This window comes from Athene noctua, chromosome 7 (assembly GCF_965140245.1).
Source record: "Athene noctua chromosome 7, bAthNoc1.hap1.1, whole genome shotgun sequence".
NCBI classification, from domain to species: domain Eukaryota; kingdom Metazoa; phylum Chordata; class Aves; order Strigiformes; family Strigidae; genus Athene; species Athene noctua.
Genome location: NC_134043.1, coordinates 6,477,463 through 6,765,820, shown reverse-complemented (window position 1 = coordinate 6,765,820; position 288,358 = coordinate 6,477,463). Strand labels below are relative to the sequence as shown.

General features: G+C 39.2%; 2 protein-coding genes across 2 annotated transcripts; both read right to left on the bottom strand.

Annotated features, from left to right (window-relative positions):
* Positions 1-7,884: 7,884 nt before the first annotated feature.
* LOC141962750 (transcription factor 15-like) lies at positions 7,885-9,551 on the bottom strand. The gene is made up of 3 exons (XM_074911242.1): positions 9,171-9,551; positions 8,386-8,487; positions 7,885-8,286 (listed from the first exon to the last, which is right to left on the bottom strand). The coding sequence occupies exons 1-2, from the start codon at positions 9,549-9,551 to the stop codon at positions 8,437-8,439; spliced, it is 432 nt and encodes a 143-aa protein (XP_074767343.1). The 3' UTR covers positions 7,885-8,286; positions 8,386-8,436.
* Positions 9,552-90,328: 80,777 nt separating this feature from the next.
* LOC141962534 (von Willebrand factor D and EGF domain-containing protein-like) lies at positions 90,329-276,223 on the bottom strand. Its single transcript, XM_074910812.1, has 29 exons — positions 275,842-276,223; positions 235,798-235,982; positions 225,195-225,423; positions 222,387-222,619; positions 214,385-214,474; positions 212,974-213,109; positions 208,929-209,146; positions 206,031-206,104; positions 198,853-199,123; positions 195,690-195,868; positions 191,379-192,322; positions 175,414-175,550; positions 174,160-174,321; positions 169,589-169,693; positions 166,824-166,938; positions 162,267-162,517; positions 160,896-161,115; positions 155,064-155,201; positions 152,902-153,054; positions 151,308-151,472; positions 135,604-136,494; positions 127,373-127,468; positions 126,522-126,617; positions 123,533-123,628; positions 121,880-121,975; positions 107,000-107,095; positions 105,748-105,843; positions 98,676-98,773; positions 90,329-90,421 (listed from the first exon to the last, which is right to left on the bottom strand). The coding sequence occupies exons 1-29, from the start codon at positions 275,936-275,938 to the stop codon at positions 90,401-90,403; spliced, it is 5,688 nt and encodes a 1,895-aa protein (XP_074766913.1). The 5' UTR covers positions 275,939-276,223; the 3' UTR covers positions 90,329-90,400.
* Positions 276,224-288,358: the final 12,135 nt, after the last annotated feature.

Genomic DNA, 288,358 nt, shown 5'->3' with positions numbered 1-288,358 from the left:
AGCACCTCATCCATATAGATACTGAGCATTCCAGAGACTGCCTCTTACATCAGCCAGAAACTCTCACTTATGCTGTTATCTTTCACAGCACCTGTTATTAAAGCCTGTCTTTTCCACTCGGATTTTCTTTGAGCAGTGTGGCAAATAAAAATAACCGGTTGCAGTGGTAACAAAACAGCACAGAGTAGGACCTTACTACACTGCAGCCTGGCTGCTGTTTACCATGTATATATGTTGAATCATTTTGTTATACCTTTTATCATGATGCTAAAACTTCTACTGTACATTCTGATATGCTAATTACTACATATCCATGTATTTAGCATATACTCAGACTCCAGTCACTGTCAGCACCACGTATTCTTTGAATGTTACCCTTGAAAATTTTGGGTTCTCATAATTTGTTTTTATACTACTGCAGGTGTCTTCAGTAGACCTTTAGTAGTTAGTAAGATACAGATATACTGTGTCACTGTTACTTAGTCTGGCATTCATAATCTCAAATCTCTCTCCATCATTTCATTTGCACAGACACAGTGGTTAAGACTATGTATTTCTCTACACATAGTTTTAAATTATGAGTTTTAACAGATTTTCCACTCAGCCAGACATTTCATAAAGAACTTGGGAAAGTTCTAATAATTGTAGAAAATATGCATCCTGTGTGAGGTTTACTTTCCTTGCAAAGGCTTGTCATGTTTGTGATATGCGACACCTCAAAAATAATTTTCTGCTTGTCATTCTCCATCATTTGTTTGTGTGGTGGATTATTCTTATCCATATGCAGTACTACATAAATTTCTATATTGAAATGTATCTTTATAAGAACACTTCTGTTTTTCTTTCTGAGTTCATCTCTAATTCTAATCCTACCCTCCAAAGCTATCACCTGTAAATTTAAATATTAACCCATCATCCGAACAAATCATTAAAAACTTTTTACTAATTCAGGCCCAGAATAGACCTGAGAGTCTTGATAGAAATAGACCCCTGCTTCTGACTGTTTCTATTTTTGGAAATCCCCTTTGTAGGTATGTTCAGTTTGTCCTTTCTGCAGGAATCTTTTTTGCTCTCCAGTTGATATGCATATCTGGATGCCCCTCATTTTCATCTGGAGTAATAGATCCTGGCACTGCCCAGAAGTGTAGATTCTTCTGGTGAAGTCCTTGCATTTTTCAAATTTTTCTTATTATTCTGTTTTACAGTCTTCCTTTCCAGAGAACCGTAAGCTCATAATTTCATAGAATCATAGGAAAAAATAGCTTGAAAAGGACCTCGAGTTATTCAATACATCTTCCATTCTCAAACCAAGGCTTCAAAGTTAGACCAGCCTGCTCAGGGCCTTGCCCTGCAAGTTCTGAAACTCTCCAAGGAGGCTTCCACACCTTCCCTGGACAACCTGTTCCAGTGCTTAACCATGCTTGCACTGAGTATTTTTCCTAAGTTAAAAAAAAAAAAAAATTACCTTATTGCAACTTGTGATTATTGCTGCTTGTCCTTTCATCATGTGCATCTTGGAAAAGCCTGGCTCCCCCTTTCCCTTTAGTTGTTACAAGACTGCTGTTAGATTTCCACCTAGCTTGCTTTCTCATCTCCATTTTAATCACCCCTCTCCCCACAGCCTGTCCTAGGTGTCGTGCCCCAGCCCTCTTATTATCCTAGCAGCTCTCTGCAGTGATTACTGTTGCTAAAGTCACATTTTACCTTTGATTCTAATCTAAAGGATTAATTTGATTGAAAATATAAAGTGAGATGATCCTCCCACCCCTTATTTTTTACTGTTTGGTAAAGATGTTATCCTCCTCTCATTCTGCATTTTTTCTCCTGATATAGGGTTGGTATTTTAGATAAAAATGAGCTCTGAGAGTTTCTGTTTTCTCTACTTATTTGTTTGGAGACTTCATTACATTTTGTTGCTTTTCATAGCAAAGATGTTACTTCTCCAGGAAAACTTAGCTTATCGTCACCCTTTCAGGATAGAGCACAGCTGTCTGATCTTATCTGGGCCTGACAGATGCCTACCCTTCCTGCCAAGCTCAATTCTCTTCTTGAAAGAATTACTTTTTTTTCTGTAATCTTTGCATTTTAAAATGATCTGCATACATATGCTTGGAAAGTAGGGTTTATTTTAATAATGTGAAGGAAAGACAATCAGATGCTAGAGAGAGATGCCATAACAAGTACAATTACTTTTATCACTTACTTATTTCATCACCCATTTCAGTATAATTGCCTTATTTATATTGTTTTTTTCTTTGGAAGAACCCATAGCAATTTCCAAATGTTTAATTAAAACCTCACGCTACTGTGATGTGAATGTAGTAAACGAATGAGAGAAGATAAGGCCTTTCTAAAGCAACTGGTATCTTAAGTATTTTGTTGCTTGAACATTTTATCTAGCACCAAAACAGGGGACACTCTTTGGTGCATCATAGTTCACTTATATCAGGATGTAAAATCCTTGCAAGAGCTAGATTTCTTTTGGTTTTTTGGGTGTGGGTGGGGTGTGTTGTTTGTTTTGCTGTTGTTTTAACATAAATTATTTAGCTCATCTGGCATCAGAGTGGATCCAGAAAAAGTTTCAGTGACACAACTGAGGGCTCAGGAAACAGAAACTGGAGGAAGGACTGCCTAAAATTGCTCATCTGCTAGGGAAATGCATGCATACATCCATCCTGATTCTCAATTAGGCTTAATTTAGGTACCTAATTGTAGCACACCAATTCATGAGGACCCTTCCTAGTTGCCTAAATGATGATAAATATCTAAATATTCATTAAACCAACAACAAAACCCCATTTAGTTGCCTGGCTCATGCCCAGTCACACCATAGTTCTTGCAGATCTGAGATACCTACCTCTCACTAGAAGCTGCTTGGGAGTCTCAAAATAGACACCAAATACGCCTCGTACACACTCCTGGCAGGAGGGTTACAATGATTTGAGCATTTTTAAGGGTAAGTGTTGACCCACACTTGAACTGGGATTTGTCTTGGCACCATGGAGAATATCCTCCTCAGTGGGTTATTCTTCTTTCTCAGTGCCTTCTCTTTCTCCTTCCTCTCCTGAGGAAGCCTCTATTCATTACTGCACAGCTGCAAAAGTAGGATGAATCTTCAAGGTTTCTGAAACTCTGTATTGTAATAGCTAAAGGATTTCATTTGAGACAAGACACTGGGCTGCCTGGCTATGTATATGTAGCCAAATTTTGAAAAAGTTTTTAGAAGAGATATGGTCAGAGGAGTCAGTTCAGTTCTTCTCACTATTAAGTAATGTTTTGGGATTTTTTTTTTCTTTTTTTTTTTTTTTTTTTCTTAGCTTTCACAGAACTGTATGGTAATTTTTTATCCCAGTAATACTTTTCCTCTCCCATAATCCCCACGTTGATTCTTCAGAAACACTTTACTTCAACCTTCAAAGGATTCCTGGTATAATATATCCCCCAGATTTTTTGCCTTGCAGCATGCTGTCTATTTTAGCTAATTTTATACAAGTTCTTTCTCTTAGCCTTGTATTATCCACTAGCTCTTCCTTTCAATCATTGCCACTCTCTTTTCAAAAGTGGTATTTAGTCAGATGTTTCAGGTTTTCTATTTTTTTGTGAGATTCTCTCAACATAGTGTCTAGTGTCTCACAGCACAACAGGCCAAAACACAGAAAACAGCTTTTTTGGTGGGAGGAAGTTGAACATCTAGAATCTAGTAACCAATGGCATCAGACATTTTTGTGCCCCAGATTTTTACTGGACTCTAATTTATGGGTAACCTTTTATGGCTTCTGTGAAATGGCTCATACAGTCTCATATGGAGTATATATAAGGGGGGAGTATGTGACAATATAAGATTAAGTACGATGATTAAATATTTATTATTTACTATTTGCCTTTCAGAAAGAGTCACAGAAGTTTGTGGCAGCCTTAGTGAAAAACATTTTGATGACAGAAGTTTTTTTTCAAAGGGTAAATTTGCCAGATTTTTAATGTAGTCACTTGACTGAGCAGCTTTTCCTCTTGCAGTGATGTCCTATTTGCTGCCTTAGGTACCATGAATCCTTCTGGTCATAAACACGTAACACCCAAAAAAAATTGCTTATGAGGAAACATGGTACTGACTGCTCATACTATAGGCTCTTTCACTTATCTGCTGGCTTGTTTAGCCTGATGCTGGAAACTGCTGAACTTCCATTGGTGAATCAACCCCTTTTCTTCTCCCATTCTCCTTCCTCCATCCTTTGCTCCCTCCAACTCCCCCTGTGTTTGGCACTTACAATGTTGTGCAGGCCTTGAGCAGAGGAACCCCCTGGTTCTTTTTTTCAAGCTTTCTATCCATTTTCCTTCTCTGCTGCCAATGCACACTGAGCAGCCTGGGATAGATGCATTGCTTGCAGATCAAGCCCTACAATTTCATGCATGTACCGACGATGCATCTTTAGTGTCGTTTCAGAAACGTGACGTTCCATGTGTCAAGCTTTGGTAGTGGGAGTAGATGAAAGGGGGATAAATGGCTTCTGCGTTGGCTGGATAGCTCAACCTTAATATTAGTGTAAATACTTAGTATGACTTTCTCAGTGCTAAAGAGAGGGAGACCTTACAGGATCAGAATGCTGCCTCCAAAACATAACTGGTCCATGGTTAATAGTTTAAAAGCTCCTGGTCTTATGCAACGATTCTGGCAGCCCTGTAGTATGTATGTACATACATACATACACACACATAGGCTGCTATAATCTTGTATAGGTAGATTTGAAAAAGGTAAAGAAAAAGATTAAACATTTCTATCTTAACTGAGATGGCTATAGAAAAGAACTACCACCTTAGCGTTCACAGTTTATTTTTTAAATTAGTAACAAAAATACTGTTGATTTTAGCAAATACAAGCACACTTATCAAACAAATACAGATTTTTGTAAAGAAGCGGATTTTCCAATAAGGTATTGGAAAAGAAATTTCCATTTTGTAGAACAGAACTGAAAATACTAGCTAACATACGAAAGTACTCTGACTATGATTCATAAGTAGCCAAGAACTATGTTCAAATACTTCTTTAAAATCAACCAGTAAAATCAAACAACGTAATTTATTCATTTTGCTTGATACTGTTTTTATATTGTGATGTAGCAGGCTAAGTACAATGATTTATACAAAGTACTGTGCTTGGAATATTTTAACAATCATTTAATAGGATCTAAGATCCAATGGTGTATATCTCACCGTTTCTGCTTTATTCATGCATCATGTAAATTGAATAGCCAAGTGTTTACAGAAAACAAAGATGGGATTGGCATTAGGCATGCCTCTGTTCATACATACAGAACAGAATGCACTTACAAATATGCCGAAAAAACAATGTCTTCAGCAGAACAAGAGGGTGCTTGGCATCTCTGGAAAAACTCACATCATTCCAATGCTTGACCACCGAGTAATGTACTTGCTCTTGGAGACCCTCAAAATTTTGGCTTATAAATATGCATTTGTGCATGCCATGAACAATACCTCTCCGTGAAACAATTTAAAAAAATATAGCTGATAAGACACACAAACTCATACAGTAAAACTTCAGCAAAATACCTAATGATGACTGGGCTCTTTATATGTGAAATCTGAGCACTCAATTTATCTGTGTCTCTAGAAATTAAATTCTTTTTCCCTAGGTATATAGAAAACTCATTACACAGTAACAGCTCAATCCTGTATCTTTTTTTTTCTCCTGGGGATAGAGAAGTTTTACATTATAAATAAACTTCAGCAGAGGTAAGGATCTGTCCCTACTTGTCCCCATTTAAATACACCATGTTACATATATATATATATATATATATATATATATATATATAAAAAATGCAGGCTTGGGGTCTGCTCCTCAGAGAAATCATTGTCATAATTATTTTGGATAGATATTACCTGTCCATACCATGAATATTTGGGCCACAGCGCTCTGGGGCCCGATTTCTGCCATGATCAATCAGTGTTACTGAAATTCCAATATTATTTAGTAATTGAAACCCTGAGCATTATACCAAAATCTTCAAGCCCAGTTGAATTCAAAAGTTTATCCTGAGAGAGATGAATTTAATGCTACACTGAGCCACATTAAACAGGAGAGATGGCCAAGCTGTACCAGCCTGCTCCTGCTTTTGTCATTGAGAAGCATTCGTTATAAACATTACACAAAACCAGGGAGATAAAACCCCATTTAAAGTGAGAACACAAATTCCTTTAGGATTGTGCAAATTATTCATGAGTTTCAAGTCATGAGCTTCCAGCTAATACTATGGCACAAAAGTGGACCTCACTTTCTTATGCTCATTTCCTTTAATAAGTATAGAGATACCCTATTAAATCTAAATATGCTGCATCTGTCAAGAACTATGCTTAAAACTTTTAAAACTGTAATAAAATCACAACATTTTGAAGACCTGAAATAATTAATTTTACTGTATTTCTTATGAGTTCAAAATTCAGTGCATACTCATGCAAATTTTCCTAAAATTGTTTTAAACTGGATTATTTTTTGCCATTTTAGGGTATTGTACTGAATGATACAGATAAATAAGTAGATCAGTATTAATTGTCTATAAAGCAGGTCAGGTGTTTTGGTTTAATGTGCGCATAAGAATAATGAGTTTAACTGTAAGATCAGCTTTAATGATAAAATAAATAACTTTTTAAAAGACAAACTTTTTCAAATTCATTAAAAAAAGAAAAAGCTAGGAAGACATGTCTGCAGAAATCTATACCCACACACACGTGCCGATGCAGTACAAAAATTAAAAAGCACTTTGTATAAAGCTGTAAAGAGTTCCAGCGTCATGAATCAATGCCAAAGCAAAATAAAGATCCTAATCTGGCAGCAATTTAAAGTTCCCTATTAAAAAAAAAAAAAAGAAAAAAAAAGATAGAAACCTTCTGAAAAGAAAAAAACTCTTCTCAATCCAGGAAAATACAGCCTGTAGCTTTTAATAAGTGAATAGACTGACATGATGTGAAATCACTAGAACTTTGCTTTGGTATTTTTCTTGATTAGCATTTAACAGAGAAGTTTATTGCAGGTTCTGTAGGTACAACAGATTTTTTTCTCATGGTAATAAAGGGAAGGTGATCAGTGTGTGTTGGGGAGAGGAGAAAGAAAATTAAAAATGTGAAGTTGCATGAGGTCTTGTTCATGCTAAGTTCTTCATAATAAATGCCAGAATTTGCTTCAGACTTATTTAGGGGAAGAAGAGGAAAATTCTATACAGAAAATAAAGTGAGCAACGCAGTGCTGCTTCTTCAGTCCTCACGTCTGGCTAAAGCATCAAGGCTGGCCAGGAGAACTGAACAGATGGCATCAGGGCAGGAAAAAAGAGACAAGGAGTCTTTGCAGCACTTCTAGAGTGGTACAGTTATCAAGCTTTCAAAGAACACAGAGTGCCTCCCAAAGTTACAAGTTAAGATTAATTAAGGCCTCGTTAAATATATTGTAAGTAACTATAAAAGACATTGCAAAATTCAATTATCTATATGTTTTTTTTAAATCCACCACTACTGGGGTTTAAGATTTTAGCCTGTTGCTTCACTAATGTCCAAAACTGAAAACATAACATGCATATTTGCTTTTTAACTTCTAAAAAAAAAAAAAATACAGGTTAATAAATGGAGGGGAGATAAGTGGACATCAGTGATGTACAGGCACAATTTGGGAATGACCTGGGTGATGGGTAAATGTAGAGAGCCCTTGGGAAACCCTCCCTACTCCGTGCTTGCCAGACAGCTTTAGGAATATCCCATGCTATTTAAAGGACTGGCACGACTCGTGCCGTTAATAAGAAAAGAGCATCGCTTACACAACACTTCTCCACTTTCCTCTCCTGTCCTGGCTACGGCCTGTGTCCATGGGCTACTCTGCCTGTAGCACAGGAACGGTGCTGCTTTCACTGGAAGTTTTCCGACTTTCTGTGAACACCTTAAAATAATCTCCCAGCATCGTTCAAACCTCTCGAGCATGTCAGCTGTCGGTATCAGCCCTCCCCCCCAAAGAATTAGGGTGCAGCTGGAGGGGTGGGCGGCAGCGCTGCGTGCAGCCCAGGCTGGGCTGAAGGCGTACAGCACGACGTGTTCATGACAGCTTCCCCTGACAGGAGTCACTGTGCGTTTGGAAGTTCAAGTTTCATCATGTGACACAGGTTTAGGAGACATCAGGATCAGGCTTGGCCGCTGAGGTTTAACGTTTCTAACCCTAAAATAGCTGCTGCACCAGGTGCAACTGTCTCAACAGCGTTCAGTTTCAGTTGCAAAAGACCCCGAATAAACCTGTCACAATGTGAGACAAAACGCATTGGCTTAAAAAGTAACTCTTTTAGGACTGTGTTATTTAAATGTAAACATAGAGCGTGAGTGCAGGGACGTTACCCAGAGCAGTTGTACAACCAGGGCAAGACTGGCGCGAGATTCTCAGCTGGTTCAGTGTCCGCTTAAGGCTGGACCAGAGCGTGGCTTCTCCCCTTCTCGGTGCTGTCCAAGGGACAAAAAACACAGGTTAGCATTACTAATAATCATAACCAAGGACACTCTCCAAAGCAAATGATAGTTTAGAAAGTTTAGAAAGGTGGTTTATTGCAGCGCTGGGTGAGCGGGGGATTCCTCCTTCTGACATGCACACTGAGGAAAAAAGCACACTCCTTCTATACATTAAAAAACTGAATATTTATGTAATTCCCAAGAAGTACCTGCTTATTTCCAGTGAATCTAACACATATGTTAAACACCTGCTTATTTCTAGGGAATCTAACACGTATGTTAAACGCCTGCTTATTTCCAAGGAATCTAACGCATATGTTAAATACCTGCTTATTTCCAGGGAAAATACCTGCTTATTTCCAAGGAATCTAACGCATATGTTAAATACCTGCTTATTTCCAGGGAATCTAACGCCCGCACTGTGAGGCTGCCCCCGCGCACGCAGACTTGTCTTGGGGCAGGGTCGCTCTCGGGCAGTAGCCTTGCTTATCTTGGCAGCAGGACCCGAGGGGCCCGCGCTATCGCCTCGCTGAGCTGTTGAGGGTTTTGGTTCCCTGAGGAGGCAGCGAGGCCGGCCCTGAGCCCTCGGTTGGGCCGAGCCCGAGCCCGGCTCCCGCTCCGCCGCCGCGGTGCCGGTGCCCGCGCTCAGGGAGGGGTGTCGTGGCGCCGGCCCTTACCCGCTGCCGCTGGTCGCTGAGGCAGAAGGTGCAGATGGGCCGCGGCGGGCAGGCGGGCGGGCAGGGCTGGGCCGCGGCCTCGGGCTGCCGCCGCTGCAGCAGCAGCACGTTGGCCAGGTGCGAGATGTAGCTGGCGGCCAGGCGCAGCGTCTCCACCTTGGAGAGCCGGCGGTCGGCCGGCCGGGTGGGGATGAGCCGGCGGAGGGCGCCGAAGGCCGTGTTGACGCTGTGGGTCCGGTCCCGCTCGCGGGCGTTGGCCGCCGCCCGCCGCCCCCCCCCTCCGCCGCCACCGCTTCCCCGCGCCCGCCGCCGCCGCCCGCCGCCCGCTCCCGCCGCCCGCGGCTGCCCCGCCGCCGCTCCCCCGCCGCCGCCGGCCTTCATGGCTCCTGCCGCCGCCCCGCCGCCCCATGACTTTTATGCCCCCTGCTCGCCGCGGCCGCCGCGGCCCCGTGTCCCCGGCGGCGAGCGGGCCGTGCTTGGCGCGGCTGCTGCTTTTAGCCGGGGGCCGCCGCCGCCACCTGTCACCGCCGCCGCCGTGAGGGGCCCCGGGCTCGACCCGGCACCGGCTCCCGCGGACACCCCCCCCCTCCTCTTCACACACGCACATCGCCTCCCCGCTGCCGGGGGCCACCGGGGCACGGCCGCCGGGACGGGTCGTGCGGACCCCCGGAGCCCCGGCCGGCCCCGCCGAGGGGGAGCCTCGGGGGGCGGGAGGCCCCCACGGGCACGGATTTCCCCGTCTGTCCGTGCGAACGGCCCTCGTCTCTGCAGGGTGCACAAACTCCTGCAATTCTTACCCGTTATCTATGTATATACACATACATGTGTGTGTATCTATGTATATACACATACATGTGTGTGCATCTATGTATATACATATACGTGTGTGTGTATCTATGTATATACACATACGTGTGTGTGCGCCTATGTATATACACATACGTGTGTGTGTATCTATGTATATACATATATATGGGTATCTATATATATACACATACATGTGTGTGTATCTATGTATATACATATACGTGTGTGTGTATCTATGTATATACATATACGTGTGTGTATCTATGTATATACATGTGTGTGTATCTATGTATATACACATATGTGTGTGTGCGCCTATGTATATACATGTGTGTGTATCTATGTATATATACATATGTGTGTGTGCGCCTATGTATATACACATACGTGTGTGTGTATCTATGTATATACATATATATGGGTATCTATGTATATACACATACATGTGTGTGTATCTATGTATATACACATACGTGTGTGTGTATCTATGTATATACATATATATGGGTATCTATGTATATACACATACATGTGTGTATCTATGTATATACACATATGTGTGTGTATGTATATACACATACGTGTGTGTGTATCTATGTATATACATATACGTGTGTGTGTGTATCTATCTATTAGCTGGCTAATAGCGCAAGCACGGGGGTGGATTTCATCACCTTCCGCAGCAAGCACTAGACACTCACACAAATCCCATTTCTTATTCTGTTCAGAACGCGTGCCTATCTCAACCATTTACTTATTAAAAGGTCATCATAAGCACTAGTTGATTACACCTCTTTTCTCCATAAAAATTTGACAGCTTGTCTGCGCTCAGAAACTCATGAAAGGTCACACTGCAGGTTTTCTCAAATGAATCATCTCTACCTGATCAAGCAGCCTTGACTGTTTTTTTTTACGTCCCCAGAAGCTTATTTGTGGTGGTGGTGGTGGTGTCTAAATATTAATCCTTCTTCCCAAATCAGAGCTGGATTAGCAGAGTTGCATCTCTCTAATCACAGGTGCACACACTTAGGATAGACAGCTGCTTTGACATATTTGGCTGGGAGTCCTGCCCTCTCAAAATACAGCCCGTAACAACAGGCAGGGCCACATCCATGCTCTATGTTCATCTGCTGGAATGGCGAAGTGCTGATTTACGTTTGTTGCACTTTCTCTTTGGGCAGAGCTTGTAGGCAAAAATGGACAAGTAGCTCAGTTTGTCAGCCAGTTGCAACTGTACCATACCTCAGCATATTAATGAGTAACACATCTTTAATGTGATTTTTATTTATGTTACCTGGGAGAGAGAGGGAAAAGGTTTATGATTTTGCATCGGACAATGTTTCTAAGATTTTTGTGTATTCTGTAATGAAACGTTGATGCAATCCCATTAGTGGCAGGTTGAAGCTCTCTGATAGCAAAGGCTGCAGAGACACGAGGCTGACTGGGCGGGTGTGTGACATAACACTGATCCAAAGCAGTTCCTTTGGAGTGCAGAGCAGGATGTGGCCCTTTGTCATCAGGTGCTGGGGAAAGCCATGGTCAAAATCAAGCAAGTGGTAGTTTTCCCTAGAGTATGTGAATATAACTCTATCTTACCTTCATAGTGTTAAAAACTCTTTCTTCTGTCTGCTTAACCTTTTGAAAAGCAAATGATCTAAAAAGTTCTGGAGTTGAATTTCAGTACTTAGAAGTGCTGCTTTTAGTTTCCTGAGAAATGAAGCTCCCAGGTAGGCTTGCACTGTCTTCCATGCAGGTTTCTCCGATTTAGTCACATACAATATTTCTAGAGTGAAATTCTAGCTCAGTTGCATTCAATGACAAAACTCCCATCAACTTTAATGGAGGCAGGATTTCACCCTTGATACGTTCTGCTAGCTGAGCAGTGCAGATAATTGATTGTTTGTCAGACTCAGTCATTTGCTTACCAGTGTTTTCCTGTCCTTAGCATCTCAGTTTCTCTATTTTATTACTGGAAGTAAAACAAAACAAAGCCAAATATCCTCAACAAAAAGAACTGTGAGACAAATCTATTACTAGTATTATCAGAATCAGAATTTATGGCTTATTGATAAACTAGAAAAATGAAAAAAGGAATAAGTGATACTCAGGAAGAAAATGATGCTTATGTCTGCAGAGAAAAACAAAACAGTTTTCACTGACATTACAGCAATAGCTAATTCAGGGGTTAAGGACAAAGAGGCGGCTGAATGATTCTTGTTCTGTTTCCAAGGCAGTTTGAAAAAGTAGAGCAAGAAATGTTTTTTGGGTTGTTTGGGGTTTTGGGGATTTTTTTGTTGTTGTTTTTATTTTTTTAGATAAGAAGACCTGTAAAAAGGCCAAAATGCTACTGACTTTAATTACTAGGTTATTGATTGGGGTAACATTTATGCAAGGGCTAAGGGGAGCATATTCCTCAAGAAAGGTGCAGTAATACAGTATTGCTGTTATTTTACAATTTGCTGAATTGCTAATAACAAGCAAGAATGGGGCTGCATGAATATAAAGCAGAAGAGTGGGCAGTATTTTATGTGTAGTGATAAGATTTTGCCTGAAATTTGCCTTCATGCTACATGGAGAAAGATACCTCCATTGTAAGGAAGCATTCAACAACATTCAAAAGACTGGAAATATGAAGTATCTGACTGATATAGTTGTAGCCTAGTGGCTGATATTTCTTTAATTTGCCTTTAGTTTTTGAAGAACAGTGTTAATAGGAAGTACATAAAATAAAGGATTTGAAAGAAGAAAATTTGGAAAAGCTATACCTATGAAGAGAGCAAGTTAATTAGAATATAACAAAAGAAACAAATCTAAATCAGTGGCTCAGAATGTCTGTGGTCAGAGCCAAGAAGCCTTCCACATGTATTTCCACTAAATAGAAAGTTGTGGTGGGTTGACCCTGGACGCTGAATGCCCAACAAAGCTGCTCTATCACACCCCATCCTCAACTAGACGGGAGAGAAAAATATAATGAAAGGCTCGTGGGTGGAGATAAGGACAGGGAGATCACTTGGCAATTAACATCACAGGCAAAACAGACTTGACTTGGAGGAAAAAAAAAAAAAAATATCAATCAAATCAGAGTAGGATAATGCGAAATAAAACCAAATCTTAAACCACCTTCCCCGCCGCCCTCCCTTCGTCCCGGGCTCAGCCTCGCTCCCCGTTTCTCTCCCCGCTCCCGCCAGCAGCGCAGGGGCCGGGGAATGGGGGCTGTGGTCAGTTCCTCACCCGCTGTCTCTGCCGCTCCTCCCTCCTCAGGGGAGGACTCCTCACCCTCTGCCCGCGGGGTCACAGCCTCCTGGGGCACATCCCCCTGCTCCGGCGTGGGGTCCCCCCGGGCTGCAGGTGGGTCTCTGCTCCCCCGTGGCCTCCCTGGGTGCGGGCACAGCTGCCTCCCCATGGGCTGCCCCCGGGGCTGCAGGGGAACCTCTGCTCCGGGCCTGGAGCCCCTCCTGCCCCTCTGCCCCACCGCCCCTGGGCTCTGCACAGCTGCTGCTCTCTCAGGCTCTCGCTCCTCTCTCCAGCTGCAGGGGCTGTTGTGCAGCAGCTTTTCCCCTTCTTGAACACGTTCTCCCAGAGGCGCTACTGCCGTGGCTGATGGGCTCGGCCTTGGCCAGCGGCGGGTCCCTCTCCGAGCCGCCTGGCCTTGGCTCCACCGACATGGGGGAGCTTCTGCACCTGCTCACGGAAGCCACCTCTGTAGCCCCCCACTGCCAAAACCTTGCATGCAAACCCAATACAAAAATATAACCAAAAATTGTTTTACTTGTAAAAAACAAAAGACATTTAGAGACAAAAATGCCTTTAAAAAAACCTACTTGAACGTTTATGGCATCATTCTGTCCCTTCAGGTCACGCTGACTTCAGTTAGATTCTCTTATATATTCAAGAGAAGAAATACAGCATAATTTTATAAGGAAAATTTTTTGTTTTGCATAACAGTGTTCATATTTTTCTGCCTCACACCACAGCACTCTTCTCACCACATGCCGTGTTTTTGAAGCACTATACTCTTTATTGATGTCTTCTCCATTAAAGTCATTAAACCTACATATATATATATATTTCCTTTTACAGTATTGCTCACATGTATGAAAAGGTATGTACATGTTGCAGGCAAGAGCAACACAGATCTGTAGTACAGATTTCTGAGCCACTGACCGTGCATTAAAACCTACCAGTTTGTGTTTTGGCTTTGGCACATGCTGCCACGGCAAGCACTCAAATCACGGGTCAGCCATCTGCGGGCGGGGATACTTCTAGTGTCTACCGGGCTTCTGTCCTCATAGGGGAGGAACATTGACCAACGCTGAATTTTGGTGGTGTTGTGGGTGCACATGTGAGCTGCTCTCCCTTGTGAAGAGGCACCAGGCGTGCAAGCTGTGCAAGTGTGTCTGGAGTAATCCACAATGCTCCTGCTTGCCTGTACGTATGTTAATAACCAGGATACTTCTTACTCGATAAAGCAGGTCTGTGATATATCTCAGTCACGTTTGTCAGATTCAGGGGAGAGTCCAGAGGGATCTAATACAGAGAAACAAATAAACATGTTGATGGCTGGAAGTGTCCACACGGCTGGAAATAATACATTTGAGAAAATGATATTCATTATGTGTCTGGCTGTGACTTTGGCTGGCTGTGACAACTACTTCTGTCCTTCACAACAAACCTGGATGATGGAGTTGTCATTTTTATTGCTGTTCTTAATAAATGTGACTGCCATAAAATACATATTGATCAAAGAATCCTTTAAATGGCATTTTACCCTATACAGGTTTTGTAAGAGAGCGATTTTAAGCAAAGATTGAGGAGTAGTCAAAATATGGAATGGTATGAGAATTTCTTGGAGAAGGAGGGCTTGCACAGAGCACGTTAAAAGAGGGAAGGTTAAACATGAGGTGGATTTAAGGCTTCCTGTCTTTAAGTTGTGTCAGGTGAGATGGTGAACCTTCCAGACTTTAATAAATATCCTCCACACATTTTGAAGTAACAGTCTGCTACCGCAGTGTGATTTCCCAGGTAGGGGTAGGGCAGGACCAGCTCTGCCCTGGACTGCTGATAGTTGATTAATGTGGGATCTAACAAGTCCCTTCTTGATATTCTACCCAGCCAGATTTAGTGTGACACTTATCTCTTCACTTGCAATCTCTTCACTTACAATCTCTGTTCTTCATCTGAGTTGATCTGTGCCATTATTCTCTGGTGTGTTAATAAGTTTTCTGTATGGTGAAGCACTAGAGGCCTTGTTAAACTCCAGAGACATCCCGCCTCCTGCACTTTATTTATACACCCACTCTGTTACTCTTGACAAAGAGAAGCTGAGTTGTTTGAGTTTTTGTCAAAAAATTTGTCTTACAGTAATTTTCTCTGTGCTGGCTACCCACGGAGGCAAATCCAAATATATTATTCACTGTTATTTCCAAACCATTTAAACTCGCCAAATATAAGCGGTGTTTTACACAATTCTGCCCATACTCTCAAAGTTGTTGTTAACTGCCTCAGATGTAATTTTTGACCGTGGTTGCATTCAGCAGAATGATGACAAAGCATATTCCTTTCTCTGTCAAATTGAAATAATATAAAGACAGTACACCTGCCCTCAGAAAAAAATATTTTGGAAGCAGTATTTGTGCAGTCTTTTTTGTTCATTAAAGCTGAATGCAGGTGGAGCTCTCCCTGCCTGCTTCCTTATTTCAGTATGTATTAAGTCCATCCTAACCGAGCTTGACTGGTGGTTGGGAAGATGTGGTCTACCAACATTCAGCTGTGGTGTGTGGTTTAGGGGCTGAGATCCTTTGCCTACACAGTTGGAAATACACACGTTGGTGAGAATCCAGACCTTTGATGAAAGCTGTGGTTGCTCGTATCTCTTTCTGTAGCCAGCTGGGTGACTAGAAGGGGCTCTTGCACTGTCCTATACTTCACCATGTGAATTCACGCCTCAAACATACACTGCTGAAATGTGCTCTGTTTAGATTTATAGAGAAAAGGGACTTGAAGCATCATCCACCAAACTGTCATGGACTCTTCAAACTTTTCTTATGACAAAGTACCAACTGCTTGTGCTCTTTCTGTCCACTTCCAGATGATCTCAGCATGACGGTCAGTCTGTGTAATGTCTTCCTACCCCACATTCTATGCTTTTGCCTTTTCAGAGGCTGATGGTTTACTAGGTCTGTTTTGCAATGTCTTATGATCCAGTCTTACCAGCTTGGATCACTGATGAAGAAACTTGTTTTTCTAGCTTCCCTGTAGTTTTCTAGGTCACTGAGAAGTATAAAAGTAGAATATTTATTATTAAATAAGCATAGAACTGTCATACAGACCAGTGTTTGTTTGTTTGTTTGTTTTTAATAAAGGTGGAATGCTACTGTAGAAATGCGGCTGAATTTTAGTCATAAAAGATACTCGGCTGCTGTAATAATAAACATGAACACGAGATGTAGAATCGTCCACTTGTGTGGAACAACTATTACAAACACTTCAAAATCCTTATTGCCGTTTGATTTGTTCCATCTTCCCGTACTCATGATTGCTAGATCTTTCAAAGAAAGCTTTTTTTTCCCCATGCTTTTAGTTTTACAATATCCTTTTATGAAGAGCACTATATTGCACAAGATTTTGTAGATACTTTAAAGGATGTATTTTCAACAGTTTCTTTCAAGTGCTCAGAGCTGACAAATACAGAGATATCCAAAAACTCGTGTAAGAAATATAATTGACTGTATAATTACTGGATCTTCTTCAATATAACCGCAACTGAAGTTGTTTGTATGGTTTCTTTCCCTCCTCTTAGCTTCTTGAGTGTCCTCCTATGAACATACTAAAATTCTGACATTCTTTAGATACTTCACTTTATTCTCCTTAGCACTTCAATTGAACACTTACGCTTCTGTTAACGAAGACATCTATGATCATGATTCCATAGTTCAAATTAGATTAGAGGACAGATTCATTTTCAGCCACTCCGGTTCAAGTCAGAACTGACTTCATTGTCACCAGTTGAGTTAATCTGTCTCTGCACCAGTGTAGCTGGTGGCGTGATCAGCATGATAATCAATTGCTGAGCTGTAGGCAAAACTTTAAGGTTACTTCATAATTGCTTAGTGTTACAATAGCAGAATACAAGTGTTGGCCCTCGCTGGTTAGCAATCCCTTTGGTTCCAAACTGAAGGAGAAGCCAGTTTTTAACTGCTGTTAGAAATATTACACTGATATTACAGGGGGACATAAAGGTAAATTCCTTTATATTCTCAATTTTTGTAAGAGAAGTTGAAGTAGAATATATGTGTGTGTGCATGTATAAAACATAAAACTATTTCAGTGTCAAATGTGTGTTGTAAAGAAGACAGCCAACTTTCCAGTGCTGTGTAGAGAAATAGGTGTACTAGAACCACCTTTCCCAGTGCAGCCTGGCAGATGTGTGAGCTGCTCAGGCATAGTTACATGCCCAGGCATGGCCACAGCTGACCAGCAGTGTCACACAGTGCCAGCGTTGCCTGGTACCAGTCTCCTCTGCTCCAGCATAAGAAAAGGCAGTGGATATGCTGGAACTGTTTTGTGAAATGGCTTCTGTTTATCAGGATCTCTCTGGATAACGCAGAGGCACCCTTATGCAAAAATGTTGTATAAGATTCAGAACTAAAATTTTGAGACCTGCTTAAATCCAGTTCAGCATTTGCAAAAAGCCTGAAAGATTTAAAAGAGATTTAAACAGGTATTAGCAGGCTATACCAGTGAAGAGATGGATGTATAGGCTGTTTGTAGCATCTGGCCAGACACTGTATTCATCTGATCTTCAGCTGGAGAGGACCTCTGTGGGGTTATTTCAGTTTGAGCAAATTAAATAAGCCCTTAGATATCTTTGAGGTGTTTTAGGATCTCCTTTGATCCCAGTAGCAGAGTATGGGAAAGGCAGTTTAGAATAAAATCATCTCATTCCTGACCTTTTGCTCACATTTGAGTCAGTAGGGCTAGACAGTACTTTTATCTTTCTTTAGATAAGGATGTGAAAAGTCTTCTGAAAAGTTCCTTTAGTCAATTACTAATTAAACCTAAAAGAGGAGGCAGATAATACCACAAATTGGAAAAAAAATAAAACAAAACCCAAACAGTGATCTACTTAAAATAGAATTTTCTCTAAAAACCATGTCCTTTAATTGAAAAGAGTGTTTTAGAAGCCTAAATCCACAGCTGTTAGTGAATATGTCTGTTCAGTGGTTCTGTGGAGCTGGAATAATACAGTTTAATAAATAATAGGCAAATTAAGGCAAAGAGTCCGAAAGCTTAAAAGGGTATTCTGCAGTGCCAAACAAATGTGGAATGATGCCAGTATTATGCTTTTGGTATGAATTTTTAGGTCTATCAGTGTAGATAGGATCATGTAAAATAAGTTTATCTAAGCTATTTAGATTAGAGGGCTGTGCAGACTACCACAATCTCATGTATACCGCACATATAAGAAAGAATTCTTATTTTTTGTGGTTTTATACCTACAGGATTTTTTCTTGATTCTGTTATATGGTAAGTATTTTACATATCTTACAGATTGCACACCAAAGATCAAGCTCAGACACAGAAAACCCTCTACAAAAATTGTATGACCTTTCTTCAGGTGCCTATGGGGATATCACTTGGTAAAGATAAGTCACTCTCATTAAGATTCCTGCTGACAGTTGGCAGACCAGGTGGTCCTGCGTAACACAAGAGCGGGGTCTCATATCCTGAGTCTTTAAACATTGTGCAGGTATAAATAGTGGCTTACCGGTGCTCTGAATTAAACCAGACTGTTTTGTTTTAGTTTAAACAAGTGCTGTATCCCTTGTGTTTTCTGAATAAGCCCCGCTTTCCCCCTGAAATGTGCCCAATTTACCATCTGTCTTACAGCACATTTTGGAGTCTTGTAGATCCCTTCTTTCATGCTTCTTTTTCTTTTAAAATAACTAGAGCTTCCAAGCTGCCTTGAGGGCTTCCAATAGGCTGGAACAGGCCACTGCCAGCCCACTGTCTAAACCAGTGCTTTTCCCTCACAATGGATGCTGCTGGATCTTTCCTAGAGATATACAACCTTTCCATAATAAACTGCTGATTAGCATCATAGCTTTTTCTTTCTCACTTCAAACTGTCACTAACCACTCTCTGTCCAAGACTTCTGCTTCACTTTGGGCCAGCACACACTATCATGGTGTTCCAAACACTGCTCCAGAGCTACCAGCTTGTGTGCGACCTCAGCTTTCATGGAAAAAGTGAAAATGCAGATAATATTGTAATGAAGAAAACTTGAAATGCTGAATTAAGCATATGTGATGGAGAGCTATCTGAATTCACAAAGCACTGAGAGCATACCTCTGTTACGTGCAAAGTAAGCTCTTCATCTTTATTAAAAAGCTGTCTAGTCTAGTGATTAAAGTTTTGCTAAAGTCATTGCTGATTGGAGATTTTAAAAATTTTTAATCCTTTTGAAATGAATGATATTTAAATTCATTTTATTACTTTTGCCAACTTTATCTAAACCTCCACTGAATCATTTCTGTTACATTCTTGGGAGAGAAAACAGTAGGCCAACATCTGTGTGTATATGGGTAGAGTACATGTAATTTCATAGTGTGTCTACTGTCAGTTTTCTTTTTTCCAGTTGTACTTGCCTGTTCTTTCTGACATTTTGCTCTCTGTAGTAACCCACTGCCAAATCTTATAAAACAACATTTCCTTTCATATTAAGCATACCACCAGAACCTTGTAAAGAGGAATTCTGTTCTTGTTTCTGGCATTAAGTGTGTGTCATTAAAGAAACTGCAGTTTGACATATCCAGCAACTGTACTGAAAATCATTTCTTACAGGAAATAATGGCTTGCTGTTGAAATCATTAAAATGAAACTCTTGACTTGTCTTGGGATCTTTGAAGGTATGGAGAGGCAGACTTGCATAGTTCTCTGCCTGTTAGGCACATCTGCATGCTGACCTGCCTTCTAGGCAGACCTGAATAAGTTGCTTGCCTGAAAGGTGCTGTACAGAGGCTCATAACTTACTTTCCAGGCAGACAAGAACAGGTACCTGTCTAGGAGACATCCCCTTGTTGATGACCTGCCTCCAAGGCAGATCTGTCTAGTTATCTTTTCCATCTTTGAAGCAGCTCCATACAGAGTTGTGTCCTTAGCAGACTGAACTGCTGCCTGCCTGGGAGGTACTTGGGTCGATAAGCTTCCTTCTAGACAGTCCTGAGCAATTATTTACCCAAAACATCATCTTTCTGAAAGGGACATTTGGAATGTGAATTTGTAAATGATGGTTTTAGTTCTGACTGATCACTGTGTCTGATATTCGCTGTTAACCTCACACATATAACAAATATAACAAACATCCCTCTCCCACATTTAGAAAAACAAAGAAGCCTGTCAAAAAATTCTGCTAATATAGCACAGAGTTTGCACATGCTTGTGCTTGCTCCTGTGGCAGTAATCTAGCTGCCAAACTTGCTAAGGGAAGGAAGGGAGTGGAGAGACTTTTTTTTAAAATTCAGAATTGTTATTCTGTGTTGAAGGACTAAAGGGAAGACGGACGCTGTATGTTTCAGTGTTCAGCCTTAAAACTGTGTATGATCATTATGAGTCAGGGAACCAGTTCTCAGTCACTTTTCTGATATTATAAGTGCCACATGCTCATTTTTAATCAAAGAAATGCTTTATTTTACTCGAACAACCCCCCCAATTACTAGTTAATAGTAACATACAGTTTAGTTCCTTTTCCTTTCCTAGAGAAATTCAGATTGCAGGTCAGATATTAAACTTGAGAAAAAAGTGGTGTATGTCCTCAAGGCTATAAACCTGCAGTAGTAAAGTCACTTGATAAGGGATAGATCAGATATTAAGTATTTTTATCTTTGGGCAACATTTTTGTGTAATTATATTGATGTAATTCTGCAGTAGCTTGGTTGCACTCAGTGTATAGTCACTCTGGCAGACATGGAACAAGCCCAGAATTAGTCTCTTCTTTTAGCTCTGCTTGTGTTTTGTAGATGAAGCAAGAGTCTTCCTTCAGTCTTGCATACAGTTTGGAAAACATATTAAGGCAGGAAGAGTAGGTTTTGCTGTACCTATCGGTCCTACTCTGTTTCTTCCTGTAGTCTGAACTAGTTCAGTAGTAGACCAATATCTCCTGTCACAGATAATTTCTCCCTCTTTCAGTCACCCTAAATCTCTTAGCTGGGGCACTATGTATGAAGAGCACTTAAGAGTGGTGCACTTTGTCTGACCAAAGGTGTGTCCACCTCTGCCAGAACGCAGGAGCACTTTGTCATAGGACAGACATCCGTCAGCGTGAGTTGTTCCTGACTTGTGTCCGGTCCAGTATGTGTTTGCACTTCCATCACACTCCTGGGTGCCCAGACTGTGTGATTTCTGCTGGAGAAGTCTGCATGTGGGGTAGGGACTAAGCAGGATTTTCCACAGCTCCTTACAGGCACTCTGGTGCCTCTGGATGATAAAACAAAATTATTAACGAAGACAATCTTGTACTTGGAATGGAAAGTGGTGAAATTTATATTAGTTCTTCAGTTCTAAGCTAGTTTCAAAGTCTGGAAAGGCATTTTCTCTCTCTTCTGTTCAAATTAATTTCATCCATTGGGTATAAAGAATAGAAGTTAGGAGCCTGAAGTTATGCTGCGCTATCCACAAATACAGGTATGATCCCCTTTATTTTTTTTCATCATATTTCTTCCCCTCAACCTCTTTCACCCCATCCTTATTCCAGCATATTTCGACTAATGATTATGGTTGAAGAAATTGAAATCTGCTCATGGGTATTTCTCAAGCAGACTAAGTTTGTCAGCTAAATTATTCATTGTGAATTAGCTCCTTGGAGGCAAGGACTATACTTAGTGTGATGATGACCGGTCCAGACCTCTGGGTACTGCTGCAACAGTAAGATGTAACGTTGACAACATTCACACTTTCAAATGGGCACAAATGACAAAGTGGATTTCTCCAGCACACATTAGTTGTGTGGCTAAAGAGCACAACCTGCTTCGGAGAGGAGAGTTGGCTGCTGAGAGGGAGCAAATGCCCAGTTACAAATCGACAGTTGCAAGTGGTAAAATGTAGTGAAGCTGTGTATAACATTTGGGTGTAGAAGATTTATTAAAAGACTACCTTTGTGGGAAATAGCTGTGTCCAACCACTTCCCAAGCATGTTATTAATCAGCGTTAATTTGTTGTTTGTAAACCAGACTGAGATTCTTGCAAGTCACCAGATGGCTTGGTGCTATGTGTCACTAGCTGAGGCAGATTCTGATCTGCAGAACTGAAACCATGCTTATTTGAATCCATGTTTTACTATCTGCAAGACCTGGAAACGTTTCTAATAAAATGATGTGCCGTTACATAGGTATCAGTTGATAATATATGGAAGGTTATTAGTCCAAATATGCTTAAATCATTTTTGAGAATTGATTGGAACAGTGCATTTTAAAAACCAAAGTATATAGAAGAAAATGTACTAACCTCATGTTTTAATCAAAAGCTTTGCAAAGGGTTTGGTTTTATTGCTGTAGTGTCCTTTTCTAATCTCAGCATTGTGGAGCTTACCAAATGTGTTGCAGAAAAATCCTGTGATGCTCATCCATGTGTATTTTGAGAAACAGCAGGTGCTAAAGAGAAGACTTTAATGGGTATGGATGGAAGAGTTACTGAAATCTAGTGACGGTGTTAGAGAATTTGCAGTAGATGTAGGCAAAACCCCTCCAAACCTCTGAACCCAATAACCTTTAGTGAATTCAATAACCAGTAACAGAGATCTGAGTTCACCATAATTTTTAGTTTGAATTTCGTGATGCTGAAGTCCCTGCCAAGCTTTTGCCAATCCTGTCTAGGTTCTTCATCTCTACTCCACATAACAAAATATATCCTCACACAGTGTGCTGTGGTCTCCTATATACAGTAAGAATGATGAGTGCAATTACCAGCTGGGAGCAAGGTGGAAAAACTTCAGCTTTTCCTCATTTCATAACCATTCACTGGATCGAATCAGACACTTAGGGCATTTTAGAAACTCATGCCAGTTTCTTATGCACAGTGTTTTTTACACCTTGTTCAAGGTTACTTTGTGGGGTGTGAACACCCATTCTGGTGCGCTGGGTATAGAGTAAATTGCCTGGAAGTGCTATTTTAGACATGAATGGAGAATATTTACTTCCATCCTTTACTCAGGCCAGACTTTTTTCACAGGCATTATGGTTTCAGAGTGAGCTATGACCTGTTTTTCATTTTCTCCTGGCTGTTTCTCTCAAAGGATGGGTCTATCTCTGTTCTCCTTTCCAAATGAAACCCCACTGCTCATCCCGTTTTAAAATCAAATCAGCATTCCACCCCATCTCCTTTTTACCACCTGAGATATAATAATTTAAATGCTTTGGGAAGGAAAACCAGCCACAAAATTTAGTGACAGAGAGAAATGTGTTATAGTAAGCATTAGTTCTCCAAAATTCAGAACTCCTGAAGTCTGTTTTCCTATGATTTTGTGCCTGTTTTGGAGCTCAGTTATGACTGAGCTCTGATTCATGCCACAGCTTTTTTCTTGATGGGGTTGCAAAGTGCATCATCACTGTCTAAGTGTTTGTATTGATAAACTGTGTTAGGGAGTACAGGGCTTTTGACCTGCTACCTCTCTGTTGGGCTTGGTTAAACTAGCTGAAAGATTAAAAAGTTACTGAGTGGACTGCTGGACACGTGCATGCAAGCAGGCTGCTTGCATGCATTTGCTTCCCTGAAAATTCATGCAAAAAGCCTGGCACATCTCATCCTGACTGAACTGTACAATTTAAGTAGGCCCTGTTTCTCCCTGGCATCACTTTAAAACTAGAGGTAAGCTCACTGTACCTTCTCTCCATTGGTCTGGCTGACATCAGTCGTCAGTCTGTCTTTTATCCACATAGCCTTTGTCTGTCCTGGGGCCTTGAAACTGCTCCCAGCTGGTTTCTGCATCTTCAGCAGGTAGTTGGGTTTGGATTTGAGGCAGCCTGCTCCTTGCTGCAGCTTTTCTTTAAGAGTGAGTGCATCAAGGTACAACACATGGGTCCATTCTTCTGTCTCTGTGCTTGTTAGCTTTTTCTGGATTTTAAGTCCACAGCTCACAACCCCCCCCCCAGCAAAATAGCAGGCAAACAAACCAAGACATATTTTTCTGCAAAATAATTAAAGCCTTCCCCACTTTTAACACAGCATGTAAGGAACCTATTTTCCACTTACGTGCACTGAGTGCATCTCCCACAATTACAGCATCTCCAAATTACGAGTTCCTTCCTCTTGGTGCACATCCAGGAGTGCACCTTGCCCAAAGGCAAGATGGTCGCTTTTGCTCATTCTGAGTTTACTTGTAGATTGGAGAGCACAAGAAAAAAATGTGCTACCGGCATGGCCAGCAGCTAAATGTCAAAATTTGGCTCTAAGACAATACTACTTAAACTATTTCTCTAAGTAAGCACTCCTTACACAAGGAGGGATTGAAGGATCAGACTCATAGCGTTGTAAAATCGCTCTCTTAGGAATTTTCAGAACTGCCTAGAACATTTTGAATCTAATTCTCCAAACCCTCAGGCATCTTCGAATATCTCAGCTCTAATATATTGAAATAACAGACACTGATTAAAAAAAAAACCAAAAAACCAACAAACCAAAAACTGCACAAGAGGGCAATACCCTTATATCTCGACAATTCCCAGCAGGGTTGACAGAATAACTGCAGGCTGTGCTGCAGACGTCTGTCAGCGCTTTGGTGTTGATCAGGGTTGCCCAGAGGGGTGACTCAGTTGGCTACCCTTGTGCCCACAGAAGCTCAGCATCTACGCATCTGCCACAAAACCCATGTTTTACTGTTAAAATTCGGGTTTTTTTGGTGGCAGGTGTTACTGCCACATCAGCAGGCAGATCCGTTTTCCCTGTCAAAACCGTCTCAGTGCTGGGACTGGTTTCTTTAGTGGGCTGCTGAGGTGCAAATCTCCCAGTATAGAGGCAGCCTTGGAGGCAATGTAACTCAGAATTTCCCCCTATCTCTGCCTTAGATGTATTTTTAAAGGTCTTTTATCTTGCTTGGTCAGACATATTTCCTTAGGAAAATTCTTATAATTTCCAAAGATACAGCGACTTGCTTTTTTTTAACACGTGGCAGTGTGCACAGAAAGATGATGTCTGTCGGCGGTGGAGTTCCTGGGGCAGCAGGGCGAGGTGGCGGAGGCTGCCATGGATTTCATCCCCGAGCACCAGTCTGCCTGCACGGCCGCCCAGCTCACACTCCACGAGATGGCAGTGCGTTCCTGCTCTTAAAAACCTCTTTAACTTTATTTTAACCTTGTTCTAAGTTAAGTATTTCATCAGAAGAATTCCTTCTGAACAGAGATTGTATTTTCCCTCAAAAAACTGAACAGGGAAGATTGTTTTTATTGTCTTTTTAAAAATATAGGAGCTGTAAAAAGGCTGGAGTAAACTTCAGGGTTTAAAGTGGCAACTTTAAGGGATCTTTTTCTTATTGCGTCACCCAGTTCACCACCTCGGGTTTCCCCCCAGCTGAAAATCTTGCAGTTGTGCAAAGGGACTGCTGCAGAAATTTCATGCAAGCATCAGAAGCTGTTCAGCTGATTATATGCCAAAGTCTCATTTTTGTAATTGTGATGAGTTGTTTCTTTTTTTGAAGAAATGTTTTCCACCTAACATATTTTCCTGGTTTTTTTTAATGCCAAAATCTCCAAGGGGTACAGTCAAGCCACTGATTGAGAACAAGGAGATGGAGTGGGGGCAGGATACAGGAGTGAATTTTTGTCTTGTGCTATCAGCTGAAGAACACCTTGGAATGTTTGCAATTAGATTATTTCATAAATATTGTATTACAAGACTATAAACACTAAAAAACCACTTTGTAAATAATTGTTTGTAAGAATAGTGATTTTCATTCCTTCAGCTGAGTCTCTGAGGATAATACAGGAATAAATTTAGCATAAGTAGGATAAACTACCTATGCCATCAGTTTTTTCCAGTAGTTAATATTACATTTAAACTGATAATGATGGAAATGATTTTTGAATAGCTTGCTATTTGAGGTATTTGTAATTTTTAAAATTACATTTTAGTGTAAACTCTGCTGCCTTATATGAGCTTATGTTATGCATGTTGTTATAACAAGAAAAATGAAAGAGGAGAAGAAATTCCTTGAAAACAGTTTCTATAACGTTGGCAGGTAGGTAAAATCTTAATTTACATTGCAGACATTGCTTGGGACTCAGAAGGGAATAAATACATAAAGAGAGCCTGTGCCAGTCCTTACAGTACACCGTAGCACTGTCGAGAGCTGTGAAGCTGCATCTCCTGCCCTTTTAGTCATTGGTGGTGTAGTTCTGTACACAACCGAGTAGGAAATGCTTCTTTATTTCCAAAATGAATTCCAGTCAGAGGTAGGCTAAAAGCACCATTCATTTAGATTAAAGATCCTGAAACTATCATGTTTGCAACCATTTGTCACAGTTTAAGTAGCAGTGCATAAATGTCGTGCTGTTGGTATACAATTTAATCTCTGCTGACAACAGCTCCATTTCTAAAGTTTCCTCAGCATCTTTTTTTAATGGTTTACATTTCTTATAAACAACCTCTGCTGCTTATGCAGAAGTGGGAAGACTCTGCAGGTGACCAGGGCTGAAAATCCTCCACATGGGGAAAAACTGCATCAAAGGCAGTGTGTGTGGGAGCACGGGTCAAATGGTGTTTGCATCTGATGGCAAGTGCATCTAGCTAAATGTGTGGGTTTCCATTCTGCAGGAACATTTGATGGTTTTTATCGTTTCAGATCAGAACAGATTGGGTAGATTTTGTTTTGGCCACTCTTCTGGTGTCCACCTTGTCCTTACTCCATTTCCTGTTACTTCCACTGTCCAGACCAGGGGGAAAAATAACTCACATGACAAGAACTTGTTTTCTCTCCATGATATTTGGAATTATTCTGTTAAAAAATATGAGCAATGATTACAATTTTATCAAACACAAATACTTAAGTTCTAGTGGATGTCACTCTTACTGTACTATTGGCAGAATGTTTATAGCTGTAGGCTTTTACTTGCATTAAAGCATTGGCCCAGAGAGAATAGGTTATAAATTCTAGTGTCTCTTTCCAGTGATAATGTCCTTTATAGGCCTCCTTGCTTTGTCTTTTGATTCTATCTGTGCTTGAAACTATGCCCAGCCTCGAGCAGGTGGAGGAAAAAATGGTGAATTATGTGCTGTTAAGAAACTTTGCTGAGCTGTTTCATTGCAACTAGCAGGAGCTTTATGGAAATTTATCTTAAACAGAGAAAATAAAGGTGTTGCTACATGGAAGACTACACTGATAGTCAGAAACATGAGTTGCAGAAGCCTCATTGCTTCATACTACCAAACAGAAATGAAAAAAGATATTTACAGTCTAAGTGCATTTTTCCTAATGCAAAGGGAGAAGAGGGTACATCTGAGCTCAGGATATCCTGAAGGAACCAGAGGTCTGTTTTAGTGGGGTACTTTTGATAGAGCTGAACGTGACTTCTGAAGACCAGGGTTTAATGTCCTTACAAAGTTGCTGATGAGAATGCATATTGTATCAGTACTTTGGAAAAACTCTTCAGTCAGTGCTGCCAGGCTTTTGTAGTTCTCACTCACAGCTTTTAAAATGCTTGCAATTGTTCTTGGTAGAAAAAGAACAGATATGCTTGAGTAACCATTATACCCACAGAAGAAAAATTTCAAGCGTATGGAAACAGAATCAGTCCCAGCTGACACATTTAAGTTGTGTCAGTGCTAAAAAACATTATAGCCTCCTGAGTCTGCGGGAGAAGTGCCATCTCTTGAGCAAAGATCAGTTTATCTGGAAGATGCCGTGAATAAGTAGTGGCATCAGATTCAGGTAAAGGAACAGGACTGACAGAAATTACAGGCTGAGACTGGTGTTTGGTGGTAGGAACTAGGAACCAGGCAGCAAGAAAGAGCAAAGAGATCAGGGGTTATTATATGCAAATACCTTATCCAAAATGCTCTGAACTTTAATTTCCAGGAGCAAATATTATATGAAAATCTTGATAATGGAAAGCCAGTGCTAAATCTGAATTGAGCTTGCAGCCTTCTAAAATACACTTCAGGGAAGATAGCTGTCCGTCTTGTCGGATTATAAGAAGTCTGCACTTCACACTTATGCCTTGCACCCTTTCTGGCTCATTTGTCTATTCAGTTTATTTTACAGCACTGGTTCTCACAGAACTGCGATGCTTTTACTGCACTGTCTCTGCCACATGATTAGAAATGTTGGACCACCCCAACACCTGTCGCATAAATGGTGTTTCTCTATTTCTCCTTCTCCATTTTCATAATGGGTTTTCTTTCCCTGGCACCAAAGTAAGTCCTCTTTGCCTTTTGCCTTTGTGCAGCTGACAACCACTCTGGCCCATTTCCCCGCCCCAGCCTCCTGGGCAAGCTCTCACCACATCCTCCTTGGCTCCACCAGTGCTGGGACCAGTCCTCTTCCACCTCGCACAATGTCCAAACATGTCTTGTGATCCCCTTTGCCAGTCAGCCATCCTTCCCCATGCCTGAGCAGGGCTAACACCCTCCTTCACAGGTTATTTCATGTGGAGGAGAAGTCACTGAGAGAAGAGACAGATCCTGGTGGCAGGAATGTGTAATGGACCATTTTTTGTCCAAAGGGAACTTCTGGACCAAATACATTGAGAACCCCTCTTCTCCACTTTCTCATACAGTGCTGACACAGTAACCCTATCTTCACTCTATTTTCTTCCCCTGATCTTCTTTAACCTCTGCCAGGTTGTAGTCACAGTGATTTTACCTGGTATTTCAACTGACATGCTTTTTTCCCAGTTATCTTTCCCTCCTGTTAATGAAATCAAGATCCTAGAATCCTCTCTTTGTAAAGAGTTTGGGACCAAGTGAGAAGAGCTGAAATTTTTAACACACAGTAAATACATTGTGAATTTCAATCAAATCTTATTTTCCCTTCAAAAACTTACCCTTTTTTAAATTTGAAACTTTTATTTCTTCAAGATTGCTTAAGATTTAATTTACCAATGATATATGCAAAGAGTTAATTTAATAATCTAATATGACATTTTTTTAAAATTGCCTAACAAATATATTGTAAGTATGATCACATCTCTCTGAAATGAAAATCAAGACCACTCAATGTCCTTTTGTCAAACTGATTGTATCTAATTAAAAAAGAAAGAAATCCCAGTGATGCAGCTTTTCTTGCCATTAACATGCATTGCACAGGTTACTAACTAATTTAATACAGAATGTTGTCTTGCATTGCTCCATCCTTGATGAAACTGCTCTGTTTAGATGAAGTTAAGGGAAATTCTGAGTTAGAAAAAGAAACAGCAATCCCCACCCTAATACAAAATGATGTATAATTTGACCATTTATTTCCTTTCCTTGATCTGTGTATCCAACTATGGAAGCAGATGTACCAGCCCTTGGCCTCATACCACTGCTAGCTTGACACTCAGATTTCTTGGTAAATAGATAAACATGCCTATAAGATTAAGTGACAAATTCACATCAGCACCCAAAGCTCTTTAATCAATACCACTAATCCATTAAAGATTACAACAAAGAATTATGTTTCTGTCCTTTCATTCTGGTGTTAAATGCAAACTGAGAAATAACAGACTAAAATCTTTCTAAAATTAAATGAAAAAAGAAAATTACCCTTTGCCCATTTTAAAGATAAAGAACCCTCATTAGTGCATAGTGCTAGCCTAGACAGACTGCCTTTGAAAGCAATTTAAGTATAACAAAGTAATTTTCAAATTAAAAATGGGAGCGGCAGGTGTATAAAATGAAAATGTAACGGGGGCAGCCACACAGCCAGATCCCAAATCCCATCTATCTCCTGAATCTGACAACAGTTAATTTGGCCAAATGGCAACTGCACCTGAAGGAGAGCGGGCAACAGCTGAATTAAAGCCAAGGCAAATGCCTGTTGAGAACTTAGTGTAGGATTCAAAGTCCATTGAAGTCAGTGGGAATTTTTCTATTGACTTCAATTGCCCAAATCTGGTCTTCATTGCTTTGAATAAATGAGTGTTTATGATGCAGCATAGCCTCTTTCCCAGTGGAAAGAGCCCCTGTGAGAAGCTTCATCAGAATGACTGCATTACAAGCCAACAGGATTTTGCTGTAATTTATTTAAAGGTATTTACATGTATGAGAGTATGCTTGGAGAGTCAGGTTCTGTGGGGATGAAATTGGAAAGGATGCTTGCTAACATAATGCTAAGGTGACCCAAGTAAGTGTCCCCTACTATCTGTGACCTGTTAAATAGTTTTGAAAACACACCTGAGTATTGAAAGAGGCTAGCTTATTGCTTTTGATTCACTTGCCTCTGATTTCCTTTTATGTTCTCATTTCTATTTTCCCACTCTCCTCTGCCATAGTCTTTTGCTTGTTATAATTGAAAACTGGTAAGAGAAATGTAACTTTCTATAAACATTCTCTGTGTAATAACATTTAAAAATGTAGTACTCGAGTCTTTGAGCGGACTACTGGGGTTGTTAGATCAAGGTCATAATGAGTTGATACGTTTGCTTACTACAGTATATAGGAGCCTAACAGCAGCTGCAATCATTTACTTTCACTCCCTGGCTCTTTGAGAGTTATTTGGTTGGTTACATGAGGTGTCAACAATAATGCAGACGGGGATGAAACCTGGGGAAATTAACATAAATAGTGTCAATGTGCTGTCTTCTGATGTAGTGCCAGTTTCTTTAGAATTTCATTTTATTGCTACCAATATTTTTTTCTGATCGTCACTACTGCAACATGATTCCAACACTGAAAATTAATTTCATCTAAATGTACTGCCCTGTTCAATCGGTGATGGAGGGTTCATCCAGTCACTCCCTCCTCCCCACTTTCCCCCACCTACTATGCTATCTGCTGTTTACAGCTTGTTCTCTGGACTTTCACACCCCCATCATTTGAGAAAGATGGAAAAATGCCATGGTATTTCATTTAGTCTGTGCTAACTCCACTCTCTTGGGTTGTGAGAAAGTGAAAATTACTTTGTAGGAGAAGACTTGGCTAACGTAGGAGAAAATATCACTAAATGCTGAATCTGAAAATCAGAGTGTAGACAAGGTGCTGTTCAAAATTATTAATTTATTTGATGATGTTTAGGCATGATGCTTAATGACCAGTAGCTCTTCAACACTCCTGTGCGTCTTGGGTTTTACTTGCTTTCCTTTTTCGCCTCTGTTGAACATTTACAATACAGTTACAGGTTTCTGTGGTAGAGAATGACACTTCTATAGGGTTCCTGTGGGAAGTCACAGTAGGGTGAACACCACACGGGAAGGATAAGATTGATGTCGTCTCTTAAAAGATACGTTTTAATCTAGTTTCTGAGAGGAATTCTGTATCCTGGAGGGAGATGGAGAAGAAGGGAGCTCAGGATGGGTAATAAAGTTCATAGCTTCCAGCCATGGGGGCAGTAGGGATAGAAATAGCCCTGGTCTGAATGCAGGGGCTGTACACTTACCAGGATTTGCTTGTGTCCCTTGCCTGGGAGCAGGCATGCATTCAAGGTCTTCTCTCTCTGCCCAGTACTTCCATTCCTCTATCTCTGAACTATTTTGCATGGTTATAGTGTCTGGCTGGCTCTTTGGAGTGAGTTCCATCATGTGAAGTGAAATATGTAAGAGGGAGATACGGGAAGAGCGAAGAAGAAAATCCAGGCAAGAAATGTAAAATAAGGGGCTAAAAAAAGTGCACTCCAGAAATACTTGAACAGAGTGGTGGTATTTATATCTGTGAGTTGCAGCTGCAGAGTCCTAATAGTAGCAGCAGGGCTGACTTGCTAAGAAAGAGCAGGAGGAGCTCAGGAGACACTGATCTGGTAGAAGAGCGGGCTGTTGTGACCTGGTGGAGAGAGGAATAGGCAGCTGCCACAGGCTGCTAGAGGTTGATTGAGAACCCAGGGCTGGGGCAGCCGTAACGAGGTACCCGGGAGAGCGGTGGACATCAAAGTTAAATCACATCTACCTGGAGGCTGAAGGTGATGCCAAGCAGTAACAGTATGTGCCTTGGTCTCTGCTATTTTAAGTCCATTTGTCTGAGTGCTGTATGCCTTTCAACAAAATAAATCATACTTTGTTTTGAAGAATTTGTTTTCTGCATCACAGACTTTTAGTAGTGCCTCTTGTCTTCCACAAGAAAAACTCTGCTGGAGTCAAGTCTGGCAGGCTGCAGCAGCAATTATAAGCCAGGGGGATATGATTTAGAGACCCATATCAGAGGGGTCCTGGGATCCTATGTCAAAGAGAAACAGCTTCAGGCGGATGGCTAAGAGAGACGCGGTCAAGGGTCTGTCTGAGAATCTGAGAAGGGGTGGGTTCCTGCTACTACAAACAGAAATTTCCTCCCTCCTGTTGATACCTAGCAGGACAGGGAGGATTCATCTGTCTTATCGTTAGTCTGTATTATGCACAAACTGCTAAAACAGGCAGCCCCAGAAAGATGATTTTGGCACCTAAAATGGGATGTGGGGAGAGCTGTGCATCTGTCTTCCAGAAATTCAATACTCGGATATCTATCTGCAACCCTGCAAGATGTCTAAATCCATTTGGATTCTGTGCTTTGAGTGGCAGCTGCTCTGTATTCTTCAGCTGGACATACTCTGCAGACTTTCTTTGTGCATGGTAGATGCTCAGACAAACATTACCCACCAAGGGAACATCACACCTTTCTACAGATTTTTCATCCTGAAAAATGGATTCTGTATTTTTTACTCTTCATTTCTAGAAGGAGTGGTAACAGTTCTGATTAGTTCTGAGACATGATACTTAGACCACTGTTTGCTGATAGAATAGAGATAACCAAGAAAATGGAGATGGTAGGTACATATATCATATGTTGTTGCCTTTCATATGCTTTTGGCCTATGTGAGCAGGTGACTTTAACATTATGGGTTTGAGCATTTTTCTTGCCTGGATTGACTCATTACAAGGGCAGTCATTATGTTCCCTCCAGACAGATTTGCTTCTATATCAATTTAGCACACCTTTAATTACAACCAGGAACCCTTTAAATGTAATCTGTGTTGTAGGGGATTTTCTACATTCTAGTCTGAATTCCACCCAGTAACATTAAATTAGTCTAATTTCCATACAACTGACCTTGCCCAAACCTATATTGATATTAAAAAAAAAAAGAGCTCAGAGTGCAAAGTCAATCAAGTCAAGCACTTAGAAGTTCCAGGATCAAAGTCACCTGTGCAACTTTAAATCACCCCTTTCCAAGTTGCCGATGACGTTTGCTTTGTTCAGCATACAGAGTTCCTACTGAATAAGTAGTGGGTCAGTATTTGTTCTAGTCATTGTTCTTCAGTTATTCACTAAGTGCTACTGAAAGCTTGCATCAACAAATTAAAAAAATAGTCTCCTAGTTCTTTTGTGTGGTGCTTTCAGGGCTGTATTTTGCTGATTTGCAATTGTTTGTGAATTAATTAGCATGACACCCCTGCAAGGTGAGGCAGTGTTGGCCCCTGTGTGAATATGAACTAGGGCAGAGATTAAAAGTGAGGGCTAATATTGTAAATCCATTTTGAAAGGACTAGTATCTAGTTTTGCAAAGTAATGCATCTTCTGTAGCATGTTACATGTCCAAACTGCATTTTCTGTTGATCTCAGTTACAGATGGGAGTGTTCAGCTTGTCCGCAAATCAAACCCCCAGGTGTCTACAGTTGAATTTATGACCTTATCTTCTGAATGGGGTGGAACTCTCATCTTTAATAAAATCATGTACATAGAAGTTGTATCAGAAGCTATATGTCTAAGGGACTTAAACTCTACTTCTGTGTGCAGTTCTCACTTCACCATTTTTATTTTTGGAGAACTTGATTTTTGCAACCCTAACAATTTCTTTTGACATAGTTTCTTGTAATGGTATTCTCAAAGGTATTTATTGTGTGTGTGTACAGTATATATAAAAAGTATATATAGAAAATTTCATGTATACATGCATATACAACATAACTATATACAATTCTGCTCCTCTGTATCCCAGCCCAGCTTGGTTTTGACCTTTTTCCCCTTGGACAGGGTGGAAACACTAACTGTAGAGAAGAGGTAAACTGCTTTCCATCCAACTGTGTGATGCTTGTTGACACGAGTATTGGCCTTCTCAAAGAAACAGCTGCATGGAAGAACACTCCAAGTTCTTACTGCATTGGGACAGTTCAGGGTTTGCTCAAGAGTGGTCAAGACACTCTGTGAATCAGACATATGCAAAGTCCACTCAGACTGAAGGAGCTGTGAGGATATAAGGCACAGAGCTGAGAAATTAGCTATGAAATTCAAGTGGGTTTCTAACTGAGCAAATATTTTGACATACTGAAAATGTGGCCGGATTTGAATAGTTTAATGTGATGACAACAGGATTTCCTTCTGTGCAATTTGTCCCTTTGCTAAAAATTCAAGTCTGCTTCTGAGCATGAAAGTACTAGATAAGACTGTCCCAAATGTTAACATGCACAAAGCATATTTTAACCAGACCTTGTTCCAAAACAATGGCTCAGCTGCTTTATTTGAGACAAAAAAATCAACGAACATCCAAAATTAAATGTCCCATTTGGAAAATTTCAGTTGTTACACTGAGAGATTGATTTGCAAGGAAAAACTGGACCTTGAATAGAAAATTCTAAATATGCTTAACTATAGGCATCAGTAATTATAAGTCAACATAAAGACAATTCTCTGGGTCAGACACAAATGTTTTAAGTCATATTCAAATACTCCAGCAACATGCAAAAATTGCAAATGTGCAGTTTTTCTCCTACTTTTTTTCAGCAAATAAAAGACTTCCAGTAATATGTCCTCTAAGTTTCTGAGAGATTCTATTTCCTCTTGAATTTAGGTTGGACTAAAGCTTCTCAGCACAGCAGTGAATTGTGCCAGAAGGCAGCCTGGAGTTCTTACTGGTATGCTGGACTTCCCACACTGTGATCATAATTCTGCTGGCCTCAGGCTGCTCAGGCCACCATTTTCTTTGCTTCTCCAAATCTTTTCTAAACACGGATGTGTTGAAGCGTGAACTTTTCCTTGCCTTTTTTCTCTAATCTCACACAACTCTTCCTCAGCCACCCAAAATCTGTTTCCTTTATATGTAGTACTTAAGGTGATTTGCTTTCGTGGCATACCTACATCTCTAGAGAAAAATATAAATTAATGTTATTTAATTAATTAATTTGGTTTACATTTCCATCCTGTGTCACACTTTATGAGTTTCTTCCCTTTTAATCGGGTATGTGGTGTAAAGGGCTAATTTTGTAAAGCCTTGCATTTCCCAGTTCTCTTTTATTTCAGGGAGTGTATAACTCTTTGCAGGACCTTCACTCATGTCTGGATTCAGCCATTAGATTACTGAATGTTCTTCAAAAGATAACTGTGAAAATCTCATTACTTCAAACTCTTTTGAATGAGGCAATAGGAAGTATACCACATGAAGCAATTGTGCGTTATTATTTAAATGGCCCAAGATAAATCCTCTTTTTCTTTAATAGTATCTTTGACCTCCCTTCTTCCTGTAGTCAAGCCACAAAGAAATCACATTTTGTAGCATACATTTGTACATGGCGCTGTCATTTGGTTATTTCTTTTCCAAGTGAAAAACCACTTTCCTCTTTTTTTTTTTTTTTTTCCCCCCTACCTTCTAAAAGAAAATTGAGCTTCTAGGAATTTAATGTGCAAACTTCACTGTTACATCCTGCAAAACTGAGATTACTTAATGGAACCAGAAAAGAAAGATTTTTTTTTTATTATTATTATTATTATGATCAAACTTAAGCAATTTTAGATAGTCATTTATGGTCTAGTGAATGCAGGGAGCTAAATCCAGAGTGAATGCCAGAAGCGACAATTACAGTTCCTTTTTTCCTAATTGAATTCTTTGATAGAGTCAAATTCAGAAGCCCAAGTAGTCAGTCTCCAAAATTCAGATACTTGGAACAATCAAATGCTGAGCTTATATAAATATTTCAAGTATATTTTCGATCTTCATGCAAACTGAATAGTGTGACATGCTATACAGTTGAATTCCTTCCTCTAGAAAAATAAGGAAATGGTAGAGTTGAGATTTTTAATTTTATTCTCTTTGTTTTCACCCTCAAATTGGTGAATGGTAAACATTGTCCTCTTAGAGGAAAGAATGGCAAATTTCTATAATTTTGGTGGATTTTTGAAAAATTACATGTGAATGAAAAATTTCCCACTATGTAGGAAAATTTTTATGCAAGCTTACCCATACTGGCTGTTTCTACCTTCAGTAAGCACAAAGTAATTAGTTCATAGAAAAATTCAGTGGGAAAATTTTTTAAAATGATGATTGGTGTTTGGCAACAAACAGAAAAAACAACTTCAGTAGGTCATGGAAAGCTACTGTATGCGTTGCAGAGATTAAAGGGAATACGGGTATGTGTATGGCATAACTGAATGGTGGTTTTCAGCTGATTTGTAATGGAAGACTGCAGTGTGTCAACACCAAAGTCTGATATAAATGCAGCCTGTGTTACCAGTATAAAGAACACTTCGACTCGATGATGCCAACCAACCTGCCTGCTGTACTAGATACAGGAACACAGGGTATCGGAAACAAAGCTGAGGAAACAGCCAAGAGAGACTGCATTTGCTTGCTAGTTTTAATTAGCCATTCTCCTCTCTCTGTTCTCATGCAGGATTTTCATCCTTCAAATACATTTTAAAAATTCATAATGTTTACTGCTTGTTCACATTGCAGGCCATTTGATTTTTTTTATCATACGTTTTTATAGTCTTGCTGGAAAAAATTATATTCTGTCTTAAATCCCTTATTGCCTTGGTCTTTCTTAGTCCAAGTTGCTTGGTCATTTGTTATATATGTCATAGGAGGTCACATATCCTTTGTAGCATTTTCCTTCTCTACTTCCTTTAGAACTTCTTTATGTCTGAAAGAGTTTGCTGGTTTATTTCTTCCTAAAGAATATCGACCTTATTTCTCTACTAAATCACTAGGCTACTCAATTCAGTGAATGACTTGTTTTCCCTGTGTTATGCTATCTCTATTTCTACCCATTCATTGTATAAAAATGTGGCAGTTCAGATTTGTCAATATGAAAAAGTAAGGATTCTTCTGCTAAAATTCCTTTAAAAAGAGAAATTGTACATTATCTTGACAATTCACATTCACAGATAAAAATCCATCTCTATATTCTTAATGAAATCATGCTAGGATTTGTGCTTTTAGCATATATTTCCTGGAGCCAAAGGGGTTAATGTAGATGTAGAATTTTCTCTAATTTTTTTTTTGAGGTTCCACATTAGTTGTTGTTGCTCATCAACTTATAGCTGACTTGTTTCATGTCCCTAAAGGTATACTGATAGTTAATTAATGACAGTTAAAATTTCTTATCCACTTTGCTTGAGTTTCTGAGCAGACTGTGTTAGACCTTCGTGCATTGTGTATGTGCGCCCACATGTGCATGATGTGTGTTTTCATAGTTTCGTGAAAGATGACCTTTGTGTTCCTGAGCATTTTTTTTCTATTACATTATTCTGAGGCATGGCAAATCTTTTGTTCCTTCAGCTCTTGAGAACCACTGTTGTAGCACAGTGATAATACAGACTGAGGCTGAGGAGGAGTCTGCGCTGTGCTGGATGCTGTATAAACTTATAGCCAGAGATTTTAGATTGCAAATTCTTTGAGATTAAAAAGCCAGATGTAGAAGAGGCTGTATTTAATGGAATATTATCATCCTCTTTTTATGAATGAGAGGGACTGAAGCATTCAGACAAGTGACTGACTTGCCCAAGGTCAGAAAGGAAACCGGAGCTGCTGCCTCATCTCCCTAGCTGTTGTTTCAGCGACCTAAATGCACACTCATCCTTCATGTGAATTCTCAAGTGTGGTTCTTTGGGGCTTCAGGCACTCTTTCTAAATAAGAATTTTGTGGAATCTTTTTTTTTTTTTCCCCCAGTTTGTTTTGGAGAAGCAAATAGATAGTAAAATTAAAGAAGATGCAATGAAAATGATTTTCCATAAAATGAGAGTGTGGTAGAAGCAGATGGAAATATAAAAACATTCTGGCTTTGATTTCATGATGATCTATAACCTCTTCTTTTAAGAGTTTTAGAAGAGTATGAAACAGAAGCACAGAATAAAGGATATCAAATTCTGCCATTAGAAAAGACTGAAGTTTTATCTAATTTTAGAAGAAATACTTTATAGGGGTAGACCTAGTTTAGCAGAAGAATATCTGAGTATATATTTTCAAAATAGACTTCCACTCCCCAAATTTTCTTTTTTCCTAATCATATGATACCCAAGTTGGGCAAAGCAGGCCCTTTTCTGGTCTAACATTTCCATGTTGATGGACAGTGTGAATAGAAATTTGACAGTCAGTGCCCTTGGTCCTCCAGCCTGTCTTCTTTTCTATCTCTCTTCCCCCACACATTTTCTTTTTTTTAATCATCATTATAAAAGAACTGTCTGGTAGAATTTAAAGGTTTCAGATTATATCTGCTATTACAGGTTATTTGGCTGAGGGATGAATGAATGTGTTTAGGAGTAGCAATGCTTTTTCAGTACAAATGTAAGGAATTATCCATACAATTGAACTATTTGTAAATTAATCATCGAATAGTCTATTACCTAATTATATTTATTTTTCCAGATTATTAAATTCCAGTACAAAAGATCATATTGGGAAACATCAGTCCCCACTTGTGGAAAGCCAGATTAAGATCCAGCTGGCATAATTACACTATAGATGATATATTCCTGTAGTTGTCGCATGTGAAACATGGACACTTCCTAACAAAGTTTCTTAATTGTTCCTGAAGGTTTATTAAATCTGGCAATCGTATATGTTTATATGATGGTGTCTGAAAAGGAGGTGCTAGCATTGCTATCTCGTAAAAAATGCAGAAGAGCAAATAGAGTATATAGAGAGGATAATGGTGATTCCTCAGCTTTCACTGATGGCTGGGACTGACAAGACCAGTTGTAGCCTTGCTGATGGCCTCCAGTTGAGTTGTTCCTGTTACAGCCCTGAGTGCTGAGAAAAGGAGGTCTGCGCTGATTTCCAGATGACTTGTTGAGTCTTGAGCCGGTAAAACACACCATTGCTTGCATTAGATCTCTTCATGAGCAAAACTACAGCAACCTGTGAACTACTCCATGTGGTCAGGCCCTTTGCTCACAACTGATGCATCAGAGGTCCATGGGTTACCCTGGGGTATTGGGGTGATCATCCTATGGGTGCTCTTTTCTAGCTTTTCCATGCTCTAGCTTCATTTAGGATTCCTTGTTACTAAGAAATATGTGTACAAACTGTTTCTTTTAATGTTTGATTATTTTTTTCCCCTGTCCCAATTAGTTTGTAAATTGAAGTCTCTTGTTACTGCTAATGTGCTTATTTAATATTTTTAATTTCTCTTATCATTTCTCCATATATTGGGGGAATCAGGCAATTTATAGTAAATCATATTAGCAACATGATCTACTTATTCACCTGAAAAATTCAGCCTTAAAATAATTTACCTCTCTAAAAGTTAGTTAAGTGCTTGATTCTGATTCAGTTACATTCAATAAACAGCTATTTATGTGAATTCAGTTAGCCTTACAGTGCAGACATTCAATTAACAGCAAGATTGATACGTGGAAAATTCACTTGCATAACCATTAGCTTTCAAAATGCTTTACCAGAGAGGGCTGTAACGTATTTCCCTTCTATAGGTGGGAAAGAGAGGATTGCAGGACTGAGGTGACTTACTGATTAAATCAACCTGTGAGCCACTGGCAGAACTGGGAGTGGGCATATACTGAGCCTTGCCAAGCCCCATCTGCTGCTCTGATAGTGACAACAGGATAGCTTCAGCTGAAATCTTACCTCAAATAATTACTTCTGTAATGCTAGGAGTACTCCAACTAATGATATGTAAGGAATATAATACATACATAGTGTAACGGTATATGTATAGTGAGTGTTTAAGAGATCAAATAACTCATGCATATGTTATGAAATTGTATATATCACATGTGTTATAATTAAGGATATTTTTTGAAAATAGGGTATGAGGATATTTATGCTTTAATAATTTATTAGTGCTTTTTTTTTGAGGGTCTAGACACATGCTTTGTAGGAGAAATACTCATAGGACTTTTTTATCTCAAAACTTGTCAGAGTCAGGGGACTTCACAATCTTGTGGAGCTAGTTTAGGTGTCAGAGAAACAGTGTCAAACTGCAATTTCCACTAAATTATAGAGAAACGGTAAACGCAGTAGAAATGAAATTAGAACTGGGTGAGAAAATATGGTTTCATCATAAATCAAGTGATATTTCAGGTGAAACAAAAAATAAATGTACTGGCAGAATATTGCAATTGAGTCATGTCCCAAAATTATTAAAGAGCTTCGAAAGTGAATAATTGTTTCCTCTTGTGAGTTCCTTTCCAGTATTAAGAGAACATGTGTAATATTGATGTATCGCACCAGTCATCTGGAATGCTCCTTACTGCTGGAGTAAACAGAGTCACTTTAATATTTCTGAAGGTTTCTCTACATTGTTAGAAGCATCATGGGAGCTTATTAAGTTCATTAGAATACTGAAGAAATGTTAACAGCAGTTCTAAGTGCTTCTTTCCTCCAAAACAAGTTTTGTTGTTTTGAGAGGAAAAACATAGAGAGCACTGGAAAGAGACTCGTGCTAGATGAAATGAGGAGAGAAAAAAAAAAAAAGTAGCCACTGTTGCTGTTTACAGTTGTGGAATCTTTTCAGAAGCTTTTGAGTTTAGGGGGTCTGTGTGTTTTCATTCTCAAAGCTTCATTTTTTTCACATCATATGAAGAAATATCTAGCAAGAGATAAAACACGAAAATAAAGTTCTGGTAACAAGATGCAGCTTTCAAATATCTCAGCAGAGAAAACGTTGGGGTGTCTGGGGCATCTGATGATCTGACAAGTTGTATTATATACAAACAAAATATATACCTTACAGAACTGTGTATATCTCCTCCACAAAGAATACTGTGTGAAGTTGATGCTTCTCGTCTTCAGACAATGGTAATGCAAGAGTCATACTGGTCCAGAGCACCATTTTATTTTATTCAGCAGTTGGGATCTGAGATGAAAGCCTGATCATGTGGATGCACAAGAAAGCCTTCAGATAAGAGAAAGGACCTCCTGGAATCAGCCTGAATGTGAGAATCCAGGGTAAGGTTTGAGTCAAAGATGATGCACATGTGATGAGCATGTGAGGATACTGTATCTGTGTTGGAAGTAGGGATCCTCTGGGAATGAATCAAAAACTTCTTAGCCTTTTGCTGACTGCTTGACATGTAGAGAATTCCAGAGAGAGGGCACCTAGGTAGGCCTGTCTAAGCTGAGAAGTAGTTCTGTGAAACATTAGCCTGAAGGTGATTACTGAGTTTGTGTTTTTGATGGCATTATCCAAATAGATAGTGAGCTAGGAGCAAAAATTGTGACAGTGGATGCACATCTTTAGAACCACCTAGGAATTTGGAAGAGGGATAGAAAGGCTCATTTAAAAAGTGAAGAAGAAGAAATGACATTCGAGAAGTGGCAGTGTCACAGGGGAATCAAAGAAGGATCAGTGTAATACGCTGAATATAAGCTAATAGCAATAGTAGAATACTCCAACAGGAGCAGTAAAGGAACAGACCAGTCAGTGTGAGACAGAAGTTGATGGGTTCATGAAGAAGCTTATGCATCATGGTTACCTACAACAGCAGAGGGTAGGTTTTGACCCTCTAATATTTTCTTTATTTTGTCCTCAATTTCTGAGTTGGTGTTGTGGCTCTTAAAGAAGCTGTGGAACCCAGAAGTGGCTGAGTCTCAGAGCCCTCACAACCTCACATTTAGTGTTTGATCACCCAGGATATCCACTCCTCGTGAGGGGTTTCCAAGTAGATAATTGCATTGGCTTTCTTTCTTTTTTTTTTAATTTATTTTGGTTGGTTGATTTTTTTTTTTTTTTTTTGGCATTGTGCCTCTTGCGACGAGATATGAAGCAAACTAAGATCTGTCCTGTTGTGCCTAACTAGAAGGGAAATTTTTCTCATCCAGTCATCCCTTATGTAAGTGTTTTGAGACCTTGTTGGAATGATGTATTCCCAAATGGTGCTAGTACTAATGTGGATATTGAATTCTGAACAGATTTTTATGACACATATATCAGAGTTTTGAAGATCAGTATGGAAAGTGTTTCTACCAACTGCAATTTGATGAAAAGCATACAATGCTCAAAATAACGGCTGATTTCAGATGCTGTTGCACTTACAGGTATTAGAAAAAATCTAACAGGTAGAGCAAAATGTTTAGGTTTTTAGGTTTGGGGTTTTTTTTTCATCTGTATATGCTAGTTCCACTGTGAGATTTAAATAGCAGTGATTGTCCCTCAAAATAAATAGTTTTCAGAATTAAAAAAACATAATCCTTTAGAAACTTGTAATATAACAATTGATTTTGGCTGACTGTAGAAAAATTTTTGGAGCAGTTATGACAGTAGGTTTACAAGTCTCTGATGCAGAATTAAAACAAAGCTCTATTAAGAGGCTTTTATTTTTTTGTCTGCAAAATGGCAGAGAACAAATTGAAAGATGCCTTCACAGTAAGACATTTTGTTCTTTGATTTCAGCTTTGATTCTCTTCAAACATGCAGCATTAGCACCTTCATTTAGATGTTCTCAGTATGAACAGAAAAAAGATTAATTCAGAGGGGTCCCATGAAAGAAAATAGTGCCAGCTAGGAGAAGGATGGTTTCATTATTTATTCTCAGTTTGGCTTCCTGAACACTGAAATATTAGTGTTCTTGAAAGACAAGTTTTTCTAATGGAAATTAGTGTAAAAATAGCACAGCACAGTAATTACTAATCGAACATAGTTTTGGGATGCATTAATGAATAAGTTTCTGTTTGTAAAAGGCAGTAAGTTTTCTGCGTGGATTTGTTCTTTATTGTCTCCATGACTCAGTTTTCTTATCTGTAAAATGGGGATCCCATACATTAGCTGTTTTTTGGGGATTCTTGCATATTGTGCTATAAAAATGCAAATTTTTATACTTTTTTCAGTTATGGGTTTAAAATTCCTTAAAGCAGACACAAAGATAACCATTTTAATTTCCTTTTCACTTTTAATTCAAAGCAAAATAGTCATTCAAAAGATGGTGGTATATGAGGTCAGTTAAGTTCCCTTTATAGTCTACATAATTCATTTCTAGAATCGCTGAGTCAACCATATATAATAGTCTTGAAAGTTCTTAGTAATAAGCCAGAAAAACAGTCTTTAGAAAGGTCAGGAAGACCAAAACATGATCTTTCTCTGAGTAGCAGCTGCTCTTGATAAATCTCGTTTGTAATTTATTGTTTCACTTAGTGTGCCTCCACAATTCCAAAGCCTCGGAATAAGCTGTTTTTTTCTTACGTTTAGACTATCAAGTGCCAATGTTCTATTCAAGTCATAAAGGAATTGGGACAATTGGGTTTGATCATGCAAATCACATGAGTATCTGAAGAAGTAGTAAAGAGTCACCCCTAGATCTGTCTGTAATGATAAAGAAGTGCTAGACAATATAACTTACCTCTGATTACTGTAAGTGGGATACTGGACTTGACAGCCCAGCATAGCACCTGTAATGTTCCACTATCAAAGCTGACCTACACTGTCAGTTGCCATGTGCAAATTTAAGAAAACATAGCAGAATTCATATGTTGCCATAGGACTATACTGCATAGAATAGTGCCGTGGAGCTCTTGTTTATGTCATACATTTTTATTTGATTTTATATTTACCTAACACACTGACAGTACATAACAAATAACAGCAAAGTAATACCTGTGGAGATATTATTTTTTATTAGTATAAATAAATACGTTCAATCAGGCATAATAGTTTCATTTATTTGAGAAACTAAGATTTATTACTTTATTTTTTTTGTCGTTTAAGTAAATAAATAATATTCTGTGTGGCTCATAATCTTCTATGAAACACTTCTTTATTTTCTTTCGTTCTAGCAATTCATAAACGCATTAAGTAAAATTCCGTATTTAAATAACGTGAAAATGGTGACACAAATTAAAGTCATGCCAGCGTGAAAAAAGTACTGCCTGCCAAGATAAATTTGAATGTCCTAATTTTGATTATTTATGTTGCAATCTAAATGCTGAACATATTTTTGTAATGAGCATGTTTGTCAATTTCCAATGGGATTTAAATTTTTTAAAATACAAAGTTAGTGGGAAAAGAAAACATACTATAATTTTCTTATTCCTCTGCTGACACAAACAGCTACACAAACTCAAAAACTATGCTATTTGATCAGAACACGTTTAAGCAATGAAACACAATGGGTGGTGTTGTTATGGTAAGATAATCACCCCCCGAGGTGGACTGAGACACAGTATGGCTGATTACCTCTAATCCTGTTGGGATGTAATTATTTCACGGTAACAATATTCTTGGAACTTTCTTATTGCTGTTATCAAATTTCTTTTAGTTTTATAGCTAAACGCATTAAACAATGACTTTGTCAACTCTGAGGTCCGTTGAGATTAACCTGTCTTTTTGCTATGTTTAATTGGCAGTTGAAATTTTTTTTTTTTTTCCAAGTCTGGTTTCAATTTCCTTGTAAGATTCCTGCAGAATTGCAAGTAGAACAGTAGAAGATGTTGATCCATCTGAATGAAGCTATGAAACACAAAGAGTTTTATAAAATGTGTTAAAATTAGACAAGCAGTCTGGCTGACTAGCAGGCATTCCAAGAGAATTAAGAATAGGTCTGGACTGAAGTCACATCAAGTCTACAAGACTCCTATTTTCAGTACAGGGTAAGATATATGGATGAGTCTCAATTATGGAAGCCCACCAGGAAGGGCAGCCTGGAGGTCCTAGGAAGGCCTTGTTGATGGGTTCAAGAGAAAATGCAGCTCCACGCAGGCTAGTTTATCCTGCTCTTTGGTGGGTTTTGCAGTCTGTACTGAGCTTCTTGCTACTAGAGTAGCCAGCAAGGGTTTACAAGACAGCTAGATGAAAGCTAGCTTGTATGCCTTGGCTGCAAGGTAGACATGCCATCTGCTCCTGTTTGTATAAACAGTTGCTAGGTGTTCAAACATATAGAGTTGCCTGATGAAAGTCTGAGGTGTTCAACATGTCAGCATGGTGACATAAAGAGAGAAAGTGCAGGATGGGACACATTTCAGTCTGAATGCTGACCATCCACTTCTGCGTGTTTATTTTTTCTGGCTCATGAAGGCAGTTCTGATCTCTGCAGCCAAACTGGTCACCTGAAGGGAAGCTGCTCAAATAGTAGGTACTTACAGACCCATTCTTTAACTTTTAACAGGGAGAAGTGACACAGAGTAGAAATTCAGCGTAAAACTTTTTCATTTCTCTTGCTGTCTTCAGTCTTCATCTATCATCACATCAGGATATTAATTCAAGAAATATTTGATGTTATATCTGATTCATGTTGTCAGAGAGTATACTTAGACCACAGGGCAGACATTTCACAGTTGTGCTCTCTTGCTCAAAGGATTGTAAGAGCATGCCATGACTCTCCTCCAGCAGGTGTGCCTGGCTGTCCTGCCCAGGGAAATCAAGACACAGGGAGAGGAGATGTCTAACCCCAGTGCTGAACAGAAAAAGTGGGTTGAGGAGCTGGAAGCATTCCCAGTCTTACATCTCAGCCAAAGACACTACAGCTCTGAAGTCTTTCTTGGTAGTTTGTAAAACTGAAAAATGGATCTAGGAGTTAAAATGGATTGCACTGAATTTTGCATTTTGGTGTAAGAGAGGGAGAAGAGCAAGAAATTTGTCAGTGGATAAAGGCATGTTGTTAAGTCATCACATTTTGCAACTGTTGAGCCCTTCCTGGAGATGAAGAATTATTCTGCTGAATCCTCGGAGCCCTATTAACTTGAGCAAGGATAAAGAGTTGAAAAGTCCCTTTGGGGCAGAAGAGATTATAGAATGGAACAGAAAGATCCCGAAGCAAAAAACCCTAGAAACAGTTATGGGGGAAAGGCTTAGAGTAAGATTCATGCCTTTTTGTTACATAAATTTATGAAAGAAATACTCCAGGAAACTGAAAAAAGTTGGACCAGTTTCTATACTGTGTCCAATGCAGAGTAGGATCTTTTTGCAGCATGATAGCAAAAATTCAGATGGTTTATTTTTATTTATAATTGGTCTATATGTCAGTGTTGGCTTTTAGGGATGACATTATAAAGAAAGGAGGAAAGGATGAGCAAGTTGTAATGTTTTCTGGACCTCTGCCCACTCTGCAAATCACATTCTCCTCCAGGCTTTCTCAGCAGAGCATCTTTGTTTTCTACTGAATGGTGTACTCAAAGATGAGTTACATTCATTTATTTTCTAAAGTAGGGCTTGTTTGCACTCTATTTGGAATAGATTTCTGTCTTATTATACTAATGCACGTTCAGTCCTAATCTAATAATCTGATCTGGATTACTAAATGCTAACAGAGCTGTTATCTATCAGGGATGAGTTTATCTCAGTGAAGGTGATGATTTCCAAAGGGAATAAGCAAGATTTCAGAGTATGTATGTGAATAATAAATTAAGATACAGGTAGCACATTTTAGTAATGAGGAGGTAAAATGATAATTGAGTGACTCAAAACTGCTGTGATTTAAAATAGGTTTTGATAGAGATTTGCAAGGTACATGACCATTGTGCAAGTTAACAGTGTTGAACTAAGAGGACAGAGTACTTTTAAAATTATTTTTGCAAGAGAGGAGGTGTCAGTTTAAATGAATTCAACTCAAGTTCCATCTGGTATGGTTACATTCTGCCTGACTGAATTCTCTTTGGAGCTTAACTGTAATATTACTTTTTTTTTTTTTAATTTTTAGAGGCAACTTTTATATAAAATCATTGAATTTCTGATCTGAGTCATTGCAGATGGTTCTTAGAGCATATTTTAGCCTTGATAAAAGCAATTTTCATGACAAAATCAATTATGAGTTATTCAAAGGAATATGCACCAAGTCTAAAATCACAACTCTTGATGGTAACAATGGGACTTTTTGCAGATTAAAATGTTGACCTTTTGTTTTGGAGATGGGTTTTGTTTTGTGTCAGCAAGATAACAGGTCTCCTATGACCAAATTTAAGAGTTCAGCTTTGATTTGTGAAAGTTTTGTTTGATATGTAAGAACTTGATCTAATATTTGAGTTTTACTTTAGTGAGTTTGCTAAGCTACTGAAGGAAGAGACTGATCAGCTTTAAATGCTGCAACAGCAAACATAATAACTACTATATATTTATTTATTTATTATTTAATAGGAATATTCCTATCAGGAGTTTAAGTTACAGTAAGTACACTTTTGTGTCAATGATAAGAGAAGAGAACGAATGATCGGTTATTGTAACCACTATGTGATGTGGTGTGTCTGCTGCCTGCCTTGAAGTGCGAGAAATTGTTTGCCTGAAATGTAAGTTTGTACTTCTAATGGAGGAGATGGCTTGTGATCCTGAAAAATAGGTGACTCTGTTTCTAAGCACCAAAGCAACTAAGGAGTTCTTGGATCCACAGATGTCATCCATATAAAAATCAGGTTCTATGGATGTGAGGGGGGGGAATGAAGTCAAGGAGAAAAATAAATCAGGAAGGGAAAAAAGGAAATGTGACTACTAAAAATCTATCAGTTTCAGAAGCAGAAGAATCGAAGGCTGCCTTCGTAGCTGAAAATGTCAAATTGCTCCAGGGTTTAGAAAGGAGGATGAGCATTCTGCAGGCTGCAGAGAGTAAGCACATAAATTATGTACAAGAAACCAGGTGAAGGACAAGCAAACAAACATCAAGGCAGCAGAACACACTCTTGGTAGGGATTTGGCCTATTGGAAGTTGCACTTCACCAAACATGATTACAGGGATTTGGGAAACACCTATCTGTCCTGATAATTTTCTCAAAATTCCTTTCTGTCTCTTCAGTAAGAAAGACAGAAGAAACCACTGTGGGTCAATGCTGCTTAACAGGGCCTGCTACCTTTTTTGGTTATGCTTTATAGCAGATTTTCCTGCTTCCTATACCAGTTTTCCTACTTAAATTTGCATGTGTGTTTTGATGTGACACATCAAGCAAACAAGCTTGCTTATGAGGACAAATTGCAATAACAAATAAACATCTTGCAGATGTGCTGCAACCCTAGTTTCAGTGTGGGAAAGTTTTAGTGATAGGGCAGCTTCTTGTCCTCCTTTGTAGTAAGTAGGGACCATCTTCACTCTTGGAAAAACTCTGAGAATTCCAGACCTCCTACTGTCTGTCTTGATCATGAACAGCAGGGACACAGGTCTCAGGAGAATATTCACAAGCTCTCTGAATTTTTAAAAGTTGAATGAAGGCTGGAGCTCTTGCAAATTAAGAGGAAAAAAAAATAAATTGCCAAAATCAGAATATCTTTTCTACAGAAGTTATGAATCCAAACATTAAATGCACAAAATAGAGTTACTCTTTCGTTGGGTTTCTAGCACCGGAGTCTGGGATTTTGCTGGAGGCTTTGATTGTTTTTTAGGTCAATACCTCAGTTGGCCTAACCAGAAAGAAAAAGGCTTTTCATTTCTGTTATTTATGATGGAGATACCCAACTGAAACCTTAGTCTAAGTAGTCCAAAATCCTTTTCACTTTAAGGAAAATTGCATTTTTTGAATTATAAATTGGGGAAAATCTAATGTCTGAATGATTTAATATGGATTGTTAATAAGTGTTTTCTTAGGACTAAATAATCCCTGAGCTAGTCAGAGTACTGCTCATAATGCAGAAAGACAGAGTGCCTGCTTTGGAGAGTTTATTACCTTTGAGCAAGAGTGTTACTATGGTTTAAATCCTATCAGGGGCTGGAGGAATCCCTGTTCAAACCCTGCCTTTACATCCTTCCTATTAAGCTTATGCCTCAGAGTTTCTTCTTAAAAATAAAAATAATTGTTTGTTCTACAAGCGAGTTAAGCAGATGCATATTTATGAAGTATGCTGGTGGGACAGGTGCCCTGAAGACCGGTGTATGGGTTTTTATGGGAGAAGTACTGGAGCTGCCTGGCAAGGATGTTGTGTGATACCTGCAGGAAAGTGATGGCTTGGTGGCTCCTGGGCAGCCTGGTGCATCAGTGGAGCTGGAAGGAGCTGCTGGACTTGACATTACTTGGCTGCCCTCAGATGTAGCAGCAGAGCGAGCCTCCTCATAGGCTAGCCAGCAGTGGAGTAATAGGTCCCTTGGAGAATTCTTGTCATCTCCTGTCTGTAATACATTACCATTTTTTTTTTTTTTCTCACCTTTGGCATCCTGGTCTGTATGGCTGGCGTGTTGTGGTTCTCATCCTATGAAAATTTTAGTACTCTCAGGGAACAGACTACTCTTAAAATAAGAGTATGAGCTGGAAATGAAGGGTGAGTTAGAACAGCACAATTTTACTCGTGCCTTGCATACCTTTTCACCAAGTTATTCTAATTATTATTATCTAACTTTCAATTATCTGATGAATACAACTTCTGTGTGTGCAGTACCCCACATTCAGAAAGAACCTGATCTTTCCAAGCTGGGCCTTTGAATCTATATCTTGATGAGAAGACCTCAAATCTTTAACCATATTCCTGATGTCTAAATAGGCTAATGATGGATGAAAAGCATATGGACTATGTGCCCCACAGAAAGAGGGGTATCCTGCTGGCCTTAACATCAGCTGCTGTAGAGCCTCCAAGGTGGAGGGCATTATACATGCTCATATCAAAGTGTTCTGCTACATAGATAGATAGTCAAGGCAACGATAATTAAGAGTTAGGTAACTGAAATATAAGTCCCAAATGCCCTTTCTTAATTTTACAGTAGTTTTACAGAGACCCCTACTGAACTACAAGCTGTTTAGTTTGGTTGGTGATTGGCTTTAGTTAATTAATAAATTGGACACGGACTCAATATTTACCTCTTCTTTCTCTTAATCTCTTTCTCTCTCTTCAAAGCGAGAATCTCCCAAACCAAAGTGACAGTGCGATCTTTAACACATGCTCCTTTTCCAAACTCAAATGCCCTTTATTTCTTTTCAAGGTAATTTTTACTCTCGTAGCTCGTCTGACTCATCACTATCTTTTCCCCTTTATATCTTTGTCCGTGCTATTATCATATTTAATTTTCTGTTCATTCATTCCTTTTTTTTTTTTTTCCCCCTTGAGCTTCTGACATCTTTTCCTGAATTCCTTCCTTAGCTGTTTCTCATAAGACTGGCAGTCAGGACCCTTAGTAGCCATGATGCACCAGGCTTGAGCTGGGCCCTGCCTCGTGCTGAGGAGTCATCGGGGGCTGCAGTGCAGATCAACAGACCATGCAGAGGATGCTCCGTATTCCCCCTGCACCTTGTCCTTGGGCTGAGTTGATATTTAAGAAACTGAATCTCACAGCACAAACCAAATTATTGTTTTCGTTAGCTCAGGAAGATCTCAGTAGTGAGACTTACTTTATATCAGATGTGAACCGAGGACAGGATTCTTAGGTGGAGTAAAACAAAATTCTGCTCTGACTGGAAGGGAGATGCACTGATTCTCCACAGCAGATGATGTGGACCATTATGGTCTATGTTCAGTTTTGGCTGTTAACTTTCCAGGCACCCAGCAATGCCAGTGTTTTATTGCTTAAAGAGAGAACACTAGCAACGAGGTACCACCACACTGAAAATTAAGTGTATAAAGCCAGTATAAGAAAAAAGAGTAGCAGAGCAAAAGTGCTACAAACAGATTGTCAATGATATACCAGTGAAAAGGGGACTGAGTCAAGAAATGAACATCTGTACCCCAAATAGTAACTGTAAAAGCATTTTTGTTCCCTAACGTTAGCTGAAGCAAATTGCTGCACTCCTGTAGCATATATGAGAGACAAAATGTAATTTTTTTCTGTTCCATTTTGGATTGGGTAGAAATGTAAACTAGAAAGCTAGACCTGCTTTACTTTCTTTAGAGACTGAACTGAGTGCTTTTTTCTGTCAGGCACTGTCCAGTTCTGTCTAAATGGAGGAAAGAAATAAGATTTCTTTTCATTTATGAACAATGTTCTTAGCTGAATTCCTTGTATTTTTTTCCCTGTGGAACTGTAATCTTTCTTCTTTTGCTACTACTATTTGCAAATGATTTTTTCATGAGGAAAATGTGATGGAGCAGTTGGTTAGGCTGTCTTTGCAGATTAATTATCTGCAGGTAGGATTCTGGATTGTACTGACTGCATCTCACTTTTTTTTCTTTTTATTAGTTTGGATTACTTTCTCTTAGAGATGGAACAGTTGCAAAGATATTGTGGATACTGAAATCCTCAGTAATTATAAAACACCCGTGTATTTTGGTATGCTGGTTTATCCTGGTAGAGAAGCTGGAGGGGGTAGAGCCAGACTAAGGGTCTTCAGTCCCTGGAATTGCCATTTACTTATTTTAGAGTAGTATTGTGATCAAATCAGTACAAACTATCTGTCAGAAAGTCAGGATTCATGCATGTTTTTGAATTTTCTCAAGTAAAGGAACTTGTGCCCCAAATATCTGTGATGATTCTAAAAATGTCGTCTTTGAACAAATGCTCTGAGAACAGAGGCCATTGCAGGTATGTTGGCTGACAATATGTATTTTGTTGCCTTTTACAATAATGATAACTGAAAATGTCACTGCCATTACATAGTACATTTTGTGTTGTTTGTTTAATGCCCTTAAGCACCCTGTCCTGCTAAACAAAACTGCAAATTACCAGACCTGGGTAATCTTCCCTCAGTGGTTTGATATTTGTGTTTTTAATTGTCAAACCAATTACCAGGGTTTTCTGCTAGAGATGCTAATATTATTTTGTGCTTAGCCAGGGGAAAAAATACTAACCATCTTCTAGGAAATTGTATTTTGAAATATGGGAATCTAAAAATACATATTTAAAACTCAGGGAAAAATATAAAAATATTGTTTTTATTTGGGAACTTGTGTACTTTATACAGAATTAATATTGTTATTAATTTCTGGGAATTTCAGCTTGCAGAGATTGCAAATTGGTAGTAGAATATTGTGAAGGAACCTCTAAAAGCTTTGATAAATGTATCAGCCTGTGTTGAAAATCCATTCTTGAGTATAATCTTATAAATAGGGTCAATGTAGGTTTGCATAGTGTCAGTGATGCAATCTCTTTCGTGCTGGGCTATGAAGTCTTTTAGCACACTTTCCCTCATGCTTAAACTCTGATTCTCAAGGCCATGTGCTGTTTTAAGGAGTCACTGTAAATGTGAGCATTTATACTGATTGCAAAAAGTGCCTCTGATCACAGATCTAAGCTCTCCAAATGACTGGGAGGATGGGAGCATGGAAAGGCAATAGTTTGGGGAATGTGAGCCAATTCTTTAAATCAGAGCTACCTGGTGAGGTGTTTTTACCCCCCACTTCCCCACCTCGAGGTTTAAATGACTTCAGAGGCGAGAATCCTCTGGGAAACTTTGTTGTCTTGTCTCGTGTCTGAAAAGGAAAACTACATTCTTCCTGCATTAAAGTGATAATTTTCTGTTAAAGTACACAGAAACGTTTTCTTTATCAGGCAGTGTTTCCTACTGGTATATACAGAGGGGAAGTAATGGGCCGGGCTCCCTTGGAATAAACTGTTTATGTGAATTAATTGCCTCATGTGTTCTGATCAGAGAATAAAAATTATTATCATAGTGAGAAGCAGCATTATAACGGAGACTAGCAATGATTTGGACAGTTAGGGTTTTTAGGGGGTGAGCCACAACACTCCCTGGTACAGACACATGCCTTGAGATTGTACCTACATTGTTCTCTTTCAACTTTTAAATAGTGTGACCTCATCATAAAATAAATCCTTTTTAATGATTGCTACTTGCACGTTCTTTGGGAACAGTTTGTGGCTGTGTCTATGTAAGTACCCATCTCAGATGGAATAGATTTCCTGTCTCGGAAATGTAGCATATATATACATATATAGATTCACTGGGGAATAAATTCACCTGCACCAAACCGTTTTGCAAAACTACATTTTGTCCTACTTGCTCAGCACACACATTTTTTGTTTGTATGAGTGCTTTTTCAAACACGCAAAGAAGTTCCACATAGCTTTAACAGAGAGTCTGTTTTGTATGTACTTGCATGTATATACGCAGAGGAGTGTATCTATATGGGTATAAATATACACATAGGTTTGTGTGTATTTGTAAACTCAGACAGTATTGTTTATCAGTAATTAATACATGCTGACTTTAGATACTTTACTCAAGTATTTTAAATTGACAATGTGATTGTAGGTTTATTGATAAATCACTGTCTTTTTCTGCTGATAGTTCTCTCCTCAGCTGCTTTATTTCCAATGTCCTTTATTAGCTCTTTGCCAGCCCAAGTCTCTGCAGAGGTACCAAATGAATGTGGTACAGGCAACCCCCGGGCTGTTCTCCCAGTGCCACTTGGTTGTGGAGCTGCTGTGGGCATTCAACATCCCCACCCAGGTAGGCTGCTCCTCCACGAGCAGTGCAATCAATTAACGCAGTGGACATTTGATGAGCAATATCAGATTTGTACCCTGGCTTTTCTGAGAAAGGGAGGAATGATTGTCTCCTAGTAGGACATAAGTTGTGTTGGTTTGGTGCTTTATCCTCTTTACAACAGACAAGTGTAGATTTTGATTTTGTCTTATCTTTACATCTCTTCCACAAAAACTGGATTTTTCTCAAGCCACAGCTATCATAGTTACAACTACATGAATATTTTCATCCCTCATTTGTTTTGCTTCTTTTTTTTAGTAAGTGTAATTTCTTCAAAATGTATCTTTTTTTAATTGGAAAAATCCAAAGACAGGGTTAGGTTTCAGTTTTGTTTGGATCAGTTTCATATTAACTCACCACATGGGAGAGGGAGAAGATCAAGTAGTTCGCAGAAAGGTTCTGGGACGAAGTGTGGAGGAATTGTGCACGTGCTGGCATGGAGGCCCATGCAAGTAAAAATAGACATCAGAACAGAAGAAAAATTAACACTAAGTGATCCCAAATGTTGAGATGACAGAGCTTTGCCCACCTTTGCAGTGTTAAAGGTAGAATGTCATGATTTTTTATGCCCTTGTGGTGAAATGTAATTAGAGAATGATACAATGTAGATGGAGAATGTATGGTTGAACATTATTTTTAGTCTCCTAGGAGTGTAGATGTTTAAGAACAGCTTGCAAACTGATTAGTTTTAAATCCCTTAGTGTGAAAAGTTTCTGTATTAAAAAAGAAACCCTCCAGGTGGAAAAGATATTACTGAAGAAATCCACCAGGAATGGAGTGCTGCTTCTTCACAGGAATACTTTTTGTGGTCAGACCCGTTTTGAATACTGTCCTGCAAAAGTATTCTGAAGTGTTAGAAACTATGTAACAAAACTTTTCATAATTTTTATTTGCATTTTAAATTTTTTTTTTTTTAATAGCGTGTCCTACTAAGTGAACCTTCTCAAGTTAAGTGCATACATTAACTGAACTGAACAACAAGCTTAAGCCTGTCAGTGGCAACAAGAGGAAGATTGCTTGTTTTCCCCAGCACTCCAGCTGTACTATATTTCGGGAGAGGCAGTGGTCCAAATTAATCCATGATGGAAGTCTGCTGTCACTGGTGAAGCTGCAGCAGGAATGAGTTTAGCTCAGTGTGTCAGAAAGCATCACACTCTAAATCCCGTGTGCCTTTGGCATAAGAAATGGTATCATGTTGTCTGCCTGCAGGACCCCAGCCCCTGCTGTGCTGCAGTTATCCTCAAGTTTCTTGCTCAGTCAGTGGCAAGTGTTTGGCAAAACCAGTCTACTGCCCAGTCCTGCATCGTCCCTTCTGCTTTCAAGTACCAAGAGTCCAGTACTAAGCCTCTGGGGAAAACCCTGTTGCGGTTTTACCAACAGTTTTTTGTTTAGGATGTGCATGACTGAAAGAAATGTCACTGTGGCTGTTACTATGCTTGCCACTTTCCCTTCGGCTGGATAGGAGATACTAATTTGCATGCAGTAGTAGCATGGGTAAAATTGTTTCTCTTGCCTTCATCCCTACATACATATATTGACCTTTTCTTACTTTCAAAACACTAAACAAGTATTTAACTAGAAGTTGGTTTTTTTTTCATTATTTCTGACATCAAAGGATTTGTTCAGTTGGGGTCCCTAAAACTCGCACTCTGGAATCTGAGAGGACTAACAGTCAAGAGCCTTCATCTTTTCTCTTTTCTCCTTGCTCATTTTTTTTCCTTCCTCTTTTTTTTTTTTTTTTTAACAAACAAACAAAACCTTCTTCTTTTTCTGTTCTCTCTGAATCCAAATAACATGTTTTTTCCAACTAATGTTTTGCTTCTGGTTGTGTTACAGAATGTGTCAGGTCATCCTAGTCCATCAGAAAATAATAAAATATTTAACTGTAGGTTACTAGACAAAGCTTTTTTTTAGCAGAACCTTTCCTGTGGTGATAACTGCCCTAGTGAAGACTATTTAAGTGATGAACTCTGTCCTCACATTTACCTTTGCAGATGACCTAGAATTTTATGTATTATTGTTTAAGAATAGGACTTTGGTAAAAGACAAAACCTTCCAGAGACTCAAATATTTCTTAAAATTATATATTTTTTTCTTATTTCCTATGACTGTCTTCCTCTTTATGAGAAATCTTCTTCAAGATTCTTCACCTTTCCCTCATCACAGCACCTTTTAGTAAACTTTATCCCTCTGGATGTTCACTGACCAATGGCAATATCTGCTACAAGATTCTTGCTCTTGTGTTTTCACTTGCATAGATCAACAGGACATGAAAAGAAATCCTTGCTCCTCCATTCAAAGCTCTTTTTCACATATTAGAAACAGTTTTAACGTCTGTCCAACATTTTTCTCCTCATTGTTTATGAAATATTGTGTCAAATTTTCATAAAGTGTGAATGTACAGCTGTACCTGTAAGCTCCAGTGAGGATTAAGATGTGATTGTGAGAGGTGGCATGTACTTGCACCGTATGTAATCTTTTCCCCCAGAAACTCCTACGGTTTTGGCTTTCTGGTGTGTCTACTACTCATCTTAATCCTAATGGTGCATGTGATAATAATAGCACGATCTGCATGACTTTTCTCCATTTTCATTATTATCAGGTGTCATGAACTTGAAATTTATTCAACTACTTACATAAAGTAGCAAAAAAGGATTTTACCTACTTTTTATTCCACTTTCCTTGTTCCTCAACTGGAGGAAAGCCAACTCATGTTGCTATGGGTCCTCAGCTTTATGTATATCAAAGGAGGTGGTTTAAATCTCATTATATATATTTTTTTCTTTACCCAATAACAAAATGCCAAAAAGACCTCAGCAAAAATATATGATTCTGAAACGCCATATGACTTGAAATGTTGTACAGGAGCCAAGACAGACACCTGACCTGTAGTTGTCATCATATACCATTAAGATTAAAGAAGCTCATGCCTTAATATACTTACATAAAATATAAACTTGTTTAAAGGCTGCCATAAAACCTAAGTGTGTGTTCAACTTTCATCTCTGGGAAAAATGTTTCAATGACAAACTTGCATACAGTTTTTGAGTAACTACTCAAAAATACAGCAGAAATGTGTTGTTTCAACTGCACAGGGAGACTGGGTCTTCCAGCAGAGAGCACTGGCCTCGCAATGGCAGAGCTGGGCTCTGCGTAACCCAGACCCCAGCCTAAACCCCAATGGATGGAATTGTAAATCAGCCCAGGGACAAGTTCAGCACATGTTAATTAGACAAAAAGCCAATTTATTGATGCGATGAACTTTATCTTGCTGGGGTTACCTGTCTCTAGATAATCCTCTTTGCTTAATAGTCATCTCTAGAGCAATTTAACCACAACCCTATTCCCATTACTCACTGTCTTGAGGATCTTGGTGCACAGAGAGGGAAAGGATGGCTCAGGTGTGTTGCTGCCTCATGTCCTCCAGCCATGTCAAAGACAGAGAACAAATATGGAGCATGCTTGTTCAAGGGATGCAGAATTAAAGTAAGAACAAAGAGAGAAACTACATTTCTACCTCTCTGCAAGTCAATGTGAATTATGTAAAATGTTCCTGATAATTAAACCATACCTGTATTTACAAATTTAATCAGAGACATAATGTAAATATATCCACAGGCATAAATAGCTGAAAAACTAGCTTTTTTCCCACATAATGTACTTCCAATTATACTTTTGACAAAATACTTGGAGACAGTAATTCATATATAATGTCCTGCAGTATTTAACTATCAGATATGTCCTAACTAGGAATTCAGAAGGCATTAAAAATCATTAGAGAAATAGCTGGGTGAATGTGAGTGATCTTTTTTTTTTTTTTTGCCATGAATGTCATGTTGAATTTGTAAAAGAATTAACTTTGACAATACTTCCCCTTCTTAGAGTTTTATATCCTGCAAACATTTGAGCAACTGAGTTTTAGTAGTTAACAACAACAGAAAATAAGCCTGACTGTTTAAATCAGCATAGACACGTTTTAGATAAGATATGATAGCTTGCACAGGGACAAGGTTTACTGACTCCATTGCCAGCACTCTACCACAGACATTAAAATGAACAAGATATGGATCTAGTCATATAAGTTGCAACTTGTGTTTAAAAGCAAATGAGTATGGAGAAATAAATTCAAACGTGGTTAATGGATCTGAGCTTTGCAGGGCATCTTTGGTACATGCAAGTATAATTCTTAGAGCACGTCCCAAATATACCTGATTCTCTGCAACAGTATCGTAGTGTTTCAGAGCAGGCTTTGGGGATGCTGCTTCTCAATAATGGGGACCTTCAGTTAATAGGTGAAAAGTTCATGGTCACAGCATGATGCAAGATTGCAGTAATTTCTGCTGTTCTAGTGCTTGGTAACCAAACTTTTGTTCCTGCTCACAAAGATCTGAATGGCTCTGAATCTGATTTGGCTTATTCTTGCTGAGGAGCCTTATTGTCCTGGTTTTATCTGTGAGAGTTAATTTTCTTCCTAGTAGCTGGTATAGTGTTGTGTTTTGGATTTAGAATGAGAAAAATCATAGAATCATAGAATGGTTTGGGTTGGAAGGGACCTTAAAGTTCATCCAGTCCCAACCCCCTGCCATGGGCAGGGCCACCTTCCACTAGCCCAGGTTGCCCAAAGCCCCGTCCAACCTGGCCTTGAACCCTTCCAGGGAGGGGGCAGCCACAGCTGCTCTGGGCAACCTGTGCCAGGGCCTCACCACCCTCACAGGGAAGAATTTCTTCCTTACATCTAATTTAACTCTACCCTCTTTCAGTTTAAAACCATTACCCTTTTTCCTATCCCTACACTCCTGATGAAGAGTCTCTTCCCATCTTCCCTGTAGCCTCCTTTAAGTCCTGGGAGGCCGCTTTAAGGTGTCCCTGGAGCCTTCTCTTCTCCAGGCTGAACCCTCCCAACTCTCTCAGCCTGTCCTCACAGGGGGGTGCTCCAGCCCCCTCAGCATCTTCGTGGCCTCCTCTGGACCTGCTTGAGCAGGTCCATGTCCTTCTTCTGTTGGTGCCCCCAGAGCTGGACACAGCACTGCAGGGGGGTCTCACAAGAGCGGAGTAGAGGGGGAGAATCCTGCCCTTCGCCCTGTGCCCACCCTGCTCTGGGTGCAGCCCAGGACACGGTTGGCTTTCTGGGTTGTGAGTGCACATTGCTGGCTCACAGTCAGTTTTCCATCCACTAATGCCCCCAAGTCCTTCTCCTCAGGGCTGCTCTCAATCCCCTCATGGCCCAGCCTGTATTTGTGCTTGGGATTGCCCCGACCCATGGGCAGGACCTTGCCCTTGGCCTTGTTGAACTCCATGAGGTTTGCACGGTCCCACCTCTCCAGCCTGTCCAGGTCCCTCTGGATGGCTCATCCCTTCCCTCCAGCGTGTCGACAGCACCACACAGCTCAGTGTCATCAGCAAACTTGCTGAGGGTGCCTCGATCCCGCTGTCCGTGTCACCAACAAAGATGTTAAACAGTGCCGGTCCCTGCGCTGACCCCTGAGGAACATCACTCAGCTCTCCACTTGGACATTGAGGTGTTGATCGCAACTCTTTGAGTGTGACCATCCTGCCAATTCTGTATCCACCGAGTGGTCCATCCATTAAATCCATGTATCTCCAATTAAGAGACAAGATTTTGTGTGGGACAGTGTCAAATGCTTTGTATTAATCCAGGTAGATGATGTCAGTTGATCTTCCCTTACCCATCAGCATTGTAAACCCATTACAGAAGGCCACCAGATTTGTCAGGCAGGATTTTCCCTTAGTGAAGCCATGTTGGCTGTCACTAATCACCTCCTTATTTCCCATGTGCCCCAGCATATCTTCCAGGAGGATCCGCTCCATGATCTTGCTGGGCACAGAGGTGAGACTGACTGGCTTGTAGTTCCCCAGGTCTTCCTTTTTTCACTTATTTAAAATAGAGGTTATGTTTCCCCTTTTGCAATCAGTGGGAACTTCCCCGGACTGCCACAACTTCTCAAATATGATGGACAGTGGCTGAGCCACTTCATCTGCCAGTTCCCTCAGGACCCACAGATGCATCTCATCAGGTCCCATGGACTTGTGCACCTTCAGGCTCCTTAGATGTCCTTGACCCTGATCTTCCCCTACAGTGGGTGGTTCTTCATTCTCCCAGTCCCTGCCTTTGCCTTCTGTGACTTGGGCGGTGTGGCTGGAGCACTTCCTGGTGAAGACTGAGGCAAAAATGTCATTGAGTACCTCAGCCTTCTCCATATCCCGGGTAACCAGGTCTCTTGTTTCCTTCCAGAGAGGGCCCACATTTTCCCTAGTCTTCTTTTTCTCACAGATGTACCTATTGAAGGTTTTCTTGTTGCCTTTGAGGTCCCTGGCCGGATTTAATTCTATCAGGGCTTTGCTTCTCCTAACCTGATGGTTTGTTGATAACACACTAATGTGTGGTTGCTGCTGAGCAGTGCTTACACTGTGTCAAGGACTTTTCAGCTTCTCATGCTGCCCTGCCAGTGAGGAGGCTGAGGGTGCACAAGGAGCTGGGAGGAGACACAGCTGGGACAGCTGACCCCAGCTGGCCACAGGGATATCCCAGACCATATGGTGTCAGGCTCAGTGTATAGACTGGGGGGAAAGCAGGCCAGGGGCTCCTGCTTGGGAACAGACTGGGAAGTGGGTGGTGCACAGTTGGTTTTTATTTGCATCACTTGTTTTTATTTTTTTTTTTAATTTTCCTTTTTATTACTATTACTACTTATTACTATTATTATTATTAATTACTTTATTTCAATTATTAAACTGTTTTTATCTCAACTTAGGAGTTTTCTTATTTTTACCCTCCCCAATTCTCTCCCCCATCCCACTGGTGGAGACAGTGAGTGAGCGGCTGTGGGGTGCTTAGTTGCTGGCTGGGGTTAAACCACAACACTCACCCAATCCTCTGGTTATGCTTTGTAATAATTTGCCACCTGTCTTTGTGGGCTAAACTGCTTTTTCTGTTTGTAGAAGGCAATATTCAGAATAAGTAGTTTTTATCATAATGATATCTTGACTTCAGGAGACAATTATTGCACTGCCTGCTATGTGTGAAAATACCATGAATTCCAATAGATTTATCTCATATTTTCCCTGTGTGGAGTTCAAATACTTTAAATTCCCTTATTTGAACCCAAGGAAAAATGTGCAAACCAGAGAAAGTGCATAGGGAGACCAGAAAAAAAACCCTAAAATTCTGCTCAAGTGGGTGATGCAATAAAAAAATAGGACCGTTTGCTTCTCAAAAATGTGAGTCACCAGAACCTGTGTTCTTGTTTTGTAGTTTCACAGATCTCCTCTCCACATCGTCAGTGCTCCCAGATATATGTACTTCCATCTTTCCAGTTAAGAGTTTAACCCTCTACATTTGCAGAGTATGAGATTTCTAAGGAAGGCAATACTGTCCCAGAAAGCTTTTATTAATATGTAGTCGTGGTAACAGATCTCTGAGAAAACAGCATGTGTTGCATCTTCTTCTATGTTGCACAATATGGTGATGTAGAAAAAGGATATTGTCAATAAGAAAGAGGTTTTTATCTAGATAGAAAAAGGTCATTTTTCTTGCTAGATAGTATTAGAAAGCTACATGCCTACAACTGTCAGCTCACTCGTTAGTATTCAATGGAATTATAGTAATAAAAATGGAATTTAAAGATGGACTTTTAAAGAAAAATGGATTTTTTTTTTGAAAAAACCTCTGACTGCAGCTAGGTAATCCCCTAGAAAACCTCTACTTGAAATTTAGAGCAATAAAAATTGAGATAAAAATAAATGGAAAATTAAAATAATGTGAGATTTCTTAAAGTGATTTGGCTTAAAGTAGAAATTGGTGGAAGAAATTATGCAAGATGTGACCCAGTGCCAGCAGAGATGCAATTTCTTCCCTGGTGGAGTTCAACATTTTCAACATTTTGCTCCTGATCTGGTCTGCTCTGCCCAAATGAATCAGTGACTGTCCTGAGTGGATTGTTCTTCCTGATTATCGAGAAAGGATGATCTGTCTGGACATAACTGCTTGAGCCTGGTAGGTTTTTTGCCTTCCTTGCAGAAGCTTAGAAGTTTGATCTTAGGTTAAACATGATTTTAATTTATTGCAATGGATGGATACACTACAAGTAGATTAAATAGGTCAATACTTAAACTGAACCTGAGTACAGGCCATGGAGGTCTCATGCTGTTTTTAAAACAGAGAATGATATAAATTTCACAGGTTATGACACCCCTTTTTATCACCTGCTCTATAGCTCTTGTCTTGAGGGCCAGCAACCTGAAGTGAGCATGTGATGAATAGCTAGTGAAGGGTAGGCAGAGGAAGAAGTGAAATTCATCTTCCCTGCCATAATGCAGACAGATGGTTTCATACAGGGTCCATCTAATTGCCTGATCATAATGATTCCTTCTGGAGAGAATGTACAATCTATATTTGAAGTGTTCCTACAGCTCTGTTAAAGATGTGTCTGTGCCTGATGTTTCTGTGTCTCTGTAGCATTCAAACTGCAAAGTCTTTTTCCAGAGGACTTATTCAGACAAAACCAGTAAGTCTAAGTGCAGCTGAGAACCTCAAACGGCAGCAACAAACTGTAGGGGTGGGAGAAGAAGTATGAAGGTTACAATAACAATGTGGCAAGCTATTCAGGATGATTTGGCACCGATGGCTCGTTGTGTTATATGCACCACAGCCAATAAGTCATATGAACATAACCAATTATACCCTAAGTAATTCTAGGCCTGACAAAGGACAGTGGTTGTTCATGCGGTTTAAAGTTTCTAATGAGCTTTTTGTACATCACTATTCTTGGAAAACTCCCAAAACAGTCTTGTCAAAGTGAAAATGGTATTTTATCTTTGAAATTAGGGTTAGAGACTTTCATTGCCCTGAATATTCAGCACTTTTCACATTCCAGTTCTGCTCATTGATCATGCATGTAAAACATTAGTGGCATCCTGAGTACTGAATTAAATTCAGTCTTTGCCATTTGCAATTCTACTCACTTTGGAGGTCACCGAATGTGGCAAGGCTGCCTTTTAATTTTAAGAGCCGTGTAAACACCTCCCTAGACTGCTGCTACCTATCAGCCCAGGGAACAGTGTTGTATGTCTGCTAGGAATGAAGTCCAGTCCACAGCAAATTAGCTGGCTTTGAAAAAAACCCTCCACGTATCCTTTGAACGTGATGTACCAGTTTGATTAGCAATAGGAAGCTGCAGTATAAACTATCCACACGGCTACCACAATGGCTGAAGAAAGAATAGCAGGGCTTTCAGTGTCCTGACTTTATTTTCCTATCTTTCCTGCTTCCAGATTTACCTCACTAGTGTTTTATTTCCCTTTCAACCCCAGTTCTTCTTTTCTTCTTGCCTTTATTGTGGTGAGGTTAACCAGCATAAAAAGCGTTTCCTGGAGATGTTGATCTTCTAGACATAGAACATCATACTGAACTCAATTACGATTGTTATAAATATCAATTGCTATTGATGTATAGTTATATACTATAAACCTGAAGGATTGGGTGACATATAGCGTTGCAAGATAATAAAAGATTAAAAGCTAAGACATTGAAATCTGTGAGGTTAAATATAGGTACACATGTCCTATGCTGTGCATACCTTTGCTAAAGACATATGTCTTCCTTGTTATTTTTGGTTATTTCTTTGCATCTTTATGGAAGAAAGTTACAAAAACAACCAAACCCTCACAAAATTTCTTAGAGATTAAGGTAATAAATTGCCTGTACTTTCATGTTTATACGACATTGTGCTTCCTCTGAACTGTCTCAATCTATTTTGGTGCCAACCACAAAAATCCTCTTTTCTGAGTAAAAATAGGGTAAAGCATAATTACATGTAAAAGGTCTGAAAAATAAAAGTTCATAGGCATATGGCAATATGCATAGACAATACACCCTATAGTGTACCAGATGTGTGTTTAATTGACAGCACATGCATAGACATATTTCTTAGAGGGTTTTAACTTCCTCAGAATATTTTAGAATATCTTTATTTTGCTACCATTATATTTTACAGAAATATTATTTTTCCTTCTTCATAGACAAAAAATTAAGCTTCTTGTTGCTTGAACCCCAAATCCCACAGCAGGTTAAAGATACGCTTCATTTTAATCATGCTTAAATCTTACTGAGGTCAAAGAGGGATTCTCAAGTGCTTAAAACTAAGCACGAATTAAGTGCTTTGCTGGAGTGAGTCAGAATGAACAGCACTTTGCTGGATCAAGGTGTTATGGATTCATGGTGGGATTAGTTGTGTGATTACAAGTAGCTTTTTGTGTTTTAAGTGTTTATTAAGTTAGAATCCAGGGAAAATGTTGCAGTAGCTCTCCAAAAAGAGCTTTGAACAGTCTTCTCTAAAGATTTTTTTTTTCTTGTTTTAATTTTTAAAGCATCCTAATGATTATGCATTATTTCCACGTACATTCTTATTGTTACTCTTTGCACTTTGTGTGTGTTTATTGTTGCTTTTCTCCCTTTATGCATACTAGAAAGTTAAATAGTAAACCAGGATAAATAAGCAGGTATTATGTGATAATTGAACTCTTAATGTCAGTGTTATGATGCAAGTAACACAACTCAAGGTCTCTTATCCTTCAGTAGCTAGACAGTAATTGCCTGATGATCATCATGATAACTACACTCCCTGGAGTTACTTTACTGCTGTTGAGAAATATCTTCTGGATCTCTTACATGGTCATGATGAAACCCCCCACGTTCAATTCTTCTGCTGAAAGTTGAATGATTATGATGCATGTTCTCTGACATGGTGATTTATACAAACGGAAGTTTTATTCTGCAAGGAAAGATATTTTAAAGTAGAAATAATGAAATCCAATGTGGAAACTTCATTCATTGCTGAACGCAGGGTCTTCATATTTGCAGAGCAAGCATTTTAGCACCTGTATATTACCTACATTACATTCCTCAGCAAGTGGGGATGTAGCAATAGTTGATTATATTAAGAGGTTGTTTTTTAAAAATATGGTTGCAAGGAGTAATCAGTTCAGGTCTGGCATGAGGGGTGAATGAAGATTATGTCCTGTTTATTGTTTTGGCAAGTTTGTCATTCATGTATGAATGATGATGCCTTGTCACCCAGTGCAGATATGGCCAGTATACAGCTCACTCACACAGCCCAAGGAGGACTTCATTTGGTCATGACTGTTTTGCTAACAACACAATCATTTAGACCTCCTAAACCAGGGACAGTAATTGGTGGGTTTTGAATATTAGTTTATTATGAAAAATAACCTTTTTGCAATGGATATCACAGTGGAATGTGGGTAATAATTTTGGTTTCTTATGCAAATTATCAGAAACATTTAAATCCTGGGAAGGGGCAGAAATATGATGTTACTTTTTTATTGCTTCCTTGAGAGGTGAGGTGTGTTGAAATACAGACCATGGAAGGTCTAGGTAATGCTGTGTTTTGCAGGAGACTGAAACTGTTTTGTGGCTCTTGCACAGCTATAACAGTAATATACAGGGTGAACTTTTGCAATGATGTGCTGGATGCGGTGATGGCAGTGGCATAATAGCTGATGACTTCAGGGGGCAGGATTTCTCTTGTCCTCCTTTGATAACAACATAAAAACTGCTGAACAGAAGTGGACCACTGTCTCCAGCAATTTCTAGTAGCAGATGCTTAGTAAAAGAAACAGGACTGTAAGGTAAAGATACTCTTGGCCGATTCATTCAGCCCAGGTGAACGGTTACATTTGCGCCATGCCTGGCAGCCCTGATTAATATGCTTGATACCTTTCAAAATCAATTTATTCTTTTGGTTTTCACAAAATTCTTTGGCAATGAGCTCTATGATTAAAATGTATTAGGTAAAAGGTACCATATGTCACTGTATTGTCTGTTCTAAAGAAATTGTCTCTGCGCTAAAGAAATTGTCTTATTCAAATTATGTGTTTGTGTAAGGAAGGCTGTCCCACAACCTCTTCACCCCTAATAGCCATTCTCCCTGCCTCTGATCCTCATCATACTTCCTCTGCTATTTTTCAAAATGTAGATTAGACAAAGACTTGTTTTCCAAACTACCTTTGAAAAGGGTGCAAATGACATAGGTTATGTGCTTCAAACTGTACTCTTTCCCCTTGCTTTTAAAACTTGCTTCCTGCTTATGTTTTTGAGTTCCTCCTAGTCTTCATATTTTGAAAAATATTGCATAATTATTCTTCTCTCTGCTATTCATATTTTTATAGTTGCTGTCTTTCCTAACCTGATGTCTATTTAGTCCCTTTTCATATAGGAGCAGCTCCAAACCCCTGCCCAGTTCAGCCATGTGTCAAATAGGAATAATGGGTTTTTGGCCTTACATGCTGTCATGAAACTAAGTGACTTGATACTTTAAAAAGCTCTTTGAAATCCTTGGATAGACCTATTTTCTTTTTATTAGCCCTTTCCTTTCTCCTTTAGATTAATTCAAAAACACAAAGGTATACATACAACCCGTTCTTTGCTCAGGATATCAGAATTGCCTGATTTGAATTTTTGGTAGGGTTTGAGTCTTATTTTCATCTGAACCACCTCATCCAACACTTAGCAATAATCTCAGTAACAATGTTACTGAGCCATTTATTTTAATTAGATAATCCATTACTCAAGAATGCACAAATCCAGAAGAACCAGGGGAATTTTTTCACCAACTGGCAGCAGCTTTCTACAGGTCTTAGGGCACGCAAGAAGTGTTGCGGGCCACTATTCCTCGTTGTGTTACCGACTGATTGTGTGAGTTTATGAGCAATTAAACAAGGTGAACTAAAGTCTTCATGCCATTACAGTGATATACTAGTACATTTGGAAAAGTTTCACCAATTTCAGTGAAGTTTCTCTGAGTAGCATCAGTTATTTTTCTTGTGGTTTTTTGTAAACTTAAAGTAATCAGAAGGGTATTTATTTGTATATATCACAGGATAAAAAATGTTTATATTCTAAAGCATGTTTAAAATATAGATAAAAAGAATATGTTTTTCAATGATTGCAAAAGTTATTCAGTTCTTTGAGAAGCCCTCATCTTCTTGTCTTCCATGATGATGGTTCCAAAGGACAACTGGTCCGATGTAAATCTCCTCTGAAGAGTTCACTTCTTTTGAAGTCTAAGGCAGCCTAAAAGATTTGAGCCCACATCTTTCCTATGGGAAATGTATTTTTAAGGCATGGCAATGAAGATATCCTGCTGCTGGATTTGAAAAATAACTCCAGCAAATCATCCCTGTTTTATCCCTCCCTCTGTTTCTTTTTTAAAGCCATTCATATAGAACTATGCAAATGATTTTAAATAGACCTCAGGCTAATGCCACTGTTTTAAACGTGTAACAACACGGTGAAAGATGTGAGCACATTGTTTAATTTATTTGCAAGAGACGATCAGTGTTTCTCATATTTGCTTCTTTTTTTTAAAAAAAAAAAAAAAAGAAAAAAAAGAGAGAAAGATTTAATCCAGAAGAGAGCAGCAGACCTAAAATTCTGTTCGGGGATCCATGTCCCCCTCCTGTGTGGGGAGCACTGGGAGGACAAGGAACACAGTAATAATATTTTTCTACCCTAACCACCTCCATTTTCTTCTTCAGACGCTTTGTTTCCTGCACTAATATTCTAGTTCTCTCGACATAATGAATGAGCTTAGGGACTTGCAGGAGTTTCAGTACCATTTGTTTTTTATCCTAAAGGAAAATACAAGCCCCTCTGTCAGATAGGACTCTGCATAAAAATAAGTGTTTTCTGTAATACAGAAGTTGAAGGTGACCTATGATAATAACTGATACAAACTTTTTCTAAGTTGAACGTATTCCTCCCTAGGTTTTATTTGTTCTAGCTAGTGTTTCCTCTCATGGTTTAGGTACTGCATAGTATTTAAAGCATATGGCATTTAAACAGTAATAGATAAGTGAGCATATTAATGGACTTTCTTTTATCTGCCAAGTACTGTTTAGTGATTTACCTGGTGAGAGAATGAAATTGAACTTGGATAAAAATTGATTTCCTCATTTGAATTTTAAAATTTGAGAATGAAGGCAAGTATTTTTCCCAATCAAAAGCTCTTATGTTTGGTTAGGTCAAAAAAGATGTTTATGTTTCCATCTTATTAAAGAAAAGCACAGTAAAGGAACTATTAAAGAAATAATTTAGAATGAGAACAGAATCGAGACATTTTATTTAAAAGGTAAGAAGCTTGCCTCTTTCTCTTGTTTCTTGCATTTTTCCTTCTATTTCTTAATTTCATGTTGTCTGTCACCAATTTTTTTCCCTTAAAATTTCGGTGCAAATTCCTTTGCTTAGCTGTACCCCTTTATGAAAAAAACCCTTTATTTTTTAATTAATCTGTGCTTGATCAAGATTTATGCTATTAACCAAACAGTTGTATAACAATCTATCTGTTCCAATATCTAACTAAAATATTTCTTTCTTTTTTCTACAAATTTCTCTTTTGCATCTCCAGTTTATTGAGAGAATAACTTTATAACTTCAGTAATAAAAGTCAGGCAATAGCAGTTTGGGCTCAAAAGAGTGACAGAAATTCTCTGAACAAAGATGCGAAAGGGTATTATTCTCATTCCTATCTGGAGATGTCATGGTTAGACTAGGGCCTGCCTGGTTCCCTGAACTGGAATTTTCCCTCAGTTTCCACAAAAGCAGGACTGAGGCCCATAGGCACACAAAGCTCTTAACAAACTAATTAATATTCACAAAAGTGAGCCAGGAATTGGAAAGATGAACTAATGAGAAATGATTAAGTGTTAAATATGCATGGCATGGCTTAACAACTATTAAAGCAAAGGACACAGTAGTTGCCTGCAAATAAAGAATGTAACTAGAAGGGGCAGAGGAATTAGTGAGGTTGGTTCTGGAACTAATAAAATAATATGGAGTAAAGTTGTTGTCTTTTTAGTTATTAAACTTTCCTTTAAGCTCTAATGCAATAGGTGATACTGGAAAGAAAAGTGTGAAGAAAATTTCAGGATAATAAGATAAAATTAAAAAAAAAAAAATCCGGGCCCTGGCCAAAATATCAGATTTTAATGACACTTTCTGCGTCTGAAATCATTAAAAAATGCGAGAAGGGGGACCAAGGGAGTTACAGGGCTGTCAGCCTCAAGTCAGTGCCTGAGGAAAGCATGGAGCAAGTCTCTGTGGATGTGATGCTGTGTCCAGACACGCAAAGGACAAGGAAGTCACGGGAGCAGCCAGCAGTGGTTTGCAAAGGGCAAGTCATGCTTGGCTAACGTGACTGCCATCCCGATGGGAAGAGTCCCTCTGCGAGCTGGGTGACAGACACCTGTACTGTTCAGCTCAATATTAGAATAGCCATCAGGACAAGGCCCACCAAATCCCAGTAGCCAAACTGAGGCATCAGGGGCTAGGTGGGTGGCGTAGGACAAGGATGGACCTCAGAGGGATCTAACGGATTGGAAAGACTGGCCACTGGGAACTTCAGAGCCCAGCAAAGGCCAGTCTTATGTCCGTCACCAGGGATGGAGTGACCCCATGCCACAGCTGAGGCTGGAGAGTCACTCCTGGGCTAGCAGCCGAGAAGTGCCTGAGGTGCTGGTGGACCACACGTTGATGTGAGCCAACAGTGTGGCTTTATAGCCACGCAGGCTAACTGCAGGCTGGGCTGCGTTAGCAGGGCTGCGGCCAGCAGGAGAAGGGATGAGGTTATTCCCTCCTGGGGATGGCACTGGGGAGGCTGCATCCACACTGTCTAGCTTCAGGAGATGTACACAAAAAGGAGAGTTTTCCATGGAGGGCTGCCAAGGTGGACAGGAACACCTTCTCACCTGTGAGGAGACGCTGGGGTGCTGGCTTGGCCTAGCCTGGAGAAGAGAAGTGTTGGATGGGGTGGACTGAATTTAATCTTCCCCAGCTCTTCTTAGAGAGGCACAGAGGAGGACAAGAGGCAAAAATCTTATGTTGCAAAAAGGGAGATTCAAATTTTATGTACAGAAAAAAACTGGCACTGCTAATATGGTTAAACACCAGAGCAGGGACCCAGAAACGCTGTGAAGATTGTCTAAACATTTCTTTGGGCACCCTGACCTCACTGGGAAGCTGGCCCTGCTTGACTGGGTGACCTCCAATATGAGTTTTTCTGTGATTTTCCACAATGGCATGAGTATCTGATTACAGCTGGGCCTCTGCTGCAGGAGGGTGTTCAGAGAGGCAGGGTGAGCAGGGAAGGAGTGACCATTCAGACAAATTAGTTGTATACAAGGAAGATTTCTAAGAGGAATTAAAAAGAAGATTTTGGTCAAAGATTGCACACATTGTGAACTCCAGTGTATCCAAACAGAGGTTTTGGGGACTCTGTGGAAAGCTTGCAGCTACCAGGATACCCTTACGAGGAACCCAGGCTCTATCTAGTCATGGGAAACCTATATGATCGCATCCCACCTTGTGATCAGAAGCCATTTATGAGAGATTTTGTGCTGGTAATTGTTTTCTATATTGTTTTAACCAGATTTAAAATGCAAGTCTATTGCAAGATTTTTTTGATATTTATTGTTCTAATTTAGTTGACAAATTGATGCTACTATGAAGCCAATGTTCTGTTAAATCTAGTTTGCTTGAAACAATACTTTACAGGTGAAACGCTAGAATAATTGAAGTGTGCATGCCTATTATGCTGTTTAAAGTGATTCACCTGCCTTTGCATGCATTCAGCAAGATTTACTTTAATACCCAGTGTCATACAATAGAACATTTCAGAACAATCTGCATATTTAAAATGCTGTAATTCTGCCTGGCAAGTCAACTAAACAAAGTATGGGCTAACAAAATGACAGCACGTGTCCTTTCAAAGCCTGTTGCCTGTAACACACAGTTCTGGAGCCCAGTTTGTTGGTGGGGTGGGGTGGTCATAACCTGGCTGTGGCCTGAAGATACTGGCAAGGTTCAGAGGTGCAAGGTGAGCCCTGAAATTTGATTCCTGGCAGCAAAAAGAAAATATATTTACTTAGAAGTATAATTAGAAGTATACTTCAAATCCTGATTTAGATTTGCTGATATAATAGACTTCATGTCTAGAATATATTTTATTTTAAACTTGCACTGTATGCCCCAAGTAGCTTTACTTGTGAAGATGTGAAGGAAACAGAGGATTAGAAACAGAAGATAGCTATAGATTGAATATTGGTGATTTATATTGGCTGTGGTGATTTCTGTGCTTAGAAGATCAAGAGTTCTTTTAAATCTCTATCTTACTGTAACAATATTGGGTCAGAAAGCATCAGCGTCATCTCGGATAAAAAAAACCCCACCTTTTTGCCTTTCTTACAAGAAATAGTATTATTGCAAACTTGAAGTATGGAAAAAACCCATTATTGCCTCCAAGGTGGTATGCCATCTTAATAAGACTCATCTCCAAGACAAGAAAAAATGTACTTTTCAAATCCCACATGCATTATAAACCACCACTTACGAAACCTTTGTTCTAAAGTGCTGGCAATTTTACCTGGGGCAGACATTTTACTGCATTTAAAAGGTCTCCACAGGATACCAGTAAATCTAAGGTGAACCATAAAGACCTATGGATACAATGAAATGTAAACTTTTTGTTTTTCCAAGTTTCTGTTGTTTTTATTCTTTTTAAAAAATGTAACTTCCATCCAGCTAATATAGTCTTAGTTTATACTTAATATCGCATTTCAAGAGAGAAATGGCTAGTGAAAAGAATAAATTCATGCTTTTTCAGGAAATATTAGAAAATGTAGCACTGTGACAATTAAAGTAAATAGACATTTGAAGTAAACTAACAACATAAACAGCAATCTATTTGGGTCATGAGCCAGAAAAGGCCATCTGGCATTCCCAGTGATAGCATGAACAAGAGCTGCCACCTTTTATTGCATATTGATGAGGTCTGGTAACTACTGGATTGCTCCACCTGAATGCAAAATTGCAGACATAGCGAGTAACGCTGAATCACAAGGGTAGTTAATGCAACAGAAGAATAACATCAGCAGCACATGGCCTCTCCAGTTAGAGACAGTCTTCTTTGCTCCAAAGACCTGCAAACTGAAATTCTGCAACCAAAATGCTTACTTGCAATAAAACAAACAATTAAGGGACCGTTTGTGCAAAAATAGATTAGATTCCTGAGATGTATGGCTGGCTACACAGCAGCATGGCAATGGTGGCTCTTCGTGAGCATCTCCATAGTTCTAATGCAAAGTGAAATCCTACTGGAAACAGGTATGAGGTAGCAGGCTGGGCATGAGTGTGTTCTCGTTGCACCTGTAACAAAGGCAGCCTGGAAGGAGTTTGCAAGCTATACCCTAAATCTCCAGCAACCTGGATTTTAAATAGCAGCTTGAGGGAGAGGATTTTTTTGTGAGCATGTGAACAATAGAAGATAACGCCTGGAAAATGAGGTTTTATGATTGGTTTCTCCTTTAACTCAGTTTACAAATTCATGTTAGATTATACTAATTTTGCCTTTACTAGAATTTTACATGGAATTGGCAAATGCCAAACTTTTTCCTTGTGAAAACAAGGCCTAACACATGAATTACAATCATACAGTTAACACTGTACCAGTCACTCTTAAAAACATTAGAAATATCCATATAATTTTATTAGGGCTGAGAGCTTTTGTTATAGTAACTGGGAGAGCTAAGTTTAATAACAGAGTTAAAAAACCAGAAACAAATGATGATGATAGAAAGGTTTCCTCTTCTTCCTTTCCAGACATTTTCCTGGCATGTATATGAATGCTTCTCAGCCTTTTATACCTCGGAGCAGAGGTTATAATAATGGCTTTAAATGTGTAATCTTATGCAGTAAAACCTCTGCCATTAATTCAAGGTTAAGTATCTGATTTTTAAACCTATGAAGGTCAGAAAAGTAAGGAAATAATATTACCAATGCAATTTAGCTTGGAAGTTTAATGTATTAAACAGAGTTTACAACTGCACACTGTAGTGGAGCATCTGTCCCAGTAGTATGAAAAACATGTTTATAATGACTTAACTGGTTCTCTGACTGATCAATGAGCAGAGAAATCAATACCAAGCTGAGGCAGGACCACGCAGCATGAAGCCTGCAGTTCCTTGGGGCAAGGCAATTGTCAGGCCTGTTCCCTTGCCTCTTGCCTTCCCAGGAGCATGAGTTTATAAGAGTACACTGCAAAATGGAATATATGGCTGGGTTACTGGCTCTGCTATCTAGACAGAGAAGAAAAAGGCCCCTTCGATCGATTAATCAGTTTTTAACTTCAGGCTTTAGGCTGCGACTTTCTGGTGGGATTTCTTGTACCATCATGGGCAAGTCTGAAATAGAAGCTGGAGAACGCTTGCACAATAAAGACTAGCTATCTTTGGACGGTGACAGCCTATCTTATGCAATGTTTTACATAATCTATAAAAAGAGCAGGAAGGAAATGGTCTTCTTTTTACTTCCCTCTGTGTTTCTTTGGACCTTTATGAAGTTCAGTTAAATTCTTCAGCCTCAGAACCCTCCCTGACAATTTAGCCATATTGAATTTATTGTTTTTTGAAAGTGATCTTGGTTAAGTGGCATGATTCCTGCCTGATATTCTCTTTCTTATGTGAAGCATTTTGTCTATAATTGGCTGTGAAACATTCTGTTGTAGTTCCATGCAAAAGGGGTTTTGCAAAAAGTTTTACAGTTACTTTACTTGCAGCGAGTCCTGCTGCAGCAGTATTTAAAAACAGATCTAAGTGGAAATCTCTCAAAGGATTCAATGCAATGAAAAGTTTGCTTTTAATTAAGCTTTCTTCTTCCTCCCTTGAAGCTTAGTCTCCTCTGAGGCTTGGCACATGCTGTGGAAATATTCACCAAAATTCACATTAGCACAGTGAAAACTGCAGCAAGGCCCAAATGGCAGCCAATCTTCCAGAAACTCGTGGCTCATATATGATGGGTGCCACTTGTTTGAAATGAGTCAAAATTCAGCTTGAATTTAGTCTCAGTCAGACCTGAATTTTACTTCTATTGAGCTAATATCCCTAAAAAAGCATGAGTAATGATGTGCTAATTTGATGTGCATGGATTGGATGAGAGCTCTTGAGGAAGCTCACCAAGGACTCAGCCTATCAGAGGAAGGAAGCTGCAATTAGACAGGAATAATTTCAAGCCTCTTGGGTGATCTTTGCAACTGCAGCTTTTCCTTATTTCTCCCTTCTTTCCTACCCAGCCTGACATCACTGTAATCAACTTGTCCTTACCCATCTCCTTGCTGGGCCTCTTCTCTTCCCTTCCCACACCTCTGGTTTTGTATGTCCACCTCCTTCATCCTCATCACTGCAAACGATAGGGAAGCAATAAGGAAGGACCTCTTCTTTCCTGGGTTCTTCTTGCACCCATTATATTCATGCCGGAGCTTTGGTTTGCCCATTACCTCATGGCAGCTCACATATTGGTAAGCAAAAATTTGGACAATTTCAAAAAATTTATTCCAGGCTACAGATGTTGGCTGTTTTTTGGAAGACCATAAAAAAAAATCAAGGAAAAGAACTGTTGCCAGACTGGTATAGTTCAAGCATGAATTTTCAGTCACAGCAAAACTCAAATTCAGATCAAAATCAAGATTCTGCTCCATATGTGGTATCAAGGCAAAGGGGCTCGCAGGTGTTTCATTCATGAGGTGTGATGCGTTGCTGAGACATGGATGATTCAAACACTGGGATGGTGAAGAACGGGTAAGGTTGTAGAAAAATACAGGGAGGCAGACATGTTCATAATTGTCCTGGTTCACTGCTAATCCTTACTTGTGTGTGACGCTTCTGAAGGTGCTGTTGGGTGGCTAATGCTGAGACATGCCTGGAGGACTGACAGACCATAAGGGATTTATTCTCCATTAATCCTTTTCATGAGGTTATCATTTTAAGATTTTCAAAACAAGGAAAGCTCTTTATACATCTTAATAATGGAGGCTATTGAAGTATAGAACATTTTAATGCCTTTGCTGAAGGTCTGGGGTAAATTTGTGGCAGATTTAAGACTAAAATTGATGTTTTCTCTCCCCTAGTCCTAAAGTCAGTCTCACACAGTCCTAACACAGCCTTTCTGAGCCAGCCCTGTGGAAAGAGAGACTGGCACAGTACCATCCAAGATGGTATGTACTGTTAACGCATTTCTACAATGTGTTCTGCTCCCTCCTGTGGTAAATGAGACCTAGTCAGGTATACTGGGACATGGAAGAAATGAGAATGGGTGCTAATCTTAAAAAAAAAAAAAACAAACAAAAAAAAAACACCAAACCAAAATCCTGGCAGGAGAACAATTTATATGTCAATAGACTGACCATTTTCTGTCCCTTGGTGCAAGCAAGATGTTGTCAGAAGATTACTACTGCATAAAAATCTCTTTATAGAAGAATGCATCTCACTTAAAAGAGTATTTCCCAAGGGGTAGCTTCCATCAGCTGAGCCTTGAGCCTGATCTCTCAAAAATATTCATCTACATGGAATATTACTTAGCTTGTTGCATAAGAAAGCTGAAAAGATGTTGTTGCTAAAGTTAGTGGAGGCAGTAAGAAGGAAATTAATATAATAGCTGGAAAGATATGATAGTTTACAGAAAACCCATTTATAACCTTAAGGGACTTGTTCATAATTGTTACTGCTTTCCCCAGAATGGTGGGAGAATGTGTCATAACCTAATTTTTTTTTAAAGCGCAGTAGCTATAGTGTATTTTCATAGTATGTTTATCTTTAAAGAAGCCATAGACTTCATAATAAAATAAAACAGCCTTAGTAAAGTTTAGTTACATTTGGTTTTTATTTCTCTATGGTCAGGATATTTATATTAAAATCGGAAAGGCAGGGATAAATAGACATGCATCTTATAGCTGTGGTGTATATTAATAATGGAGATACTAGCAGATTTCATAATGCTTTTAACACATTTTTGCCTGATTTTTTTTTTTTTTTTTGTGATAAGCCTGTACCTATGTTTAATATCTGTCTGTTCTGTATATTAAACACATAGTTTCAGAATTGAGTGATAGATTTAAGTCCTATATGATAATGGACAGAGAGTTTCAGAAAGGGAGAAATTGAACATTATGCATTTTATTGGAGCTTTGTGAAGTTGCAGACTTCAATTTGCTACAAACCAGTGGAGCTAAACTAATGTTCAGAAAGATGGGAAATTTTAGAGAAATAAACCTATGGCTTTTTTTTCTCCTGCCTCTTGCTGTCTTGGAGGTTAAAACTCTATAATACCTTGTGCTAACAATAAGCGTTATTACATGGACTTTGCAGTATTTCAGACTATTACTGTACTATATGGTTTTATTTTAGCCTTGATGCTAGATGTCAACTTCCAGGTGAAGAAGTTCTGAAGGAGTAGTGAATTTTACACCTCAGTGGTAACTTCTTTTTCTGTTAATAGGTTGCATTAGACATAAAACCACACTAAGCTAAAATGAACTCTTTCCTTCAGCTCCGGTAGAAAGCAAGTGTTCTAACCACTTTAATAAGTTAAAAGACGTATTATCTCCTTATCTTTGTAAATGCCACTTAAAGTAGAATTAAAAATAGCATAATTCTTTCATTTATCTGAAAAAAATAAAATTATGAGAAAAAATAAACAATAATACTTTTTGGTAAACCACCACCTGAAATATCAGACATTTAGACCACTCTCCTTAACATTAAATTCTTTCTTTTAAACTTGAAAGCAGTGGTTTGTAACAAAGCAACTTTGCATTTACTAATGTTAAAAATTGTAAAATAGGTTGTAGAACCTGGAGTAAATGATTTCGAAATAAGAGGAAGTATTTTAATGTGAATATAATCAGTATATTGAACAATTATTCATTATACTGACATCCATGTCATGCGAGATGAATGCTGAATGTTATTCTTACCATGTTAACAGTGACAATAGTATCTACCTTCAATGTAATCTTTTACTTTTAAAATAATAAGGTTGTCCAACTATTAGAAAATAATCAGATTTTAAGTAGCATAGCTCTAGAAATTAAATTCAATATATCTTCTGTCTATCTACATTTAACTGTTTCTTTCACATAACATAATAACTGAAGTTCAGTTAATGAAAATGTTGTACTAATCTGGTAAAATGCCACCTCACTTTTAAAGCTTTCTTGCTTGTAAAATGGACTTTTTAAAGGGGAAAATCTTCTATCTAGTATCTCAACTAATTGGAAACCTGTACTTGTGATACAATGTGATAGAAAGTAGTCAAGACAGCAGAAGGTCTGTAAGTGATATTAAAAGGTAAAAAGCCCTGCTTGTGTGGAGCCAACAGCTGCACTTAAAATTCACAATATTAGCAGATAATACTTTATTACTCTGTTCTGATTATCATAACTTTACATTTTATTTATATATTTTTAAGTGAAGTCTGCAAGCACTGAAGTTTTAGTATTCCTCACCTATTCCTTATTTACTTCTCTGTCTACATCTCTGTGGGGAGTTGACTCTGACCTGGTGCCAGGTCCCACCAAAGCTGCTCTACCGCTCCCCTCCTCAGATGGACAGGGGAGAGAAAATATAATGAAAGGTTCATGAGTTGAGATAAGGACAGGGAGGCCACTCACCAACTACCATCACGGGAAAACCAGACTCAACTTGAGGGAAATTAATTTATTACTAATCAAATCAGAGTAGGATAATTAGAAAATAAATCTTAAACCACCTTCCCCGCAGCCCTCCCTTCGTCCCGGGCTCAGCCTCACTCCCCGTTTCTCTCCCCGCTCCCGCCAGCAGCGCAGGGGCCGGGGAATGGGGGCTGTGGTCAGTTCCTCACCCGCTGTCTCTGCCGCTCCTCCCTCCTCAGGGGAGGACTCCTCACCCTCTGCCCGCGGGGTCACAGCCTCCTGGGGCACATCCCCCTGCTCCGGCGTGGGGTCCCCCCGGGCTGCAGGTGGGTCTCTGCTCCCCCGTGGCCTCCCTGGGTGCGGGCACAGCTGTCTCCCCATGGGCTGCCCCCGGGGCTGCAGGGGAACCTCTGCTCCGGGCCTGGAGCCCCTCCTGCCCCTCTGCCCCACCGCCCCTGGGCTCTGCACAGCTGCTGCTCTCTCAGGCTCTCGCTCCTCTCTCCAGCTGCAGGGGCTGTTGTGCAGCAGCTTTTCCCCTTCTTGAACACGTTCTCCCAGAGGCGCTACCGCCGTGGCTGATGGGCTCGGCCTTGGCCAGCGGCGGGTCCCTCTCGGAGCCGCCTGGCCTTGGCTCCACCGACATGGGGGAGCTTCTGCAGCTTCTCTTTGGTAGCCCCCTGCTACCAAAACCTTGCCATGCAAACCCAATACAATCTCACTTTCATCCTCTAGTATCTCCAGCAGAGGTTATTTCCACAGTCTTTTCTCATCTTACAGGCAGTGAGTACCATTTTTTTTAGCTGTAAGAATTTAATCAGGGAAGGAGCCTGAATGAGGAAGAGGAAATCTGCTCTGTCCTCAGAGGTAGGAAATCCCTGATTTATGGAAGACTGAATGCAATCTGACTCTGGCCCCTTCATGTACCACACCAGTTGAAGCCAGGATCCTTTGGAAAAGTGTGGATTTTTAATTAAAATCCCTATCATTCCAAGTATGCAAGTATTGTTAAATTTTAAAGGATAAGCATCAGTCTGGCATTATCTGACACTGACAGCCTGACACAGAAACTTTTAAAAGATAAATGGCCTGTTTTTAGGAGAAAAACAAACCATAAACATGGTCTCAGTAGATATTGTTACAGACTATTGTACTTGCAATCCTGATCCTTCTGTTGCTGTTGCAGAAGTTGTTATGCTATCTGGCAGCCCCATGGTGTCGATGCCCACGGTGGGGAGGAGGGCTTGTGGGACCTGCTGCCTGCAGGGATCTTCCCTGGCATCCAGAGCGGCTTTGCAGGTGCATCTTTGGCCAGTCTGGATGAGCCTGGGACAAAACAAGTTCTAGTCAGGTTATTCCTCTTATGAAGATGCATCTGGGAGATGCTCTTGTACGACGCTATGGACCATCCACATCCCAACCCTTGGCAGACACAGTTTGCCCTTCCAGCTTCTGCAAGTGTGTCCTGGGATCTTGAGGGGTTCCAGCATTTCGAGAAGCTGGAGACAAACCTAAAGACACTTGTGCTCCTGCAAGCCCAGATCCCAGTAGCTGAGGGCCCATAGGGCTTAATGAGGCACTTCTCCATCTGCTCCCCTAAGAACATCAGACGTTTCTGATTAGACCTCCTGTAGTCACGTTAGCACAAACCAGAGTTTCCATGGAAAATAATGTCCTACAGCCAAATTAAGTTGTGCTGCAATGACTTAATGAACCTGCGTTACTGAATGCTCTCTGCCTGTTTCTGTTCCCTCAGTATGCCTTCTGCTGAATGGAAACACCAACAAAATGGGCTGATTTGCTCAAAATGTGACTTGACAGTTTTAAAAATATCAGTGTGGTGTAGGATAGCAAAAAATTCCCAATGCAGCTCATCAACATCTGGGTTTTGTGTGAACATTTCTGTCCACAGCACTCACTACCCATGAAAACGAGACTACTCAGTCTCGTCATAAATATCCAATGAGCTATAATGTCATCAGTCTTCCTAAAAATAAAATATTAAACACTGTAAATGGTATTTGACCTCTATTATGGTGTCTAGAGGATTAAAAATGCTCCAATTTCAAGTGGCATGCTGTCCCCCATGTCCCAAGCCTGTGCTGTGTGTTTGCCGTTTGAGCCTGTGGCAGGAGATGCCTGGCAGGAGGGCAGCTTGAGTGAGCGCTGCCTTTCCTCCAGCACCTGCCATCAATGCTGTGAGCACAGCACTTTTCTGTGTTTTCAGTTATGTTTTAGAAATTATATTGGAAATATGGAAAATGTGCTACTGTGACATCTCCAGACATTATCAACAATATGGTATCAAACTGCATTCCGGCAGCTTCACTTTCAGTTTTTCAGAGATAATGTTTTTGCAACACTATTTTTAAAATCTATACTTACAGTTCCCTTCTGAGCATGATAACATATGTTTCAAAACAAGGATGAATTTGCCATGGACAACTGCCATATTTTTCTTTAACAGCCAATAAATAATGTTTTGTGTTGCTGAACGTGTGAAACTGAACCGGTGCCTTAAGTTATTTGAGAATACAGGATTATTATGGACTAATATGTCCTCATTTCTATCAGAATATCCATCATACTTCCATTTTGAAATCAAAGATAGGGAGCAAAGAATATCATCTGGCTCTAGGACTTTGATTTACAATTGGATCTGCTTAAAGAAAGGAAGGGAAAAAGGAGAAGCAGGTGGATGATAGAGGATTTTGTCTCTATATGTATGTAGCATGGTTAGTAATAAGGAAATTAATAAAATTCAATATTCATTTATTAAGAAAAAAGCATGTCAAACCAGTTCTCTGGAAGGCGGTATGTGTCTTAACTTCATTGCCTTTTGCAACTGTGCCAGAACGTTTTTCTTAAGTTCTGTCTGAGGAGTAAGCTGAGGAAACCTGACCCAAGTGCATCTGCTGTGGGGAGAGGAGGGAGCAAATCTGAGGAGTTACTGATGATTCACAGTATCTGTGTCGACACAGTTTGCTAGTGAGGCTCCGCTGGGTCTGCCATGTTTGCTGGTGGCCTGTTTTTGCTAGTGACTGTGATGATAGAATGGAGACCCTGCCTAAGAAATGTGCAGGTATTACAGAGCTGCAGTGGGCCACAAGTAAACTGGAAGGTAGGGTTAGGATTCAAAATGAGGTTAATAAATTGGAGCAGTTGTCTGAGAAAACAGAATGTTGTTCCACCATGGAATGTACAACACACCACACTCAGCAGGAATAATTAGCAGCCTTAGTGCCAAATGGGTAGATGGCACTTTTGTAAAAAAGCGCATAAAGGTTTAGAGTGGATCACAGACAAAATATGAGTCAATAGTGCCCTGCTACAGAGAAGTCAAAAAGTATTCAGGGATATATGAAGAAAAGTATTGCATTAATCTTCATGTTGCCTGGCACCGAAAGGCCTCAGCTTTTTCCCTGCACTCAGAAAGGGAAACTGGACCTCAGGAAAGGTCTTGGCCATTGTGAAAGTACAAAGGAGAGCAGTGAGAATGATCAGCAATGTGAAAACAGGAGGGGGAGTAGAGAGGGAGAGAAATGGAGCCTAAAGACGAGAAGATAGGGTAGGTCTTAGAATGACCAAGAAAAGACTAGTGCAAGCTGAAGGACTGTTCTGGTATAATGCCTCACTTGGTTATGAAAGGTTGGTAAACTCGAGTTTTAACTGGTATTCCTTTCTTTAGCTCAAAACCACTTTTACCTATTCTCTGCTGATATGAACAGTGTATAAAGAGGAGAGGATAGGATTTCAGGTGTATTTAGTGATTATAAAAATATTACAAAAGTAGGAAATGAGTCATTTTACCCATGTAAGGCTTTACATTTTGAAATCTCACATTGGCTGGAAAATGTATTTATCTTCTCTAATTCTGAAGACGAATTATATAATCAAATATTTTTTTTTCCTTATATATTTTAATCCAAGTCCATTCCAAGTTTTGGTGCTCTGAGCTGGCATATTTTCTTCACTAGAAATTGTTTACATGATTAGAAATATAAAATGCAAATATTTCCATAGTTTGGGGGTACTTTTATAAAATAATGATAAAACATACAGTAATAATAAACTAATTTTTGGAAAACCTGAAGGCCGAGCTTGATCTGATTGTGTCTGTTTGAGTTATACATTATTTTACCTATAAAATACTAGATAATTAAAAAATAAGTGCATTGTGCCCAATAAATGTCCAGTTAGATTTGTGTTCTCCAGTAGTTACTTCTATCAAAGAGAAGTAAACAATCATTTTATAATTTTTAATGGGAGTGTATTATTTAATAATGTTTCAGCTTTTGCCTTCGGTAACTCTTGCTGTAATTTTGTTAATGTAAAGTAATCTTTGCTTAGTTTGTATGGCATATTCAATAATGACACTATGCTTTTCAATAAAAATACACTGAGTGCTGGCTTCAAATCCCAATGCCTACTAGACATCTTCTAATTTGCAAATAATTTCAGAGGTTTTTTTGTTTTGCTATTACAGACTGATAAATCCACAGCCTAGAACTCAGTTACAGGCTCTTCTTTTCTCCAAACTTCTGTTTTGTGGCTTTATAAAAAATTATAATCTTTTGAAATCAAAGAAATTCTCATTTTTCTGAGGGTTCTCTTGCTCACTGGTTCACTTAAGCTTTTGAGTTGGTAAACTGAGTTTCTGCTGTCTGTGTGCTCGCTCTGTACGGAGCCCAAGGAGGAACGCAGATGGTTTTTAGGTAGGTCAGCTGATGCACACTGAATGTTTGCTTGACATGATATACTTTGGCTATGGGATATATGGGCAAGAGCATCTGTAACTGAAACTCCAGCATAGATAACGTGGTGTCGAAAAGCATGTGGAGGGGCTATAGGGAGCTGCAGGAAAGCGAGGAGCTAGAAGTACTTTTGGCCTGGCTTCAATAGGGCAGGCAAAGTGTACCCTTCTCCGTACAGCTGTGGAGTCAGAGGGGATTCTGCTTTCCTTCAGGCATCTTCCTTTGTGTGGAGAAGGGCTGTGAGACTATTTGATCTTGAGTAAGTCTGAGCTCAAAATGAGACAGAAAACTTTCTGAGCCCCCGCTTAATTTCTTTTGCTGTTGTTTTAAGTTTTTTTCCCCTCACATTTCTGTTCGTAATTTTGTACAAACTTTGCCCAGATAGGAGCTACTTCGGCAATGTACTACGAATCTGTGAGCACGCTTAACTTGCATAAAATTGAGTGTATTGCAGGTGCCCTCTCTTAACTGGCAAAATTTAAAGCTACTGACTACAAATCCAAGCATGAAATGATCCAGTGTGGAACTCTGTATCTCATGTGGCCTTTTCTCCTTCATCTAAATTTAGCCCTCAAGTATACAGATGCATCTTACTGTGCCCTTGTACCCAAGGACAGGACTTAGCCTACAGCATCTAGGCAAAACACTATTCAGCGCACTCGGGCAGTAACAGATTGCAGTATTGTAGTTGTCAGTACAGTATTAAAATTTCAGATTAAGATTTCTTTTCATGGACACAAAACACAACATAAACATTAGAAGCAGTTTGTAGTACCAGGCTGCTGGCATGAGACGGTTTTCTTTAAGCGCAGGGACAGTTTCTCACACATCTATGGAATATTTATTAGTTCTCAAATTGCTCATTAACTGGGATGAGTGGACAAGTGTATTTAGGTCCATACTATAACTGAGGTATTAAAATGGGTTTAAAGTACCTTGAACTTTGCTTTCTAAAGTTTTTTTCAGTTAAACTGTGGACAAACAGTGGCAGCATGGCCTTGGAAATGCTTGCCTTGGTTTTGGTTTGTCTGAGTTTTAGCTTGCCCTTGTGGTGCCCTGTAACCTTTAAATCAGCCATGTAGTCTTTGAAAGAGTTAAGACTTTTGAGTAGTGTTCAATATTAGTTATTTGATACTTTTTCAGCAGAGCAAGACCAGACTAGAGTCAGTGTCTTTAGAACAGAAAGATGGCATTATCGTAGGAGGATCGGCCTGGGACTTCAGAGATTTGTATTCAGCTCTTGGCCCTAAGTTTGTGTTGGAATAGGCTTGGTAGAGCCATCTGCTAGGAAAACCACAGCCTCTAGAGAGCTGCGTGAGCACAGCCGATGCTGCTTCTGCTCTCTTTTTGGCCTCACTGGAAATTGTTTCTCTTCCTCCTGCCCACTCAGGCTGTGGAGGTCTCCCCATCCACCTCTTCCTTGGTCTCTTTGAGGATCTCCATCGGCTCACTGATATTGACAGTGGAGAGATGGCTGGATCTGGCAGAAGCATCATGTCACATCTGTGGAAGTTCCCTTGCCTTGTTGCATCTGATTTCTTCATTTCACAGCTATGTTTCATTTATTCAGGTCTTGTATATAGATTGTAAGAAACTGTGTGTTCATGTAATGCATAGCTCAGTACTTGGACTTTGAAAACTTCGGTTCAAGTACCTGTTCAAATCCCATCACTTTCTGTTGTGTCACAGCTCAGTAGAAAATAAATTTTCCTTATTCCTGCACCTTCTGCTTTGTGAGTAGTTCCAGGAATGTTTGAGGTTGAAGAACAAGTTAACATCCTCTTGAGGCCTTTTTCAGTACTAGGGGTTTTTTTGTGTTGAAACATTGGTTCATACAGATGTACTTCTCTTCTGCCTAACCTGTAATATTTCCAAAAATAAAGGCATGAACAGTAGACTCACGCACTTCCTGCAAAATCATCTACAGATCAATTTTGTCAACTCATTGGGTCTGAGTTTGATTCTCCCAATTATTTCAAAACACAAGAGGTACCATGATTATACAGATTTTATAAGCATTTCCACTGGTGGATTCCCTCAGTTTAAGATCAGCATATATGCAACCCCTTCATGATCAATGTTTTAAGCTTTTAAAAAGATTTCATAGAATCATAGAATACAAGGTTGAAAGGCACCTGAAGGATCATCTGGTCCCACCTTTCTTGGCAAAAGCACAGCCTAAGCGAGACGCCCTACCACCCTGTTTAGCTGAATCTTAAAAATGTCCAGTGTTGAGGAATCTACAACTTCCCCGGGCAGATTATTCCAATGACTGTTCTCATTGTGAAAAATTACCCCCTTGTGTTCAGTTGGAATCTTGGAGTAACGAACCCATTACCCATCATCTTTTCCATGTGACTCCTTGTAAAAGAGAGTCTATATCTTCTTTGTAGCCAACTTTAAAACATTCTTCACATGTAAACATTTTCCCATTTAGACTGTAATCCACTTTATAGGTCTATAATAATTTCCTATTATTTTATGTAAACGTTCTTTATCTTTCTTTTTTAATCCAGGCAGTCTCTAGTGTAATAGCTACTAATTTAGATTCTATCCGCACCCCTCCCCCAGCTCCTTTCTACTACTGCTGTAACCATGCTCAGGTTTTCTTCTGGGTTTTTTCTGTCAGAACTTATGACTCAAAAATTCACTCTCAGCTTTTGCTACCTTGAGACTGAGCCTGGCTTTCTTTTGTTTATTTTTGATTCATTCCTCCCCTCCTGTTCTGTTTTTTAAGGAAAGGGAAATCAATGTTCTGGGCTTACTTTGTAATATCTATATATCCTTATGTCAGTATTAATCTCTGTGCTTTTGCTTTGTTCAGATACCATCCTATTTATTACACTGTTTTATTTTACAATAACCTGAACCTTGCACAATTTCAATAACTGATGGTTTTTCATCTTGATCTTTCTAACGACAGTCTTTAAAACAATTCTGTTTAGCTCATTGCTTATGTCTTTACTTGTATCTTTATTCTCAGATGTTTCCAAGTAGAAGTTGAAAAATAGTTCTCGTTATATATAAAGAAATAGAGAATAAAACCAGGTTTGAACTTCATTTTTTGTGTGAATACTGCTTTGGTCATTTTTATCTCCTGCAGGAAATCTCTGCCACTTGCCTTCATGAACCTACAGTCTTCTTCAGTAATTTGGTCTTGTGAAGTGATGGCAGGTTGTAGCTGTTGAAGGGAAAATGATTGCTTGGTTTATAAGGGCATAAGCTTTTAAAAGTGTTTTAATAGCAGGAGAAGGATTTTGAAATGGTGTCTGTATTAAAGGGCAAATGAATGTATTAGGTTGATAGTGGCTTGTGGTATTAAACAGATAGGCTGCTTCATTTTGTGCCCATTGAAATTCTTTTTCAGTACCCCAGACTTACTTAAAATCTGAAATAAACAGGTTTGATGATCACAAAGGCTTGGATCTTCTTTCCCTGAGACTTTCATGTTAGTAACAAACTCTTTGTTGACTATCAGAAGCTTGACACAGAGTATAGGGATGCAGCTTTTGAATAGTGTAATCTAGTTTTGCTACACCCTTATGACAAATCTGTCTTATACCTGACACAGACTCTGACAGCACTAAGAGTCTAATAAATCAGTCATGTGTAATGCATGCTGAAAGCTGCTTCAGGGAAAAAAAAAAAAAAAAAGAAAAAAAAAGAAAAGGGGGGACTTAAGAACAGACCAGGAGTATGTTTCTTTCTTCCTGTGGCTCTAAGGCAAACTGATTAAAAGCCTCTGTATTCTCTCAGTAAACTTATCACAAGTTATTTCCATCTTTCTATTACAGTACAAATGTCAGCAAGTTACATGTCTAGATTGAAATTATTTCCAAACGGGGGAAAGAAAGTCTTAACCAAGTGTCAAAGAAATCAGCTGGGAAATTGGCGCATCCCATCAGGAACAGTATCATGACAGAAGAGTAAAATTTCAAGAGTAATGTTAGTACAAAAATTTTTTTACAAAATTATGATCATTAGGATAAAAGATCTTTCTGGTTCAGACTGAGAATTTGTCTAGTTAGGGTTTTTCCTCAGAAGCACTTTCCATCTTTTGATCAGTTTTAATAGAGGGGTTTCTCCAAACCAGGTTAGCTGCAGAGTTTGGGGAGGTGTTGAGTTATCTATCAGATGGGAAGGTAATAACAGCACTGGCTCTGGCACAGAAGAGAGAGAGAAGGACATAATTCTTTGAACTCTGAAGAGGTCAACCAACATGTCTAATTCAGAACTGAGTTGCCTGTGACTCAGGCAGAGGCAGAAAAGAAAGGCACCTCTGGATGATTTGTGTCAGTTTAGGAGCACAGAGGCAGAACACCGGATCAGGGAGGGAGGCACCAAGAGAAGACAGGCATGGGCTGTGTCGCAGGAGCCTGACTTCACCTCTGCAGGAGGAGCTCCTCCGTGACCACTTACCTGCCTCTGTTCATAGTGCAGGGCTTGGAGCTCATATAAATAACCCGCTTAGTGCATCCATGTGTTCCTTAACCTAGGGGAAACTGGCTAATGGCAAGTATCCTAAATTTCAGATGATACAAATAGGAAGCAACATACGAGGAGGGACTAATATCTGTGTGTCCTGTAAGGCAGAGACCTTCTTCCTTTCCAAACATGCCTTGCAGGTGCCCAGGGTTGGGATGGATCCAGGGCTCCTGTTCTCAAACACAATTAAAACTTCTGAATAATAAACATTAATTTTGGTTGTAGCAGCTCCTACCCAGAGCTCCTGAGTGTGAATCAGTTTGCCAAAACATATCCTGTAATCTTAGAGGTATATATTGTTATGCATACCATGTATATTCTGGTATGTCCTGCTCCTTCTCCAACTGATATTAATGTTAAAAAATTAATTGAGCATAAAGATGTAGTATTAGGCCCACATAACACGTCATGCTCTACAGCTTTTTTCGTTAAATAATTTAAAGTGAAAGCAATTTTACGCATAATTCTGTGTGTGATTATTTATGTACATGTAGTATTGCAAAGTCTTTTTCATTTGGGACATAATACATGAGTTGCTAGACCCTCCCAATGTGTCATCAGCTTGAAACGAGCCCCAAAATGTACTAAATTCAATCCATCATCTGCTTGTTTTTTCAGTGACTGGTGTGGAATAGGGTTTTCAGGCAGGAAGGCTGAGCGTTAAATGCACATAGAGACCAGATTATGTTTCCCTCCCCTATGGGTGGTCTCCCTAGGACAGAATTAGTGGCTTCCACTGTTGAGCTGCTGCTGTACTTATTTATGGATAAACCAAGGAATGACAACTGCAGGTCCCCAAAAGTGGTACATTTCTTGAGAAAAACCACCTAATCTGTAGGGAGTACATGCACTTCTTTCAACTTACATTGTACTTCCTAACATGAGAGAAAAAGCCCTTTTTCAAATGAAAAGAAAATGGTATTTTTCCTTCTAGAATACCAAATAGCATATTTTTCCATTAAAAGCATTTTCTTTCCTTCATAGCAATTTCTAGGAGATTTTAAGCTAATGTACAATGAAGATACACATATATGTGCATACATACATATGTTCAATGAAGAATATAACCTACCCCATCTTATTGACAAAGGTTAATAATGGTAGAGAGTATGAACAATAATTAACTCCTTCCTACTTATTGCAGACTCCTACTTTCTAGTTAGAAGTGTTAGTGTCATTTTTTTCTCTTGAAAACAACACAAACACTATCAAAATTCAAAAAATAATAGAGCTAGGGTTTTAATGTTTAAACATCCACTTGAATGAATATTATATGCTACAGATGGGCTAAGTCTGTCTTACATTAAGCACAAAACCAAAACACTCCCCCTTCTGCCTTATGGTTTCTGTTTGTTGTTCCCATAACAAGAGATCATGATGTATGGTACCCTATTTATTTTGAGTTTGAATAGGATTTTGAAACAAGACTTCAGCAAACAAAAAGTATTGTAAGTCATAATGACAATTAGAAGTTAGGACTAAGTAACTTACAACTTCAAGTATCTATACTGAGCTGGTACATTTTTTTGGTAGAACGTAATTAGTAAGACCGTATCCTGCTTTAAGCTCCTTGCAGTATTTTTTGGATGCAACAATTAGAAGTGGCTTATAAGACAAGGTTTAGAAAAATAAGAGCCTGTATTTGCAAGAAAACTCCCTGACTGGGTATTTTTCAACAAGGTGTAAAACATTTACGAGATTCTAGAGAACAATTTTTCTCTTACATTATTCTATATCTCGTTTAAAACACAAGCTGGGAATACAGACGTCACCATATCTAGTGAGTTCTTAGCAAAGTATATTGAACAATCAAGGGAAGTAAATCAGTTAAGTGCTGAAGTGACTGGGAGAAAAGGAACAGTGTCAAATTCATCCTCGAGAATACAAGTGTAACACTGACATGGTCTGTGAACTTACAATAACTGTAGGTTTCCTATGGTTTGATATTAGATACTGGAAACTGAGCATTGCTATTTATTAGCAATTGTTTCTGGTTTATAAACACACATGAATTATCCTCAATGATGCCAAATATGTTTCTAGTTGTGGGGATGTATATTGTCTCAAACAGTCACTTCTAGAAATACAGTGAGAAGCTGCAAGGCGTTGGAAGCTGTTTTAGGCTTTCAAATCCAATCTTGGCAAGGGGTTTTTAGTCATTAGCACTGGAGCTTGTAGACATTATGGAGGCAAGGTAATAGAAATCTTTTTTATTGATTGGGGCTGTACTTCAAGAAAGGTGTAATTGCCACCCTAAATTTAATCTTGTAGATACTCATCTGGTGCCAATATTTCTGTTTTAGTATTAATGTCTTCCTGGAACTGTTAAGGCAAATGCTAAAAACGTAACTTCATATTAATATTGCTAACTGTGATCTAGATCAGTACGTATTAGTAAAATCTAGCAAGTATTTTTGAAGTCTGGTCCTTCGTCTACGTGTTTGTGGGAAAATTGCAAGAAGTGGCAAGTGTAATTTGCTTTTCTAATCTTTAGCATTTGGGATACTATTTATATTGGAGCAGTTCATAACAAAAAGTAAGGTGAAACTTCAGAAATGAAAGATAGAGAATCATTTATTGGAAAACAGGACAGATACATTTAAAAGCATTTTTCTATATTAGTTAGATGTGGGAAAGAATGCTATTAGGAGCTGAGTGAAAGGGAGGAGGAATGTTTCTGTGAGTTATAGTACTGACAGTTTTTCCAAGCTTTTTTAAACACTTAATTTGCAGTATTCAAGGGTCTCACAGTGGGTATTTTTTATTCTTACAAATTGACAGTAAGGGTCAGATCAAATCTTACATCTAGTTACTGTTGCAGCCCTGAAGCTTCAATCAAAAAATTCTTACTTGCATCATTGTTCACCTAAGTTGCTTCTGGAAGAGTAAGGGAATGTCAAAACTTCTGTATTCCTTCATCAAGGCACTGAGATTTCAGTCTATAGTTGCTCCGAATCTTCCCATGAGGCGAACGAAAGGAGAGCATGAATGCCCAGTGTGTGGTTTGGGATTTACTTTACTGAACCTGAGTTGTCCGAGGTGACAGTTTAAAACCCTTTTTTTCCAAGTGAACTTATAATTGGTGTCCTTATTCCCTTCCTCGCACTACTTCCTCCTCCCCCCAGGTTTCCTGCCACTGCTCCATCCCATCCCACATCAGTACCACTGCCTGTGATGAAACGTGAGGATCATCTTTTGGCCACTGCTAGGTGAGATTTCTGTAAATCTGAATTTTCAGATTAAGATGCAAATTTCTGAGAATACCTAGATTTTCCAGTATTTCACTAAGCCCTTATTGTACAATTAGAAAGCAAATTTTCTAAAATGCTTCCAGGGGTTAAGGTTGTATGGCTACATGGGGCCTTGTATGTCCTTAGCATGACAACCAGTAATTCATCTGGGAGCAATGTATAGCCATTACAGAGGGCAAAGGAATACTCAGGTGTAGAGGCAATGAAAAGCCAGTATTTCACCGGGTATTTCATTGATACCTCCACAAATAAATGTTGACACATTAGCAACTTAGACGAGTAAAGCATTTGGCTTTAGCACTTACTCAGTGGAAAGACAATATAGGCTGGAGTTAGTTAAACATTGTTGAGGTCTTTCCATTGGTAGTCACTGAAATTTCTCAGTTGAAGCAGGATCTTATTTATTCACTTTTCTCTAGATTGTGGCTGAATATACCTGTTTAAAAAAAAATGGGAAGAAATGAGGAAATTTATCTGTGCCTTCAAATTTTAATGAAAGTGGAATAATATGGCACTAAAAATCTCTATATAATGGTCTGTACCATTTAAAAATCATGTTGTTGTCAGAAGCATTCATTGTGATGGTGTCACTGCAGTTATGGATCATGAATTTGAGCCTTGCCATAGACAAGTTTGAAAATGAATGTACATTTATTGACATAGGAGAAGGGTTTTTTTTATTCTTCAGTATGATTATATGAGGGTAGAAGGGAGAGAAGTAACAATTTCTTCACACTATATCTTCCCAAATGAAAAACGCGCTCAGTGCCAGATTATCAATACCCAAATGATGGTCTTCATGGTCCTGCTGTTATGTTATCTTCGTCCTATCGGGAGCTGCAAAAAAAGAAATGAGGATACAGCTGTTCAAGAGACTACAGGAGAAACAGCCTCATGCATGTGATGTCATGTAAGAAATATTATGTACAACCATTCAAATGATTTATTGCAGTTACTGTATTTTTTTCCCCCAATTTTTATGTAATTACGGCAAAATCACAATCCATATTTTTTTCACAATTTTGACTTAGGCAACCAAAGTTTTTATTAACCAGGGAATGAAGAACATGTTATTGAAAGGGATTAAGCAGTGAAATGATGAATGGAACTGTTTCCAAAGCATGCACATAAAGTGATATCATCTAGCTAAGGCTGATTTCTGCTCCATCGCTTCAACAGGAAAATAGCTATATTGCTGAAATGAGTCGGCTTAGGCTCTATTATTTGCAGTGGCGCTTGACAGTTATGGAGTTGGAATTCAATTTCTTTCATCTAAAGCAGGTGTGCCTTAAAAAAATCACTCTGCCACTTCTGTATAACGCATGGATATTGTTGGCTTCTTGCCTGAAAGAGTTTCAGTGCACTTATCCCATTTTCATACAGCAGAAGTTATCCATGAATATCATCTTGGTTTAAATACATAAGTGAATTTTCTTTATCCCAAAACAAGATAATAGATGATATGAAAAGCTTTACTTTATGCTAGCACATAGATTTAAGAACCCATTTTGAAGGGCAGTTTTATAGAAATCTGTATTACAAAGCGAATAAAGATGTTGATATTAATTTATTATTCAGGACAAGAAGAAAGAAGCTCCTTAATCTTGATGTATCTGTATTTGATATGACAGGTTAACCTTGATATTAGTATCATGTATCCAAATTTTACTTCCCTGTTTGACTCTAAAATACCTTACCTCAGTTTCTGATAGTGATGTATCCAGGTAGCAGTTATTTATTTGTGAATAGTACATGGCACATTTATTTTATATGAAAAGAGAGCATACTTCGACAAGTGCCTGCTGGGATTTCAACGGGTTTAGTTAGAGTAAGGATTTGAGTTTACATGGAAAAAATGTGTGTAATATGTGGAAGAGCGATACATATTTATTGAAGTCAAATAATAATGTATGTGCGTGTCTGTGTCATATTACATATTTCATGTCATATTACATATTTCAATATATCTATATATACCTTTATACTAAAACATATACCTGGACTTTAGATGTGTGTAAATATATAGAGAAAGAATCAAGGAATCATAAAATCATTTAGGTTGGAACATACCTTTAAGATCATCAGTTCCAACTGTTAATACAGCACTGCCAAGTCCACCACTAAGCCATGTCCCTAAGTGTCACATTTACTTGTCTTTTAAACACCTCCAGGGGTGGTGACTCAACCACTTCCCTGGGCAGCCTGTTCCAATGCTTGATAACCCTTTCAGTGAAGAAATTTTTCTTAATATCCAATCTAAACTTCCTCTGGTGCAACTTGAGGCCATTTCCTCTTGTCTTGTAACTTGTTACTTGGGAGAAGAGACTGACCCCACCTCACTACACCCTCCTTTCAGGTAGCGATAGAGAGCAATAAGGTCTCCCCTCAGCCTCCTCTTCTCCAGGCTAAACCCCCCCAGTTCCCTCAGCCGCTGCTCATAAAACTTGTGCTCCAGACCCTGCACCAGCTTTGTTGTCTTTCTTTGGATGCAGAGATATATATGTATGTTTATATAGAAAATAGGATATATTATGAAACTTAAAATGCTGTAAAAGCTCTGCCCTGCTTTCTTTTGGTAGAAACATGTATGAAGAAAGGTGGAGGATATATTTAGTAGCAAATAGGGCAGAAACTTCTAACTATTCATGTTACACAGACCTGTCTCCAGTCACCCCAAAACTCCGTTCTGAAGGGATGTGTTGACTGAAGTCAAAACATATCAGGGAAGACTTTCAATAGGCTGGTTTCTCCTGTGTGCATGAAACTCTAATAAGAGCTAAAGAAAAACATTGTGATTTCCAGAGCAGTAATGCTCATCTGTCCCATTTAGACTTAAAGATAAATAAAGGAAGCATCTTTTTATTGCAAGGGAACAGCAGAAGTCCAGAATTTTATAAACTTTCTATAAGTTTTCTTTCTTTATAAGCTTCTCTGAGATTAAAAGTGTGTTCAAACATTCGATGTGAACTTCCATAGTTCTTTAAATCCTTTAAGGACCAGTGACAGGCTTTTGCCATCAGTAGGATAGAGCATACATGGAGACCCCCAGGTTAGCAGGGACCCGAGCTGGTAGAGCACATCTCTGAGTGGCTTTAGCTGGGCACACCTGGAAGCTGAAGCTCTTGGGTGCTTCGAGGTTTTGACTCACTACAGTGTACTGGGATGCCTCTGAGTGAACAAGTGTATGTCTTGAAGGTATTCAGTGGTATGATGAGGAAGTCACAGTCATTTTTTGTGCTTAAATAGCATTAACTACTCTTACATTCCTTTGTAATAAGCAAGCAAATAATCTGACTGACATACATGTGCAGCTCGATACTGCTTATATTTGACTTTCCCTTTTTTATCTCATATTACTTCTATTTAGTTGTCAAATGATTTACTAATAGACATGCCATTTTATCCTGAAATTCGTTTGTTTATTCACAGACACTGAATACAGCTTGTGTAACTTGAGCAGCATGATTTGGGGTTTAATGTCTCTTAATGTATAAATGAACAAAATAATGATGATGTTAAGGTCAGTAGTGGTAGCAAAGGCTTGCCTAATATGAGAAATTGTTTATTAAAAACATCTTGTATTTTCAGGCTGTACTGAAATCAATAGTATGTTTAATCTTTGGAAAGAAGTCACTGGGTTAATTCATAGGGAATGAATGGCCTGTTGCTCTTTGATTTATTGGTAAATTCCATTGTCAAAAATATCTGCTATAAGGTTTGCCTTTTCTTAATTATTACCTTCTGTAACGGGTTACACTTCTCAGTACCTTTATGCTTTAGAATTCAAATGACAGACAACTTTAGCGCATTAAAATTTAAACTGTTATTGGGAAAATACACCATCATGATAGCTTGTACTGTAATATTATGTACCATTTATATCTAACTAGATAACATTGTTTAGCTTAAATTAATTCTGTTGGCTTAATGCTTTTACTTTAATCCATTTAAAAAGAAAAAAAAAAAAACAACAAGGAAAGCATGATAGTATCAGATAGGACAACAGATACAGTATGAATTTCAGCTTTGCGAAAAACTCCCTGTTGTACAAATGATACAGTAATTGTCTTACTCTCTCTTGGGACTCGTGCCACAGTTTTTAACTGTGGTTTCACTGAAAAAGAGGTCTGTTTAGTCTGTTTTGTTTGGGTTCCCCCTTTCAGTCCTGAATAAATGTGCTCTAATGGCTGTTTTGAATGTAAAAGTCAGCAGGAGCATTTGTCTTCATGTCTGCCACGAAACTTGCTAAATTATCTGGATCTCTCAAAGAGTCAATACAAATTAAAAATACGCAAAAGGTTTCTAAGAGAGTGATTGCTATTCTAGTAAGTTCATTAGCCTTCTGAGGAATGCTGTTGGCAGGCTTTGTTTAGCAGAAGTCCAAAACAAAGTAAACCAAAAATGTCAGAAAATGAATTGCAAATCACTTGGCAATATAAATGCGAGAACTAGGATGTAGATGATGAATAATTTGGGAAAATGTATATTGTACCTCCAGGAATCTTAACTGCACAAAGGGGAACTATACCAAAGATTACAGCAGAGAAAGGGGAATAACTTGATTAAGCAAATATGGGCTGTCCAGCTTTTCCAAATGCATTGGCAAAACCAGACTCCAGACAATACTTAGTTTGTGGAAAAAAAACCCAAAAAATTAGTTTTGCAGTAAGGCCTTTTTTTTCCAGCTTCTCTGTATCTGTCTCCTTAGTGTTTTCAGTCTATACTCTGAAAAAAATGCTGCTAAAAATGAATTTTTCACTCTAATTTTGTGAGAGTGAGTTGAAGACCAAAAATGAAGTTTAAAGGAGGAAATCAGTCTCCTAAACTGGATAAGGGGCAATTACCTTCCATCTCCTTCCCTAGGAAAGGAAGGCTGGCGCGATTCTGTTAGCTGCAGATGCAGTCACCTAGAGCATCCCTTGTCAGCTGCTGCTGAGAGAAGGGAAGCGGCTGCTCCACTCCAATTTAATCCAGGTTTTTTGACAAATTTTACATGTCACTGTTACTGTATTGTTCCCATTACGTGAAGATTCATAACAGAAACAGCAAAGCAAGAGTTTTAACTCCCATAGCAAAACATAGTGGTAACTAATGGGAAGGAGAGAGGATTGCAGATGACACAGGCAAGGCTAATGTGCTCAGTGTCTTTTCTTCAGTCTTCTCAGAAAGGTTAAATGTGACAAAAGGTTTAGCATGATCAGAATTAACAAGGTAACAGGAATGAAAGGGAAAGTAGGGAAGGAGCTAAGTATTTAGATTCAGACAAGTCAGATCTGAGGCCTGTTTATGAGGTTAAATTATGAGGTAATAAACTGGGATTTGAATTTCTGATATTTTATCTACTGTGTATTAACTCCCCATACGGAAAGTCTTAGAATATAAGAGGGTCTTTACATGAAACCACTTTTCCAGGTCAGCAAGGCCTCATAGCGCTTACCCCAGCATATTTAAAGATGTGGTTTCTAAACCAGCAGTGATTTGCTTTGAGAACTCTCAAAGGATATAAATAGTCCAAATAAACATAGTACATACCTTTAAATGAGAAAAAAACCCACAACCAAATGAAAAGCAAGGGAATGACAGTCAAATATTCATACTAAGTTGGTATCTGGAAAGATACTAACACAAATTATTAAACAATCAATTTATAAACCCCTCAAGCTCAATAAGGGAAGCAGCCACTCCATCCACCAAGATGTTTTTCACTTTAGGGAGACTTCTGATACGACTCAGACAGTCATGTCATTAAGAATGATTCAGATAAAATGTGAGGAGCAAGTCCTGCTTGAGAAAGTATTATCAAGGAATAATTTTATCAGTAGTCTGTAGGCCCTAATTTTTCTACTATTCTCTGCTTTCATTAATGTCTTAGATAAAAACATGTCACATTTTTGAACAATATGTTAAACTTGGAGGCTGTGCTGATTTAGAATTAAAAATATTTTTAATAAAGGGGTGAAACCGCTTGAAATCCATAAGACAAAATTATGTAAAGACAATAAAGATGGTGCTTACAGAGGAAAAGTCAACTGCACAAATGCCAAGTGGGAAACAAGCGATAAAGTACCAGCACTGTGGAAAAGACTGAGCAGGTTGCAGTGCTGTCACAGAAAAATGTAAATCTGTTGCTGTATATGTATTTAATCAGAGGCAGGAGAGCCATGCAGAGAGGCAGTTGTTTGAAAGATATGAGTAAGATATGGAAAAACTGGAGAGTTTAGTCAGGAGCAACAGAGAACAGGGTTTGAAACTTAGGAAAATGGGAGAAAGTCAGGCAGCAGAGACTCTGTCTTCAAGCGTGTAAACGCTGTTACTGAAAGAACTGCGATAACTTTACTTTGTGCCCACCAAGGTTACCTCAAGAAGTATCAGTTTTACTTGCAACAGATTATTTGGTTTATGTTCAGTGTTAGGAAAACTCAAACTGTGCTCTAATAATGTAATTAAATACTTGAACAGTTACTTAGATGAATTGTGAGATTTACATGACTGACAGGTTTGGAGAAGAAGTTGATTAAAACCTGTTCAGATTGTTCGCTTATACTTGATCCAGTCTGATAAATTAAATCTTGGGCAGCCTATCACCCCAACTTTTATACAGTAATATGGGTATGACTTCTTATGTTTACAATTTACTATAATCCATGCTAGTAAATGAGCTTTGTATTTTAATATCTCTTTTAATAATTTTGATTTTTTTGATGGGTACTCAGTTGCTTTCATATAATATAAGCCATGTAATTTAAACTAGACACCATTAAATCCATCATTTTTATTACTAACTTTGATTCTAGCTTTCAGCAAGGCTCATGGGTCGAAGAAAACCTGTTAATTCTCTTTTATCCAGAACATTTCCTTCTTCACATCAAAGCAATGTATGTTTGTATCAGTGCAGCCAATCAGTATTTCTGCAGAATAAGCCATGAAACTGAAGAGTGCTTCAGTCTTAAAAAATGGGAGATGAATCATTGCTAGAAAGACCCCTGTGTTTACATGTATCATTGATGGCTTGGCATTTTGGACATACGTAATATGCAAAGTCTTTGTCTACTTTCTTTTTCTTTCAGGACTGATTTACTGTGTAATAGTTTATTCATGTGCAAAAGGAAGCCTGCTTTTTGATTTAATGTTTTCTGTTAAGTGCAACAAAGTTCCACTTCATTTGTGAAATGACAAATATCATACTTCACACTTTCACAACTAGAGTAAAGCTCTAAAGCAATCCTGGTAATCTTGGTCTGCTGTATCAAAAAGGGCAACTCTCGCCTACCAAGGGAAAAGTCTCCTGGATAATACCTGCAGACAATAACTCCAGTTTATCTTGGCATATTCCTGCTTCCATTTGGACTTCTGTTAATTATTTGAGAAAATGTGCACCATATTTTTGTAGGCTACAGCCAGCCTGTTTAATAGATTTTTTATACATAGAAAATTACAACACTTACTCATCTTATCTACATCAGCTGCATTTCAGTATTGATGTAGGAGCTGTAATTTATTATGCGAATGTACTTGTTAAGAAAATCCATACAGAACTGTAATTCTGATATTAAAATCTAATTATCATTAACAGAATAAAATGACTATCTGAATAGATTTTCATGCTTTCTCTTAATGCATTATGAAATGAAAATATGTTGATTTTTGCCCCTAGCCTTTCGGTATAGATAAAAGACAGGGCAACCTGCCTTTTTAAAACCTGGAGATTGGACCAGTCAGGACATCTGAGTGTTTGAGTTATGGGAAATGACTGTGGCTTAAAAATGTGAACCATAAAAATGGCAAACATGTAAAATGTTTTGGATGGTTTTGACTCTGGAAGGGAGAAGACTCTCTGAGAAACAGGGGGTGCAGGATGTGAAATAAAGCAGTACTCAGAATAGAAGGGGAAATACAAGTTGATATATACAGTGTTTTAGGCACAGCAGACAAGAGGGAAAAAATGATTTTGTCTTAGTGGCGATGTGGGGGAGAAATTGGACCCAAAGACTGATGTGACGGTCAGGTCAAGCCCAGCTGTTGGATGTACTGTAACCTTGCAAACCATTCTGATAGTTGGACATGGCTTATTGGGGGATTCTTTGGGGTGAGGATAGTATTTGCCCAACTCAACACTTCTCAAATTCATGCAAAAAAGGTTTGCATGAATTTGACTTCAGTTTGTTTTGGTCAGTGCCAGAAAGAAATAAATCATTGTTTCTTTATAAGGCAATGGGAACAGCTATCACAGCAAGAAGATACAGGGCAGGAAAGGTGCCACCTATTTTGGCTGTCATTCACCTTAGAAGGGCGCAGAAGATTAAGTCCCATCAGCTCTGTATGAGCATAGGCAGGAACACGTTTGGCAGTGGAGTAGCAAGAGCTAACAGGTGCTAGGAGAGTACATCTTGGAAAAGAGCCTCTAACAAAGTTACTTCGAAGAGCAAGTGGATCCCTCTCTGTCCAGGAGAATTGTTTTGGTGTTTTGCCACTTTAAATAGGTTTATAGTGATGTTTAATACATACATTGAGGTCAAGCTAAGCAAGACGAAGTGGGCTGTCTGTGGACATTGGTAGCTGGAGTGGAGAAGGAATGGACAAGAGTAATTGCTGCTTGCAGACGTCCTGAAAGCAAGGTCCAAGATTTCACATCGTGAACAAGAGGCAAAGTCAGGAAGGCAGGGGGCTGAAAAGTGAACAGAAGGACGTCTGGTGGGGAGGAGGAGGTTGCCTTTGGAATTCAGAAAAGCTTCCAGGCCTGGGATGGACTGCAAGTAGCTATTTTTCTCCAGGGTTTGCTGTACAGATGATTAGTGGGTTTGGACAGGAACACTGTATTAAGGATGACCCTAACTACCAGAATAGACACAGCTTTTGTGGGCTTTATATTTGAAGAATTAAACTGTTCCTTAAGGGGAAATTTTGTATAGAACTTGGATACAGGGTTAGTTTGGCAGCTGAGAAGTCATTAAACTTCCTTTAAACAATTTTATAACCTTATTTACATCTTTCATAAGGTTAACAAGACATTATTCCATTTTCCTGTAAACAATTTCAGTTATATTTGGTTATTTTTGTCCTTACTGTAAGAATCAGTGTTTTTGGACCTTACCTTCTTTTCACATGATGAACCAGTATAGCCACTTCTGCAAGCACAAATATTTGGTCTTAAGCATCTGCTTCCAAATAGACATTTTTGCTCACAAAGTGCTACAAAAGAAAGATAAAATTGTTTAGAAATACGCTTATTCTGTCTCATAATTAAAAAGGGAATATTTAGATTTTTTGAAAATGTTGTGACAAAATAAATTATAATTCTGTAGGTTCATATGATGGAGGAAAGGACAATAAAAAAAAATGCAGCATTAAAGATGGCTTGACATAGGCTTTTTCATGCCTATGTGCCTGTAAGTTTACAGGTTAATTTATATTTTCCTTTTCTCCCCAGTGATGGGGAAAGAGAAGACTGTGCCAAAGTAATCGCCTTGGCTCAGTCAGAAATGGATCAGTGGAAGGTCTAATTTTGAAAGCTAGGATACATTCTGAGCATTGATGGCTGGGTCAGATTTGTGCCAAAATTGATTTTCTTTTGTTCCAGTTGAGATAAAATAACAGCTGTTAAAAGATCTATTCTTGACTTGAGATGAAAAGTTATGCTAAATACGTACTCCCAAAGGTGATTCTATCACAATAAATAAAAGGGACAATTTGGTGAACTGCACACTTTACACCTCTGGAAACCAGGGCATAAGAACATGTAATTTCATGGTCCCACAGAATCAGTAATGAGCTACTTATTCATGTAAAATGGAATCAGAAAATGTTTTTTATCTTATCTAGAGTACCAGTGTACTTAGAGGCCAGCCATTTAAAGATATTATGTTAATAAAAGAATCTGTGGGTGGTTTTTTTAAGAGAAGAAAGATAATCAATTGAATTAGTCAAATTTCAGCCTGTTTTTCATCCTTATTAGCAGTTTATATTATTATGACATTGTTTTGGCATAGAGGAAAGAGAACAGCCAATTCATAGGGCACCAATTCAAGAACACACATTGCATAGTATTTTAATTAGATCTCATGAGTTAAACCTTCTATAAATATTGCCAGAATATTGTATCCTAGTTACAGGCAGTCAAACTAAATGCCTTCAAAACTGGTCAGGTGTGAATCAACAAGTGGCTTCTTATATTTTCTTGTGTGACAGAGGCACATAAGAACCTGCAAACCATGCACCATTAAGACGGATCTGAAAATAAAGTAGAAGCATGTCTACGATCCAATGCCATCTCCTTCATCGTGGAGCAAAGTGTTCCTTCAGATTTGAGAGTTTTATGTATGCCTATGAAGGCTTTTTTTTTCACAGAAAATCAACTTCAACAAATTCAGGGTCTGAGGGAACAAATGCCAGAATTTCAGTTTGTTAGACTTAAGTTCGAATTTTGGCACAGAGTTTAGCTCATACAAATTCTTTGTGTTACAATCTGAAGTCTCAGAGATAGACCAGGCCAGTGAAATTTCTTTAGAAAACACATAGTGGGACCCTAAGCCATCCCAATGTGCTTCTGAGTTATACTAATTGTTATAGGGAATTTGAAAGGCCAGCAACAAGATGTTTAACAACACCTGGAATTTATATTGTTTTTGTTCTGTCAGGTTATCATGGCAGCTAACACTCAGTGAGGAGGTTGAGATTTTGCCAGAGTAGGGAATATTAAAATCTAAATGTGTATACTGAACTTCAGGCCCAAGTACTAGGGGACAGAGGAGCGAAGAAGCAGACTTACTGCCACTCTACACATCTTAGAAAGGAGAGGCTGTAAACACCCTGGCAAACTGCTACTCTTATGAGTACAGTCAGGTAGTGAGAGTTCATGCTGTGTCAAAACTACTGACCCATACCTTGTCCAGAACAAGAACACGTAGGGACCTGGACATGCTGGTGACCTTCAGGTGGTCCTTTGTAAAACGCCGTCTGTGTCAGATGGTTATCTGCTGCAGGACTCCAGCCACCTGCAGCTAACGACTTGCCCTCCTAGTATACAAGCTCGTGGATATATTTCTGCTATTTTGAAAAGCTAAAAGTTTCGTTAGGTGTCTGTTGCAAAACACTCCTTAAGACCCAGAATAGGCAGCTAAAAACTTCTGATTTTCTTCTTCTTCTGAAGAACTTCGGGAAACCCAAGTTTGAATCTTGAATGTGGATGGGGCAGAGGAGGAATGAAATCATGCTCAAGCTAGAACAGTATGTTTATCATATTATGTTTATGCTGACTGCTACTTCAGCTCCTCCATGAACTTTGAAAGAACTCATATTTATAACTGGAAAAATTTTAGTTTCATTCAGTGGAACAAAAAAATTTCCCGATAGGGAGTGCATTGGCAGCAGAAGGGGCTCCTTGTGCCTACACCAGTTTTGTTCCACTGCACAGTAAACTAGAGGAGAGAGAACTGTGTATGATATTACTGTTATTCATTTGATATGAACTTGGCCTGGGGAAAAATGGAAGTTGATTTCCCTTTCAGCTTGGTAGTGGATAAAATAAGAACAGGTAAGGCAAAGAGAGGTTGACTCTTTTGGAGAGCCCTACAGCAGCTGGGGGTGTTCTGGTATGCATGGACAGAAGAACAGGCATTAGATAAGGTAACAGGGTTTTTTCTGCCTGTGGTTTCTTTGATTCTCAGTTGATGCAAACAAAAAAAAAGGAAAATATTTTCTCCTTTTTTATCCTTTGCTACCTGCCTGTCTCTCCCTCTCCACCCACTGCTTTCTGCTGTAGTGCTCAGAAAAACAAGAGCTCAGTTAGAAGAAAAGTTAAAAACATTTTGGAAGAAAATTGGAATTGAAATCACAGAGGATAATAACATAGCTGAAGTTCAAATGAATATTTCATAAATGTATTTACAAGGGATGCTAAGCCACTAAACACTAAAAATGACACAGGTTATGTATGCGTTATCCTGTACAGATTCAGCAAAGTCATTTAATAAGCTAAGCTTATATTAAAATTATAATCAATAAATGCCCATTACAGAGAGAGATTTATCCCTGGGTGTTAAAAGAACAGAGCTATAATTTGCATGCGAACTACATTCTTTTTTAAGACTTTTTCTTTTTTTAAGGATTGGAAGGGTTACATAGGAAAGCTAGAAGAAAGACTGAGATGCTGTTCAAGGCAGAGAGAGAGAACAAGAAGGAATGTTGAGGAAATTATAAGGCTATAAGCTTGACACTTATAACATGCAAATAAAGAGAAGATATTCTGAAGGGCAATGAGGAGCCAGTATGGGTTCAATAATATTAGAACAGAAGATAGCAGCATGAATTTTAATGATGAAGATCCTTCACAACTATAACCTTCTTATACTTTATAATTAATTACCAGAATTATACCTTGATCCTGCGTTCAGAGCCTTAAACAACAGACTTATATCCCTGGCCAGAAGCCTTCTGACTTTACTGGGCTGCGTTTTGGCTATTCTGTCAAGCTAATCAGATTGCACTGTCAGGTCTTCACTGCTTTGGTCTAATGTTTCTTTTCTAGCTCAAGAAAAAGAGAGATGTGAGTTAACACCGCAGGAGGCAGAGGGAAGCAACAAGCATGGAGCTTTAGACTGGGTGTCTAATATGGAATGGGATGGAAATCACTGATGAACCTGGGATACTATGTATGTGTTTTCAGAGAAGGAATTTTTGGAATATTTGTGCTGCTGTCATGGAAGCTTAAATCAGAGCCAGACAGAAAATATGTTCTAACGGAGGGAACGTAGTCTATGAAGGTGCTTGTTTCTATAGTTGAGACATTGAATTTTTCAAATGACATTTTTTAACATGTCCTCCTGTAAAGTAATTTCCCCACATTTGCAATACAGTCTGCAACTTATCCATTATTCCTTAAACTATGATCATCACAGTCATAGGTATTTATCAAGGATAATGCATGTATTCCACCTTATTTGTTAAGACAAACAACCTATTTTGTTGATTCTCTTTCAGAAGCTATTCTGTTCAGTTACAGATGGCTGAGGAACAAAACTATTCTCTTGACTAACCTCTTTATTTACAGTCTGATGAAAGAGGACTATTGTGCTTTATCTGTTACCAGTGTCTCCTAAAAGTCTCTACTTTTATTCTTGCAAAGTTCTGCAGCATAGTGGTAACTAGAGCCTGCTCTTACTCCCTGAAGCATTTTCAAAATACTTTAGAGATAAAAGTATTCTCATTTAGACAGTGCCAGTCTTCACTGCAAAAAACCTGAAAATCTACTCTAGGTTACTGGCCACGGTATTGTCCCCTGAAAGGTTGAAGCATTTTGGACCATCACTTGTGAGAGAGATCTGTGCCCTTCTTTCCTGGTGAAAGGTGGAAGGTAAATCTGAGACATCAGTATTTGCACTTATAAGTATTTAAATTAATTATTAGGGACCTATAAGTAGGGAATGTCATGTTTTTCTTTTTCTGGTTTTATAGAAAACTGAGAACAGAAGATTTAGAAAAATTTCTATTGTGGCAGCTGTATCTACTGCTGCTTTCAAACATCTTGACCTGTTCACTCAGGCTTAGGCTTTTGTGAGTTAGAAACTGCACTGATAAAGGTGATCTATGACTTCTTACTAAAGATAAATCAAAAGTAGTTGTCCAAGATAAATTGTCAGTATTTGTCCAGTGTCATTTTGTTGGCTTAATGGCCTACTCTGGCTAGCTATCTCAGTATAGAGGACAGAAACAATTTTTTTCCTTTTGAGAAATGTCCAGAAAATAGTGGAAGTCTCTGTAGATCCTTTGGTTTGGTCACCTTACTGGATGTGTGTTAGGAAGTTAAGGAGGAAAAAATGGGGTTCAGTGTGTAGATGAAACCTGTATCTCCATTTCAATCTCTGACTTCTTGATAAGGGCAGCTGCATGAATTCACAGGCTGAAAAGAATGAAGCTGTGTTATCTAACCTCCCCCTCCACTTCAAAAAGGCCCAGAGAAACAATCCAGCCCTAATTGCTTCTGGATAGTGGAGAAAGTACAGTGATTGCTGAGAAAAGTTATCATCCGGATTTTTACCTTTAAAGTGAGATGGAATTTTTGCATTATGAAATGGAAACAGTTTAGACGAATAATATGAAAAATATAATAATTATAATATTTAATAATTACAATATTTAATATTATAATGTATAGGCTATTTGCCTATCTACATTAAGTATAGTAATTGAGAAATAATATAAATCAATAAATTAACATACATTATGGTGAATGTTTTATATAATATGTAAGAAAATTAACAGAATATAAAATAATATTTGAGTATAATGAATAATATGTTGCTACTATTTTCTTATCTTATAATGTGAATGTGTTGCTCTGTTGTTGAGTTGAGCAGCCAAAGTCTGTAGTTAAAGTGATGCAAATCAAGGCTGTATTCAGCCTTGGTGTTGATAGTATAACGAAGCACAGAATTTAAGTATACGCACCCAAGCAGCAAAGGGGGTGCCAAGCACAGTGAAACCTTGGGGGCTTAAATTTGACAAAGCATTTTTGCACAGGGGACTAGTGTGATGAACTAAATGCCTCCTTGCCAGAAATGCACTGGTTCTGGCAGAGTGACTGGATTTGGCCCACTCTTCCTGTGCTGCTGGGAGATGGGAAGCAGGCCAAAGCAATAAGAGGGCAACAAAAAGATGTAACCAGAGGTGGGTTACAGTCCTCTTCGCTGCTGCTAGCAGCCTGCTTGTCAGTGCCAGGGCTGAGGTGAAGGTGAGTGCTTCTTTGAGCAAGGGAGGCACTCAGAAGGTTTTTATATTTAGGCAGATAAAACCATTTTTTTTCGTTGAGTCTGAATTTGGGCAAACAGACTCCCATTAAAACAAAAAACCAGGCTTGTTTTCAGGGGTTACACTCCTATGCAAAACTTTATACCTAACATCTGTGAGGGTGAAGACTTTCTGGTTCCCCTGCTTCCTCCCTGCCTCACTGTGAATGCCCTGGAGCAACATTATAAGACCTCACCATCTGCTCTCTGACAATAGTCTACTCTCTTTCTACTTAAAAAACTCAGAAATTCCAGCCACTTGGTGATTATTTGGGTCTGCTGTGGGACCTAGGAGCTTCAGCCAGCTCCGTTTGGACCAAAAACTGATTTAATTCCTCACTACAGTAAAAATATGGGAAAAAAATAGTAAAAACAGAGTGTCTAGCAAGTGAACAGGTTTGGAGCAAAATTTCAAAGGAGCTGGTGAAATAGATATATAAAAAGTTGCTTAGGCATATGTGTCCACACAGGACAGCAGCTATTGTATGATAGTAATATGATAGTAAGTCATGCTTGCCTTTCACTGCAACAAGCATGATTTGTTTATTTATTTAATAAACTGAGTCAAGAATATGTTATCAACTAATAAATAACTTTAAAGATTACTATGAACTAGAAGACAGCTGGCACAAAGAAACTATTACACAGCCATTGGGATTTAAGTGACAGCAGATTTCCATAAGTAATTGTGCTCTGCAAGTGTGAGAGGAAAGAAAGATTGCCCTTTAAAGGGGATAATGCCTTGATATTGTCCTCATGCTCTTTTATTGTAAAGCTAAAAACATACACAAACTGAGGTGACCCTGTATGTAACAGGCAGCAATGAGTCTCCTCCTATTCCAGGTCTTCCAGTCCCTCAGCATGCAAATACTTCCAGTTATCTCAGTGGTCAGTCTGAATGTGTAGTATTTACAGGATTGGGCTCTTAGGTTAGCAGATACATAGACTTTGTCATCTCGGTACACAGAATGGGCTACTCCATTTCCTTTTGTCTCTTTTTTTACCTTGTATTTCAAATTACTGAAATTAAGGACTACTAATTTTGTTTGACAGGTCAAGATCAGCATCCACATAAGTAAAAGATGAGTCAGGTCTCTTTCTCAAACTGATGTTGAGTCCAGAAATGTCTTTGAAAGCAATAACATTACTGGCAGTGTAAGACAGTTCTGACAAATAAAAGGCAGAATCTAGGTGCTAATCATGTTATGGTTGACTTTTACACGTAATAGAATCATAGAATCATTTAGGTTGGAAATGACCTTTAAGACCATTGAGTCCAACCATAAACCTAACACCATATACACACAGTAGAAAAGCTAATGTATAAAAAGCTCTGCTGCAACATGCGTGGCTACAAAACCGTAGTAATTAAACAGCACTTACGGGTCTGGCACAGCATTCCTACCCATCCTCCAGGGCACTCGCAGATGTTTGGACCGATACATTCTCCACCGTTCAGACATTTCTGCAGGCAAACAGCTGAACAGATTGACATGAAACAAGTGAGAAGATGTACATGATATACTTGGATGTTCAAGATCTGTCTGAAAGGTGACCTGATAGGTTTTATTCCATATGGCTAATTTCTAAAGAAGTGAATGTGTTCTGTTCATCAGATAATCAGTGTTCAAGATTCTTTGATATTTGCTTCTTAATAAATTTATCTTTGATGACTGTCCACGGGGAGCTTTGCTATTTCTAATGCTCAGTTCACCATCAGCTAAGAATACTCTCTATATGATATATTCATACGTGTTATATGCATATTATGTGTTCCATGTTATAAATAACATAGATTCTCACAGTAAAGTTTGATATGTTTATTGTAGATATTACTTCTTCAGAGATCCTGAAGGAGTGAATGCATATTTTGGTGTATATATGTGAGAGACAGATTTCCTTCAGAATTTCTGAATAAATTATTAATATTATAATTTCAAAACACTTGTTCTGAAAACGTATTTACTATCAGGACCCAAAAGGTAAAAAGCCAGTATTTTAATCTGGTTTACATACAGTATGTCATCTTGATTATGAATTTATTCAGTTTATTTGTCAACATCATAGTAACGAATAGCCACGTAAGGAAAAATATTCCTCGAAAATATTTTAGGGTGAGAGGGTTTTTTTAATTACATTTTTATGTAACTGTAGTCAAATCTGTTAGAGTTACAGGGTAAAAACACATCATTTTCCAAATTATACACCAAAATGTATCTGGTGACCTTGAGAGTATATCAGTTTGAAAGGCTTTATAGCAGGCTTTAAATAGTTCTGTATTTTGAAATATATGGCATTTCTCTGTAAAATATAACAAAATACGTGAAGCTGTTGAAACATAAAATCAATGCTTCAAGTTTAATACTATAAAAATGAATTTCCATAACAAGATGTATAACAGACAGCTGCATGAAGCAGAACCAGGGTTCCCCTACACAGCTTCTTTCCTTTGCAAGCATCAAATGTTTACGGCATTTTGTATTACCTGTACTTAAAACTGTTGTACTTCAAACTGCTGAAGTAGCAAAAGAGGTTCTACTCACTACATTATTTTTTAATATTGAAAGAAGATTGCAATTGATGTTGACTGGCCCAAGTAATATTGATCTGTTTGATGGGCAGTAGAGGTGCTTACGTTTATTGCAGTGCTTTCCCCTCCAACCAGATGGGCAGTCGCAGACATTTGGGCGTACACATTTCCCTCCGTTCATGCACGTGGGATCACAGACACCTGCAGATACATATCAAGGGAATAACATGAAAGCTGGGAAATGAGGGAAGACTTTACTGGAGACTTATTCATTGCCTTTCAGAAGGTTCAATTGTTTGTAATTAAAACCCAGACAAGTAATTTGGATTTGAGAATCGGAAGCACAGAGGCTTGATAGCCCCCCTAAATCCTTCTGGAAAATGCTGTGCCTTGTGTAGAACCTCTTTCAGGGAAGCTCCAGTAAGAGCTGCCTCACCAGGAAAATGAGAGAGGCATTAATTACAATGATTCTCAGAAAAGCAAGTAAGAAGTTTTCTGCGGCAGCTGTGGACAGACCAAATTTTGTTAGATCTTTCACTTTCTGATTGGAAAACATGTTCTCAGATGTTGATTTGGATAAGAAAAGACTTGAAGACGATAGATTGGGTTCACAGAATTTTGGGAATGTTTTTGCATTCAACCAAGTGTAAAGACTGAATAGATCTATTCCTCTATTGCCTTTTTGCACCGTTATTTGTTAAAGTACTTACCTTTTTCCTTCCTTCTTTCATACAAATAAGTCGTGAAAGCTAAGTTGTTGTTTCAACCACAGGAAAACAGAAGATATTTTTTGGTTACATTTAATTAGAAATCTAATTGCTAATTTTAGTGTCTCAGATCAAGCCTGTATTTATCAATACTGCTGTTTTACAACATCTAATAGTCAAATCTACCTGTTCTGGTGAGTCAAACATCTGCAATCCCAGACTGCTTTGATATAAGTAGATGCAATAGGCAGACACCTAAAGCCCTTATTTCCTTGCCGGTTTCTTTTTTTTTTTTTTTCTTTTTTAATTTCCTTTCCTTATTTCTCCTTGCCTGCTATGATAAGTGTAGGAAGGACTCATCAGAGGCTATTTAGAAACATGGCAGTGCTGGTACAATGGGAGTGGGAATGATTTCCCTTTTACGTAGAAGAAGGTATTTGATAACTGGGTGGAAAACAATAAAGCCACGTTACATAGCAAGTGGTTAGACTGGAGGATGAGAGTCAAGTCAGGAGGAGTCCAACAACGAAGGTTTGAGAACACATTTGTGTCAAATGGCTCCTGCCATGTTTAAAGCTTTATAGAGCACAATGGGATTTCTCAGAGACTCGTTACCAACAGCAGTAATTAGCGTCAGTCCTCCCTACTTGCAGAGCCAGGAGGCTGTTGAACACCCAGCTCTTCCTCAGCAGGTAGCAGGCTACTAGCTTCTGCAGGCACCGAGGGGGCTGACAGCTAAAATGTAGCATTACAGTGCCTTTATTAGCCTTTAGGTTGTGATGTCTTTTGGCACATCAGCAATAAGAACAGGACTTGAATACTAATGCTGTCACAATTCTGATTTTCAAGTCATCACTATGTACAGGACTCTGAAACTACCACAACCCCCCCCTCAGACCTTTACTGTCGAAGGTGGAATCCTGCAAAGAGCCTCAAAATAGGAATGATTGCTAAAAAATACCATGCAAAACTACAGCAACTGTTATTTGATGGGAGAATAGCTTCTGTTCCTCTCTTAGGTATGAGCAGGCATTTTTAGATAGGTAGATTTAGATTCCCTAATTACTCCTCTGATGTATTGAAATAGTAATTTTGTGGCTTTTTGTGTCCTGGTCTATTCTTTCAGCTTTTAGTGCTATATTGCTGCTCTTGGTTGGCTGCGACATTTGCATTTTACTCTGTGCCAAGCCTCCTGGATCCCTCAGCATAGTGACCTGCCCTCAGGCAGGACGAACTTACCCACACTTATAAGGGCTGCTTGGATCCAAGCCCTTAAACTGTCATCTTCTTTTTCTTCTTTCTCCGCCTCTCCTGATCCATGCTATAATCTTGGCCTCTGCTTACTAAGGCTAACGGGGATCTACAGTTCTTGCTGAACTATCAAAAAGTGTTGCAACCACTAGTTAAAAGCTAGATGAGTTCAAAGTGTCATGGCAACCATAGCTCTGAAATCATTTAATCTTTTATTTTCCCTCTTCCTTTTTCTCACCCTTTTGATCTCACGTCTCCAAAAACAGACTTCTGACCTACAATCTTATGTTTTATTTGACTTCCTATTCCAATTATAAAACAGCTCAGATATTCAGAATTTAGAAAAGATGACCCCAAACCATAAAATTTGATTCTAGATTTCAAATGACCTTATGCTTTGTGATATTCTCAGACCATAGTGTCCAAAATGCTAACCTGCTGTCCCAAAATCAGTTGAAAATCTAGAGATTTGATTTTGTGATCATATGTCAATGACTTCCCACAACTCCTTAAAAAGTAAAGCTAAGAAAAAGTAACTAGAAGCACAGTAACACACTTGTTTGAAAGGGTATTAATCTTTTTTTTTTTTTTTTTTTTTTTTTGTCTCTTACATTTTGTGCGCATTTTTCAGCTAATACAATTACATTTTAAGATATTCCTGGTTGTTTTGTACTGATAGCAGATTTTTTTAAACTGTATAACAACAGATCCTTCCTTCAGTTACAGGGAGTCTGACTAGTGTGCTTTTTAATTAGCATCTAGTTTTCAGTTTGTGTATAACCAAACTTGTTTCAGCTCAATTTGCATTGTAATCCTGCAAAACTTTAAGCAACAGGTGAGGTCCAGTCTTGGGCTGAGTAAAACATACCTGTTCAAAACCGACTTTCAGCTTAGGTTCTGGTTCTTTCTTTGTTCAGCTGCCTTACAAATGAACTAGTAATTTTGAAAATATGGCATAAACTTCCTTTACATTGTATATTGCTTATGGCATCTCTCGCTCTGGTGATAGATCCAGAGGAATTCAGTTCAAACTGAACTATGGGAAGTATCAAACCTGTTCTGAACTGGAAGGGCAGTCCTGCCTGCCTGCCCTCCAGGGCAGATACTTTCTCTTCCTGCTAGGGAATTCATGAGCACCTTTATGTCAGTGACTGCAGCGTTATCTCTCCCCTTCTCCTGTCTGACATCTCCACCTTGTTCTCCCTTTCTTTAACTTTCTTAAATACAATTCCATCTCAATACCCATCAGGCAGACTTCAACATTTGTTGATGATAACTAGTTTGGATCCTTTCTAGTCCCACTCCTTGGCCTCTGTGGAGGAGCTCCAATTTCAAAATAGCAAACAAAAATGTTACAGCCTCTCACAGGAAAACTAAATAAATTATCAGACACTAGGAGAGCAAATCGAATTATTGTAATCCTCCCAGGCATTGGCATGACTTTGAAAAGACTCACGTTTCTTTTTTCCCCTCCTCTTAAAAAAGGCCTGGCATCTTGACCCGAAGACAAACAGTTGTTTGATAAGTTTTCCACCTGCCTTGGGGACTAGCCCAAATGACACGGATATAAACAGATTTATGTCTTCCTTTTGTTGCAGTTTGCTAGGGTATATCACTGCAGGTAGGGACCTTATGCTATCAACACAACCCGGGTGCAAGCTTGCTGACAGTAAGCATCACTAAAGCCTTAATCCCATTCCCCTTGCTGTCAGTGTCAACATTTCCATACTCTTCGGTAATAACCGAAGCACCAAATTTCATATGCAATAGAGTTACTCAAGTCTATAATGCACCACAATTCTGTTTAAACCTAGAAAGGACTTCCATGATTTTATGTTTTCCAAAAATGGAGAGTTAGATAAGGTAAGCCTATGTTGAAGGTGATAATACAGGTTAAAGAAAAAGCATGATTATGTGTTGTATTTCAGGTGAGGGGTGATTTTGATAAGGTAACAAGCAGCTGCAGGTGTTAAGATAAAACATAGGTGTTGTACAGAACATCATACGAAATGTACGCAATTCCGTGCATTGAAAGGCATTCACAAGTTGCTCAGTTTTCTGTTTTATGCAGCAGTTATTTCTCTTTGACAGCTTTAATGCATTTTGACCTTACAATCACTTAAAATTTCCTGTGACCCTTTTCATAGCTTATCCCCTCTAGGCTGACTTGACCCAGTGAAGTGCTTCTTCCAACTCTTTTTATCAACCTCCATGGAGCTTCATAGTTCAGCTGTTCAGCCATAATATGTTCAAGGTAGTCAGACTTCCTGCTTTGTCAGCCAAAGGGAGAAATTTTCCTGTAAAATGACTAAAAACCTGACAAAAACCCAACCAATACTTTAAATGTTGTGTATAAAGTCAAGTAAGACCTCCTGGTGTAAGCAGCACCAATCAATGAACACCTACAATTCCAGCGTCTTCCTTTGCCTACCCTTCTTTGATTTACAGTAACAGTTCCTCTAAAACACACACAGTATTAAGCAAAATACCCCTGCTATGCATAGCCAAAAAGGACCAGGGGCAAAGTTAAGCTCTGGGCATGCTTTGCTGGACTGCACATACTAGAAGCCACTGAGAGTAATCTTTTATTCTAACAAACAGTCACAATATTAGCCAGCAGTATCTGCTGATTAGTTTACAGTGATTAAAAGAAGTCAGACAGTTCCTTCAGACTCCCACTGCTTCTGTGGATTAGCAGACAAAAACTTTCCAAGTTGGACCTAAGCCACCTTTTGATGCAAGTACCCCTTTTACATCTTTTCTTGCTAGAAGTAGATAATAAAAAGTAGTGAAAAGCTTATATTTTTGTTGAAATAAGACAGCCTTCATCACCACCCTCATCAAGTCAAACCAGAGGGAATATTAAATTAGGCTTCTGAAGTCTTGGCAGAAAGGGATCCTCTGCAATGTTTCAGGAATATGCTTTGCCACAGTTGAACATCCATGTCCTTTCCTGACAATGAGACTGCACAGATGATCTGTTTCTGAATCAAAAATTACCTGTCATCACGTATCCTGAGCCATGCTCCTGATGAGGAGACAGTGAGGCACGCTGCAGTGCTGATTAGAAGATGTAGTTCTCAAGACAACTTTTTTTTTTTTTTTTTTTTTTAATATATATATGCCCTGTAGAAGCTGAGAAAATTGACCTGCTTCTGGATACATTCTGCTTTTGGATAGAAGAGAGAAAATAGCCTCAAGCAGTAACATCTGTGTGGGCCAGCTAAGGTAATGCATCAGGCTATAGCTTACTGACAAAGAACACAGAAATGCAGCCAAGAGAGCACCTACTGGTAGATACACACTTCAACGTATCCTTTAAGTCACCATTTCTGTGCTGTCATTTATATGCGATTTGCAGGCACTGCTTTTATTCCCTGACTGGTGTTGGTTTTGGACTGACTTCACTGTGGGTCTAGCACATATTTCGACTTGCTCTCTCTATCGCTCTTTGGAGGAGCAGGAAGTTTGATCAGTCACAGCTTTGGCTGTTGTATGTGTACACGTTGTTTTAATGTTCGTTTTCTCCTTTCTGCTTAGTGGTTATCTTGATTTGGTGTGACATTCTCAAAAACAAAGAACTGTAGCTGGGGAGATATGACACAGTAAGGACACAGAGCATGGGACAGGTTTAAAAATAAGACCGGCTGGTCTTGTCAGGAAAATATAGATCACAGAACTCAAGCGGAGAACAAAAACGTAACCAATAGATGTGAAAGCCGTGGGTCTTGTGTTAAAACTAGCACTTCTATTCTTTTTCCAGTGTTTACTGGTACTGTACATTACCTATTGATAAAACACCAAAAAAAAACAGGGAGAAGGAATGGCAGAATCATGATACTTCAGCCTTAAAATGTAGAGAAGTTGCTGATCTTTTTCACAGGACAAGAACGGGAAGGTCAGGTCAGCAGTTTCACGAAACAGCACAGTTCAACTGATAGACTGGAAAGAAGGTTCCCCATCTCTCTGGATGCATTATGCATCCCAGCAGCACTGCTCAAATGAAGTGTTATCCTGACTACAGTAAGGAAACAGTTGGTTGGATGCTGCTAGGCTCCAAATAAAGATTTGGTCTTGCTGAATGATCTTTAATCCATTGAAAACAGAAATGACAAAAGGGGTGTGTTCTGGCCAAAAAGGGTGTTTCAAACAAAAGACACCATTGTTTGGATTCTACTGTTCTGACACTAGCAGAAACTAGTCGAGGTAAAAAATATCATTCTCCCCTTTAGAGGGTATAACTGATGCTCAACAGATCATTAACGAGATGGATGTACCAATATATCTGCTGCTGTGAAGGTCCCAAATGCACATAGCTCTGAAAAACATGTTATGGATTCAGGACACTAGCAATTTCTAGTCCCCTTTTTTCTACTTCCAAGGGCAGTAAGGAACTGGTTTTGCTCGTGCTGAGTTTTAGGCATGTATGTTATCCCAGAGCTTGATTTTCTATGAAATTCTTCATCTGTGTTGATTTGGATTTGTAAATAAGGAAATAACTTTCTCTCCAAGCTCTATCAGAGTAACCTTGTATGTGCGAACCACTGAATGTCAGTAATTAGAGCCACAGATTAAATTTTAAGAAGAAGGACTATTTGTCATGTAATAAAATTATTTGTAATTTTTGTGCAAGGTTCTTCTAAAATTTGGATCCTTATCCATATCAAGCTACCAATCATTTTGAGGTTTGCTCATCCCTATTTCTCGCTTCACATATCTCTGACAGAGATGCAAAGCACTTCTTCAATAAATTACCTTTCTGAATAGTAAAAATAATCTGGTAGAAACCTCTGAGGGATGCAGTGCGGGAGAACAAATTACTACAAGGCACAGAGGGAGCTGTAAATGTAATTGTGATGGGTGTGGTGACAGTTTGCATTTATAATATATTCACTTTACCACACGGCTCTAGCAATATGAGTTAGTTTGCATGACCTAGCACACATTTCAGAAGAAAAAATCATCTGAAAAATTGTAGACTATATAGATAGCAATGCAATGCCAGTGCTTTGCCTAATTATGTCTGGTCTTCATTCTGATGTGCACTCTGATATACCTGTGGGGCCTTTTAGAGATATTAAAGCAGGAAATAAACCTAATTTGGTATTAGTTCAGGAAAAATGGAATAGTAATTAATACTGTATGGCAAAACTATTGAGATCCTAGACTAAACTCCAAGTGTCGGTGTGTAATGTACTGCATTCCTGTTTGCTGTCCTGTCAGTCTCATCAGATGCTAACATTTTCTGTCAATTAAAGAGGATCCTGATCTCCCCATCTATACCTCCAAAAGATTCCCTGGTAGTATGTGGTAGGCAAGGCTCTTAAATCTTGTGAAGCTGTGGAAACTGATGAGGGATTGTCACTCCAATACAGACAGGGGACTCTCCACTCTAGGTCTTCTGATATTACTTTTGCCTGTTCATGTTTCTCCCTCTAGGTCTCCTGATCTTTATTTTGTCTATTGTCAGGTAAAACTCTAGAGATACAGTGGTATGATTGGATACCTGTAAAATATGTCAGCATCTTTCAAAATGAAAGCCACTATAAACAAAATAAGCATGTGCAGATGCACATTTATGTATTTGGGGAATATTCTCCTAGGAACTGTCAGATTCGGAGATCATTAGCAAAACCTTTTTCTCATTTACTGATTGCTTTTAGTCTATGTGCAACCCTATTAATTTGAAAGATACTATAGCTATATTCTCCTCTTTGCAACTGTTAGTATATAATTAATGTGGGGAATTGTAAAGTCTACTCTCAGCACAGTTTATATTCCCATCTTGTTAGGGTCTTGGGTTTGGTAACATTTTCTCTTCATTGAAGAATGCTCTGTGTTTTATTAGGTCAGTGAACCATTGCAGCATGTGTATAAATTGTTCTGTTGAGTTGCTTTCTTGTCATGCCTGAATAAGAAGTGAAAGGATTCTCACATACATTGTTTTCCTCTGTTGATTGTTTTTGCAGCTTCTGTGCTTGCAGGATGACCTGCCATTTAGGCACGTTTCCATTGTGCTGAGTGGGATAAGCCATTGCCTGTGCTTGATGCAATTTGGTTTATTTTCATCTGTTCAAAGAAAAAGGGAGACTCAGGCAGAGTAACTGAAGAGAACCGCAGTGGTATGGGAGACGCAGTCTCAAACCAAGAAGTAAACCAGCCACAGGCCACCATGGTCCAGCTGATAACCCAGCCAAAGAGTGAGGGCCTCAGGTGGGAGCCTGGTCAGGAGATTTAGAAGAGATCTGTTTGCACTGGCACTGCACTAATCTGTTAATTGTCCTGGTATTATCTGTTTTAGAAAGTAAGCTAAGGCTGGAGAGGACTGTCTTGCCAATGTCTTTTTGTGGATAAACAGACAATGTTAATCTCTAGAACTGTCTGTCCTCTGGGCTTTTCAAGTGGTAGATCCCATGCCCCTTTTTTAAGAAGAGACATTTTAAAAATAGTTTAATTTAAAACAGATCCCCAAAAGTATTGTTTCTTAAATTAAGTAGTGGATAAAAGCACTTATCCTCACACAGAAACCCACTGAAAAGAGAAGTGCAGTAATTCAGGAATCCCTGCTCTTTTAGTTTAAGTATGTGTTTACATACAGCAGCAGATCTGACACATTTCTTTAGTGCCTTTAAAACACAAGTAAATAAATACTGGCTCAAAACCTAGATTCTCTACTCGAGTAAAATTCATGCTGTAGACTGTGAATGTTTTGCTTATGGAATGAATAAAAATTTAATAAGTCTTTTGGGCTTATTTAGGATATATATTCAGTTCATACCCAGATATATTCTTGTTTTCTTCCTGCAAAATAAATTTAGAGGCAACTGCATGTGCTCAAAGCCCCTATTAAAATAAATGCACTAGCTACATATATATGAACAAAATGTAGTTTTTCAGAGAGGCCAGCTGATGGTTTTGTCACAAATCCTTACTAAGAGTGAGTAGAGAAGAGTGCTGTTCTGCGAGCAGATAACAAACTGGGTTGTACCTTGAGTCACTCTCTCCCTTTTGGCTCTCTCCCTTTCTCTGGGAAGTCACAGCTCTCCCTGCTCCCACCAGGTAAGATGCACAGATCATTTTGTGTTCAGCTGAATGGGAAAGACAGTAGTAGCCCTGATTTTTTTTTTCTTCATCTTCTGTTGTATTTCCTGCCCACGGAATGAAGACGACATCTAATATGAACCTATTCTGGTACATGGGCTGGAAAATCAGGTAAGAACTGAAGCAAGTAAGAACTAATTTCCTTTTCCTGTGTCTCCAGACTGTGCACCAACCAGTCAACAAGCCAGTCTGCCAATCTTTCTACTTCTGTCACAAAACTAATTCTTTTAACAGTAAGTTACAAGTCTCTTTGCTATGAGCAGCTGCTTATTTCCAAACACCCACTGCCATTCAGAAATCTTGGACAAATAGTTGCTGTTGCCTTTGAGCGCATCCTTGACATGAAAAGCAAGTCTAACCGCAAATGATTACTCCATCCATTTAGATGAGGTATGTGGATTGTTCCCTGCTCAGTTGTGTGGGAGGATATGCTGGACCTCTGGTTTGCAAACTGGCTGATTTTAGATAGCTTGAGTCAATCTGCCTACTCAGTGAAGATATCCCAGAGAATATATCGCCTGTTATCAGGATGATAACTCGGTGGAATTCTAATTTGTTGAGCAGTAAAACTTCCTGCTTATGCAGCTAGCAAGGCAGTATCTGCAGAAACATAAGAGGCTGGAGGCTGGAATATGGGAAGTCAGTGACTTTCATAATATGACATTGCTTAGCAAAGGGCTGCCTTTGAAAACCAGTGTTCACATTTCCAATTAGTTTGCCTCTAGCTCTCATGCAGGTAAAGTTCTCATTGTACTGGGAGGGAAAAAGAGAGCGGGAGGGAAGAGGAGCAAGCAGAGCTGGAAGAGTGAGCATGAGTTATATTGTGCACTGTGTATTGGCTATAAATCCTGCTTGCAGGAACTACTGAAATGGAGAAATAGTTATCTACTAACTTTGAGATCCAATCTGCAGAGTCCTAATGTCAGCGTGATGATCTATGTGATAAAAAGTTGGCACAATCTGGCCTGACCTGATAAAATAGATGCATGCAGAAACATAGTTTCTGTTTTAAACCGTATGTAAACCCCAGATATCTGGTGCCCAGTGAGCCTCAAGAAGGTACACGGGCAAGAGAAGCCAAAGTCAGGCTGCAGGTGCGTTGGTATTCTGGGGAAGGGAGGAGGAGGATGGTCAACACCGTTCTCCTGTGACCTTTGCTTGCTGATGAGCTCCAGAGGGAGCTGTGGCTTCCCTTTTTGCTCAGAATCCCTCTTTTTCTCCTCTTCACTCCTACCCTTCATAAGAAAACTCAGCTTTTATTAGCTTGCTTTTTTTTTTTTTTTTAAGAGTTGTTTCTAAAGCAGTCCTATGAAAATACATGTAGTAAATAAATGAAATCTAATCTATCTTCTTTGATTATAATTTTTGTGAGGATGTAATAGAAACCAGTGTGAACACTGCTTTAAAGCCTCATGAATAGGAGCGATATCCCCGGATTGTTACAGCTGTGCATCTTTTTCAAAAGAGAATTTAAAGCCATGCGTGAATAGCTTTTCTTTAGCATGCACACCAAGCATGTTTGTTTGATGTAAAGTTGATCCAGAAATATATTTTATTTTGAGGTACTGCCAGCATTTGCCTCTTTCTGTTCAGCAAGACTGATTATACCAAAAACAACACGTAGCAAGTGAGGATACAAGGTTGTACAATTGCTGAGGCATAACCATACATTTCACTGTCAGCTCTGACACCCGCTCGTCCTGGGTGTGGGTGTCTGGTTTGCATAATCACCAGGCAGTTATTTATTACTAAACACACCAGGCAAAGCATTATATTTCAGCTGGCAGCCAATCAGAGCTGGTTGATTTACACATTTTTCTGAGGTCATGTTTATTTACATACAAAACAAACACAAACTTTCAGGATTAATGCCTTTCTGCGTATACTAAAGAAGCAAAGAAGAGTAAGCCTGAATGACAAAGGCAGGATGCTGCCACTCCGTCCTGCACGTATTTATCTGTCAGGCAGAGAGTCTTAGAAATGCCAAATTTTACAGGGATGGGAGTCAATATCCTAAGGCAGGATGCTATATATTTAAAAAAACCCAACGGTGTATTTGGGTTCAGTTTAGAACTAACCTGTCTTTGTTTGGCTGCCATGGCTTTTAGTTTTAATTATCTCCTTCAGCTGAGAGTCTGAAGCTGCCAAAAGCAAACAGAAGGTTTTGTTTCTCTGTCTATGCAGGTGAGATATTAAGAAGGAAAGATAAATGTCTAAAAGTTGTGAAACAATGCCAGAATGTCCAAGGGGTAAGTGACCAAAATATTGATTTGACTTATTTTTATCTTTGCCTCTAAACACTGTTTCTATCTAAAAACAAAATCATAAAGCTGGTATCATGACAAATATAAGTTTTTAGAGTATGTGAATTCTTTATTCTGTTATTTCAACTGTGGATATTATGGTGGCTTTTTATGATATTTGCTAAAATAAAAGAAATACTTTTGAGCATTAATTACAGGAGAAACAGATACCCACGACTATTATTATTCTTCCTGTGTTGATGCATTACAAAGACAAACGTATGTCCCACTTGACTGGCTGTTACTTGCATCTGAGTTGCAAGACCTGTGGGTTCACACATGAGGAAGACCCCTAATGTGCAAATTATTTCCAGGATGGGCATCCAAGTGGCTTCCCTGACTTCATGTAGCTCCATCAAAGGGGTCATCCAGAATGACACGGTACCATGAGTCTGGAAACTGTAGCATCCCTACTGTAATCAGGGCTGTGCATGGCAGGAAATTTTCCCCTTGCTCTAACTCCATGTAGGAGCATATTAAAGCTGAAATCTAAGGGCTTACTGGTGCAATTCATATTAGTGGGTTTCAGACATAAGTGTGCAAAAACTGTGTACTGCTGTGTATAAACAATGACAAAATTGAAAAGACTGCCAGTTTCAAGCATTCACTGCAGGTTCAAACAGATAATATTTCTGTTCACATTACTGTTTCTGAAGAGACTATTTTTCAGTTTTTATGGTTCATTGGAAATTTCCCAAACCCACAAATATTTCCCCAAACTAAAGATCAAGAATGTGAGGCTGCTCTGAATGCAGTACATGGGTGGACAGCTTCTTCAGACTTGTCTTTCTTAGTCTTAAGTTTACTCACTCTGTCTTGGTAGGTTTTATTAGGCAGGTAATAAATCCACCTAAAATTTCTAAAATTAGAGAGACTCAGTGTAAGTACATAGTAAACCTGATCCGCTGTCAGAGGTTTTTGAAACTGTACTAGAAGTGTAAAAGGACTTAAGGACACTGCAAATTCATATTCAGCGATCAAAGAACAATTAAAATAATGATAAAGCCCCTCACAGAGAATTTCAGTTTTTCTCAGAACTGTTACATTGCTCATTTTGGCTAAGCCAGCTATAAATTTCTTAGCGTGGAGTAACATGGCAGCAACAGGTCAGACACCACTGAGCTATGATTTAGGCCACAGGTTCACCTCTGGCAGTTCCTCTGAAAATGTGGTACATTGTCCTGGTGGTTTGCAAATGGAAGCTGTTGCAGTATTAAACTTCCAGTGAACATTACTTCCAATTAGAGTTTTGATACTGTCATGTAGGTATTTATTTTCCTTATTTTTTGTTTAAGGATGTTACAAGTCTGTGCAAGTTGTAGTATCCTGTGCAACTCAGGGCATAGCTGGGTTACATGGGGTCCTTAAAGGCAAACAGAATAGATGTTTAAGCCCAGAGAAAACCCTCTCCATAAAGTAAAAATCTACTGTGTTGTTTTTTTTTTTTTCTATTTCCTTCTCACCATACCCTTCCCAGGAAAGTCAGCAGAAGCACTTAATGGGTCACCTCCCAGATGGGTTTCTGATCACTCAGGCACGCAGCCCATGGGGCTGGTCTCACCTCTACAGATTCAGCAGGCCAAGTGGTCATGGGATTATCAGACTTAATTTGATAAATGTATAAACATGTATATATATACTCCTGGTGACACTGCAAATGAGACAAAATGAGCTACATGACACATTAGCTTTTTTTGGAATGTCAAACAGATATTGTGGTACTTTTTATAGACTTTATTTAAGTAAAAGGGATTGCATAGTGAAACTTCTCCATGCTAGGAGTTTATTTTCCACTTTTACACATTTGTCTATGTGTAAGTGAGTTAAGAGCACGTGTCTGTGTATATACTCCTAGCCTGTAAGTGTATGCCGTGTATGACAGCTGATCCACCCATCAGCTCAATGCCTGATTGAAAATGATAAAAAATCATGCCTTAAAAAAAGGTATGAAACGCCTTTCGCAGTTGAACACAGATGTATGGGACTGAGAGCAGTCTCCAAGTGATGGGACAGCTAGTTTTCTCCCTTTTGTTGGTGGGGGAAGGTTTGTGGAAGTCAGCTGAGACCCACTTCTGGTGTGTGCCCTGCAGTCCTTTGCTCCAGGGGCACGGAGAAACCTGGATCCTCTGGCAGAGGCGAGAGAAACTATTTCATATGACAACAATGATAAGACATACAGCCTTAATAGCAACTGTTTGTTATGAAAAGTTTGTGAATAACCTACTACTCTATGGATCACGATACCTGTCCCATGTGCAGTTGATTTTAAGCAAGAAAAAAGAAAAATTTCTCAATATTTTTTACCTATTAACAGTCAGTGGCCAGTAAGAGTAAGCAAACAGTTATATTTGCCTTCTACTTAATTCTTTTCATTCATCACAGACACAAGTCCTTTATTTAAGTTTTTATAACAGTCGGCTAAATAAAACATACTATATAGTGGTTATTGAAGTAGAATGGAGGCTGAGATTGGACAGAACAAAAATATTTTCATCATATCAAAAAGCTTTTTGCAAAAGATTCTACCAGGATGGGCAACAAAGCCTCATAAACTTTTTGAAAGTGGAAAGAAACATGCTGTGAGTTGGTAGCAGTTGGAGAATTTAAGGGAGTGCTTTGTTAGACTGCAGTCATGATCACCTCTTTTTCCTTTGATCTGTCTGGAGATGTGGCAGTATGTTTAAAGCTGGAAACAGCACTTTTCTAATGTTCTCTAACCTCAAAAACAAGATGCCAAACATAAGGTTTTTTCCTCCTTTCTTCCCTCCAGCTTGTTCCTGCCAGAACAGACTATTCAATTGTGTACTTTGCAGCCAGGCAGAACTGTGCACTGATTCTCCCTGCTGAAGGAGGGGAGAGCTGTAGTATGGGGATTGAGAGGGCTTTTGTTGCTGGAAGGAATTTTTTACTAGCTTTTTTTCTCTGTGTGTGAGAGACATAAAGTGCTCTGGAAACGTACAGATTCTTCCTGCCAAGAATGGTTGTTTTCACAGCTCCCCTTTTGCCAATTTCAAACTGGTTAAGAAATAATAAAAAAAAAAAAAAAAAAGTTTTCACATACATATCCTAAACTCCCTAGGTGACAGATATTGTTGAGCAATAGAGTCTGTAAAAGTGCCAAAATAACCTATTTCCCCAGAAGAATAAAAGAATCGAATATGAATACTGATGCTAAGGTGAAGAGGGAGTTTTCAGTGACAAGAACAAAAGGAAGGTTGAAGCATTATTAACTGATTGTCTTAATTAAGCTAGAAGTATGATGTTCTAATATTTTTAAGGATCCCAGTCAGTCTCTGAGTCCTCTGCCTTTGGCTTTAAATTTTTCCAAAAAAAATCTTTAATGCAAAATAATGAATTCATCTCCAAATACATGGTTGCTCATTCTGAATGCATGAAATATTTAGAGAGGATTGTAACAAAATGTTCTATTCCCCACATTGACTCGACTTAATGTTATTCTAATTAACAAGTTGGTTTTAGACATAACACAGTGCTATATGTGCTTTGATAGAACTATAGGAGATCACAGTATAAACCCAGACTAAGTGTATGTTCTGTTGAACATGCACAAAAAGGAGAAAAACTTTTTATGTTCCCTTTCCAAAGAGAAGTCTGTAACTTACTTTTCTGACACCTTCTTCCAGTGTAGCCCTCGGTACAGGAGCACACATTGGTTCGAACGCAGTGACCACCGTTCTTACAAGGGGGGATGCAAACAGCTAGTGAAAGGAAAGCAAAAGTTTTGTGCACTGAAATCATACAGGGGATCAACATTGCCCATATATAGGCTCCTTATTTAGGTGCCTGTGTTGGGACACCAGTCTGCAGAAGCTTTTTTCTTTAGTTGGGGTGGAGAAGGTGTCTCTCCAAAGGGTGATTTGGGCAGATGCCTAGCTGGAGATACTGATTTTCTCTTGTTTGTGGAAAGAACGTAGGACATTCTAGCACCTAAGGATCTCTTTTAGATACTTGCAGTTCAGTGGTGAGAATATTCCTGAAAATCTCTTAGGTTTCTAACTCTCTAGCTAAAGGGCTACTTCAAGGGCTTCTGCCCTTGAAATATAGATCAGTGTTTGATATTTGCTATCTTGGTTTTGGTGCTATTTTTTCCCCTTCTCAATAAAGCAGAATGAAGGGCTTTGCTTTTCTTCATCCATCCACTATATCCCCATATCACTTCTATATCCCACAAATGTGGATATTTATTTTCAAGTTTTAGTTTTGTCTAAACTGTAACACTTAAGAATAAAAAATCAAAATCACCTAGATGTTGAAAATCACATTCTCTGTTGAATCTCAAGAGAAAGATCATCAAACTACAGAGCCTGTATCATTTCCACTCTCTCCTTCACCCCCAAAATCACAAAACCAAAGAGCTTCTAGCAAGTACCATTTGCAATTAGATTTTTGTGTGTGAATCATTCACTTGTGAAAATATGCATTGGGATTGCATTCATGTAACAACTCCAGGGAAACAAAAGAGAGAGAAAGAAAAATGAACTTTTAATATTGAGATAGTTCAGGTAATAAAAGTGTATTAATATTCCCAGATTCAGGAGGGTTTATTAGAGCCATGCTCAAAAGAATGAAAAGGAAATGGTATAAACACAGGGGTCTTCCAGCTGTTTGAGCCCTAAACATAAGTTCCTCCCTCCTGTATATTCTGCCTGAGCTAATGTGTAGTTAAAGTATTCATTAATTTGACTTCTGCAGCACAAAGTGAGCAAGAAGCCCAAGATACTGTTAGTCTCAGTTTAGAGCTCTTCCCTTTAGGACAGGGATTCAAAATCAGGTCCTGCTTTATGTCAGGCGGAGTAATATTTGATCAGATCTTTCAGCAGGGATCTGAAGAAGCCCTATACAAGTCTCCCATCGACTACATTCTAGGATGGTCAAGCAGGTGATATTATGAGTCCTATTTGAAGATAAATCATCATCTGGCTCTGAAACACAATTTAGTGCACACTATGGAGCACACAGAATGGACAAAATAGAACCGATCTAACATTTAATTGAGTAGTTGTTAATTAATGGTATCACTGATTTCAGATAGTTTTAGATTAATTGTCTAGTTATCATTAATGCCATTATAAATAAGTGCTTACTCCTTCACGATGCCATTAAAAACAATATAATGCAGATTTACAACAGACTATAACATCTGAAGAGCATGAGGAAAGTCTCTGGATATACTTCATGTAGGGGCAGGTAATGATTTAGGCTGCTGTTTATATTTTAAGCCTAGATCCTTTATCAAGATGATACATAGAACTTACCTCTCTGGCACTGGGGCCCGTAGAAACCATAAGGACATTTACATGTGTTTGGCCGTACACAAATTCCTCCATTCAAGCACACTGGATAGCACACAGCTGTATGTGAATAAAAGATAACTCTATGCATCTCTTATAATTTTGAAATTTTTAGAGTACGTACCCTTTTGTGGCTACATCAGAATAAACATTTCTAGTAATATTGTGATAAATTTCACACAATCCTTGCTGGTCAGTTGTGCTGTGGCTTCATTGGCAACTCAGAGAGAGCTTTTCAGTGATGCTTTAGCATAGCTTGGGGGATGAAATAAAATATAATTAAATAATTTATTTCTGATGTCTTCCTTTGATTTGCACAGTTCATTTGCTTCCACTTCAGTGTCCTCACCAGACACAATCCCAAGGTAGTAAAATGTAGTCACAGTGCATACAGTCTGGACAACCTGGAGATGAGGTATTAACCATTTGCTTCTTTGTCTGAGTTCAGCAGAGCATCGTGACAGTTCCATGAAGTTGAATGGGTATGCCCTGCAAAACCTCCGTTTGTTCTGCCTCATTTAAATGCCAGTTCCCACAACGTATTGGCTCATGTATCACCAACAAAGCCACTGGCTGAGCTCCCTTTGCCTCTTTATTGATCTGTTATTACTGTAGATGATATAACAGCATTAGGAGTTAAAAGCTGTTTTGCATATTTCTATATGGCAAGTACCTGACCATTGAAAAAAAGTATTAGAATTGCAGATTAGTTCAGTTGGGAAGTCAGTGTGTGAAGAATAAGGAATCTGATAAAGTTTTCATTGTAAAGCAGAGTGACACTTTAAAACAGTCTTTTTGTTTCTGTTCCTTTGTCTTTTATATCTTACAGAATAGCCCATTAAATACATTAAATACTTTTCAGCTTAAATAAATTAAGGGTCACTAAAATGTTTCAGAAGAACTAAAGGAGAAATAAAATGTCAGTTTGGAAAGAGAAATAAAGTGAAATTGTAGTCTAGATGAGAGGCTCTCTGACTAGGCGCCAATCACTTTTGAAGTCAAAATTGGACTTAATTCATTGCTAATGGTGAATTTGGATTAGTTGCCTCATTGTCCCAGCTAGTTCACAGATGTCCGCACTCTGTCAGTGTTTATATTTCCATTGGTAAAGTCCCCTAAGTGCCATTTTTTTGTTTCTACATCTATGTTCATCCAGAGACTCCTATCATATCACTTGAAGCAGGAAACCCCAACAGTATCCACAAAATACGGTGTAGTGCACACAAAACAGTGCTGGAGAGGTGAGCCTGATAGTCTTTCACCTAAGGTATTGGCAAACAAACAAATCCTGCTGCTGTTATTCTGGGTTGGAAATTACTGCTTCTGCTACTATTGCTTGTCCTCCTCTTGGAATAATCCTGTTTAAAACCACCCCAAATTAAATTTGAAGAACGCAAAAAGAGTAATCTCTGGTAGGAAAAAGAAGAGATAGTGAGAACCAGAATAGCTAGTGGCAATCCCAGGCATTTACCGTGAATCTTAGCTTGGTTAATTTATGTGTCTTCAATAGGTCTGTCATTTCAACACTTACAGGAAGAGCAGTCTCTGTGAGATGGAGGTTAAAATGACGTCTCTTACCTTCCAGGAAAGGTAATGTAGGCTGAAGGTGTCTCAGTCATTTAATATTCACTATGGCAGAGGCAGACTGCCTCTATAGCCTTGAGGTCTGGCACTGATTAAGGTACTCCTCGTTCTTGCTCTTTTTAATATTGCACTATTTTGCATGCCTTGTCCCAGGTGAGTGCTGCAGTTGCTGTGCCTTTGTAGGAAAAATATGTACTCCAGCTTTTAGTGCTTAGACCCTGAGAGGAAGGTCTGAGCTGTATCTATTCAAAACAAGGTTCTAAACTATGAGTTCTGACTAGAAATAGGTACCTAGTTAAAATCTTTTCACCTTGTCCTGTTGGACTGATGGGTGAAGGTGGCTTTTCCCTGAACATGCACCTTTCTGTGGATGCCTTTTGTAGGTACTTTGCAAGTATGAGATGCAGGCAGGAGGAACAGTGTGAACTCCAGCCGTGGCAGCAGGTTGTTTAATATTCGAGGGTGAGCGGTTATGTTCTCCTTGGAAACTGGCTTTTGTTCTGCCTCATACAGTCACAAGCCATCTTCTGGAATGGCAAAACTGAATCCAAGAGCTGGACTACAAAAATCTGAGTAGTCAGTCTCAGCTTCCAATAGCTTACCTTTCTAGGTCACCTTCTCCCCTTTAGACTATTTAGTATTAAAAATGTGTATGTAGTTGATAACTTAGCACCGGAAGTCACGGTTGCTTGCTTATGTTCTTGTCCTAATTTAAACTAGCCTCCATAAACTGTATTTTTAAGCTCAGATTTGACTGCGTAACATTAAAAATCAGCAAAAGCCAAACCTTCTCTGCCCCACAATCATACCTTGAGAGAAATGTGTAGGGTTAAAAGCAATGACAACTGGAAGTTGCACAGGTCGTGAGCAGTGCAGATGGCTGCATCACCCTCATCTCTGCCACTGCGGGTGTGGGGCAGGGCTCATTCTCTGAGCTCTCCGTGAACAAGACCAACAAAGAGTGAGGTTATGTCTGTGACTGTAAATCAACATATCTCCAGAGTCCCAGTGAGAATTAGTCTCATTTGTAGCAGCTGCCTAGTAAGGTTGTAAGTTCTGAAATGGTGAATAGCTTTCTTTTTGGTTTTGTACATGCTAAGAATAAACTCCAAAACTCCACAATCTTAAAAACCTGCAAAAAGGTTTTGTTTATGGGTTTCCTCTATGTGACCCTTAGATTTAGATAAACATCTAAACTCATGAATACTTACATAAACTCAAAGTCTTCCGAGGTTTTGCCCTTTACTAGATCTCCTGTTGTTACGTTTTAATCCTGTAAACAACTCCCAGTCTGACTGCTGAATTGTAGGAATCACATGGATTTCAGGCAGCAAAAGACACAAGAGACCAGTCATTTCTAATCACTTACCAGTCTCGCAAGAAGGGCTGCTCCATCCTTTTCTGCATTTGCACTCATCTGGTGACACACAGACCCCACCATTGTGACAGTGCCTGTTACACACCACTGGAAAATATGCAAAGGAGCAAAATTAGGATCACTGGTACAGATCCTAAAGCTGCTCTATTCTTGATATTAGTCCAAGAGGTAAACTGAGGGATGTATCTGTCCCTTTCCTTGGTTTTCTTTCTCTATTAGGAGTCTTGCATCTAAAATTCTTTGCTTTTTAAGTATTCCAGCTACTCTGGTTCAGAGATAAAATTATATTCCTGTCAAGAGCAACCTGATATTTAAATAAGCAGCAAGGACTGTAATAATGAGCTGCATGTGTTTTGCCATTCAGCTAATATAAAAGGGTTTGAAAGCTGATTTTTTTTCCCCCCAGTTGTTCTATATATTGAACCTCTTTTGTAACTTGTATTGCACAATAACCTGACTCCTAATAGGTATGGTTGTCTTTTTGTGTTCTCCAAATTAGTATTACTGCATTCCCTCACACAACCTTGAATTTAATAAATGTTACTATAAATAACATGGAAGGTTTTGCTTGTTTGTTTGTTTTTTCTAGAAGCATTTTTATGTATAAAATGTTTACATAGATGTGCTTATTTTTACATAATACAACTATGCTACTGGTAAGTATATGCTCTGAAGTAGTTTAGCTAATGCTTTACTTCAATATATTATACTTTGATTTCCTTGCTGCTTTCAGTCATCATTTTAAGGGGAAACAGAAAAGTAAAAAGGCTTTTTTTGTCTTCTAATTTTCTGCAAATTCAAACATGCAATGAGGACAAAAGCCTGAATGAGTTCATACATACTTGTTTCACATCGAGGACCAACAAATCCATAAGCACAAGAACAAGTATTCTGAGATAGACAAGTTCCTCCATGCTCACATGGTGGATCACACTGCACTGCAAGAATAAAACATGAGAATAAAAACAAAACAGTCCAAATATTACATTCTGTGTGGTTATGAGCACAGCACTTGTTACTACTTTTCTCATTCCATTTTATTAATTCAACAAGTAATTTGGCTACTGAGGAAAACACTGCAGGATAAAAGTAGGTATCACATTAGTAATACAGCACTAATGAGTAGCTCTATAATGTCTGCAAGGGAATGATTTTAACATAATCATATTTAACTTCTGAGTATGCACATTTTTAAGTATGTATTTTTGAAGTCTAAGGATAGATCAAGTATAAAAGTAGTTATTACTAAGGACCTTGTCCATTCCTCTCTACAGATTTGTCTTGTGGATATTCAGTAAGCCTTAACAGGTGTCAGAGGTTACACTAAAGCAGAGATGAAGTGCTCCTTCTGCATAGAAGAGTTGTATGGGAATTTGTCAGCAAAATGACAAACATTTAAGCAGTGATTTTAATGTTTAATAAGAAGTAGTGTGAAGTGTGCAGACAAACAGCAAGTTACATAATGATTTCTTGACATACTGCAATACGCAATGTCATTCTGTGGAAGAAAGAGGATGAGCAGGTGTACTGTGTAAAGCTGGAAAGTGCTGCAGCTCCTGAAACAGGCTGTTTGCTGAAGATACTTCTTTGTTTTTTAAATGTTGATCATTATGAGCCTAATGGCTTTATTGTACAAGGAGCCTGGAAGGTTTAGTCTCTTAAAACTGACATCTGATGGCATGATCACTTCTATTTCTAGCCCTCAAATAAGAGCTAGTTTTGTATGCCAAATGCAGGAGAGGAGGGGAGAAGACCATTGATGGGAGAAGACGATCACTGACACTTGAACAAGTGTTGTGTGCAGGAGCAGAGTAAGGCATGTGTGTCAGCTGGCTCTTGTGCCTTTGGAAAAAAAAAAGTCACCTCACAGAATGAAAAATATCTTTCCTTGTGTTTGGGAAGTGAATGCAGAGAAAAATGTACTTTGGCACACTTTACTGGCAGAGTTTTGTCTTTTATAATGGATATGAAGCTAAGCAAGGTTATTCCAAGGAAAATGCAAAATGAAGCTAAAGAGATCTGAAACAAAGCATCTTTCATTTTAAGTATTGTTACAAGGGAAAAAACCCTAATGTACCACATTTTGCTCTTAAACCTGGAAAATGGACTCTGTAATTGGAAAGCTAAATGAAGGACAGATACTAGTGACACCACATAATTTAAACGAAGTTCATGTGTTGAAGGCCTCCTCACCTCTTGTGATTATCACCAAGCTTTCAGATAAAGCCATTGCATGTGAACTTTGCCATCCAAAAAAAAAAAAAAAAAATGAAAGCCACCACACATTTTCCAATTGCAGTTAAAAAGACAAACTCCAAGGAAGTACCTTTAAATAAACGATTCCGACACAAACAACATTAAAGAAATATATTTGATATTAGATTTGCTGTTCAGGTACTTTAGTATTTACATTTCTGATCACCATACAGTTTTAAATGTGACATTTTCAATGCTGCATTAAAATAACTTCAGGTTTTGACATGCTTGAGAACACAAAACTCACTAGATATAGTTTAGATCCATACTATAAACGCTGAGAATGTCATTAAGCTAAATCTAGTTTTGATTTTATGTGCTGTAAGGTTTAGACATTTGCATTTCAGCATGTTTTTAGCTGGAATTTGAAGTGTACATCTGTGAGAAAAAAAAAAAAAAAGAATTAAAAAAAATGAACATTGTCTGGACAACTAAATAGATTAGATTTAGACCCATTTAAGCAGTTAATGTTAGAATTTCTTAAAGTTTTTTTAATTCTGCCACTGGTAGCAGCTGTTGGAGCAGGTTAGAGGCTTGGGCAGCTCAGGGTCTCACCTTATTAGGCTGAACAACAGGTAGTAGTCCATGGTGAAATGGAAAGTGGAAGAAAAGGAAAAACATCGAACCCATTTTCAAATAAATTTGTTATTCCTTTAAAATTACAGCACTATATTTATAAGCCACCAGTCTCAGTTGGGGGCTTGCTCGAGATCTCACTGAAATCAATGACAGGCGCAGGGCTTTGAAAGGAGGGTGCTGACCTGCCCGCTGCACGCACGTCCACCTGAGACATCTCCATTCTTCAGGGCTTGGGTAAGCACAGGAATTGTTTATAAAGGGATTTCTTTGCAATTAGAAATTAACAGTAGGTAAAATTGGTTAATATTCTCTTCATGGAGACAGAGAACCACAAAACCTGGGAAAAATGTAGCACTCTTTTTGAAGTATGTGAAATGTGATTGCCTTTCCTGTAGGATGATGATTGCATAAAGCCTCCAGGTGCCTAAGTGCTGTGCCAAGCACAGTGGCATTCAAACATATTATGCTTTATTTCAGCGTGTTTTGTATGTAGCACTTAAAGTGAATGTGTCCGTTTGAATAGAATACTTTCCATCTGGCCTTTACACATTGCGAGATGCATCTGAACTGTCAGAAAAGAACACGGTATTCTGGATATTAAAACATTTAGCTCTTATGGTGACATTTAATAGTAAAATGTTTAAAACCATTCTATTACTGATGAATAGCAAAAGATAAAAACTGAACACTGGATGAAATGTGGGAGCGAGAGTAATATTCACCTAAAAGACATTTCCCTCTGTAATAGAAATATACTGTTTGTGTCAAATTCTTTTCTAAAACTTCTATCTTTCATCTTTGGGAATGAATATTTTTTTCCATAAGCATTTGTAAATTGTACAAAGGTATTGCAGTGTTTTTATACTAAGCGGTTTTGGATGGTATAAAATAACAGTAAAGAGGAAAACATTGCTGCAAATGGTCAATCTTGCTGTCAAATGTATGTATGTTTATGTTTATAATTTAAAATCTGGAGGTGAAAATGGAGAAGTCCATTATTGTTTTCTTTGAAAAGGCTTTTTGGGAAATATCTGAAAACTTTTTTTTTTTTTTTTTCCTGTTAAAATGAGATCATGCACTTTTTATAAGTTTCTCTATGATAACTTTGGGGGTACTGAGGAATAACAGATGCTCTGTTGTTTCCTCCATTTCCAACAGCCTAATCAGCAAATGGCTTCCAGGACAGAGTTATTGCTTAACATCTCAACAGCGAGTAAACACCCTGTGCCATCCTGCACAGGAGGTCCCAGACGTGTGCCACTAAAACAAGGCTCGGAGGTGTGAGAGCATTGCCTGCTGTTCCATTTAAAAATTTGAAAACCAGTCAGGTCAGGCCAGACTTCACTGGAAGGAGCATGGTCTATCTTGTTTCATACAATCATTGTACATTTATTTTCTTTCAAAGATGCTTTAATCTAATTTCCTAAATGCACAGATGAAGTTTGAACATGTGCAGCCCAAGGGAGGCAAAAAAAAAAAAAAAGGAGAAGAAAGTTAGCAAGTTATTGTTTTTCCTTTTGGAAGGTTGTGGACTGAAGCTTTTCTTTTGCATTTAAGATACACAGATAAAGGAAATAAAGCGTAGGGTTAAAGTATGTAATATTGCAATTAAAATAACTTGTGCATATTTAAATAGTCCAGCAGTCCAGAACCCAGTTATGAACTAAATACTCATCATAACAAATAGAAAATTAACAAAATTAACTTGACTGAATAAATTGGGAATACAAATGCATACAACGGTTCTGGTTAGGTTGTACTAATGGATTTTGTTTTGTGAAATGTCAGCTGAGTGCTCATCTGCAGTCAAAAAAGAAAATAAAGTGTTAGGAATTGGTAAGAAATGAGCAGAGCACAAAATGCCAGACTTTATTATGGTCTGTATCCACGGTGAGCTGCATCTTAAATACCGTGTTCAGGTCAGATCCCCCAGCTCAGAAAAGATATAGAAAAAATGGAAAAGATGGAGAAAAAGGTGATAGGAATAACCAAAGTTATATACTTGCTATAGTTATAACAAGTGAGTAGATCAGGTCTTTGGGAAAGACATGACTTGAGGGGATAGGATAGAAAACTGCAAAATCAGATGTGGCCTGAAAAGGTTGAGCAGGGTTCTGTTCAAAGGCGTCACCCGGGCTTTTTGAAGCACATGATCCGAAACTTGCTGAGGGACTATTCTGGACAGTATCCCCATATCTTTCCCATATACTGCCAGACATCTGCTGTTGGTAGCTATTGGAGATAGGGGAAGGACTTTTGGTCTGATAAGGCAGAGCTTTTAGGATGTAAAAATGTGAGAACAAATGATGTCAGCTACCTGATCTTTTTTGCATGTTTCATCCAGCTGTTCATCCTGAGGTCATAATACTTTCCCAACTACTCCACTTTTCATGTTATTTTGAAAATTATTTTGTTTGAACAGTGGTTTTGTAATGTCAAGGCAATGCTGCTCTATTTCTTGGGCAGAAAGCATGACTACTACTGTTCTAGACTTCCCTTTCACTTAGAAAATATGGTTCAAAGCCTATAAAATATCCCAGAGTTTTACTGACTTAGTATTTTTAAGAAAATATTTCTAAAATAGCATGACTTTATCTTCCATAGGAATTCTGAGGAACTATTATGACTTCTAAAAAACTAGAAAGATACTAGTCATTAACCATTACCTAATCCAAAATAGTTTTAAGTAATTATCTGTATTCTATGGAATTGAGTTTTTGAATTTTAAATTGTACAGTTTTAGTAACCAGACACTCCCAATCAAACGAGCTAGGGGTTAGAGAAATAAAAATAAGGATGACCAGAAATTAGGCTTAAATTGTTATCTTTCTTCAGTCTTTGGGTCTAGGTCTCTCAGAAACAATCACAACAATGACGCTCAGAGCAGAATTTTTTGTTAACTTCAACCTTGTTATCGGATAGAAAGGACATGTTCCACCTTACAGCACCCTAAGGAGCTCAAGACGTACAACAGCTGCTCTCAGAGCCACATGCACAGACCCTGGGGAATAAACCAAGCCCAGGGAAAATACAGCATTTATTTCCTTGTCCAGTGGATACAGCATCTTTGAAAGTGCAGGCCTGTGTCCCTGTTGTAGGTTGGGGAACAGAGGCAGGACAATGAATATTTGCTCTAAGGTGAACTAACACCACTGACAAATATTTCAGAGCATTAGCCTCAGATATTACAAAGTGCTGCATTACATGTGCCACTAGACAAAATATCAGAAACATTCCAAAAACAATCCTGTTTGAACCAGTTATGCATTATTAAAGGACTAGGTTTTTATTTGATTTGCATACTGAGCTGAAACATTTAAAGTTCTGTGTTACGACACTTCTGCAGTGTGCTTTGGCAGGTGATAAGTGCTGCCCTGTAAAACTGTTAGGAGTGTACCAGAGTAATCCACTGGCTTTATGGTATATATCCTTGAAAAGGGCACTCAAAGTGAAAATTAGGTATTTAGTAACCTCCCTCATCAGCAGAGGAACTCTTGGCTAATGCCAGTGAACATCTTCTGCAAGAGAACGTGTGAGAGAATCCAGTGGAATACAGTAGGCCTTATCTCCTCTACTTCATTTTTACTGTTGTGTAGGTGATGTTGACTGTCTCCAAAATACTACTCTGAAATGAAGTTGTTCAAGGCTTTGCCTGTTTATCAGACCAGTCTTAACATTAGGCCACTAATAAATAGTGATACTGCCTTTTGCAGGAAGGTGAAAGAGCTCTACAAGCTGGGAAGCTGGTCAGCTGTAGGAAAGGTCGTGGGAGTGATGAGTAGAGCCTTGAGGATCTACTTCATCTCACCCCATCTGCAGAGTAAGTAACTGCTGCCAGAAGTGAAAGAGTCTGTAATGCTTATTATGCCAAAGCAAGACAGGCAAAAGCAAGGTCCTACTTTTTACAGATGGCAAAGTTGTCAGTAGCGAAGGGAGGGATCTAAGTGGAAATTGCTAAAAGCATCTGAACATATCTCAGTTTAGATGCCTGCGTATAAGCCAAAGACACTGACATCTAGCTATGAACTTCCAAAAGAAGGTAGGAGCTTAGACCTGATGATTTCCAGAGGTCTCTTCCAGCCTGCACTCCTGTAAATGTGATTCCCAAAGCAGGAAGACAGAGTAGAAGGAGAAGACTTCCAACTAAATTGTAACAGGAAGACTGAGGCACTTATCCAAAGGGATAAGATTATTACAGACATAAAATATGGTATGATTTACTTTAGAAATTTATTTTCAGGATGCTGCTTATTTTTTCCCTACTGGTCCTCCAAGCCTGATTTTGAATCTGCACAACTGGAAAAAAAAAAGTACATTCTGTCACAAGATAAATATCACTTGGTGAAGTATTTATTATCTTAGAGTATTTTCAGACGCTCTTATTAAACAAAGGTCACATCCCCTCAAGCTCCACAGGTATTAAAACTTGCTACAGATGGGCTGTTTCTTTTATCTCCGTGAATTTTGATATCGAATAGGATGGTGATAACTGTCACTAGTATCTGAGTCTGTCAACAATTTTGCTTGCTTGCCACAGAGGTTGCATTGAAGCCTGAAGATTTTGCAGACGTTGGTCTCATCTAAGCTTTGATCATTTGCTCCATTTTGCTGCCTCCTGTTCTTTGAGGGAAGTTGGTACAATTGTGGAAGCATTACTGTAAGGTGCTGATAGGTGAGGTTAGAACAGGTCTTAATCCAAGGAATTATCCTCATCTTTCAGATTCATCTGTCATGATGAATTAGCTGCATCTGACATGGGAAAAGACATCAATGGCTGGAGGTACAATGGGATCTCTTCACACTTCTGGCCATGCTCCAGGGTGCTACTCACAGGTGCGCAGAGGGGCTCGGGATGAAGCAGACAGGCTTATTACCGAGTCAGGTGACACGGTCAATGACAAGAGACAAATAAAGGATGTTTGTGTATTGTGTCATCAAGCGCCGAGACAGAGAACGATGTTGGTAATAAAGTATTTCATCCTAAGGACTCTCCAGAGAGATTTTCAGTAGTACCAGTAATTGAAGAAAACATGTCGGCTTGTGAGACAGTAAAAGGCAGAGGTAGATTTATGTTTTAAGGACTAGACTGATGGGCACATTAAATATACACAGAGCAGCCGTATACCCATATTCGTAAATATTCATATGTACATGGGCCTCGTCTTCGAGGGGAGGCCGTTCTGTGGTCAAACTTGCTTTGGACTTCCCAGTGCTAGGAGCTCCTTGGTACTTTTCTAGCTCCAGGTATCAAACAGAGGTCAAAGACAGAGTCTTTTTGCGCCAAGTAACCTTAAGTCCTTTTAGTAGGGGCATTTCAGAAATGTGCAAACAGGCAAAAATTATAGCACCCAAGATTATAGTAACCTTTTCTTAACACATTTTGTAATATATCTCCAGCACTGCTCTGAGCTCAGAAGGCTGCAGTATTGCTGGGGGCTTTACACCACCACGAAGCCATACTTATGGCAAGGAATTCCTGCAAGGTCCTCTGCAGAGCATCAGGGCTGAGAACCCCCTACGCCTGTCTGCTCTGCGCACAGAGCATCAGAAACCGTACGTGAAAGAGAATGAAATAGATGATGCAAATGCTTTTGCTTTGTGTAGTGAAAGGCCAATTAAGATATCAACATCAGAGGAATTTCAATAAAAGGTGTAATTAATGATAGCTAAGTCAGGGAATTAATTGCTTCAACAATGTGCATAATACTATTGTTTCATGGAGGTATTCTAAGCTGTCTAATAAATAACTCAATATATTGTGAAAACCCTTCTGGTGCTATACATTTCAGATGACAATTCAGTTTTTTATTTAAGATATTAGGTAGATATTTAAAAGTAATTTTTAAGGCAGCAGAACAATTAGTTTTTCCTAGAATATGTGTTGTGTAGAGAAATGGGAGTCAATTTTACTCTTTCCCACAGAATTTTTATATGTTTTCAAATGTAATGACTTTAGTAGAATGATTCTGGCCTTAAGCAAGGGTAAGCAAGATCACAATCTGTCCCTGGTTTCAATAGATTAGATATTATCAAATAAATATGTCGTTTTTGTAAGCAGAAAGAGCTTTTTCAAAGTTACAGAATGTTTGTCTATTATTCTGAAATATAATTGGCTTTGAAAAAAAGAATGATCCCAGCTAGAAAAGTCTCCAAATTTATAATCAAAATTATTTCTTACTTTAGAGAGTTATTAGATTTGAAGTTATAAAATAATTTGAAAGAGGGTTTTCCTCCTTACCTTCACAAGTAATTCCATCACCACTGTAGCCAGTGGGACAAGGTCCACATTTAAATCCTCCATCTTCGGCCAGCTCGCACTGCACACCAGTAAAGCACGGCGTATTAGTACAAATGTTTTTCTGATATGTCCCGCTGCTGGATTTTGGCAGTTCCACGTGATCCATTGCTGTGCTGTATGCCTTTTTGACTGCTGTGGTCTGTGCTGGAAGCCTTGCCTGGGGAGCAGACCCTGCTGGGACACCAGCGTTCCGGGGAGCTGTAGCAAGGGAAGAACCTATGAAATGGAAAGAGGACGTGATGTGTGTTGCCAAAGGAGATGCTCTCTGATGCTCTGTTGGGAAATCTTGGGGTGGTTTAGTCTTCAAGACTGTGACTCGACCGGGCCATTTTCGGGGAGAATAGGTGTACTTGGAACGAGTTTGCTGAACAGCATGTGGCCTTGCAAAGAATAAACTTGCATTTGTGTTGTGATGAGAAGCGACAGTCCGTGTTGCACCTGATTTGTCTTGTTTCAGATAAGAAGGGGTATGGCTTGTCACACTGACAGTTGTGGCTCTGGGGTCTGGCTCCTCATGCAGAAGAAAAGTATGTGTACCACTTCTTTTTTCAAGAAAAGATTGTTTCCCAAGTGCTGTGGACTCCATATCAGGTTTTTTTGCTGACAAAGTCTGAGCTTGCGAAGTATTCCTTTTAATTGTAAGGGATGGAGTGTTAATGGCTGTGGAGTTTCTTTCCAAAAAGTATGTAGTTTCTTGTCTTGGAATTTGGGATTGGGAAAGAAGGGAATATATATTTCTTGATGTCTTTAAAACATCTTCCTGGTGAGAACCTTTTGCATCTTCAATATTTCTTCCAGCAAAATCCACATGGCTTTGGGACGATCTTGAAACTAGGGAAGAAGAAAGATATATATTAGCCGTATTTGCTGGTCTAGAGTTTAAAGGAACTGCAGTGAACATTTCATTTAAGACCAAACATCAATTCTAGAAGTAAAAGAGTTAATCTGTCATATATGCTAAGGACACATTAATGCTGGCTGGCATGGAAATGGCAAGGTGTTATCTGCTATGGGTAATACCAGCACTGGATGCACAGGGAACTGCAATATCAAAACTTACAGGGTGGCAGTTCATGAACTAGATGAAATATATTTATGTTGGCTTCACATTGAGCCTAAGGTAGTCTTACTGAAGGTCAGGCATTATTCTTTGAGGTGTAGCACTGGGTTTACAGGGGTTAATTTGCAGCCAGGCAAGAACAGTTGCCATGCTGGTTTACTAATTTTGGCTTACACTAGTCCATGAAGTTTTGGCATTGTACACCTTTCCGGGGTGCACACTACATTCTTGATCACGTGAGCTAATATTTTTTTCTTATTAACTGTATCTATTGCAACAGAGTGCTGGGAAATGTTCTGCTAGACAGTACATAATGCAGACTTTACATTCAAGCTCTTGTAGTCGAGGAGTAAGATAAGACATTGTAGTTTGGGACAGATAGATATCGGAGCTGGAGACATAAACAATATTAAGACAGTTCTTTGGTAAGATCGTGTCCTAGAGAGACTCAAGTCCCATTATACCAGTGTATAACTATGTAATGCTTTTGTAGTCCTTATGGCAAAGGAAAGTTTTAGGGAAGCATTTAAAGGAGACAAATGGAAAAGCTTTGTTAATGCTGTGTACAGCTCCCTCCAGACGTGAGGGGCAGCATGTAAGAGAGACTGCTGGTTTGTAACTGTCACCCGCTTGTTACAAAGCCAGCCACCTTTTCAGTTGTGTAAGGAGGGATGATAGATGGGGAGAGGGCAGTCTGTGAAGGGCCTTGAAAGTGGGGACGAGTAGTTTGAATCAATGCTTTCAGGAAGATTAATGGTCATCTGCTGACTCTAATGAATGGAAGAAGCTATTTTTAACCGGTTCTGGCATACTCACTCCATAGGAAATGGAATATCTTGGATCCTGAACAAAAAACCTCACTTGGTTGTAGGGTTAACCCCATGCAGGATGCACCTCTTCCTTTTAAATGTAAATATTAATTATGTTCTTAAAACTCCTATTGATGCTGAAATTAGCCATAGTTAGCAAGGAAAAAGATTACAAGGTTTGGCAAAAGTCAAAATGAAAGTTAGAGCATTGACTAGGTCAAAGTAAATCCTGTCATCCAAAGTTGTGTTTATTTGGCTGATAGTGTCATTCTACTGGTGGCTGATGAGTATTTATTTCCCTGAAACATAATATTTCGGAGTTTTACAATGGTACTGGATCACGCTATGGATATCAGTAGGTAAATACATGATACTGAGTAAAGCAGTGGGTAAATACATGGATTTTACTGTCCAAAGTAAGGATGATGAATGATAAGGTACACAGAATGGAAGAAAAGAGATGGTGAAGCAGAGAGGACATCAGCAAAAAGCGCATGAGAGGATAGAAGTCAAAGGATTTTTAAAAATGAATGAGAGAAAGATGTAAGAAATATCCCCATAGAAAATTATCAGTAATAGATGATCATTACTGCTTTTAGAAAATTTGATTCAGGACCAGAAATCAACAGGAATGACAGTGAAGGTCTGAATGACCTCTCTGACAAATTTCCAAAATGAGCCCTGATTATAGCTTTGAGCTTCTTCCACTGTGTCATAAATAAATGGGTTTTCCTCCTGACTAAATTTTAGCAACTGGTAAGGGGATCAGATTGACTAGCTGAGAAAGGGAAATCTTTTATTTCTTTATCAGATGATATAGGTGATATGCCCATCCTGCAAACAAGCTTCAGCCTTCCCTATAAGGAGGAGTGTACTGTTTGAGTGTATCTATGATAATGCATTTTTTACACCTCAGGTAATATTACCAGTCAAGACTTGTCATACATTTTGGTTGGTTGCTCATTATGATATATACTGATCATGGTCCCTCATCCACTCTGCAGAGGCCACTAAACTTCATAAGATATTGGCACCATTCAAATGTGTTGACTAGTGTTCTCTCAGCTTTCATTATTTCAGGTTTTTACTTATATGATACTGTGCAATTTGGTTAGGATTTGAATATGATGGATTTTTTTCTGGAATACCTGAAAATTCCTTTCTGCAGTTTTCCAGATATCTAAATAAGCTAAAACAAAGAAGTGTACCAAAAGATTGCAGACTCAGTTGTCTGTAGTCAGCAGCTTTCTCAAATCTTGTATTACTTCAATTTATTTTCCTTGCAGTCGATCAATATTTTCAAATGTATAACCCATTATCAATGCAGAACTGTGATTGCGTGAATCTGGTTTCTCTGTGATGCCAGTGTGTGATTACATATTGGACTGGATGAAAATAACAAAAAAATGACAAGGCAAAGTGCTCAAGGTTATATGACTATACAAAAATACATTTTCACTACCTGTCAGTATTTCTGCCTATACTAATGGGCAAATGTGCAGCAGTGGAACGATTGAGTTTATTTTTCACAGAGGTAGATAAGAGACCGAGAACCTGCTGCTTTGCTCCAGCTGTGCATGGCAGGTGCTCCATTCGTATCGATGGAGTTACACCACTGTAAGCACAGCGTAATACCATATAGTTCAGGCCCTGAGAAGATGGATTCCTCTGTTGTCCCTCTGTCTGGGGAAGATTAGAACAAGGGTGACAGAGGGCAAATTTCTGAGGCAGAAGTTTAACATCCCTCATACAACTCAACACAAGGACACTTTCCTTCTATGTGGTGCAGGAATTCCCCCACATGAGAACCCCCAGCCTTCGGTTTGCCCAGTGTTTCAGGTATTTTGTGCTGCTCACACTAAACTCATAAATCAGAATCATCATAATCAGTCTCCAGTTCATGCTTGCCAACACCGTCATGGCATTGTTAAGGTACAACAAATTCTGATTTCTTCTCTCACTTGAATTGCATTTTATAACGAAGTTCTAGATATCTGTAGTTGAAGAGGATCGTGTTCATTCTGAAGGTAATAAAATGACAATATAAGCTAGTGAAAACAGCAGCTCACAAACAGAGAAGACACTCAACAGTCTCTTAAACCCAGGGTGACATATCAACACTGAAACACAGAACAAAAATCTAATATATTTTCTCTCTCCCGAGTTTCTGGCTTTTTTTTTTTTTTTTTTCTTTCTCCATTTAAAAGCTTTCAGGAAAAGGCCACATCCAGACTTGAATTAAGAGAAATCACATCCCCTTCCAACCCCAAACATTTCTGCTCCTAGAGAAGCAGCACACGTTTCATACTCTGCCTGGGACAGGGTGGACCAGGTCGGTTACCATAGTCCTCTGTGCCATTCACCCAGGACTTTGCTGGTCTTAAAATTATGCACCTCCACCTCCACACCTTCCTTCCCAAGCCATGTGCCTTGGATAAAGCCCCATCCTGACCTACAGCTAGCAGCTGACATCTCAAACACTTGCTTAAGCTTCTTGTAGAAATGAATATTTATTACCTTTTCATTGCCATGCTTTTTTTTTTTTTTTCAGCTATTAGCATTAGAAACTTACATTTTTGTTTTTTGAAAGCAACTTTTTCATGTAATGAGAGAGGGAGACACTATGAGCATCGCAATGTAATCTCAAGTGCTGTTCTCTCTTTTCATCTAATAAAATACCCCAAACCAGTCTACTCTGCAGGTAGAGAGTGGCTCCTTCTCCTCAGAAAGATCACCTGTCAGTTCAGAGGATTATGGGCACCTTTAATTCTGGTCAGGTTACAACTATTTCAGAATTCTGTGAATAGTTTAAGAAATCATCTCATTATTAACACAGTTCAATAAATTTACAATTTGTGTAGTTTTAGAGCTATTAACATTTAGTAGTACATGCTGTCTAGCACATTTCTCATTCAGAAGAATGACGACAGAAAATGCTCTTCTGACATATTACACTATGTGGGTCATCATTTAAAATTTGAAACATCTACCGGGACATAAATCTTATTTAAAATGTCAAGAGAGAATAGAAAAATTACACTGGTCTAAGAAGTCTTGTTATCAGAGTATTAAAGATCACCCTATTTCTCTCTCTACTTTTCCACATTCATATTTTTTTCTGTATTTACTTGGTGAGAAAGGGGGAATGGAGTAGCTGTCAATAGGAAGCTCTAGGGAAATTCTGTTTATTCATCAGTTCTTAATCTGCTGGTTTATTTGATTAAGTTCTGGCATAACTTTCTTCTTTAGTCAGAGTGTGTTTAATTCCTAAATCTTCTGTTTAGCCATCCAAGCATACCCTAATGTCTTCCCTCTTCCAAATATTCAGAAATATAGCTTTGATTCTCCCTTCCTTCCTCTCAAGCATCCAGAATTTCCCCACTTTCAGATGCTGGTCAGACTTTCCAGTCACCGATGTCCCTTATCTTACAATCACAAGCAGTAACTCCCAGAAAAAATTCCTCAGCTCCTTTAAGTGAGGTACAGCTTCAACTTCCCAAGTTTCACAAAGGGCATTTTTCCAGGATTGTTTTTGTAGAAACAAAAGCATTTTAAAGACTTATTGAGATTGGGATATTATTGTAAATTTAGATAGGAGCTTAAGTTTAGAGGTCATGATTCTTTACTTGTTTTTTATGTCAAAAACTGAAAAGTCATATGTGATGTAAAAGAGTTTAGGAACACACAATATGTTCAAAGTACGTACAGGCAAAAGCTAATCCCAGCTTTGAAAAAATGTGAAAATAAGGGATGTGAGTAATAATGTTTATCTAAGAGGTGCCCAGGTTTGGAATTTGCAAATCAGGAGATGATGTGGGGCTGCATGTGAGCCACTAGCTGTGCATAGGCAGACAGGATGAACCAGCCAGGCTGTTTGGCTTGTGCTGGGCTAACAGAAGAAAGAGCCTGTGGGCCCATCATGCCTGACATCCAGACAGGTCAGCACACGAGCAAAGCTGTCACACAACTCTGAATCCATCTGTACGGGCACGTTCAGTCTTAGTAAAATCTGTGCTCCCAAACCACCACTTCTGTGATGGGTAAATTTACTCCCTTGTTGCTTTAATGATGAAATTAAAAGGTGAACATCTAGTTCACTGTCTCTGAGCTGTGTTTCAGCCTGATGAAAAATGAGATGGTGTTGCCAGTGTTGCTACCTGGTGAGCAATTTTCTTTCCCTTCACCTACCAAAATCATGAGCAACAGGGAATATTCTGTGGAGTCTGCATCACTCAGCCACTTCTGATTATAACTATTGCTCTGCTTCAGACTCTTTTGTTTGTCAAATGTGGCTGCAGCTGCACATAACAATTCTGTAACACCATTCATAATTTGCAACGCAAATTTGTTTTGTGTGTATGAAATACAAAATCATTCTGCTCTAACACAATGCTTTTCAGGGAGGACAAAACCTGGGATCTTCAGCCAGCTCACCCACTAAACTTTGTTTACAAATCTCCTTGTATTCAGAGTAAATGATTCCCATAAATGGAATGAGGTCTAGACCCCAAGGAGGTCCTTTTGCAGTTCTGGGATGTTGAAATCCCTGTGACTATATGAGAAAATGCTACCTCAAGAAGAGATAATGTGTTTGCTTAGGTCGCATTAAAGGTCTTTTGTATTTGTTTGCATCACTGTATGGTTCATTTGCCTCTAAGTTTTCAGAACAGTATAATTGGCATCTAATTAATTAACACATATTTAAAGAAAATGAGAGTTCTGAGATGCTCATTCAGGAAGCAAACAGTTCATGAGCATAAAAATTATATTACTGACTACATGTTAGAGAACATTTCAGTCTGATCTAAGAGATGTCAAGAAAAACATAAAGATAATCCTTTTCACACTCAACAAATAGCAAAACACCACCATAGAAAGATTTTTTTTAGACATAGTTCTTTCCTTATACAGAACATTTTTCTATTCATAAAACTTTTTCAATAGAGAATATTATAATTTAGAGACTAAGACAAGCAAAAAACAGAGTTCAGGCATTAATGCTGATTTAGTATACATTAATTTACGACAGTTTTCTCCGTAGATTTTAAATGATCAGCTCCTTTTGAGGTGTCCTGAGTAGATAATAGTAGTGTCAGGCTGTAAGCTGGATTTCTAGAATAACATTCAAATCTGAAAGTAGTGAAAGAGTTTTAAATATGAAACTTATCCTAATACATGACACTTTCACATGGTATATGTGAATCTGCGTACCAAAGAGGTATCCATCAGCTTTTGGGATTCTTGGGACAAGGCATCAAATGAAGGCAAAGTGTAAGAACCATGCAAGAAGGCAATGAACACAATAAGTGTACAGAAGAGTAGGCCTTTGAGGAAAATAATGCATTTTTTGTACTTTGTTTGCAGACTCTGTTTGTTGGTTGTTAGGTTTGGGTTTTTGTTTTTGGTTGTTTTGGTTTTGGTTGGTTTTTTTTTTTTTTACTTTTCTGATGATTTCTGTAAGTTTTCAATAGAAATTTTAACATCGGGGTCACTAGAGACGGTATTTTTAAAAATGGTGTAAGAATTACTGATGGCAAAGATATGAGCATGTTCCCCAAACAAGGATTTTTTTTTCCCTCTGTCAATATTTTTCTTTATCAGTATTTTCCTGGATTGTTTATGAGATTTATAAACCAGCTATGTTTTTACAAACAATGTTTTCTCAAACACCTCTCCTACCTTCCAGTTTATTTTTCAAGATTTAATTGAAAAGTTCTCTCCTAGGGGTTGGAAAAACTCAACGCGTTTGATCTGCTCTCACCCCTTGCACAGGAGCCTTGCTCCTCTTGCTCCTTTGTTACTAGATCTCTTTCCGTGCTCTTTACATTCTTCAGGTCTAACCCTTTCTCTGCTGCAGTTTTTAGAAGTGCTTTTCCTGTGCTTTTCTCTGAATATCCAGCTACCAAAACAGGAAGCAAAGGAGAAGTATGGCTGTGTTTAAAAACACCGTGGATCACTCACTTAACCCTCTCATAACTATTTTATTGTCCTTTCTTTCATTATCCCTTGTTCATCTTTCAGGTCTGAACTTTTACCTCTCCTCTTTGTGTTCTACCTTCTCCAATTACTTGAGTCTGCAACTGTATTATTTCAGCAGTAATAAAGACTGTATTAAGATACAGTTCATAAAACTAAATTATATTCTCTATTCAGGAATTGACAGTATATTTTACTTCTCAGCACTGCGAGAGATGAAAAAATTAATAGAAACTGTATTCTTATCTGATGATGCCTCATGGGCCTTCAGACTCTTTCATGGCTTGAACAGGCTGAGAGTTATATATAAAATAGGCTAAATCAAGACAGATCATCTCTGAAGTATCCCTGTCTAATTCTCTGAAACATCTATGCAGAATGCTTTAGAACTATAATAATAGATTATAAAGTTCATAACGTTTCTTCAAAAGAAAATCCATAATATTTCTTCAAAGAAAAAATAGCTTAAATTTGAATATTTTACTGAAATTCTCCTTTTATTCGATTCAAGAATTAAATGGTCTAAAACTATAATTATGTTGTTTGGGGCTGTAAACACATAAAAATGAGTTACTTTACATATGAAAGCTAAGAAACAGTCTGAACTATGCCTTGCTGGAGACCAAGTAATGAATCTATTTTAATACCATATAAGCACATATAAATACCCTCAGTGAAATCATGCTTTTATGGAATTCTCCACAATTTCAAGTGATTAGGTTGACAACTGTCTATAGTTTCTTTCTAATATAGAAAACAAAAAACAAGGAATTTCAATAAGTTTTCAGATGGTATGTCACAAAAGTTCTTAGTCAGTTCTGTTAATTTGTGTCTAGTTTAACCAAATGGGCTTTTCACTCCTGCCAGCAGGTTAGCAATTATAAATGGTGTTTTCTTTTATCTGTGCAGAAAGACTATAAACAATGTACGCTGAATTCAGACTGCAGTGTATAAGAGCAGTCAGCATCCCTAAATCCAAGCTAAGCAGCATGAGTGCAGAATTCGAAGCTTATCTTCTGTCTGAACAGCATATGCTGTTAATGCAATACTAGTTCCTGAAGTATCATTATTTAGCTACAGCTCATTGCCAGTGTAGGTGTCTTCAGCTCTTGAAAAAGTTGCTTCTGCCCTTTGAATTCCATGGTGGAATTTTGGGGACAGTCATATCACGAGATTTGCCTTTATAATGTTTGTAGTTTTCTTTGAAGGAGTATCAGGATGAGCGAGTACAGACATTTGATAGTGGCACTTCAGCTAGCAACAGTATTGTGTTTAATCTTTTCCTCTCTTAGGCTCTGAGGATGTATTATGGAAATTATTGTGTTTAATGGAGCAAGAATTTTGAAGCAAGCTGAGGTCACTTAGAGATTGAGCACTGTGACATAAATAGCTATGAAGAAGACAACAAGTCCCTGTTTTTTTGCATTCAGACAAATAAAAAGGGGAAGCTATGAACTGCCCAGAGGTATCTGCGGGAGAAGGAAGGAAGAAGGCTTAAAGATTACCTTTCCTGCAAGGTATTACATTAGCTTAAGAAGAATTTAAAATTCATAAACCAATAGCTTGGTTCAAATCAGAGATTTTTGAGACAATATTCTATAAGTACTGTAAGCAATGTGTGTTAGCATGGAGAAACTGTTAGTGAGAACTGTTATTTTTTAGTGATGTAACAGATTTATCAGCTGTTCCACCACTTACAGACCAGACAACTCTGGTGATTCTCTCCAGTGTGCAGTTCTACCCTATTGTCCTATAGAAATGAAAACAAAACAAAAAATTACAAGTATTTTGCATTTTTATGATTATATATGAGATAAATTTTCTTTGAGAAATCAAAAGCTGGATCAGATGTTCTTTCAAGGTCCCTTCCAACCTGGGGTATTCTATGATTCTGTGAAATTCTTAATCTAATAAATTATTAGCATGAGAGAATTTTCTCCTGCTTCCCAGAGGATCAGTTGGTTTGTGTGCAGCTATAGGCTGTTACTGTGTCCTTTCAGAAATGAACTAACTCTATACATGTGACATGTAATTTGGGGGGCAAAATTCACATGGTTTGGCCATGAACTGATTCTGCAAGTCCAGAGAAGTGAGTGGCACTACTTATGTAGGTATCTGTTCATCAACAACAGCAAGACATTAAGAAACTAGTCTTAAATCTGTCCTGAGCAATGATGAGTCTGTATTTTTCACCCCTATTTTTATCCCCTGCACTGTACTGTGCTTTGCATTGCTTATGAATCCTTTTTCTTCAACTCCTGCTTTGCAGTTAGTAGCAAAACTCTTGTGTTGCTTTAATAGAGCCGGGACATCAGCCCAGTATGAGTTACTTACAGTTCTAAAGGGCTTCTAAGTGCCTTTAACAAAACAGCAATCTTATCAAATTTGTGGAAACAGGGTTGGCTCTCTTTAAAAGCCGTGTGCTATTATAGCTAGATCATCAAATGAGCTTGGAAGTTTTAAGAGAAAATAATCTTGCTCTCTGTTTTGTCAATGTAAAAAACTACAGGCCCTGTATCCTCCATAGATTATTTGCTGGAGACTGAGGTGTTATTATCACTTAAAAGTCATGATGGCACAGTGATTGCTTAAGCAAAACGTGGCACATTCTTGGTAGGAGAGAAATGTAATCTGTACTTGATGTTCTGATTGAATGTAAATATTATTCATGGCATATAGCTGAGTCCTCTTCCCTAGTGGTTTTATGGCTTGGGCTTCATTGGTCTTCTATTGCTGAGCTACATCATTTCCTAAATATATCATCTGTATTGGAAGCACTTAACAAATTCTGGATTGACAGAGTATATGGATCAGTGAAGCTGGAAACCGTTTATCTTTTAAATTATCTAAACATATTCTTCCCACTGTGACCACTTTAGTTGTTATGTTTGGGTCATAGCATATACCGTACAGGCCTCTGTTGATATTTTTCTGAAATACTTAATATTTTATTAGGTATCCCCAAGGAGGAGAAAGCCATCAGAAAGACTCTCAGATTCCCCTTCCATCTTGACAAGTACGGGAGTGGATTTTCAGTGGCAATTACATACTCAAAGGGTAGGAAAGGGTCACAGTTTATTTCCAAAATGCCAGGCTGGTCCTGGCCTTGTGCGAAGATTACTGGTATACCATTTGCAAAACTGTGTCCTTCATGAGTCCAAATTTATATGGAATGTCTTTGTGTGGCATTTCAAACCCCACATTAGTTGCCATTTCATCACGTCCCCCCTGAAGGAGACATCATTACATCATAACTAGTCAGCCTGAAAAAAATGTACATTTTTTATCCTGAAATACACAAACTAGAAACACTGAAACATAGTTTATGAAAGGGATTGGAAACTTCCAACATAAATTCCGAAGATGAGTTGTGGCCAGATTTTCAATGGCCTGAGTCAGAGTTAGGAGCTGGAAGCCACGGCATTGAGATGCAATGCTTCCCGGTTTTGGAGCCCACAAGTATAGCTGAGAGCTACTACCTCACAGAGGCAAATCAGACTATTATTTACTATTTATCTGGTATTTCTGTTATGCCTTCTTTGGAAGGAGCTCAGACAATTTCAGAACTAATGACTACACCATCAAAATGTTCCTGCCTTCAGGTAAGCCTTGTAACTCATTGCATAAACCATGTCAACACTGCTTAGTTACTCATTGCAAAGCACCCTCTGAATGCTGAAAAGTGTGTTTTATCTACACCTACTGGTACATACAGATTTCGTATTTAAAAGTTCTGTGTGTTTTGTGCCTACCTTAGCAGGTTTCAAGATGTGTCTTTCAGGAACAGTGCTCAGCTCAGTCCATTAGGGTAATGCTATTCGTTTAATGGAATCACTGATGATTTACACTGGTGTAAGTGAGACTGGAATTTAGGCCTTGCTCTTTTTAATGCAAATTCATCAATTCTGTTAGATAAGAGATGAAAGGAGTCCATTATGTTCTTCATTCATGTCTTGAAGCAAAATCATTTGATTTGTTCCAGGCAGTAAGAGGTCCCTTACTCCTACAGTTAGCTCCAGAGATGAAACCTTGGGTTGGTGACCAAAGCTCTTACTGGAGTTATTTATTTTTCATGGTCAGTGATCAATGATGAGTGCTAATAATGACAGCAGTGATTTCAAAGTTAGAAGTTAAGAATGTAAAATTTAAGACTAATACGTTCCCCTGGTGTTAGACTGAGCACTATGTGTTTAAACACACACATTCTTTTAATTCAAAATATTTTCTTCTCCTTTTAAATCCACACCTTGATGTTGATTTGACAGTGGTGCAAATGAGGTCACAGAGGTCTCTCTGATGTAAAATCAAAGTGAAATCAGAAGTACGGTGCAGATACTGGAACAGTGTAAAACATAAAGTATGTAAACATAACAAATAGCCGACACATACAGAAGTATATCAAGTGCCAAATGTCTACAATACTGCAAATTAACTGCTATGGCAGGAGAGGTAGCAGTGGTGTTCAGAATGGAAAAACAGAATTTGATTACAGAGATCGTAAAATAACCCTCTCCCTTGATCTTCGGCTCCCTAAACCAGGAAAGGCAGAAAGATCTGGCTCTGAACAAACAATCTTTTATTGGTGATGGATGTGGCACTGCTTTGTCCTGTAAAATTGCTGATTTACTAATAGGAAAAAAATAAATCTTTTGTGATGACACCAACCTCTCTAACCTGCTAAAGAAAGTGCAAACAGATGGGTATCTCTGTGACTGTGAGTGATGAAACCAGCCTAGAGAAATACCAGGAGTGTCTGACGAGAACTAATATTGTAGCATGCAGTAACATCACCAGCATCCCCCATCAGGATATATTAATTTTCTTTATGCCAAGAATATGACCAATGATACTGCATGGTTTGATTTAATAGATCAGTCTCCTCTAACAAAAAGGTAACAGATATTTTATACTAATGTGAAATGTGCCCAGGGAAGCCTGGACAAATTTCAATTCCTTAGACTTTCCTCTTTATTATAATGCTAGTAGAATTAAGGGACTTTTGATCCTACTAGTAATTTAAAAAAAAAAAAAAAGTAGAATGCTTGCTTTATGGATTATGAAGGGAGTGAAATAGCTTTTTGTTTCTGATATAAGAATGTATTTTTTTAAATAATAATTTCCCTTTATATATGAAACTCCATACCAGCTCTGATACTGATAAAGTTTTTCTTTAAGACTAATCTCTTGTACTTCAAGAACAATTGCAACCACATCTGACTGATTTAAACTGGCACAAACTACTGATATAAGCCAGGTAAAACATGTGAGAATAGAATGAGGCCCTGCATTGTTGGCAGAGCAGGTAAATATAGCTCAGAAACTTATTTGTGGAGTTACATGGTTTTCAGTAAGTCAAGTACATCAAAAGATTAATATCTATCACATATCAATGCTGGGGAAATGGTACTTTGTTAATTATAAATCAAAATTGAAGGACTTTTGGGTGCAGCTCATCAAACACTGACTTAGGAAACAATTTTCTTCTGGCATATTTTTTCTCCTCAGTAGTCTACAAAGGCAGTTGGGTAATTTTTTTCATTTCTGTAGGAAAAAATACTTATCCTTTAATCCTTAAATCACAACAAGTGAGTGTAACTTCATGTCAAAAGCAGCCAATAAAAGTACAAAATAGGCATTAACAAGAGTATTTTTAGATTAAAATTACTAGCGTTGGAAAGAAGCGGCACATAATCTCAGTACCTTCACAAGCACTCTAGCAAACTGAAGAGGATTTGTTCTGTTTCATTTGAAGACTGATAGCATAAGTTACAAGGGAGAGAAGCTCTTATTCTAACAGGGAGGATTTCACAATAATCATAATCCATAACTACATAAATCTAATTGAAAGTTCATCCTTTTTTGTCTGATATCTTTTAATCATCAATGCTATACAATACATCTGCTCCAACTAGCAAAGCAAATGGGAAAGAAAGTTAAACCGATCGTTTTGGTCATAAATTAGGACACATACAGCTGCAGCAATTGTTTTCATTTCTGAATATTAAAACAACTGACTACTCTCATTTAACCCTGAGGCACAAGATTCTCATCGTTTATATTGTGATACAATTCACATGAGTGAATTTAAGGTTCTGATGGAATAAAACAAAAATAATTCTTCTTCATTCCCTCCCCAAAGTGCTCAAGCTAGTTGTATGGCCATATTTGCAGCATGAAGTCCTGGACTCAGTTTGCATATTTGAGAGGGAAAAGAAAACCAGTCCCCCAGCCTCTGATATACAGCTCACTTCTGAAAGAATCATGTATTATTCTCAGATCCTGATACTTGGGATATTTCTTAGATCTCGCCTGGAGTTCTGTATGACTGGTATGAATCACAGTAAATGGCAACTACTGTCTACACTTCCCATTTTAGAACATACACAAATTTATTTTTTAATGTTTATATAAGCACAATGTAAGCATGCCTGATTTACTGCACCAGTACCTAGAGCTGTAGACTATCTGCTCTACTCAACAGTATTTAAATGACCTTTGGGTTGTACAACGTATATCCCATTATGCCATTAACGACAAGGTGAAGCTCTGGGCAATAACAGAAATGTTAGTTTATATGCACAATGATATTTTTTTTTCTCAGTTGCTTTTACAGCCTCACCAAGTTATAGAAGAGTCAATAGCTGACTTAGTGCCCCTGACAGACTAAGTAATACTTTGCACATACTCATTGCGAGAGAAAGAAAAATGTTGGGTTTATTTTTGTGACCTTTAGATTCAGAGAACTGGCTAAAATAAATTTATAGTTCAAAGAGATAGGATGATACCTACACTAAGCAGTAAAATTGCTTCCACTTTGATAGTGTGCATTAAAATATAACACCAAGGTAACAGTCATTCATTTGGATACACAATGGGAAGTGGCGGTGGGTTTGTCAAATGTAGGAGGTTGTGGAACAATTTGACAGGTTTCAAGCCAGTCCATCTTGAGTACTTAAGAAAAAAGACTTAGAAGAAAACTGAGGAATCTGACCTAGTAACTACTGTTATTAAGGAATAAACATTGAGTTCTCTTGGCAAATCACTCTGTGCAGTGAAAAGGGGACAACCATCCATACTGTCCCTATAGAACCACACACTGAGTTATGAGAATTTCATTGAGACAGAGCAGGATTGGATAACTGATGAGTGGTTGCTATGGTATTGCCACTTTCTGCCTGAGGTCAGGACCCAGTTTTTCTTTTATCACAGCAGAAGACCTCTTCTAATGATCAGTCCTCAGAGATTAATGGGACCAACTGAGTTTCAGAGCTCCCTAAGGAAGATTATTGCTCAGGCTACGAATGATACTTTTGAAATGCTTTAATTATCTGTTGCCTTTAGTTGTTGGTATGGTTGTTCTTGCATGACACTTTGTTTCTCATCATCTTCACAGGTCACCTTGGAGAACAGATACCTTGCAGCAAAAGAATTAGGAAAGAAGGAAAGGGGAGTAATACTGGCATGTGTCATGTTCTGATCTTACTGAGGAGGAAACATGTTTTGAAATCCTGTGCCAGTGGTGTGGCAGAAATACAGATGCCGTGATTCATACTATCTAGTAAGTCCTGTTGTGAAGAATTCTCCCTAGTGGCAAATGAGGTGATTAATCTATTGAATTTTGACTGATAGAGCTAGGTATTCCTGAAATACCTGCCAGGTGTTCGTCAGGTAAGAGTGAAAGAGAAAAGCCTTCAGTGTTTGATTATAAGGTACATTGTGTTGTAATGCCATATTAGTTCATATTTTCTTACAGCCTTTGTATGCAAAACCTTTTTAAAATTCTAAAAATGAGAAAGTACCTGGTCTGGGAACTTTGGTACAGACTCGACCGTTTCCAAAAAACCCTGCTGGACACCGGCCACAGACATATCCAATGTAAGGGGGTTTCCGATCAAAACATAACACTCCAGGAAAGCATGGCCTGTGGGCACAGGTAGTAATATGGGACAGTGGTGTTGCATGGCCTAAAAAAGAAGGGAATTCAAGCATGTTTATTTTTAATTTCTCAAACCAAATTCATATGTAAAATTAAGCAGTGACTGCCTGAGCCCAGCTAAAGCTTTACAACTGCTTTTATTCTTTTCAAGTCTAATTAATGCAGAATGTTCCCAAACCTTGAGCCAAATACGAGAATGTCCTGTAGGCACAGTGTAGCAGAACAGCTGTTTCTCATTAAAGCAAGATTTATTAGTCCTCTAATTACATGTTTTCAAGTTTATTACTCAAAGTTGTTTGGTGTTTATCATGGATAGTATAGAAACTGTAATTTTCAGCATAAGTGAAAGATTAACTGAGTGAGAAACTGTATTATTTGACATCCTTCTGGTCTTTTAGAATTGGAAGGTAATCATCAAACCTCACAGCACATATACCCCATCTTTAAAAATACACTGTCAAGTACATATGTTTCTGATCTAGAAATCATCCTTAATGTGTCAAACCTCATATGACAGGAGACTACTTTAATTATCTTAGAACTACATGCAAAATTTAACACTCTGGTAGTATATAATATTTTATCACTTATGATGTCACTGAATAGCAAGTGTATATGAACTGCCTTTGAAGTATTTAATAGTGTCAAGACAGAGAACAGACGAATAAAATCTTAATGATGGTTGTAGATCTTTTTTAATTGCCTCCAGTGAGGTCTCCATCATGATTCTCAAGTATTTTCATCATTATTCTTGCACTTTACCTATGGCATTATGATGGATACCTGTAAGAGGCAAGTTCTGGTTAGGTGTTGGCTGGCCTGGTACAGATATAAAGAAAGAAGGTGAGAAAAAAAATAAATCTTTTATATATAACCCCACACAACACATATCCCCAGTCTCAATTTTTCTGCTCCGGGCTGTCACTAGAAAATCAACTAAACAATGCAACACTCATTAGGACAGGGCCAGAGTGCAGGTTAGGGAGTGCTGTAGTGCTCCGCCTCTGGGAAAAGCAACTGCCACAGTCAAGTTCATACTTTAAGAGTTGATCTTCTCTTATGCTCAAAACTCAGTCTCAATTCAGTGACTACCCATCAAATATTTAAATAAAATATCAGGGTCACTTGGCTATAGCAAGCTGACATAAGCTGTCATTCATGTCATACTTTCCATTGATCACTAAGATACGGAATGATTTTGTTCTACCTCAGAACTGATGCAATTTCTAGTTAAGCCTGACCACTCTAATTGCTATAGCTGTAACGTCTCCCTTCCATGTAAAATTTTTTAGCAGCAATCCACAGCCTGATGTATTAAGAGGTTTTTTATTTTTAACTCTGTCTATGATGTGTTATAAACAAGTTGTTTCTGTTTATTGTTAAGATGATAAAATGTATGATTTCTGGATATGTACACAGCAGCGAATGAAAACGATTTAATATCTTCATATACCTACCATGTCTATCACTTCTGTTAAAATTCTTAATTACTGGAGAATCCTTCACCTCTAAGGGTTCCAGTGGCTGCTTAACCTCAGTCTTGTTCAAGTCACCTCTACTATTGCCTTTTTCAATGCTTAAAGCTTTTTTAATATCAGCAGCAAGCACAGCTGTGAAAAGAAAGCATGGAGACAAGGCAACAAGATGTTACAGCTTAGCTGTGATTGATGATTAAAAGCAACAGTAACAGCAAATCAGATAACCTGACATAAATTTATTCTGGAAGCCAACCATCAAGCAAATAAAGGCAAATCAGGTGAGTCAGCTGCTGACGTGTAACAAAGCTTCAACACAAATATAGAAAAAATTACTAGGCCTAAACTCACTGAACTTTGCTTATCTGGGAGACATACTTAATATGCACAGGGATCTTATATTGAGTTAAGGGCACAAAGGTGGCCCAGGACCCCGTGTATTAGACAGAATTGTTACTTGGATGAAGATGCTACACTACACACTGTGCCCTGTCTGATTCCTGCCACTCCTTGAAAGCTTCTGTCTGAAACTTCATTGCACTTGTTTGTTGGCTTCAGTTAGTTTGGCTGCAAACTGTATGTGTCATATATAGATATAAAGAGGAAAATTGATTCTTGAAGACTCTAAAAAATATTGATTTCCGCATAATTTTAAGATAATATCTTGAATTAATTAGGGATTTTAAAGTCTATGTGGATAGCGTTGCAAGTTAAAAAACTATCGCCCTAGGTCTGTTGGATATTGTGTCTTCTTAATAAAGCCTAAGGCTATGACTCTTTATATATATTAAACAATGCAATGAGCTCTAGCCTACTCTAAGAGCTACAGAGTTACTTCAGTTTTCTCCTCCTTCCTCCCGGAAGCCTTTATACCTGCTTAAGCAAGGGAACTATGAGCAGGTATGTTATGTCTGTGTATCAGAACCACGAAGAATGACTTCTATCTTATTTTGGGTGGACAAGAACCCCTCAGGTTTTATCCTTCTGATAAACGTGCATTTCAGAAATAGAGAAATCTTTCTGTAATTAAAAAGAAATGCAAAGTAAGAAATTACTTTTCTGGTATATTTTAAAAAAGGACATTGTTTCCTACATCCTTCCTTCATTGGTCAAATTAGCTACAAAAATACGCATTAATGAAACAGATGCAAAATCACTTTGAAATAAGCAATGTGGCCAAATAATACAGCAAAGAAAACATTCTGTACAGACATTTGGCAATATGATTGAAGGGATATTTGGTAAATCTGGCAAAGACAGTCTTGCTGGTGCCAGGATCCTGCAGTTACAACAGTCTTTTTACATTGGATTTTCTTTTTTTCCTCTTGGGAGTCAATATGAGGAAAAACTAATATCTGCACAGTTAATATCTGTATCTTTTGCTTCTTGTATTTCTTTGGAAACACCTACAAACAAACAAACATGAAGCACTTCAAGTGTTGATTTCTTTCCTTCTGGCCAAAAAAATGTTGTTTTTGGAGAAGAATTATTATATGTATACAACTAAAACAAGCAGAGTGTGAATAGGTTGCATCCCATGCACTGGGAAGGTCTCAGCAGAGTACAAAGCCTGTTGTCCCAAAAGCAAATACTGAGCAGATGTAAAATTGTTTCTGGTCATTTCCTTCACTAGTTGGGACCTGTGGCATGACTTTATGGCAAGCATGAGCTCAGCAGCTGTGGACTCTGTCCTCTAATGAAACACACCTTGGAAACAGAGGTGAAAGGATGCAAAGGATTTACATATGGACCTTCTTCCTCTTACCCTACACCCTGCTTACACAGCATTTGCCCAAAACAAACGTAATCCTGGGCTTACTCCCTAAGTGTGTTAGTGGGAGGTATATTTAGGAGTGAAATAATGAAGAACATGGGGAACATCCTTGGAAAATTATCTAGCTAGCATCTGGAAAAGAGTTTTTGTATGCACGGGTGTTCATTGTAACCAAAATGAAACTAAACTGCAGTGAAAAATAGCAAACAGAGACCAATTTGCAATTATCTATATTAATATAACATGACAATAGTCTGCTTTGTATATTTAAAGGTCCGTACTTGAAGCAAGTGGCAAAGTACTCAATAAATAGTAGAACTGAACCCAGTTTTCCCCCCATCAATTAAAATCAATTATGCAAAACACTTACATTTGCAAGTTTTACCATTTCCCTTCATCCCACTGGGGCAAATTCCACATGCATATGATCCAAAGGTATTCATACAAGGCACTCCAGGAAAACAAATACTGTCTTCACATTCATTCCTGTCTTCCTGACAAGTAAGCCCTGTGGCAAAACAAAAGGGAGGTTAATAATCAGGAAAGATTCCCTGTTTATTCCTCAGCTGAAATGTTGAAGCAGACTAAGGCTTACTTCTCAGCTGTAAACTCATTACAGGGTACGTCATTCATGTTACAGCCAAATTCCCCACCGTCTCGCTTAAACCTGCCTTTATCACACTGTTTATTACTGTCATTATTGGCACCAGAAGTGCTGAACTTGAGACTGCTGCTCGTAGAAAACTGTGCATGTTAAATTATTTCCCCCGCATTTCACATCTTTGATGCTGCTTTTGTTGTCTCGTTTTTGTGAGATCTTTGTCATATACTGAAGAAGCCAATGAATGCCACCATTTTGTCTTTAGGATATGACGAGTTGTGTACTGACCTATTGTGCTTTTCATTTCTATGTGAACTTCACATAACTAACAGCTTACTATGAACCAGCCTGAAAGAGTTTGGCTGAAGGTAACTCTTACAAAATTATCAGATTTTGGTTTTTAAAATTTTCTATTTAAAATTAAAATTTGAAGAAACATTCTGAAAATGTCTCTGAGCCAAAGTGCTGGTGGACAGAAGATAAGCTGCTATAACATCTGAACCCAAAACAATGTGCCTTGACTATTGCTGATTTGGGAAATAGGGTTTTAAAAATCTCTTGAAGCAATTGATATTCAAATTTACAACTCTGTATGATTTAATGGATACCTATAGGGGAAGGTGACCTGAAAGTTAAAATTACTGTCTGAACAGCAAATGTAAGAGTAATCACATATAATGCTGTTAAATACTCCCTCAGGCTACAAGTATGCGTGTTGCTGCCTCTGTGCACTTGAGAAAACTTGCTTGGCTATTGTTGGTTCACTAGAATATGCAGCCCTGGTAGCAGGTCATAAACTAGCCCATAGCACTTCTATTAAGGCATGCCCTTTGTCCCTTGTAGGAATACCCAAGATTGGGACACCTTCTGCAGAGTCCAGGAACTCATTTCAAGACATATGACAAGGTACAGAAAGGCTTGTTCCTTATCAGATATCCAGCTTTATCATGAAAGGACATCTAAGGATAAAAAGATATTTTTTTTCTTAAAAAAAACCCAATTGTCACAGTGGAATGAATTACAGGATGGTAAAAACAGAGCATTATTATTCATCTCCTATAACATAATCTCTCATTGTTTCAGCATTTCAGATAGTTTCCACTACTCCTTTCAAGTTAAAATAGCATCTCCATTTAAGAAACTCAAATTGAAGTCTCGATTGATTGAACTGCCTAAAAAAGTTAGTGGCATCACCTTATCATGCCTGCTTTGTCTTGTGGAAAAAAAAAAACAGCCCTGAAAAAGCCACGTCCCTTCTCAAGCTAAGCTGTTCTGGTTTTGCATGCCTCTTGCTTCTTTCATTTAAGTTGGACATCACATAGTATTTCAGCACTTAACTTACATTTTTTCCTCCCTTGTTACATTTTGTATTGCTATTTCTATCGTATAATCAGCACATTTGTAGTATCAGGCTGCTTTTCTCTGATACTGCTTTCTGATGATGCACTGAGAAATTATTGGACATTACATTATGGAAAATATTGAATGAATTACCTTCTGATTAGATTAGTAATTATTTTCTTCCTCTGAGTATCATATAAAGACTAAACATAATATCATAAAAAATGAAGGTAGGAATGACGTTCCCAGTTTCAGTAACAACAGCCACTTCTCCCTCAGTCCCCTCTCCTCCCACTTATTACTCTATTTTGCTGAAAAGTGCTGGCTGCAAAATCTCAAAGACAAGAGAATTAGAAAAAGCAAAGGAACACCATAAGTAACAAGTTAAATTTTAAAATTCAGTCACTTGACTGATTTTTGTAACATAAAGGTGGAACTATGCAAGCACTTCACTCAGAGATTTGATTTTAAACAGTATCTGATCAATTTGGGCATAATGATAATCCAGCTGAGTCCAAGGACAAATGTTTGTGAAGTCTGAAATTTGGCTGAAGGCTGCTGAAGAAGCAGCAGAAATGGACAGAAAACTGTCTGCACCAAGAAGTGTCAGTCTGTTTGCACGACCTCCAGTGCTCTGCAACACAAAGGAGTCTCAATTCTCTTGGCACTGCTAGAATGCAAATAAAAATAATAGGAATAAAAGATCTTCAGGTTGCAAGGTTGAAACATCTGTTTCTGTGTGAGTTCTATTTCTCCATCCCTGCATGGGAAATCTGACAAGCAGATGAAGTCCTTTTATGCCTTGAGAGGAGCTGACCACCTACAGATGCAGAGGAAGACTTTTTGACTGTGTTCACATTACACTGACTCTAAAAGAACAGGCAATCTCATTTAGGGATTCTATGGTTATTACAAACCCTAAAAAAATCTTGGGGTTTTCTTCAGTTTCCTGAACAGTAAAATGAAATTATATAATAGTTCCATCTTCTTCCCCGCCCCTCAGTTTTTATTTAATCACTGGTATCTGGGGAAAGAAAGAATTGTTTTGTGACTGAAATACAGTTTTCAGGGATGAGTTCTGTTCTCAGGTGAGTGATGTTCTTGCTTTCAGTGGCCAAAAGAAGAAACAACAGGAATTCTTCTTGTTAACAATGTCAAAGAAAAAAAAAGAATGAGCTTTGAACACTCAATGAGATAAAGGTGTATAAGTCACCGCAGAAATTTAAAGTAGTAAGAATTCTGGAGTCATTTTTCTCTCAGATTTTCCAGTGGCTTCTCTCCCTGCCTTGTTCCTTTTCCTACATTACACCCTTACATTGCCTGAGACACTCCGATGCATCTGAATTGCTACTGTTGCTCCATGTGCTGCTGCTTCTCTTGCAGTGGTGATCGGGCAGCTCTCAAAAGAGTTAACTTTTTGTTTTCACTACCTGTTTACTATCATTTGTAAAGATTTGACGGCGAAGTGGTGCTGTCACCTGAGCAGTATAGCATTGCCTTCTCATTAGATTATTGATGGTTTTCTGGGGAATTGAGACATAAACACGGCATCAAGGATGAGCTTTTATTGTTGTCACAGAACCTGCCCTGAAGTAAAATCATCTACTTCCCAGCTGGTTTTCAGCTCCACTTGCTTATAATTTTTCACCTGCTATTAAAACTTTGAGATGCATTCCTATTTCACTCAGTCATTTTTTTTTTTTTTCTGTTGTTGCTTGTGTGTTAGCATTTTGGGCTGGGGAAGAACAGTGAAACCAATGCACTTTTATTTAACTTGGCAAGAATTAAGGGTACAGGAAAATCTAGTGCTTCTCTGTCCACCAAGGTGTCCTGTGCCCTTGCCTCTAGAGTCAGCTGTATGTTGCTTTCAACTGCATTATTTTGAAGTGTTGGATATTTACTGTTTATGTAAGAATGAGAACCACATTTCAGAATATGCTTCATGCAAATTTTTAAACTATGCATTGTAATTATGGCAGACTATTTTATGTGGAATAATAGAGCTTGATTTCATTCCTTCTGTGTGCGGTACCACATAAAGTGAGGGGCAGCAGTGTGAAACTTGTGAAAATCAAACAACAGGAACAGATCCACTGAAGTTATTAACTCATGGAATTATACTGCTTTTTATACATTTTAATTCACCTCCTTACAGGTAGTGAATAATTGTTCTCATTGTATATCTCCAGTGTTTACCCAAATACAGCCTAAAAGCCTCCCAATTTTCCCCGTACTCATAGAAATGTTATTTCCAGGGGGATTCAATACGTTCTGCATATGTTTGTTTGGTTTGGGGATTTTTATATTTTGATCAAACTTCCATTTTTTAAATTTATTCTGCATGCTTAGGCTTGTGTGTTCTTGCATCAGTAGAGTCTCTGGTTGCATAAACCCTTTGGATAGCAGCAGGTTTTGGCTATTTGTTAACATTACCTGGAATCATTACTGTCTAGGTGTCACAGATCTTTGAGACCATTTTTCTGAACTTCCACTTCTGAATGATTTTTATTTTTCATTTCTGCTGGAATTTTATAGTTAATGGAATCTGGACTTGCAGTCAGTCCCACATGACCTAAACAAAGAAAGTTTCATGAACTGCTGAAAGGCAGGAAGGGTACCTTGCTGCCTGCATGAGCCCATTGGGTAAAATCTGTTCATTGCTCTTTAAAATTGAGTTTCTTCCATATATGCACAATATAAGCAGTAATAATTATGTTCATTTGATGTTACCTCTACCTGACTTTTCAAACCTATAGCACTGCACAGCAGCCTACATTATGGGTTTCATGAATTCATTCATGCTTCCATATGTGAATAGGGTTTCTGACAGGTTCAAGGACCAAAATCTGAGCTCAGCTTAAGGTGGTTTTTTGTACTCTGCTTTTGAATAGTTATGATCTAAGAGACGTTCTAACACAGTTTCTGTCTTCCCCTTTCATTTGTGGGAGACTAATTTGACTCTGACAAGAACGGAGAGTAATACAATGTCTTATCTTTGCAATGACTGTACAGTGACCTGAGCGAGTGGGTGTTGTTTTAACCGGCCCTTTGCAAAGTTAAGCAAGAGTCAGGTTTAGAAATCTTGTTCAAGTCCTCTATGTTCAGATTTGCCTTGTATCTCCTGAAGAACTAAGACGTAAATGAAAAGACAACTTATGTGAAGCTCCAGGAGCAGGTGTGTTTAGGCCAATGTGAAAATCCATTACGTTGGAAGCAAGTGGTGTAACGAGCAGTTGGAGGATGGGTCCCAGCTTGGAGGAACTGGTCGGCACTCTGCGAGACCCAACAGCAACTCAGCTCAGCCAAACTTCAGAAGCTCAATGCAGCAGAGTCTCATGGCTGCCTCTGCTGGTTCCAGTCCGCATGTGCTGTCACAAGTGCTTTTTCATATGTGTCAGTCATCCACAGGCATCATGAGTGCAGTGAAGCTGAATATAAATTCCATGAGAGGTACATGTGTGTTCTCACCTATGTTATCTACGAGATGCTTCCCTTTCTCCTTGCACTTCAGGTCTTTACACCATTTTTGTTTGCACCATACATCTTACATCCACCTCTTTGGCATCACTGCATTTCATTCTCCAACTTCTTCTCTTTGTGCTTTTCATTCTGCTTTTCTAGAAAAATATTTTTTTGTTGCAGTGATCACCCTTCTTCCCTTCATCTCTTAAAATCATATTGTGGCCATCTCTGAACAGTTTAAAAGGTTAGATATTGTTCCATTAACATATTTATCAACCGAATGGGTTTGTGGTTTTCTAATGCTAAAATTTAATGAAGATTCAAGTGGGATTAGAGGACAACTTATTTTTGCATATTTTCCATATCTATTTCTCCTTCCTTGACCTAGAAAATCATTCATTCCCAGTTTATTCTTTAATTTAATTTAGTCAAGTCCTGTGGAGTGTAAAAGTATCCTGGATCTCTGTGCCTATTCTCTTCCACTCCGTCTTCTCCTAGTTCATCTCATGGATGGACATATCCATGGGAAATAAGCAGGTGAAAACTGAGATCAGAGAGGTTCATAACCTCCTTGAGTGATTATTTCAGGACCACTGGGCTTTGGGTCATTTTTCCTTCCTTGAGCACAGATAATTAGATAGCTGGTTTTGCACATTTTCTGTCTATCTAAAGCTAAGTCGCGGGAGTAGAAGAGGGGGCTTATGTAAGTCCATTTGACAGATGCTTGTTGTCATGCTGCACTCAAAAAACCCTGTAGCACAATATATTTCTAGTTAAATCAGAGATGGAAACTGTTACCTCCCAAACCAGGGGGACATTTACAGAAGTAGCTATCCTCACTGTCCACACATGTTCCGCTGCCACAGGGGTTTGATTTGCAGTCATTAATATCTTCCTGGCAAAATTCTCCATCGAATCCATTTGGACATAAGCACAGGTATTCACCAAGGCCTGGAGGGAATTTAATATTGGTAACACATGTTCCACCATTGAGGCAGCTGCAGGGTTTCACTCCAACCTGAGGAAGGCAAAAGGGACTTGTGGTAAGATTCTGCTGAATAATCACAGCTGAGAGGCACGTTGTTACCTTTTAGGAAGGGATAGTGCAAACATGTTATCTACTATTATGAAAACTTATTTTTAACCGATTTTCTTTGTCTAGATAAATGGCCTCATACACAGCATGCTTATTTATTTGACTGAAAGCTTGTCTTTAAAGGGATTTTTTTTCATAATTTAGGTGCACATTCTAACTTAGTGTAAGAAAAAAAACCCCTGTTATCTATAACAGCAGTTTTTACGTAGTATCTGAGGGCAGAATTTGTTCCTTATTCTTCAAAGAATAAAATGAAAAACTGTGGCATTCTTTACCTGGTCTCTCTCTTCAGGGAAGAGAGGTCCACAGTTGTATTTTATGTATGTACAAGAGCATTTCAACAGATCCAGACTTCTGTATCATCTCACCTAGTTAAACATAGGTCTAGTTTTGAGACGTTTCCATTACAACTGTATCTAGGCTCCAGTTTCCCCTTTGCTGTGTGGATTCAGCAGATTGGTACATTTGATGATAGCGGTTTGACTGCATTAAAACAGGAATCTTTAGGCATAAAAATCTTTTCTTCACAAAACTGTTCCTATGTCAAGAGTCTGCATCCCACTTTATTAACTCATCCTATCACAGGATTAATGTTAGGCTATACAACAAAGACAAAGCAATGCACAAGCTCTGCCAAGGAACTTAAAGTGTGGAGTAATGACATAAGAGCAAGACATCCTCTAAAAATATCATTGAGAATGAGTTATAATCTCCCTTTTATAGCTAAAACTTGGTCTTTTATGTTATATGCTTTTCTCTACAATCCAAATGCGGAATGTGAATTTTAAAGCAGATTAATGAACCATTAAAAGGCTCTGCAAGAGTGTTCTTTCAGACAGCAATCAATAGCACTCTCTTGTTCCTGGTATATATAGTTTCTGTATTCTCAGAGATATTTATTCCATTAATTGATCATTATTGCTGTGCTGGATAATATACACTTACGAGGAAATAGCTGAAGTCTTAGTTTTCAAGACACTAACATATTATTAGCTATAATGACAATTGCACCAAAACAATGACATGATAAACGGGTTTGTTTTGTTTTTCCTTTAAAGTGTTCGTTTTCTTACCTCAATAGAGTATCTGCTCTGTGCATTGCATTCATCCGACACAGTGAATTCAAAGGTCTGCATTTCTTCTGAATCAACTTTCCAGATAAGAAGGCCAGCAGGAGAGAGCCTGGCATCCTGTGGCCCAGCCTCTAAGATGAATAGCACGGCTGACCCTTCCGGATCCACTGCTATTAACTGGTAAACAAAATTCTCACCAATAAATGTCAGCAGCTGGCTGGAGGGGGCCTGGAACACAGGAGGCAGGTTGTCTAAACAGCAAAAATGAAATCATGATTACATAAATTTCAGTTTCTCCCATGTAAATATTCACAGCACGGTCATTGTAGGAGTGCTCTCAAAGAAAAAGGTACAGAACATACCCTGAGACTAACAGAGGAAACGATTTAGATGTTAGAGGCAGCAAATGGCTCTACCAGAAAGTACATTTTTTCCTCCTATTTTTTTAATGCCCCATAAAGAAATTTTTTCCCATACTGAACATGTGTCAACTGATACATGGGAGATCAGACATGACTTTTATGACCTCCCACTAGTCCCTCAGTACTTACTAAAACTTTAATTAATTGTATTTCTAATACTTACATATATATATTTTTTATTATATATATATATATCTACCACTCTATCCATTTAAATATAAGTAAACTAAATCTCAAAATGATGAATGACAAATTAATTCTGTGGGCAACTCAGGGTGAAAAAAAAAAAAAAAGGTGTAGCTCTTCCACTGAGTAGACTCTTCTACCTTTACACATGAGTAGCAATTGAGCCTGAGCAGTCTGACTGATTTCAGTTTGACAGTTCATCAGGAGTAAAGGTCTTTTCAGTGCCAGTAAAGTTATATCAGTCATAGAATCATAGAATGGTTTGGGTTGGAAGGGACCTTTTAAAGATCATCTAGTTCCAACCCCTTGCCATGGGCAGGGCCACCTTCCACTAGCCCAGGTTGCCCAAAGCCCCGTCCAACCTGGCCTTGGACACTGCCAGGGAGGGGGCAGCCACAGCTTCTCTGGGAAACCTGTGCCAGGGCCTCACCCCCCTCACAGGGGAGAATTTCTTCTTTACATCTAATTTAACTCTACCCTCTTTTAGTTTAAAACCATTACCCCTCATCCTATCCCAACACCCCCTGATCAAGAGTCCCTCCCCATCTTTCTGTAGCCCTTTTTAAGTCCTGGGAGGCCACTCTAAGGTCTCCCTGGAGCCTTCTCTTCTCCAGCTGAACCCCCCAACTCTCCCAGCCTGTCCTCACAGGGGGTGCTCCAGCTCCTGAGCATCTTCATGGCCTCTGGACCCACTCGAGCAGGTCCGTGTCCTTCTGCTGTTGGTGCCCCCAGAGCTGGACACAGCACTACATGGGGGGTCTCACGAGAGTGGAGTAGCCAGGGAGAATCCCCCCCCCTTGCCCTGCTGCCCACACTGCTCTGGGTGCAGCCCAGGACACGGTTGGCTTTCTGGGCTATGAGTGCACATTGCTGGTTCAGTTTTCCATTCACTGATACCCCCAAGTCCTCCTCAGGGCTGCTCTCAATCCCCTCATGGCCCAGCCTGTATCTGTGCTGGGGATTGCCCCGACCCATGGGCAGGACCTTGCCCTTGGCCTTGTTGAACTCCATGAGGTTTGCACGGTGCCACCTCTCCAGCCTGTCCAGGTCCCTCTGGATGGCTCATCCCTTCCCTCCAGCGTGTCGACAGCACCACACAGCTCGGTGTCATCAGCAAACTTGCTGAGGGTGCACTCGGCTCTCAGTGATGCTGAGGTTCTCTATCCCCACTGACAGTAGTGCATATCATGTCACCATGGCATTGTTATTTCTAGTGTTGTTGTTTACATTCAGTATTTCCTTAATGAAGATAAAAGCCTAATTGTACAAAGTTATTTTACAGTATTTACAAATGCTACCTTGAAGATACTTTAAATATAAAGAGGCAAAGAAGACAAGATAAAGAACTACATTTTATATTTAGAAACAGGGAAAAGTAAGATTGGATGAGTACCCTGAGGTGACAGCAGCTCTGTGCAGGGTCAGGAATTTTGTCTCCAGGTTCTAAGCCTCCTCAGTCTCAAGTCATCTTTTCTCTTTAACAATTAGTACAAACTGACATATATCGATATTTAAAGGAATCTTCCCACAGTGTAATTTGACCATAGTCATATTTAACTTAAAGTACATTTCTAACGCCAAGGATTAATTTCAAATCATGCTCTAAAACTATAAACTCTATATATGTTCTATATACATATATATAAGGACTGCATGTGTCCTTGCATTATGCTTGTGGGAAGTCATCATTAGGAGTTTTTTGAGGTGCATATCCTTTTATCAAGCTCTGCTTTCCATAACGTGTCTCATATCATGCAATTATTTAAATGTGTTTCTTCACTCATTGCTGCTGTGCTATCAGAGCTTTCTAAACTGCTTGTCCAGCAGATTGTCCTGGCATAACTCTTGAAAGCTTCCATCTATTAATTTACCTTTTATTTCCCAAAACACTTAAACCATGGAGCCCATAAAAGTTGTGCCCAAAGTAATCAATGAAATATTGATGCTGGGTATGCATTTACAGATAAACACAAAGGTGTTAACTGGATGGAGGGTAATGAGAAGTTGTAGGCACAAAATAACATAAAATCAGATGTTCTGAAAGTACTTTGTGAATAAGAGTGTTTCTAATTCCACAGAGATCTCCTTGCCATTCAGTGAATATATATATACATTCCCAATTATTGCAGAACTTTTAAAAAGGTTTTCACAATTTTGAAAACAAGTCTGACAAACACTTTCTTTTCAATATTTTTAAATTTTGGAATTATTGAAAAGTGAATCATGATCTGTTTCAGTTTTCCCAAATCACTTTTAGCTTTATAAATTCCAAAACAAATGCAGTTTTTCTATTTTAAGCCCTTTTCTGAATTTTAAAATCAAATGTCTCAGTATTAGTAATGCACCTGTCTATGTAACAGTCAGGATCAGCTTATCCCTAGAGAAGCTACTGCTGTTGGCAACACAATGGAAGGACAGAAAGGAGGCAAGGTTTGCGAGTCACAGATAATATCTCTCATTAGACTAAACAATATCCCTGGGGGAAAAAAACACAGCTTTCAGGTGTACATGATCGTGTTCTGGTCTAGCTTACTCGTAGGCATTTTAACTACTCATCCAAGTAATATTCAATGGGATTTTTAGTTGGCCAACACTTGGGATGGATCTGCCTACACTTCTGATGGAGAGCTTAAAATTCCTAAAGCTGGAATTTTTAGGACATAAACTAGAGATGAGATTCAAAGTGGCTATCCTGGAACTAAAAGGACTCATGAACAACTCTCTCCCTTCCTAGTGTGTTCTTGCTTCCAAAATTGATTTCAGACAACTTTTGACTTCTGTAATTGTTGAAAACTGTTGGGTCCTTTCTGGTCCTTGTCAAGGGCCTTTCTGTCACCTTTGAGAAGAGTGTGTCTCCTTATTGCTGTCCTCATCTGTATCTCCACTGGAGTTGTGCACTCCAGCCACTCTGATAGAGCTCTTGTCCTTTCTGCTGGCATACCTTGCACTCTCTAGGAGCCTCTCTCCCTGAGCATCCCCAGCTGTTCCCCAAGGACAAGAGCAATCTTCCTCTCCTTCCAGAAGGGTCCTGCTAAAGGTCACCCTAAAGGAATATAAAGCTGCAAACAAAGCAAACTGGTCCTGTCACTCACATACCTTTCTGTAATTTGTGTTTACAGAACCTAAAAGTACAGAGAAGCTCTTTTTAGAATCAACATATGAATTTACATAAAAGCAGCAATATAATCTTTATATCGACCAGATGCAAATGTGCTCATGTAAGTGGGGAGATGCGCTGTGAGGATAATGCTGCTAGAAACATGGATTATCTGTAAAGTATGTGGTAAGTAATGGCTGCTGTTTACACTGGGGATGTAGCCATGAAAAAGCTATGATTAAGTCCTCAGGATTCAGGAGGTGCTTCAAAAGTCAGCCCTCTCCATCATCCCTGCCACGACGGGTGGCAGAATGAGCCTTTGGGTTCTGCAGCAATGAAGGTAATGAGTGCCTGATCCCTGTCACTTAGACTCCCTGCCAAGCCAAGGTCTTTTGTGTGGCATTTCATAGAATTTGGCTCAGGGAAAGGAAACAATTCTTCCAGGTACCCAAAATATATACTAGCGTTTTAAAACCAGTATTTCCCCCCCCCAATTGTTCCCTTAAAGATTTGTACCTGCAAGATGATGACAGAGGTATTCAGGGTCTGTCACCTTTAGCTGACAGACTTGGGCACTGCATGGGGCACTGGTATATCAAAATTTCATTTTCAGGTGCTATTTTGTTTTTTCAGCCAGAACAAGATATATGCCCAGATGCATATTGCATGCAGTGGAGTGCTGTTCTCTTCTGATCAGTCTGCATTTCTGCTGCACCCCATTATTTCCACTGCAAACTGTCCATGTGCACTATGCAGGACAGATTCATGTTAGACAAATGAACAATGTATTTCATAGACTGGGTCATAAATTCCCTGACAAGTGCTTCTAAATCTTAGAAAAAACTGTCTTACTTTCATTAATAGACCAGGTGAACTTAGAAATGTCAGGTTCACAGAGAAGACAAGGACTGGTAGGGCTTGACTCTCCTTCACCATAGCAAAGTCCATCTATATTACAGGTATTTTCCTGCCAAAAAAAGAAATAAAAATGGATGGGAGGTAGAGGCAAGGTAAAAAGAAATAAGAAAGGCAAGAAATTAGCAGTTAATAATTTCTGGAGATAAGCACAAACTCACTTGTCTCCTGGAATAATAATAGTAAATAATAGTATCAATTTAAATACTGGTACCTTCTTCCTGACATGGAGAAAACAAGACATGTAAGTTTTCCTGTTTCGGTTTTTGATCCTTGTAACTTTGAATGTTTTATCTTAGGCAACATATGATGTTGCTTGTCAGATATGAATGCAACACAATGTGATACTTTTTTTTTTTTTTTTTCACTTCCATACTTGATCATTATTCCCAGCTCTGACTACCGATATGATGATTATTAGGTAACGCTCAAAAGTGAGCTCCATGAGACTAACAAAAACTGAGACTGGATAAAAGCTCCATTTGAAATTTTGGAATCCTCTTCTGCTAACAATTATTTCTGGATGTGCTGCATAAAAATATGAAAAAACAATGATATAAAAGGAGAATAAAGCAGTGCATTAGATTTTAGGCTTCCATGAGAGAGTTGTAAGCAACAGCTGACCTCATGGATGGAGCCTAGGTCGGGCAGAACTTCCCAGCAGAAGTTCATGTGGAGCACTATGGGCACAGCAGCCTTTGAGGCTGACCTGGTCCTCTCCTAATTAGGGTGGCCACCAGGGCCAGGGACGTCCTGTGGCTTCCACATGGGCTGGAGACACTTGGGTTGTCTCAGCAGCAAACACAGGGATATAATTAACAGATATAATTAAACATCTACGCCACGGGAAGGTCCTGTGGCGGTTATGCCTTCTGCTTGTAGCCTGTGTTGGGGCACACCTGCAGATGGGAGTTTATCTGACATTGCAGGTTCTCAGCAAAACATGGGAACACGGGAGATGTCACTGCTACAGTGGGACAACAGGAGGGAGATGCTACCAGGACCAAAGAAAATTTTGTTTTTTCTTTCTTTGGATACTGGCCTTGCGGTTTCTACCTGCTGCTTTATTAGTTTCTCAAACTTATTTTGCAAAGTATAGTAGTCAATATTTTAAATAATACCACTTTAAGAGTAATGAGTAAGGTAGAGAAACAAAAAGTACTCTCGTAATTCCCCTGACATGATAGAACGTGACAGATCTTCAACATTAAAATCTGGATGTTAATTAGATTTTATTACATTGTTGTTTTCAAGGGTTTGATGTTCTAATGAAAAAGATGCTTTATTCTGATGTGATAGTGTGGTACAGAATGAGGTCCATAAAAGAACACAGAATGTGAAATGGCCTGATATAAAATGTCCCCTAATTGAAACACCTTTTCTGAAAGCAATTTAGGTATTACAAAGTAATGTTATAAGAGGGGTAATTAGAATGTGGTCTGATGAAATTGGAAGTCTAGTTCAAATAGGCCCTTGAAGCATTTTAGGATAGAAATTATTATAATCCCTAGAGAACACCAGCATATTGAGAAAACATACATATTTCTAAGTTTCAAAAATGTAAGAATAAGGAAAGTCTTTGGCAAAAAAACCCTAACCTAGCTTTAGTTGGGATGGTTCTGACAGAATTATTTTAATCTGAAGTTTAAGTGGTTCTGTCCTCATTTGGGCCTATAAAGTAATTTCTATTCACTGATTTGTTTGAAAAAAATGTGAACTTTAATTTTATTTTGGTAACTGGTATGTTCTTGCAATCAGTGCAAGTTTGAAAACTATATTTTCTTATTTGTGTTAATGAGAACAGTGAGGCACATAAGTTAAGATTTACCTTAATCTTCATTGTATAAAAATGAAGACTGGTGGTCTCCTACTCATTTATACTTAGATCAGGGTAGGAAAGCAGTTTGAGCACATTCAAATATCCCACCCAATATCCTCCAGAAGTTTCAGTGAAGCCCCAATAAAAAAATTAAAGTTGTCTAACACAGCTCTCTAGAAAATCAGAGCAGGGAAGCTCTTTTTTAATGAATTGGGGATGTTACACTAATCAGTCCACAGGAAAACAGAGGGTTATAGTGCTCTCCAGGCAGTTCTTAGCATGTTGGCAGTTTAAAATGCAACATGAGACTTTTGCTTACAGTTTTGAAACTGTCAAAGTGCTATATGTTCGTATTTAGCAGTGTTTAATGTAAGCAGGAATGTTTTATGTTCTCTCAAGGGTGGTTTCACATGACAAAAGCTGTATAACATGCATTTTAGTATACTTTTTGCTACTGTGGAAAATGGATGTAGGAATTATATACCTTACAGTTAGAGTGCCCTCACCAAACAGTCTAGCAGAGGTAAAAGAGCAGAGACACTTCAAGGGTGAAGTTAAGCTGCCTTTCAGCGGACACTCGTCAGTCTTAGTTACTTCCATTAACAGCTGCAAAGTGTAAATATTGTCAGCCATGGTCTTTCTGGAAGTGTCTGTCTGAGAAAGGTCCATCATAAAGCATGCTCTACCCCATGTAAATACAAAAAAAAAAAAAAAATCATGACAGGAAATTGTGAAAGAGAGAAAAGTGTTAGGCTGTGCAGCTGACCTACCAAATAGATTTTCCTTTTCTAAAGCAGTTATTACAAACAGTACATCGAAGGGAGGGAGAGGGCTAAGGAAGAGATGAATGATCCATATTAAACCTTTACGATCTTTAAATTACCTTTAATTTACAAAGTCCGGTTGGATGGAATTGGCAGGCCTGGCAGACTGCATCGTACAGGGTCAGCACTCTGGAATTACTGTACTGGAAGCCGTCGTTAGTGATCTAAATGATACAAAAATCATCCTTATAAGTAATAATGTTCCATATGGAGACTGTCAGCTCATTTTGGAGCATATACTGTTGCCCCCTTGAACTGGATGCTTGCCAGCAAGATAAATTAAACCACTTGTGAGTGGCTTTACTGCAAGCTAACAAATTGCTTAATGCTCCAAACTGGAAACTATTCATTAATAACCAAAAGATCTTTTGGCTCAGCTGGCATTCAAATTTTCTGATTGCTGTTAGGTTTTTCCTGAGGGTGTTTTTTCAATACCTTTATGGAAACTGTACTCAAGTACTACAAGGGTGTCTTTCCGGGGAAATTAAGATTTTTGGCTGAAGTTCAGGAACACATTCTTACTAATGGCAAATCCCTAAGTAAACTCCTTGGGGATTAAAAAAAAAAAGAAAAAACAACAACCAACCAACCAAACAAAAAACAAAAAACACATATTATATGGTTATTTTAAATTAATCTTAAAAAAAAGTGCTAGGGTGGATAATATCAGAGAGCAACAGTCCCATTTCCATAGCAAGGTACTTTAGAACGGTCACCTCCTGTCCCAGCTCACAATTTCCTGTACATGTAGGTAATTTAAAGAGCCTTAATTTAGCATTTTCCATAAATGAATGCTTACACAATAGGAAAGGGTTAAATAAGTTTGTATTTTAAATTTTCTACAATAAAAATCAAAAGTTACCAGACTGGTGTGGAAAGGGTTGGCTTTTGAGGAAGCATTGTAATACTTCTTGAGAGGTGAGAATGTTAAAGATCCCCCCAAAACACTCCTGAAAGCCATGCTGTAAACACTGATGAACACCAGCAGGAAAGCAAAGCCCTTTCTGTCAGATATTTTTTAAAGTTTTGGGTTCTCATAGTCAAACTAAAGCTGCTGTTTAGCAGATCTAACAAGGCCTTTGCTCTGAATCGGTCAGGTACCCCTCTGTCTTCTTAGTATAAAAACAACTCCCAAGCCCTCCTCCATCTCTCCTGTGACTCCAAAGCTGAAACATCCTCAGGTCCTTTACAAAGGATTTCTACAAGGTCAAGAGTATAAAGTTTTTTGGTCAATTAATAAACTATTTCAGTTCGTAGAAAGAATGTATGTTAAATAGAACAAAGAAGTACTGATAGTAAAAATTACTTCAATAGTTTTAATGAAAAGCACCAATTATCATAAGTTCACTAACAATGATTTGAAAGCTCATGGAATATAATACTCCCACAATATCACATGTGATGGTTCTCAGCTCAAAATGCACTGCGAGCTAAGAACATTTGTTTCTGCAGAAACCAACACAAGAGGTAAACAAGCAGTATTCATGGGTGTGAAATTGTGGAAGAGAAACAACTTCTTTGCACTAAGTTAAATTGGTCCAAAACATCAGTAAAATTCATTGGTCCAGTAAAACTCCTTAGGATTTTAAGGAAATGCTCTAAGGAAAACCATAATTTTTTTCCTGGGCATCATATTTGGTTGAGATATTAGACTATTGTGTGTTATACTGAAGGTAAAAACTCTTCTAAAAGAAATAAAGAACTTATCCTGCAGTTTGAGGAGAGAAAAAATAAAGCAGGCAACCCCCCTCAAGACCTGCTTTTCTCTGAAAGACAGTGCTTATTGAAAGCAAGATTTCCATTAAGAATATATTATTCCTAATGCAATTTACATTTCATTTCATTCCTTTACCAGAGCAGCCAGTGTTGTCTCAATACCAGTTCACTAATAATGGGTGAAGAAATGGGTAGACAGGGAAAGATATAAAAAGCTATAAAATTACACTAATTGTTCTATCTGAAGTGAGCATTGTGAGTGAAATGCAAGTCTTGATTTTTTTTAGTCTGTTTTTTTTCTACTTTCTATTATAAACATCCATTTTGATGTCTGTTTAGAATTGGATTGTTTTATCACTATTTTAATTGTTTTTCCATTAGTTACCTTAGTGATGTGGAACAAATACTTCAATGAGACCTAAGCTGAGCAAACCTCTCTTCAAATTCCGTTGGCCCTTAAAAGCCAAACACACGGTCAGAGTTGTGCCTTGATTGCTTGGACATACGTATCATCTGCAAGGAAAGAGTTTCTTCTTCTGGGTAAGCAGTCAGGACAATCAAGAAGTCTGTCACTTCTGCCTGAAGTATTTCATTCATCACGAAACAATCTTGGCTATTTGTATCACTCAATCTACATACAATTTGACTTGTACAAATGTTTGTAAATGAAAAATGAAAGCTGTAAAAACTTGCTGAATTCAAATTTGGTTTCTGCCTCCGTGACTTTTTAACAAATATTTTTTCTGCAAATACAGGTGATGTTAATGAATTGAGGATAAGTGAGAGACCTGCTTCCCAAATTAGGTAAGTGCCTGCCAGGCTCTTTCACCTCTTCACCCAGGCATCTGTGTGGACAGGCCAAGTCATCTGCTGCCCAAGTAAGAGTTTGTATTTTGATATCTAAACTAATTATACCAAAAGCCCCATGTACTTTGCTATCTACCTTCAGCAGCATGTCATGGAAAGAATGAGCAAAATCTGAAACATGAATACAAGAACAGATAAAACGATAGAGCACTGAGAAGATATTGTCAAGCCCCCATTCCCCCAACACTGGTAGTGAAAAAAGCTTATATGAAACTTTGCTGATTCCTCTGTAACTTGATCTGGGGGAGAGATTCTGAAAATGTTGAACAGTGATATTTCCAGAAAGGATTGTTTTGAGGTTTTGTTCTGAAAAATCTTTTACCTACATTTTAAAAAGTATCTATTAGCATAACACAGAAGATCAATGTTGCAGTAAGTCTTATCAGGAATTTTCCGGAGCACAGATTTTTTGAACATCTGTGGAATTAGTTTCAAATCATTTTTTATCTTGAAAAGCTTCATCGTTTTGTTCTCTGTGGCACTGTGTAAGGCCAGCTGCCTTTGAAACTGAGCGCTGAGCTCTGCCTTCCCAATTCCATCAGCAAAAAGATCCACAGGAGAACTAGGATTCGCATGAGGACTGAGATGATTTAATTGTGCATTCGCTGCATAACCATCAACCTGGTTTTTCTGCAGGGTTTGAAGGAGAGGAAAAGGGCAGAAGGCTCACAGGTGCAGAGGTTTTCTTGAACTTAAGTGCAAGGAAAGAGACATTCTATATCTGTTTTGAGGGGAAGAAATGAGAAAAGTTGTACAGACCTCCTGAGGGCTGAAAGGCAGCACTTGAAAGCGAACTGTGTTGTAATACACCTGAGCTGCAAGGAAGCTATCCAAGTTACACTGGAGAAACATTTGTGCAGAATGTGCAAAAAATGTTAGCTGTCCTTTTGGGCCAGGAAACTCAAGGGTGTCTCCCTCTCAGATCCTTCCATCATGAGGCAGCATTTCATCTCACAGTTGGCAGAGTTCAGTATCTCTTTTGAGAAATTTTGGAGCCCTAAGCAAGGGAGCTGCCTCCTGGTTCAGCCTCGGTGACAGCTCACTCTGACAGCACCTTCTCCAGGAGGAAGGTCCAAGGTCCACCCCAGCAGCCAACGGTCAGGTTCTGCTCGCACAGAGATCTTACACTAATCTCTTAAAACACAAATCCTTCTCTGTTTAAAATAAATGACTGGATAGAAAGCGTGCACTGCCAAACATATTTCTGTTTCCCCAAAGCCACATGGCAGCACGTGTCCCCAGTCTGGGGTACAGAGAGCTGTGGGGTGCAGGACAGGCAGTAACACCACAGTGAAGTGAGTGTTTTACGCATTTCATTTCTACATGCTGCAATTTTCAAAGCACATCTGCAGTCTTCCTACAATGGCAATATATTTTTCTCAGTTATAGAGACTTTAAATGATCTCAGTCTTATAAAACCAACCAATCTGCAGAAAATAACGATCCAGGCTGAGGGTGAGACCAAGGGTAGCAAGCACACGGTCAGTAAGGCACTGATTTCCTGGAAACATTTAGAAAGTAGGTATCATTTTGTGAATAAAAGGGGCTAAAATTGAAGCAGAGAACCCAATATGAGTAGATAGTGCACCTGTTTCTTCCTGCAGTCATTCAAGACAAGATCATGACCATGCCAGCCCTCACCTGCTACCCAGGAGCCAGCCAATGCTCTGCTCCTGCACTGAGCAAGCATCAGTCTTGCAAACAGGGAGTCAAAGCTGCCTAATCTATACTTGCTGCCTAATCAGGAGTTTGAGCTGGGGTTTCCAGAAATGAAATACTAATGATGAACTATTGATTAGTACAACTGCATCAATCTCAGGTGATTACCTGGGTAAGTGATTGTAATTTGCACTTTTGGATTGCCTACCTATTTTAAACTCATATTGTTTTGGTTGGTGGAGTTCTTTTCCCCCCTACATGACACTAATATAAGTATTTCTACATGCATTTTCATTTCTGAAGGGAATCACATTTGCTCTGCATTTTAGTTTACCATGACAACTGATTTTCTCCTAAATAATTTCTTAGAAATATAAGAAATTCCTACTTTCACTTGCCATCTTGCGAACGGCTCATCACCAGCCACAAAGTGCACAGCCTCTGTCTCTGTAATATTTAGGAGAGGAATCTGGCAGTCAACAGCCTCAGAGCTGAGAAAATCTGCTTTTGTGGTTTCTTGTTCTCTTGATATCCATTCGCCATTGAGATGCTACAGTAAAACAGAAGGAGAGTGCAGAAACTGAAGGCTCATATAAAGAAATTCCAGTTGTCAACATATGTTTATATTTCTAATTAATAATATAAAGCATTTCCAGATGGCTTATTTAAAAGAAATTATGCTGTTGCTATAGCCACAGTATAGAGCAAGCCATGCTCGTCTATGCATGCAAGTGGTCTCTTGATTTAGGAAGTGCTGTGGTCTGTGCTTAGGGTAAGCAGCTGGGATGAGATAGGATAAGGTGGTAGAGCAGCTTTGCTCCTGGAGCTCAGCAGCCAGCTTGTTGCTCCTTGAAGGCCATGTCAGCTACTTATCTAGATCAGCTGCACAAGACATCACTGCTTGTTAAGAGCCTGCAGAGCCCTGGGCGGGCATGGTAGGCAAATCTCAGCTGTGCCTCATTAGCATGTTAGCACTGAATGGGAATCAGGCTGAACATCTTTTATGAGGTGGATTTATGAGATGAATCAAACACTTCATATCTCAGTATGCACACTTCATATCTGAGTCTGCTGATACACCAAATAATTCAGTCCTAACATTGCCTGTGTATAGTTGTTTATAATAAAATTATAGTGTTAGCAAGAGATGGGTTTAATACTCATTAAAACTTCTGATTTGGTATCGAACTGTGACTAAGAAAATTCAAATAAGAGCCTCTGTAACTATGATGAGGAAGCCTTATATTTAACCACAAAACTTAGCATTCAAATGTGTTTAAGAAAACAACCAAGCGTACCGATTCCAGATGCACAAAATGGGAAATAATATTCTGATTTCAGGCTTCACCAGACTACAGTGCAGCTGAACCAAAGAAGAGTTAAACAAAACCCCACAGAGAAAATTAGAGGGATTGCATAGCAGTGCATTTCCAAGGAACCAGTCCTGGAAAGGACAAAGCTTCTTCAGCTCCCCTCACTCGTAGCAAACATATTGACAACAGGGTTTGAATGTATTTGCACCCCACTGTGGCAGTGAGAGATGATGGCGCTCAACACAGTTCAGGGTAAAAGACTTTAAAATAAACAAGTCAACTTTTGAGTGTATCGTGAATACTTTACAAGCCCATGGGAAGTTGCTTACAATTAATCTGGTGATCTCGCAGTGCAGGTTGGGTGACTCTTTGAAGCCGAGACCGAACACCCGGATCCTGGTGCAGTCCGAGGCACGGACATTGCAGAGACCCCCGTTCTCTAAGCCTGTGATTTCCAAAGCTTGCTCTGAAAGGGTGAGATAGATATAAAGCTTTAGATAGTAGCACTTACATGCGGCTCTGTTTTGGTATATGAGAGATTTTGTTGTTGTTGTTCCTGGTTGTTTAATTCTTTTCCTTGGGGTTTTCCTTGCCTCCCTGTGGATTTCTCTTGAAAAGAGGAGCAGCAGTTGTCAAAATGGGAAGCAGCAAATCTCCAATGAATAATTGCCCCATGCAGTCAGGACTGCAAGAAATCTCAGTGGGCGTTATATGGCTCATGGAATCAATTAACCGAACCTGTGGCTTCGTGTTAAAAGGTCGCCAGTGGTAATACTTCTGCTGACCCAGGTAACAGGACGGGGGCACAGCTGAGAGGACAGGGTGTCATGCCACAGCATAGAGAAGCATGAGAATGAGAAGTGGAAATAGCTGAAGACGACCATGCCACCAGGCTCCTCATAATGTGAAACAGCAGTGCAAAAGAGTCTTTTTTTTTCAAAAGCTATGGGCCAATAAAAGTAATGATCCTCAAAGGAATGCTTTCTTGTGAGGGTTAAGTCATTAATGGGTGGCACTTAGCTCTGCACAGTGTCAGCACAAATGTCATGCACCAGCTAAGTTTCACTTAAATCCTATTTTGAGGCCTTAAGTAGAGCTTAAGTGATGTACAGCCTGTGCTGCCCTCCTTACAAGGTTGAATTTCACCCATTACTGTTTTTAAAATGTTTTATGATTATCAGGTAAAGTTTCATTTGTGTTCTGTTCTACTTTAGGTATTCACCATTTAAAATTGCTCATTGCTTCATATTGGGGTTATTTTTACAGAGTAAAAATGCGAGTTCATGGCAGAATTCACATCTCTAGAAAAAAAGATAACTGGGCAGACATTTGCATTGGCACTTGGATAGCACAACACTCAGAAGGTCTCTAATATCCTATGTCGACAGCAGCAGTCATCTTCATGGTTTCGTATTTTTGTTGATAATATTTGTAGTTCTAACGGTTAGGAGAAGCCACTATGGTAACAACACAAAGCAGAAAATTTGCTTCTTGTTTCCTGAGCAATACTTAACAGCAGGGGCATAACCAGGAGCCCTTGGAGCCACGCCATGCACCAGCACAGTGCAGTGCAAGCTGGTTTCCCTGTTACACGGTGGGGAGAGGCTGTTTAGCTTTTCCTCTTCCCTGCCCCATCACCACTGCTCTGGCAAAACAATATTGCCCATCAATTTTCTTTGAGCTGTAGCTGATCTAAAACAGAAGCTCTGTGGTACCTAATATTTTAATAGTATATCGGTTTAGCTCTGATTCAAGGGGCCAAATACCTGGAGCTGAGATGACAACCTTCCCCAGTACCTCACTGCTCCTTTAGGACTCTGCCATTTAAGCTGTAACTAGGATGAATGCAGTTTAAACACCGCGATCCCACCAGATTGCAGCCTATAACAACATAGCTGCATGACTCTCATTTTTTCCAGAGAAAGGAAGGAAAACAACATAAATGTGAAAAATAGTGAAAATACTCTTTCTGTACTTCTGAAATGCTTTTAGCTTTTTCTTTTATTTTATTGATTTTATTGCAGCAGTATTAGCAGCGCTGTTGGACTCTTTGCAATATTTACAAGAAGAGAAATGGTTTACAGCTTGTCAGCACTCATCAGTTGTAGATTCCTGTAATGTACAAAACTATTAGTCAGATGTAGTGATCGGGTTTGATAAATTGCCTTCTTCTGTGGTTAGCGCACAAATTTTTTTTTTTTAAAAAAGCTTCATTATGTTTTTCATGAGATTTTAATAGTTAGCCCCACTAGTACTGAGGTAGCTCAGACTACATTAACATTTCCATTATCTTTGCAGATTTTGAGGCTTCTGTGGGTAAGGTAAGATCTCATAGCCTGGGAAGGGGTGAGGCACGGAGTGTGCTCCTGCAGCTGTTCCTCTCCCAGGAAGGCAGTCTCACGCTGGTTGCTTGTTGATGAGCCCCGCATGCTTCCCCAAGGGTTTCCTTACATTTTTATGAGCATCCTGACACTACCGTGACACCATTGTGTCAGGGCCAGGGCAAGATTATCCAGTCTCAATGCTTTTTGAAATGACTTAGGATATCAGCACAGCATTTTGTATTTATTTGTCTCAAACCATTCTGCACACACTTTTGTACAACATCTTTAAACTGATCTAAATCTGGAGGAAATATGTTGCCATATAGGCTTTGGATATCTTCTCTCAAGATTTGCCATGTTGTGACTTAATCAGGATGAGAATTAAATTTCTTTTTCTGGTGAAAGGGGTGAAAGGTTCATGGAAGAAAAATGTGCCTTGTGTTTTGTGTAGTTTGATGAAGGTGGAGAAGACGGAGGGGACTGAGCTGATGTTCAAGTGGGCTTTTTTCTGTTGCCTGAGCTGGCTGTGTCAAGCCATCTTCAGCTGGGAGCTCTGTAAAGGGAGGGATACATCACGGTTGTGTGGGAAACCATATTTAATTTAATGCTCTATTCCTTTGTTTGTGGCCAGATGAAATGTGATACTGAGGAGCTGGTGGAGTCCCCGTGCAGATTTCTACCAAGGGCTTTCGTAGGGGATGTTGGGAGGAGAGTAAGAAGAGGGAGAAAGTCTGATGGAAAATGAAAGTAATTATAATGACTCCTTTTTAAACAAATGGATACTAGAGTTCAGACCTTAGATCTTAGTATAGGCAGTACATAATTTTTGAATATGATCATTATTTTTATCTAACTTTTTTTAAATGAGGTATCACATTTAACAAGTGTAGGACTTTTAGGCACTTGTTTTTAATCTGGTTTTCTGTCCATCTTTCTCTCTGTCTTCTAGTTTTATCATATATTAGCCAGTTTCAGCCAAACATGGAAGGTGAAATCTCAATGACATTAACTCTGGAAAAGTCTCGTGACAGTCAGTAGCTGGGTACTCACCCATGCAGATCCTGCTCTTGCTGGGGGAAACACAATCAAGGTTTGGCTGTTGTTCATCGCTCCCCGTGTTAGTGGGTGGGTAGTTAATAAGCCAGTGCACAGCATACACTCGTGGGCCAGAGAGGTGGAGATGTGAGAAGGAAATATTGGAGAGCCTGAAAAACCTTAGGAAGAGAGCTGCAAGTAGTTCAGCGGAAGACTGGAGGGGAGAGAGACAGGAGCAAAGGAAAGAGCTGGGAAATATCACAAAGGCGAGAGTAAGGGTAAAAGTGCAGGTACCCAGAGAAAGCAGAGGTCGGGGAGGCCTGGGATGGATGGCTGCTGTCTGTCCAGGGGCACGTTACAGGTAGGAGAGAAATCTGTGGGAAATCAGGCAATGCATGGAACAAGCTTGTGAAAACATGATCTCTTTGAACATTAATAATGTATGTTCATGAGTGTGAATGCTAAAATATAACAAAATCCAGGACAGGACCTTCTTTTCTCTCTATGGCCTATAGGTCAAAATGTACTTTGACTCTTACTGGTAGATTAAAAAACTGAAGCTCAGGGTAGTGCCTGGGGCTTAGATGGGCGGCAGGGTGCAGTCACGTTATCGAGGAGGATTTAAGGAACTGTGTGTTGACATCCACTGGCTGGGCACTCTGATGTATTTCTAATGCCTGGTCTGCACACACACCAAGTAAACACCCCTGAAATGCATCTGGTAGAGCACTGATGAATAGCAGGAGATGTTGGGCAAAAAAGTTAAAAACCCTCGGGTTTTAATGAAACTGTCTTGAAATAAAGAGGAGAGAGAATTCTGGAGTTGAAGGTTGCATACAAAAGGCTCCAGACCCCAGGTGATTAAACAAAAAGTAAGGGGTCCATCCTGTTTGGTTTGCAGTGCTAGCATTGTGACTCGAGAGAGAGGCAGGGACCCTCCCAGTTCCTCTGCTTTACCCCCAGCAGGAATTTGCAGGAAAGAGCAGTAAGTTCAGAGCTGCTGGCAGTGCTGACAGCGTGGTTTCTTCCTGTAAGCATTTACATGAGTCAAACCTGACCGGAAGCATAGGCTACATAATAGACTTAAACCCTTCCTGTATAAATACACAATTGGTTTTATTGATATTAGTTGTAGTGTATTATGTACATAATAAGTATGCACAGATACAGAAGTAAAGTGGAGGCAGTTGACACAAAACCAAGAATCTTGCAAAACCACACTTACTGAAGTCTTACTGACAGGTAGGTATGGTTCATGTTGGGTTTCCACTTTTGATTAGAAAAGTATCCTGCCACAAATAAACATTCTTCTGCAGTGTTTAAAAGCCTCAAGTTGCGCCAGGGAAAGTTCAGACTATATATTAGGAAGCATTTCTTTACAGAACAGGTTGTCGGGCGTTGGAATGTGCTGCCCAGGGAGGTGGTGGAGTCCCCGTCCCTGGAGGGATTCAAGAGTAGGGTTGGTTTAGAGCTTAAGGATATGCTGTAGGTGGGAACTGTGCTAGGCGAACGGTTGGACAAGATGATCTCCAGGGTCTTTTCCAACCTAGATGATTCTGTGATTCTGTGAAAGCTACACATGAAACTTTGGGCTGGAGCAGCAGACCTGAAATTAAAACTGGCAAGGATTTTGTTCCAATAAAGAGAAGGAAATGGACTGCCCTGCTTTTCTTGATCAGGACGATAAATAAGCAACCTAAGTCATGAAAAACAAATCAGGAACTAGATCGTAAGTGCTGGGTATGGTCACAGCTTTGCTGAAGTGTGAAAGAAAATTGCCCACACCGTGCAGATGCCCTACCCTTGACATCATAGGGCTGGTTAAGCAGGTTCCTGTGCCAGAGCTTGCTGCCATGGCTGTGGACATCCAGCTACTGCAGCTCTAAGGTTTCTGGATCAGAGCAGACAGATGATTAGTTATCTCACAGCTTGGACAGAGCACATCGGAATTTGCCTCCTTTCAAATACCTGCACAAATATTGTAATTCTTCCTTTTGTATGTAGGGCTATTACGGCAATCATATAGACAATTATTGAATGCATTATTCTGGAACTCATGCTATCTGTAACCCAAAGCTCATTTGAATATCCTCCCTAAGAAAAAGTATCAGCATCTATATGCTGTTTGCCAGGCATTTTGTGCATCCGTGGCCTCCCTGGTTTCTAATGAAGACTCTGTTTGTCGCTGCTCACAAAACCAGTTCTCAGAAGACCTATGATCTTTAGCTGACATGCAGTGAATCTGGTTTTCAGCTTTGAGGGTCTCAGATACCTGGTATGGATTGTAGAACTGAGCACTGAGAGAGTATGAGAGAAGTGTTTTGCAAGTACTCACTGCATGTGAGAAATGGACTGGCTCAATTTCACACTGAAAGCATCCATGTGCTGCAACAATATGGTAGATTATTTTTGCTTTAGAAATCTCACTATGACATTTTATGCTTATCTGATCCTTCTATTTTTGAAAGGCTTGCTAGCAATTTACTTTAGCAATAGAAAGGAAGAGAAGAATACTGTTAACTGTAGAATATTGCCTCTTTTCTAATAGATGGCCTTGGTGGGTGGTAAAATGTCAGCTCTGGTTGTGCATTCATGGCACTTACTGGCATATGAAAGCAGGTCTCAGCTTCAGTCCCTTGAAGGCACTTCAGGGCAGAACCCCTGGCAGGACCTTGTGGCTCCCTGTGAATGACTGCAGTGATGCCACTCAAAAGGATTTGGGCATCAGGATGCTGATGGGCTTCCTCATGGTCCTTATGTCCACACTACTATCCAGTTGGCTGTTTTTAGTAATTTTATTTACAATTCCTGAATTACTGGTTGTTATACTTAGGTTTTTATTCACAGTTGTTTGAACATTCTCCACTGGTAGACTGTGGGTTCTTTACACAACATAAAGCATGATATAAAGGTGTTATAGAATTGCTCTGAATTTTTGGCTTGGGTCAGTTTAAATCAGACCTTTTAATGTTTTGCAGGTTTTAATTCTATAGCTCATAAACTGTCATGAATTTGTCATTTATCACGTGTGTATGTGTGTGAGTATTTGAGGAGGAGGTTGTTTGTTCAGGGCTTTTTGTTTTGTTTTGTATTTAACAAGATTTAAGGCTGAAATTTCCTGCAGTGCCTGCAAAACAACCTGATGTAAAGACATTATAGGTATGCATCTGGAGTGTCTGGCTTTGGTCAGTTTAAATCAGACATATAATTTTGTAAACTTTTCTGGCATTTAATTCTATATACTTCAGAAAATGGTTTAGTTTAGCTACATGTTGCACTGAACTGCTTTCACTGCTTTGCATTAAAGCAAATAAACTAATCACCAAAAGACTAATCTCCCTGATCTGATTTGCAGGGAATAGTATGGATCACTGAGCATGCAACCTTCCATGTCCCTTATCATGAGGATTTGATATCCTTTTAAAATTCGGTTTCTATTGACTTTGTAACTACCAAGCTAATAGCCCTCTTCCCACTCAGCCAGGTCTGTGCTTTGAATGGAAAGAACTGGGAGTTAGAACAGTAGATTAAGGCTGGTATTGATGTTTGCCTTTTCAGATGCATGTTCATTACATCTTCACCATCAAAAAGTAAACTAAAATTGCTATATGAAAAAGAAGAAAAGCTTCAAAACTAGCATGAAGTTTGTCAATCCCTGAGAATTACCCACAAACATGTTTTATGTGACTGGGAAAAATCTGTCTCCATCAATATAAAACAGAGTACATAGGTGTCCGTCAGGATGCATCAATGGTAGGTTAGGTTCACAATTTTTTTCTTCTTTTGATTTGTAACTATGTTTCTTTTGTGAATTTTGTATTTCTTACTTAAATTTTTGTGGCTGGAGCTCTGCATTTATTCTAAAAACATGACAGTGATATTTTAAAATCTATGTTTTGATAAGTAATCTCAAAGCCTTGATACTTACTCATTATGCCTCTTGTAATTATGACCACCAATGCCACCATTGTTTTTATCCTGAAAAGACTATATTGATGTAAATTTTTATGGCCCAGATCTGTAGACACTGTAGAATAATTTTATTCATATAACATGTGATTATTATTAGGATTCATAGCTCACTCAGATGACGACCTCTCCTCTATAGATGTCCAGGAGAAAGGAACAGTGTGTTTTGTAAATAAACATTTAAAAGATTTTTTTTCCCCAGTATTGCATTCAGTATTAAATAATAAATTGGTTTAACTAGGAAAAAGATGAATAACTGAAAACAATAATATCTTGAATTGCATAATATGTATTTTCATATTTATTCTTTATCTATTTTCCAATATCCAGTAAGCTGAGGAAAAATTTGATATTAAATGGAGATAATAGGTCTCAAAAGGAAGGTTTTCATTTTCAAGTTATATAGAACTTATTTTACAAAGTATTGGTATCTCAGTGACACTTCTTTAATGCCAGTTTGAAGGAAATAATAATATATTCTTAATACCTTTAAGCTCTATGTAAAGAATGCAATCCCAGTAGAATGAAAGCAGCCTATTATAGTGTGGTTTATGTTGCAATAGTATACAGAGAACCACATGAACTGCTCCCTGCTTTACAGAAATTATTGCTGAAGAAAAATGTTCTTAATAGAAACAGCTGAGTTAACTTCTAAACTATTATACAATAACACTGCCTCACTTTCTGTCCATCAGTTGTCAAGTGAACAAGTGCGTACTCGAGGGAACGTGGGGGGCATAAGTACAGGAAATTTTCAAAACTCGCTCAGTTGGTTAGATAGGAAAATTCAACATTGTGGAATGGAAAAAGCAATAATTAATATGAGAAAAAAAGGAAAAAAGAACATTTGTGAAAAGAAACCTTATTTTTTCTTGATAATATAAACTTCACTGAAGTAATAGTACTGTGACTTTGTTAATACTATGTCCACCAAAGTCAGTGGAATTATTATAATGAAGAGGAGAATACAGCCCAATGACTTACTATTTGAAAAGAAAAAGGCTTTTTAAGCAGAATAATGCCCTTGAATATATATATATATATTTTTTTTTATAGTAATAGGACTCTGTTTTAGCCAGAAAAGTTTAAGAGTAGTAAATATGTGCTTGCTGTTTTCACAAGCATGGTTGACTCTTCTTTGGAAATCCAGTTTTGAAAAAATTGATACAATTAATTGTTAAAGTGTATTGCATCCTCGCTATCATGTAAAGCGTTTTGACACATTAGCAAAAAGCTTGGTTGTGTTATTTATTTGTTTCCTAATTAAAAAAAAAAAATTGGAAACCTGATTAATTCCTGTGAAGAGGATCAGAGAGAAATTCCATGATTTCAGGTAACTCTATTTCTGAGACCCTTTTACAATGTAAACCTCCCTGGAAGGCCTGTTCGCACCAGCGCCACAGGCTCATCACAGAGACGGTGGCAGTAGCCTCACGTACAGTGAGGAGTATGTTTCTTTGTAGATTGCTGGTGGTTTAAGAAATTAACGGGTTTTTCTTTCAAAAGTCTAGTATGCACTTTTTATTTTGTATGGTCTAATTCACACATGGAGAGCTTCTATTGACCAGTACACCCTAACGGCTCTGTCTGCGCTGTCCTGATGGATCATGCGGGCAAAACACATATTGCATGTGCCGAAAAGTATCCATTTAATTGACAGAATAACAGCCCTTAAATAATCATTATGGCACCATGATCTGGAATGTAAAGACCACTGAATTGATAGAAGTGGGAGAAACATATCTATTTCAAAGCCAGTATGTTCCCATACAACATCTTCAAAGCAGATGTTTGATGTAGAGAACTGAAATACACCGTTCCCTTTCATCTGAGGATCTTGAAACAATTTAATTTTTAATTTTTTTTTTTTTTTTAAAATTTCTCCCTTATGTTTTGTCCTTGAAAATGGGAATTAAGCTTAAAAATAAAATACAATTATATAACTGACGGGATATCTATAATACATGTTTCATCCTCAACTTGCATGACTGGCCTGATTAAAGCTCTGAGTTTATTCTTCCATAGGGGAGAGACATCTTCATTTGGGAGACCCCACCTGAGGAACAGTAATAATTGACCCCATACTTCTGCTCAGTATATTTTTTTTTCTTTTAAAATAATTGGTGCTTTAATTAATATTATTTAATTAGAGCACATGAACAAGTCTCAGCCCAAAGCAGTACGATAAATTCATAGAGGTCTGTATAATCATTCTAAAGGTAACAGAGTGCAATTCATGTAACTGCTGCTGCAGGTGGGTCTGAGGGACCTGTGTGGTTGTGGTTCACTGCTCTAGAAAAGCAGCTGGTATTCACAGAACTTCTTAGTGACGCTACTGAAGTTGATTGATATGAAAATAGGATATCGTAAGCGTGCTCAGTAAGCGTTAACTTCTCACCTTCTCACCATCGTTTTTGCTCTCTTAGCTTTTTTTGCTGGATTTTTTTTCCAGAACTTTCCACATAGAAATTTAAAGTTTGAGTGTCATTACCTCATCGAAACTAATTTGTCCTTATTATTCCTCATTACCTTTTATCTAGTAATTGCTCTTTAGAGCTTCATGCAATCTACATATAACATCCTTCTATGTGTGCTTTACTAGTCTTTTTTTTTTTTTTTTATAAGCAGCATGGTCAATATATACTAATGGTAAGCACCAACCTGATTTGCTATCTACGGTAATTGGATTCTGCATTTAATTACAGGTGGTAATGACATTTTAAGCACCTTATACAGGTGTTTTGGGGGGGGATTTATGAAATGTTAAGCAACATTAAGAAAGTCTAAGCTTCTGGAACATTGCCAAATTTCAGAGGTGCCTTTCAACTCCAAATTGCAGTTTTCATGTGAGGATAATTATAGCTCTGGCCACCTGGACTGCTCCTGTTGGAGTCAGGCAGAGCAGAGGAGTAAGCCAGTCTGCAAGCCACACTTCGTATCTTCTCTTTTTCTACATGTTTTCATTTTAAATTATTCCAAATATATTATGTGTTGCATTCTGATCCCTAAAAATACTGCATGGCCATCTTTTTTGTACTGGTCAAAACTAGTGGCAGAATACATTATTATGTATCAGCAGTGTAGCTGGGATTGGGTGACCTTGGAAAAGATATTTGAATTATGTTGATGGCCTCCTTGATCTTGGGGGAGTTTTAATTCACATCTATAATTCTACTGTGAGAAAATTAGACGGAGATTTGTTTTGGAGCTAATGGGAAAATATATGGCCAGTAAAAGGAGTTGCCTTCTTCCATTACTCATGTAACTTCTCCTGGAAAATAATTTTTTCCCTAACCATGGCATTTAAGAGTTACCATTTCCAAAATCAACACACATTCTTCTGTTCCTTCGGTCTTTCTTTGTAAAAAGAAAGTGAAAGAGGCAGCAGTTTTACATGTCCTGCAGAAACCTAATTCAGTTCTTAATTTCTCCACCTTTTCTTCCCTTCCTACAGGACCTCTGCTGATTAGTACAAAAGTCTAAAAGGCTTATCCTGCCTGTGTACAGCACTGATTCCCTGCATGCTTCCAGCCAGGTCAGGGTGCCTGATCTGCCGGTTACAGGGCTCGAGATGTTTCTGTTGGAACACGCACCTTTATTTCTGAGATTGATCTTAATTCTTCACCTGTAATGGCCTATTCTGGTGTGAAATCCTGGCTTTAGTGATGTCAACAGGACTTCAGTTCCGGTGTTACATCACATGCATACCTTGGGGTATGCATGTAAACAACCCTTGGGTTGTTTAGCCTGGAGAAAAGGAGGCTTGGGGAGACTTTATTGCTCTCTGCAGCTACCTGAAAGGAGGTTTAGCAAGGTGTCAGTCTCTTCTCCCAAGTAATGAGCAATAGCACATAGGGAAGTTGCACCAGGGGAGGTTTAGATTGGATATCAGGAAAAATTTCTTCACCCAAAGGGTTGTGAAACATTGGAACAGGCTGCCCAGGGAAGTGGTTGAGTCACGATCCCTGGAGGTGTTTAAAAGATGTGTAGATGTGGTACTTGGTGACATGGTTTAGTGGTGGACTTGGCAGTGCTGGGTTAACAGTTGAACTCAGTCTTGAAGGTCTTTTCCAACCTAAATGTTTCTATGATTCAATGATTCTATGGTGTCTGTGTAGAACATTTCTGCCTACGAAATTTAAAACCAAGCAAATATCCTTACAAATGTTGTGAATGAAACTAAAAAATCAGGAACAGCCAAGAGGGAAGCACACACTAATACTTATCTTGCTTGTCTATACCCAATTAACTAGATGACCTTTTCTAAGCATTATAATGTTGGAGTGATTGGCACGCCACAACTAAGACTTTATTTCCCCTTGTAGGGGATCTGACCTCTGACTGGATGTATAGATCTGCTTTATGTTGCATTTACAAGATCAGGTACTTTTATAGATTCACAGTTTCTGTATGTCTGTATCTAGAGAAAGAATATTTTAGACCACTTATAAATGAAGTCATAAATAGTCTGTAATACATGGAGCTCATTGCAGTTCATCACGTGGATTCACTCTAGACTGTGACAGTACTTCTTATCCCCATAGTTAATGAAAGAGTTAATGGCTGAAATCAACTTTTTCTGAGAAGTTTTCTTTTAGCTTCTCTACAGCTATATCAAAGACAAAGGAAAAGGTTCTTCAAATTAAGAATGCCTGTTGTTACCTTGCTTTTGTTTTAATTTTTCTGGTGTATTTTTTTCTCAGTTTTGCTCAAAATCAGCTTGAACTTCAGATGTTTCTCCATCCCATTATCTCTGTACCAGTAGTACAAGGGATGGACTAACCCAGTGGCCAGGTCCTGCTCACTGTGGAGCTCTGGTGTGGAGCCACCCAGGGTGGCTGTCTGAGCTGTCACCCTCCCAGCATGTACTGGTGTTTCACCAGTGTAGCATTAGCTCATACAGGACATCTGGGAGAGGAGGAAGAATGAGTACCAGAAGACACATCCTTAATTTCTTCTTTATCTTTTATGTCTAGTATCAAGAATTAAAACCAAATTGTCCACATTAAATTACTGACCCTCCCATAAGGACATAATACCACTTCAAACATTTCTCCAGGGGATCTAGAGCTGGAGAAGGTTACTCCAGGGGACTGGATTCAGAGCCTTGTGTTTTTGACAGCCCTGGAGACCATTGCTTGCCAAAACCACTACAGTCCCGGGTGCAAAGGTCTGAATTTAGGCTATTGTAAGAAAGACAAGCGTAAACCTTCTGAAGTAAATGAAAAGCTGAGGACAAATTTTGAGTCTGTCGTTTTTAAGGATTATGGGCCTCTGTCTGTACTTAGGTGAAGAGGTGTTTTGTGACATCCAGGTCTCAGGTACGTACTGCATATGCAGAAATAGCATTCAAATCTTGTTGCACAGACATAAGTTCAAATACTCCGAAATTAGCGTAAGATAAGAAATAGCTTTAATCACTGGTCTTCACTAAAATCTTGGCGAGTATCCATGGAACATGCTGAGAAGTTAATTTTCAGCGTTATGTTCTCCAAACTAAAGGAAGCCCTTCTCTTTAAAGGGACTGATGCGACAACAAATCTTCAAACTGTTACCACTGACACTGGGGGAAATTCATACCGCCTCCCCCTCACCCATCTCACGGAGAAGCTGAGGAATATTCTGGCAACATGCTTTTGGAAGAGGCAAGTAATAGCAATTTATGGATTCAAAGGTATATTTTCCAAACTGTTTTGGCATTTCTGGAACCTGTGTTATAGCATGTATTTGCAACTCTCTTGATCGCTGTAGTTTCCATTTGTAAATACTGTGATGTTTTAGGTAAACTTGGTCAGGAAATGGATCTTCTTTATTTTTAGTATATTCATTTTTGGGAAAAAAAACATCCAAACCAAATCCAGGCAAACAAACCCTAGGTTTTTATGTGAAGGAGGATCCCTTCTGTAATGAAAAAACTCAAAAATGTTAATGCATTTTTTTCATTAATCTGTGGACAAATTGTTTTTAAGTTATATTTGCTTAAGCAGCTGGTTTGGAGCTTTTTTTTTTTTTTTTCATTTTAATGAAAAACAGATAGTAAAATATTTTGAATAAATATTTTCTTTAGGATGTGGAACACGCAATGAATTGCTAAGTAGTCTTAGAGTCTACAAGGATATTTGGTAAGCAGCAGTTCCTCTTTAAGATCCTAATTTTCATGCATAAAAGAGCTCAGAGGCTTTCATGGGCTGAGGGGTCTATCCCTGCGAACCCTACTGAATGTTCAAGGTTTTACTCTGTACAAGCTGGTAGATAGATTACAAATAGAAAAAAAAAAAAATCTTTTGCAGAGAAGATTTTAGTGATTAAAGTTAATTCCACTAGCCTTAATAACAGCCTGTTGAGACATTTTGATTTTATTTTTCATTTTTCTTCTGTACAAACAGGTAAGTTCCCAGTGTATGTTCATGGTGTCGAATGTACCATGAGCAACTGTTGTCTTACACCTCTGGAGATGGACAGCTGTTGATGAGAGGGCAGCATGTAATCTCACTGGTATGGTGGGAAAAAGAAAAATGAATGTAAAATGTTTCCTGCATCAGGTGTCCCCTTGGGAAGACATACTCTGCACATCAGAGAGTTATGCCACTACCTTTTCCTCAAGAGAAAAATAAACACTGTTGGCTCAAAATGGCAATTTCTACTACATTTTTATTTAATGCTTTTCTGAGCTTGCTTTACTTAGCTAGAAAGCATTCTTCTCCTCGACTAGCTATTATTAATGTGTTCTGTAGGTTTTCTTAAATAAAAAATAATATTTGTACGTAAAGTCTACATCCACAGAAAATATTTTACAGGTACTAGTTAAAAGAACCCAACAAACCAAACAAGTCCTTGGGTGCAGCTAAGATAATGTTGTTTGTATACAGTGTGATAGAGAGAACAAGGGCCATTCACATTTTAAATCAAATGTTGCCCTTGAAATGTCGGGAAAACTGCACGGGAATTTTGGAAAAGGGCCTTCTGCCTTGTGTTAGGAAAACTGCCGAAGCTGTCAGTGTTAATTTTGTCACAACACTAACAAACTCACCCCCAGCTAAATGGAGCAGCATAAACATTAAGAGAAATTTAAACTATAACGGTGCAGCTCTTGAGTGGGTCCAACACCAAGCTTGCTCCCCCCAAAGACAAGGCTAAGCATGGGGATGCTTGTGCCAAAAACTCAGCCTCTGCAGAGCAGCTCTCGCTCAGTGGAGACCACCCGGCAGCCCCAGAGCAGCGGAGCAGGTGAGTGGTGTTTGGGGGGAGCTGGAGTCTTGCCAGGGAGTTGGGATACTCATGACTCTTTGGGAAATTGGAGGGAATAATTTGATGTACTGTGAACTCTAATAAACCAGACTCCCAAAAGAGAAGTGATTTGAAGCAAAGGCCAACTACTACATTTTACCTCAGCTGGAGAAAACTGAAGCAAAGGCAGTGAGAGACGGACGAAGCAGTCAGATTGGGGACTAGTAATTGCTTACACTGTGTTTGCCACAGCTGATGTATGTTTGTTTTCCACTTCTCACCTCCCTGTGCAATCTCAGGCCGTGCTCTGTACTCCGTCCTTGTTTATATTTGATGTCACAGCAAGAAGATAAGGTGCCATTAACTTCCACTTGAAAGGTCATATTGAAGATATTTTCCTCTAATCTGAGGGTTTTCAACCATAGCAAAATAAAACAAAACTTAAAAATCTGGCCTAAGCAACCTCCTTAACCTGACTGGATCAGAGGGAAATGAACTTAAACATTGAATTATATATGGGACAATTACTGCAAAATTTCTCACCTTTCTTTTCAGTCACTGGTGTCAGTTGTTCTCTGTGTGAGAGAGTGAATTTCTCCATATTCAGCAAATGTTCCTGCAAATTTCAGTCTGCCACTAACAAAAGCCAAATGTCAGGATGTATTTTAACCACTTCAAATCAGTGCACTGAACACTGATTATTGTGAAGCACGTGAATAATCCCATCTCATCCCAGCTAGTAAATGCCCTATCAGATGTGCTGCTGAGCTCCTAGGGCTGGAAGGAGATTTGGATGTCTCAGCTAAGCCATGGCGACTGAACCTAGATAGGAGCTTTGCCTGTCCTAAATACAGAATAATGTCCATCAGCCTAAGCATCATAGAAAACGCCTTTCCCCCACATTTGGGATGCGTTAAGAGAGTATACCTTGTCATTTCAGTTTAGCTGAATACTTCTTAAGCCACGGGAACTCAACTGTATGGCTGAGCCTTAAGTACCTCTTTGTAACTTCAAGCATAAGCTTATGTGGTTTGCTGAGACAGGGCTTACACTTTACATTAATGCTAACATTTATGCATGTGCTTAGTTTCAAGCACTGCCAGGACTCACATTGGACTTTGATTTATCCATTGAGAGGCTGAACTGTAAAGAAGAAACAAACCTAGTGGGATAGTCTCCTGTGCAAATGTAACTCATATATTTGCAGAATCAGGTCTGCAGGTTTGAATATGTCCTGTAGCTATTTTATGGCTTTGACAATGTTACCTGTTCATTTTGGCATTTTAAATTATTTTTTTTTTTTTACTAGTATGGTGTTTGAAATGAATTTTCAGATTTTATTCTCTGCTGATCAAGAAAAAAAAAAAAAGTAAAAAAGTATACAGTGTTAACATGAATATTGACCACAAGGTGAGCAGGACCCTCTTTTTTTGTCAGAAGCTTGCTTGTCAGCATGCTGGTGATAGATCAGATGTAAGGAAAATCACTTTTGCAAAACCAATTTGCTAAGGGGCTTGTAAAATCCATTTTTAAAAAGTTACTGAGGCGAAAAAGTGAAGGACCAGCCAACCAGATATTTTGATCGGCTCTTCAAGGTCAAAAACTGATTACTAATTCATCAAATACCTTACTGGTAGCACTGTTTGAAGAGCAAACAACTCTGTGCAGATGTTCTGCCTAATAATTCTAATACCATGGAAATATGGGTAGGGTAGAAACAGACAGAATTTTTTACTTACTTTTGGCAGTGTTACAGTTGTAGGAGCTGTGGTCTTCAAAGCACTGGCAACCCAGTTCAGTACATTGTCCATTGCCATTACAGAAAGCCGGGCACCGGAGAACAGCGAGGATTTCCTCCTGGGTACGAGATGGCTGGTTTCCTAAATGAAACTCTCTGTTTCTGTTTCCTAGAACTCTTCTTTCACATTCATTTTCCAAAAGAGCTATCAATGCCCTCACCCAAGCCACATCATCTTTGAGTTGCAGATCTAAAAGGCATATACCAATTGCCTCATCCATCTGTTTTCCAAGGAGACCTTTACACACTAAGCCAATGGTGGAATTTGCAAGAATTTGGTGGCAAATCTCCTGAGCTTTGGTGACAGTTAGGCCATTTGGAGTGGGCCATGTCAATGGTAGCTTTGTCCGAATCCCTTCAAAGTAATCCTCTGGGAAAAAATATGCAAAGCTCTCTGAGTCTCTCTGATTTGGGCTATGCAATGGGTGAAAGAATGAGTACTCATAATAGTCATCTTGCCTTTTTTCTCTCCTTAGGTCTTCTGTTGGTTTGGTAGAGTTAATGGAACTGTTGTTTTTCAGGGAAACATTGTGTGTGAGGGGGTTTAATCGGTCCTCAGGTTTACCTCGCTTTTGGACTGATCTAGGCAGATATCTTTGATCAAAAGACTTGGTCAACAGTTTCTCATCTTTTCTTAAAGTAGACTCTATTTCTGTGTGAGTGACAAACTCTGACGTAACATCTAGATACGGGATTGCAGAGGTGTAATCCACATGATCATAATGGCAACCAGTGGACTGAGGGAAAGGAGTCTGAAAGGCATTCAGCATATTCACAGCGGGCACGGACGTGGTGCTCTCCTTCTGACATCTGCAGTAATTTTTCCTTTGCTTCCCCTCAGAAGGTGCTGGAGTCCTGTCAAATAAACTCTTCCCTGGAGGTATTCTGATTTAAAAATAGAAAGAGATTAGAGGGAAGAAACTTTCAACAAATTAGTCTACAATACCAAGTAAACTTTCTTTCCCTGAGGCTGGGGAATGCATAAATTCCCAATCTACCAAAGCACTTAAGTTTAATCTTTGTTTTCTTTAGCCGTTTTTGCACTGCCCTTCATGAGTTGCCCTGTACATTTTTTAGCACTACATGGGGACTTTTTAGTAACAGATGCTTAAGTGCTTTGCTGGAGTGTTGCCTAACTGCTTGATTTCTCTTTGCAGAACTTTCTCTAAGGTGCAGGTTACCCTTTGTGTATTACACATGAAGTAAGGCCTTGGATTTGCCCCTGGTGTGACTCAGATACAACTTGGAGAATGATAAAAAAGATGTATTTGTTTCAAATGCTTTATTATGAAAATCATCTTTATCTATTTGCCTGTGCTCTCCTTACCAGGTGTTTCCTCTAAGACTTGGATCATTACATATTTTAACTGTTTTTTTCTTTTAAAACTTCTTTATGCATACTTAATTTAATTTTTTATCTTTTAGTGGAGCCTTCTCTGAGTTTTTCTTTTGACACAAAGCAGTTTTCTATTGATCGTAGGGCTAGGCTATCAAATAAGGTGAAGTGATTTTTTTTCCCCTTTTTATTTTAGTCCAGGTTTAATGATGGATGAACTTCTAGAGAGTTCAGTTTGAATAAACAGCCATGATTAAAGTTTCTTCAGAAATTTCATAAGCAGAAGATCTCTTATTGATCTTATTTGTGCAGCACAAGAGAAATCCTGGAGCTTCATAGAAAAAGATATGTTTCTTGTCCCAGTAGTTGGCAGCACTTCATGTCCAGATAAATTTGAAATATCACCACAAATTCAAATTATTTTGGCATTAATTTTGTCTTGTGGGCAGAAGGTAGAGATTTCAGGAAAGTGAAAACATTTAAAAACGTTTTGGAGCCAGACGTTAGATACTGTTGTAGAAAACATAATTGCCTTTATCCAGTATTTCCAAAATATATTGAAAATGGCATATATGACATTACTATTCTGATCATTGATACAATATTAAATTTTAAATAAAACATCATGGTGACACAGGCAAAATGAAACAATTTCTCCTTTTGAAACATGAGCCCAGACATTTAAGAAAATATTTTTCCCAATGTTTGGGCTGTAAACTTAAACTAAAGCAGCAGAAGTAGCTCTTTCTTTGAGTCATTACTACATAAACTAGAGGCTAGGGTAAATATCGCATATTTAATAAATAAATAAATAAAAATCATATAAGCTGCTACAGAATCAGGACAGAAACTTCAAAAACAAATGAAATTTTCAGTAAAATAATACTCTCTTGCCTTGATATTTCATTGAAACAAATTCCTTTGTTATTCCTCTGTGAAACCAAATACCTTTGTTTGGTCAGCCCTGGTCAACAGGACAGGGGTGTCTGGTGTGGAAAGGATGAAGCTACTGGAAACCCCATCCTTCCTCACAGGCATGCAGTTATCAACAGCGCCTCAGTGAACTAGAATGAGCCTTCTGTCCCCTGCATAAGAGGACTAGACTATCATTCCTCTTAGCTGCCCATTATAGTCAAGGAAGAACTAAACCCAAGTTTTTAAACTGAGTTGGATGCTATTATAGAAAGAGAGTCCAAAATTAATAGCATTGCTGCTGGTTTCTCAAAAGATTTGAAAAACAGTTTGAAAAACTTATTTTACCCTCTTAAAATAGATGTTTTAAAATTCAGCTCTTCTTTGTCCAGATGTTATTTAAGGGCTGGGCGGCTCTGATGTTGTTTTATTGTTCAAAAGTTGAATTAGAAAGCTGATGTTTAAAACAGATCTGTGCTATTCAGAGCCCTGCAGCTGCTTGAGAGAGGTGGGAGCCAGAGAAAGAGTTGAACTGCCAGATGGTGAGCACTCAGACTAGCTTCAGGTGCTGGAGAAAACCTAACATGCCTTCAGTGTTATTTAAAATGAAATTAAAAACAGCAGCAGAAAATCACCCTCTAGGTTTTGGTTTTTTTTTTTTCTGTGGGTGAATCAGAGACCGATCCAGTCTCCTCTGGAGGTGGCCTTAGCCTTTCCATTGTCTTTGGCTTGTAACCAGGTTCTGAAGGATCTTTAAAAATATATCCTTGGGAGTACTGCAAGGTGAAACTCATCACCCCTCTTGCCCTTCTCACTTAGCAGGAGCCTCTGCTCTCTTCCCCGAAGTAACTCCATCATATGTGCCAAGCCCTAGAAAATGCCTCACTCTTTTATAAGTAAATTCCTATATATTGTGCTTTGGCTTCTGATCTTTCAATAAACTTGCTTTGAACAGGTCCTCCTAAGGATCTCGTTAGCCCCTTTTTGGGTTATCAGCAGTTGGTCAGTCCTTGCACCAAACTATTTCTCCATGTGCCTTCCCAGAAGCAAGCTCCGATGGATTATCACATAATTAAGACGTTAAAGATGGCTGTTGAATTCTAAATAGTATAATTTGTAATCACAGGTCAAAACTGATATTAAATAGCCATTGCTTAGGCCCATTAAATTTAACTAGAATATGGTAGAGGTGGTTTGTTTGTTTTCTGAAATGCAATAGGTCCAAAAATTTATCGTTCCTATAGGCTTGTGCTAAATTCCCATGGACAGATTAAGTGGTATGTTAAGGTGGTTCATCTTATTTTTCCTTAACTGCAAAACATATTTCACAAACAAAACTATACAGACAGCCAAACCCATTTTGGTTTTAGAAACACCCGATAGGCACGTCTGGAGTTCACCAACAGGAATTAAAATGTGGGATAGGGACAGGGGTAAAGACAGGGACAGGGGTATGTCAGAGTGCCAGACTCCTGGCTTTGGTTCCAGACCATCTCTCTCAGAAAGTACAAGTTTTTAGAGCTCGCTGTCATCATTAGTAAAGTAGATATTAAGTTTTAGCATGGTACATATATTACCACACTTTGTCAAAATGTAACATTTAATCTATACTCACATATTGTAATTAGTGTTCGGAAATAAAAGAACAAGGGAAATACCAAACCCTTAATTAATCCCTATTGTCAGTTATCTACATCTTCCAGTGTGGGTGAGAACCACATTTTTTTTTAACAGCTGAGTGGGATCTTAACACAGTTGTTTAACATGGCATCACTTGCGAATATAAAACTTTTCTCTCAGTAACTACTTATGTGTATTGTGCTGACTAAAAATTAAGCCCCTGTGCTGTTTGGATGGTAATGGGTCTCCAGGCTTCCCTTGCTAGATTAAGCAGATCTCTCTGTCTTGTCATTAGGGGAGTATGTAATGAAATAAACCTATCAACACCCCTTGAAACAGTGCCACAGAGCATCTCCCAGGCTGGGATCCTCTCTCGCTTTGTACCTCCACTCCTCTATGAAGTCTTCCTCGGGCACATTGCTCAGGTCGTTGTGACCGATCCCGTCAAAGAGGCCACACAAACCTCTGGTGCTGTTGAAGTCGCTGCCCGGTGTCCTCACTGTCAGACCCATTCCCCACTCACTTATGTCGGCTCGAACGAATGCTCCCGAAGGGAACAGGATCTGAAGAGGCAGAAAAAACCCCAGTGAATCAAAGCAGTTACAAAGCTTTTTATGTAATCAAAAATGTCCCTTTCTATAAACAAAAATATCAAAGTAGGATGTTGGTGATGGTGGAGGTAATTTAAGATCATTTAGATACACTATAAATATTTATTTGTGCTATTATTCAACTTGCTTTCAGTTTCTATGAGACTAATATCTGATAGCATTTCATAAATATAAAACTGCACAAGTACTTTCTTTTTAAATTAATAATTACATCCATTGAAGTTTTCCCACTGGTAATTTACCAGCTAATTTTTGAAGCAACTTCCATGACAATAAGGCCACCCTTGTGTCTTTGCCTGGGAAATCATTTCTTTTAGATAAACTGCCAAGTTTGAAAAACAGCTTTCTTCCCTCTGAAAAATCGTTTCATTTTCCAAGGCCAGATTACCTAGAAAATGATTGTGTTTTAAAGTGGATAAAGCAATTTTCTCATTAAAGAACTTGTGGTAGGCTTACACTGACCTTTAAAAGTAAAAAAAAAAAATCATGAGGTTAAGACAAAGAAGTAACTGTGTGGGTAATGGATTTTTCAGATTGGTGTCCCAACCAAATAACACACACAAACACACACACACACACAACTCTGTTCATCTGAAATGTATTTTTGGTTGTTGTATAGGTAAAAAGAAAATTATTTTGAAACTGATTTGTGCCAAGAGTGGGAGCAGGAAAATTCTATCCTGATAAGTAACCTTAATATAGTTTTGGATCCAAAATTAAATGCTTTCAGTTAATCTTAAAAAGTACATTAAATAGTTGGAAATATCTCTTTACTATAATTTTAAAATAATTATTTTCCTTTTTTTAAGCGACCCCTGTTTAAGTATCATTTATTCAGCCAAATAATGTTCACTGCTTTTCTTTTGGTTGGTCCCTTCTAAGTTCCTCCCACCAAATCAATTCATATCTGTGACAAAGCAACTAGCTTATATTTGTATTTCTATGCTGGAAACCAGAGTTTACATTTTGGCTGTACAAAATAATAATTTTGACCATTTTAGCTTCCCAGTCATCATTTCAGGCACGTGAATACTTTTTGAGGAGCTCTCTGTGAGTGATCTCCTTGTCCAGCTGAGCGGAGCAGCAAAGTGCCACTGGTTGCAATAATAGTCGGGGACACTATGTTTTGAACTTGGTCCCTCTGTGTTTTGATCAGGACATTTAAAGAATCCTTTCTTCAAAAATATTGACTTTGGTGAATAATGGAAGTCATCATATAAAACCAATTATTTGAATATGTTAGAAGGTCTTGTCTGTACCCTCACCTTGGCTGTATGTTTTGCTTCCCAAAGTAAATTAAAAAAAAAAAAATAAAAAATAGAACTCCCTATCACAAGCTCAGATGAGTTAGATTTTATTAGTGGTTTATTAGGTAGAACAGGAGAACTGCAGTTGCCACAGTGTTGGGTAGGACTTGATTTCCTTCTTCAGATATACACATGACTCCTAATTACATGCTTTACTACAGGGAGGAGCATTTCCTACAAGGTTGCGTATAAAATCCTTGCAGTCAGGACTTCACGAGCTGCTTCAGTCTTCTGTGCTGTCTGGATTAATATTTCCAGGTGTGGATTTATTTCAGGAATTTGGAGGGCTGTAACCTTTTCTTCTCTTGCTGCCCCAGTCAAGGTGTCCCATCTGCCACTGAGGACCTTACAACTCCCCAGATTTTCTGTAACTCGCTCAGACTGATTGAGCCTTTGAAGAAGATTTTTTGCAACCTTGGTTTGCAGAGGTATATAGTGACTGGTTGCTGGAAGCTGCTACTTTGCACAGAAAATAGAGTGACTTGGCCCCATTCAAAGCATCAGCCTTGAATGGCGCGGGAGCCATGGAGGAGACGGTGAGGTTGGTGACAAGCAACTTCTGAGCAATCAGGATGTACCACGCACAGCGGTTTGATCAGGGATCATGTTCTTTGCCGCACAGTTCCTACAGATTCCCATTCAGACCGGGGCAGGATTCCTATTTGTGTCCAGGGGGTGTCCTGATTTGTTTCACTGAGTCTTCCATGAAGCGTAAATGAGAATAGGGATTCCTTGTTAAGATTGTTCTAGTAATAAGAGTGATTATATTGCATTCAGTTGCAAAATGAAATGACAGCTTCTTTCCTGCTTTTTCTCTATTCTATAATTAACAGATTTTCAATTACTACCTTACTAAGATCTATTCCAAGAGAGATCACAAGGAGAGCCAAGTACAGACACTCCCTGCATCATTCTGGCTCTATTGTGGACCTATCTTCACCCAAAACATTTCCTGGCAATGAATCCTGATGATACAACTCCAGGATAAAATTATCTTCTTGGCCATAATCTGTGGCTCTTCTCCTCACCAAAGCCCCTGGTGCAGTCTGCTCTTACTCTTCCAGCGATTTCACTGGATTAGTGTGCATAAGTGATACTTATGCAAAGTATGTTGTGGCCATATATTTTTTTAGGCAAATACTTTAAATTATACCATATGTTGCACATTTGCAGCCCATTTTCACGGCTTTTGGGTTCTATCTGGATCTGACTAATAATGCCCTACTGTTTCACTCTAAAACTACATTATTCTGCTACCTATGATCTTTCCTTGAATATTTATGTTGTAAACTCTGCAAAGAAATTTACTTTATGTGATGCAGTTGGGTAGTGCCTAGCATAAACAGAGAGCGGATTGCTGTACTGCAGAGAGTAAGTAACAGCATTGGCACTCTGCTACATCTCCGAGAAATTTCCAGAGATATTTGTTTTGTTTTGTTCTACAGTTCGTTAAACTAACACTTTAACCAACTTCTTCCCTGTATCTCGTGTTTCGGTACATTTTGCTGCAGGCACTCTTATGGCTTCAGACAGATATTTTTGTAGCAACTTCATTAATAATTCAGAAATATTGAACTCACATTTTTAAAGAAGAAGAAGAAGAACAAGAGCACTTAAATATCCACGTACTGTTATTTTTCTCCCTCCGTAGGACTTAAGAATTTTGACATGCGGTGATGCCTCGGTGCTTTTGATGGCTAGGTGGGGTCTGCTCTCCCGAAAATGGCCATTGCAGGTGTCCAGCACCACCGTGTCACCCCCTTCTCGTGCAGCCACACCGCAATTGCAGGCGGTGGCGGAGCGATGGCCTCCGCAATCCCACTGCCGAACGTGCACTTCAAACGCCCGCGACACGCTCTGGCACAAAAGGAAGGTGCCAATTTTATAGTTATCATAACGCCTAAACAAGCAACAAACAAAAAAGAGGAGTTAGAGACCCAGAGCATCCACCTGTGACTGCTGTTTGTTGGTACTTGTACAACAGCGCTCCTTAATTAGACCAGCGTGGTAGCTGGCCTTGGAGGAGGGAAAAATCAACACACGGGGAAGTGTTTCACAGGCACCATAAGCAAGAGAACGCCATCACAGTTATTAGCTGAAAGTGCATAAGAATTCATGTAAAAAGTGGGTAGCTGTCTCCCAGCAGCTGCTATGGCAACGGGCATGGATAAAAAGGATAAACATTTGATAAAAAGCAAATGGGAAAAAGTCCCTGCCTCCAGGCCGTAATAAATATGTTTTGGTTCTAACTGGATGCTTTACAGCATGATATTCTTCAAAGCAAAATCAGTGCTCAAATAACCTCTTCTGTGACTAATCACTAACTTTTAACAAGGCTGACGGTGGCTAGGTGAATACTGCATGTGAAAAAATGGGATTCTACTGAAAAACCTGTTAAAATGAAGTTGGCTCCCTCCATCTCAACAACTTCCCTGCAAGCACAACTTGCGCTTTAAATGGTTTGGCATTCAACACAGTGCAGCGTGTTGAACAGTTTGGGACTTTTGTCTCTTTTCTCTCTGTACAGAAAGTCCTTCCTCTATCTGAGTGAGGTCATGAGCAGAATAACTTTAATAACTTTGCAAGTGTTTCCACTCTGCACGAGCCAGGCAAATCTTCTCCCACCTGCAGCCCCTTGGGATTCCACAACAGGGACCTGTGAGAGGGTTCCTTTCTGCTTGTTCTTTGTTTTCTCACTCTATAAGCTTGTCTTATTCTGACTGTATTTTATGCTAATGTGGTGTATAAAAATAAGGAAAACAGTAGCTGTATACTTTATATATGTTGCTGGTGTTTTTTCCTGACAAGTCAACAGCTGCCATCTTTAAAAACAATGGATTATTCTGCTTCCTTTTAAGGCACTGCATTTAGTTTTAAAAATTATTTTTATGAAATTCAGTAATATGGAAACTAAGCTGTAAGCTTATAGTAATAAACGTTATTCTTTTCTACAGTAAAAAAAAAAAAAAAAGAAAAAATGTAAAAAGGAATGTATAAAATAACTAAATAACAGGATTATTTTCAAGCACTGTCATGCAAACATCAATATTGCTTCAATCTGTTAATGTTTCCTATACAGAGACACAAATGGCTCAAGAACCAGGATTTTTTAGCATGCGTATATCTGCATTTTATTTCTCTTCGGAATAAAAGCCATGGAAAGCTATGTAGCTTAAAAAACAGTATGAATTTAAAATGCAACTGCTTTTCTCTGCTAGAAAACACACCTGACTTTATCTTTCATCTTGAAAACTTTGTGAAGTTGGCCATAAACCGGTAAGAATTTGAATGGTTCTGTCTCATTTTCTAATCAGGTACATAAATCCTAAGTACACTACGCAGATGCTGCTGTAAGATTGATTAGAACTAAGGACAACATAAAAACTCGATAATCTCTTTTAACATCAAGTACTAGCTCCATTTGGACATCTTCACAGGAGAGACAGAGGAGATGAGGTACTTGATGAGAATCAGCTTCCACAGTTTCCTTCAACTGGGGGACCCTAGAAGGAAAGGTGTTTAGCGAGGTTGATGTAACATAATGCATCAGAATGGCTGTACCCAAACTAATCAGCTGTATCTGATAAATAAGACTGTATTAGCATATGCATATAAATATCATTGCAGTTATGGGAGCTATTTACTGCTTAATAAGCATTGACAGTGGACCCAGTCCAACTCTCCTGGAAGTCACTTAGAGTCCTTCAATTAAGACATGGCATAGATTGCAGAGCACATTAGAAATCGGCAATGTGTCTAAATTGAAGCTTTCAGCTGCCTTTGAATTACTTGAATGGATAATTGAATGTAGTCAGGTAAACTTTTGTGATGTTTATACAACTGTAATTGTGATAATGATTCTTTGGACAACATTTGAGAAACTGTTTGTGGCACTAAAAGCATAAAGCAGAGTTACTGGAGCTCTTGCATGAGGGAGCTCTGAGTGTTCTTTGTGAACCGAGCACCAGATCTTATGTCTAAATTGCCCTCCACAGTGCACTTCCCACCCTGCTTCCCTAATAGTCTGAAGCAGTGGAGGTACCGGGGGGAAAGGGGTTCCCTCCCTCCCCATCTATGTGTTTATTTGTTGGTTTATAAGGGGTGCAGCAAGTTCTTGTCCCAGAGTGAAGTCATGGCTCAAGTTGTGCTCTTAAATCCAAGATCTATAAAACGCTCCTAAGTCTTTGTTTATGACAGTGAGATGCTATGGGAATCATTTCTGTTGGTTTATCATAGGAAAGGGACAGAGGGAATATAAATATAAACAATTACTACTAGTAGAGTTAGATTAACTATCGCAATACACTCACTATTCACCAAGCTACACTTCATCTCTTTAATTCAGTTATTATTGTGGCTGCTCCTAAAGATTTTCCACCACAGTTTTGCCATCAAATAATTTGATTTGTTGTCATGTCCCTTCAGGCTCCCTCTTTCCTTCCTGGTAAGAACTATTTTATGCTAGTTGTGACCTTAGGAAGTGCTGGGTGATGCTGGAGGATGTTCTCTGGTTTCAGAGTGCTTATCGCTAAGGACTGCTCATGTTCTTGGGGAGCAAAGCTGCTGGGTTATGCTCAGCAGGCACTGGATGCTTGGGGATTGTCCTGGCTTCAGCTGGGATAGAGCTATTTTTTTCTTCTTAGTAGCTAGAATAGTGTTGTGTTTTGGATTCAGCATGGGATTTGGCATGAGAAGAATGTCGATAATATACTGGTAATACGCTGACAGAGACGTTTAAACTTCTGCAGACTATCAAAAAGAACAGCACCTCTGGAAGGACTACTCATGCCCAAGACTTCGTTGTGGGCTACTATGGCAAATGCCATTAAAGCCAACCAGAAGTGTCAAGCTGTGCAAGCTGAGGGATTTTGCCATTGTGCAGGAAATGGTGCCATTGCCCCTGTGATAATATCGGTGGATAGATTAATGTAAATGTTTGAGAAATCTGAAAATATTTTTCCTTTTTTTTAAGGTAAAATGCAAAATAACATGAGTGATACATATAGTTCACCAATCAAGAAATATTTCCCTTTTTATATTTTGCCTTAAAGGGATTTTCTGCATATTTAGTTTTAAGCTAGTACTTCATATTTAAGAATCTACAATTTACAGCATGAAAAGCTTTTATATTTATAATGTGCCATAACTAGTAATGAGGGCTATACTTTTGCTTTACCAGGCTTTCACATTTGTTTAATTTAGAAGGTACTTTGCTATAAAAGGAAGTGCTCTCTCTGGATTTTAGCTAGTATAATTAACGCTATTTCACATCTATGCTCTAATATACACAAATTGATTGTGCTTACACTGTAAAATATGACACATTCTTCTTTGATTTTTCAGTCACTTCCTTTGGTCAAAAGAATGAAAAGATTACAAGATAAATATTTCTACAGAAATATATTAGCAGGAGGCACACCAAAGGGGAGTGTTATCATTAGAAGTGGGAGTTAGGTATTTCAGTTGTCTAATGAATAGCTAACTACCTCAGATGTAATGTGAGCTCAGTATGTCAGATGAAAAACCATTGAAAACATCGCTACAGAAGTTAGAAAATGAAGCATTATTGTGAAGTCTCACAAAAAACCCTATACATTGGAAGTGACCATTTCAGCAGGAAAATAATACTACCAAAAATAAAGTCCTCCAGTCTTTTGATTTTCATGCCATTTTTCAATTTCCCAGCAAATCAGCTAAAGAAATTAGTCAAATATTTTTATATTGAGTTAAATTTTAAATTTTTAATGCTTCTCATTTAAACTTTGGAGACCAAGAATGTTTCAGTTTTCTATTTTCATGTTTTCATCCTTGCTTTTCCACATTGTGTATTTTCCCTTATTTAGCCATTGCTAATGGGAAAGTCAAAGAAGGTAACAACTCTGTGGAAGCCAGGAGTATGTTTATGGAATATCTGTTTGCATAGAAAACACTCTTACCATTTTGCTGTTGGCAATGTTGCCCATCTTCAGACTTCCCCTTGCTTTTCCATGTGACAGTCCTTCAGTGAGCCATGCCCAGGACTCGAATGGGTGGGAAGGGTGCCAAAGCGACCGCTGATCACCACCCATCCACAGCAGCTCTGCCTACAACATTTTGTCCTTAGAGCCTGCTCTCTCCTCGTAAACTGACCTACAGGTTCTGTGGTGGAACAAATGGGTTTCCCTGGGTTATATGGTTTGATGGATGATCTGCTGTTGATCTCAGGAGCACTTTTGAGAGTTCATTAAGCTTTGTTTGCTGCCAAATTTGTAGCCATATAGAGGTGGGTAAAGGCTGCTATTTCCTTCGGCTCTCTTTGACTGATTTTGGATGTTTCTTCTCCTTGCTGTGTAATGTTCTCACCTGAGCCTGTGCCTACAGATCACTTATAGTCAACAAAGCTCCGGATAACCAGGAGCTGATGCTCCTCTCAGCCTATTGCTTCATAGTCCCTAGGAGAAGTTTCTCTTAGCTTTTTTTCTCTTCCTGCTTTGCTGTTAACAATCTGCAGATCAGTCTCTTTCTGATACTTTTTTATTATTGAGGGACACTCATGGTTTCTTGCCTGAGATCACAAGATTTTTTTGTACAATTCTTCCATTCACAATACCTAAGGCACACCTCATTTCAAACATGATTTCCCACCATGTATCTGTTCATAACCAAATAGGAATGCTTCAATTCCATACCTCTGTGTCAGCCTTTGTCTTTAGCTTATAGGTTTGTATCAGGACAGAAGCAGGAATTGCATTCCCCACTCTTTAAATACAGAGCTTTAAAATAATTTGCTAATGTGTTAACATTCTTTTGGATAGGCAGACAGAGAAGTTGCTTAACTGATGTGTAATAGGGTGGCATAATCATTACAATAATTGAAAGAGAAATTATTTACAATAATAAATGGGAATATAAGTAGGAGTAATGGGACTGTGAAATGATGGGTAAGAAACTTGGCTGAATATCAAGAAGTGATATATCTTAGTGAAATAACCTAGTTATTGAGATGGCAGAGGCCCCATCAGCCTGGCTCATTTAAAGCTACACTGGACAGAGCAGTAATGAATTTCTGTCCACATGGAAGAAATGTGCAGTTATCGAGGGGCCCAGCTAATCCTGGGATTTTTCTGTTTCAAGGCTGCCTGACTCTGAAGCAAGATGCCACAGAAGGATGGGCTTTCCCAAACTCCCTTGCTCAAATAGAATCATAAATTGCTAAGAAGCATTTCTGTGTGCTATCAATAACAGGATTGCCAAACTAGTTATTCAAATAAAATTGCTTTATTTTGCTTTAGACCTTTTTTTCCCATGGAAGAAATGTAAAAATGTGCTAGGTGGCTGAGAGCATTCCCCCATTCCAAGAGGCACTTTTCAGTAATTTATGACTTCCTAAACACAACAACCTGGCAGACCACTGTCCATTCTTAGCTATAAATCAGACGGGAATATTTTAGAATATAAGTGTCTAGATAGTTTTGAAATAATATTCTAATCTAGTTTAATATCCCAGAGTAGAAATAATGGCAGATATCTGAGGCATGGGAATGTCTCTGCACCTCTCATAGCTCTTCTGCACCTCCTACATATCAAGCAACCAAACTTGCCTGAAACAAGTGCCTGACTACATTATAAATGATATTTAGGAAAGCAGGAGGAAAACTGGAAAGCCCTAGATGTGCACCTCTAATCTTCTAGCTGAGACTACCCAGTTTAGGTGAAACCTTTATTTGAGGCAGACACATAACCTTTAATGGAGTCACTGCCTTTCTTACTCATATTTCACCATCAGATTTCTCCAGCTTTGATGTCATTGCACATGATACCTCCAGAGCATGCTGGACTGAAATTGGGACATTAGGATATCAAAATTAGAATATCACGCCTGCTGAGCCCCTGTGGACGTTGTGCACCTAAAGTCATTATCTGTGCCATTAGGAGGTTAACGGCGGAATGACAAACCTGGAATGTGATCTGAAATGTTAGCAACTTTGGATCAGATGTGCCAGATGCAACCTTTAAAAACTTTCTGTTATGCTAAATAGCTGGAGTAATATATTAATGAATGATTAGGGAAGTTAACTGAAGAAAAGTTCTGTGCAGTACAGACTGTCAGACACAAAGAGACCACCCTCGGCTCAGTAAGTCTTTAAGCAATTTAGTGCTGGGTAGTACAGGAGGACATCTGGACAGTACAGGAGGATGTACAACTTTAATTTTGCACTCTTTTCCTGATATTTGCCACTTATTATTTCTGGACTTCTTTTATCTGAGGCTGTATAGCCATCTGTATGGGTTTTTAGTTGTGATTATGACTGTCAACTCCATGGTAGATGCAGCTATGCATAAAGCAGCTGTGGAAGCAGAAGAAGGCAAGAGCATCCTTGTCCTGAGGGGCTTTCCATCAGGTGTCACTGGACTGCTGGGAAGGACCAGGCTGTCCCTGCGTGCCGTGCTGCTACAGGGCGCGATGGCTCATGTGCGTGGAACTGGGGTGTTGCTAACATGATGCCACATGGTGTAGACACCCTCTCAAAGTCATTAATGATGGTTCTGTTTGAAGAACATTTTGGAATCTGACCTTTATCTTGTAAAAATTTTTCAGACACAAACCCATTGCTGCTTCAAGATTAATCATTTTCTAGTCCTTTTGTTAAAAGGAGTATAAACAGCTGGAAGGAAACCATGTATGTTATTGAAGAATTACTTTAATCACTATAAGCAAACTAGTACAACGCTCTTCTGATATTCTAATGTGAAACCAAATGCACGCTACATTCAGAAACTGAAAACTGCAGTAATTGAGCAAAATGATTTCAAAGTAGAATACTCACCATCCATCAAATGTGATAATGTGTGGATCAGTGAAAGAGTAGCAGTTCCCTGTTGGGAGGTCTTGAACTGTGACCTAGTTAAAATGAAATGTGTAATGAATACAGTCTACACAGCAGTTTTTCTTCATTACTGTTCCTCACAAAACATTAGGGGCAGGTTTCATGTGTCAAGTACAAACTAAAATCTGACTTCTAAAACATGATTGCATATGGGTACAAAATAGGCTTCAGTTTCAAACAACAGAGTTTAATCACATGCAATAAGGGAGTTCAGAGTGCTCCTATTCCACCTGATGTAATGCACTGTCTTTCTTTATTTGGTAAAAAGTGAAGCTTTTTTATGAAACATTTTTGCTAAGAAGTATATCATTCACTGAAATTATCAAGAGAGTAGAGTGCTTATTAAATTGTACTAATTGTAATGCCTGAAGTATGGTATAAGGTATGCTGTAATTAAGTAGCATTAGCATATTTTAATACTAGTCATTGCCTGTCCCCTAATTCGACCTTAGATTTCCCGATATAGCATCTGAATGGTTGACTTATATATTTGATCTGCAGGTTATTGATTGGGTACTGGTGATGAGGCCCCAAATCAGGCTGCTGGAGCTCTCGGCATGTGAATAAAAGAGGAAAGGATCTGCTACAGCAACAGAGATCTTCAGCTGCTTCAGCCCTTGGTTACTTGGACACAAGCTGGGTCACAGACAAGGTCTGAGTGTCCTGGTGCCCTGCAAGGAGCAGATATGTCTGCGAAAGCCAGAGGTAGGACAACTCCCTTTGAAGTTGCAATACCTGAATCTCCAGCAGCGCTGGGCCTGCATGGCCACGGCTGCTCAAGGGGGTGTTTTTTTGATGGCTGACTGCTCTGCTATTCAGTTCTCAGAAATGCAAGCCTGGGTTGTGCAGTGATTTGCAATACGAAGAGCTCCCAGCCACACTGGTGGGAGTGATGGAGTGTTATGGTTTTCCCATATCCAGCCTGCCAGGTTGATTTCTTGGCCAGTGCTGTTAATTCTTTGCTCACTCTTTGCCCATGAGAAGTCCAGAGGTGCAATTCAGTTAGTTCTACCATGATCCACAGAGCAGGGAAGAAGAATGGCTGCTATATCCTTGTGCAGTCTTTCGGTGACAAAGCAGAACTTAGCTTTTAGGAACAGTAGTGAAATTAAATAAATGAATGAGGGTGAAGATAGACCCACACTTCCTGACAAAATTCCTCGCCTGTCCAATACATCATCTGTATTTCAAAATGCACCTTAACCATCACACGGACACTGCTTAGACACCCACCAGTGTCTGACATAACAGACTATTAGAGTGATGGTCTTGAGCACTGTAAAACTGAACAACTCTTTGAACAGCATTTTGATCTGAGGTCAATTGTATCATTTGTATCTACAGTGTGATATAAAGAACTCTCAGAATTTTCCCATTTTCTCCACGGCTGTTACCTTCCTAAGTAAAACCTTTGCATGAACAAAACCATGTGGCCCTTTCTGCCCTGCTCTACCAGCAGAGGATGCATGTCCTAGTTGTAGGCAGTCTTAGTTTGATGAAAAAATCCATTTTATCAGGTTTCTGAATGTGTCGGGATGTTCTGTCCGCCATTTCCGTTCAATTTTCAGATAAATCAAAAATATTTGAAAAAGTCTGAGGGACTAAAGATTATGTCGATTTTATTATATGGATTTTTCCTTGATATGTTGCAGGAACTGTGTTACATTAAGGCCTCTAATTAACTGCAAAGCAGCAACAGGGAAACGGGGAGGGAGGGAAGGTAATGTCTATTATGTTTCCATAGATCAAGTTTTAACTGAGATAGATGGAATTTATTATTAAAATTGATTAATTCCATTTCACACTTGCTATATTTTCATATTTAAATGAAAATATTTGTAAGTCAAAAAAAAAAAAAAAAAAGGGTATGTGAGTGCACTACACTGAATTAGCTGCAATTTCTGATTTAAGAATCTTAGAAGGTTTAAGAAGCCTATGCCAGAGAGAAAGGATGCAGTCCCATGCTAGGCATTTTACCTCTGAAAACAAAAATTGTTTTGGTCCAGCTAAATGTTATTTTCTCATGAGCAAATCCACAAAAATTAGGGTAGTGAAATTATAGATTTCATTGGGGGTTTGTTTTCAGTTATTTAAAGTATACCAGCTTGGATGTGGCACTGCTCTGAGAAATTTAGCTGAGTCAAATCTGTGCTCTGGTTTATTCTCTTGGGTCGTGGGATTGTGGCTTTCAAACCTCCCAGCTGAGGCCCTGAAACAACTTCACAGACAACAGGCCGGTTCCTGCTCACCATGCTCCTTTGGCCAAGCTTTCTGCAGGGAAAACGTGGCTTGTTTCCCTGATTGCTTCTTATTATTTTTATTTTGGACATTTTGTACAGGGATAAATGAAGAGAGAGAGCAGCTGCCTGTGTCATCAGAAGTGTCCTGGTGATTCCTGGCACAGTCACAAATTGAACATGGCACTGCTGAGTCCTGGTCCTCCTTTCTCATTACCAAGGCACTGTCTTTCCTCTGCCTTTTCAGAAACTGTTCTCCAAACTCTTGGTTGTCCTTCTCCCTCTTTCTTGAAAAGGTGCTAATTCCCTAACCCAGGTTCTCCCTCTCTCCTCTTCCAGCATACACAAGCACACCTGGTAACATCTGTAATCCAGCTGTTGGCCTGGATGTGCTGACTAATAATCAAACCTGGATTTGTCAAAGCACAAGGCTTTACATGTTTGGGGTTTTTTTGGTGTATAAAGAGGCTGTTTTAGTTTACTCTGCTGACATCAATCCCCAAACGTTTATATAGTTAAGGTTTATCAGCATCTCATTTTCTTTGATATTAAACCTCCCACTGAAATTTGACACTTTTCCCAAATTAATTTAGGAACTGACCTTCACATCCTTGGGTGTGTAAGCCCTCCAAAGCAAATCCTGCCATCCGACTGGCTCGGCTCTGATGCGGCTGATGCGGTTCCCATCCTGAGCAAAGTCTGTGACGGCTGTCACTGTCAGCGTGGCTGCTGCACAGCTGCTTCCCGAGCAGGGCGCCCGCAGCAGATCCACCTGGCACGCTGAAAGAGCGATGTTTGGGGGCCCCGGTAATTGGCTATCTAAAATGAACACGAACACCGAGTCTGACAAGAGTTATCCAAACAGTTGCCCGTACCCTGTTTACCGTACAACACAAATGTTTCACATTCCAGGACACACATGCCTTGAAACCAGATGGGTTTTGCATGAAGACAGTTGTGACTGACTCAACCTGGCAACCCTCTGCACATTTTACTATCCTTTTTTTTTTTTTTTTTTTTTTTTTCCTCCTGGCAGTAGACAGTTTACTAAAACTCAGTGGTGCTTTTCTTTCCACAGGGGCTAATATTTCTGGAATGACAGTCTTATCTTTATAGGTCCATGCCCAGGGAATGAAGATGAGTAGTTCTCATGACAAAGAAAGAGATGATTCTGTGTTTCTGAAAAACATTTATGTTTCATGACCTTTATTATAAGGAGGTATCTGCTGGGAGTTATTTCATGTAAAATAAACAGATTTTTTGATCTGGGAAAGGAGGGTTCTTGAGTCAGTTTTTAGTGAACTTTGGATCCACAACAGGAGGACAAATGCAGTAGATTTGTATTTTTGTCTTAACTAGATTATGGTGCTTTACTTACCAACTTTTAAAGCAAAGGTAGTTTTATTTCTATCTTTCACAGAGGCATTGTGAGGCTAAATTCACTAAAAGAAGGTGGAAAATTAATAAGCTATGATGGTAATGGCTATACAAGTATGTGTGATGGGTAGGGAAGTGATCGGTGGTGACAAAATCAATATGGCAATGGAAACCCAAGACATCCCTGCAGCTCTGCCTCTGCACATCATATCTTTCCTAAAGGGAGCTCTTCTAGCAGCAAGACTCCTAGTGTCTTGGGTCCTGATTTCTCTTGGGTCCTGACCTTTCATGATGAAGTCTCAGGTAAATGACAAACCTGGATTTTTGTTTCCATAGAGGTGTTTTTATTTACAAACACTGAATTATCATAGAATGGTTTGGGTTGGAAGGGACCTTAAAGCTCATCCAGTCCCACCCCCCTGCCATGGGCAGGGCCACCTTCCACTAGCCCAGGTTGCCCAAAGCCCCGTCCAACCTGGCCTTGGACACTGCCAGGGAGGGGGCAGCCACAGTTGCTCTGGGAAACCTGTGCCAGGGCCTCACCACCCTCACAGGGAAGAATTTCTTCCTTCCTGCTATTATGTTAGCATTTGGCTCTGAGCCATCTGGTCTGCATTTTACATAGTGTCTATGGGCTCTTCAAGAAGTCACCCAACCCTCCATGAATTCTTTGGTGGTTAAAAGATGAAATCATGGCCAGTCAGAATCTCCTGATGATTTCAGGACAGCCAGTATTTGTGCCGAGTGTTAAGTTTTCTGTCCCAGACCATTAATTATCAGCTGAAAAGAACGAAGTTCTAGAAATGGTGGCAATGTAATTAATCCTATATTAAAATAAGTGATTTTCATATAATTTTTCCCATTGTAGAATTGCTTAATAATTTATAAGAGATGACATTCAAGTATTTTAAGATGGTATTTCTAACACAATCAAATAATCAATGTTTTATTCCTTATGGAAAAGACTCATAAAATATAATTTAAATTAACCCTGTAGTGTTCTGTAGGAACTGAACTAAAAGCCTACAAACATTAATAGCATATTATCACTCATATCAAATCCTGAAAGGCTGCCTCCCATCTTATAGAAAAGTCCTGGCTTATTTTCAAGGTTTTCTTGATTCAATTAAATTGGAGGTTTCCATGAGGAATAGTTATTGCCATTACAGCCCCATGAGCTGTGCTCACAACCCAGAACAAAAGTTTAAAATCAAAGAAAATCATCTTGTCAAAATAGTAATGATAAACTTAACAGAAGCTGAACTCCAGTGGCTCTGCTGTGCTTTGGCATTCATTATGATATTGTCTGAACTCGGAGAGATATTTCTGTGCTTGTAATTAGCTTTCTTATCACTTATTCCCTACATAATTAGCACAACACTGTTGTCATACGGATTCAGCCAGACAAGGAGCTTGTCAGTTAATTATTTCGGTATAAACGAATCTCAGCTAAAATTGTTTTTATTTTCAATTCATAGCACCGTGGCTGACACTATGTTTTTCAGAAGTCCACAGTGTTCCTTCAGATAAACTAAAGGACCCTAAAGACAATAAACGCACAAAACAACCATGTGGTTATGCAAACACCCATCAGCAGTTACTCAACCTTCAGCATATATAGATATCTCAGCTGATCATAAACGGCCTGTGTCAGTCAAGGAAATAGCCTCAGGATGAATCAGTCAAGGGCTAGAGCTGGTTATTAGTTTAAGATGCAGAAATGAGTTGATTAAAACTTACGGAAATTTTCCACTCCAGTGACAACTTCCTTCAAAGATTGGTTAATTGGTCGAGCTGTGCCTCCATGGCACCTCTTGGCACCACACATCAAGCCCACTGACAGCTTGAAAATAAAGCTGCTTCTGCAAGTCTTGCCTCTCCTCTTTCTTCCAGTCAAATGCACATTGTGGGACTGGAGAAGACCCTGGCAAGGGGTCAGCCTCAGTTTCAGTCCAATCTATTGAACTCAGGCTCCCCTGTTTGAGAGCTCCTGGACCATGCATTCGTTGTCAGTGAGATTTTGAAAGGCTTTACTGATGCCTAAGAAAATGCGAGTTAAAAAAAAATGACCTTGAGAGTCTACGTGTCTAATTCTCATTTGATCTTCCTAAATGGTAGGTGTACAACTTACTTGGAGTCTGTGGGGACATCCCACCACACACCATCCTGCGCTCTTAGCTACCTCAGTATCTAAGAAAATCTGTTCCCATGAGCTCAGCGGATGTTCGACTGATGGACTGGCAGAGACTCTAAGCCAAGAGCAATATGTAGAACAGAGCAGCACTGAGCCATGGAGAAATGCAAAGTACTCCACGTATGAGAGCCAACACAGCTGCTGGAACCATAAGGTGCCGTTCAGTTTAAGAACATTGTGTTATGATACCAGTTGAATTATTTTTTGCTTCTGTCTAAGCACTTGGCTGATGATGGGGAGAGAAAGGAGAGGGAAATATCACGACCTATCTGGGTTTTACCAATATTTTTTCAAGCTCGCTTTTTGTGGGTAGAGAAACTGTGGCTGTAACCCTTCTCTAAACATTTTTCTCATTGAGTCACTTATGGAAGACAAATAACTGTCTTGTTAGAAAAACATCTGGGTGTTTTATTTAGTGCAAATGTAAAGCATATATATATATATATATATATATATATATGTCCCCCTTGGTTAGTCATGATATTCCACCAGATTAACCTGAGGAAAGCATTTACTGATTAAAAGGGCAAGAATTTTCTAAGTGACATTGTCAATGTTTTCAAGTAAAAAAAAATACATTTAGAAAGAGAATAATATATAAGTATAGGAATGATTTTTTTTTCTTCTCTATTATATTAGACAAAATCTGTAAGCCAGCAAAAGAAAGAAAAAAGGTTTCAGTACACATTTACTGAATAATAAATCTGCAGGTGAGCTTCTTATTGATAATTAATGAAATTATTCTACCTAAAACCATTGCTGCTACAAAAACTTAAAATGGAATTTTATACTCCTGGAATTTAAAATAAGTTCTTCTGCTCATAGTTATTTCATCCATAAATCTCAGCAGACTACCATTCAGGTTATTGCTAGTCAGATTTTTTTTTTTCTTAAAAACTTGCATGATATTATCATCTATTTTATTTTGCAAACAAATATATGGCCTGGTTTGTTGATTTTTTGGCTTCTGCCCTTTGTTGTTATCTACATCTTACAATTTAGATTAGAATCATTGTAACATAAATACAGGAAAAAGTAACCACATTGATTTGATGTCGAAATGTAACGCTCTTACCCAAATCCTCAGTACTTAGCTGCAAAGTAATTCTACAGGAGTCATCATGCCCAGGACAGGCAATGGGTATAGTGCTCAGAATGGTCAAAACATGCTCTTTGCCATCCTCTGCAACTTGTAGTGATTCTGGTGAAAACTGGAAATAAGAAAATAGTTTTTAGATCATTTTGACAGATTAATTAGACAATACTGTTATTTATTAAATTTTGAGTGTTTTAATTATGAAAAGACAAAATTTCTTGTAAAATAATAATAATCTTTGCAATAGTGCTCATAATAATAATAATCTTTGTAATAATGATCTTCAAATATATAAGGTGAAATTGGGTTTAAAATACTTTTAACATTCTTAGCAATTAAGAAATTGTTTACTGTTGTCATATATAGTGTCTAATTGGTTCTCATCTCCTAAACTCAAACCACATTTTTATTAAGTCGAAAATAACATGATACTATATAATTCATTAATTTTTAATATCCCTGGTTAAAAGGAGCTCTTATACCAATGGACTATGAGAAATATCATGGCCTAAAGTATAGCGTTACCTCATGGTCATGGACTCTATGTTTGTACTTTACCCCAAAGTGCAAATTGAGTGCAATTTTTGCCCAATTCCTCTTCCCTCCTATGGCAGGAAGAAGGATTTCTTCATACATAGTATATTAGAACTTCAGTGGCTCATGCTCCAGGGAGCGAGCTCAGGTTGTGCCATGTCTGTCTGTCTGTTCTCCTGGGGCAAGAGCAGAAACAGCACCCAGGGCTACTCAGAAATGGGAATTTCCATTCCCTGGGAAATTTTGACACTTCCAAAGAAGCCAACACTCTTCTTCAAATGCCACATAGAATGGGCTGATAGATTTTTCAAACATGTGGAAGCATGACACTTAGATACTCAAAAGATCTCAAAATCTCCTGGACTGCCAGACTGACAGTCTAACCCTCGAGAGGGATTAGACCTGTTTTTTGCACTCAATGTGAATATATCTCCAGCAATTTGATTTTTGTAGTGTTTGACCATAAAATGCTGGTTAAGAATTCATTTTTGTCTTCACTTTGTTCTGGTTTGGTTATAAAAAGATTCTGCATCCTTGTAGGTGTGTTGTCCCATTATACATAAGCACCAGGGTACTTTGGGTTGTATTTACTAGAAGATGTAGTTTTGCATATTCTTTACAGTGCATTAGTGTCAACACCTGCACTCGGTGCTGATGGGTGCTTCGGGGCATTTTACAAACATACTGAAAGCCATATAATTTATTAAGACATTTTCTCATAGTGAACATAAAAGTAGCACTGATTATGATGATCAGGGCTTATGTTTCTGTGTCTTGTTTTTCAGAGCATGTCAGATAATGTACAAATATTCCCTAGAGATATGCCAAGTCAGTAAATCTGGGTCGTTGGCATTACCTTAATCCCAGCATAGAAACCTTTGCTCTCTTCAGGCAATGACTGCTGCTCAGGAATGTCCCTTGTAAAAGCAGTGACACTGCAAAAGACCTGTAATAAATACAACAGCATACGCTGTAGCTTTTTTTGAAGAAAATTCATATAATTATGCATCTTCCTGTTGATCAGAGTTGCTAAGCTTTTTTACTACTGTTGAAACATATATTGGGGGTTTAGGCTTTAAAAATGTTTATGCATAAATCTGGAGATTTGGAAGAATTTTTGATGCATTTAATAAGCAAACATGGCTTCTGTCTCAATAATTAACAACACTGAATGCTTACGATGTGTTTTCTTCTGCGGTTTATCAAGCACCTTGGTTACTGATATTAACTCATTTTAATTAGGGAGAATTACATTGTTCATAGATGTTCCTGTCAGGATTAGCCCTTGGGATCCCAGACTTCAGTCTGTCCACTGGATCAAATATCCCCTCTCTGTACAATGTTTGTAAGTGTTTTTTTTTTTTTTTATTTAAATTAGTTTGACAGTCATCTGGTCTCAGAGACTGCGTCAGCAATATAAGAAGCTCCTTTTTTTTTTTTTTTTTCTTATTGCATTATAAAAGATGATGCAGATGTGCCTTCAGGGTAAAAAAAAAAAAAAAAAAAAAAGAATAAAAATTCCCCCAAAACAAAAAAATTCACCAAACTCAATGTACCAGGCCATTTATGCTTTATTCCTAGCACAGTCACGCAACCTTTATCTCTGCTGAGCCTGCATACCATCTGCCATCTTAATGTTTCATTGGTTTCAGAAAACCCAAACTGCTAACATCATTTCTAGGATCATAAGATTAAACTACAGAAATTTTCCTTAAAGCAAACGACAATAGGCTCTGAAACTGTAGTTCTGATATATTTTTTTTTAATTTATTTTAGTCTCTTCTCGGAAAGGGAATAACAGATTGTAACATACTAAATCAATTCCAAATAGTCAGATGGCGTATTTATAGCAACTGCCTTTTTTAAGCCTCAAGTAACCCATGAGGAGGAATCGGATCAATCTAATTTATTTTCCGTTGTGATAAACTCCTTTTGATGGATTTTCCAGCACCACCCACCAGCCATGCTGCTCTTGCTAGTTCTCACCTGCCCGCTCAGGCACAACCCTCATGACCTGTGGCAGCAAAACAGGCTCAAACCCAGAATATTCCCATACTTATATGGTCAGGTGGGTGTACGTAGCATACCACTCTGGAATATTTCTTTTACCACTTGAAAAATCCCTCTTCATTACCATCAAGTCACGATTTTCCTCCAAACTGAAGAATTCTCTTTCCTAACTCATTTGCACACAGGGAAAAAGCCCCGCTGGCAATGGAGAGTCACTTTTACAGCTATGGGGAAAATCAAGTGTTTTCTGTGCTCTTCAGTGGATTATTTCCAGCCCAGCTCAGTCCCAGGTTTATATGCCTTTTAAGCTGTTTTTACTTCATAAATTTTCTCATTCTTTTGCTGACAGCTCCAGCCAGTTTGGCCCAGTGAAAATGGTGTTATTTGTTCCATTAACTAGATAGAAGCCTTGAGGTCCTACTGGGGGGAAAAAAAGACACGGGCCTTACAGAGACACTTTACAGTTAAAATTCCCCAGATACTTCATAGTTAGCAAGTTTGCCTCCAAAGAAGAACAAGTCGTTGTCTCCTCAAGGTAATAGACCCTCTTATAATTAGATATTTATTATCTCCAAGCATTCCCTAAAGGCTCATGTTCAACCTACAGAGTTTTCGAAACATTCTGCTGATGGGAAGGCAGAAGGCAAGCATTGATCTTTCTCCTGTTGCTTCTCCTACAGCTGCTACAGAGGGAGTCTGCAAAATCAGGATCTGACAAGGTGGTGACAACAGAGAAACAGTTCAGATAATATATATTCCCCCCTCTTGCAGAGCTCTCTGAGCAAATCGAACGCACCTGCATTGCAGATACAATATTTACATTTGCTGGGATGTTTGCACTTCTGATTTCAATTCTTTTCACCAAAAATGTTCACATGGAGACTTTCCTGTGAGCACCCCACGTGGAGCATCCCTGACAAGGAGGGAGATGTAGCGAGAGGCAGCAGGGCTGTGTATGAGGATGCCTGGCACCGACAGAGGCATCTCCCTGTGATCTTCCCCAGAGTGACATCCTGGGAAATGTCAGGACCCATCCTCATTCCTTGTGAGCACTGTATTTTCTGACATATATATTTTAGAGGCATGTTTTACTGATTAAGCACTGAACACTAACATAAAAAGTTACTCCTCAATGATACACTGAGATATTCTTAAACTATCCGTCCATTCCAGTTCTGTCTTCAGCACTTTTGGAGACTAGCACAAACTTTGTAAACTCGAAATGTATGGACAGACGTCACAAGTTTTATTTCTGTCTTTTATATCATTCCTCCCCTTGTAGTGCCTTTACTTTGTTAGGTGTACACTTCACTTCACAATCAACAGATATGTTCATCGGCTACTGAGCTACAGGTTGACAGTTTGTCACATAATTATTATGATAGTCACTCTGAGGAGGGTTTTTTTTGCCTTCAGCTAAATACTAGCTCTTTTTCTCCAGTTCAGTAATCAACTTTTTCTTTCTCTTCTTCCCCCCTTCCACATCATCTCAGGATGCAGCCTTTTTAAAGCAAAGAGATAAAAGCATCACTGACAGCAGTATGCTGATGGCCGTGACAGGTTAGGCAGTATTTTTCCATAAACTCATCGGATCTGTTACCAAAAAAACCAAATTCTATTTTTTCATCGTCCCTTTTAAAGGGACAGAATTGTAAGGATGTCCTCAGACAGGATGGCTGGATTGCTTCTGTGTGTGGGCTGCTTCCTTTCCCCCATAAACTGGCAGATATTCACGTAGGGCAGAAAAATACTTGTAGGCACAAAATTCTGATCGAAAAAGGCCCTGGTAGCTAAGAAGTTTCTCCTTTCCTGTGTGTTCTAGCAGATTTCCACCCTTACATAGACTCAGATTCCTTCCCATTTTGCGGTGAACCCCACGAGCAACATATTTAGCTAAAAGCAGAATTTAGTCATTAATTTGGTGAGGGTCAGGTAGCTCTGGGAAACAATTTGTGAGAATATTTAAATCCTAGGATCTGTTATCATCTCTGGCAAATTTTTCCCTAACAACTTGGATAACAATTTTAGTTTTTTTTCCCCAGAGCTCTCAGAATCCAAAGCTCCCCCAAATCAGTTGTTTAGATTTGTTTTGAGCATAAAAACCACCTCCAGTTTCACCCTTTTCTGTGCCCCTAATTACTTCTGAAAGGAGCATGGGGAATGTAGGCTGGGGCGTGGAGGGAGATGCTTGCCTGTGCATCCAGCATGGCCATGCCTCCAGTTTCATCAGCTTCTCCCAGCCATGCTCAGATAAGGGGTTGAGTTCCCAAACACCAAAGAGGAAATACCTGGTTTGTGATCAAAATCCATCCCTGATCATCAGTCGGATACCTGTGAAGGTTCCTAGGTTTGCCAGATAATTTTGGGAGCTCTCAGAAAGGCCAACCTCAGCCACATGCTTCTCAAAGCACTGGCAAAAATGGTGCCACCATCTGTCTAAACAGTGTCCCAGGAGCAATGGCACTTGTCCCCAGAATAGGGAGAGCTGGCAGATGGGACTACTGGGTTTGGGTCTGCCCTTCAGGACATGTTTTACCTAAGGAGTCACCAAAGAAAATAAGTAAATGCCCGTGAAGGCGCCTGGCTGCTGTCCCTGCTTCCTCTCCTAGTGCAGCCCATGGCCTGGGGGTGAGATGCTCCCTTGGGAAGGTCAGGACATGCATGCAGCTCACTGCTGGGAGGACCAACTGCCCATTTCCCATCCCTCCAGCAAGCACTTGAACTCTGTTATAGTACCAGAGGCCCCACAGCGACAACAGCAATGTTTTAAAATTGAAAAATTTCCTTTTACTGGTAGTGATCTCTCAAAGACTACATACAGCCAGGTACATCTCAGGAGGAGCTGAAAGTCTGGATTAAAATGTAGGTGGAGGCACTTTTCTGACCTGGACACCCCATCTCCTGGGAGATGTGGGAATTCAGGGATGCCGCTCCAGTCAGTAATTTATGTTGTCCACCCTTCGCATAAGGTACCGTTTAGGGATACCCACTTCTTCCCACTCACTGGGCAGGGAAGCCTGCATGCTGCTCGTAAGTGGCAGGTGCCTAAGCTGTGGGTGATTAACTCCATTAAGTTCAGGACTGGATCTACCCTCCTAGCTACGCCACCCATGTCAAAAGGCAGGCTGGGACTGCAAAGGTAAGAGTCACTGAGCCACACTCTTGGCTTGCAGGTGAAGGGTTGCGCAGGGAATCGATCATGCCAGGTGAAAGAGTGTCTCACAATGGCTATCAAGGCCTCTGAGCTGTCGTTGTCTGCTCTATTAAACGGTAATGGGCTGGGGTTAGAAAAGCCTCGAGGAGTCACTCTGCTGGGAGCTGGGGAGTGTGTGCAGGCAGGAGCTGTGGTTTACAGCCTTGATGAAAAGAGCAAAGGATGAGCAGAGCTGAAGGATGGCATTTCTAGGGAAGCCAGAGGAAAAAAAAAAAAAAAAAAGGTCTCATTAGCTCGAAGAAATGATCTGGCTGTAGGTATCTGCAGAAAGGGGCAGGAACAAAGTCTCTGGAAAGGCCTCCCAGAAGGGTTAGCAGGAAGAGGAAAGTAGGGAGAATCTGACTTTGAGTTAACTAATAAACTGGACCTTAAAGCTTTTGAACACAAATTGCTCCCCGTGATGGGCTGGTTGGTTGCAGAAGGGAGGGAGCTGATGCAGCAGCGTGACCTGACACTGCGGGAAGTCCAGCTCTAGTCACTTTGCTACTCGCTATATATAAAGAAGGCATCTCTTTCCAGTTGCCCGATGGCCAAAGAGTATGTGCAGGCTGACTGCAGGTCACTCATCTACTAAGGAAAAAAAATTTCCTAGGGTAGTAGCACGGTGTCTTATCAGCTGCAGAGTTTTGCTCACCATCTTTCTGACCCTTTCTGCTTTAAAATCTCTGTTCAAGTCTACCTAGAGGTCTGTTTCTGCAGGGATGCTCCTCATTTTCTACCTGAAGTTGGAGAAAAATTGTAAACTCAGGTGTGACCTACAAATAGGCAGGTCTTCCTATTTCTGTCATTGATTTTGTCAAGTCCAGTGGCTGGGATGGGTTTAGTATTTAAGCAGGGTGAAATTTCACTCCTCTTCCCTTGTGAGTGAAAATTAGTTATTTTATATGTTGAGGCACTAATTTACAGTCTTTTTGTTTGGGGCATATTCTTGTGGTGTTACAGAGTGCCACACAAAGCAGTCACTTCTAGTACACAACTCAGAAAGGCTGATTTTACTTAAACATTTTTATTTTACAATGCACATCACAGTTTATGTACGGTGACAATTGCTTCTCACCATATGAACTTTTGGATTGCTGTGCTGAGCAAAATCTACACGGTTTTCTTCTAAACACCTTTCTTTCTTAGCATAACTCATTACTCACAGTGTGCCGCTATAATTTATAGATGGCTGTGCCTCGAGGAATGAAATGACCTCTGTCACTATCACATAAATAAGGCTTAGGAATGCCAAGATTTTCATATCAGATGGAGTAGGCTTCTTTCAGTGTTTATATAGCAATAGTGGCATGTTATAGATTTATTTAAGGCTGCAATAGTTTTGTGAACATTATGCTGCCAACATTACTGTCTGAAATAACAAAATTGGAGTCCAAAGATGGGGGGAAAAAGCACACATGATGTCTATTAAAAAATAACTGGCTGTTTAGTCAATACAAGTTCAGAAATGTTGGCCGGTAAATCTCAAATCTTCTCTAAGGTTTGACTGTGTATTAAAATGTATCAATAGATATTCTATTATGTGACTAAGCTATTACCTGGAGACTTTTTGAAGGATAAAAAATGGCATCGATATCAATCACCTAAAAGGTGATTAAAAAAAAAAAACAACAAACCTTCTCGCTTGGTTGTAGTTTTTTTTTATCAAGGAATTAACAGAGAAGATGCTGATTTCAGGCTATAAAAGCACTGAGACCAAATTCGGGCTATGTGCGGGTAGATGAAGAGTAAGTTGAAAAAAGGAAGCAGTTTTCAAAACCCTGCAAATTGTGCATCCTGAAGGACAAATTCTTCCCTGAATGACACCCTTGTACCCTAGCAGTGCACAGCTGTGGGGATGTTACCACTGGGCTGTGCACAGAGAAAGGGAAAGAGAACTGGAAAGTGCCAGTGATTCATTGTCTTCTCTGTAATATGGCTTTTATCATTGGGGACCTGGCTCCCTTTAAAGCTGCCTGAGGAAAAAGCCTTCCGCCTGCATCCTTCATGGGCAGGTGGAAGTTACAAACTGCCTCTGTGCAGCAGAATTTGGTCCCTGGGGTTTGACTCTCCCTTTAGTGGCTTCACCTTTCCTTTGCGGTAATCCTACCAAGACTTACTAAATTGCTTCAGATTTATACCACTGGAGGTGAAAAGAGAGTCTGTCCCTTTGTGGCTCTTACTAGACACCCAAACCGCAATGGCAAACATGGTGAAATGCTTTTAAAAATCTTTATTATGTAAAACTGAATTCTCAGTTACAGCTGAGGCTTCATCACTTGGTTTTCACCAGTGATGATTTATGGATAGTTATAATTAGTCAAATAGGCCATGAAGACCTTTAAAAAAAATCTAGCAAGGAAGAGAACATTTTAGTCTCACTAAACCCACTGAATTAAACATGTAGTTTCAGCAGAGGACAAAGAAGGGCTTACTGAAAACTTAATATAATAAAAATGGTCTTATAAAGATTTGGTGATGCTACTAGTTAACAGAACTATATTTTCTCTGAATCCCTCAGGATTGTTAAAACTAGATTTCAAGTGATTGCAAGTGAAATTATTTTAATGAAAATATCTCTTCATAACACAAACTTGTCTTAAACTGGGGGAAATGCCTGCCTAATGCTAGGATAGGAGTGAGGGCAGCATCAGTCAGATTCTGAACTCAGGAAGCGTTCTTACAAGGAGAGATGAGAAAAAACTATCTAGATTGCGCTACTGTTACAAATGACTCATACTTTCAAGAACTGGAAAAAGCTTATTCACATTTCTTAAATATCTTAAATATCTCAAAGAAGAGCTGCAAAATGCCAAGACTATTTCCAACCTACTTTTAACACAAGGCCATTATCCCTGTTTATTCTTTCAGTTTGTTGTAGCATCACTAATGGCTCTCTGCCTATAAAAGTTATGAACCTAATTTAACTTTAAAAGTCTTCTTTCTGTACCATGAAAGGCCATGAATTCATACACAAGTCAATTTTTTCCGCCTCTTGTATCGGCTTCTGTTTTGTTGTTGTTGTTGAAACTAGATCTGTGTTGCTATGTAAGCCATCAAATATACTTCTTAAAGATTGTTTTGTAATGAACTCTATCCTTCAGTATGCTATTGAACCAAGAATTTGCAATCAGAGAGGCAGAACACTTCGAAAAAGACCATAAAATAAACCTCCCCCTATTTTAGAATGTACCGTCCTTCTTTTCTGTGAAAAGATGTTATTGTGTCTCTGGTGCATGGGTATAAAAATTACTGAGCGCATATAGCTGAGCCTGCCTCTACTACAAATTCTCACTGCTGCAAGATTCAGAAAGTACTAGGCAAAAATTGGCTCAGGCACATGTACCTACTACTCAAACCAACTTCATGGCACTCAAGCTGTAATGTAAGAGTAAACATTCAAGTTGTCTTTAGAAAACAGTAAAATGGATAGCTTCTGTGAACTCACTGCAATTCAGAAAAATGTTACAAATCCTGAATCTGGTAAATCCTGTTTAATAATCTGATGGCAAAACAGTGTCAGTATTTTTTTCTGCAGTGGTTGTAAGTGTAATGAGTGAGGAGCAACACTAATAAAAATACAACAAAGATTTAAGAAACGGATTTGATCCCCCTGAGTGTTTGACCTGTTTTGATGAAGGCAGGGCGACATTACCGTGTCTCCCAATCTGAGATTGACACCATCCATCTCTATGTAGGAAAATGACTGCAGGGTGGTGTCACGCCGAATCTGCTCTTTCTTGCCAGGGGTGGAGATGCGCGACCAGAGCACGGCGTACTGCAGCGGTGGCTTTGAGGAGGGGCGGCTGTAAGAGCACTTCAGGTGGACTCGATCTTGCACAAGCTCGGGAGTTATCACTGGTTGCAAAGCCAGGCTTGTGAGTTTGTCTGGAGGAAAGAAACAAAAGAAGGATGTAGCACAAAAAGTTATTTTATTATTATAATTGTTTATTCAGCAAGATTTCAGTATATCTAAACATGGGAGAAATGCTGCATTTTATATTCTTGTGATGTGATTATTAACTGTGCAAGCAAGAATATTCCATATGAAACTCAAAAATCGCTAATTGTGTACTGACTACCCATTGTCATAACATTTGACCTTTTTTTTGTGTTTTTTTTTTTTTTTTTTTTTCCATTTTGCAGTAAGAGAAATGTTATTGAAATGAAGCATGCAGATTAATACAAATTAATTACTCTGGCAAAGGCCATCAGCTTTGCACTCCCCTGAAACACAGCCTTTTAATCCAAGTTTTGCAGTAAGTACAGAAGAGATATAAGAAAACATTATGCTGCAGGGATAAACTGACTCTCGGAGAGCACCCAGCCCATATTGGCACACTGTGAAGATCCTTTCCAGGCTGTTCTGGGATTTACCAAGCCTGAATCTGCTCAATATAGTCTGCCTCTGCCCAGAATAATGCAATTGCTCTAAAAATACAGCCTGCTTTGTATGGGTTTCAACAAGTAATGAAGTCTGAAAGTTTTCTTCCTGTTAAATTCACCTAGAAAGTAGAAACAAAAAGATGTATAATACTCTAGGGTGATGTTCTTTCATCTCCAGAGTTCCGGACTCAGACAGAACATGAAGCTGCTTCAGGTGCTTTGAAAGGATATATTAAGCAACTTTTTTTGGAGGAGTGTAGAAAATATTATGGAAGCCCAAGAGAATAAGGTATGAGACTGTTATAGCAGAATGAGGAACCAATATGTTAACATCTGTCCAGGGCAAATAACAAGAGGTAAGAAAAAGAAACAAGTTACTTAAAATATGAATAAGGGCCTGTTGTTTATCTCCTTTTTTTCTTTTGTTTCTAAGGGAAGCTGCCTCAAACTGTGGCTCACATCATGAATTTCTGCAGGAAATTATTCCAGAAGGACAAAGTTAGGTGATCAGCTCATGGGAGGATGTGAGCAGAATTGCAAGCACGTATGCTGCTTTTCCCAGTCGTGTCCTTTCTGCCAAACTATGAAGCTTTAAATTCATTTTGTTTTGCAGCTCAGAAGTGCTGACCAGTGGTCCTGTTCCTGAGCTTCCAGCGGATGGGGCTGGGGGACTGACCCCAGCAAGAAGCCGTGACGATGTCAGCTGGACCCGGCTCCGGGGCTCCTGTGGTGCAATGCTCACAGCTGAATTTAAGACAGTGAGTTACCAATCCTCAGTAAAAAGCTTCAGCTTTGGGTCTTTTTCATCCAGTATGTGATACTGCAAAAACATCCTAAAGACAAGTAGTTAAAGACTCGAGAGAGCTGGACCTCACTGAAATGCCCAGGGAAAGGTAAAAACTTCAACAACAGTGGTAAGAAAAAGGCAGAAAGTCATTGGTTTGGGAGAGATGGGAAGGGATAAACTTCCTTTTATGAAAAATGCAGGGAGGTGTACATTACTAAACAAGTATGGATCAACAGAAAAGACAAAACGAATCGCCCAAACAGTATTGGTAAAAAATTCTTCAAGCAAGGGTAGAGGAAAACTTAGAGTTTTAAAAAAGCCAAGCTTAAACTGGAAAATTACTGTATTCAGTTAAAAAGTAATTTCTGAGAAAGAATCATGGAAATTAAAGAGCAGTTTCATGTATTTTAATGGATTTTTTTTTTATTCAAATAGTGAATTAATCTCACTTTCTTTGAGCCTTTTTTCCTCCCTCTTCTTCATGTGGGAATGTTAAAATATTGATAAAGATAAGAAAATAGATGTCTCTCTCTTTAAAATTTATTTAAGCTTGAATTTTGCCTGATTGAAAGGTGATAATTCTAGTTTCTCAGTGTGTCATGTCTCTGTCCAAAAATGCTGAAAGGAAAGCATAAAGGTAATTTTTTCTTTTTGAGAAAGAACTCTTTTCTGACTAAATCTATATGCACCTGAACATGCTCTTAAGTTCAGAAGGTTTAACTGAGTGAGCAATTGCTTTCTGCTATTCCTTTGTTTCCTAGCTACCGAACAGAGGTTAGATCTCTTGTAGTAGGCTGAAAATTATTTCTGACGAGAGTAATTATATAAATGTCATGAAAAAGGTGTTATCAGTTTGGGGGTTTTTTTCTTCCAGAGTTTCAGAATTATCTTTTTGGGTGGGATACTGGATTATTGAAGATAAGAACGAACCTTAGATACAGTATCCTGGATACAGTGCCTCAATAAAACCCAGATGCCTCTGCTCACAAGCTGTGCAACTTCAAGCCAAAGTGGAGCCAAAGACAGTAGGAAAGGTTACATGTGAACTGTAACCAAGCAAAGAACACTTCAGTAATACACACCAGATTACATTTTGCACTGGTAATAATAGCTATTCTTCAGGAACACCTTGAGCTGCCACTGATTTATTTTCTACACAGTCTGCATCTTACTGGGAGCAATGCTTGACTTGCAAGGTCACCGAGATGTGCATTGCAATACCAGGACCTTTGAACACACAGCCAGAGAGGCATATGCAATCGTATTGATAAATACTTTACTGATCCTCACCTTCCGCGCAGTAGCCCATGCATCCTTGAGTAGGCTGCAGGAGATACACGAAGAATTCACCGCAGTTCCTGACGGCGATGGGTATTCGAAACAAGCAGCAGTCCTTAGTGCCCCCAAAGAAGACCTGCCAGGTAGCACAGGCTGTGAGCCGCTTGCTCTCTCCAGGAACAGGCAGGGATTCGGACTTCAGCGACAGCCACACCGGAGCTTGTGTCCCGCATTTATTCATCTGAGGATGCACAGAAAAGAAGCCATTTGCAGCAAATGCGGTAAGGCTCCATGGAGAATCACTAAAACCCAAGAATTTGAGTGTGGTGAACTTGGAGGGTCAGTGAAAAACTCGTGTAGGCAGGGATGAAAATGTCTTGTTCAGTTTAGAGAGGTGACTTTACACAGATAAAATTCTCAAAGAACACAATAACTGGATTCCCAAGTATTATCCTCCGGTTTGGGGTGGTTTGTAGGAAAAAGATGAAAGCAGTTGAACAGGCTAGATCCCTTCTCTGGAAAGTACACCTCGGGCCACATCAGCTGGCCATTCCCACCCGTGCTTCATCCGTGGCAGAAGAAAGGAAAAGCTGACATAGCACAAGGGGATAGAAGATTTTAGGACCATCCCAAAGCAGGACACTGCTCTGCTCGGAGCATCCCACACCAGTACCTTCCTCCAAAACAGCTATAGCTTCAGCTGCCGTTGTCCTGACAGCTTCTGCCCTACCCCTCCAGCACATACCGGACACGTCTTTGGGGCCTGAGTCTCTCCCTCAGTGTTGAAGTGAAACACATGCAGGATATCCGAAACACATGGGCAGGATATACATGATTTGCTCAAATTTTCTGGGATTTTTGACCTTCGAGCTTCTAGCTATTAACCGATTCCCTGAATAGCCTAAACACAGGAAATCCAAAAGCAGAAGGGGTTGGTCCTAAATGGTTTAAACGATGGCATTTTGAGTCGGGGCTGGGAGAGGCTGTACCAGCTTTACCTTTCCCAATTTACAGATGGATGCTCAGGCATCTCAGGTCTGAATTGCCTTCTGTACCTGCCAGGCTCTTTCCAATGACTAACAGGACATGATTATCCAAAGGTATTTAAGTACCTCAGTGAGGAGATTAGGTATAATAAAACATACACATTCAGTTTACAATAGTAACTCGTTATTCTGCAGTTACCTATCATTTGCCAAAATGAAAAGCATACAGGTATTTGAGCTAAAGTTTGAAAATTATTACCAAATACAGACAATAATTTACTCTCAGATATCAGTCATATTCTGCAGAGCGTGACTGCTGCCATTGCTTTGCATTTCTTCAGCCAGTGATAGTGAAATATCTCTAATAGTCTGACTCGGGGGACACGGTTCCTCCTGGTGTGAACATTTGGCTATAAATCACATTGAAAAAACAAACCAAACCCCACACCATTTTTTTCCCATTGGCCCACGTTTGCTGCTTCACTTTTTAAGATCAAAAGTTGTTTGTGACAGCAGGAGAAGCGGTGAAAGTCAAAGGATAAATTTTTTAAGTCACGCACCAGTGCCCTCCTGTAGTTTGAATTTTACCTGGGAGCTATACAAGCCAGAAAGTGGGGATGGGGGAGCGGGGGCTTCACACCCAGAAAAAGAAAGGTGTTTGAAGAAAATAAAGAGTATGGCATGACAGTCTGATTTCCATTTGGAGCTAGATATTGTCAGCTTCTGAACATAAGGATTCCAGAGAGAGAACATTAAAATTGTCCGAAGTAATACTTTCCCCCAGAAATGCCGTAGCAGCCAAGCAGAGGGGCTGACCCTGCCCTCCTGTTCAGGTGCCCGTGTCCAGAGGATGCTGGAGCTCCCCCAGCATGGCAGGTCCCTGGGGAGGAACAGCATGCAGGCATTGCGCAGACGAAGGAGAAGAGGGGATCAGCATGAAAATGCTTCTACATGGAATTTTAGATGAATCCCTTCCTTCTTTCCTGTATTTAAAAGCCATGTTGTATGTAAATTTTTAAGAGATTTGTTCTGTTTACTTATTTACAGCTTTAATTGACACTGGTGCTTTCTGTGCTGGGAAAAATGCAGATGTCAGGAATTTGTTGTATCCTGGTGAACCTCTGACCTAGAAAGCGAGATCTGATGTGGAGTAACATGTTTTCAAAGCGCGTTTATGAGCATACACGTGTAATGACAGAAGAGTGGAGCAAGCATCATGCAGAGAAGTAGTCTATGAAAAGAAGGATAGGGGCAGAGAGAAGCACGGTAAATGCTCAGCAGTCTCTGCTTCATACTCATCTTGATGAGATACTTGCACCTTGAATTTGCTCTTACTCCAGGTAAATATTGACTTCAGTGCCTCTGCATGTGGGAGTAAAGATTGCCGGACTCAGTCATCATTTTCCAAACTGCATTAAAATGTAGATATTTCATAGCATCATAGAAATGACCTCAAGGACCATCTGGTCCGACCTTTGTCAGCAAAAGCATGGTCTAGGCAAGATGGCCCAGCACCCTTCCAGCTGAATTTTAACAGTGTCTAATGTTGGGGAATCCTCCACTTCCCTGGGGAGATTATTTCGGTGGCTGATTGTTCTCTTTGTGAAAAATTTCCCTCGTGTCCACTTTGTGAGTGCACATTGCAGGTGTTCTGAACCCCACAAGTCAGAAAGAATTAGGGGGAGCAGGGGCAGAGCAGTACAGAATGAACGCTGGAGCTCAGTGGGTGTGTGCAATCTCACAAAAAGCCGTAAAGGAAAATGGTTTGGTAAGGAGACACAGCGCAGCCTACTCATCCCTCCTGGGGCCCTCCCCTGCTCCCGCTGACCCTGCATCTGGTATGAACAATCCCTGCCCACGGAGGAGAAAGAGGGATTCTGGCACCGCTTGTGCCGTGGGAAGCACTCCCAGTGCTGCTTACACCTGCTGCAAAGGGCTGTTGCCACCATTTACTGACTTTTGGTCACTGAAAAGTGACCTTCACTGAGTTGAGGTGACTCAATGTCTGGCACATAGCTGTGTCTCAAGGAACGCTTGCACCCATGGCTGAACAAACTGAAAAAATGCTGTAACGATTTTCTATAGAAGACCTTTTGCTGCTCAGAATGAGCTGTTGCATCCATTTGCTTTTGCCTTTACTGGTGTAAGTGGTCCCAGCACATCAGCACTGCTCCATTGGGAGTGCCTCTGGCCAGGCATCTGTGGTGCCTCAGTTTCCCTGGCTGCTGCCTGACCTTGGGCAAATCACTTACTCTTTGTCTACCTCACTTCCTTATCTCTAATCCAGAGGTAGAGGTGGCTGAGATGGTAACAGTACTTCCCTGCCTTGCAGCAGTGCTGGAAAGATAAATTCATTAATGAGACACCCATCTATCTGCTGTGCTGTGGGCCATGTAGATAAATAGACAGATGCAAGTGGATTCTGGCTGTGAAAGATGACAAAATGTGTTCCATACGTAAAAGTGGCCCTGTATCCCCTGTTAACACAGAGAGGAGAAAAATAAAACGCTGAAATAAGAGGACAGTAATTTTCTCCCTCTTTGTATTTATCCTCGCCACCAGACTGTGAGCCATTTCAGTGCTCGAGAAAGTATGGATTAGCATCGCTGACGTCAGCCGCCAGCGTTGTGTGCAGGCTTTCTGATAACCCCCCGCTGTCATCTGCAGCACCCCAGATTTGTTCTGGCAAACCCTGCACTGAAACCATTTGAGCGAAAGAGTTTATCATGTAATGTGCTCAAATTACAAGCAATAATGAACCCTTTGATTTTGCACCCAGGAAAAGTCAGACTGAGAAAGCAAGTTATTGTAACAAACTATGATACAGTATTAGAGGCTGGCCAAAGAAGAATATTGGTATAAATCAAATATTTCTGTTTTTTCTGGCAGCTTTATGACATACATGCATTTATTTTCTGCTTTAAGCTACATGCTGTCCATCTGAGTCAGGCAAGTTGCCCCACACTGTAGCCAAAAGATTTGCTGCATGAAGCCTCTGTGAATTAGAAAACAGACCTAGGAAGGCAAGGGCAAATGTATATTCATGTATTCAGCCAGAGGTAGAGATAAGAACAGAAAAAAAGAAAGAAAAAATATTTAGGAAAAAAAGTCTAGGAGAAGAGACTTCAAAGAGCCAAAATTTTCAAGTCCCAGCTGTGGCATAATTAGCATGAAATTTTGTAGCAGTCATTGGGGAGAGTAACCAGAAAATTGAATACAGAGGTAGTAAATGATTGGCATTTAAGATATAGCATTTACCTGCAATAACTACAGTCATTGCTACTCTAAGAATAGCATAAAGCTGTGGGAATCTCACAGCATAATTCAGCAGCATTTCCAAAATGAAGAAGAGGAATTATACAGCTGCCTCCTCAGAAGAGCAAACTCTGCAAGTGTCTCGTAGGCAGGAGCTCCTCTGCCGGGAAGCCAGTGGTGAGGATCTCCAGGTGATCTACATAACGTGGACTGCATGGCAGCACTATTGCTGTGGCGTGCAAAATATCAGCCTCACTCGAAATGGAAGCTACCCAGTGGGAAGAAAATTAAGTCACATTACCAGCGACACTGGAAAACACGTGTGTGCCCACAGTCTGTCCATTTGTTTCTGAGTACATTGGTAGGTCGGATGAGAAATAGTCTCTCTCCCTACAGATCCTGTCTCCCTTATATGTCTTTAAGCAGTGTCCTTGCTGGCGAGCTGCTGTGGATGTCTGATTAACACTTCACAGAAGAGATCACAAGTCTTTGATTGTTTCCGTTGACATGCTTACTTGGACTTGCAACTGGTCAATGTAATGGTAAGTTAATGAAGTAAACTATATTGTTGTAAACCCTAAATTTAGGTCATTCAGTGCATCTGTATTAGGCATATTGTGACACAACTTGCGAAAAGGAGAACTTATCCAACACAAAAAGGAGTTTTTAGGCTGTTGCTAGGCTTCTTTAGTGCTCAGTATCCTTTCATACTTTATCCCATTATAATTAAGCGGTGTTTTAATCTTCAAAGCATTTTATAAACCTTACCTAATTAATCTTTGCAACACCTCTATGTGGCAGGTAAGCATTCATTAAGTATTTTTGATTCATAATTAGGCACCAGCAAATCTTTTAAATAAATCAGTTCAGAAAACCTAAAGAAAAAAAAAAAAATTACATTTGTTCCCCTTTTGCCAAAACGATGGGACAAACCATTATTTCTTAATCCAATGATGTCTCCTTCCATTTCATTGGCGTTTGGAGAATCGACTGGTTTGATTGATTGAACACTCTAAGGTTCTTTATAATTGCACAAAGAAATCAAGCTTGATTGTTCTTGTCACTTGGGTATTGCACTGAAATTATGCTGTTAAAAATAAGTAGCACCATATGTGAGGAATGCATTGTTTTAGTTAGATGGAGATGGAAGGCTTTTTGGTATACTGTCAGTTGGCAGTTAAAGCATTGTGATTTTGCATCTGTTCTCTACTCAAAACTTTACTTTGTCTTAGCTTTTTTGAATTTCTTTGTTGTAAGTTAAAGTAAATAAGATTTTGTATTTCAATCTGGGGCCAAACTCCACAGAAATCAGTTTATGTCAGGAATATCTGTAGTAGCAATTAAGCTGGTGCCTGTCTCGTGTTTCTTTAAAGTACGTGCTTCTGAACAATAGAGGCAGTAATTGTAATTTCTACAGAAGGCTTTTTATATGCCTGAAAAACAAATAAGAAAAACAAAACCTCTTCATACCTACCATTATGATCTTGGAGTATTCACGTATACATGTGAGAAGGAGAATTATGGATGAAAACAGGAAATACCTTGAAAGTGTCACTTGCTTTTAATTTCACAAAACAATGGCAAATCAAAGTAGGATTGTATTCAGAGAAAAATAAAAATCGCAATAAAATAAAAAATTAATATTATTCCGTTGAGCTATAGCGTTTTGATTGTGAGTATAAAATGTTCTACAGCAGGTTAAGTAGAGAAGAATATTAAACTGAGCATTGGAAAAAGTAAATCTTCTTCACCATGCTACAATATTGAGCATCATAGGCAGGTTAGATTTGACACGCTTTAACTTGACCTTGTTTTATACTCCAAAGATTGGAATTTAAAGCCTGTGTTTGAGCCTAGCATATATAGATAAAAATAAGTTTATATTGTTAAAAATGCAACTGTTGAGAAAACACCAGCCCTGACTGCATAACATGTTGCTCTTATGCCACATTTACAGTACACAAATTTAGAGCATATACAAGTTTGGAGATGGTTTTATTCATTTAAAGAATTCAATTTCAGTAGGATATAGGCAGTAATCTTGGTATACAGTCACAGGCAGGTAATATTATTGGGCATTTCCAAACAGTGTTGTATCTGTACCTAACCTATAGACATCCTTGCTGCAGGACTGTGGATGATAAAAAATTACAGTGACGGGGCTGGCTTATGGGAGAGAAACCCCTTTAAAGGCCCATACAGCCCATGTCTGACGAACCAGGAGTTGCTGGAGATTGGTGATGTGCACAGCTGAAGCCACTGCCCTGCTCCTGCCCTTCCCTCCAGACAGCCCCATTCAGCTGACAGCAAGGAGCAGTGCCCAGGGCTGGTGGACCTCTGCGGCAGTGCAGGAGGTCACCTGGAGGCTTGGGCCGTGCATGCCAGCAGGGCTGCAGGAAATAAAGTGAATCCAAGCGAGGGGTTGCCTTAAAACTGGGAGGAAAGCAGGAGTGAAGCAGGAGCTGCTCTGAGAGGTTGAACTGGAGCTGAGGGGATGAGGTGCTGTGCACGTATATACATCTGTGTAAATACTTGTGTGTGCACCTGGTGTGTGCCTATCAGTCCAGGTAGGATGTATACTTTTGTAAGCATATGTATATAAATACTAAACCATACACCTGGGCTATCTGTATTGATGGGTGTTGTGGGAGAAGTGCTGGCTGGTGAGGTACTCTGACATTCCAGAAGATCTGGAGACCAGTGAGACCAGCATCTCACCTCGGCACTGGGTGTGCAGTGATTTTTGTGGTCAGTGCAGAAATCTCTGGTTTAATCTCTCTGCTTAAGGAATATGGTACCATGAATCCTCTGTTTCAGAGGACAAGCGATAGTGACAATTGTTCTAGTAGTGATTCTGGGTTTAAACCCTTTCTTTTTAGTTTATCATTTGCTGTTTGCAATTGACTACTCCAAGCTGGAAACATTAGCATTGCTTTGAGAAGTAATGAAGCCGACTTGTGCATGTGGCATCAAGAGTATTGTTGTTGGCTCCAGAACCAATTCCTATTTGCATAATCAAATTCTTAATTGCCATTTTTCCTTAAGGTTGCAGAGCATAATCTATGCTTTTTCACCCCCATATAAATGAGGGGAAGAAGTGCACTTTCAGCCATATTTCTGCCTTCATTGTGAGACGTGAGCCAGGCCTGCCTATCATTAACATGGCGTTTGGATTTGGGTTATGGTTAGCAGATCTTTTGTAATCCACAGATTGATCTTTTATCTGACTGTAGAGCAAATCCTCGATAACAATAGCAGGTTGTGTTCTCTCACGTTTCTTTTTAGTATTCATTCCTTTCATGGGGCTTGCCCATATGTATGTGTGTTCAGATATGTGTGTATACCCTATATTATTTGAATTCAGAAGCCTGAATTTCTGTAAGCGATGTAGTTTTTTCCTACATTGATTGTTAAATAGTTCTCTGTATTTTTAATAGATTTTCTGTTGAGCTTTAAATTTTACGTCATTTTTGTTCTTTCTCTCAAGGTCATTTTACTATGGGGTCTGGCCATGTCTGTGCATTGTTTCTTGCTCCTTAGTACATTGCCTTAATTTTAGTAAAAGCTTCTCTATGCTTTCTTTTTTTAGTATTTTTGCCTTTCACAGTGAATTTGGCAGTTCTTGAAGAACAAACTGCTGTTTGTGATCTCTAGGCAGCAGCCTCAATACCTGGGGTTACAAAATTTGGAAGTTTGTGTTGCTTTTCTACTAGGATTTAGTTTTGGATGGGGAAGCGGCAGTGGCCGAGAGTGCACACCCAGGATCCGGTAATTGCTGTGCCTCCTTCAGGAACACAGGGGGAGAGGCGAGGAAGAAATAGAGGGAGGAAGGTCAGGATCATTCATTACCCCCCAGAGAAATTCAGCAGGCAAAGCCTAAATTGGAAAGCTGTTTCAATCACAAGTATTTTGCCACTGGAGGAATAAGTTTATGGACAGCAGTTGGATTCAAGGGATGGGGAATTCAGGAATACAATTCATATTTGCACTCTCTTTGACATAAAAGCTTTGGGGTTTTTCTTCTTTTTTTTTTTTTTTTTTTTTTTTCCCATTTGTTTTTCACTTGCTTGCTAAATTAGTGGATGAGAAGCAGCCTCTTAAGAGCTGTTGTTTTTCATTATAAAGGTTGCTGTGCCTCTTAGCTGTGACATGGTTGGAGACTGAACCTCTCATAATTTCTGTATGTGACTTCATTCTGCTCTCTGTTGAACACAATACTTTCTATGGTTATGAAACTATATGCAGGTGGGGCCCCATTTTTATTGTGGATTTTTTTTTTTTGTGGCAAGATTTCAAACCCAGGCTTTGAGACTGTGTCTGAGGGAGTCAGCTTCCCCTGCCCAGGCATCACAGCCATTTCTGGGAGTTTACCTCCCTCCTGCCCACCCAGCCATGCCCTTTGTCTTGCCACAATTCTGTCCCAAGCTGTGCAGGAACTCTAAATCTCCATTATGGTTTAAATCCATTCTGAGCTCAATTCGGTGACAAGAATCCTTACCTACTATTACTTTGAATTAAGAAGTTAACCTTATCCATCAATAAGCATCTAATTGTATCTGGCCAGTATCAACAGGATATCACCAGGTATATAATTTAAATGTGCTGGAGTAATGTATTTTTTTAAATTCTCTGGCTGTATTGCCGGGCCTTATTTGGTGTCTTTTCTCTTCTATCTGTTCAGGATTTGTCTTTGACTTGTTTAATTAAAATCAGCTCACTCCAGCCAGACTGGAATGTCCAATAATAACTGCTTATGAAGGAGTGGAAGCTGTGCAGTTATTAATTTAAATTATTTTGTTTCAGAGGTTTTGCTCAAATTAAATGGAAAACCAAATTAAACAATGATTTAATTAAGTGGAAGCGATAGAACGTAGAGTCAGATTTAGCAGGTGAAGATCTAAAAGAAGTGTATTCTTCCAGTTGTGACATCTAACAGATGTAATCCTTCATCAGCATGGTGAAGCAGAGATTTACTGTCATTCAGAGGATAATGAAGAAACCAATGCCAAGAATTATGTTACAAGATAAGAAACTGAACCAATGAATACAGCTCTACAAACCTGAATAAAAAACACCAGAGAAGAGGTTAAAAGAAACAAAGCATGTATTGTCAAAAAGAAATCTCATACAGTTGAGTATTACTACATACTTGAAATTGCTGAAATACAGTGAAAAAAATAAATAATTTTATAGAATATATATGTGCTCATAGAGCAATAAACTTTATAGTAAAAATCAACTTCATAGTGCATCAGGATATCCAGGGATGACCTGCCATGAAATGAATATTTCAATAATAATCATGCCAATTTGTTCACGTTAATTAGATTTATGGTTTGTGTATGCAGAGAGTTAAAATCCCACAGAAATAACAATTATCTCTTAACATTACATTTGATGTTTGATTATTAAGATATACTTCTATTTGTGACAAGTTCACAGGTCCATTTTGAATGGATATGAAGCGTTGTTTGCTAATTTTGAGAAGGTTCTTCAGCTAGGGTAGCATCACATAATATTAAACTTCCTGGCATTCTAGGTTGAATATTTCTTCTTAAAAGTAATTTATGGTAATTAATTTATTATTTTCTGAATAATTTTGTTTAACAGTGTGTTTGAAGTTTTTCTAACCTCCTGGAGCTGGGCTATTTGAGATGGCAATGACTTTAGTAAGAGTCTCAAGTTGCTCTGGCAGCAATGACCGCAAGTTAAATACTATTGTCATACATATTAAACACACATAAAGGCAGATAATTATTGTTTTGTCTTTTTTAGAGAGTAGTCATATGTGGTGGAGCTTTCTTGCTCTAGAAAGCCATTAGCATACTTATGAAACTAAATAATACAAGAAATAGTAATAGTGGAAAACCCATCAAATTTAGCTTTTCCTTCTGTATCATGGAAGAATATCTTTTAATATTAATTTTTCTGATTTTTTTTCCCCTCTTATTTCATAATAAGGACACATTCCTAATTCACAATAAATTATATGGGGAAAGAATCAGGTTCCAGAATCCATTCTTAATGCAATAGAATTTCTTGAAAAAATTATAACTTATAATGGCATATGTGGATTACTAAGTATCTCTCTTTAGAGTTGGAAACCAGCTTTATTGAATTTGTTTGAATAATGTCTAGGCCATAGGTATCCTGGTCTCTGACTACTGTCCTTGGATATGACGGTACTACTATTATTGTTTATTGCTTATTGTTTATAGTAATTGGTTGATGATGATGATGATGATGATTATTATTATTGCAGGAGTGTTTTTCCCATTACCATTCACCTATCCCCATTGTAGTCTACTGGCTATGAGAGTACAGAGGTGCTGGAAAAGAAAACTCATCAAAGGATTTATTCAAGTTTTACTGACTTCAACACATTTTGTTGGCATTTCTGCGGGCCTGTTGGCGATCATGAAACGGTACCATGCTGGTGGCAAGGAGTGGTCACAAACCAGGTCCTGAACTGCCGTTCGCTGCAGCTCCAGAGAGTCAAACCTGGTGCTGCGATAGGGGTTGCGGAGGATGCGGTGTCCCTCTGGTGAGCACTCGGGAGCTGGGAAGGGTGAAAAAGGACAATGATTAAAGAAGTTAATTCAAGTTAATTCAACTGGATACTGTTAATAACCCCTTAAGCCGGGTACATCCTCTTATGTTCAGATTTGGTTTAGGTTTGTGCTAATTTTCAAGGCAAACACTGGGAAAAGATCAAATTTGGAATTAAATATATAAAATTGGAAGCTTGGTAACATCAAGATTTTAGTTATCTAGATTTTCATCATATCTGAATCAGGATCAGACACCTTAACCCTTTAATGTGATCTCAGTCTAGTTTTAGGGATTAACAACTGAATTGCTCCTCCTCAGAAATCAAGCAATGTTTTGAGGTTCCAAAGCCTTGTGATCTTAAAAACATGTGTTTTTTTAAAAATTGTTTACTATATGCATGAGATTTTTACTCACAATATAAATCGATGCTCAAGTGTAAAGTGCACTTCACATACTTTCAAATACATATTTAGAATAATGAAAAGAAGAAATGCTAAAAAGAGAAAAAGAATTGGTGAAAAAACAACAGTACAGGATTTTTAGAAATAAACTGAAGTTAGGCTTGCAAATATTCAAGCCACAGGTCAGACTTGCCTGAGGCATGTACCCATAAAGCCAAATACACCAGAGCTCCTGTGCATGCATCACAGAGTTTGAATTAAAACTGCTGCCCCTCAACGTATGTTTGCTTACATGCCTGCCCTGTCTATTTTCATACATCTCACGATTATTTTTTTTTAAGATTATTCAGTATTTTCTTATCACCTAATAAAAAGAAGCCTTGCAGTGTTTCTTTTAGAAGTGGTTTGTTTTCAGAACGCTGATCATGTAGAAGAAAGGGCCTTTTCTTGTTATTTTAGCTGTTTCTCTATGAGGCAAAGTCCATTTTCGCTGTGTTGGCACTGCAGAGCGGGTCACAGGAGGAGACCAAGGTGGAGTTGCTCTGCTCTCTGTATCGGCAACAGAAGGCTCAGCTAATTTCTTGCTGCAGTAATCTTTAATTGCTAATGATGATGTAAGAGGCAGAGAGCACATCACAGGGATCGCACAACCCGATTTCAGGACTGAGCCTGGCAGTTTAGCAAAATCACCCCTTTGCACTGTAAATAGGTGACACCATTGACCCCTCCCCATAATATCATTTTTCAAATTTCACTTCTCAGATTATAATTCTGCTTTAATATTACGCCAGTGGAACTCTGAAACAGATCTATAATTTTTATTTTATTGACAAGATACTCAAAAGGTCAAAGTCAATCCATTTAAGGTACATTTTTAAAGATTATTTTTATTGTGCCAAAGGCAAAGCAATGGTATACAAGACAAATGGGGACAAAATGTAGTGTAACAGAGCCTTTAGTGCAATTTTCAGGGAAATAAACTGTCAAAGTGATAGTGCAATTCCAATGCAAAACTCAGCTGTATTAATATAATTGACTTTTTAAATAAAATGGAGGGCTCTAAGCTTTTATTTTCTGCAGGTAAGGGCCATTTTAGAGTGGGAACACCGCACCTCTAATTAAATCTGGGATCAGATTCCCTCTCTCAGATGTCCTTTCTGGGGATCAGGGCCCAGCAGTGGGGACCACACGGACACTGTCCTTTTCCAATTCCCAACCCAAGGGAAAAAATGACATTTCAGCAGACCAACTATTTTACACAAATGAAAAGTTTACCCTATATTTAAAAGCCATTTAAAAATGCAGACTCTGGCTGACCCCTTCAATATCACTCAGTCCTTCAGGTGTGTTAATGGGAACAGGACTTTGGCTCGTGGTGCCTTTTGCTTGCCCTAAGTACCTACTTTCCGAACAAAAGAGTCTAAATTAAAGAGCTCTTTGCACAGTATTGCCACAGGGATTGTGCAAGCGCACTGTAATATAATTAATTGCATTCACTTTCTCAATAATAATAATATAAAATGCTCCCTTTAAATGTAATTAATAACCTTCTGCTCAATATGTATTAGTTATAATCCAAATTCACACAACATGTTGTGGTCTTACCAATGATTAACTACTCTGTCTAAACAATGCAAATATATTAGACACTGAGACATGGCTAATTATTTTTCATCCTTCTCATAGTTTTGTTTGAAGTAGTTTAGAAAATGCTGTTTCACATATTAACATTAGAGGCATCAAATGCTACAGATGGGACTTGCAAAGGGCAGAAAGGGACTTGGGGGAGGCATGCAAGGTCAGTAAGGAAAGGGGTGTTCACCCCTTAAATTTAACAGCATTTGGGACAAAAGCCATGTGTTCAATCCCTAAAGAGCATGTATGTGAAACCCTGGCTCAAGCAGCCACCACCTCTAAAGGTGTATTTTATTCTGTATTAAATGTCAGAGTATGTTTATATACCTCTGACTGGGTTTAGTAACACTTGCGGGTGCTATCAAGGAGGGAGCAAGGCAAATTGAGCTGCTGTCAGCTCCCCTGGAGCCAGATTGACGGATTTTGTTCTCCCCCTGATGCAGATCAGACCAAACCACACCAGAGTCGATGGCTGTGCGCCGGCATGGAGCAGGAGGGAGCACGAGAAAAAGCTTGCCCAGGCTTTGCAGCAAGCCGTGAGCAAAACAATCCCTCAATTACCGAGTTTCCCTTTTAAAATGGTGCTTATTATGGCCTTGCGACAGAATCATTGTAAACTTTAACATGTAAATTGCAGGCCATGGTACATGTTAATTACTAGTACCTTTCCCACAGAAATAAATAAATAAAGGCATCACTGTAATCAGACTATATTATGAAATGTTATTTAAAAAAATAAACCTAGAAGACACAGCTGAGCCCTGTTGGTTGTTCACCTGAGGGATGCCCGCCTGTACCTTATGGTGACTGCAGCTACACTCTAATCAGATGAAGCCTTCCTCTTCATTTTTAATTCATGACAGAGTCAGATGCAGATGTCAAGCTTGTGTACAGTGATGAAGGGCTCAATATCACAATTATCCCCCCTGTTGTGGGGAACAATAAAAGTCCACATCCATGTCCTCTATGGAGTCGCTGTTACTCTGTGGTATGCAGACTAGATTGCCTTTGAAAGGAAATATTTATTTCTTTACGTTAGAGAAACCTATACATTGAATTTAATCACCCAGCTCTATTCCTATAATTGCATTGAAAGGGCTTATGAAAAAAATGCTGGCTTTTCAGGGAGCTGAGTGCTCGTTGTCGTTATGACCATTCAGATTTCCTTCAGGAAGAAATTAAACTGTGCAGTGAGATTTTGTTGCTCTCAGTCTAGAGTGTTGTCGGAATTAAATGCTGTATAGTAGCTGATACTTTAGTCTGCTGCAAAGAGCTTCTTCCTGAACCACCATCACCCTCGATATAGGCAAGGAGCTGTTGCTAAGACAAGGATTTGTTCACTTCACTAGACTTAAAGAGGTTTTTTTAAACCCAAGAATTTTGTGGCAGCAAGTTGCTGCAAAGAGACACTGAGTAACTCCTTTTTTGACACAAAAAGCTAACATATAACAATACCTGTTGCAGATACTCAGTGAAAATGGCATTTGAATAACTTGTGGCATGACAAAGCAAGTCCTGTGGGGAAAATCTGTCTCTGTTGAAGCCATAAGAAAAGTTGCCGTTAATGCCTGGAGGTTGAGATTCACTTGACGTTAATGTGCGGGAAGTTGTGTGCAAATGGAATGAGGGGTAGCCTGTGGGCTCGCTGGGAAGAAGGCAGAAGCATCCAGAAATATCTGATGGTAAATGAGCAGCAGGTGGATACCTGAACTGATGTCTCGTGCTGAAATACTGTTGTGGACCTGGAGTTTGGCTCTCAGCTAAAGGAAACATCGACGTGATGAGGGCAGGAGGAAGATGTGCATGTCAGTAGATCCTGGGGGCAGCAGCCCAGAAGCCCATTCTTGGTGGGTTACTCAATACTGTACTGGGTGGGACTGAGGCTCCACAGGGCTATACCAGGGACCAGCCAAACTAGAGCCTGGAAAGGTGGTTTTGGGGCATTACTCTGGGATCTAATGCCCCAGCACAGACCCACACATTTAATACCTTAAACACCCACTGGCTGGAGCTTATTTCAAGCCGTTTGGTAGCTGGATGGTCTGCAAGCAGCTGAGCCACCCATGAACTTCTCGGGTAGAGGCGTGGAAAAGATGCTGCTATGGCGACCACCAGGCATTTGCTAAGGGTCCACCCATGCTGGCTGATGCTCATGGCCATGTGAGGAAGCATCAGACATATCAGGGAGGGATGTCAGGAGAATTGGAGTGGCAGGCTCAAAACTTGAAAGGAAATAATTTGCTAAACCTTTGTTTTTATTTCTAAAGGCAGGTCAGTGCAGGTGTGATAGAGCCTACCTGTTGCTCTTGCTCCCAGTAAATATCAGTGACTTACGTGGACGAAGGTTTAAGAAGCTGTGAGATTTTATTTGTTTGCTTTGAATAGCAGCTGAAAATCAAATAATATCAATAGGTGATGGCAGCCAGAAAACCCTGAAAGAAATATAGTCCACAAGCCTGAGGTGCATATTTGTTTGGGGCAAAGCGGTGCCAGCCATGCAATATATTTAAAGGGCATTCTAAAGCTTTGGGAAATAGCTGGTGGATCGCAAAATAATTTTTGTGTGGAGGGCGAGTGAAAACCCAGTGACTGATCCAAGTAACGCTAACCAACAGCACCATTTGGTGATGTGCTGTAATTGTTCCGTGACCAGGAAAGATATGATCCCAGATGCCGATTTCTTTCTCAGCATTGTACCTCGTATTGTGGGAGCCCGCCTGGAGCTTTCCCCCAAAACTGCAGCGAGCCCTGGGGCCAGGGAAGCAGGGCTGCCGGCCAACTTTCACAGGGCTTTGCTCAAAGGCAGAGACAGGAGGTGATGGGGAGCTTTTGAAGCACACCATTTGAAAATAGGCACATGTAGGTATATGTGTGTACGTGTATTTGAATGTATATATATATATATATTTCAAATTATGTATGAGAATACTTGTGTTTTTGAGATTTGTATGACACACAGTCCCTCCCTGGCAGATTTTCAGATGTCCACTTTATGTTTCTTACAATCCATAGGGGAGCAAAACATTTTTCCAAAGTGTTTGAATTTCTCTTTACAGAAATAATGATGAAATATTTTTATTTAGAAAAATAAGTTTGAAATTCCTAGGCTATTAAGCTATATCTCCAAATTAGTTGCAGACAAAGGATGTGTTTGCTTTCTTCTCTTTTCTGTTTTACAGACAGAAGGAAACCTTTCAATGGTCAGTCACTTCCATGCCCAGTGGCTACATTTCACTGACGCAGCAAAGCTCAGGTGAAAGCTTCTGAAGCTTTTGGTGTATCAGTGCCATCCACTTCCCTATATTATGTCATACCATATGTTGAAAGAGAGTTTGAACAGAAAAGGAAGGCAGATGTTGGAAATTCTTTACAAGCTCTTAATGGATGTGTTCAAACTAACAATGGAAGTCTCTGATCTCTCAACATTTGAAAATATCTTTTGGTGGATGGAAGTTCCAGGTAAACAATAATCAATTAACAGGTAAGGCATTTGTAGCTAAGGAACATCTGACAGTTTATTACAGATAAAAGTTGCTACCTTATTTCACCAATATTTGCTAAGATTTTAATGCAATTATTCTGCATGCTGATGACAAAAATTTTATTCCTAAAAATATTTAGAGGCAGAAATTTGTTGTGAATGTGAAAGTGATAACTACATAAAAATGCTTGAACCATGCATGCTTCTCTGGTAGGTAAAACAATAATTTTATAAAAAACCTTGATAGCTAATAAATAAAGCTATTTTCAGATAATCCATAAGCAGAACAACCTCTTACTGAACTGAAATGATAAGGAAGCACATTGTATAAACATCACATACTCATAATGGCCAGGTCTTGAACAAGACATAAAGCATTCATAGGACAAAATTGATAGAGATAAATGAACCATTGTGTAGAATGAATGTAATTATAGAAAATTTGACCCAGGAAGAGGTTGAGCACCTGCTGAAAAGAATAAGATATTTTTCATACATATTATTTGTACTGAATAACAGACAGAGTATTAAGAAGGTGAAGCAAGCCAAGCAGGAACATGGTTTTCTAGGAGTCTGCTGCTTAATGCTTCCTCTTAGATATTATACTGTTTTGAAAATAAGGTGACTTCTTGTAAGCCAGGGAACTCAGCATACAATTAAAGACTCCTTCGCGTGTATGCCTTACAGAGTAAGCCCTCTTCTTTCAAGGCAGTCTTTAGACTGTTCAACTCTAGGGATCTGCTATGTTTGAAAACAAAACGTAGCCTGCAATACATCCTCCTGCAGTGTCCGAGTGTGGTCCAAGCACCAACGGCAGAGGCAGCCATGTGGGAAGAGATCCCTTTCTTTCTTCCCTCAGTCCCATGGATGCTCTGTATGACACCTGATATTTTGTATTTATGGTATATGTAACTGAAACTCTTACTAGATATTGCTCCCACCAGGCAGGATTAGTGAGTTTATTGCTTAATTCTTAGGGAAATCTTTTTTTCTTCACAAAGGCAATAGCACAGGGCCCTGAGAGAAAGTGTAGTTGAAAAAAAAAATCCTTCTACAATCTCAAGATGCTGTCTGTATGATGTATCTAAGTTTCATTTGCCTGGGAACAAGGTCACTTATCATCCTGGTCTTCTATGAAGTAAAGCAATACGCTATTGACAGACCAAGGGCCAACATTTAGTTCCAGAGAAAACGATTATTTATTCATGCTAGTATCTCTTATCTAGGCTTGCACTTCTATTTTTAACTTGTGGTTTAGAAAGGAGGAATTGATTATATGAAACCTTTCTTCTAGTCTGTTTCCCCTGAATGCTTTGCAGAATAATGCACTATGTACAGCTTGCACAGGAGGACACAGATAGAGGCAGACACACATTTTGCACGGGGCCAGAAGAGGTGTCAAGAGCAGCCAACAAAGTAGGTGACAACAAGGGGTCCCTGTGAGAAATGTGAGCAAAGTCTGAGGATCTTATGGGTAGTTTAATGTGGAGTTTGGAGCCCGTCACAGAACATGTGCTGAAAAGTTCCTTTTTCAGTGCTCCATAAAATAGAGAAGATGGAGGAACTGAGTATTTATTTTCAGGGACAACAATGCATGTGTGGCCAACTGAGCTGGATGATCCAAGAAATTTCCAGCAGAAGTGCTGTCTTTTAAAATGTTTCAGTCTCCAGGACTCGCTATATAGCATCTCTCATCAAATAATGAAAATAATGTGGTAGGCACAGGAGGGATGACACATGATCACATGGATAAAAAGCAATGGGCAGCTGGACGGAAAGGAGAAGCCTGTAGTTCCCCTGCTTTGCAAAATACACCCTCATGTATTGAATGTACCAGTTAGAAAAAGCAGTGAAGCCAAATTGTGTCAGTTACTCCATTAAGTTTTACCAAGTCTCATCCTTGCTAATTCTGGCTCATCTTTAGAGCCAGAAAGGCTGGGCATCTGAATATAGAAATCACTTGCTATTGCTGTGTCAGAAAAGAATTAAAAACCTCATAAATTTCCTCAAATTATCTCTAAGTTAATGATGATGCCTTTAAGGACTTCTGAGCAATCAATAACAAGAAAATTATAATTATTGTTATTGATTGGTCTATTTTGCTCTCATCCCTCAGAATGAAAAAGTGAAACAAAATGAAAAGATTCTTTCTTACCTCCTAATCTCAGTTGAACATACACTTGCAAATGTAGCTTTCCTAAATAGCGGTAGCAAAAACGAAGTCATGTTTTGATTTTAGAACCCACTGGGCTCTATTCAGATGGAAATTTGATTTCCATGGTTTACCCCTCTGAGAGCTGGAGTTGTTTCCATGCCTCAACTGCGACGCAGGCTAATTACAATTTGCGAGCCACACATTTTTCCAGACTGCTCCCATGGCAAATGCTGAATTTTGGCCACATTTCCCTCTACTTCTTCAATTTGATTCTGTATATGGATGATACAGCGTTGAGGAAAGTGTCACCACTACCTTATTGTCAGTGCATCCAGGATGCAGCAGAGACTGGTGGAAAGATAAGGGGACTGTGACTGATGGCAGCTTAGCGCTGCCAAATGCCAGATTTGTGTGTGTGTGTCCTGGGTGTGATTTAGTTCCTAATGTATGCAGGGTGACGAGGCAATTTTTCCTGCTATTGTTTTGCTATTATTCATCACTATTATTCATTCCATTCACTGGCACAATAGTGGTTTCAGCAGCCATACAGTTCTCACATGTTTATAATGTCAGGGTTTTGACATTTAGGAAGAATGGTGTGGTTTGTTCTTGCCTTTGGAGTAAGGCTTTATTTGTTACCATTCTGCAGCAATGTACACGAGCATGCTTCACTTCCCAACTAATGCACAAATCTGGAAGCATCTCACCACCTTCCTACCAAAATTCAGGTCTTTGACCCTGTCCTTCATCCTCTCATAGGCTGCCCACTCTTTGAAACTTGGAGGAAGTTGATGCAAAACAGGCTTGAGCACAGAGCAGCTCCTGCTGCGGATGCAAAGCCCCTTCTAATGTATTATAGCACTTTGGATGGATTTTAAAATATTAAAATAAAAGGTCATGAGCTAGAAATAGTTGGCAGCCTGCCTGGACAGCGTGATAAGATAAAGCTGTGTACTCCCAACCGTGGAAGTGCGACATTAAGTCTAATAGATTTCTAGAAACCAAATTTATCACAAATTTATCAGCAATCCCCAGTGTTTGTTTCTTCAGCATTCGAAAGATACAGTTTCTGTACATATAGTCATAATTATCTTCAAAATTAAAATGCAGCGGTGCCTTCCTCCTATAGAAACAGGATGGTCACAATCTCAGCCAGCAGTTTCCCACAGCCATGGTGGTATTTCCGGGGAATCTCAAACCTCTGGTTGTGGAAAACGCTACCCATTGTGTGTCTAACACTTGAACAACATCTGTTGATATCTATTCATGCCATGAAAGAGCTTGCAGTTCCTATACATGAAAACCTCCAGATAAATGCATTTACTATTTTTATTTAGAGAAATTTTGTCCCCAGTCACTGTACTAATTTTCCTTTTTGTTTATCTCTGCTTTGGTTGTTCCACAGATCTCTGCTTATTTACCAGGAGTAGTAGAAATAGTAAGGTTTCAGGAATCTATAAGGACTTCAGATATAAGCTGCTTTTTTGATAGAAAAGAAAATCCAGTTCAGTTGATATGAGCTGAGTCTTCATTACATTTACAGCTGCTACCTGAACAATCTTTTAGGATGTAATTACCATAATAAGAAAAAACATCTCCATAATTATATGTATGTAAAGCAAAGTGCCTTTCTCTGGCCATCCAGCTAGAGCTGCAGGTACAGACACACACGCTTACAGAGGACACAGGGGATTAGGAAGGCAGAGGAATAAACATGAGACAATTGTTGCCCCATATGGTGCATATTATAGGCAGATGTGTTTTGATCAGGATCAGCCGTGCAGAAGGTAAACCGACTGATTTTTTTCTCATTTACACTGAACTAACTTTGATCACAGTGTAGGTTCACGTTAAAATTTCTGCTCACATGAAAATGATTCCAAATGTGCTGGGGAGATTTGTGTCCTCGGGAAATGAGCTCCATCCCTGGGTCGCTGGTTAGGCCAGGGGTGGGGGGTTCCCATGGAGGGATGGGTTGGGATGGGGATTTCCTCCACCACAGTCAACGTGGTGCTGGTGCTTTGTACAGGAAGTGCAGCACTGGTACTTACCAGTTCTTTAGAAGGTAAATAAAAGAAAATCAGGTTGCCAGATGGAGCATTCTCAATGGGAACCACTCTCTTTCTTAGACACTGATAACACAGTATAGTTTCTTCTCACAAGACAAGATGAAACCTAGTATTTTTTATTTCCATGGAGCCATTACCATGCTGAGCTTTCAATTCTACTCCTCCATCTCCTTCTTGTCTGATAACAGCGAGAGTAGACTTTTCTTGTAAAATAGAGTTACACCTTTTATTGAAAAAGATGGTTTGAAAACCAGCATTACTGAGGGAGGAAGTAACCAGAGCTTAATTCTTTTGCTAGGGAGTAATTCGACAGAAAATGCTATCTGTGTATCACTATCCATAGGTAAACCAAGGTGGTTATAGGAAGGTGTGCACTATTTGAGGTTTTCTTCCATCTTTCTGTTATCAAAATCAGACTCAGTTTTGTATTCTTACTTGGTAATTGGCTAATAACTGTAATTTTCATCTGAAGAAGATAGGCTAGAAACCACTGCTCAGAAAAGCCCTACAACATAACAGTTGATCAATTCTTCATTACACTTGATGCATTCAGTTTACCACAGTAATTTCATTTGCAATTTGAGCTAAAAAAAAAAACCAAAAAAAAAACCAAAAAACAAACAGCAAAAATCTACTCAAGCAATTTCAGATTGGAAAGCCATAACACAAATTAGTACACAAAGAAACAGCAGGCAATCAATTTATCATTTGCTACTTTATTCTTTAGCAATTTGCAGTCATTGCTGAGTTGCTTTTGAAACTTGTAAAATTTGATTATGTGAAACCTGGTGAATGTCAGGCTTTGGTCATTTCTGTGTTGTGTTTTATGAGTTGGTTAGAGAACAGAGAGTTTATACAGGTAGATCCATCTGGCATCTGCTAATATCCTACACAGCCACACATATCTAAAACTTAGCATGGATGCCCTGGCAGCTGTACTTGTGTTGTTTTCTACTGTTAACCCAGTTCAGAGAAGGTTTAGGTCCTTATATGTCACTTCAGAAGATATACTGTGGACCTGTATCTCCAGTGCATGAGTCAGCTGTGGTCCCATGTGCAAGATCGACTATTTCATCTCCCACAGTATCCACTGTGTGGGTGCAATACAGTAGAAATGTAATGATGGTTTTAACCCCATGGTTTGAATAACACACCTGTCAGCCCATTAATAAAAGAGGGTTTGCCTGTGGTAGGCTGAGAAGTGGCAGAGCCACATGCTGCTGTGCAGACCTTACACCTGTTCACATTTATTCATAGGTGACCTCAAGAAAGCTTTTTTTTTATCCCCCACAATGTTCATCTTTCTGCATTCAGAAATGAGAATCCCATTAACCATTTTTAGCCTCGATGTTGAATTGAGTTGTATAATTACCGTTTGCAAGTAGTGGATATGCTCAGAGAGGCACTGGATGTGCTTGGAGAACAGTCTGCGGAATAGACCCCGTAGAAGAGCAAGGAAAGGCAAACAAACAGGCGGGATGAGAGGGAGTGACTTGGGGACATCTTCTGCTGGGTTTGGGCTCCACTAGCAGATTTAGAGCTGGCTGATGTTCTCTGACTTGAAACCAGGATCCCCCTCCCACTGCAACTGCTCTCTTCTGTTTTGTTAGCTATAGATTGTTAAATATAAACAAGATCACGCCAACTTTGCCAGCTTCCAAAACGGTTTTAGTTTTCACCAACACATATTCAATTATGTTTATAAAATGCATAATTTAATCAAGAAAATCCACAGGTCTGATACCAAAATGTTCTGCTGCTTCATGATATCCCTGCAGAGCAGAAACCAGGGAGCAAGATATTAAAACCAGTTTCTTTTCCCCAACCTCTGCTTATCAGCTATAATGAGATGGAAAATATTTTTTATTTTTTTTTCTAGGCAAGAGAGTTTCTGACAGAAGCACTTACTGTGGGAGAGGGTTTCACAGATGAGACTTCTGAAGTGGGTGAGATAGCCGCAAAGTCCCTAAAGGACAAGGTTTACTTGCTGTTGCTTGCTCCAGTCTCACTGTAGGAATTTAGGCATCCCCCTGCTCAGCCTCCTGGTTGTGGGTGGCTCCTGCCCTCTTGCCTTTCTGGTCCACATGCTGTGCAGCAGGGAAAAATCACTCTTTGGACTATCAAAGCTGAACTACTTTGGATAAGCGCATTCACTTGTTTTACAGGTGGGCCAAGTACTTTGCCCTGCAGTATGAGTAAACGTCCTTACTGGACTCTCACTCTTACCCCATCTTATTTAAGCAACCTTTACACTTTAAAACGCGTTTGTTGTGAATAAGTTCAGAGACAAATGGCGGTCAGAAATAGCATCATAGTGCCTCTCAAAGAACTGCCCTACCTGTCTGATTCTCAGTTAATTCTATTTCTTTTGAAAAATTGATGTTAAATTGCTTTTTTGGCTTGTAGGTTAGAATTTGGGTTGGTTTTCTTGGAGTCTTTTGCATTGGCGAGACTGATTCTGCAGCTAATCATGTTTGGCATGTTTTGGTCTCAGCAGTGCAAAAATCAGTCTTTCATGGACAGAAGTATGCAGCACAAAGCTTATTGTCTGTCATTTGAAGCTCATTGTGGACAGGTCTGTGTTTCTGTTTGTTGAACACCAGAACACCCAATGTTCAAGCCTGCCAAGGTGAATCTTGCTGGGATTGCAGGACTGAGATGCAGCAATTTTTCCCTTTTTCACTTCAGCCCCCACTGTTTACCCACCTACTTCCAATTTACCCTTTTGGCAGGAACTGCAACTCTTTTTCACCCCACATATTACTTTCAAACATGGTGTGAAAGAAAAGCCAGGGTCCAAATTTACTGTGAAGATCTTTGTTAGCTATTTTTCAGCCTCTCATTCCTTCTCTGTCATGCCACCGTAAAATTGGAGGCTAAGAACAAGTTTTGTTTCATCCTTTCTATTATTTGCTGAAATAAATGTCAAGTGTAAAGGAAGGCACTAAAATCTAGGTTGTTTCCTTACAGAACATGTAGATTCAGCAGCATGGCTCAATATTAGTAACAACTGAATGGCTAAATCCCTGCAAACTGGGATAAAAGTTTGCTCCTAGGGATCCAGCAAACGCACTTAAACCACTGAATTATCTTAATTCTAAAATAGCCTTCCAGCAGTACCACAGGGCCAGGCTACACTTCGGGTTATTTTGCTGTATCTGGAATTTTGAGGCTATTCCAGAGACAGACAGGCACAATGAAAAGCAGAGTTGGCCAAACATGTGAAGACTTGAGGTATAAAAGGATTAACAGATGCTAATGTTCTACATTTTTCTGCTGCAATAATATAAGTACAGACAGCACCCAGAGCAAAGCAGAAAGGAAAAGATTTCATGTAGGAGGGACAGAAAACACAGCTATAATACTACGCTGTAGTAAATTTTGAAAAAAGCAACTGTTGAACAGATGTTACCGGCACATGGAAAATTTAGTAAGTAGATGATTTGCAATTCACCGGTCCAGTGAGGAAAAGAGACTTATTTCAATCTAAAATGAAACCTTTCAGTTTTTCCAGAGAAATAGGATCTCTAAAATCACAAAGAAAGACTGATAATAATTGAAAGTCAGACTAAACTCCTCTTCAACATGAAAGCAAGTATCTTGGAAATAGGAGGCATCGAGTAATTTCATTTGCCAAGATGCTGAAAAGAAATATTTCAACTTTTAGAGAAATACACCTCTTACCCTAGGCCAAATAGTTTTTCACATTAGAAATAAAACTCCAGTAGATCTTGCTGATGTAGAGAAAAGTGTCACCAATGCCATTTTAACCCAAGTTCTGTTCACTCAAAACACACTCCTGAGGGCACTCGTATCATTGGGTTTGCTCCAAGAAGCACAATCTCTGTGCTTTTGTTTTCCCTGTCTTAACTGCCTTCGTTCACATGAACGGTTCCCTATGATTAGCCCTTATTTTTTATTCTTTTTATTCTGACTGTGGGACAGACATATCCAAAACACTGGCCTCCTGCAAGACTCCCACCACATTACAAACTGGACGTTACGTGGATCCTATTGCTCTGGTGTCAGGAAAGCAATGCATGCACACAGCATAAATATATAAAATAATGACGCGTGTCTTGGCATGGAGCTTATCCCAACCCTGATTACCCAGTGTAAGAGCACTGAGGCATTTTGGCATGAGCCGTGCTGAAAAGAGGGTCAGCCTACTGCTTTTTATGATAATCCTTCTTATCTCTAAACTATTGGTACAGCAGCTGCATGGGAACATGAGGCAGGGAGATCGCTTCGGTCTCGTGATGGTGCTTCTCTAATAGAGGTCTTTCCCTGTCCTCTACCTCAAGCTATGGTATCTAATTCTGATTTATCTCCCGTACTGTAGTGATCAGCTGAATAAAGAAGTGACTCCCTTAGCTATGCATCAAAGCCACTCTGGATCCATGTCCCCTGCAATATTTTTACATATTTCTTCAAGACACAGTCTTCATCTTCACCTATCCTGAGAGAGAACTATTCTTCTACATTTCTGCACCCCTTTAGGCTGCAATTCTTCTTAGCCACAATGCAAATTTGTTCATGTTGCCAGCAAGTCTTATCTGCCATTAGGGTCTCCATTACTGATATGGATAATATAGTGTAGATCTGACTTGAAGTGGCCATCTGAACCAGTTAATTTCTGTATTTCTCTCAAACTTGGTTCTTGATATTTGTTACTTATTCACTATGACTCCTTGACTACAAAGAGTACATCAAAGCTGAATATTTCTCTTTAATCAGGGACCAAAAACATTATCACTCTGATCATAGGATTGCAGCTTTCATATTTTCTTGTCAGACCTATTCTTGGAATGTGTCCCATCATTTAAAACCCTCTTCTAAGGTAGGAAAAATGACCTTTTCTCTTTCAAGGCAAACCTTTTCTTAGGATAGTCAATGGACTTCACGGGTATATGCCAAGAGTGACATAGATTTTCATACAGATTGAATCTTATTTGCAGTAATAATTTGCAGTATTTTTTCACCACAAAAATACTTTCAAAGACTTCTTACAGCATAGGGTTATTTTGGTTGGGATTTCATAAGAAATGGCAGTCCAGCTCTTTGCAAAAGGCTCTGCAAATAGTAATTTAAGGTAAGTCTCCCTTCCCATGAGAGTAGGATGCAAAGAACTGAGATGTGTATGTGCATGTATGTGCATATGATACATGTGCAGATAGTGGAAGAGTCTGCTTTTCAATCTTTTTAGAACATAGGTATATATAAGAGCCGAAATAAGAGTTCTTTTTTTTTTTTTTTTCCGCCAGATCAAGCAGGAGTTGGAGCTGTTAACAAAGTGTTAAGATTAAAGAGAATAAACAAACCAATTAATCATTTCTTCCTGCTCAAGTAAAATTAATACTACAGCAGAGTTAGCCCCTCTTATCCTGACAGGGGGAAAAAGTCCCAGTATATGAGAAAAAAACCTTGCTAGAAGGAGAAAGAGAGTAATATATTGGGGAAAACAGGGTGCCTGTCCCTGTTGCCCTGAGGTCTAGCCTGAGCCAGGAGCAAGGACCTACGCGACACTTGGGTGATGCAATAGTTGACCTTCTATAGGTCAACTCAATAGGGGAGGGAAGGACTAGGGAGGGGCATGTAATCCACCCGCATTCAACAATGTACACCATGGATTATACACAACGCCATTTTCCACACTTGGGATAACATTTGTGAACTTTAGAGATGTTACCTTGCTTGGGCTGTGCTCTTAGTGGAGTGTATTGCTTCGATGCAGAATTTATCTTTCTAAGCAGCTCCCAGAAATTCCCTAAAAACTTTGCAAATTCTTTTGCTCTGGGCCTCAGGTGCTGCCCCAAGGGAATATCTACAGGGTCCCTCTGAGGAGAGGGCTCTGAGCAGTCCCGTGTTGCTCAACAACAAGGGGGGCTTGTTCACACCCTTGTCTATTTAGGGCTTGGCATGGATTTTACACGCTTGTTTTACTCTCTGTCTGCTAACAACTTGCCCCTGAGTATTTGGAATCAATATAAAGTGAATAGAGTAAGATACCACGCTAATTCCAGTATGCTTTTTGGCTGATAAAAGTGAAAAGTATAAGCTCTTTGTGAGATTATTGCATGTAAATGAGTTAAGGCAATTCCATGGATAAGCTAGAGAAGCAGTAGCTTTACCCATTAAGATTTTATCTAAATAATCCAAATTTTATAAAGGAGGAAAAAAATAAGTAGAAGGTTGGATAGCAAGATCAAACTACCTAAAAATCTGATCTCTGGTCATGCAGTTTTTGAATACTATACTTTTTATTACATCTAAGAGATTCTTAGCATGTGGTGGCTCATCGGACCTGTTAGTTACTCTCTTGCTTGGGTGGACGTGTATATTTTGCTACTACACATATTTCTCAGGCAAACAAATATAAGTGGCAAGGGAAAGAATGCTGTTCCTTGATGTAGTTGTTCTCTTGACACTTCATACTATGAAATACACTGCAAATTTCCCAATAGAAAGAGAGTGAAATTATGAAGAATAAGATTGACTGGAATGGATGACAGTGTTTAAAAAATGTTAGCTAGTATTGATGTTTTGGAGGAAAAAAAACACTCCTAGCATGCTACCCTGAGGAGGTGATTGATAACGGCTGCCATGGGGGCCTGTGTCATGCTGGAAAAGTCACTCCAGCCATGTCAGAGGTGATCATTACTTTTATGCTCCTCGTTTTCTGGGTGCCTGACTGACGAGCCTGATATGCAGAAATATGAGGCACTTAAAGCTTAGCTGCTACTGAAATCTCCATGTCGGAGCTGGCTGCGAACTTTCTGATGAAAAATTTTTCTGTTGGAAAATGTTGACTTGCCACAGCTGAGATTTTCACAGAAGCGTGTTTTTCCACTGAAGTTATCGTTGTATGATTTTTAGTACGGAATTGCCGGAAGAAAAAAAAAGGGAGAAAAGAAAAGGGAGGAAGCTCTGTGCTTTGGAGTAATCAAAGCACATGAGAAACCACAAAATGAGAGGCTCAGGCTCTGCTCTGGGTCTACCCGAGCAAAACTTTCCAAATTAATGCCATTATATCCTGGGCTGACGGCTATTAGGGGATCAGTGGGGGGGGGAAGAGGGGAAGGAGAAGAGGATCTTTCTCCATTTCCCTCTCTTTCTAAATGCTTTTATTAAACTTTTCAAAGGGGCTTTGTTTCATTCAGTGTGAAAAAGTAACAAAAAAAAGTTTCTGTACTTTTCATGGAAAGGGAAAGCAACCCCATGTCTGGCTCCCCTTTGGGCAGCTCTGGGTTCAGAGATCAGATACCTCAGCAGATGGGAGACTTTCAGCCCCATTCCCCTGTGTCTGAAACCATTAACTTGTCGGCCTAGAGGTGCTGGTGAAGTCAGGATACATCACACCTCACACTTGCCTTTTACACACTAGAGCAGCAACACTGTCAGAGAAGGAAACTGGCTAATATGGTGCAATTTGTTCTTAATAATCCACACCAGCTTTTTCCCATCACCTTATTTTCCCCTTTTCTGAGGCAGGATTTAATAATATTGCTAAGCCACACACCTGTGGGGGGTTTGCTTATCATCTTCTCAGCTGCAGGTGAAGGGAGCTTTTGATCTTGTCTGATCTCCCCAGACAGGGTGTCCCACCCCTTCGTGCTCTCATGGTCAGAGAGTTTCCAGCCCTCGCCTGTGCCGAGGCCTGCCTGGTTCTCTGCTGTCCACAGGTATGGTCAATAACCAACTGCTGCTTTCTCTACTCCCCATTGTAGAAGACTAAGCATCACCTCCTTCAGTGCTCTCTTCTCTAAGATAAGCCTATTTCTTTTAACTTTCCTTGCAGGTCACATTTGTAGGCCCCTTGTTAGCTTTGCTGTTCCCTTTTTGAACTGCCTCTGATTTGTTCAGCTTTATTTGAGTCTGATGATCAAAATTAGCCATAGTACTTCAGCTATGGCCTCTCAAGTCCAAGTGCACAGGTCTAATGAGCTGCTGTGCTTTATAGTGTGCTGCTCTCAATAATAAATTTTATTCTTGTTAATTTTTCCTAATAACTCCGCAAGTTGCAAGTCATTAGGAACCTGTATTGAAGGCAGTCTGGCTGGTTAGTAGGTTCTCAAATCACCCTTTCTTCACTTTTTGATGTTAAGTACTGAATTTGTGTTTCTGTCTTTGTCTTTCTTTGGATCTCAGAGGTTCTTCATAAGTTTTTTGAAGATAATTTTAAATGATTCACGTAATGATTTGACTATTACTCAAGGTGGGTTCAGCAGTTACTGACAACCTGGATATACCTATTTTTAGCTGTCTCTCTTCTTTTTATGCCTTGTGTTCCTATTACTGTCTTGAAATTAACTGTGCTAAATATCTGATTGTAATTAAATTTCTCTGAGAAGACTGAAGCAGCAAAGTCTTTGAATGCATCTGTATTCCCTATGTCATTTTACCTGCTCTCCTTCCCTGCTAATGGACCTGAGCTGCTTTCCTTTGCCTTGATAACATTAATAATATTTGCCCTTCACCCCACAAAGGCTGTGAAAGTAAATTAATGACTGTGCATTAAGCACCCCGTTACTATAATAAAGAAGGAAAAAAAAATTACCAGGAAATGAATGGCACTTCCAAGATGGTTTTTGTTACTTTGTGGGATACATGCATTAAAACCACGTGCTCACAAATAAGAATGACACGAAATACTGGCTCACTGCTTGGTAATAGAGTGCCATCTATCCTGGGCGCTGAAGGAAGCACCAGTCCTTGAGCAAATCAGTGTGTGGTCATGCCATAGGGACTGGGTTATAATTTGCAAGCACAAGGAGCAAACTAAGGCAGCACAAACAACATAGCTCTGGGGTTTCCCGGTTTGTGGGCACTTCCCATCACACCTTTGTGCGTCAATAGACAGAAGGTGAAATATTTGCTCTACCCCAGGTGCTGGGTAGTGTACTGTCAGCTGCTTCAAGGCACTGAGTGCTTTCTTGACTTGGAAGAAGTTAAATCTTTCACTCCTGCCTGGGAATGTAACTAGTACCCTGTTACTGGTCTCAGGTTTTGTAGTTCCTTATCCACAGATGGAGAGAATAATATGCTCTTAGTGATTACATAAATTTCTAGGAACTTCTATCACCCCCTTCTATAGTGTCTGATGACTGCATGATTGTACCAGGCAGTCTTGCTGTCTTCTGGAAACATCTGGAGATGGTAACTGTGGCTTGCACAACTCCTTGTGAATATACGCAATGATGTAAATTGTCAGTGGAAAGTATTCTGAAGTGAACCCAGGCCTCAAGTCAAAACAGCATCACAAAAAGCCTGAAATAGCACCATGAAGATGACTAGCAAAAGAGATCTTTTCAAGATTTCTGTTCCCCCAACATTTTTGCTTGAGATTATTGGGGACCAAATGACAACATGACATGATGTGATCCACATCAGCCTCTGTGCCAAACTCCAGAAGTTTCTAATGACTTTTTAAGGATCATTTTTTCCTTGGAGAGCACTACAGTGCTGATATCCTGGTTGTCTTATGGCTCATGTGACCGCCTGTTTTGTGACTTGTATCTAGCATCGTTCTACCCAGAGGTAACAATTTAAAGTAGACTGTGTTGTCTTTGTAGCAACCAAGATTTCCTATAATGATGATATTCTCAGCGAAATTAAGACCTTATTTTCTGCTGAAGAGGTGTGAACAACCACCAGAGTTGACCCCAGTTTTCTCCCAAATACTCTTTTTTTTTTTTTTTTTTTTCTTCTGTTATCCAATCTGGCTGCTGGGGATTTTATTCACAGGCTGTCATCTGACCTTTCTGCCCACAGCTGCAAAATTAATTAAACATGCCTCTCTCCATGCATGCTCACTAAACAGAGTGTCCATTCCAGCACTAGTTAGTACAGCATTTGCATCAACATTAACCAGAATTATCTAAATACAGGGCATGAAAATTTTTCACTCTATGTGCTGTAGAAATCAGCTCATTGCACATTATCTCCTTGTGCTATATGTGTAGCCTTTTGCCTCCTGTGTCCTTTCGACTCAATTTTAGTTTGCCCTCTACTTTCACCTCCATTACTGTGTTATACATGGGCAGTTGGCTATGTGACTTAATCATATCAGCCTCCTCCCGCTGTTTTACTTCAGTCATCTCCAACCTTTCTCCACTGAGCTGACAAAGATACTTTCTCCTGCACCAAGGAAAACATGGTCTAAACCAATATGATAGTGCTAGAGTTCTGCATGCATAATTTCAATAATGTCCCATGTAACCAGTCACCTGGCTGTTTTTTTTTAATGGAATTGCCCCTGTTATCAGTCTGTTTTCATTCAGTTCTCACAAAAGGATTGCTCACAGCAGGAGTCATGCCAGACATTTCAGTATCTCTGTCAGGAAGTCAGTAAAGATAATAAAAAGGGGTACATGCAGACAAATCTCTGGAAATACAATATTTAAGAGCAGCGATGCTGCTGAGAGCTTTCAATCATTTTTCAGAATATCAAGAAAAAAAGCAACCAAACCCAAAGCATTTTGTTCATTAATACTTTTGTATTGCTCCCTCACCGTGTTTACTTGCATACATTATGTAACTAAGGTTTCCAAATTTGTTTTCCATTTTAAGGTCTTCTGCTCTCAGAACTTTCTTCTCAGTAAGAATAACAAAGGCAAGCAAAGTCACTCATCTCATCATGTGAGGTTGGGGATGAGCCCACGGCCACGTCTCCAGGGAGATAGTACAGAAGGGTGCTGAGAAACGTTCTCCTGCTCCCACCACCACCCTCAGGTACAAGGGTGAGCACTGGTACCTCTGGCAGGGAAGGTGTTTTCTGGTCTCAGTCCCCTCACACCCAAATAATAAAGGCATCTCCACCACATGCACATAAGTGTACACTGGGATCATCTGTTGGGTTTTGCCTACATGTTTCTTTCCTGAAAAGAACATTTTTTTGCAAAGTCAGTTGGCAATATCTACATCATTATGAAGCTTTTCTGGCACTGCATCTGCTGATTGATGGCTGTGAAAATGCAGCATATTTCATTTTCTTTTTCTAGACATGAAGCCAGCTGCTAATGGTTTTCACAGGGTGAAGCTGGCAGCTGCAGGATCAGGTCTCAAGGCTCTAAAATGTACATTTGTAGGAGAGCCACCTGGGCTTTTGGCTGTGTCATTACTGGTCATTATTGCTCATAAGAAGTGATCTAAGCAAAATGGGTGCTGAGCCTGCCTGTAAATTCTGGGGTTTGACTTGGGAAACCGCAGTCATTAACATCAGATGGAAGTGATCTCAATGATCCTGAAATCTTTCTGTATGCAATTAAAACTTCTGTCGCCTGTTTCCAAAACCACATTAAGAAGTCCCATGGTCTAACAGTTGACATTTACTTAATTTTATTCATCTGCCTCTTCAAGTCAAATACAGAAACTAATACATAAGTATTACCCTACTTAGGCTAACTGTGAATGCTTGCTAAGACTGAAATAAAGCACGAACACCAGTGCATCATTAGGCTGAGTGAGACTGTGGCTCTCTGCAGACAGCAATAAGTAATCTTCTCCTACAGGATTTGGATAAAATTGGTATTTAAGTACTTGTTCCTATCGCTCTAGAAAAAGACCATCTGATTCCAACATGTCTGTATTTTGCCTGTCTTTCCTGTATTTCATGCACAGCAAGGGGCAGGGGACCGTGGCGGCCGCTGAGGCCATCTGGGCTAAGGGATTGCTGTCCTGCTGCTTCAAGCCCCACGCAGCGCCGTCTGTTTTTATAAAAACCTTCTGTGACTATGCAGAATGAGAAAGGATCGGTCCCTCCTAGATGTGTAGATGACATGTTGTTCTGGGAGGCGGCGGCAGGAAAAGCACATGGGCTGTGGCAGTGCCGCATGTTGCTCAGTAGGCTGACTTTTAACAAACCAGGCTGGATGCCTTATCTTTCCTAGAGAAAGATAGACTCACCAGGATGCCTGGGAAAAAAAAAAAAAAAAAAGGCAGAGCTGTGAAGAGATTCACCATCAGTTTTGTAAGCTGCTGTCAGGCGGGAAGAATGCATTTGCATTTACATTTTTTGGAGTGTTTCACAAAGACTTAAATGGGAAAGAACAAGGCAGAAATGATCGGTTGTGTGGGAATTCCTGAAAGCAGCAATAGAATTTCATAATCACACAAAATCATGCAAGCACCAATTTTGCATTGTTGGCCACTCTATCCTCACAGAAAATTGACCTTGACGCACACTGGAACAATTTTAAACAGGAGAAATTGGTTCAATATGCAGAAATACTGTAAATCAGAACCTTCCTTCCAGGTAGGAAAGTCCTGTTTGCTTGATTTCTCATCTATATGATCAACAAAAAGCATTCATAACTGTTAAGCAGCTGAAAAGTGGGCCTAGAGTGTACATCGCTTTCTCTTGTGAGGCTCTGCAGGTCGAATTCTCTCTCATCAGCATGTGCCACAGAGGCTTTAGATAAGGAACTGGTGAAGAATAGCTCAACAGTGAAAGCTATTATCTCAGAAGACTGATATTTACTGGATTCCTGCTTTTTACCTTTCTAGCTGAGTCACAGAATTTCCTTTGTTGCTGCACATTCGTTTTCCTTCTTTCTCTAACAAATACCATTGAACTGAATATGCACATGTCTTATATATTGTTATCTAGAATTATCTCCTAAAACCCTTTTAAGTCCTGTTCACATACAAATGAGACTTGAATGCTTCCAGGGCAGAGCAGTACATTAGCAAGCCTGCGAATTAACAATAGAATTGGGTCAATAAAAGAAGGATACACTATCTGATCACAAGGTGACTGTTTCCACTGTAATGTGAAAAGCTACTTTCAGTGCTGAAAATACAGCAGAGCAACAGTTAAATTAATGCCACTGTATAGACCTCATTTAGATCCCTGTGTACATGTTCAGATTTGTGCAAGCAGGGGGAATGGCTATTAGGATAATCAGGGGAATGAAGCGCTTGCTTTGTAAGTAGAGATGAAAATTAATTTGCTTAGCCTAGCAAAAGGGAGACTGAGGATGCATTTCATGTTGCTGGTACCTACAGAGTGGGGAAGGGAACGCTGTAGGTTAAGGGAGAACACTGTTATGAGGACATGTGCTTTAGGAGCAACATCTATGAATATATTTGGGATAGAAAATAGGGAATTTCTACCTATAGAATGGTAAAGACCTAGGTACTTGAGCAAAATATCTGTTTCACTGATGGATTTGATGCTTGCCTCTATAGCAAGGGACTTGGACGGAGCAAGAGCAATAACGTAGTTCATGCAGGAGGGGCTTTTATAATGTATCTAAAGGAGCTCTGCATGCTGGCATTTGCCAGATCCTCTTTCCAGTATATCTTCTCAGAATCTGTGTGAGTCCAAAGCAAGTCCTCCTCTGTGTGACCTGCAAAAAGCCAAAGATACCTCCAACCATGCTGACTGTCCTGACAGCTCTAGCAGACCATCCCCTTTCTGTTGCGGATGTAACATCTGAAAAGCCTTCTAGGGTCTGAAAATTAGTATGACACGTAGAATTGCCCCCATGGGTTACTTGGGTATATTTGATGAAGGGAAAATATCTGCATATTGCTGAAGCTACTGAAGCAGCAAAGCTGGAGGGTTCTGATTCAGGGGATCAAGAGAGATTTGAAAGTTTTGAAATGTTATTCTTGCCCTCACCCACTGCAGATTTGATTTAATGCACACAGGCCATGTTATTTTTATAATATTTCAGGTTTTGATTTTAAAAAATTTGAAAACTATTATCTATTTTCCTATTTTATCATCAATTATTGAATGAATGTTGGGGGGGGGGTTATACATTCACCATCTTATCATAAATATCCCAGAATATAAAAATGTCTGATTTGTAGACTGTTACTATGAATAAATTAAGCTGAATTTATGAGATTTACAGTCTGTTTTTCCTCTGTTCTTTGCAGGGCTTTGTGAATGTGCAATGAGAGCTCTTATTTCTTATTACGGAATTTTATTGCCACTGTGTAACTGGGTTAATATAAGAAGTATAAATAAGGATATGCATTTGCCTGTGAGATGTTTTAATATGGAGAAGAGCATCTGAAGTTCAAAAAATATGAACTGAAGTACAGACTGTATATCTTACTCTTTAAACAGTAAGAGAAACCATTTCAAGTGCCGAAGAAAGAGTGGAGTATGTGGGAATTGTCCCATAGGAAAGGTAAAAAAGTAATTGGATTTTTTTAAGCCTTCTTGCTCTACTCTGCAATTACATTTTAGCAAATATCCTAAAATGGTGCAGTTGCTTCCTCTCACCTGCTGGACTCCTGCACAATCTTTCACAAAGTGAAAGAAAGGGTGTAGAAAGCAAGAGAACCCAGAAAGGTCTAACAGCCAGGATGTTTTGCCTTCTAGTATTTCCTCTTCTTTTTGGTCTACATGAACTTGACTGATGTTACTTCATGTAGGCTGAGACCCAGACAATTACCACATCCTACTTTTAAAAGAAAAGAAATCTAGACACGTGAAGTACCTTTTTTTTTTTTTTTTTTTTTTTTTTTTTAGTGAAGAATACAGGCTAAACGCTGTGACTCTCTCTCTCTCCTGTGCATGAGCAAAAAAAAAATCTTCATTTGTCCCTGTGCCATCTTTTAATCCTTTCCATACTTCAGTGTAATTTTAATAGTGTTAAGTCCCCAACGACACAGGCAATGTCCATGCACACAAACGAAGGGAAGGCAGAAGGCTGATGCCAGCAGGTGAGGATGGAGCCAGCACAGCTGTGCCTAAGGAGATAACAGCTGGAAGGGACTGAGGTGGCCACCAAAAGGGAGGACAGCTGGAAAACCAAAAGAGAGGTTTTGAAGGAGGTACACACAAACTGGCTTAACAGAGAAACAGGTGTTGGGTCTGGAGAGGCATGATCGCCTCGCAGGCTGCAGGAATCCTTGCTGGGGGGTGACCCTGGGGAAGGAGCACTAATGGGAGATGGAAAGGAGAAGGGGAAGTTTGTGCTTCCTACAGGTTGGTGGAAATACATTTCTAGCAGCTCTGCAGCTGTGGGGGAAGGGGTTTGGCACAGCAAAACATTTTTGGTTTGCCTTCAAAGCACAAAGGGCTGCTGGAAACCAGCACGAGGCTGCTGCTGCTACCACAGGGCAACTGCTGCTCTCAGTCCTCCTGGGCAGATTTCCTTCTGCTGCCAACGACAGAATTTGGTGTGTTTTTCTGTAGGAATGGGATGGGGGCAAGTTCACAGGCAGGCTGACTGCAAAGCTCAATATCTTGGAGTGGGAGTTCATTGCTCTTTGCATGGTGCTATAGATGAGAACCTTCTATTCTCTTTTTGAGTTACAAACCCATTTTCCTTTGGCCCTAAATGTGAGTGTGCAACAGGTATTCTAAACACAATGGACATTTTATTTAAAAGGTTAAAAATCACACTAGTCTAGAACAAAAACTGTGATTTCCCATTGCTCATCACTGCTTTAGCCATCTTTGCTGCTCTGTGGTGTTAGAGAGCTACTGGGTTATTGCTGTATTACGTTTCACTGTGAAATCCAGTCAGATTAATGACTTTGAGGTCACTTGAGATTTACGTAATTTATATCAATGACTTGCTGTTTAAAGTGTTTTACAAAATCAGGAAATAAATTGTAGATTTTATAAAAATATCATAATTAAAAATTGACTTGTACTAACTGTTGGCTTCAGGAACGTGCATGAAGTTCAAGTATGATGGATCGTTTTGCTCAATGAAAACTATAAAAAAACCAGGAGAGACTTATGATGATAAAAAGCATTTTTTTTTTTTTAGGTGCTTACCTTATCAATCTTTGTACTGAGCCAAATGCTGCTTGCATTTCTTCTGTGCATATTTTACTAACTTCATTTGACCAATTGAGGAAGGAGAGCAATATTTGTATTATAGTGAAGAAATATTATCACATTCAAAATCAAAACATGTTCTTGAACCAAGTATAAAACTTCAGAAGCCAGAAATCAAACACTTGTTTTAGTTATGTCTTTAATATGACTTAATCACTCCAGAATTTAGCAAGCTGTGATAAATCTTCCTGCTATAAAAACAGAAGGGAAATTTTCATCCTTTCCTCACAGAGCAATCAAAATATTTAGACGGTGAATGTTATTTTTTTTCAATAGTTTGATTTGGGAGAAGCAATAAAAAAATATGCAACAGGAATCTGTGACATGTAAGACTGGTGTCTATATTTTTTTAAAGAAAATAGGTTTGAGGGCAGCTGTTATGATGCAAAAATGAGACAAACTCTGCTCTCCATATGACTGGTCTATTCCCAGTGAAAATCAATGGAGTTGGACAGGACCAACGGCCTTGAATTTAACACAGTATTACAGGGTTCATAGCGAGATCCTTTTGTCAGAAAGTAGACGCTCTTCCATTTTAATTGGTATCAAACTAAAACTCAGTTGTTTGAGCAAGATACTGAGATGTGCAAAAGGACTGCTAAAAATGTAAAGTTCTACCTTGTTGCTACAATTAGAGATGAAGCAAGAAATGCTTCCCTACCCCTTGCCCCGGAAGAAGGGTGCTTGGGGGAGACAAAATATTCAAGCTCCAACCACTGCACAGGAAAAGACTGATCGGGATCCTGAGACTGAAAACACCAGATGTTGGTATGAGGTGGGTTCTGGGCATGGTGGGACAAAAGCAGAGTCCTGGGACAATGATGGATGATACAATGGCACCAAAACATCTTGTTAAAGCTTATCCTACAATTATTAACTCAAGAGGAGTGAATTGGGTGGACCAATGTCTCTTATTTGCATGAGAAATACTCCAAAATTGCAGAAGCAGGGTAGTGCTAGCTGGAGGCTTGTTCTTTTTAATGCAAACCTTTCCTATAATGCAGCAGTCTCTGCACAGCAAGGAGCACTCTCGCATGATGAAATTCCATGTTCAGCAAGCTATGAGTCGCAATCATATAATGGTCATGCCAAGAAGGAGAGAGACATCTTTCTGATGCACCTTCATGAAATGCATGCAGCATGGGCAACAAACAGAAGGAGCTGCATCCCCACAGCATTTTCCTGGAGAAACTTGGTGCTCATGGCTTGGGTGGGTCTACTATTCACCGAGTAAAAAAATGGATCGATGGCCAGGCCCAGAGTGCTGGTGAATGGAATTAATTCCAGTTGGCAGCTGGTGACAAGTGGTGTTCCCCAGGGCTCAGTACTGGGGCTGGTTCTGTTGAATATCTTTATCAAGGATCTGGATGAGAGCATCAAGTGCACCCTCGCTAAGTTTGCAGGTGACACCAAGTTGAGCAGGAGTGTTGATCTGCTGCAGGGTAGGAAGGCTCTTCAGAGGGATCTGGATTGATGGGCCAAGGCCAATTGTATGAGGATCAACAAGTCTTGGTGCTGGGTCCTGTACCTGGGTCACAACAGCCTCATGCAATGCTACAGGCTTGGGGAAGAGTGGCTGGAAACGTGCCTGGCAGAAAAGGACCTGGGGGTATTGGTTGACAGCCGGCTGAACAGGAGCCAGCAGTGTGCCCAGGTGGCCAAGAAGGCCAACAGCATCCTGGCTTGTGTCAGCAATAGTGTGGCCAGCAGGACTCCCCCTGTACTCAGCACTGGTGAGGCCACACATCCATTACTGTGTTCATGTTTGGGCTCCTCACTACAAGAAGGACACTGAGGTGCTGGAGCACATCCAAAGCAGGGCAGCAAGGCTGGTGCAGGATCTAGAGCACAAGCCTTATGGGGAGCGGCTGAGGGAACTGGGGGTGTTTAGCCTGGAGAAAAGGAGCCTCAGGGGAGACCTTATCACTCCCTACAACTACCCGAAAGGAGGGTGTAGTGAGGTGGAGGTTGATCTCTTTTCTCAAGTAACAAGTAATAGGACAAGAGGAAATGGCCTCAGGATGGACCAGGGGAGGTTTAGATTGGATATCAGGAAAAATTTCTTCACCAAAAGGGTTGTCAAGCATTGGAAGCAGCTGCCCAGGGAAGTGGTGGAGTCACCATCTCTGAAGGAATGTAAAAGATGGGTAGATGTGGCACTAAGGACATGGTTTAGGGGTGGACTTGGCAGTGCTGGGTTAACAGTTGGACTTGATGATCTTGAAGGTCTTTTCCAATCTAAACGATTCCATTATTCTGTTAAATGGGTTTGAAAGAAGCTTGGATCTGTATACCAGATATCTGTGATGACAAAAATGAAATTCCACTTAATGGGTACTTTTTCCCTAGTTTTGCAGCTCAATTCTGGTTTGCTTCACTCTCTTACCTCACTGAGAGACCTAACAGAAGCCAAGACAGGATGGAGTTTCTGTGAATAACGAAAGTGAGACCGTAAGGTGAAAAGAAAAACATGAGAATATATACATAAAGCTTCTTCATGGTAATCGCGTAGTATAAGTGGTATGTTAAACTCAAGGGACCAATTTTACGCAGTGGCTCTCCTACAAATGCTGTTCTGCTATTTGGTGCTGTCTGTTATTGTCAGCTTACATGTGCCTTCACAGCTTTACTTGGGTTTCAAATGAACAATGACACACTGATGAGTTTTCTGGGCCTTTATTTCCCAGTTCCCTGAACTATGGGCTAGTGGCAAAATCACACTGATAAAATCTTCCAGATGCCTTATCTGAGTTTCAGAAATAAATAACTTGTTGGGTTCACTCTTGAACTCTTTCACAGAATAGATCACTAGGGGTCACCAGCAAGAAGCAAAACTTTGTATTTAATCTGGAATGCTTATAAATTTATACAGTGTTTTTCAGCTAATCTTTTAGAGGGGATAATTTAGCTTTCAAAAACCAAGACAAATTATTTTTCTAAGACGACAGGTATTTCCTACTAATGAAAATGCCATTATAGAAGGCCCATGTTAAAAAGAGGAAAAAAAAGGCTTGTGTGCAATTTCTCACTCACATAATTGCATGCTGATACTGAAAAGACACTGTGATTTGAAACTTTAAGCTAAAATAAGATGCCTGCTCTTATGGTTTAGTAACCTTTGTTAGAATACTGGCTAATATAGCAGTATGAATTTTCATTTTTCAGGAGGGCTTAAACAAAGCAGTAATGATTTCATTTTGCTAAAATTTCACTGCAATATCCTTAAGTTTATAATTGTAGAAATATAGGTTACAGTTGTTCAGAATTTGCTCCAGCTCTATGCTTGCAAATCTTAGAAAATATATCGCATGAGGTTATGAGAGGCTTATCCAAGGATGCCTGAAAGGGCAGCCTGCTCAGGGAGCAAGAAAAATATCTTAGTCTACTTTGGGAGAAAAGAACAAAGATAGCATGGGTGGAGTTCAGTGGGGATTTGAGGAAGTATTTGGCTCAGCACTATTTTATTGCTCTTCTATTAGTTTGTAGTGCTGAGCAAAGGCAAAGTTTCCCGGTGAATATTCAGCCAACAGTCAGTCTGGTTTTAACAAAAAACTGAGAACAAGTCAGGAAACACCTCATTTACCAAAGTACATATATTTCTGTATTTTTCCAGTGTCTTGCTGCCTGTCACAGCAGAGGTCAGTGTCTTGCAGGAGCATTTGGATGTAGCGAGAGCAGAGTTCTGCCTGTGCCCAGCAAAGCTCCATAGTTCATACTCCTGCCAGTTCACATTCATGCATATTCTTCTGTGATTTGTCTTGTCCTCTTTCACTCTAGCTTAAACTGACATTGTTTCCCCCTTGAATGTATATATTTTATAGCTAATGAAAAAGCTCAGGAAATATAACTGTCCCTTGTATTGATTTTGCTTTTATATAGTGCCTTTTCCCCAAATGGATGCCAGAATGCACTCTTAAAATCAAACTATATAGAACAATAATTTCTACCAGAATGGAAAAACATGGCAGCAGCTTAACAGCGCACTTTAGTGCTAGACAACACTTTAGGAAATGAAGGTGGCTTTAAGGAGAAGGAATAATCTTGTGGCCTTGAAGAAGTTATTAGATATTGGTATGGAGCAAGACCTGGAGCAGCCCTTCCCACCCCCAGCCACCTGCACTGGATGAGGGCGGGGAACGCCTCACCAGCCCCTTGCTCAAACCCTCTGATGTTAGACGATGCATGTTCCCAGGCATATCTTATAGGCTGAAATATTATTTAAGCTATGAGGGCTCTTCAGACATCAGATCTCAGTTCATGTAACAAACAGTGCAGCAGCCCCCAGCCCTTTGTGCAGACTTTACTCAGAAATATCCCTGTTTGTCTGCTGTGCACCTGCTGCCCCCAGCTTCAAGACCCTCACCAGAGCCTTCCAAATTAAAGATTTCTTTGCTTTCAGTAAAATTATGATTTCTGTAAAGCAAAAATTAAGTTCACTTAATCTTGCTTTTTTAAATGTAAATTATCCAATTCCCTTCTGCCCTCTTTATAACATAAAACGATAGGGGATACAGGATATTCCGTAGCTTTCTTTTTGCAGAAAAGGGCCTTTGATTAAAAAAAATGGTTGAAAAACATTGTGTTAGAACATGGCTTCATAAGCACAAATGAACATAAATCATTCCTTCCTCCATTGTTGGGACTTGCAAACAAGTATCATTACTAATATTGAAATTTACTGCCCGTTTTATTTAGCTTGTTCATTGTTTTAAAAAATATATCCTTGGGTTACAGCTGGTCAGGAATTTTAAGTGTTGATTATTTTATATGCTGTTAGTGAAAGTTTTCATAGAAATGTGTAAGTTTTGAAAAGACTTCTACTTTTTTTGGGGGTACAGGTTTCATCTTAGGAAGGCTCATGCATTTGGGTGTATGGTTTTAAACAAAAAACCATGTATTGATCAACTGAATGTTCAGTCTGTCTAACTCTGTACTGGAACTGCTTTATTATTATTTTTTTTTTTTTTAATAAATAGCAAACATACATTACACCATAGAATGAATGAACCTGCTGTTCACTGCACTTATTTATACCTTTACAGTAGACGAACACATGGGAGACTGACACTGAAGCTCTTATTCCCAGATGTATTTAATTACTAATAGAAAGTGAAACAATTCAAATAAGAGATCTAAAGATATTCTCTCCGGCTTAATCGATAGACCGGTTCTGAAGGCACTTGTCTGTGACAGAAGAGATTGATCCAGCTCTTCTATCCTAAAACACAACATCTTTTCTGTCAGAAGTGATTAACAAAATATCAGGCTATCAGTTAGCACTTCAGTTTTTTCCCAGCTCTGTCTCAGTGGGAAAGTAAATTTTTAATTGTTTTCAATTGTTAAAGCAATCAGACAGAGAAAAAACCTTCCTGTGCGGATCAACAGCAGTTACTCAACCTGAAGTGGGTTATCTTTGGAAAGTCATATAGTCTATAAACTGTTGTGCAGATAAGTACAGAGTTCGGCTGTAACAGCCGTGAGCCCCTGATGGAATTCAGAGGCAAAAATCCCACTTAATGGGTGGATTTGTATGGCGTATTTTTTGAAACCATCATAACTTTTCTTGCAGCATTTCTGCATCACTAATTTTAGTGATAATGAAGCAGTGGTAACAGTGGTGGCCAAAATGGTGTTTCCTGTGCTTATGTACACATGGGGCCACCAGTGCTACCCTTCCCAGGACTGCAACTTTTTAGCTTGTTGTTCAGTTTAGGCCCTTGAAAGCAATATCAGTATTAACATATTTTAAGGCTGTGAAAGACATACTTGATCCCTGTGTGCTGACCAGCTACAAGGTTTTAAATCTCAGAACCTCACCAAAGGGTCTTTCAGAAAGCCTGTGCTTCACTACCAGGGGAGGATTTCTCAGCAAACCTGATTAAAAGAAGGCAGAATAAAGTTGTCTGCGTCAAGGGTCTTAAAAATATAACATCCAATACCATCACAAAACCCAGATTTTTGGGAGACAACTTGTTTTCCAGATCATCATTGCATATACAAGTACTATTTAGTGTCTCTGCCACCAGCCTGAGTGGTAAAGCTCCTTCCAGCGCAGTTTTTTGACCTTGTGAATACTTCTGTGCCAGGGCCCTTGGGAGCTGCACAGGCTTGGCCAGGCACAGCTCACCAGGTCCCCTTGTGTTCTGTTGGCACTTAATGAGGATGCTTGGTATTCTCAGAAGGCAATCTCCAAGCTCAGACTTAAGACAGAAGATAACGTTGTTTTGAAACAGTAGATGAATAATATTGTCAGGAGTGTATTAAGAGAAAGTGTCTACATACCCATGCAAAGAGTATAGGTGATAGCAAACACAACAGGAAATTACAGAATCATAGAATGGTTTGGGTTGGAAGGAACCTTAAAGGTCACCTAGCTCCACCCCCCTACCCTGGGCAGGGCCACCTTCCACTAGCCCAGGTTGCCCAAAGCCCCGTCCAACCTGGCCTTGAACCCTTCCAGGGAGGGGGCAGCCACAGCTGCTCTGGGAAACCTGTGCCAGGGCCTCACCCCCCTCACAGGGGAGAATTTCTTGTATCTGCCTTCTATACCTATCTTCTATATTCTATATCTATATTATCTTCTATATCTATCTTCTACCTCCTATATCTATCTTCTTATATTCTAAATCTACCCTCTTTCAGGATAAAACCATTACCCCTCATTTATCCCTACACTCCTGATCAAGAGTCTCTCCCCATCTTCCCTGCAGCCCCTTTCAGCCCTGGGAGGCCGCTCTAAGGTCTCCCCGGAGCCTTCTCTTCTCCAGGCTGAACCCCCCAACTTTCTCAGCCTGTCCTCATAGGGGAGGTCCTCCAGCTCCTTGAGCATCTTCATGGCCTCCTCTGGACCTGGTAGAGCAGGTCCGTGTCCTTCATCCTTCTTATGTTGGGGGCCCCAGAGCTGGACGCAGTACTCTAGGCAGGGTCTCATGAGAGCAGTGTAGAGGGGGAGAATCACCTCCCTCGACCTGTTGGTCACACTTCTCTTGATGCAGCCCACGATATGGCTGGATAACAGACATTATGAAGCAACAGGAATAACTGCAGGTGATTTTCATGACTAAGATAGTTACTGGAAAATATGAAAAAGGAAGAAGTGAAGAAATGGGAGTGGGTAGTAGATTTATGATTTATGTCCAAGCTATTTGTATTGCAAGGCAGCAATCATGTCAAGAGGAGAAAATAGTTGTGAAATTCCTCTGGGAGAGGTATAGCTTGTGCTGGGATCATAGTCTGCAACTCACATCCAGCTATCCTGAAGTACATCAGTATCCTTAAGCCTAATGCCCTCACACAGCACACAGCTGGGGACAGGGATCATCCGAGCCCGAGTGCTTCTACATGGCCATAGTCATGACTATGATATCTTAAGGATATCACTCTCCTGTGAGGTGTATCGCTGTGATCAGGATCACACTGGTGCTGTGCTGGGTGGCCAGAAGCAGGTCCTGCCTGGCACCGTTGTGGCAGACACTGACCCACGGGGCAGGGCAGGCCATTCCCTGCACAGGTATCTCCACGCAGGGAGTGGAGGATGAACAAAATCTATTTTTGCTCCAGACTGGGAATGCTTCAAGCTACTCCAGCTGTCCCAGTGTAACTGTTTAGTTATTAGGGATTTCTTTTACAGGATCAATTGAAATAACTAGTCCAGGCAAAGGACTCGGAATGATTTGAATCTGAAGGGTTCCTATATTCAACAATTACAAGTGAGACTTTTAAGGGATATTATATGAGAAAAGAAGCCCAAATACTTCAGGAATGCTATGGTGCAAGGGTGGCACTTACAAGACTCTGCTGGATTAAAAAACAGCTCTGGGCTGGCTATGGCCTAACTAAAGGATAACTTTCTTTTACCTGTATTTTTATTCTGTTTTATACATACTCAGAAAATGAAATGTCCACATATTTAGCACTTGAAGAATGAACTGCAAGCACACTGGTGTAGGAAAAAGCCTCCTCTTCATTTTCTTTGTATTTCTCACAAAAGAAAAACAAGGAATTAATTAGGTTTCACCCTCTTTATGGTTTTGTTGCTAGCTCTAATCTTAACAACTAATAAAAACACAGAGCAAATGGTTCTGTGAATTTTCTTTTTTTTTTTTTCTCTAGCCCGTTTAAGAAGAGAACAGAGCTGATGGTAAGGTAGCCTGAATGAATCACAGTATCTATGCTGTGTTCCTAAGGGAGGCAGAGTCACAGTCAACTAATTTTATAGTATACCCATAGTTGATTATAAAGTAAATAATTGGAGGAAAGGGACTAAGAAGACTATTAAAAATAATCTCTGAAAGATGTTTGCGAATCTGCCTGTTCTTGTAGCTGGACCAGATCAACAAATAACGTATCTGACTAATTCAGGGAGGTCTAATAATGCTAATTCTAAAGAAATTTTTCATTATTAAATTATGAACTACAGAATGTTAGCTTAGCTATTAAATAAAGTAGTGACTGAGTTTGACCTCCCTTTGCTCTTCATATAGGTCTGTAGAAAATCAGTGAGCTAAAATTCCATTAAAAGTTTGCATGACAGACAAACATGAGCAAAACACAATTTTAAAGGGAGATGAGAATCAAGCAGGAACTGACATAAGACAGGCTTCTTTCTGTAAAGAAATGGTCTAGTTCAGATCCCAAGCCATTCTTCACATTTACCATTAAACTCATTATAGAGCTATTAATTCAGGAATTTCTGAGAACCCGCTTTTCTCTGTATCATCTTCTAGATTTCTTCCATAGACTTTTACCTTCTGAGATAAATTAAACATAACTTAATCAGCCATTTAAAAAATGAAGAGAAAGTAAGACTGTGGGTCTGGGATGGGAACGCTATGCCTTTTCTTATTAGCATAAGGAGGATGAAAAGTTGGGTATCCACCAGTTCATGGAAAGTGCAGGAGCTAGTGAGCTGATGAGGCATTAGCAAGATCCTACATGAGAGACCATTTACTGAAACTGTCAACACACAAAACTGTCAAGGGACAGTTGAGTTGTAAAATGCTCCAGCTACCACAGGAGATGCATTACATTATTGTGGTATACAGATAAATTGCTATCCAGCTTGTGGAAGCTGCTTTGTGAACAAAATAGGAGAATAAGATAAACTCATTCTCAATTGATGAATTAATATAAAACCAGCAAAAGGAGCAGAGCAGACTACTACAATCCCTCAACTATATTAGGCAATCAATTTTTTTCCTTTCAATATGTAGAATATTCCCTTGCGGCTCCCTGTGGATGCCATGCAGTGTGAACACAGCAATCAAAGTAATAGACGTCAGAATAATCAAAATAATATGTGTCAGAAAGAAGCAAATGAGTACATACATTCATTAAGTAAATCTCCGAAGAGCTCAACACACAAAACTCTTTCCAGAAAAGCTGTACAAACAATTGCATGCACTAACACATGGTTTTAGTGGTGTTACGAAGTAAGATGAAAAATATTCTTCAAATTAATCCACCTTTTCCGATTTCCCCATAAATAATCTCTATTTAGAGCAAAACAAACAGTGTAGCTGCCAAAATGAAATTAATAAAGGTCATAACTGAAGGTAAAATACACTATTTCAAAGAAAACCCAAAAATCATTAAAGAAGCAATATATGCTGCCAATCAACTGTTAAAGACAGTATCCATTTTTTGTAGTGGATTGGGCATCAGCAATGTCCCACACTAAACCTCCATCTGTGAGGTGACAAGAAAGACACTTCATCCAGGAAGAAAGCAGCCAAAAATCAGAACAAACCTACAAAAGGTCAAAGAAACAAATTTGCAGACAAAATCAGACAAACCAGTAGTCTGGCTGCCTTGAGAACTTTCCCTAACAAACTAATCAAAGTGGTAGAGCAGAAACCCAGTGGAAAAAAAGAAAAAAAAAAAAAAAAAAATCAAAATGGTATTTCTCACAATATTCTCAGACTTTTGAAGCAGCAAGACTAGGTCACAGAAAAATTGGAGGAAATATATTGGAATGAAAGAGCTATTTTCAAAGCCAGAATTGTTTTATCAAGCTACAGTAGTGGTCTAGGAAGAAGTAGGAACATACAGAAAAGAAATTATGTCTCTAATGAAATTAGTGCAGGAATGACTTTTCCTTCTTTTCTTCAACTGTGTTTGTATGATAAAGTAGAGATAACATTTTGGAAGTGAATATATCCTTTCCTGATTGATGTCAAAGGGGATTTGGAGGAAATTTCAAGTACAGGTCATCTAAAATATGTTAAGCAGTCTAAAGCCCAACAACAATACTTTGTGCCCCTTGAGTTTGTGTGTGTAGTCATTTGACCTCAGAGTTTACAAGGAAGATGGAGAAAGGTTCAGCATTTTTATTACACTCCTATTTACTATATTTGCTTTCATTTCAGTTACGAGTTGTGCTGCAGTTAATGGGGCTGGGTTGTGGTTCACGAGGCCTCAGTACAGATCTCAGCTCCACCAAAAGGATTTTCTGCATGACCTTGAGCCACTTCACGTCTCCATCCCATCTGTAAAACAGAATGATGATGCTTCCTCTCTGCAGCAATTTGTCTTGTCAATTTAGGAACAAACACTGATTTGTCTTGACTACTTGCAGCTCCTATCGATTGCAAAGGAAGTTAGATGTATACAATACCTCTTCGGATTTGTCATTTGGAGACAAAATAACTTTGAGGAACTGGACCATTAAAACAAGCATTTTGGCCGTGAAAGTCCTATACCGTTATGAACAGCATCTAATAAAATGATCCTCAATTTTAGTACATCACAGAGCAAGAAATAGCTGTTAAGGAGTTTAAACAGTGTACACATTTGTCAGGTCAATGGGAAATAGGCAAATCCTTGAGATGTAGTAGAAAGGCAGCCCTCTCACACCAAACATATTTTGTAAGCCTGTGTCACCTTGATATTTGGCAGGGAAATAATTTGTAGCTCACGCATTTGCCTTTAATCTTCTAATGAAAATTAATGATTGTTTTCAAAGTCCTAAAACCCAGCAGTGACATACTGATACTACTCAGGAGATACACAAACACATTCACTATAAGGTGAAAAAGGTTCCCTTACCCCCAGACTGCAACAGCCACCTAATTTTGCCTTTCTTACAAAAGAACTGTCCCTGCACTAAGCATAACCCTGTTGTCTTTCAGATAAAAAGCAGAGGAACAAAAAAGTTGTCAGCCAACAGAAATCATTGTATAGTTCCTCCTACTAGCTTCTCTTTGACGACACATAATCAGATAAAGTCGAATTTCACTCTTAGTTCAAACAATATGAATTGGCTTAATCCCAGACCATGAGGCCAATGGGGTTACTTGATGTTGACGGTTACTTGATGCTGACAAAAACTTTAAAAAGAGGGAAACAAAACATTAACCTATAAAGAGCTTTTGATAATTAAAAATAATATCAGGAGAGAAACATGCCGTAAATGTTGTTCCTCTCCATTTGGGAATTGTTACTTCTTATTTGCTGTGGCCAGGGAGTCTTGGTTTTACTTCCATAGGAAAGCATTCAGCAGGGTATTTTTTGTTTGCACAGTGCTATAAATGTCTGTTGTGCTTTCCACAGAGAAAAGACCTGGAGCCAGAACAATTCCAGTGTAATTTCAAAAATCACTAAACACACTCATGGCCCAAGAGCTTGATCCCTGCAAGCTGTTTCCAGGCCAGATACCCTGAGGCTTCCCTGGGGGTGTCTTCACCCCCCCTGTGCTTGGGGACCCAGAGGGTGGTAGGAGCTGTAGGGCTCTGGGGGGTTGCTGGGGACCTGGGTGATGTGTTTGAAACCTGAGCAAGGATGGGACGGTTTGTCGTCTGTGGTAGATACATGAAGCGGGTGGGAAAGGTCCTGAATAGTTTGAAATATCCCTTTTGAGATACTCATGGGGAAATGTTCTCTCATTTCCAGAAGATTTTTGCTTAAATCATGGAAAGTCCATGGCACTCAGATTTTATAGCAGAAGCTCACGGTGAGATCATGGGTTGCTTGTGGGCAGCACACAAAGCAGATTACATACTCTGATTTTCATTTCATTCTTCCAGTGAAAGCAAGATCAGGGTTTATAAAAATGAAAGACATACCGAGTAATTTTTGCTAGACTATTCTCATTTACTTTCTTAAATCAAATTAGACCATTCGGCCCATTTGAGAATAAACCGTCTTTTCCTGCTGGCTGTAGGCACCTACCCTTCCCCTGACACCATCCTTCCTCTTTTCTTTCTTCACCTCAGGATATGCTCGAACTTTTTCTTATATGTTTCAGAGTTGAGGAAAATCCACTTGCAAACAATTAATTGTATCTGATTTTACCATATAAGTAACACCTTGCAGTGAAGCTCCAGTGGATTTCATGAGCTTCAAGGGAAGCTGGTGCCTTTGCAGGAAGCTCATATCTAAATTATAAACTTTTTCAATTATACATTACGAAAAGGCTCCAGAGGGGATGGGGAGCAATTCCATCTCGATGGTGATGTTACAAGCAACCATCTATTTTAAGATAAATACTTTTGTCTAAAATACCTCTTTAAAAAAATTCTATTGTCTTTTTCTTTTGATTGACTTATTTACAGAATTTCATCTGAGCAGTCTGACAAGCTCTGTGTTGTGTCAGCCCTCCCACATCTATGATTCACTGAGTTGCTTTTGTCCCTGATGCTTTACTTAATCTACCAGAAAGCAGCTACAGACGTTACTGGTAACCCTTTCATGTTTCTCAGTCACAGGAAATGATGTAAAAACCCCAAATAATGAGAATATACTCAGTCACAGGGAGCTTCGTTCCCTAAAATAAGACTGCAGAAGTTGATTAAGTTAATTCCATGGTCTTTAAAGGACTTTTTCTTCTTCTCCTTAACAAGGCATCTGCAAAAAGCTGTTTGGGCAGACGTTCCTTATTCATAGTTAAATTCTTATGGGATTAGTAGGTTTGTTAGAGTACAAAAGTAAACAGCATATGGCTCTGTTAATATCCTTATAATGCCACACCACAATCTGTCAGAATGTAAACTTTTTTCAGCAGTTTCCTTTACCTCAAGTTCACATTATGAAAAAAAAAAAAAACCCAAACAAAAAAAACCCAAAAACAAAACCAAAAAAAGCTTTATGAATCCTTCCATATCACCTAAGAGACAGAAAGCTATTTCCTAATTCTTGTTTTGTGTTCCCAGTTTAATAAGTATGTCTATACATATTACCTTCAGTAACAAAAATACAGTGGCAAATACAGTTACTTAGTTACTAGGAGTTAAAAAGTCATTTCCCCTTGATGAAAAGCTTGTTCTATTAGATAAGTAGCTGCTACACTCCATAAAACTGGCAACCCTTCAAAAGTTTTCAGAAATTAAAGGCACTGTTTGAAGATAAAGGAGATAAAGTCATTTGCCTTGTGTTTAGTCCTGCAAACCTTTCTGGGTGATCCTTTGATATTCAAATGAAGAGTGCTTTAAATTGTTTTATCTTCACTGAGCTAATGAGTGGTGGCTGACAATCAGTTTTAAGACTAGTTGAAACTCTACTGGAATTAAATTTTGTAAAATATTGCAAAGTATTTCCATTAAAGGGGGGGGGGGGGGGGGGAGTCCCCCACAGACAACACCACGCTCTGGTCCTACCACTTTTCTCAATATTTTTATTAACTCTGTTTTTACTAGTTGAATAATGTCTAATGTGATTTTCAATGTATGCCTGCAGTAGATTAATAAAGCTGTATAAACAAGCTACATATGTAAAAACTATGTCCTCTTCGAACTCTATGCTAGAGTGAAACAAGCCTTACATTTAATGTGTACAGTAGTAGAAAAATTACTTATGAACTTTTTATTGCCAGAGACTGTATAGCTGTGTATTATTATATGTGTAAGTAACTAACCTATAATGTTGCTCTGATATATGCTGTATATACTTCTTTCCTTAGAGGAATAGATTCTTATTTTAAAGCTTTTTCTTCTTTTATGGTTCATTTTGTATATTCCATTTATGGGAAAACATTATGAATATTCTTTAAATCACTTTTTTTCTAGTAGGAAATAAGAATCTTCACAGGATTGTAATTTGTTTATTAAAAAAAAAAAAAAAAGAAAAAAGGAAAGTGCTCTAATGGACAATAAATATTGTGTGTTGTAAGCAAGCTTCGTTATCACTGTGACCTTCATTACCTTATAAGTTGTTTATTTTAATTCCATTCTATTTTGGAGACTTTTTTCTAATAATAGCCCTGTATCACTCTAAACCCACATTCAAAAGTAAATGTAAGCAAGATTAACTCAGTTTAAAATACACATGAACTCTATCCCCCAAATGACTATCAAATAATTAAAAAGTACAAAATCCTTACCTAATGGAGCTGACTCTGTGCTAATGGCCAACAAGGGAATCCAACAGAGGTAGGCAACAAGTTGGAGATGCTGATGGAAAGGAAAGGGCTGCTGCATATTGTCCAAGATAGATTTTATCCATGCATCTGCAGTTGCTTAGAAGTTAACTTTTGAAGTAATAAACTTTGCAGGAAAAGCCATCAGCCTGCCTGCCTGTTTCAATTTTTTTTTTTTTTTCTTTCTTTCATTCTTTTCAATCCATTCTATTGGAGAGGGCTTAATGTGTCATTAATCCCAGAATTTCCAAGAGGGAAGCCCTCCAGCTATACACAAACCACACTCACCCACCCACATCTACAGATCAGCGGAGGAGCACATGTGTCCCTGCAGCTGCTCCGGCTGCAGCTGCTCTGATTTACACACCCGGTAACACACCCGCGCACACGCGGAGGGTGAGAACAGCGTGTACCCTCCGTGTCGGTGGCAGGAGGGAATCCTCCCGAAATTAGGGTTGTAAACCAAACATGCCTGCTCAGGGGGATTTTAAAGCAGACAACACTAACTTCAGATGATGGCAGTCATATCTAACATGGTGTTTGTATGAGAGGGATTTAAAAAATGGTAAAATAGAAGCTTGCAAATAGTTTGTTTCTCACTTCGGATTTCTGGAGGTTTCACTTAAGCAGTCAAACACTTTAAATACTTAAATACTTTTACTGTTACAGAAGCAGTCTGTGCGGCGCAAACAGCAGTCCGGAAGGCTTGTATCTTGGGTCACTGTATCACTGGCTGGTTTTTTAGACTATTCTCTAAAATACTTTGCTACTGAAATAAAGTGAGGCAGCGTTTGCTCTGCCAACGCCTCGTGAAAAATGAGATGTACATTTCAGAAGGTCGGCTCACCAGCAATAATAACAGAAATAAGAAACAGAAGCAAACAACAGTGAAAGAATTCAAGCGCTCATGTTGCTCAATTACATTTTTTTAAAGTTTTGTCTCATCGGAAAGAGCCCTGTTACTACCCTGTTGCACGAAACCCTGAGTCCTTTGTGCTACCTCTAGTCGGTGTGAGCAATGTTTATTGTATGACAATGCATATCGCCAGCTTAGTGTTCAATATCAAAAACGTGCCATCAAATCACATGCTGTACTCTTTTATGGCATTTTATTTAGAAAATATTGTATGCCCACCCACTGATCATTGTTTTCCATACCTGACAGCACTTTTCTTTGACTTGTCAAGCCTGATTATTTTGTGTCTGCTTGCTTAAGTGAGAATATTGTAAATTATCTGATAACAGAGTAATACACAAGTCTGTAAACATTCCACACAAATCACTGTGAGGAGCATTTAGTACAAAAGCATAAACAAAGTCATTAAAAATATTTTGCATTACAGCCAAGGACTTTCAAGTGTTGCTCATTTGGTTTAACTACATCCCTTCAGTAGTTTTAGCTCTGGAGTCCTTGAGGAAATTATAGGTTATTTAAGAAGAAACTTCTAAAACTTTATTCTTAATTTTGATTTTGGATTTTGATCTTGCAAAATCGCTGTTTTTAATAGTCTTATTGGATTATCTATCTCATAGGCCTGGCTTGTAGCCTTGGTGAGTCCGTTGATTTTACAGATGTTTAGAATATATATTTAGGATCATTAAGACTCCAAGATCAGTATGTCTGGGTTTGTTTTTGGTTTTGTTTTGGTTTTTTTCCATAAGAGATCCCCATCCATTTCTTGAGTACAAATGTCTGATGAGTGACAAAATTCCAGTTTATTTTGAAGAGGACACAATGTCTACTTTTATATGGCTTTCTCAGTTAATGCTTGAATATATTTCTGGCAGTTTCTACGCACTGATAGGGGCCCAGTCTTCTTTGATTCTGAGTTTTGGCCTAAAAAGCATAGCTCTAACATTTAACTTTAACATGAAGAAGACTGGAATGTGTTGTGGGTTGAGATTTAACCTTGCCAAAATATTGGCAACCAAAACTAACTTATAATAAAGTGAGAGAGCTTTCCACAACCAATCTAGCCTTTGTTGGTTTTTGGATACTGAAAGCAAAGGTAACCAGGTAAAAAAATGTAAGTGGAAGGTATTCAGGGCAACAGGAGAAAAGGGACAGTTTTGTAGACTTTCTTATCCCCTTACCTGTTGTGTCTCAAAGCAGGTTTTAATCAGGGGAAGCCTTTGAAGGTGATTACTCCTGATAAAGATGAAATGAACCTTCCCATTGTCTCTGCCAAGGAGTTTGCCTGGCTTCCTTTATTTCAGGAGGAAAGACAGCTCCAGGTCAGGCAATGGCGTGCAAACATTTCTCCATTTCTATTTTTCTCCCAGCACAAGAAAATATTTTACAAAATTCAGAAAAATAGCAAATACCTTATCCCCTCTCCCGTCAACCTTTAATCTAAAAAATCATGGGAAACAAAACCCACAGAGAACTTGCAGAAAAATATTGGAAATAGTCTCACTGCTTCAACACCATTAACCTCAGTAAGAGGAGAACCTGAAACTCCCCAGAAAGCTGGTGTAGACGAGTGTGGGTAGTGAACACTTGAAACAATTAGCTTCACTGTCTGTACAAAAAGTCAACACAACACTGAAGGCCTGACACCAGTCCATCTTATATTAAATTGATTTTCAATGGTAGGGATGGATACAGGAATTTAAAACAAGCCAAAAATCACAGCTGGAAGCTGGCAGTAACATTTCAGACTTGGCCAAAAATTGTTTGATGGATACGCATGTTAGGGATTCAGATCTCTTCACTTTATAAAAAAGAGACAGTGTTTGTCTGCAATGTCCCACTCGGCGCTGTAATGCTGGGGACGGGCTGGAGGAGCTGTGCTGCCTTGGGGCAGAGAGGATGGGGCAGCCCGGGGGGAGGTAAGCAGAGGTAGGAGGAAGGCTGTGGGAAGAGTATTGAGAACAACAATCCTTGCTTTTCTCATCAGGTGCAGAACCAAACCTCAGGATGGAACTGAAAGATAACACGATGATAAAAATGCAAATAACCTGAAGGCCTCCAAAGAGGTGACTTTGTGACACTGTGTTCCAAGTACGAAATGCTCAGGGTCCCGTGTCAGTGTCGGAGGTTTGAGCTGTACGCAGAAATCCTGGGATACAGTGAAGTTTGAGGGATGAGTCCATCTACCTGGGTTGCCCCATGTCCTGGTTTTGGCCAGGATAGAGTTAACTGTCCTTGGGCTGAGGGGTCCTGGTCGCTCATTGGTCCATGCCATGTCATGTGACGACAAGGCTCAGCATATAGGCAGCATGTGCACGCGGGTTGTTTTGGTTTCGGGATGGGCGGAGGGTGCTGGGGACCAGGGACCAGCTCTGGACCGTTCGGTGAGCCGCTATTCCATTTTACCCGTTTTGAGCTGCTAGCATTACTGTTGTTCTTTAGCTAAGTAAATGTTTTGTTTTTTGATCTACAATTTTTTTTTTTTTCCTGTCCCTCCCCTATTTCACCAGAGGGATGGGGGGGCAGGGGGGAGAAATGATGTAAAAAACTGACCACGTGGCAATTTGCTCCCAGCCGAGTTCAAACCCCAAGACCCCACGAAGGAGACGAGAAGGGTGTATGCCATGTTCCTCATCTCAAAAACTGACTGTGGCGAGCACTTTCCTTCTGCATTGGAGCCAGCAGGCAGCTTTACAATCCTTTCAAGCTCTGACGCGCTCATTAAAAACTTCTAAAACCGGCAGTCCAGGTTTGCTTCCTTCTGCTTCCTATGAGCAATACCCTTCCTATGAGGCTGCCCCCAGGGGTGGCTTTATAGGCGTAGAAGAGATTTGTTATTCATGGGTGACAGAGAGCACGACCCTGCCTGTACACACGCTTTCCTAGTAGGACAGAGTCCTTCAGAGGGAAAAGATGTCTTCACTAAATAGTATAAATTTTTTTATGAGTCTGAATTTACACATTTACATGCGCCAAAAACCCCCTCTGTGCATTTTTGTTTGCTTGTTTTATCCAATCGAAAATACCTGTCAAGTCCAGTGACAAGGAATAGACTCGCTGTGCTCCCAGGACATCACCTTCTCTGTTGATAACGGGCTAGCTGCAACCAGTGACTCTTGTAATCCTTTCTGCAGCTTCCAAGCAGGTAGTCAAGTTGGCAAAATGGGGTTTAACTGAGTCCCAGCGGTCTCCAGCAAGTGCCCCCCACAAAGGATTTTCCTGAAAGGGCTAAGAAGTGGGTCAGGCATGGGATTCTCCCTGCTGTTGGCTCCTATTTCTTTTAGTCATCTCTACATAAAATAAATGCAACCATGTATTTTAGAGAAATGCCAAGCACGCTTATTATAACCAAAGTACAGTATTCACGGACCTCCTTAGCCCAAACAACTACACTTTATCTCACCTGTCTTATTTCAAGACTGCACAGGTGAGTGACATTAAATGGGAAGAAGTTAATCTAAACTTAGGCATAGTTTGGGAAAATAAACAGTGGTCACATAGTGATTAGAGCTTGTGTTTTTCTTTGATTTGTGTCCTAATGTATAGAACACAGCATTTCTAGTTCTTCAGAAAATATGAGGAGTCCATGTAATTTACAGGACCAAGCTCTTAATTTAAGTGAGGACTAGTTGTGATTTTTAGGGTAATAATTCACAATACAAAAGCATATTCCCCCTCCCCCTTTGCACAGCTGGGAGTATGGTGCTCTGGGAGTATGGTGAGTGATTTGTACATTCAGTCATTCGGTATGTTTATCTTTCAGCCTCTAATTCCCCGTGGAAGAGCTCTGATGGCTTTCAGTGCATCACTTCTCATTAGCCAGTGGGTCAAACTGTGGGAGTTCAGACTCTAAAGCAGAGATAAAGTGAAGAAGCCTATTCATTTTCTCCAAGTTTTTTAAGGGTATACAGAGCACAAGTGCTTGGGCTCTGAGAAAACCTAAGTGAACCTATTAGAGGAATTAAATCAGTTCCTTATAACTACACTGTCCCTTGGTGTGGATCAAAGTTGGATCTGATCCCTGACCTGACGTGGTGCACCCACAGCTCTGGGCGTGAGCCTCTGTTTTTCTCTCTTCGCTGCTTTGCCATGTGTGCTGCCCTGGCCATCTGAACTTTAGCTGGGCGCAGCATGCCCTTATTAAGTTTGCAGCGTGTTCCACCAGCGCCCTCTCGAATGGACACCTCTGCCAGGGCAGGTGAGCTGTATGTGAGCTGAGCACCTTGTGAACTTGTGTGTGCTAGGGCATGGTCATGGCTGAGGTACGCATTCTTCATACGAGTCCCTTACTTTACTGGAAAACACCAAACTGTTGCAGAGATGTCAATTTAAATCACATCTGCAATTCACCTCTGCTCCAGAGTGCCTTAAGACATATCTGAGAGAATGGTGCTCATTGCTCAGCAGCTCAAAACCAAAAATGACTTTTCTGTGTGAAGAGATTAGCAATTAGCAAATACTAACAAAAAAAAAAAGCCCATGTCCAAACTGTGTGCATTGGAACTGGCTGGGGATTTCTCATAAGAATCCATTTTCAGAAAAGTATATGATTTCCACAAAATCAGTAGGAAGGAGATAAATTTTTTAAGATTTTTTTTTTGTTCCTAGATCAGCTCAGTATTTCTTTTATTTTTCGTAAGCTGTTCCGGTGCCTGAATTGGTCATGGTCCTGTCTTCCACAAGGAGCTGCTTCAGCTTCTGCAAATATCATTTATTGTGCAGCTTGGGTGAAATGAATCACTTGATTAAAAGAAAAATTGCATTTTGATTGTTCTTTTGCAAAAATTAATAAGTATGCAAGTATCACAATATTCACATGGACTGGAAATTCTCAAAACACTTTTACGTTATTGGATTGGTCCAATAACACAGAATATAGTAGGGAAAGGGAACTGGACTTTTTCTGAAAAACTTCTTTGCATGTTGTCCTTAAGTATTGACTTATCTTGAGAAAGAAAGTGTAAGAAAAATGGCTACTCATAGCCTTGATTATGGACAGATAATACCAATACAAATATCACTATTACTAGGAAAATTGCAGAATGAATTTTCTCACTGAATCAGCTTTCCATTTAGGAAACAGTTTCCTTTGAAATGACAGCAGAAAGGCATTTCACAGGAGTTTTTCATCAGTATTAGCAGCAAAAAGAAAAGCAAGAAGTGAAAAGGTGTTGCTCCTACCTCGAACCATTTCATTCAGCCTTTTCCCTGAAACTTTTCTTTTTGAAGAAATCAAAACCATAAAGGGCAACTAGTGCAGTGCCAATTCCCCCATGATCTTCCAGCCAGGAGTAATAATGAGAATCAGAAGAGAACCCCCAGGTTTAATAAAAAAAAAAAAAAAAAAAAGGAATTTGGCTTGGGTTAAAAACAGCATACAACCAGCATTAAAACTGACTATCAATATATCTGTCATCTCTTCTTTCATCCTCCTTTTCCATCTTGGCCGTTACAATTTGATCTTGTAAGAGAGTCTATGTAAGCAGATGCGGTGGTCAAAGAAAGCTCGATTACTGCAAGTGGCCTTGGCAAGGCTCATCTTGAGCAGACCTGATGGTTGCTTTTACTTCTTCGACACAGATGTTGCCTCTTCAAGGCTTTTAGACTGCTGGACGAGCAAGAGATGCTGGGAGTAAAAAACCCCACATCATAGCTGTACCAAAAATACAATATAAATTGTATCAAAACATAAAATACGGCTAACTAGTGGACAAATGAAAATAACAGCAGAGAAATGTATTACAGCATAGATCAGTCCCCCAATTTGATTCAATTGCCTTTCTACAGTCATTCAAGAAAGGAAACTATTGCAAATATTATTTATTTTCAGAGATGATAGGTTAATCTAAGAATTAATGGGGATATTCCTCACTATCAGATTTAACTCTATAAAGTTTGGCTTTAAGAGACGGGCATCCCAGCAGATTTAGTAAGGACTCCACAGGGTGTTCCCCATAGTGTATAGTTTCAGGGTCTCTCAGAAATTCCCCAGAGAAACCTCACTGCATCACTGCAGAGGAAACCAAGGCATATTAGCTTGCTTTTAAAGTTTTCCCTCTTCTTCCTGCCACCAGTATCATACACAAATGGGAAATGAGCTTTAACAATTTTGTTAAAACATTTGCAACGGAACAAATAAAAATTTTATTTCAAGCTCCCAGTAACATATGTTTCACTCTATAACCTTATCACAAAGTAGGTTGCTTTGGAAAAGACAGACATTTATTCTGAAACATTTTTCTTTCATCTCTTTATAGTTCTGTTGATGATTTTAAATGTTTGTGCTATTGGTACTTACATACAGTAAATGATAAATGATATATTACAACAACTCCATGAAGCTGTATTGCTTTTTTTAGTGAATTTAGTGAATTTACTGTCTTGAAAGGTAACAGATTGATAGTACTAGTGAATTAAATCCTCTATTTATCCGCAGAACAAGTATAATATGAGCATTGCAAATATTTTCCAGACCTATAAATCAGACATGGCACCTCAGCTATCATCCACAAGGAACTCTGCTCCCTGCTTTTCTATTTTGCTTTTTTCTAACATTTCTTCCTGCAGGGATTTTACAGAATACATCAATTTCCAGAAAAAAAGGGCAGTAGTACATCTCATGAGCTTCTCTTTTTCTGGATTAAACAATAATTATAAACTTTCTATATTAGAAAAGACATGTGGGGACTATCACGTGTTGGTGGTTAGTGTTGGCTTGGAAGGTGGAACAGGAGCTGCTGAAATACAAGTCGTAAACATCGTACTTCGGGCCATGGATGGGAGACTGTCCTTCACCTCTTACAGAAACCGTTTTTTCAAAATCTCAACTTTTTTACTGCTAATATGATCATAAACCTCTAAGTGGCCACAGGCTTTAGCCCACCTTGAAAATAACTGAAACTAGAGAAATGTTGGAAATACAGGGCTGGATTCTCTCAGATATATTTACTCCATTGCTCTCAGTGGAGTTAATCTGATTTATACACATCACCCCACAGGAAAAGCAAGTTTCCAACAGAGCTCAGAAAAACCTCATGGCAGCTAAGGGCCAATTTATAGCCATCCCGATAATTTATTTTCCACAAGGCTTCCTCCGTTCAGTATTCTCAACCAGACATTTTGCAAATTCCAGGTTTTCATCTTTTGAGATAGGTAAAAATCAATTCATTACTGAATATTTCTGAAGAAAATTGTGTGCAGGGAAAAGCAGGTGCTAAATAAAAACAGAAGCACTCCAAACACAGTATTTCAGTTCTTATAAATAACAGTTGTCTCATAAATTCATCTCTTGTGAAGAGATCTCATCTGATTCACCTGCCTTTGAAAACCTAGTAATATGAAATTAATAGAATAATATTTATTGTTATAGACCAGTAACATTTTAGAGGGAATGAAGGTTCTAGAACAGGTTTTATTTTGTGCTGGGTTGTTTTGGTTTTTTCCACTGGGGTAAGCATTCATTCCAAATATCACATAAATTGGAATCATAACTCTACTTTACAAACCTGTTTGGCTTTCTGGGCAGTAGATAATGGGCTGCTCTTAAATAATTGTGTTGCTGTCTCACACTATACACAGACCTCTCAGGCTATTTTCTGAATGTGTCTTTTCTTTTGGCCCAACTTTTCTGTTGTCATCCATTTCAACAAGCGTAGACGTTTTTATGGCCTCATTTTGGATTAGCTGTTCTTAGCTACTTTTTTAAGGGACATTTCACCTTGAGTACAACAGCCCTTGGCTTATAATATTCATAAAATTCAGATCTTGCGTACAGTCAGTTATTCCCATTGTTCCCTTCTACGGTTGCTTTTTTATCCTTTCAGTTTTACTGGCATCATGGTGTTTGCTATTAACCACCAAACACCAAAGCACTCACCGCTTCTGAACATTCATGAAAACAATACAAATGCAGCAGAGAAAATATTTTATTTTCCAGTTTTATTTTTTCATCTTGGCTCAAACTGATGCAGTGCAGGTACTTGAAATTAGTAGTCTGTCACAGCCAATGTCATACAAGCATTATGGTATCTAGTTATATAAAACCAAGAACATTTTTGCTTTATTAGGGACTTTAATCACATTTACCTGTTTGGATTTTAGAGCATCAATGTCACATGATAGGTTTTACACAGCTGACTGCCTATTAATTGAATACTCTAATTCAGCCTCTAATTCTACCTTTTAATGGTTGAAAGCCCATTAAAGCAGCTATTTCTCTAATAGCTGTGTAGAAAAGGTGATGTTTGTTGTTGTTTCATCCTGACTGATTCTTCTCATCCTCCAGCTGAGTGGTCTGATGGGGCTGCCCAGGCCCTTTCAGTTGGAGTTCAGTGCCAGAGCAGCGTAAAGCATTTTTTCAGAAGTAGAAAGTAAGACAGACTTGCTCTGCCTACGTTATCCACAATAAAAGACTCCTTTAACTGTTTCCTGTTAGCACATATCATTAGTCTAATATTATTTATTAGCCTAAAACAATGGTCTGCAGATCTCTCTTCAGCATTCGAAATACTTTCAGAAAATTTGGGCTGAACCCTTTGCCTACCCAGCTGGGCAGACTGGATGAAGCTAAATAACTTCTCAGAAAATTGCACAGGAGGAATGAAACCTTTTTTTCCCCAGTATGCACAGAGATTTATAAAACTCTGCTCCAGGTTGAAGCAGACTAGGTTACAGGATGCTTTTCCTCTTCAGCTATAGAAAAGCAGCAGATATTTGCAGCTGCCAAATTTGCTTTTGACTTCTGTGCTGCAAACCTGTAATCACTGCAGGTAATGGCATCTTGCTGAAGAGTTAACTCAATAAGTAGCATCAAGGGACATGGAACTTATGATTCATTTTGTTACAGCATTTTGTTATATACTTAGTACAACTGACTATCAATGGCTAAATTATGACTAAATACCACTGGCTAAGTTATCGAGATAACTGATTTTATAAGTCTATCTAAATGTGCTTTGCTCTTTTGTAGGGTCTCTAATGTGTTAGAAATTGTCCTTTTTTTTAATTGTTCTAGAACATGTCAACTTACATCGTTGCTTGGCCTAAAGTCAAATGTAACAAATGCTTTGTTAAATAATTGGTCTAAGACTAGAGAACAAAGTCATCCATCATCACGTCACAGGTTTTGTTATGTTTCCAATAAATTGTTTCAGTGCAATTTCCTTTGGTAATAAATCTTAAATCCGTGATATTCAATAGCATTGCACAGCACTGAATTTACTGTATGTGTTTAAATGCAGGCTAAAAAAACCTGTATGGAAACCAAGAGCTTACATAGACCTTTTACAGCATCTCTGAGTGTATAATGACATAAAATATTTAAGATATAATCCAACTACTGTTCAGCTGAAGAAGAAACTTCTGTTATTCCCCCAGTGCTCATTATCAAGTTTGCTGAACTTTCCTCAGAAGCAGCTGGTGCTGGGCAGTCCTCGACAAGATGAACAACAGTCTGGCTTGTCGCATCACAAATAAGTCTCTCAAGTTCGGAGTGGGTCACAGAACAGAAATCAGCTGTTTCATGGTGCAGGAACTGTTACATTAGCCATAATTTCAGCCTTTGGATGAAAAACACATTTCTGCCCCTGAATAAGGATCCTGGACCTAGAGAGCCACGCGCTAGGTACTGAAGGTGAACAAATGGGGAGTAAGGCACATCAGGGATACAAAGAAAACTCCACAGCCCTTTTGGGAAGGCACGGTCCATTGTCTGGCATGACTCAATAAATCTAAGAATCTAATTCCTCTTATACCACCCTTATCTATTTAAATATATATATATATATATATATTTAAAATGTTTGGAAGGTGAAATAATTAGGAAAGGATACAGTTTCACAAGCTCAAGAGACATGAGAGTCCAGGTGGTTCAATATATTGAACAATAAATGGAAATATCTTTGGATATGTTATGGTTTCTTTAGTATTTAAGTTGTGAGTCAAAATGGTACAAAAAGGTAGTCAAATTTTGCCTATTTTTTTAATTATTGAGAATTTGTCTGATTCTACAAGATTTTCAGATGAAATCTGAAGACCGTTTTTATCACAAGTTTCTTTGAGATTGTGCTGCCAAAATTGAGTCCAGGTTTAGCTGGAAAACTTGGGACTTTTTCTTAAAATAGCAGTATGGATCCATGTTCTGTTGCCCTAAATCCCACTAACAGTGCTACCAGGATATGCTAAAGTAGAGATACAACTCCAGGGAAATACCTGTCTGTCAGCTCCATGGATGAGTGTAGAGACAACTTCAAGTCTTTCATGAGGTTTGCTATTATTTTGTAAGGTGAAGACAAGGTATACGTGGTATCTGATACAATAGCACAGGATCCAACAGAATATCAAGGGCAGTGAGAACTCAAAAAGACTTGTCAGGAATTTCTGGAATACCTGCAGTGTTTCAGCAGTGCTTACAAATTGCAGATGTCATTTTGTGATAGACTGCAAATAATTAAAAATGGCTAAATATACTGTTTGTAAATGGGCTTGTTGAAAACTTTGATCACAGACAGAAAGGAATTCTTTTAAAAAACCTACTGTTAACAGTAGGTAAAAAGTTAATGAGAAACATGTAAATAATTAATTCTTCCTCTAGAGCCAGAAAAGATTTGTTGTTGCTGCTAATGGACTCACTGTATAGGTTGTATTGTCTTTTCTGAAGTAAGCACTGAATTACTTGATCTCCATACAAAAGAAAATAATTTATTGCACCAACAACTTTATTAGTGTTTGTATTCCCAGTAAAGAATATTTTTCCTGGTTAAGTAAAGCAGTTTGCCTTGATGATATACACAGGATGGCAGAAATAAATTGACACTTCAGAATAAACAGCATACTTCAAATCAAGAAAAATATGAGAACAAAAAATAGTCCGGCACTTGGTATTTGCAAGAAAACAATTGCAAAGTACACAGAACTAGTTAAGGTGATCCAATTGAAATACTGCATTAAACCATGTCTCCTTTCTCCACGTGATGTTCTTTGAAGCAGCATCATCAGGAGAAGCAATACCCTTCCTTTGCTTCCACACACAGAGTGTGCGGAGTCATCACAGCTTGAAGGTCGTTCAGGTCAAAAATACTTACAGGATCCCAGGTGTTCATATGCGGTCATTTCACAACCGAGCTGAGAATACACTCTCCCTACATTATCTGATCAATATTTTGTCGCTATTACAATAATCTCTCATTTGACATTATGATATTAAGTAATATGATTGCTCTCAGTTGTCGTATTGAAAATAATTCCTACATAGTTCTGCTGAACTTATAAATTTCATGCAAGCTTGCTGAGAACATTGCCTGCATAGTATTAGAAACTGTGCTGAGGCAGATACATCTCAGGGACAATAGAGATACCTTGGCATAAGCAAGAAGATAGCTTGGGGATAGGCAACAGCTTTAAAAAATGTGTAAAAAATTGTCTTCCATGTTCTTTCTGTATAAGATAGACAATCAACTCCTGGTGCGGCTTCATTCATGTGTGACAGACACCGATAATATTTAATAATAATAAATGCACAGGATCTACTGTTGCTTCTGCTAGTGACAGTGAAAATGCTCCTTCACTATC

Excerpts from the sequence above, each read along its gene's own strand:
- LOC141962750 (XM_074911242.1), bottom strand. The coding sequence starts at position 9,551 with ATGAAGGCCGGCGGCGGCGGGGGAGCGGCGGCGGGGCAGCCGCGGGCG. Across the intron at positions 8,488-9,170 it reads TCAGCGACCAGCGGCAGCGG|CACCGAGAAGGGGAGAAGCC; the intron begins GTAAGGGCCGGC and ends TCCCTTGGACAG.
- LOC141962534 (XM_074910812.1), bottom strand. The coding sequence starts at position 275,938 with ATGCAGCAGCCCTTTCCTTTCCATCAGCATCTCCAACTTGTTGCCTAC. Across the intron at positions 222,620-225,194 it reads CATGGGCTACTGCGCGGAAG|ACAAACTCACAAGCCTGGCT; the intron begins GTGAGGATCAGT and ends TCTTTCCTCCAG. Across the intron at positions 121,976-123,532 it reads CGGGCCCCAGTGCCAGAGAG|CTGTTTGCATCCCCCCTTGT; the intron begins GTAAGTTCTATG and ends TCCTTTCACTAG.